At 43.5% G+C, this 288,358-nt stretch overlaps 5 protein-coding genes across 5 annotated transcripts in view; 3 read left to right on the top strand and 2 right to left on the bottom strand.

Moving 5' to 3' along the window:
* The window catches only part of ASB7 (ankyrin repeat and SOCS box containing 7), a 33,507-nt gene extending 24,314 nt beyond the window's left edge, over window positions 1–9,193 (top strand). The window contains exons 6-7 of the mRNA XM_078783433.1: window positions 4,566–4,779; window positions 8,651–9,193. Of these exons, the coding sequence (XP_078639559.1) occupies window positions 4,566–4,779; window positions 8,651–8,856 (420 nt within the window). The 3' untranslated portion in view covers window positions 8,857–9,193. The remainder of the gene's footprint in view (window positions 1–4,565; window positions 4,780–8,650) is intronic.
* A 99,810-nt stretch (window positions 9,194–109,003) lies between these two features.
* Window positions 109,004–218,524, top strand: APOB (apolipoprotein B). Its single transcript, XM_068124702.2, has 39 exons — window positions 109,004–109,414; window positions 119,613–119,642; window positions 120,587–120,705; window positions 121,791–121,930; window positions 124,473–124,623; window positions 125,650–125,799; window positions 131,426–131,547; window positions 131,673–131,749; window positions 132,169–132,391; window positions 139,354–139,581; window positions 139,853–139,973; window positions 140,375–140,521; window positions 141,541–141,752; window positions 141,904–142,141; window positions 143,065–143,229; window positions 143,416–143,619; window positions 164,039–164,206; window positions 168,898–169,127; window positions 169,633–169,764; window positions 170,430–170,554; window positions 171,640–171,859; window positions 172,216–172,388; window positions 173,827–174,029; window positions 174,378–174,517; window positions 175,280–175,481; window positions 175,778–176,000; window positions 176,523–184,505; window positions 184,635–184,758; window positions 194,801–194,978; window positions 195,112–196,977; window positions 200,987–201,125; window positions 201,356–201,568; window positions 208,681–208,901; window positions 209,258–209,382; window positions 209,555–209,736; window positions 212,020–212,171; window positions 216,447–216,671; window positions 217,053–217,275; window positions 218,020–218,524. Exons 1-39 carry the CDS (start codon window positions 109,360–109,362, stop codon window positions 218,184–218,186), a joined length of 15,996 nt encoding a protein of 5,331 aa, XP_067980803.2. The 5' UTR covers window positions 109,004–109,359; the 3' UTR covers window positions 218,187–218,524.
* LOC144893191 (uncharacterized) lies at window positions 189,779–191,263 on the bottom strand. The gene is made up of 2 exons (XM_078782833.1): window positions 191,139–191,263; window positions 189,779–190,892 (listed from the first exon to the last, which is right to left on the bottom strand). The coding sequence occupies exon 2, from the start codon at window positions 190,877–190,879 to the stop codon at window positions 189,779–189,781; it is 1,101 nt and encodes a 366-aa protein (XP_078638959.1). The 5' UTR covers window positions 190,880–190,892; window positions 191,139–191,263.
* A 21,381-nt stretch (window positions 218,525–239,905) lies between the features above and the next one.
* LOC144893384 (uncharacterized) lies at window positions 239,906–263,640 on the bottom strand. The gene is made up of 6 exons (XM_078783970.1): window positions 263,516–263,640; window positions 259,785–259,990; window positions 257,468–258,511; window positions 244,517–244,538; window positions 240,495–240,551; window positions 239,906–239,984 (listed from the first exon to the last, which is right to left on the bottom strand). Exons 3-6 carry the CDS (start codon window positions 258,138–258,140, stop codon window positions 239,906–239,908), a joined length of 831 nt encoding a protein of 276 aa, XP_078640096.1. The 5' UTR covers window positions 258,141–258,511; window positions 259,785–259,990; window positions 263,516–263,640.
* A 12,064-nt stretch (window positions 263,641–275,704) lies between these two features.
* LOC137414188 (growth/differentiation factor 6-A-like) lies at window positions 275,705–287,077 on the top strand. The gene is made up of 2 exons (XM_078782800.1): window positions 275,705–275,920; window positions 285,684–287,077. Exons 1-2 carry the CDS (start codon window positions 275,776–275,778, stop codon window positions 286,622–286,624), a joined length of 1,086 nt encoding a protein of 361 aa, XP_078638926.1. The 5' UTR covers window positions 275,705–275,775; the 3' UTR covers window positions 286,625–287,077.
* The last annotated feature ends 1,281 nt before the right edge of the window (window positions 287,078–288,358 follow it).

Raw genomic sequence — 288,358 nt, 5'->3', positions numbered from 1 at the left:
TTTCTGAGGGCGATTAAGAGGGGCTCCAAGGCGAGGGCAAATAATAGACCTGAAAGTGGACAACCTTGCCTTACCCCTCTCTGAACCTTTATGGGTGGGCAAAATTCGTTGTTAACTTTGATCAAGCTGGAGATGTTTGCATATAACAAAGCTATGTAGGCTCTAAAATTAGCGCCAAGCCCGCAAGCTTGTAACACATGACACAAAAACTCATGATCAATGCTATCAAAGGCCTTTGCAAGGTCAAGAAACACCAATCCAAAATACCTCTTTGACACATTTACCAGTTAACAAATCTCTGACTAGGAATATGTTGTCAAAGATGGATCTGCCAGGGATGCCGCAACTTTGATCAGGTGACACCAGGTCCCCAATAACTGTCTTCAACCGGTTCGCAAGGACCTTGGAAAACAGTTTGTAATCCGTGCACAACAAAGAGATCGGACGCCAGTTTGACAGGTGTCGGAGATCGCCAGTCTTGGGTAGCAGGCAGAGTACTGCCCTTCTAAAACTGAGCGGTAATTCCCTGGATAAAAGAGATGCATCCAGAACATTGAGCAGCTCTGGGCCCAAAATGTCCCAGAATGCCGAAAGAAATTCGGCGGGTAAGCCATCGATGCCAGGGGCCTTTCCCGACTCCATCTCAGCAAGTGCACCGGTTAGCTCTGGAAGGGTAATTGGAGCATCCAGTTCCAGACGTTGGGCCTCAGCCACGGAAGGAAGATGAGAGGTCAAAACATTCATCATTTCGTGAGAAACTGTTTTGGCCTTGAAAAGTTCAGAAAAGAAATCGATTACATTTAATCTTATATCACTCGGATTTGTTAGGATGTTCCCCCCTGGGTCCAAAACCGAAGATATAAGTCGTGCTGGTTTCTCTACAGTTTCTAGGTGAAAGAAAGCCTTAGTTGGGGTATCTGAAACCTTTATATTCTGTATTCTTAGCCGAACTAGTGTGCCCGCTGCTTTTTCATGGATCAAATCCCTTAATTGGGCCTTCTTCTCGAGTAGCAACCGATAGTTCACTGGGTTGCTCTCATTGGCCAACTTGCTCTCTAACCTTAAGATGTCTGCTTCCAAGCAAGCCATCGTGATATGTTTTACATTGGTACAGTGCGAATTAAATTGTTGACAAAATACTCGAATTTGGGCCTTTAGGTTATCCCACCAGAGACTAATTGAGGAGAAAGAAGATTTTTTAGTACTCATTTCAGCCCAGAAATCACGAAAGGAGTCTGTAAATAAACTATCTTCTAAAAGTTTAACGTTAAACTTCCAGTAACTATTTCTGCATGTGGGTCGAGGAAAAGAAAGATCTAAGGTTACCATATGGTGGTCTGAAAACAATGACGGAAAACAACCTGAAGAAGCCGCGACGTTCCTAAAGGGTACATTAATGTACCAGCGGTCGAGTCTTGCCGAAGACACCCAGCCATTGGCACATCGACACCAGGTAAACTGGACTATGTTGGGGTGATGCAATCGCCAAACATCCAGTAGACCGGCCGTCTTAAAGAAACGGGATAGGTCCGCATGGGACTCGGGGTGGGGTTCTGCAGAGTTTCTATCCTTCGAAGGGTCAAAGGTGCAATTAAAGTCACCACCAATGCACACACATTGGTCGAGATCAACTGATTTCAGGTGGTTTACCATGGAGGTGAAGAAGGCCTTTCGGTCCCTGCTCTCACTAGGTGCGTACACATTGAAAATGGTACAGCGGAAGTTTTGATGTGCAAGCTGAAGGGAAATAAGCCGGCCTTTTATGACTTCCTGAAAATGACAAGACTCAAAAGCTAGACCTGGCTTTAGAAAAAACCCAAACCCAGCAGATGAGGCTGACAGATTGCTAAAATAGCATTGCCCTTTGAAAGTTTGGCACCAGTCATGTTCCACGTTAGGTGTGATGTGGGTCTCTTGTAGTAAAAGAACATTTGCCTTTTTACGGTCAAACAAGTTTTTGACTTGGGCCTGACGGAGGTGACTTGCACCCCCACCATTCATGTTTAAGGTCGCAAAGGAAATGTTTTTCATTCCGTGGTAATGAAATCGCCCTGTGCTTGGGAACACTCCGTACCTGCTCGGGTAACAAACTTTCTTAACCTGTGGAATTGAGATTTCGTCAGGTCAAAATCCTCACGCGCTTTGATTATTGACTTTGCGGTGCAAATGAATGCAGCCAAGTCAGGGAAATAGTCTTTAATGACAATGTTGCGGTGACGATACGTTTCGTTAAGGAAGGTAAGAATGAGTTGAGGGGATACCTGCGAGTGACCTGTCATCGCTTGTGACAGCGCGGTTGCCTCAATGTCATCTTCGGACTCAGACACGTCAGATAACATGTCGTCAGGATCTGGGGTATTACCCGCTGCCCCCGCGGTCTTGTCTGGAGGCACCTTCACAAGTTTCCCAAGGTGTTCCCGAGAGCACTCGTTAACACTTTGGTGGATATTTGTATCTGGGGTCGGAGCTTGGGTTTGAGATCCCAGCAAACTCAGATTTACCGGCCCCGTTTGTACAGTGGGAACGTTTATTGAATCCTTAGTCTGCTCGGTATTTAAAGGGGGGACAAGCGGAAAAACATTTCCCAGCTCGGAAATGGTAATACTTTCACTGGAGGTTTCGCACTCGGAACCTTCCAGGTGAGAGGTACAAATTTTATTTTTCGGCTCATTTACATAGTGAGACTCGCTGGTGTCATTGACAACGGTATTCATGTACTCAGTTAGTGAGGGAATGTCAGAGGGACACTCGGACACATGTGCACCGGAAATGGTGCCGCCCATGACCGCCTTCTTTGCAGCACCAGCGAAAATGCTTGGCGCTGGTGCTCTTCGCTTTTTAGCATACACTATGGATTCTTCGTTCATGGGTTCGGGAAAGGGGGCAATGCTAGTTGTGCCAGTCACATCGGTGGGTGTCATCACATTGGAATCAGAAAGCACCGGTGTGACAGACGACTCAGTCGGGGTGTCAGAAGGTACGGTCGGGGTGTCAGAAGGTACGGTCGGGGTGTCAGAAGGTACGGTCGGGGTGTCAGAAGGTACGGTCGGGGTGTCAGAAGGTACGGTCGGGGTGTCAGAAGGTACGGTCGGGGTGTCAGAGGGTACGGTCCGAGTGACGGAAGGTACGGTAGGGGTGACAGGAGATACGGTCCGGGTGACGGAAGGTACGGTAGGGGTAACAGGAGATACGGTCCAGGTGACGGAAGGTACGGTAGGGGTGACAGGAGATACGGTCCGGGTGACGGAAGGTACGGTAGGGGTAACAGGAGATACGGTCCGGGTGTCAGCGAGCATGGTCGGGGTATCAGAAGGCGCGGTGGAGGGATTGGCCTTTTTACAAACCCCTTCGTTATGTCCCGGTTCACTTCTCGCCTGGCATAAATGGTGGAACGTTGGATATTGTTATCTTGGTAGCTGGCATATCCATAGGGGATACCGTAATATAATGACCCCCTTTTATGGTTAGACCGGTACTAACGACGTCATGAACGAGTTTTTCTTCTGACACGAAGACAACAAATTTCTGGTTCATTCGTGATGCCGCACGAACATTACCGTCTCCTATGATGGATCCCACGGCAAGGATAATGTCCTCAGCCGGAGCTCCTTCGGGCGGAACACATGCGAATGCATGCTTACGCGTTAAATTTTCGAACGCCTCGTAACGAGAGCGTGTATTCGCCATACCAGCGAAATTTCCCCTCCCCCCCCCCCCCTCCCCCCCCTTGTCCGAACCGGACAAGAAGGTATCAAACCTAAATAATCGAACTAAAGTAAATAATAAACGTGCATTATAAGCACAAAAAAGGCTTACAAAGCGTCGTCAAAGCCAGTAGGCCGCAGCCAAAATGGGCTCGCTCTCAATCCTCTCTCTCTCGAAGACAAGGGTGCAGAACGGATGAAAACACAATGCCGAAGCACACAGGATGGAAAAAGAGAGGGAGGGGGGGGGGGCAGGGGAGGGCAGGAGAGGGGGGAAAACTCACAACGGACTCACCAAAACACAGAGCAGTTGCTCACAGCCGCCATGACGCTACACCCAACGCACCGACAGCCGATAGGTGGCGACAGAGAGAGAGAGAGAAAGAGAGAAAGAGAAAGAAAGAAAAAAAAAAGAGAGAGAAAAAGAGAGAAGGGACCGATCGGCACTCTGACCGTGACCAAGCTGCCTTGATGAATCCAGGCAGCAGAGAAGAATGGGGAAGATTTGGCCCCTGACTTGTGTTGGGGGGAGGGAGAGGGTGCAACCGCCACAAAGAGGCATCCCCGATAGTTGTAATTATTGTAGTTGGGGGGGGGGGGGGGGGCTCATGAAGGGAGGATGTAAATTCTCTGTATAAATGTATACCGTATAGCACCACTCAGTGTTGGTGTGAGAGGGTATTACACGTCAGCTGTGGAGATGATTTGCAATTTTGTACTGTACCCTGACATAGTGGAAGGGCTTTACTGACCCCCACCAGAGGGAAGGGATATTACACCCCCGTAGGGAATGGGTGTTTCTGGTTAAATACGTATCGTGCATAAATAACCATGAGCCATGTTGCATGCAATCACTGACAGAGAGGAGCAGATCCAACGCTGGCTCGCCCAGGTGATGGACAGACAGCTCTGCACATGGCAGCACTGCGTGACGACTTGGAATGCGTACGCCTTCTTCACCGCTATGGTGCCAATGGCGCACAGGGAAATACAGCTGGTGTGACCCCACTCCTTGTGGCGCTGCGCCGATCTTCCTCGTCCCGGCCCTGCCTCGCCTTCCTGAGAAACGTTGCAGGTAAGGAATTGTTTATTAGGGAAATCTCAAATTAACGTGCAAAAATACACTTGACACAATGATATACAAAAATCTACCTTCCCTGTTCCAGGCCACCCAAGTACTATGGATACAACAATGTCGGAATGATTTAACCTGTTGTTCGTTCAGTACATGAACAAAGGCAGTCATTGGTTCAATAATTGGTATGGTTCAATAATTGGTATGGTTCAATAATTGGTATGGTTCAATAATTGGTATGGTTCAATAATTGGTATGGTTCAATAATTGGTACGGTTCAATAATTGGTATGGTTCAATAATTGGTATGGTTCAATAATTGGTATGGTTCAATAATTGACATTTTGAGCCAATCTCCACTCTCCAACACTGTACACATTCACAATGTTTTAAAAGACATTAGACAAGGAAATTAGGTGTTAAAGAGGAAAATAATTACAACCAGCTGACTTCCAGATGGTACACTGAATCTTGTGGTGAGGCAGATGCCCTGAAACAACATGCCTTCGCCTACTGGAAGGCTAATCCAACTGAAGGCAATCTCAGTTCATTTCACCAAGCTCGGAACAAGTGTGTGTCTACCCTCAGGAGAGCCAGAAAACACTATCTCTCCACTCTCAAAACTGAACTCTCAAACCTGTCTCCTTCCTCCAAATCCTGGTGGCATCTGGTCAAATCTGTTTCTGGTGTTTGTTCCTCTTCCATCTCCTCCCTTACCTCAAATGGCTACACAGCTGACGCCGCACATGACAAAGACGAATGCCTCAACTCTGTGTTTGCCTCAAAATCTTGGGTCGCAAACCCATCTCCCTCTCTGTACCCACTTTACCCAGTGGAACCCAGCTGGACTCGTCCTTCTCTCCTGACAAGGTGGAGAGGTTTCTGTCAAACCTCGACTCTGATTCTGCAACTGGACCAGACGGCATCAGCCCACGTGTCCTAAAATCCTGCTCTGCCGCTCTTTCACACCCTCTCTCGATACTCTTCACCCTCTATTTTGCTCAAGGTCATCTGCCATCTGCTTGGAAATTAGCCAACATTACCGTTTTACACAAGAAAGGTGCAAAAACAGATCCTTGCAACTACAGACCAATCAGCCTGCTCCCAATAATCAGCAAGGTCATGGAATCGATCATCGCTTCATCGCTTCTGACATTCCTCTTCTCCAATGGCTGGATCTCGGATCATCAATTTGTATTCAGACCAGGTCACTCTACTCTGGACATGCTGCTTCTGCTGTCTCAACAATGGATGGAGGTCCTCAATGCCAAACAGGAAATTAGAGCTGTCTCCCTTGACATATCGCATGACTTCGATACGGTTTGGCACCCCGCCCTGCTCACCAAACTCTCCTCCTATGGTGTCCATGGACACCTCCATGCATGGCTTGCAGACTTCCTTTCTGGTCGCAGTCAACGTGTGGCCCTTAATGGAATTCTCTCATCTCCCCTTTCTGTTCAGGCTGGAGTTCCTCAAGGCAGTGTTCTGGGCCCTGTGCTTTTTCTGGTCTTCATCAATGATCTCTCCCACTCTCTGAAAAATCCTCTCTATCTCTTTGCTGATGACTCCACTCTCTGCCGCTCCATATCCCAACCCTCAGATCGGCAGTCTGCAGCCTCTTCACTCTCTGCAGACCTGGACAATATCACAAACTGGTCAAACAAGTGCAACATGTCTTTCAATCCTGACAAATCTCACACTCTCACTTTGCCTCTCCAAAAAGACCGTCTGGACAACCCTCCCATCTACTTTCTGAACAATCCTCTTGAAGAAGTTCTGTCACTCAAGCTTTTGGGTGTCACTATCTGCCATAATCTTTCCTGGGAAAACCACATTTCCAAGCTGGCTTCCAAAGCCAGTCACCAACTGGGCATCCTTTCATTGTGTGAAGTCCTTTCTGGGCACTTCTGAGCTCCTTACCACAAACAAAGCTTTCATCCACAGCTCAATGGAATACTGTTCTCCCCTCTGGGCTGGTGCTCCTGCCTCACACCTAGTTCGGCTTCACGCGGTTGAAACCAAAGCATTCAGAATCATTGGAATCTCCTGCGATGAAGCTGATTCTGAGGGCCTTTCTCTCTCTCACCGCAGACAGGTTGGTGGTCTTTCTGTCTTCCACTGACTCCTCTCTGGCCTTGCTTTCCTTGCTCTGTCTGTGTTCTGTCCCCCAAATATGCCTGCAGGATGCACAAGATCTGCCAGCAACCCTCTTCTGGTGAAACAGCTGTTCACCACCATCTCTTATCTTCCCCTATCCAAAACCTTGATCTTTTCTACCCCCGTTAAAACACCCCAAATCCACCTCTTTCAACTCAACTTCCCGACAACAACAACTTACAACCTTTCCCAACTCAAATCCTAACTTATTTCCTGAAATTCCTAGAAGTGTTAATTTGCTTTGTATCATGTACCCCTCCCCCTCACCCAGCCCTCACCCAGCCCTCCCCCTGCCACAGATCTACCGACGTCCCTGTTCTCTTATGTTGTTGTGCTTGTGTGCTTTCCTTTCTCTCCCCCTCTTGTCTCCCGCTCCCTTCATTGCATGTTTTATGTGTATGTGCATTTTTCATGTTCACTGTATTAGCTCTTACATGAGCCTTGATTCTGTATACAAAAAAAAAAAAAGCAACTGAAAATGCAAAGCCCATCTACATCCTTTTGTATTTGGATGTCTTCTTTGTCTTCTGTATGCTCAAAATAACGAAAACAGTTTAATAAAGAATCCAAAATGAAAGTTGATGATTTTTGCAGCCTTGACCTTTCAGCTTTAGATCTAAAAATAAATAATCAGCTTCTAGCTTTTGATTGGTGAACCAATTCTGTGACCCAATATGCAAATTCTTAAAATTTCGGGTCAATCAGATGAAAATTGACAATTTTATTTGATGCTGACCTTTGACCTTTTGACCAAATTATTAATTTGCCTTCTCCATATTCTCTTAATAAAGCTTTGTTGAAAATCTGATGACAAAAGCTCAAATGGTAAATTGAAATTTCAGGCAAATTGGATGAAAATTGATGATTTTAAGTGATGCTGACCTCTGACCTTATGACAAAATTATTAATTTGCATTATCCGTGTTATCATAATAATGCTTTGGTGAAAATTTGATGAACATAGCTCAAATGGTAAAAAGTTACAGCCTGGACACACACACACACACACGCACACACACACACACGCACGCACGCACACACACACACACACACGCACGCACGCACACACACACACGCACGCACGCACACACACACACACGCACGCACGCACACACACACACACACACACGCACACACACACACACACGCACGCACGCACACACACACACACACACACACACAGACACACACACACACGTGATTACAAAACCCCGTCTCCTGCTGTGCAGGGGATAAGCAAATGAACTTTATGACCATTAAGTTGTCTGACCTCAGACTTGACAGCCCTAAAGTGACAAATTATACCCCAAAGTGTCATCATGATACTGCACAGGTACTTCAAGAGGCATGCCATCATTCAGTGGGGATGTGATCAGTTCAGCCACATCTCCCTTCCCTGGTGTGTTAATTTATGATCTTCACACATATTTTCGGAAACACGAGACCTTTGAGCCACTGCCACAGCCAAGCAAATTCTGCATGTTCTGCACGACTATATTGAAAAATGCAGCACATAACGAGGACAAGTTCAGCAATTTACTAAGATCAACAATGGCATGGCTTATAGAGGTATTAGATGATCTGAGAAACGCCAGTGGAATTTCACGGTAGGGACTAGGGTCATGCACATGAGTTGACCTGAAATGACAATAAAGGTGACATTGTAAGAGTTGGACCTTTCCACATATTTTACTCTATCTTCCCTGTTCCGAACAGCACAGCCGCGCCTTTTGCAGGATATCTGCCGGCAAGCAATCCGACGGATCGTTGGACCGCGGCGTCTTCCGCACCTCTCCGAACTGCCTTTACCACATGACATATGTGACTTTGTGAAGATGCGCCATGATGAAGGTGCATTCGAACCATCGGAGCGTGTCGTGACTCTACTGCGCGCCTTTCAGTCCTGCTCGCAATGGAAGTGATACCTATTGGCAGCCAGAGCTGGTGATCCTTTATCTGTCGATCCTTTTTGCTTGTAGGTTCTCATATAACATTAATCACATATGATGCATTTCTATGTTGTGAATGTTAATCTCCTGCTTTATTTATTTTCAGCTTTATTTGTACTAAAAATGCAGTTTAATGGTTTGGAAATGAAGATGTGCGACAGTTTTTGTATGTTTAATCCACCTCTTTTTTTATTTTGGCCTAAGTTATCATTACCTAAATATACAATACTAGATCCATTTAATAAAAAAGATATTTTGCTCCCAATGGGCTCAATTGCTCCCAGTTGGTGATAAAAAACGTTTTCCTTCCACATACTTCCCTTACTATTTAAATTGTTTGCAATATACCAGGTCTCAACCTCACTGATACAGCTACGTTGGCCCAACAGTGGCAATCTGAAAAGCAACCTTCGATTTGATCATCGGATGAACACAGTGGTGAGGTAGTTGCCTTCAAACAACTTCCCTTCTCTTCCAGGAAAGCAACTTCAGATAATTCCACAAATAATGGAACGAATGTATTAGTGTAAGCTCTTAGGGGGAGTTCGTGGCCATCACAAAAGTACAAAGTCACCCATGATTTTATTGTTGTACATACCAAGACCTTTCAAAAAAATTTGGGTGACAAGCCCAAATCTGTATAGATTTTGCTGCAGAGGGCGATTTTCAAAATGGCCACCATAAGTATTACTTTTGACCATATCTTGGTCTCTGAGACTCATAGAGACATGATATTTGTGCCTAAACCTATGTTTTCAGAGTCAAGGAACTCAACAAGACCAATAACAATTACATTGGCTCCTTCGTTTGTGGTAGCCATCTTGAATTTCAAAATGGCCACCATTCAAAATCGCAGTTGTCCATATATCAGTCATCAAAACACATAGACGCTTGATGTTGGTGGCTATACTCATGCATTTAAGGCCAAGGAATCCAATGATAAGAGTATAATAATACAGTGGTTCACTGAGACCAGCAAAAATCTTCTTGAGTATATTCAGGTAACCTATAAATCCAACGTGGCGCCCATAACTATTATCACCCAAATCATGGGTGACTTTGTACTTTTGCGATGGCCACAAACTCCCCCTAGAGCCAGGAGTACATGGTGTCCATCACAAAATTGAAGATTTGCTGCTTTCTGTAATCAATGCAGGACATTACAGTCGTTCACTGGATGCGCAAAAACTCCTAGCTGAATCAATGCAACGCCTGCTGTACAAGGAGTTCTTTGCAGATAAAGGAGTTGAAAACTATTCTCATGAACTAGAAATTCAAGATCAGCTTAAGAAAAGCACAGCCAGTGGAAATGTATCAAAGAGTCAGAAGCTCTTGGAGCAGTTCCAAATGTCCTCTTCAAAGCTAATCGATGATCTGAAGACTTTCATCAAGACAAGATCATCCACAAATGAGAACTTACAATTCTGGTGTCAGTTCCTGAAACGACATGAAATAGCTCTTGATCTGTTGCGAGCTGACTGAGAAGGATTATGGGACTTACATCTTGATGCAATGCAACATGCCCACTATGGGTTTGCTGCTTGGGACTCAACTAATTACCTTCGCTGGGGCACAGTGTACCTAGAAGATGCAAGGAGTCTGCCTGAAACAGCACCATCTGTCTTCAGGAACTTCTCTGAAGGTCATTCCTTCTCAATTAAGGACAAGCCTGGTCGCTTCACAGCAGTTGGCGGTGATCAGAAGCTTGAGCAGACTATCAACCTCTCATCAAAGTGCAGTGATGGTGTCATTGGGCATGCCAAGCAGAAGGAGTATGTCGCTCAGTGGGATCTAATCTATCATGAAATGATGGCTGTAAAAAAAACTTGCATCGCGAGTATACTGGCGTCAATGAGAGCACGTCTGAGGCATGGCACCATCACGAATCATCACAGTCAACCACCAATAAAAAAGAAAGGCACATCCAATAAATGATGAAGTACATTGAAGAGAGAGGGTCGCCATTTTCAGCAGAGTGTCCCCCAGTGCTGCACAACTTTGTCACAATAGAGGTGATGACAGAAGAGATCAGAAATTATGTCCTGAACGCAGAAGAAATATGAGGCATTCCACAGTGAAAGGATGATCAACAAAACCTTGAAACTGAATGACACTATTCACAGAACGAACATCAAAACTATGATATCAATCAGAAACAATCCCAAAAAAACAACAAGGAAAGTGATCAGAAAAATGAACATGACTGACAAATCAATCGAAATCGCTCGAGATAGAGGTCTTAACACAGAAGCTCTTCTGAAGTATTATGTTTTGCCATCTCCCATGCTGTTCGGTGATGATGTGCTTATGACCAAGCCTGAGAAGAGTCAACTTATTCGTGAGCTTGAAGATAAACTGAAGTCTGACGATTATTCGTACCGTCACAAGTCTGAGTCGGCCTTCTTTATAGATATCATGGCAGCAGTTCGCAGAGTGCCCCTCACTGGACTTTCAAATTTCACTGATCTGCTTTCAAACTTCACACAGATGACGGATGTGTACCACAATTATGGTAGATGTGATTACATCTTTGACATTTACAATGACAATCCATCAGTGAAAGACAGTGAAAGGTTGCGGAGATGCAGTGTGACTCCAGTAGTTCTGAGCACGGTTGAACAGACAACCCCCCTTCCTAAGGACATGGCAACATTCTGGCCATCGAACAAAAACAAAGTGCTGCTGGAGAAGCTAATCTATAACTATGTGCGTGAACAGTCATCGCAAGGCCATGAACAGCCGACAATACTCAGCCAGCTATCCATAGACTGTAACGACTGGTAGTGCATAAAGATACACAATAGTACAGAACATGACATGTGGAACCTGCAGTGCACAGTTGAGGAGGCAGATCGACGCATACCCATGCATATCCTTGATTGTCTCCAGGCAGGTTACAAAACCTGCGTTGTTATCTCCAATGATACAGATGTGATAGTTGCCTTACTGTTTTATATGCCAATCTTTCTTCAAGAGGGACTGAAGGAACTGTGGGTACGGGCAGGTAGAGGCACCACCACCTGTTATGTACCCCTTCGCATTCTGCATGCACGGCTGGATCCTGATCTATGCACAGTCCTTCCAGCACTACACAGCCTCACAGGGTGTGATATCACCAGCAAGATTGGCACCAAGAAAGCAGCCCTCAAGGCTGACCCTGAGATCCACTTGCGAGGATTTGGCACGACCGCTCCACTAACTTCTGCAGTGATTCAGAATGCAGAACAATATTTGGTCAAAGTAGCAGATGCTGGGAGCAAATCCAGTAATTTCCAGGAGCTTCGAGCTTATCAATTCCATTTCTCAAAATCAACATCGCATCAAAATCTGCCACCGACAAGTCAAGGCCTTGAACCTCACATTTATCGTGCATTCTACAATGCATACACCACTATGCATGCTCTAGATAGGCAACTCAACGTTAGAATAGGAGACCTTGATCCAGTGGATTACGGATTTACCCTCGAGAATGGCCATCTTTTGCCATCAACATCATGGAAACTCCTCGAGCCACGTTGGTCCCCGGTGTGTCATTGTGGTAAATGCGCTCGTGTAATGTGCCCTTGTCGAGAAGCTTCGGTAAAATGTTCTGTGTTCTGCAAGTGCCAGAAGACTGAAAACTGTAAAAAAAATCCTTACAACTGAGATGAAACATTAGACTCTGATATGAACCGAAATTACAACTTTGAGGTAAATAATCATTGATTTAGAGTCATTTCAAGTATCGCCGTTAGGTTTTGTTAGCCATTTTGGACGCCATTGTGGATTTTTAGGTTACATGATAACTCAACCAAATGAACCACTGTATTATTATACTCTTATCGTTGGATTCCTTGGCCTTAAATGCATGAGTATAACCACAAACATGAAGCGTCTATGTGTTTTGATGACTGATATATGGATAACTGCGATTTTGAATGGCGGCCATTTTGAAATTCAAGATGGCTGCCGCAAACGAAGGAGCCAATGTAATTGTTATTGGTCTTATTGAGTTCCTTGACCCTGAAAACATAGGTTTAGGCACAAATATCTTGTCTCTATGAGTCTCACAGACCAAGATATGGTCAAAAGTAATACTTATGGCGGCCATTTTGAAATCGCCCTCTGCAGCAAAATCTATACAGATTTGGGCTTGTCACCCAAATTTTTTTGAAAGGTCTTGGTATGTACAACAATAAAATCATGGGTGACTTTGTACTTTTGCGATGGCCACGAACTCCCCCCAAGAGCCAGGAGTATATGTCCAGTCTCAGGAAAGCCAGAAAACAACATCTGGCCAACTTCATGGCTGAACTTTCAAACCTGTTTCCTTCTTAAAAGGCGGGATGGCAATTGTCATGTCTTCTGTGGTGTATGCTCTCCCTCCATCACTTTCCTCACTTCAAATGGCATCAGAGCTGACTTTTCTCAGGCCGAGTGTTTCAATTGAGTACTCAACTCCTCATTCCCTACACCTACGCTTACGTACCCAACTGCTCCTGGATACTGTATCTTTCCCACTTGAGCAGGTGGAGAGCCTTCTGGCAAATCTCAACTCCGATTCTGCGACAGGCCCAGATGGGATCAATGCACGTGTCCAAAAAACCTGCTCTGCTGCTTCTAGGTCATTCTCTTTCTGCTCTGTTCCCTCGATCATTAGCCCGTCACCCACACAGCAGGAGATGGGCTATGTCTGTTCATGAGCAGGAGATGGGGTCTGATGGGGTCTATGTTTGTCCATCTGTGTGTCAGTCGGGGCCGTAACTATTTTACCATTTGAGCTTTTGTCATCAAATTTTCAAATCAAGATTTATTTAATATGAGAATATGGAGAAGACTAATTAATGATTTTGTCAAAAGGTCAATAGTCAGCGTTACCTAAATAGGTGATGGCTAAAAGAGAAACACTGGTCTGTCATCCCAACATTGGTATGTAATTGCCGGATTAACACCCAACGTTGGCAGAGCGGTGTCTGTATCCATAACGCCAACCATATGTTCCCTTATGAAAGCCAATGTGGAACCAATGTTGGTGATGTTTGTATGAACAACCTCAACTAATCTGAAGATGCAAACCCAACTTTAGTCCAACATAGTTGTGCCAGCGGGAAACAAGACAATTGTAGTTACAGCGACAAAACAAACGAGAAAGAGCTATCAGAGATTGCAAACCCTCGCCAGGATGTATTTTCAGTGGTTTTTAAGGCTTTTGTGTTAAGACAAATACGGTGGCCGAACCACGTGACCGATGACACCATCATTTTTTTTTTCTCCACTAATTTATTCCTAGATTATGCTCAAGAAATTTCATCTTGATCGGATGAAGTGTTGTACTTGTCAAATTATGACGTCATAATGATCATCATCATGAACATATTTTATTCCCCATGGAGAGTTCTTTACAATGAGCCATGTCTCAATTTTATCTATGCAGCGCTTTCGGAGATATAGAGGTGCAAATGTTTTCGGGTTTTTCAAGATGGCGACCGAATCACGTGACCTATTACGTCATCATTATCATTGGAAAATTCTACAGGTGGAGTTGCACCTATTTTGAAAATTTCCTGTCAATCGGACCAACGGTTGCAGAGAAAATCCTATTTATTGTGTGCGGACAAACAGACAGACAGACAGACAAACACACGGACTCATGCAATAACGTCTCCTCAGGCGAGGGTAATGAGGCGAGAAAAATCTCGATAATCACGTCCCACATTCGCAGTATGTGCAATGATATCCTTATTAGTATATGTAGATGCAATCAGGTTTCTTGTAATTATTGCTTCACTGCAGTTCTTATCAAAATAGATTGGGTCGGGTTGCATCGAGCCTGTATATCACCTTGGCAATGCAGATGGTTTTCCACAACACATGACCCAGACTATTATGACCCCAAAACCACAAGTCCACGCACCAGAGAACCGCGCTGTTCCTTTGCTGCAATCTCGAAATCAGCTTTGCAAAATGTAATGTGTGCTTACTTTGATGTTCATTCGCACTATAATATTCGAACAATTGTTTCTACCAGACTTGGTGTTGTAATGGTGAGAGCGTCCGCTCTGAGTCTGGGAGGTGAGCGGTTTGAACCCCGGCCGAGTGATACCAAAGACTTTAAAATGGGTCGGTGCTGCTTCCTTGGTGGTGCTCAGCATTTATAGGAAGGTGCATGGACAAACAATGTTGGTTTGCATCCATAGGGAGGAGGAAATTTCTCCTTAATTGCCACATTCAGAAAATTTTGGAGATAAAGGTTACGTCGCAAAGATGGCCACGGAAGTTATGCCACTTCCCATGTCAGAGGCTGTTTCTCTGACGTTAAGTTCGATTTGTGCACCAACGATTTGTGTTGCAACTACTCCATTAACTTTATCCACCACAGCTAAAGATCCGAAAACAAAAGATTTTTTTTGTTTTTTTGTTAGAATGATGGAAAAATCAACATCCCGCTTTGACAAAACCCCGCTTGGATACAACCCCACTTTCATTGGACATGCTTTGATACAGCCCCGCTTTTGATACAACCCCGCATGGATACAACCCCACTTTCATTGGACATGCTTTGATACAACCCTGCTTGGATACAACCCCGCTTTTGATACAACCCCGCTTTTGATACAACCCCACTTTCATTGGACATGTTTTGATACAACCCTGCTTGGATACAACCCCGCTTTTGATACAACCCAGCTTGGATATAACCCCACTTTCATTGGACATGCTTTGATACAACCCTGCTTGGATTCAACCCCGCTTCGATACAACCCCGCTTGGATACAACCCCACTTTCATTGGACATGCATTGGTACAACCCCGCTTTGATACAACGCCGCTTTGATACAACCCTGCTTTGATACAACCCCGCTTTGATACAACCCCGCTTTGATACAACCCCGCTTTGATACAACGCTGCTTTGAAACAACCCCACTTTGATACGACCCCACTTTGATACGACCCCGCTTTGATACAACCCCACTTGGATACAACCCCGCTTGGATACAACCCTGCTTGGATACAACCCCACTTTCATTGGACATGCTTTGAATTCAACCCCGCTTTTGATACAACCCCGCTTGGATACAACCCCACTTTCATTGGACATGCTTTGATACAACCCCACTTTTGATACAACCCCACTTGGATACAACCCCACTTTGATACAACCCCACTTTGAAACAACCCCACTTTGAAACAACCCCGCTTTGATACAACCCCGCTTTGATACAACGCTGCTTTGATACAACGCCGCTTTGATACAACCCCGCTTTGATACGACCCCGCTTTGATACAACACCGCTTTGATACAACACCGCTTGGATACAACCCCGCCTGGATACAACCCCACTTTCATTGGACATGCTTTGATACAACCCCGTTTTGATACAACCCCGCTTGGATACAACCCCACTTTCATTGGACATGCTTTGATACAACCCTGCTTTTGATACAACCCCACTTGGATACAACCCCACTTTCATTGGACATGCTTTGATACAACCCCGCTTTTGATACAACCCCGCTTGGATCCAACCCCGCTTGGATACAACCCCGCTTGGATACAACCCCACTTTCATTGGACATGCTTTGATACAATCCCGCTTTGATACGACCCCGCTTTGATACGACCCCGCTTTGATACAACCCCGCTTTGATACAACCCCGCTTGGATACAACCCCGCTTGGATACAACCCCGCTTGGATACAACCCCGCTTGGATACAAACCCGCTTGGATACAACCCCGCTTGGATACAACCCCGCTTGGATACAACCCAGCTTGGATACAACCCAGCTTTGATACAACCCCGCTTGGATACAACCCCGCTTGGATACAAACCCACTTGGATACAACCCCGCTTGGATACAACCCAGCTTTGATACAACCCCTCTTGGATACAAACCCACTTGGAAACAAACCCACTTGGATACAAACCCGCTTGGATACAAACCCACTTGGATACAAACCCACTTGGATACAACCCCGCTTGGACACAACCCCACTTGGATACATCCCAGCTTGGATACAACCCAGCTTTGATACAACCCGCTTGGATACAACCCAGCCTGGATACAACCCCGCTTGGATGCAACCCAGCTTTGATACAACCCCGCTTGGATACAACCCCGCTTGGATACAACCCCGCTTGGATACAACCCCGCTTGGATACAAACCCACTTCGATACAATCCCGCTTGGACACAACCCCGCTTGGATACATCCCAGCTTGGATACAACCCAGCTTTGATACAACCCCGCTTGGATACAACCCCGCTTGGATACAACCCAGCTTGGATACAACCCAGCTTTGATACAACCCCGCTTGGATACAACCCCGCTTGGATACAAACCCACTTGGATACAACCCCGCTTGGATACAACCCAGCTTTGATACAACCCCTCTTGGATACAAACCCACTTGGAAACAAACCCACTTGGATACAAACCCGCTTGGATACAACCCCGCTTGGATACAAACCCACTTGGATACAACCCCGCTTGGACACAACCCCGCTTGGATACATCCCAGCTTGGATACAACCCAGCTTTGATTCAACCCCGCTTGGATACAACCCAGCCTGGAAACAACCCCGCTTGGATGCAACCCAGCTTTGATACAACCCCGCTTGGATACAAACCCACTTGGATACAACCCCACTTGGATACAACTCCGCTTTGGATACAACCCCGCTTTTGATGCAACCCCAGTTTTGATGCCACCCCGCTTTTGATACAACCCCGCTTGGATACAACCCCGCTTGGATACAACCCCGCTTTGATACAACCCCGCTTTGATACAACCCCGCTTGGATACAACCCCGCTTTGATACAACCCCGCTTTGATACAACCCCACTTTGATACAAACCTGCTTGGATACAACCCCGCTTTGATACACCCCCGCTTTGATACAATCCCGCTTTGATACAACCCCACTTTGATACAACCCCGCTTTGATACAACCCCGCTTTGATACAACCCCGCTTTGATACAACCCCGCTTTGATACAACCCCGCTTTGATACAACCCCGCTTTGATACAACCCCGCTTTGATACAACCTCACTTTGATACTACCCCACTTTGATACAACCCCGCTTTGATACAACCCTGCTTGGATTCAACCCCGCTTGGATACAACCCCGCTTGGACACATCCCCGCTTGGACACAACCGCGCTTTGGATACAACCCCGCTTTTGATGCAACCACAGTTTTGATGCAACCCCGCTTTTGAAACAACCCCGCTTCGATACAACCCCGCTTGGATACAACCCCGCTTTGATACAAACCCGCTTGGATACAATCCCGCTTTGATACAACCCCGCTTGGATACAACCCCGCTTTGATACAACCCCGCTTTGATACAACCCCGTTTTGATGCAAACCCGCTTGGATACAACCCCGCTTTGATACAACCCTGCTTTGATACAAACACGCTTTGATACAACCCCGCTTTGATACAAACCCACTTTGATCCAACCCCGCTTGGATACAACCCCGCTTTGATCCAACCCTGCTTTGATACAACCCCGCTTTGATCCAACCCTGCTTTGATACAACCCCGATTTGATGCAGTCCCGCTTTGATGCAGTCCCGCTTTGATACAACCCCGCTTGGATACAACCCCGCTTGGATACAACCCCGCTTGGATACAACCCCGCTTTGATACAACCCCGCTTTGATACAACCCCGCTTTGATACAACCCCGCTTTGATACAACCCCACGTTGATACAAACCCACTTTCATTGGACATGCTTGGATACAACCCCGCTTTGACACAACCACTTGTGGGATTGGTAGGAATGTTATTCTATATTGTACACAATTTGTCAAGTCACTAAATAATATTATAACCCCAGATAGACTCTTGAACTCTGGAATGAAGCAACCAATGTGTTTTGCTGACTATTTTTTTTTTTAAACTAAAGCAAAGTTGGTAAATCCTTGCTGGTGACACATGCACCCCTCATTATTGATGAGCACGTTTTAATTTTGTGTAACTTTAAAACTTTTTTTTATCATGGTGATATTCAGTTATAAGATTCAGAATGTGGTGATTCCTGTTATTCCAGCTTCAAGGAACTTTGTGACAAGTTGTTCAGCATTTATCCACTTCCTTTGAATATAAAATGGTTGTGCAGTTATGCATGGTAAAGTTTTTTTTTTTTTTCTACTTGGGCTGGTGCTTGTAATAGAGCTGACACACACGCACGCACGCAAGCACGCACGCACATACACACACACAGACACACACACACACACACACTCTGATGAGACAAACACTTAACACAGCCACTGAGCTTAGGGGAAGTGACATCACGCTTAGGGGACGTGACATCACAACAATGGTGCTGCTTTTCTCACAGCACTCAGTGGGGCATTGCCTCAGGAGGAATTTCCACTTCCCAATGGATGCTAACCGACAGGATTGTTCGTGTTCTATCCTTTTCAAGCAAGGAAGTAGCACTTACCATTTTAAAAGTCTTTGGTATGACCTAAACTGGTCCAAACCGGATGGGTGTTTCTTAGGAGACACCATCTCTTTACTGGATGTCCGATGTCTCATCCGATGTCAGTTGGCTCCCAATGGGAGCTCATCCGATGTCCGTTGGCTCTCAATGGGAGCTCATCCGATGTCCGTTGGCTCTCAATGGGAGCTCATCCGATGTCCGTTGGCTCCCAATGGGAGCTCATCCGATGTCCGTTGGCTCCCAATGGGAGCTCATCCACCCTTTGCCAGGTGTTGTTTTTGGTCCTGGCAGGTGTCACTGTCGTCCCCACTCGCAAACCGTCCCCACTCGCAAAGCCAGTGAGGGGTGTCGGTTTATTCGTCAGCGACCCGACCATGCAGGAAGTTGTCGAGTTGATTGAGGATTTTCATCGTCAAAACTAAAATGAAAAGTAAATCATAAATGAAGATGGAATTATTAATTGGAGGCCATCTTTGTCATTTAAGAATTTCAGGGCACACGACAGCTAGTCAAGAGGCATTTGGAGCTAGAACCAATCTTGGACAGGTCGCCACTCCGACACAGCATACATGATTGAAGGTGCAGGAATTTAGCCAAGGTGCTGGTGCTAACCCACCTCTTCTTCAAAAAAAGGTCCAACTTCATTTCCATCCGGGACAGCGTACACCTTGGCTCTTAGCAGTACCTGTGAAACACCAAGGTGGCAGTTTATACCTGGGCTGGGATTCAGACCCAGGCTAGACAGCTGAGAGTCGAGTGTGCACACCTCTTGGCTATCCTGCCAGTCCAAGTTGGAAATAGTAAGAGACACCATAAAGAGCAGAGCAAAAAATAAACTCATGGCGTAAGGACAACAGGTGTAAGGACAAAACAACACAGGCGCAAAGCAATGAAAACGGATCAAATCCCTCATCCAACTCGACATAATTCTAACCTGGGAAAAGGTCCAAACAATTATGCACCTCGGTTGTACTGTGCATGTTTACTCCGCATCAGTAAAAAATTCAGGAAATACATTCAGAAACCAAAAAAAGAAAGAGAAAAAATCCTAACGATAACGAAAACAAGGGGTAAACAGGTCGGCCTACCCCCAAGTCCACCCTCCTCCACCAACTCTCCTGATCCCTTTATGTTTTGTCTGTGTCTTTGTTAATCAAAGGCAAACACATGTAATTACTCCGGAGATAAGAGACCTCATTTTCACGAGATACCACCTTGCGATTTGTGAGGAAGAAAAACCACAAGCACATCTTTCTCTTGCCGTCCATGTACATTTTTGTGCGGTATCATGTGTGTAACTCTGCTGGCATGATGGGACCAGCCTGACCCCAGGAGGAACGTGTTTCAGACAAGCCGTTCTGTTGTTGACTTAGAGCCATTCACTTGCATGTTTATCTGATTGGACGATGACAGCAAGGTAATTATTATCATGACCTCGCTGCAATCGGCTGCATTGTTGATATGCTGCCTTCTGATCACTTTTGTGGTCTTAACTTTATAATACTTTTATTTATTTATTTAAACTGCCATAAACAATTGCAACTTCACTTATGAGCTGTAGCTGAAGTTGCATTGATTTATTTTAGCTTTTTAGGTATTGTAGTTTTTTTTTGTGAGCAGCTGTAATGTTTTACTTGAAGTATCACAGGTAACATAAAAAAAAACAGTCATGATGCACTGGTTGAATATTCTGGTGACGTCCCCAATGTATCGGCTGTTTTACCCCTTTCTCCTCGATAGAACCTGCAAGATTGAATGCCCCAAAAATGCTTGCACACGACCTCTTGCCAGAAAGAATAATAATAATGAGACATTCACCAGCCCATCTACCTGATAAAACGCACACCTACACCAGCAGCCACATGTACATCCATACACAGAAAACAGTAACAGGGCTCACTACAACCACCCTTCCCAAGCTTTTCAAAGTAGGTCTTCTTTAAAAAAAAAAAAAACCACCTTTAGAGGCCATTTTTCCCCGCAAGCGGGGGTTGGCCTTTTTCGGGAACTGTGGTTGTTGTTGTTTTTTGGTCCCCTTTTTGAAGCAATGTTTTACGGCCGGATGCCCTTCCTGACGCCAACCCTTTTTGCCGCCTTTAACGACAAGCAGGGAATTACCAGTGAACTGGTACTCAATTTGCCGACCTCGAAAGGATGACAGGCTGAGTCAACCCCCCTGGCGTTAATTCAGCGATCGACCGGGATTCGAACCCAGGATCCTAGGATCCTAAGCCGGCACCCTAACCGCTAGCCCAACACCAGGGCTTTATCAAATATCAAATATCCCAATATCAAAGTAGGTCTTCTTTGCTATATCATATTTGCCCAGAGGTCCGTGCCTCTGCCATACATTAACGCACTGCGAGGAAATCCCTGACTCCTCCCAACGAAAGCTGGCGAGAATGGGCTATCGACATATTCTTTCTCCTCTTCACAGAATCTTCCTCCATACATAGACTGAGCCTCTCACTGCACCTTGACTCATCTTCTTATATGCATACTGCCCTCCTCATTAGGGTGGTCCAAAAAACATCGATCTCTCCGATTTTGATGCTCTACTGGATTATTGTTAGAAATGGTCTAAAACATTCACCCACCAAATATTTTCGCTCAATTCCATCTAGAAACTCATACACACTTCAATTGAAATATGGCGTTTTTCACCAAATTTGGCTAAATGAGAACAATCCAATAGCAACCTAGGTGGAAAAAGTACATGCACTATTGTACAAAGCCATTTTGTGGTTCATGACTTTTTGCATGCGCTTGTGCCTGTGAGTGTGAAATCATCATGGTCGAAACATGTTTGACAATGCTTGAAACATGTTTGACAATGCTTGAAACATGTTTGAAACATGTTCATACATGTCTGACTCATGTTTCGACCATGAGGACTTCACAGGGGTATGTACCATCAATGACATTATTTAGGGAAAAAATATTTCTAAAGTCTTTGTAAGCCTCTCAACATGGACGATTTTCATTAAAATTGACCAAAATGACAAATTTATATGTTGAGTGTGTATGAGTTTATAGATGACTCAGATGCAAAATATTTTTTGGGTGAATGATTTAGACCATTTCTAACAATAATCCAATAGAGCATCAAAATCCAAATAAAAAAGTGATTTTTTTGCATTTTTGGACCACCCTACTCCTCATCCATTTCCTTCTTCTTCTTCGTTCAAGCCCCTTATGTTGAGTCAGGCTGTCTCATTGTCCTTCTCCAAGCTTGCCTGACCTGACCATGCTGCTCTCATGTCCCTCCTACAACACGTGGGTTGTGATCAATCAATCAATGAAAAATAACATTTATTTTCACCAAACTAATATAAAATCAGATTTACAGTTGTTTGCATTTAGTGGACGGCGTTGTCCCAGAAAGCATCATGTTTGTGGTGGGAACGCTATTCATTATACATACTTTTTCCTTTTTTTTAAAAACAGAATCGAGGCTCGTGTAAGAGCTACAATATTGAACATGAGAAGATGCACAGACACATAAAACATGCAATGAAGGGAGTGGGAGACAAGAGGGGGAGGGAGAGGGAAGTACACAAGCACAACAACAGAAGAGAACAGGGACATCGGTAGATCTGTGGAATGGGGAGGGCTGGGGGACGAGGGAGGGGTACATGGTACAAAGCTAATGAACACTTGTAGGAACGCCAGCAAAGAAATTGGGGGTTGAAAGAGGTGTATCTGGGGTGTTTTAACGGGGGTAGAAAAGATCAAGGTTTTGGATGGGGGAAGATAAGAGATGGTTGTGAACAGCTGTTTTAAAGACCTGGAGGGAGGAGAGGGATTGAAGAGAGTGAGGGAGTTTGTTCCAGAGGCGGGAGAAAAGGGGAATGAAAGAGTGAAGGTGAGCAGAGAGTCTTGATTTTGGCAGTTTAACCATAAGAGGGTTGCAGGCAGATCTTGTGTGTCCTGCAGGAATATTTGGGGGACAGAGCACAGACAGAGCTGGGGGGGCAAGGCCGGAGAGGAGTCGGTAGAAGACAGAATGACCACCAACCTGCCTGGGGTGAGAGAGTGAAGCCGAGCTAGGTGTGAGGCAGGAGCACCGGCCCAGAAGGGAGAACAGTATTCCTTTGAGCTGCGGATGAAAGGTTTGTATGTGGTGAGGAGCTCAGAAGTGCCCAGTAATTTATTACAAAATTATTACAAAAGGAATATTCATAGCAATCAAACAAGATGCGTGCAACGCTGACATTTATTACACAACACAAATTAATCCATGGCCTTTTCTGCAACACTTGCACCACTGATGCCAACAGTTGATCATGATTCCACCTGTGAATTATTTTTGCAACACCATCTTTATATGCACTCGGTTTGTGCCGCAACACGCCACTCCAACGAAGCCATTGCCACCTTGCATCTTCTGCCAACTGCAACCTTACCAATTGTTTTTGGAGAGGTCAGAACATCAAATGTTGCTCCTTCAGCAACGTTGGCTCCAACAACCAGATTTGCTGCCAGGACAGTGTCCTCACCTGAACTCATTCCCATCTCATTCACACACTAGCTTGCTGTGCTCATCCCAAAGCCTTCCAATGAAGTCTTGCCTACGCCTCCGCCACCTCCTCCTTTCGTACTTCTTGTGAGTCCATCTTCCTTCACTTTCTCCTCTACCATCTTCTTCAACTCATTCTCATCCTTTTATGTAAGCATCTCCATTAGCACCAATCCAGACCTGCCTTCCACTCTACATTTCATTGAACATATCCTTCTGCTTTAGCTGGCTCCCCATCTTCTGTACCTCAGTACAAGTTGCCGTTTCCTTCCACTACTCTGCCCTGGAACAATACTCTGAACTCGAAAGCATTTCATCACTTGAACCCCCAGCATGATATAATCCTCGCATGTTTACCAAATTAAATATATCCACCAATGGCTCGAGTGGGAAACACAAGACGAAACTCTGTTCATAGAAAACAATATTCACCGGGCATTGAGGCATCGCAAGCCATTTCTGACAAAGGTGGTTTCACCTCCTCTACATGACTAATTGCAACATAATAGATTAACAGAGAACACAAAACCTGCATCATCAGGCCAAACTTGAAGTACCACACCTAAAACTTCCCAGGTAGCCCGCATCCATCGATCCCATTCAATCCTAGGTTTAGCTTTCCTTTCAACTTGCCACTCTGTCCACATAACTCAGTGCCTCAGTAGTCTAACAGGATGATGCCCAGGTAGTGTATTTGCCTCTCAACTGGATAGTTTGGGGTCCATTCTCAATCAATCGGACTATAAATTGTTGGACTGGTATTTCATCAGCAAGGCGTTGCATCAATTAATGCGCCATCTCTCGGATGGAAGTTGAGCTCCTTTCTCCTCTTTTGTTGAGTTGAGTTGAGCTCCTTTTCTACCCCCGCTAATTTCACCCCAGATCCACTTTTTTGAAATACCAACTTCTTTCCTGGAAGTCCTTGCAGTGTCCTTGTGTTTTATACTTCTCCCACCCCCCCCCCCCCTTTCCACACCTCCTCCCCCCAAGCCCTCTCCCTCCCACAGATCTCCCGATGTCCCTACTCTCAAATGTTGTGATTGTGTGCTTCCCCTTCTCTCCCCATCTTCTCTACCGCTTCCCTTATTATATACTTTGTGTGTCTGTTTGATTTTTTTTGTGTGATAAATGTTAGCTCTTTCACGAGCCTCGATCCTGTATACAAAAAAAACAAAAAAACTCAGGTCCTGTCTACTGGCATTATAGCTGGTGGACATTGAAGATCTCATGCCAACTTTTGATGAAGAATAAGTGAGTTGTCACCTGGACAAATTACAAATTCCTACCTTAATATGCAGGGGATGTGCATCAGTGGCACAGCTGTGCCTCAGCAGCAATGCAACCGGTGGGATGAATTTGTAATTGAATCCCTTTCCAATAGCCAATCACTGAAAACGAGTGCATCTTACTATTCACCAAATGTCTGTCTGTCTGTCTGTTCCCAGGTACCGCAAAAACGGCTGAACCGATCGCAACGAAATTTTGGGTGGGTAATCCTGGGACCCCCTGGAGTAAAATAGGCTATATTGTTTTTCCAATTAGGAAAATTTTTCCGATGTTCCAATTTTCCAGTTTTTCCAAACACGATGGAATAATATTTACCGATATGAACAGTGATGTGGCTTTTATTGAAATTCTAAAGATACTGTTTAGATTTTGATGATTTGCGTGTGATCTGATTTAACGGATGTTTATATGAATCGTTTAAAATAAAAAAAAAGCCTTCAATTTCTGATATTTTGCCTTTTCATTTGGGCCTCCCAATTGAAGCCCGCCCATAGGGCGGGTACCGTTGCTAGTATTCGGTATAATTCTATCGAAACCATTACAGCATATACCAAAAACTCCATGATCCTCACAAACAATTATGTGGAAATTTACAACATACTCATAACCCCAATCTCCAACAACTGCAAATGTTCCAGATACACAAGTTCAAAGTATCAACTAAGTTAAAGTCACTGTAATGTGTCGTGGTGAAAAGTAATACCATCTCCCAAATTCAACAGAACACTAAAACAAACTTGTTTTGTGTGTAGGTAGTAGTGATCCGTATGCATTGGACAATTCCAACTTTACAACCACCAACGCTCCCCCAACCGCATTTGCTCCCTGAATCAAATGCCAAGCTGATGCTTAATACTCCACCTATCCTAGCGAATTTGTAACCCCGACATTCTGAACTGTGGGGTGTAAACAAAACTATTCTGCCCCAAACAAGTCATCAGTTATGCTGCAAATGTTATCTCCATAATTTGGGTTCCAGAAGGTGGAACGGAGTCCTCCCAGAACTCGAAGTATCCACGACCCGCTACGTTGAAGGATTGTGATTCATGGGCAATTCATTCATTTATGAAGTGTTGTTCTCAGTTTTGTTCCAAGGGATCTTTACAGGATCGTCACTGAGCCCATACAGCCTCCAACTGTAGTTTGTTTGTGGTAATGTTCCCAAGGATGGTTTGTAGGATCTTTGTAAGGTTCTTCTTCTTCATTCCCTTTGCTCCAACTATCATTGGTACAATTTTGTACTCTTCAGCTTTCAGGGTCTTTTCACTTCATTCTTGAGGTCTTGGTATTTGGTAATTTTCTTGATTTGTGCATTATTCAGACCAAAATCACTGGGTACTAAAACCTCGATGAGCAAAGCCTTCTTTTCCTTTTTGTATCTGAGAAATATGTTCTGTCGCAATGCTTTGTTTTATATATTCACGCTGGACAGGATCACAGGTTATTCGTGAGCATAATGTCCATGTTTTCAATGATGGATTTTGGTTCATGCTTTCATGAGTTTTGTGTTACTGGGATATTGAATTTTTTGCAGATGTGCCAGTGGATTACTCGACATACCTTGTTGTGCCTTTGGGTGTACAGCTGTTCTGACATGTGTTTTTTACATTCCAGAGGTGAATTGATCTGTCTGTTTCTATCTTACAGAATCTACACTTGGCTGATTGACTCAGTCTTGCTATCTTCTTAAAGGTGTGTGTGTGTGTGTGTGTGTGTGTGTGTGTGTGTGTGTGTGTGTGTGTGTGTGTGTGTGTGTGTCGGGCATAACGTTTTACCATTTGATCTTTTCTCCTCAAATTTTCAACAAAGTTTTACGTGAATATGGAGAACACTAATGAATAAAATTTACATTTTATTTGTTTATTCAATTAACCTTCACCACCAGAGGGTGGTTATGTATTCACCCCTGTTTGTCTGGGAACAGGATATCTCAAAAAACTATGGACGGATTCGGACAAAATTTGGTGGAGAGGTTGGGTATGTGACAAGGACGAACTGATCAGATTTTGGTGAAGATCCAGATCCGGATATTAATTTTCCCAATTGTGAGATAGGGCTAAAACCGATTGATGTCGGATTCGGATGAAACTTGGTGGATGAGTTGGGCATAATTCTAATTAGATTTGATTTTGGTTAAGGCTCGGATATGGCTTATCAGTGGAATACAAAATGTAAACTGTTCAGCCTGGCCGATTTAGGTGCTCTACCAAGTGCTGACCTAGTTTTTGCTTTTGTTTTCATCAAGTTTAGTTTGAGTACAAGCAGGATGGCTTTGCATTTTGGGATGCTTTCTAGTTACCCTCACCTGAGGAGAGGGTATTGCATTTGAGTCCGTTTGTTATTGGCAAAAAAATTTTTTTGGACAAGTATGTTGATCACTCCGGTTTGTGTGTGTGTTTGTGCGTTTGTTTTTTGTGTGTTTGTCTGTCTGCTCACTTATACTTGCCTGCAGATCACAATTTTAAACCGATCTTCACGAAACTTTACCAAATGGTAGAATTCCGTGGTTCGACAAAATCCTATATATTTTTGAGGTCAAAAGGTCAACATAGGCCAAAGGTCAACCACTTTTCTTCAGATTTCTAAAATCCTCAATTTTCATCCGATTGACGTGAAATTTGAATAGGATTTTCATATCAGTTAACTGAATTCAACCACCAACTATTTATGAGATCAGCATTGGCCAAAAGGTCAACATAGGCCAAAGGTCATCCACTTTTTTTCAAATTTCTTAAATCCTCAATTTTCATCCAATTCACTTGAAATTTGAATGGGATTTTCATATCAACGAACTGAATTCAACCACCAACTATTTTTTTTAGATCAGCATAGGCCAAAGGTCAACAACAATTTCAAATTTCTAAAATCCTCAATTTTCATCCGATTGACTTGAAAATTGAATGGGATTGACATATCAGTTAAATGAATTCAACCAACAACTATTTTGGAGGTCAACACAGGTCATAAGGTCAATATATGCCAAAGGTCAACCACTTTTTCAAATCAATAAAATTCTCAATTTTCATCCGATTGACTTGAAAAGCATTTTCATATCAGCTTAGTGAAACCAACCACCAACTATTGTTGAGGTCAACATAGGCCAAAAGGTCAACATAGGCCAGATTTCTAAAATTGTCAATTTTCATCTGCTTAAGTTAAACTTTGAAGACGATTTCCATATCAGGTCACTGAATTCAACCACTAATTATTTTTGAGGTCAAAAGGATGCTCTACTGAGTGCCATTCCACTTTGTTCTGTTTTGCCAAGTGTCGCTCTATAAGTGATTTTTCAGATTGTCTGTCTGTTTCTTACTTGCGAAAAATCAAAGATTTTTCAAGTATATTGGTTGATCTTGTGCGTTATTACTTGGCAAAATGTTTTTTTTTTTGACAAGTATGTTGATCACTCCAGTTTGTGTGTTTGTGTGTGTGTTTGTCTGTTTGCCTGTCCACTCAATTATACCTGCCTCCAGGTCACAATTTTAAACCCATCTTAACGAAACTTCACCAAATGGTGGAGTTGGTGGTCCGACAGAATCCTATTTCATTTTAGATCAAACGGTCAACATAGGCCAAAGGTCAACCACTTTTCTTCAAATTTCTAAAATCCTCAATTTTCATCCGATTGACTTGAAATTTGAAAAGGATTTACATATTGGCTAACTGAATTCAACCACCAACTATTTTTGAGATCAGCATAGACCAAGCGGTCAACATAGGCCAAGCGGTCAACATAGGCCAAAGGTCAACAACAATTTCAAATTTCTAAAATCCTCAATTTTCATCCGATTGACTTGGAATTTGAATGTGATTTTCATATCGGCTAAAGGAGTAAAAGAGTGGAAAAAATGATTTTGGAGCCATTTTACCTCACGTCTCGCAGAACCTATTATTTATTTTTTGTTGCCAGGAGCCAATCGCATTGCGCCTAGCCTCACACCAGCCAATCAGCATAACCGCGAACGACAGCCATCTCTGTTTTATACACAGTAAAGCATACGCTTGCTGGTGTGGCTGTATGTAACAATCCTTCGCACCAATTGGTTGGACAGTTCGACTGACTCCACCCACCCACACATCCTGATGAAAAATCTTACAGCCGCCTTTTAGGGCTCACCTCTTTTGCCCCTCATTGTAAAACTACCAAAATGACAGTTAAAACGATTTTGAGCCGATAGGTGTCACGGGCCTTGTGAAGTTCGGCCTCAGTGATTGAGACAGCGGTCTGTTAACTTATTCACCGCCCAAATAACTATGTAGCATTCTCTCAAGCAGCGATTAAACCCATATGTCATTTGAAATTTGTCCGGAGGCCATTATTTACTTTTAACGATGTGTATATACGAATCCGGAAGAAGATTATTGGTTTCGTGTCGTTTATTGTCACATATTTTTTCCGAATATCTCGCGGTATTGTAAGTTGGACAGGCGACGATGACCGGCAATGACCTGCACATGGTCACATATTTTTTCCGCATATCTCGCGGGATTGTAAGTTGGACAAGCGACCGTGACGGGTGGGAAGGGGGTTTGAAGGCTTGGAGTGGGGAGAGGATTGACACTTTAGGGTTGAGAGGGGGGAAGGTGAGGACTTGGTTTTGGAGGTTGAGTGTGGTTTGGGGGGGAAGTTGGAGTGGGATGAGTTGAGGTCTTGAAGTCACATTTTACATTCCGTGGAATTTTGACGAGTCGTGTGGTTTTTGTTGCACCATGTTGGAAAGCAAAGTGTTTGGAAGTTGACTCGGAAATTGGAATGTGGTTGGAGACTTGGAGTGAAATGGTATTTCACTGCTTTGCTTACAGGTGCACAAACAGACAAGACAAATCACCAGGATTGAAGTTTTATCGCTTTCCTGCTGATAATGAGAGACGTGATAAGTGGGTCACAACCGTGAAAAGCGAAGGGTGCATGCCAACCACTTATTCAATACTATGCAGTGCTCACTTCATTTGTGGAACGTGAAGATGGTAAAAATGACACATCATTTGATACTTAGCCTTTATTATTGTAACGCCTTGTCACATTATTTTACCAATTCACACGGTGGCTGGAACACAGACCTTGCTAATTTCTCACCTTTCATTGACACATGCTTGCATAATATGCCTACCCCACCTTACTTCTTCGAACTTACAGTCACATATCTGCCTGCACTCCCTCCTACACACAGTGATAGATCTGGCAACCGCTCCTCCTGGAAAAGCTACAGTGGTCACAGATCACCTCTCTGGTCTTGCACCTTCTGCTCTTTCCATGGTTTGTACCTCCCATGTTTATGCAGGGCACACACAGATCACCAACAACCACTTGGTGAAACTACTTAAATCCAGGAGCACTACTCATCTCCACTCATTTGTTCCTCTTTTTCTCCACCTGTGGAATCAACTTTCACATCATTTTCAATCTCATTCTTCCCTCCAGGTCTTCAAGACAGCTGTTCACAACCATCTCAGATCGTCCCCAATCTAAACCATGATCTTTTCTACCCTCGTTAACCCCACCCAAATCCCAAAATTTCCAGTTTTTTGTCCTTGGCGTTTCCTTCTCCATGCATGTGTGTTTTGCATCCTGTTTTGCATCCAGTGTGCTAGCTCTTCCACGAGCCTCGACTATGTATACAAAAATAATAATAATAATAATATTCGTTGGTGGACGTTAAGGTTCCCACGGTGTCCTTTGCAAGAGTAGGTGAGCTATCGCCGGCACCCTGAAGAAATTCCAAATCTCTGCCCTGACTTCCCGTGTCGGAGTGGCAACCCGTCCAGGATTGTAACCCAAGCCAAAGAAACTGCTTCAGCAACACCGATGGATGCGCTGTGTCGAGCAAGGTACATGATCTGATTGCATTTAGTGGGTGATGGATTACTGAACTTTTGAAGCAGGTAAACAGTAACCTGGAATGATTAATTGTGTGTTCAAAAGGGCATTTAAACTTGTCTTATATAGATAGCTCTTTTACTCCTAATGGACAACCACTGATCTCAACACATGTAAGGTTTGGGTCAAGGAGAATTCATCAACCAGTAAGGGAAATAAGCATCAAGCAGGTGGTCAGGTGTGAATTTTTTTTAACGAATTTTCGTTTTATGTGATGTGAGGTCTCCAGTTATTACTCCAAAAAAAAAAATACTAAAAAAAACATATCTTTCCACTTGTAAGTTTATTTCGACCTAGTGTAGACATTTCCCTGTCGCACGATGTTCCCCACCAGTCTCACCCGCTACAAAACAAACGACTGTTTCAAATTTTCAAATGTTGACAAAATGCCGTCTGAAAATCAACACAGTTCAAGGCAAAGTCGATGCAGCGAAACACTCAGTTACCTATTTCCAAATACAGATAGTAATTGAGTCAACGCATCCTGTAACTTCCTGATAAAAGTGTTCGCTGTCCGTTTGGCCAAAGTATTACAACTTTAAAGTTTTAAATACATGTTGATATTTTCTTCCACTTTTATATAGTTTTTACACAATAGCCGCACTTGCGCACCTCAGAGTTCATTCACTTTTCCAAGTCGAGGCTCGTGGAAGGGCCAGAATGCGGAACAGATCAGGATACAACAGTCAAAAGGAATGGCAGAAAGAGAGGAGGGAAACACACCAACAGCAGGGTGGAGGAACAAGATAGAGAACCTCAATAAGGTATCCTACTCCCTCACTAAGGTATCCTACTCCCTCACTAATATATCCTACTCCCTCACTAAGGTATCCTACTCCCTCACAAAGGTATCCTACTCCCTCACTAAGGTATCCTACTCCCTCACTAATATATCCTACTCCCTCACTAAGGTATCCTACTCCCTCACTAAGATATCCTACTCCCTCACAAAGGTATCCTACTCCCTCACTAATATATCCTACTATCTTACTAAGGTATCCTACTCCCTCACTAAGATATCCTACTCCCTCACTAAGGTATCCTACTCCCTCACTAAGATATCCTACTCCCTCACTAAGGTATCCTACTCCCTCACTAAGATATCCTACTCCCTCACAAAGGTATCCTACTCCCTCACTAATATATCCTACTATCTTACTAAGGTATCCTACTCCCTCACTAAGATATCCTACTCCCTCACTAAGGTATCCTACTCCCTCACTAAGATATCCTACTCCCTCACTAAGGTATCCTACTCCCTCACTAAGATATCCTACTCCCTCACTAAGGTATCCGACTACCTCGCATGAGTTGTGTTCATCAGTTTGAGCTGTGTTGTAAATCGAATGAGCATTCACCGAATTGTTTGTGAGGTCAAGCCCTCACATCATGTGATTTTTGACCCTGTTTTGTTGCTGAGGTTGTTCTGTGATCCCTTCTGGGTAGTTTCCCAAAAACGAACAAGCTGATTATTCCCAACATTGGTGAATCGCCAACTGAGATAAAATCATCAAGATTCAGCAACAACGCAACAATGGCACGCCTCCAGCTACCAAACGCCATTTCTAATTTTTTGGAGCATTATTTTATTACTTCTAATTTTTGAAGCATTATTTTATTATTTCTAATTTGTGGAACATTATTTTATTATTTCTAATTTTTGGAGCATTATTTTATTATTTCTAATTTTTGGAGCATTATTTTATTATTTCTAATTTTTGGAGCATTATTTTATTATTTCTAATTTTTGGAGCATTATTTTATTATTTTTAATTTTTGGAGCATTCTTTTATTATTTCTAATTTTTGGAGCATTATTTTATTATTCTAATTTTTGGAGCATTATTTTATTATTTCTAATTTTTGGAGCATTATTTTATTACTTCTAATTTTTGGAGCATTATTTTATTATTTCTAATTTTTGGAGCATTATTTTATTACTTCTAATTTTTGGAGCATTATTTTATTATTTCTAATTTTTGGAGCATTATTTTATTATTTCTAATTTTTGGAGCATTATTTTACTATTTCTAATTTTTGGAGCATTATTTTATTATTTCTAATTTTTGGAGCATTATTTTATTATTTCTAATTTTTGGAGCATTATTTTATTCAACTATTTATTAGCCATGAGTTGTATGAAAACAAGGAAATGAAACGACTTTCCCCAACTCCTGTCCGTTGATACACATTTAAGGCATTTGCGACCGAGAGACGATCTATAAACTACTTTAGCAGAAGGACATTGCTGATGCTCTGTTTCCAGGACTAGAAAGTAGCCTTTATTTCTCATAATCGAAAAGGAGATGTTTAAGCATGAGGTAGATAGGGAATCTAGTTTCAGTTGTAGTTAGCCTATCGGACATGGTTTTGCAATCGTGTGTGTGTTTCTCTCTGTGGACGACATTTTTTGTCGTCAAATTTTCAACAAAAATAAAAGTTTCAACTTCTTCTTCTCCTCTTACCTTTATAAGGGGTGAGGTCCGATGGCACCAAGCTCCTGTCCTGCCTTGCCCACGATACTCCTCCACTCCCCACTATCCTCAGGCAACTCTCTCCACTCTACAACTACCCCCACCTTACTAATATCCCTCTTCACACAATTTCCCCATCTCAACCACAGTCTACCACTTCTGCCTTTCTCCCTCAACCTACCTGTTCTGTTTGACATTCTCTCTCTCCCCTCATCCTCACCAAGTGTCCAGCCCATCTCAGCCGGTATTTCACCAATCTCCGGATCAAGCTCATCTCCACACCAATGTCCTCCCTCAGTTCATCCATTCTCCTTCTATCCACCCTCTTCACTCACCCAATCCTCCTGACCCAGTTGTTCTCGCAAACATGTAGCCTCTATTGTTGCCTCTCTGTCAGTGCCACCATCTCCAGACTGTAAAGGTAGGCCGGTGTTACACAATACATCGGAACCTTCCCTTTCAATTTCCTTGAAACTTTTCTGTCTGCCATTTCTCCCTCCACACTCCTCCACGCATTCGCATCCACCTGAATCCTCCTCCGCACCTCTACCTCTGACTTACCATCCCCGGTCATTGTTCTCCCCAGATACTCAAACCTATTTCCTTGTCTGATTTACTTCCCCTCCAATCTGATATCAATTTATTTTCTCTGCTGCCCTCCATCTTCTCCATGCACATCTTCAGCCCATGTTTCTCAAATGCCTCCTTCCACATCTCCCACCCACTCTCCTCCACAACAGCTAGATCATCCGCAAACAATATCCTCCACAGAAGAACTTTCATGTTTACCTTCCTGTTTACCAGCTCCATCACCATGATAAACATGAGTGGACTGAGAGTGCTTCCCTGCCTCAAACCGATGCACACATTGAACTCTGCCAACAACACACGACCAACCAAAACTCTTCCCTTCATTCCCTTGTACATCCCTTCCAGCGACCTAACATCTGCTTCTGGCACACCCATCCATCTCAGTGTCACCATCACTACCTCTCTCTCGGGACAGTGTCGTAGGCCTCCAGATCCACAAATCCCAATGCCATTTCTCCTTGCACCTCCAACCTCACCAACCAGTGCTCCACCTGCTGTCTCAACGCTATCGTCCCATCTGTTGTTCCCCTACCCTTTCTAAACCCCTACTGCTCTTCTCTGCTCTCCACCTCCATACTCTCCCTTATCTTCCCGTCCAGAACCCCCTCCAGCACCTTCATGACATGACGAAGGAGTGTAATTCCCTTGTACTTCCCCTGATCTTGAACATCCTCTTTCCCCTTCCATATCGGCACAATTAACCCTGTCCTCAAATCCTCCAGAATTGACCCATCTCTCATACATACATTCAACAACCTCTTCATCCAACTGACTCTGACTTCTCCCGTTGCAATTATCATCCCCATACACACCTCATCAATGCCTGGCACTCTTCCCTACTTCATTATCTTCAATGCCGTCCACACTTCCTTTTTCAAATTTCAAAATTGAAAGATGTAATTTCAAAATTTCAAAATTCAAATTCAAAAGATGTAATTAATTAAATAATTGCTTTGTACAAGTTCTTGGAAGTTTAGTTTGAGTACAAAGTGGACGTGGACAAGCTTTGTGGACATGGACAAGGGAATTAGCCTTTTGGACGGAGTTTATGTTTTGCCCCTGTCTGTCTGTTTGTTTGTCTGTGCAGGATATCTCAAAATGTTGTGGACGGATTCGGCTGACATTTGGGGGAGAGGTTGGGTGTGTGACAAGGCCAAATCGATTAGATTTTGGTGAAGATCCGAGTCCGGATCTGGATACGAGAATGAAATTTATTTTTAAGTGATGCTTCTCCATTGATCAGAGATTGGACCAAAAACGATATATATAGCAAGATATTTCCAAAAGTTGTGGACGAATCATGGCACAACTAGCTGGATGAGTTGGGTAGGCGACATGGACGAATCGATTCGATTTTGGTTCAGGTCCAGATCCAGTTCTGACCTATCAGTGGGATACAAAGAGTAAACTGTTCAGCCTGGCGGAGGTATATGCCCTACCGAGTGCCCGTCCCAGTTATCATTGTGTGCACGCGTGATAAGAATTTGGCAGCATGAAGCTGTGAGATATCAAAAAGTCATACGATGTATCCTTTCCTTTTGCTTTGCCCACGCCTGATAGAGTGGGTTGAAAGAATCCCAGTGGCCAAAAAAATATTCGAGGGGACAGGGAGAGCAGGAGGAAGCGGTGGGACAGGGAGAGCAGGGAGACGTGGAAAGCAGGAGGAAGCAAATGTACGGGGAGAGCAGGAGGAAGCAGGAGGACAGGGAGAGCAGGAGGAAGCAAGGGTATGGGGAGAGCAGGAGGAAGCGGGGGGATGGGGAGAGCAGGAGGAAGCGGGGGGACGGGGAGAGCCGGAGGAAGCGGGAGAACGGGGAGAGCAGGAGGAAGTGGGGGGCGGGGAGAGCAGGAGGAAGTGGGGGGATGGGGAGAGCAGGAGGAAGCGGGGGTACGGAGAGAGCAGGAGGAAGCAGGGGCACGGGAAGAGCAGGAGGAAGCAGGAGGATGGGGAGAGCAGGAGGAGGTGGGGGGACGGGGAGAGCAGGAGGAAACAGGAGGACGGGGAGAGCAGGAGGAAGTGCAGGGATGGGGAGAGCAGGAGGAAGCGGGAGGATGGGGAGCACAGAGGAAGCAGGAGGACGGGGAGCGCAGAGGAAGCAGGAGGACGGGGAGTGCAGGAGGACGGGGAGTGCAGGAGGACGGGGAGTGCGGGAGGATGGGGAGTGCAGAGGAAGCAGGAGGACGGGGAGTGCAGGAGGAAGCGGGGGGACAGGGAGAGCAGGAGGAAGCGGTGAGACAGGGAGAGCAGGAGGAAGCGGGGAGACAGGGAGCGCAGGAGGAAGGCAGGGGTCGGGGAGAGCAGAAAAGAGCAGGGTGACGGTGAGGAGGGATTAAAGGGAGCGGTAGAGGAGGGAGAATAGAGGAGAGGAGGTGGAAAGGAGGATGGGGAGATGGGGAGGGGAAGAGAATGGGGGCGTTGGGGGGAGGAGGGGGAGGGTGGTGGGAGGAGAAGAGGGGAAGGGTAAGAGGCAAGGCCTATATGAAGAGCACGTGGAACATTTAAGTATTGCACCATGTAAATTCACTTGACATGGCAAGTCAATCAAAAGAGAACAGATTTTCACACAATTTGTTTTCACCGAGTCTTCATCGATCTTAACGACTACCAGAAATGAAAAGAGAAGTCGAATCAGAGTTAAATTGAGGGTGTGAGGCCGTTCAAAGCAAAAATAACGTTTTCACCAAAGGAAATCCTTCGCAAAGTCATAAAATGTGATTTCTAAGCCGTACATCTGCAATTCTTATATAATCCAATAGCTTATAACTTCAGACATGTGATGATATGCACAACTTCAAGATCATGAAACTTACCTTTCATAATAATGCTAAACATGATCCAACAATGCGATGGCAGTGTTGATGGCGACGATGAAGACGAGTTAATGGAGATGATTGTGTTAATGATGATGATGTTGCAGGGTTTGAGAAGGTTATTGTGTTGACGGCCTCTTCTTCACCCCGAAACACATGCCATGCCCTCTCATGCTATATATCAATATATGGCGTGTTTTCTGCAAGTATTAGGGAGGCGATTTGTGTTCTACAGTCTTCAAGCTTATAATTCCATTTCAATAAAGATTTAAAGACATTTAAAGGTGTATAAATAAAGAAAAATCCAGGTTTTACCGCCACTTTCCCTGTGTCTATTACACCACCGTATCTAACACATTACATGAGTTATTCGTGCCTGTTGTATGTGTGCTTTATGACATCCTTAAAAACAGTACGTTTCCTGTTTGGAGTGATTTTCAATCTTGTTTGACCACCAAACCGGCAAAGTAAAATAAAATAAAAACTCAAATTTAAACATTTTCTCCTTTCTGTGCATGTGCGGTCAGGACAAATTCTGAGCCAAGGTACGGTAGACCGACTAACTTGTCTTCCTATTCATGTTCTGATTCGTGTCCAACATACAACATTCGATTTAAATAAGTTATTCCTCGATCATAAACTGACGACCATAAACTGATGAGACGGACAGACGGACAGACATGAGCCAAATGCTTCGAGTGCGTGGGGCGACCAGCAGGTTCCACGATCAGGGCAGCATCTCAGTTGTCATTGCAGATGTAGCAGGATTTTTACAGCGGGAAGTGCTAATTGTCTTCACAATGATGAAAGAGAGCATCAAAAAAATCTGCACTGCAATTCCTCATAAAGCTGGTTCATACAAATGTAAAAAGTAAAACTAAAGGCCTCAGATTGTGCTGATAGTAAAACAGAACTATAAATGAATCCCAGAGCATTGCTTCATGGTCGAAGAAAGTCACAAAAATCAGCAACACTACATCCCAAATAGAAAATGGAATCGTCACTGAGAAGAAGAGCTCACTGTTGGAGCTTGGTTGTGACTGAAGTGAAGATAAATGTCGACGGTATCCCCTTTTGTCTACAGTATCACTGCCAGTTAATACAAAGTCGAGCCTCATGGAGGAGCTAGAACATAGAATGGATCACAACATAACACAACAAAAGGATCTTTCTGTCTTCTACCGACTCCTCTCCGGCCTTGCTGTCCCAGCTCTCTCTGTGCTTTGTCCCCCAAATATTCCTGCAGGTCGCACAAGATCTGCCTGCAACCCTCTTATGGTTAAACTGCCGAAATCTCGGCTCTCTGCTCACCTTCACTCTTTCATTCCCCTTTTCTCCCGCCTCTGGAACAAACTCCCACACTCCCTTCAATCCCACTCCACCCTCCAGGTCTTTAAAACAGCTGTTCACCACCATCTCTTATCTTCCCCCATCCAAAACCTTGATCTTTTCTAACCCCACTAATTCACCCCAGATCCACCTTCTTTGAAATTCCAACCTCTTACCTGGAAGTCCTGGCAGTGTCCATATGTTTTATACCTCTCCCACCCCTCCTTCCAATGCCCCCCCCCCAAAGTCCTCTCCCTCCCACAGATCTCTCGATGTCCCTGCTCTCAAATGTTGTGTTTGTGTCCTTCCCCCTCTCTCCCCATCTTGTCTACCGCACCCCATGTTATATGTTTTATGTGTCGGTTTGTCTTTCTGTGTGATTAATGTTGGCTCTTTCACGAGCCTCGAAATTGTATACAAAAAAAAAGAAGTAGTAAGAGAGGGGGGAAACACGCCAACAGCACGATTGAGGGACAAAGAGGATTCTTGGCCAGCTATTTAAGGGACATAGGGAAGAATTATGGGTAGGGGTGGACAAGATAGTTCCAGAAGCAGACTCTCAACAAGTAAAAACAGGGAAGTTAAGAGATTGGCTTGGGAAGGTGTGACAGAGGTAGAAAATGTCATGGGTATGGATGAAGGGGTGGGGGTGGAGTGATTGAGATGGTGGTGAACAGCTGTCTTGAAGATTCTGGAGGGAAGATTGAGATTGAAGAGAATGGGGAAGTTGGTTCCACAGTTGGTAAAAGAAAGAAAGAACGCATGAGTGGATGTGAGCAATGATTCTGCATTCTGGGAGTTTCACCAGAAGGGGGTTATTGGTGGACCATGTGTACCCTGCAGAAACCTTGGGGGGATGGCGTGGGTGGACAGAGCAGGGAAAGAGCAAAGCTTTCGTTTGGTTTATAATTAAATTTTGCTTCTTATTAGAAAACAAAGTACAAGTACATTTCAAATTTACTTTGCAACTGGTTTTCCATAAGTCATAAAAAATTTCAATATCTTCACAGCTCGGTTATTGTGTAATCAGCCCAAGCTCACCCACGCACCCCCGAAGATGGGTACATGCTAACTCCACACACCTCACGGCACTTCGGCAAAGTTGTAAAATCACTGGACTTTGCCTGTAACGTGGAAGCTTGTTTTTAAGCCTTTGAGAAAATAATTGAAAAAGATTGCTTGAAAATGATTTATTTTAATGTGAATGCATTGGAGAGGGAGGGGGGACTATAGTGGCAAGATTGAAATTTAATTAAGCAGAAGAAGAGAGGATGATAGGTTAGATAAAGGGGGAGGAGGGGGGTTAGAGGTGTGGGTGAGGAGTAGAGCAAGAAGAGCAATAGCAAAAGGGTAGGAGGAGATCGTATAGTAAGGGAAGGGAAAGGGCATATTTGGAGTATTGGGGAGGGGGCTTGTGGTTGGTCAGTGGTATACTCTATTGTGGAGTGCTGTTATGGGGATCCTTGTATTACTTGTCATTTGGACCCATTTACATGTAATATATAAAGCTCTTTCTAACCACTAACTCACTGACATACTGACTGATATTAATGTTCCGTACCTTCCGGGTGTTATAGAAAGCTGAAATTTGGCATGCCGACGGACATCGAAGCTGATAAACCGGAAAAATAATTACATAAATGAACATTTACGTTAAAAACCGTAAACACGCCTGTAAAAGTATAAAAAACCTCAATCGATATCTATGATATTGTTGCGGATATGAGGATGGTATTTTTTTGATTGTGTAATATTGCTTGAATATGGCCCCTCCTGCCTCCAGTGTTGTGTAAAGGTTAAAAGGGCATCCCGGTAGTTAATTCCATAAAACACCACATTGAAGGACACGATAAAACCCTTGTTCAGTAGCTTATATCTTTATTATGTGTTTTAGAGTAAGGCCTTGTCTTCCAGTAACATGACACTTCATTGCACCAAGAAAAAGATAGATTCCCTTCATTCCCATTCCCAAAAACCTCCATTTCCCCTTTTGTCGATTGTCAATTACATCCCCTCCAAAGCCGCCATTGACCACGAGGCAGGTTTGGGGAAGAAAGGCGGGTCCCCACCTCGTCATAGAGGGGAGGAGTGAGTCAGCCCCACTCAACCAACCACGAACAAGGGGTTGGACTTGGAGAGGGTGTGGAAAGGAACAGCAAGGAGGTTCGAAAAGGTTGAGGGGCGGGGCCTATATAACCCGCGGCGGGACGTTCCCGAGAGAGACATGAGATGGGCTGAGAAAGGAGAGGAGCTTTTAAGAGAGTCGCAAAAAGGTCCAAGGCTGAGCTGAGCTGCGTGGTGAGATGAGCTTTTACAGAAAGGAGAGGAGCTTTTACGAGAGATGAGCTATGACAAGAGCTGAGTTGTGAGGTCCAAAGCAGAGGTCATCCAGGGAAGCGCAAAAGCCTTCTATTCGTCACCTTGCTCGCCAGCGGCAGCGTCTACAGCAGCAGCAGCAACAATGCTCGCCAGCCGCTTAGGGGCCTGGACGGCAGTTCGGAGCAGGGCCGCGAAGGAACGGCGGCTGCAGAACGTGCGGATCGTGCTGCCGGACCCAGTGGACTTTCCTCTCTTTCCAGCCATTCCTGCCTGCAAGTTCCCCATTTGCGTACGTGAGTTTGTTTTGTTTGTTCTGTCCTGGGTAGGTAATTAAGCCTGTATAAGCTAGTAATTTTCGCTGTGTTACCTGCTTTTTCATGTCCCCTGTAAATACCCGTGACTGCTCTTTTTGCTTATGTGTGTGTAAATAATAATAAACCCCGTTACTCTTCTGTACGTCTTCTTCTTCTTCCTCTTTGCATTCGTCGTCTTAGTCTTTTCCATATTGAGTAGCTGTGGCGCGATACGGCCAACGTCTGGGTGAATCGGGTTTAGTCGGGGAAAAACTGTTCGGCCGCGGCGCCTCCGCTCAGCAAACAACATCCTTAACCGCGGACCGTAACAATATCTAGCATTTGAAAAATTTAATTTCTATAGCTGTAAAATGGGAAATAAAAATCTCAATGAAAATTCACATAAAAACAGTAAACGTGTCTATAAAAGAAATAAATATATAAAAACTAAATTTATATCTAGTAACAGGTTGGTGATGCTTGCCTATAATAATAATAATAATAATTATAATTATAATAATAATAATAAAGCTTCTATTTATTATGTCAATCCATACGAAGCACGGTTTGTTATTGCTTAAGCAATGTGTGGGCATACCCCACTAGCATATATATATATATATATATATATATATATATATATATATATATATATATATTTATATATATATATATATATATATATATATATATATTTATATATATATATATATATATATTTTTTATATATATATATATATATATATATATATATATATATATATATATATATATATATATATATATATATATATATATATATACATATATATATATATATAGATATATATATATAGATATATATATATATACACTGAAACGCAAAATAAACTTACCACCTTTGAAACCTTTAAATATCAACAATAACACCGTGTAGTAAATGTGTGAACTTATTTGTGGACAATAGTGTCCTCACTGTCAGACAAAACGGTCACGAATGGTCACTTGAACCTTTAATGGTCACTTCATAGCACAGCTGGTGAACAGCCGTTTTGACTGTCAGTGATTAGCCAAGAGGTACGGGATGATTTTAATGAGCTGCACGTGATGTCTTGATATTGGCTTTAAAAAGGCCAGTGCAAAATGGGCATTTTGACCGAAAAATTTGACCATTTTGACCAACTTCAAAAAGACCGAAAACACAAAAGAAACTTACCACCTTTGAAACCTTTAAATATCAACAATAACACTGCGTATAGTAAATGTGTGAACTTATTTGTGGACAATAGTGTCCTCACTGTCAGACAAAACGGTCACGGATGGTCACTTGAACCTTCAATGGTCACTTCATAGCACAGCTGTTGAACAGCCATTTTGACTGTCGGTGATTAGCCAAGGGGTACGGGATGATTTTAATGAGCTGCACGTGATGTCTTGATATTTGCTTTAAAAAGGCCAGTGCAAAATGGGCATTTCAATCAACATGCCACAATTGTCAAGGGATCAACGGCAGCGTGCCCTGGGCATGCTGCAAGGTGGACTGAGCTACCGTGAGGTGGCACGTCGCCTTGGCTGTTCACACCAGACGATATCGGCCCTGGTGGACAGAGACACCCTCCACAACTCTGCAGATGACAGACCTCGATCAGGGAGGCCAAGAGTCACCACTGCAAGGCAGGATAGGCAGATGGTCCGAAGTCACCTGCGGGATCGATTCCGTCCAGCATCCCGCACTGCGGCAGAAACTCCGGGGCGTGCAAACCCACGGATCTCCAATGATACTGCACGAAGACGACTGCATGACTATGGTCTGACTGCCAGAAGACCATACAGAGGCCCCGTGATGACGGTTGCCCATCGCCGCAACCGTCAGAGATGGTGCCAGCAGCATCAGCGGTGGACCTTGGCGCAGTGGAACGAGGTCGCTTTCAGCGATGAGTCAAGGTTCTGTGTGGACAGTCCTGATGGGCGTGAGTGTGTCTGGAGAAGAACTGGCGAGCGATATGCCGATTGTTGCGTGCGTCAAGCCAACAGGTGGGGTGGCCCAAGTGTGATGGTGTGGGCAGCCATATCAGGCCGGTACAGGGCGCCACTGGTGGTTGTGGATGGGAATCTTAACGCCCAGCGGTATGTGGATAACATCCTGCGACCTCATCTGCTGCCATTCCTGCTAGACCACCCAGAACTGAGAACCTTTCAGCATGACAACGCTCGTCCCCATGCTGCTCGCTTTACCACTGCATTTCTCCAAGGCGAGAACATCAACACCATGCAGTGGCCTGCGCTCTCCCCTGACCTGAATCCCATAGAGCACCTGTGGGATGAGCTTGGGAGACGCGTAGTTGGCAGGGCCAGGACACGGGCAGAGCTGCTTCAGACATTGAGGACTGAGTGGGACAGAATCCAGCAGCAATCCATCCAAAGACTGGTAGGCAGTATACGCCGACGATGCACTGCTTGTATCCAAAACAATGGTGGCCATACACGCTATTGAAAGGGGACTGACATTGCACCCTGTGCTGTTCTGTACTGTAGAACAAACTGATGAGATGGTGTATCTTGGTCAAAAACTTGACATGTCATCAATAAAATGCCAATGTTTCAATTAGCAATTGTTGGTTTGTTTTATTTTGAACTGTTATAATTTTATTACATTTCAAACAAGTGGTAAATTTCTTTTGCGTTTTCGGTCTTTTTGAAGTTGGTCAAAATGGTCAAAATGGTCAAATTTTTCGGCCAAAATGCCCATTTTGCATTGGCCTTTTTAAAGCCAATATCAAGACATCACGTGCAGCTCATTAAAATCATCCCGTACCCCTTGGCTAATCACTGACAGTCAAAATGGCTGTTCAACAGCTGTGCTATGAAGTGACCATTGAAGGTTCAAGTGACTATCCGTGACCGTTTTGTCTGACAGTGGGGACACTATTGTCCACAAATAAGTTCACACATTTACTATACGCAGTGTTATTGTTGATATTTAAAGGTTTCAAAGGTGGTAAGTTTCTTTTGTGTTTTCGGTCTTTTTGAAGTTGGTCAAAATGGTCAAATTTTTCGGTCAAAATGCCCATTTTGCACTGGCCTTTTTAAAGCCAATATCGAGACATCACGTGCAGCTCATTAAAATCATCCCGTACCCCTTGGCTAATCACTGACAGTCAAAACGGCTGTTCAACAGCTGTGCTATGAAGTGACCATTGAAGGTTCAAGTGACCTTCCGTGACCGTTTTGTCTGACAGCGAGGACACTATTGCCCACAAATAAGTTCACACATTTACTACACGCAGTGTTATTGTTGATATTTAAAGGTTTCAAAGGTGGTAAGTTTCTTTTGCGTTTCAGTATATATATATATATATATATATATATATATATATATATATATATATATATTGTTACGGACACGACTTATTAAGATGTTATGCTGGGCCGAGCGGAATGGCCGCCGTGTTCGCACAAGTTACCCGATTATACTCGAACCTTGGCCGAGTCGCGCTACGCTAAATCAATTGAGGAAAGGACACAGCGGCTGGGTTAAAATGACACGACACCAGGGGTACGGTTCTCAAGACCTCCGGAGGAGGTTATAATATTGCGGAAGGTTAGATTACAAAGACAAGAGAGACAGCATAGAAAGGTGGGCACTTAAACACGGTCTTATCTTAGCCCCGACAGACGACAGATAAACGGGACAAGACTGACTCACACGGGGATTGATGGCAAGGAAAGGCAGGTAATCGATGGCTCAAGGTGCACTCTTGGCTCAGGGACAGAATCGACCCGGTCCGGTCCAGAGATGCGGGAGGTCTCACAGCGCTCGGAGGTGGCGTCTGGTTCTCTTTCGTGGCTGAGGCGCATCTGACATCACGTCCGGTCCGTCGCTGCGTATATCCGGCGGGGAGTGACACGCCCTCGGCTCGTTAGCGCCGCCCCAGATGGAATCGGCCCGTTGCTTCTTATTGGGTGCGGGGGTTACCGTGCTCCGCCCTTGACGAGGAGCTGACAGCCAGCCCCTTCGTGGTAACCCCGTGGGCGCACATGGCAATGGCGGCTAACCAAGCCGGTGTGAGGACGCACACTCCCCGCACGCCGTTGTTGTAGTTGTTGTTTCATGGGGAAGATGGGAGGAGGTATGGGGAGGTCCTAAACTCACTACTGGTGCCATACAATCACATTCTGGTGCAACGAAGAGTCAGAATTAATGGAAACGAGTCCTTAACTGACATAGACTAAGAATAACTAGCAAGATGTCCGAAAGTTGTCTACGTGAGATGCGGTGGACCTGGGCACGACATTTAATGGGGGAAAAAGGGGAAGGTCGGTTCTACAGAGTGTTATTTACAGGCAATGGTACTAGGGAATGGGGGATTGGGGATAGTTGGGGAGTATTGGGGAAATAGGGGAATATTTACAAGCGGATATGGAGGCCAAATTCCATATCCGCAACAATATATATATATATATATATATATATATATATATATATATACAGTGGTACCTCGGCTTACGAGTTTAATCCGTTCCGTGACGGAGCTCGTAAGCCAAATCGCTCGTAAGTCAAAGCAAATTTTCCCATTCAAATGCATTGAAATGCTATTAATCCGTTCCAGCCTCAAAAAAAAAACACCAATTTTTTTTGTTAGGTGCTTTTAAATAACAAAAATGTACTTTATAAATAACAAATAATGTATAAACAAGCACGACCTCGTATATACTGTACATAATACAAGAGAATGTAAAGAAATAAACTGGACCTCTATCCATGAAGATATGGAGAAGTTGTTGTTTGTGTGGTTGAAGGAGAAGCAGCTCGCAGGAGATACCGTGACCGAGAGCATCATGTGTTTGAAAAGATTGAAACTCGGATATCGAGCACGGACCACGAGGTGTTTTTTCTTTTTTCTTAATCTCGGTTTCAGTGAACTTTTGCTCTGTGCTCACGTGTACTGTACCTGTACCTGTAATGGTACGTCAGAGGATGGCACCTGTTGTCATCATATTAAGTGCAAGATGTTCTGCATCGTAAGTTGGTACACCGTGGTCTTTCGGCGGTGTTTAAGCCGGCCGTCTTGGCTTCTGTCACCATTGGCATTGAGTCTTTCGATGTAGGTAGGTCGTTGTGTGCCGGTGCCTTGGCCGAATTCCTTCATTGCTGCATTGTTAGCTCACCTGGTTTTTTATACCACATCTTTGGTTATCGGACCAGCGAATGACGTCATCTCCAAAGTATGGCTTATTCTCACTTGTCTTGGACGATCTTCTACTTCTAGCCTTCCACCGTGCATTTGGTGTCCACTGTACTTACTGTACAGTGCCTGGTAAAATTGATGTAATGGGTTTTTGACCGTCAACGCCATGAACCGCTAACACTCAAAAGCCCATTTATCGCGCCTTATAAAGCAAAACGCAAACCGAAAGCCATGCCTCTCAAGCGAGGCGTGCTTCCGTGGTCACGTGATCCACAGGTGTAGCTCATTATACCCGCACGCGCGACACGCTTTGGCGGTCACGTGACCAGCCACTCTGGAGGCGGGGATCCCCGCCGATGACGTCACCGGCTGGAGCAAGGAGATTCCTCGCTAATGTATTTCGACGATTGCGTGTTTTATATCCAAGCAGAGATGCTTTCACGGCAAGATAACCACGTGACCGGAACCGGAAGCCACAACCGGAAAATTCAAAAAAATAAATTTTTTGAGCTCGTACATCGGATCTCGGCTCGTATCCCAAAGCAACAAACCGCCCGAGCGACGGCTCGTATCCCGAAAAACTCGTACGTTGGGGCACTCGTAAGCCGAGGTACCACTGTATATACATACATACAGTTATACACGACCGGTCAAAAGTTGTAGAACACCTCAATTTTTCCAGTTTTTATTGAAATTTACGCAGGTTAATGTCTCAATGTACTCTGAAATTAAGCATATAAGAAATAAACAATTGGAGATAAAAAAAAAAAAAATCATAGAATCATTTTGTTTAACAAATTTTAATTTTTGACTCAGCAAAGTAGCCACCTTTTGCAGATATAACCGCCGAACACACTCGTGGCATTCTTTCCACAATGGAAATAGAATATTGTTCGGGAGGTTCTTCCCAACACTGTTGCAGAAATTCCCACAAATGTGTTGCACTTGTAGGTTGCTTTGCTTTCACCTTTCTGTCCAGTTCATCCCAAACCAGCTCGATGGGATTTAAGTCTGGAGACTGTGCTGGCCATTCCATGATTTGAAGCCTACCGTCTTGTTCTTTTCCTCGAAGGTAGATTTGACATCGCCTGGAGGTGTGTTTAGGGTCATTATCTTGCTGTAGGATGAACCCCTGACCAACTAGGTGTATACCAGAGGGTATTGTAGGGTGCTGCAAAATGCTGTGGTAGCCCTTTTTGTTCAGGGTGCCAGTCACTCTGTGCAAGTCGACGACTCTGGATCCAGCAAAAGAGCCCCAGACCATCATGCTTCCTCCTCCATGTTTGACAGTTGGTGTCACACACTGAGGAACCATCCTTTCGCCTACTCGACGGCGTACAAAAACCCTGCGTGATGAACCAAAGATTTCAAATTTTGATTCATCGGTCCATAAGATCTTCTTCCAGTCTTCAGTAGTCCACTGGCGGTGCTTCATGGCCCAGGCAAGCCTCTTTTTCTTATTTTGCCATCTTAGCAATGGCTTTCTTACTGCCACTCGACCTGTCAAACCTGCAGCTTGAAGTCTCCTCTTCACAGTTGAAACTGAGACTTGCTTACTTCGACCAGTGTTAAGCTGTGCTTGAAGCTGTTGTCCTGTGAGCCGCCTATCACGCAAGCTGTTGACTCTCAGAAACTTGTGTTCTGATTCTGTTGTGGCTTTGGGTCTGCCAGACCTCTTCCTGTCAGAGTTTCCTCCAGTTTCCAATATACTACTTCCTGCAGTGCAATATTGTCCAATTAATGCTTCAGAGGGTGTAATAACAGTCTGTTCCAATACTGCTTTTATACAGACAGGGGCTTTGTAATCAAGTAATCAGGACAGGTTGGGACATGTGTAGGAATTGTTTGCATGAACTTTCACGGCTTAATTTACTTACATTGCTGCAGAACAGCTGTAACATGTTAACCCATTACTTGTTCCCTGAAGAAGGCCTTTTTTTTTTTTTTACGATATAACTGTGCAATTTCATTATTTTCCGGTTTTTGCTAACCTAAACTTTTTTTTTAACCTCGAGCAGTTTACTGCTTACCTTTGTACCATTTCAGGTTATTCACTAGACTTGAATTGCTTAAATTTCAATAAAAACTGGAAAAATTGAGGTGTTCTAAAACTTTTGACCGGTAGTGTATATATATATATATATATATATATATAGAGAGAGAGAGAGAGAGAGAGAGAGAGAGAGAGAGAGAGAGAGAGAGAGAAAGAGAAAGAGAAAGAGAAAGAGAAAGAGAAAGAGAAAAGAAGAAAAAAGAAAAAAGAAAGAAGAAAAAAAAAAAAAAAGAGAGACACACTTCCTTTTATTACAAGAGTACAGAAAATCAGTTATGCAGTCATAAAGAAACAAAACACAATAAAAATGGCCTCAAGGAAAAGTTATTATCAAATCATCATCATCAAGTGTGCATATGACATCATTAAAAACCCACTTTTCTTTAAAACATGTTAAATTCTTGTTCATTTTTAAAAAACCGGTATTCTAGCTTTAGTCTTGCATTTACAAGAGCCTTAAGGGTGAGCAGTACATCATATGACGAGTCAGAAGCGTTTCCCATTTTTTTCTTCCTGGATTTATAAAAGGCAAACTTGGCCTGGCCAATTAAAAAATTCATTAAAACCACATTTCTAAGGGAAGACGGTCCTAAAACACCATAAATAAAAACATTGTGATTGAAGAGGGAACCAAGCTTCACAAAGCGTTCCTGAAGGAATGTAAAAAGAGGTTGCAATCGTTCACACTCAAGGTATATATGCGGTAGGGTTTCAATGGATGCACAGAAAGGGCATAGATTAGAGTTAGCAGTAGAAAACCGGTTCAGTAAAACATTATAAGGTAAAATCCAGTGTACAAGTTTCCATTGAATATCTCCAACATACTTTGGAGTAGGCAAGAGATAAAAACTTCGCCAATTGGGGCAATTGGGTGGTATTGGGGGTAAAACATCCCGCCATCGAAGCCTCGGGTGCTCAGAAAATGTTTTTGCGTATAAAATTTTAACGTACGCGTTGTACAAAGTTTTCTTTGGAAAGGCGGGAAGGGATAATGCAGTATCATCAGGGCTGTTCAGGCCAGGGGACAGATTAAGTGGCGGGCTGAAGACTAGGAGTTTGGGGAAGTCACCCGCTGTTTCCTCGGGGGAAGGGCCAGGTTCCTCGCAGGTATTACGATACGTTGTGGATATCCCTTGAAGGAACCGAGAGATGATCCTGACAGATTTTATTCCGGTTTTTTGTGCCACAGTGGCAGCACTCAGCCGGCAGCTCCCAGACTCTGTCATGAGGTCTTTCACTCGCAGCAGCTTGGCATCAACAAAACGTTGAACGAGTCCCCTATTATTCAAGCTGTTTTCCAGGAAGGGGTTGTAGCATAGGGGCTCATTCAACAACATTTCCATGTTGTATGTTGCCATTTCATGGGAAAAGGACAGGGCTTGCCAGGCGTTCATCACCCCTTGGTAAAAGGTGGGCAGCAAGGATGAATCGATTTGATGAGGGTTCATCAAGAAAAGTTCTCGGTCGTAACCCAGCTTGCATGTAAGCTGCAATATGCAGTTAGCCAGAGGCCTCCAGAGTAGGGCTTCATCTCCATATACAAGTTGGCGCACGATATGAAGCCGGAAGACCATAATCCGGCTGCGGATATCAATAAGACCTTGGCCACCTTCAGTGAGTGGTAAGTATGCCACGGGGGGTTGGAGCCAGTGTTTCCCGCTCCAGAAAAAGTCGACAATGCTCTTTTGCAGTGTAATAAGAAGGCTCCCGGGCGGTTGTAGGCATATCATCTTATGCCATAGCATAGAGGCGACAAGATTGTTAATGACGAGAGTTCTTCCGCGGTACGAAAGTTGAAAAAGAAGTCCTTTCCAGCGGGCCAGTTTTGCCATTACCTTGTCCGGTAATCCCACCCAGTTCTGCTGCTCAAAGGTGTTGTCTCCGAGGAAAATACCGAGGTATTTAATGCCACTTTTCTGCCAGTTCACTCCTCCTGGTAGGACAATTGGCGGGCAATCTCCAGGTCCTATCGAAAGGGCTTCACTCTTTTTCCAGTTTACCTGGCCTGAACAAGCCTGACAATATGTTTTTAGTGCCTGAGCCACCGCAGTGACGTCAGCACTATTTTTTTATATAAATACAGACATCATCTGCATAGGCAGAGACTTTTAGCGGTGTGGTAAGAATTGATCCAGTGAAGCCAGAAATGTGCGTACGTAATTGGAGCAGAAGAGGTTCGATGGCAAGAGAGTATAAAAGTCCAGATAGCGGGCAACCTTGTCGTACTCCCCGTTGTACAGCAATGGGGCTACACAATACTTGATTAATTTTAAGAACACTGGATATATTACAATACAAAAGTTTAACGTACGAGATAAAAATAGGTCCAAACCCAAAATTCTCTAAAACTCTAAAAAGGTACATGTGGTCATAGTCTAGGGCGATTAGTAATTTCGTGTTTTTTGTTTGTTAAAATTGATTTAGCAATGGATTCTGCTTCAGAATATTATAGAGATGTAAAAAAAATAGGGTTCCATTTTTTCTTTTACGTCTAATAGGTAGTAATTCGAAGAAATCCAAGATGTCCGCCATAAAATTTGGAAAATACACTTTTGTGCATATCTTTGTATCTAGATATCATATAAACATGAATAATATGTCCTTTTATATGTTTTCAGACCCAAGGAAGCCATATCTGCCATTGTTTTTACAGAAAAATGCAAGGAAATTAAAATAGTGGGCAATATACCAGCCAAAATGGAGACGGCCGTCGTGAAATCGGATCGTATAATTTCCCAATTAGAATCGATTCAATAAACAATCTTCACTGATAACATTTATTTTGAATACACACACACGCACACGCACACACACACACACACACACACACACGCACACACATACACACACACCTAAACATAAACGATGAATGAACATAAACGATCACATAAACGAATGCCTCATTCATCCTCATCCATATCTATCACACGCGGTTCATTGATGTTTGCTTTGTTGTTACAACTGTAACCCACACACCCACAAACTTCAGTACAAGGAATATTGTTATTGCGACAGCTACATCTTCCCATACACCCTTTCTTGCACCCACAGTTCACGAGATTCATTATTGCTTCTGGGGCTGGAGGATTCAGGCATCGACTTGGGGCATAAACCCCATCATCCGAAAGTAACTGCCAACCATACTCGACAGGTGATGGAAGGGACGGATGGCTTTCTGCTGCCTTTCTCCATATCATTGCGATATAATGTGCTCGCTGAACGTGTAACTTTAGCGAACCAGTGGTAGGTGGAAGACTCTCTCCCTCAGCAGCACGGTTGGAGAATAAGAACCAGCGAAGCTCGTTTACTTTCGTGTGAACTTTAGACTTGTACAGCAGACAGACGAAGCGTTCCAGCTGGGAACACACTTCTGGTGACGGATCAGTTTGTCCCAAAGACTCCAGAGCCTCCCATATCTTGTTGTCACATGTCATGAAGACCTTAAAGCACCAGTCCTTGCTCCTGCCAGCGAACCTTCCAGACATGTCACTTCCCGTGAATGCGTGGAATCCAAGTATTGCAGACGCACGTTTCTCTCCTAGCATGCCATGAATAGGTTGGACTGCAATGCTCCTCCTCAACTTTCCCTTCCCAGTGAGAAACCTCGTAGCAGGTGGTAGATCGTGAAATCTCTGAATCAGTAGGAGGAAGATATCGGTATCTGGCGAATCAATGATAACTTCTGCATCTTTGTCGACTGTGAGAGCATGCAGAATTAAGAGTGTATCGGCCTCTTCTTGGCTGTGCGTGAGTAGACTGTCTGGAACTTCAGTGTTGCCCGTGGTCTTAGTTCCTGATGTCACCATGAACTTCTTCAACTTGTTTGGATGAGCCTTGCTGTAAGATAGACACTTCACAGCCAAGTACTCTGTAAGCTCTGCCTTGGTCTTCACATTGGAAAGGAAATCTTTGAGTGAAATCTTCTGGATCAATGTACTATCCCTGACGTGATAGTATGTTGATTTCCCCTTTGTCCTCTTTAGGCGCATTTTGTCTTTCAGTGAGTTATCGATGTATCGGTCGAATACCAACCTCACGTCATCATAATGCACGGCAATATTTTCGAGGCGTTCAATGAATGATTGAGCAAAGTCACTGCATGTAATCATTTGTTCTGTTTTGGAGATCCCGTTAACAAGAGCCATGCCATCAATGATTTATCACTCTATGGCGAGAAGTAGTCTCGTTTTCATTGATCACTCCTGATCTTGTGGTTGTGTCTGGGTTTTGGCTGATCTGAGAGGGTTCCTGCAAATTTTGGCTTGAGATTTCATAGTCAGTTGATGGGTCATTAGTTTCTTCCCCAGCGTGTGCTGCTGCATCATTCAAAGCGGCAATTCCCGCGTCTTGATGCTCATTGATTTCTGTCGAAATAGGTTCTCCTGGTGGATCATGTACATCCTGCTCTTCAGGCTCAGCCAGATGCTCAAGTTGACGAAGGATTTTTGCCTTGTCGTATGCCAACAAGAGGGATCCATCAGATGCAAATAAAGAACGTGGAACGATGCCAAATTCATAGGTGCCAATACATTCTTTCAGGTCGAGCTCTGGTCGGCTCCGTGAGATAACGATGAACCTCTGCAACAATCCTCGCTCTTCTTTGACTTTGATCAGCTTGTCGCCCGATCTCACTTCTGTTGTGGCATTCGAACTCTTGAATGTTCGAAGTTTTCTTTTCGTCATTTTGTCCCACACAGAAAGTTTTCCCTCAGCTAAACGATCTGTGGCAAATTGCTGGAACATCTGTTGTCCGATCTCGTCGCGCTCTAAGATGTCGCTGGACACTTTTTCATTCATGACTTCTTTGGTGAGCAGGTTGTAGACCTCGTCTACTTCCTCTTCCATAAATGGATCGCCATGTTCACGGAACACCCTAGAAAGCTTGGAGGCATGGCTCATCACCCGGGAAAGCTTTCCCCCCGTGATTTCGTGGTGTTGTTTTCTGCTCTGGTTTTCACCAAGACCATATCCCTCCGCAAACTCGTGCAGTGACTTTGACAGCTCAGGTGCAATGAGGAAGAACTTGTCAAGCGCCTTCTCATTTTGAGTTATCCCTACGATTCCTCCAATCACCTTCAGTGTACGGTTTTCTTGCTCAATGCCATGGTCTGGGGCTATTGATGTGAAGCCTGCCAATCCTTTTGTCACACAGAAGTTCCCTTTCATGAATTCCCTCCACAGTTCTGGGTGCTGTTTTTCAGTCTCCTGCATTGTTGAAATGTAGAGAGGGAGCAACCGAGCATAGTTTAGATGATCGTGAGCGAAGAAGTACTTCGTGAGAGACTCGATGCTCTCCATATGCAGCAGCAGATCACGTTGTCTTGTACTTCTAATGAACAGAAGGATAGTCTCAAACTGTTTCATGTAGTTCAGGATGAAGCGCTGTATCTTGTTTGTGCTGACCTCAAATTGTTCCAGTTTTTTGGTCATATCTCTGGACTCCATCATGGCCAATGTTTTTTTGAGAATGTCGCATAGATTCTTCTCTGGCTCCATGCTCCCGCTGATGTCTCTCTGATATGCCTCTCCCAGACGAACAGATGACTCGTTCAGATAGGCCCTTTCTTCAGGTTCCATTGCCAGGAATCTCTGGAAGTACAGGTTGTACAAAGCGATCAGTGTTACCATGTGTGCCTCCAGAGCTCGATACAAGTGCCTCCCATTTAGTATTTGGCTCACTGTGGTTGGCGAGAAAAGTCCAGCCTCGACCCATGCCTGATCAATTCCACTCCCTTCCACGTATTTTCCTAATGCAGCTAAGGCCCAAAACACAACATGTAGCTCACCAGGTCGGAAGAGGAATTGCTTCCTGATGTCCTCGCGTTCCACCCACAGCTTCATCGCCAGGTCGTATAGCTGCAAATCGAGAGTCATGACTGTGATTGCCTCACTCCCCATAACACGAGTTGTGATGTTGTGAGCTCTCATCAGACCCGTGTACAGTGTATCATAGTCTGTAGGAGGCGACCTTATCAACGGAGGAACGAGAGCAACATTGGTCTTCTCACTGGACGAAGATAGCAAGGAATTGAAGGCTCCCCACGTCCCCGGAGCTGTGAGTTTGACGTCAACTTCTCCTTCTTCCTCGAAGTTCAGGCATCCAATCATCCAGGTCATATCGGTTTTCTTGTTCTTGTCTGTCTCAGGTTTTGATGTGAGCAGCTTGCAGTCGCTCTTTCTCTTCTCGGGTGCTGGCTTCTTGCAGGTCAACGTTTTACAGCCAACTGCATCATGTATCGTTTGAGCTTTTGATGACCGGTCAAGTTCAATTGGTGGTATCATGGGTGATTTCTCCGGTGATACAGGCTGGTAGATCGCAATTGCTGTACCATGAAGGGTATTCATCCCGCAAGGAGTTGACTCTAGAAAATCGATGTTGTCCATGGCAAACCAGACGAACGTGTCCTGAACCAACCATGGTGGTAGACAGATGCCTCCGGTGGACTCCATTTGCTTCAGTACGGAGTTGGCAATGCTGGTCTCAATCTCCATGACCTTTTTGTAGGAGATGGCGAGGTCCAGATGTGCAAGTTTCTCTACAAGCGCCTTGGATCGTGTGTTTTTGTGTATGTCGAGAGCTAAGCCCACACTCAATGGAGTTTCAAATCGTTGTTTGAATGATCCATCCTCGCTTCTTGGTTCGTACGATACCTGTCGGTCAGATTTATAAGCACCGACAAAGTGCTGCGCCAACAATGATGCACTCACACCAATGGAGTCCTCCCTGTTGCTATTTCCTACTTTCCTTGTTCCCATGACTGCATGCTTGCAGAAGATGTTGAGCATCGGGGGTGGCTTGTAATCAGCAAAGGTTCCATTAAATTTCCATGCTGGGGAAGATGCGATGTCTTTCCTCAATATTTTCGCAGCTCGCAAAAGTACTTTAAAATCGTCTTTGATGCTGTCTGCTGTAATTGTGCTTGATATCATGTGGTCTTTGAGCTTTGTGGAAAGAATCTGCTCTGGCTTTGTTTTGTTTGAGGGCCGGCTGAAATGAACATCGGCAATGTTGTCTAGGATCAATTGTTTCAGGTATGGCTTATAACTATGGTTGTCTGAGACCGGAAAGTCGTGCTCCTTAAGTAAATTGACATAGGTTACATGAATTTCATTCATATTCAGCACAGCATTTTCAGTAGTATCATTCAACGCAGTTTCAACAATTTCAATGAGTTCAAGGTCTGATAACACCTGACCAAAGTTAACATTGGTTGTTTCTGTTTGTTTTTCCGTCTTAACTATAGCACGTTTGGCCTTAACTACACATGGTAAATGATATTTCATGTCCTCAGCCATTGCTTGCAATGGGTCAGGCGAACTTATGACACTGTTCAGTCTCACTTTCAGATTGTCATTACTTGTTTCTTGGCCAATGTTTCTGATCTGGAGTCCCATGTTCTTTGTTGACACATTGTGTAGTTCACTTCCTCTGTCTTCCTGGCATATGACACATCTGAGCGCGTCAAATGTCTGTTCTCGGGAACACCTTCTGGATGTTGACGTGCTTTCCCCTAGATCACTAGAACTTGGTCGTCCTCTCTTTTTCAGTCGGATTTCTGCGGCACTGCCTGATGTTGTTCCTTTCTCAAACCTAGCCTTTGCTCGATCAATGTGCATCTTATTGGTAACATCTTTGTAACAAGCTTTATGGTAGCGGAGACCTTTTGCGAGCAATTCTTCAGCAGAGGAATATTGCAAACGTCTATTCAATGATGCAAATTTTGTTTCACCATACGTGTACTGTTCCTCAGCACCTGCCATCAGTTTCTCGACAGAGGAGAGTTTTGGTTTCGTTACAAAGGTTGTATAGTCTGTTTGCCCTATGGCCATTTGGCATACAAAACAAAGTCCGAAATCTACTGACTTCTCAATCTTCCTGGGTGGTGAGTCACTCATCTTGAAGGTAGGTGTAATTTTCTAGACACTCTTGAACTGTCGTCGGTCCTGCAAAGATAGATACTACTATTCAGATTCACATTTCGTCAACACAGTCAAAACCAGACCTTAACTAGATGGTGGAAACCTAATTAACCGATTTCATGCCGGCCGACCCCACTTTGGCTGGTATATGTCCACTATTTTATTTTCCTTGCATTTTTCTGTAAAAACAATGGCAGAAATGGCTTCCTTGGGTCTGAAAACATATAAAAGGACATATTATTCATGTTTATATGATATCTAGATACAAAGATATGCACAAAAGTGTATTTTCCAAATTTTATGGCGGCCATCTTGGATTTCTTCGAATTACTACCTATTAGACGTAAAAGAAAAAATGGAACCCTATTTTTTTTACATCTCTATAATATTCTGAAGCAGAATCCATTGCTAAATCAATTTTAACAAACAAAAAACACAAACAATATTGTTATGACATATGGGCCTGCACTATCAATACAGTCAAAGGCTTTTCCTTGGTCAATAAAAAACAGACCAACATTCATATTAAAATTGTTACAAAACCGAATGGTATCACGGATAAGAAAGATATTATTAAAAATAGTATGTCCAGGAATACAAAAGGATTGATGTTCTCCTATTAGTACATTCATAAAAGGTTTCATTCGATTAGACAAGGCTTTGGCTAAAATTTTATAATCCGTACATAAAACAGAAATAGGACGCCAGTTCTCTGTAAGTTGAGTGTCCGCTTTCTTAGGAATTAAGGTGGTGACTGCTCTCCGGCAACTCCACGGCAGTTGTCCATCCTCTAAACATTCATTCAATACCCGCAGTAGGTGAGGTCCAATGGCGTCCCAAAAAAACTGGAAAAATTCACTCGTCAGCCCATCCAGCCCAGGGGCTTTATCAGGTTCCAAGGCCTTCAAGGCAGCGGTGAGCTCAGGTAACCTAAGAGGATCCTCCAACTGCTGCTTCTGATCCTCCGCCAATGTTGGAAGGTTAGAAACAAGTTCCGATATTGTATCCTGGTTAATGTCATGCCGCATAAACCGTTGTTTAAAATGTTTCTGGGCACATTCCCTGATTCTGCCATCTTCATAAAGGAGTTCCCCATCATGGAGCAAGCGTGTAATCATTGACGAAGAGGCCCCCCTTTTAAGGCTGAAGAAGAATTTGGTTGGAACATCAAGGTCGTGTATGTACCTCATCTTCAGGCGCAATAAAGCATTTTGTGCTCGCCTTTCGGATATGGAATTCAGTAAGGCCGTTTTTCCATGAATTTGTTGCCTCATTCCCTGGTAGCTCACACTTGCAGTTCCCTGAAGCTGTTCCTGTAATTCCAGGATTTCATCTTCAAGTAAGGTTGTGGTTTTTCTTTCCTCTTGAACACCATATGCACGATATTGTTGGCAGAACAGTCTAATGTGCGTTTTGGCATTATCCCACCATTGTCTGAGGTTTGAGAAATTCCCTTGGGAGGCAACTAGAACATTCCAAATTTCCGGAAAAATGTCCTTAAAGGTACTATCATCAAGTAAGTTGTTATTAAATTTCCAAAAAGCACTCTTGTGTTTCGGGCAGGGGGCAGAAATTTTGAGAAATGTTGCGCTGTGGTCCGAGAATCCTGATGGGCAAATTTTGGATGACAGAACGAGGCGTTCAAGTGGAGGATTAATATAAAACTTGTCCAAGCGAGCAAGTACAATATTACCCTGAATGCATCGACACCATGTGTATTGCCTGATTGATGGGTGCTGTACCCACCACATATCTGTCAAATTCATTTGTTTTAAAATTTTGGTGAGAGGGATTGTGGAGGCAGGATGGGGCTCTGCACTGTTCCTGTCTAGTTGGGGTTGAAGGGTGCAATTAAAATCTCCACCAATACAAACATGATTGTCTTGGTTTTTTAGGGCGTTTTGGCTGTCGAGGGACGTTAGGTGTGTCCCAAGGTCATTAAAAAAAACTCGCCGAGCTCTTGGGGCATAGATATTAAAAATAGTATAGAATTTTCCACAGTAGTGGAATTCTAGGGATGCTAGGGATCCCTTGTGTATTTCGTCGAATTTAAGCGATGAAGGCGAAAAGGAGGGGCTAAGAATTATTGCGACACCGCCTTTGCGGGAGTCACCGTTACTAAAAAAGGACAGGCCGGGGAAGAGCCTACACCACTCTGCGACACAGCAGTCGTTGGCATGGGTCTCTTGTAAGAGGGCAATGTCAACTTTCTTCTGTAATAAAAAATCCCTTACTTGAACTTTACGGACAGAGCTACATCCTCCGTTAATATTCAGGCTACAAATGGAAAAACTCATTGCAGCTATAAGGAGGAGTGACCACCACTCAATTTTTTGATAGCAGTTCATTCTTAGCTTTTTGCAACCACTTCTTTAAACGGTGACGTTGGGAGGAATTGAAATTAAAAACGTGGGGCCGTTTTACCATCAATCTAGCGGAATGTATAAAATCAGGTAGCTCCGGAAAAAAGGTTTCTATAACAACAATCCTTTTTCGGAATGTGTCCTTAAGAAACCTTTTTATCTCGGAGGGAGGGATTGGAGGGGTTTCTTCTTCCTTAAGGCTACCACATTCACTAACAGAGTCATCTATATCAGATGGCTCAGATGGTGTGTCACACTGGTTTTCATCATTTATCTCCTCACCGTCATCACATCCCTCCACGTTATCGGATGGGGCATAGTCCATAGAGGGAGGGGATGGGGAGGGAGAGAAATGAGCCATCTTCAGGGGAGGGGGGGAGGAGGGGGTACTAATTTTTGCGGTTCAACCATATCAGTTTCTAGGTCAGTAGACAAGGGCGAGGATTCATCCACATCTATGTCCTCCAATACCGAGAAACGATTTTCTGTGACGAGGGACAAATCTAGGCCAGAGAGGAGGGGCTGTCGGTTTTCAGTTGTAGGTTTTTTAAAGAGATGACCGTTTTCATCTGTTGTTTGCAGATGTCTTTTTCCTTTTGGGCAGACTAATTGAAACTCGTCCTGGTTCGTGGGAAGAGATTGCAAGAGTTTGGGGGGAGGACATGATCATCGGGAGGGGATTCCCATCGGCTACCACGGCGAGAGAGGTAGGATCAGTTATAGCAGGCAACAAGCTGTGATTGGACGATGTCGCCTGGGGGGTGAGGTCTATCGTTAACAGGAGATGGCTGCAATTACATCCTCAGTAGAGGGAGGGGCCCCTGTTTCAAGGGGAGGGGAAGGGGGTACGGCGGGGGGGTTTGGGTCGGTGGTAGGAGGGCTTGGGTCGGTGGTAGACAGATTGGGATCAGTGGTGGTAAGGCTTGGGTCGATGGTGGGAAGGTTCGGGTCGGTGGTGGGAGGGCTTGGTTTGGCGGCGGGAAGGCTTGGTTCGGTGGTGGGAGGGCTTGGTTCGGTGGTGGGAGGGTTTGGTTCGGTGGTGGGAAGGCTTGGGTCGGTGGTGGAAGGGATTGGATCGGTGGTGGGAAGGTGGGGGGGTTGCTTATTCCCGGTTCGGAGGGGAGGTTGTACTTGTGGAGAATTCTCTTTTCGGGGGCAGTCATGCTTAACATGCCCAAATTGTCCGCAGCCAAAACATTTTAGAACGTTGGTGGACACGTACACTGTATATTCGTTCTGTTGATGTTTTAATTTTATTATAAGGTTTAAATCCTTCTGGGAATTTTTTAAAATCATAAACACTTGCCGCCGGAATGAAACCACGTGCCTTAAATCGTTGTTTCGTGACCCGAAGGGAATCATGGAGATACGAGACACGATGGTACCGTATCGGGACAACTCTTTAATTAGTACATCGTCGGATACAAATGGGGGGCAATTTGATATCACGACTTTTATCGCTGGGCTATCTAGTGGGGAAATCATAACAAATAAATCTGGATCGATTGTCAAACCCTGTTCGACAATTTGTGGGACACAATCCATGTCGGACAAAAAAATAACGATCCGCTTGTTCATCCGCGAAGCGGCAACAACCTTGTCGATCCCGACAACACGACCGGTTGCGAGGACAACGTCCTCGATACTAACCTCACGTTCCGGAAGTACACAAAAGAACCCGTGCTTACGGGTCAGGCTCTGAAAGGCCGTAAATCGAGATAGTGCAGCTGCCATGCTGGATCAGCTGCACTTACAACCCCTCCCCAACTCGGGGAGGGTGAATATATAATATAATCTTCCCTACCCGAACTCCGGGAATGGGAAGTAATCAGACCTCTCCGATTTCCCTAACTTCGGAAAAGGGAGGCAACAAAACAAACTGAAGGAAAGATAAACGAAAGGAAAAAAGGAAATAGAGGTTTAAGATGAAGGAGCAAACACCGATCGGGCGACGCCCAAAAACGGCGAACCCTTACCAGCGATCACCCTGTGCTCTCCGGCTCTCTCTCCCGTCTCAACGTATATGGGAATCACCAGGAAGACTCCACGAACAGGCACAAGGACATGGAGGGGGGGAAACGGGGGGGGGGGGGGTGGAGCAACAACACAGAGCACTCACAGGCCTCCACAAGCAGATGCCATGACAGTACAACCAGCATACAAACGGCCAGCAGGTGGCGACAGAGAGAGAGAGAGAGAGAGAGAGAGAGAGAGAGAGAGAGAGAGAGAGAGAGAGAGAAGAGAAAGAGAAAGAGAAAAAAAAGAGAGAAAAAAAGAAAAAAAGAGATTGTTGTGTCCTTTTATTATAAACAATGTAAAGCCATTTCACAAGCAGTTGTAAAAAAACACATTTCACAAAGCAGTTGTAAAAAAAAACACAGCAACCAGTTTAAAGAAATTACATAAGGATCATGAAGACACCACAAAAAGAGCAAAGGGGGTATTTAAAAGAAAACCAGGAAATATACAAAAATATATATTTTACAAACCAAAGGGGAAGACACAAACAAAACCACAACCAATTTTAAAGGAAAACGCTCACGCAAGAGCTATAAATACATCAAGAGCAAATTAAGCGAAAACCTAAGAGAGAGAGAGAGAAATGTATTCAAGGACACAGGAAGAAACATATATGCAAGCAATCAGTTCCAAAGAAAAAAAGTCAAAACAATCAGGAATTATAAAGTAATTACCACTTTTGAATCGTCGACTGAGCACAGAACATTGCCAATACACCACTTTCTCTCAAAAAGTTGGACGTTTCCATTACTGACAAAGAAATCAAATTCTAGCTTGAGTCGTGTTGAGACAAACCCTTTAAAAATAGAAATAGCATCAGAGCCATAGCCGTTATCTATTTTAATTTTCCGAGATTTATATATCGCATATTTTGCAACAGCAACCAAAAAATTGAGAAGAACACCCACGTCTCTACATGTGGGCCTGAAAGACACACCAAATATAAACATATGCATATTGAAAGGAAAGGACAGTTGGTGAAAAAGATATTCAAGGAACAAGAAAAGCGATGTCAGTCTACGACACTGTACACAAGCATGAAACAAATCCTCCTTCTGATGACAGAAAGGGCAAGTTTCCGGCAGTGAGCTGTTAATACGGTGGACAAAAATATTGGAGGGAAGCGCCCAGTGTGCTAACCTCCATTGTATGTCCGCTAACACACCATGTATTGGTAAGGTGTACATGTGAGGCCAAGGGGGAGTAGACGGAGACCCCGACCCTAACCGCTCTGACCACAAAGCTACTCGTGTTCTCCCAGAGAGGGGTACATTCTTATTTTATCGAGAGAGATCACGGATTCCAATCTTAGTTACAAGATGAAAAGGAGGGGTATGTTCACTCTCCGGCTGAAGAGAAGACGAAAGGAGCACTTTGATTTCAGGGAAACCTAACCGAAAGTCCTCAATGTTACCAACACCTTCCCAGCCGATGTTTAGCTGTCTAAATTTTCTAATGACTATACGTACAACTTGGTCTACAAGTCGGACAGACCGAGATCCAACTGAGGTTGCCACCAAACCAGCAGGTTTCCACTTAACTCCAGATGAATCTCTCAGATCACATACTTTGTTAATCCCTCCTTGGATAAATTTTTTAAACAGGGCATGGCTATGAGGGATACCGGGAAAAAGGTTATTGAAGAAAAGGGGTTCTTGAAGGAACATTCGACAATTATAGCCCTCAAGGAGGCGGTGGACGTCAAACCTTTTCCAAGTGTCCAATAAACTCTGATAGAATCTCGGAAGAGAGGCAAAATTTATATGCTCGAGGTCTATCACATAGATAGATATGTTTACCTGATATAGACCTGATACCTGATATAGATCCTGATATAGATACCTATAGATAGATATAGATATGATAGATATATATATATATAGATATAGATATAGATATAGACCTGATATGATATAGATAGATATGATATAGATAGATATGATATAGATATAGATCCGAGACCTGATAGATATAGATAGATAGATAGATAGATAGGAGAGAGAGAGATAGAGATATATATATATATATATATATATATATATATATATATATATATATGTATATATATATATCATTCTAACTTAACTACTCACTGACTGACTGACTCACTCACTGACAGATATTAATGTCTTCCAGGTGTAGAAGAAGGCTGAAATTTTGCGTGCTGACAGACATTGAAGCCGATACACTGTGGAAAATCATAGAGCCATCAGAAAGCATCTGTGAATGAAAATTTACGTCAAAAAATCCGTAAAAGTGTGTTTAAATAAAAAACAAAAAAAACCTCAATTGATATCATGCATTTTTAAATTGTAAATTCTATCCCGTAAACTATGAAATAAAAACCTAAATTGGTGTCTCGCAGGACATTTTCATACATTATATATGATATTTGCATACTGGTGATGCTTACCTCTAAAGTTTCTATTTATTATGTACCACGTATGGAGCACGGTTCTTTTTTCCTTACAATGTGTAAGCATACCCCACTCGGATTACAAAACGAACAAGGCAGAATATTTATTTCCACGTCCTTCTCATCTTTTCCATACATTCTCCTTCCCTTATACTTTTACTGTTGTCTTCTCCCAACTTCCTTTATCTCTTATTTTACCCTTTTTACAAACTCCATATCCTATAGTTTTCCACCCAGCTCCCCTTCTGTCCCTTTTCTCATTTAATTTTCAAACAATTTAGCCCTCTCCACCACAATCCCGTCTTTATACCAATGCATTCGAGATGCCCCCACAGGCCACCCTCCTTATTTTCCCAAGTCTACCTAATGGCCTTTATCAAGGTGAGATTAATATTAAATGAAGAATCTTAAATGAAGTCTCCAAAAACAAGCTTTGTTTGTTTCAAGTTAGCTGGCAAACTCCCTCAGTTTATGAGCACCTGTGCCCTCTATTTTGCTGCGGTGTACATGTAATGATCTCATTTGTTTGCACTTTGCTTTTAAATCCTTGTTGTCTTCTTTGGGGAGCATGACCTTCGCTATGTCATTGATGGGGTGCAAAAGTTGCATGGCAGATCTCTTAGATGATCTGCAGAAATTACTTTTCTTGTTTGTTACCTTCGCCACGGAAGGTGTTTGTTTGTTACTTTGTCTGCTGGTGAGTAGGATATCTCAAAAAGTTGTAGACATATTCTGACCAAATTTGGTCGACAGGGTGTGTGCGTGACAAGGATGAACTGATTACATTTTGGTGAAGATCCGGATCCGGATACTATAATTTATTTATGTGATTCTTCACCATTGATGGGGCCAACAATGATATATATAGCATCATATCTCAAAAAGTTATGGACGGATTCGGACGAAACTTGGTGAATGAGATGGTTCGGTGACACGAACACGCCGATTAGCTTTTGGTTCAAGTCCGGATGCAGATCTGGCCTATTAGTCAGGTTCACTATGTTTTTTCGTTCAAAATTTTGGTAGATTAGCAAAACTATACATTTCTGGAATACTCAGAGCATGAGGAATCCAAAAATTAATGTTTACATTTGCGTAGACACCTTTGCGAAAATGACACTCAGGACAGTGATGAATATCTGTAAAAGCATATTCCTGAACGGTATAGACCTCGTAGATCCTGTGTATAGGACTTATAGTTCAATCTGATACTTCCTATAACTTCCTATAACAACCTATAACTTCAAAGGACTTGCAATATCATGTATTATGTAATACAGTTATATCACAAATATAAAGACAATGGTTTTCAATTACCTTTGTTTGTTGCTTTTCTATCATCCTGAGCACTATTTTGAGGCCTTTATTGGATTCCTTGACCCAGAAAACATAGGATTAGCATATTTAATTAAGTCTCTAGGTTGACTAGAAGCCGAGATCGCGCAAAATATGTATTTTATGGCGGCCATTTTCAAAATCCAAAATGGCGGCCATGCAGGTGTCTGTGCAAATGCCAACATTGATTTTCAGATTCTCCATGCTCTGAAGATTCCAAAAATGTACAGGTTTGCTAATCCCAAAATTTTGAAAGAAATTATATTTGTTAACATAGTGAACCTGACTAAATCGGTGGGATCCATAAACGCAAACTGTTCAACCTCGTGGATGTCTGCACTCTACCGGTTGATGTTCTACTAGTAGAGATGTTTTTGGAAGAAAGAAACGTTCCTTTTTCTATAGTGTCAAGACTAATGGAGGGATTTGAACTTGTATTGCTGGAAAAAATAATGATACTTTTACATTTACTTCGACATGATTTTATGTGAATGAAAAGAAAAACTGTAGGAGAGATTGGACATGTCAAGCAAATATACAGTATTTGTAGCCACATTGCACAATCTTTTTAACTCATATATGATCTACTACTACTACTACTACTACTACTACTACTACTACTTTGTATCCCAAAGGTCCAACAGCAGGAATTTGCAATTTATTTGTTCAGTGTGCCAACGATAACTCACCTTCTCTTGGCGATAGACACCATTCGATATCTTACGTCCACTAATGACCAGTGTTGACAGATGGATTCACCGGCTAGACATCCGTCCAATGCAAGGCACACGTGGTGATGCATCGCCCGGCTCCATGCGAAACATCAGGATGACGGTTTGGATCTGGGTCGATATTCAAACCCAGGCTATAGACAGCTGAAAGGCACGTTGGTCTAGCCAGGCGAGATCACTCTTTTATGAAAAACCATGAATGAAAGTTCATTATATTGCTTTTTATTTATACAGAAACCCTCCCATTTCTTCCTGTCGATTCAATTGGTTGTTTTAATGTGTTCACTGCAAATGCATAATGCTACAGACACTGAAAAGTAGAACAGCACTCGGAGAGCACATGTACCTCAGACAAGCTGAACAGTTTACGTTTTGTATCCCACTGATAGGCCGAATCTGGATCTGGATCTGAACCAAAATTTTGTTCTTGTCATCTAACCAACTCATCCACCTAGTTTTGTCATAACTCATCCAAAACGTTTTGAAAAATCCGATATATATTGTTTTTGGCCCCATCACTCAATGGTGAAAAATCACTTCAAAATTCTAGTATCCGGATCTTCACCAAAATCGAATCAATAGGTCCTTGTCACACACCTAACAAGTCCACCAAGTTTCGTCCGAATCCATTCATAACGTTTTGAAATATCTTACTATATATCGTTTTTGCATAGCTCTCTTTTTTTTTTTTGTATACAGAGTCGAGGCTCGTAAAAGAGCTAACATTTATCAAACAAACAAATCAAACAAACAAGCAAACAAAGTATATAAAAAGGGGAGCGGTCGACAAGATGGGGAGAAAATGGGAGGAAGCACACAAACACAACATTTGAGAGCAGGGACATCGGGAGATGTTTTTGGAGGGAGAGGGCCTGGGGGAAGGCAGGATAGGTATAAAACGCAAGGACACCAAGGACTTCCAGGAAAGAAGTCAAAAGTCACCTCAAAAAAGTGGATTTGGGGTGAAATTAGCGGGGGTAGAAAAGATCAAGGTTTTGGATAGGGAACATAAGAGATGGTGGTGAACAGCCGTTTTAAAGACCTGGAGGGAGGAGTGGGATTGAAGAGAGTGAGGGAGCTTGTTCCAGAGGCGGGAGAAAACAGGAATGAAGGAGCGAAGGTGAGCAGAGAGTCTTGATTTTGGCAGTTTAACCATAAGAGGGTTGCAGGCAGATCTTGTGCGACCTGTACGGATATTTGGGGGACAGAGCCCAGAGAGAGCTGGGGGAGCAAGGCCAGAGAGGAGTCGGTAGGAGACGGAAAGACCACCAACCTGCCTGCGGTGATTAAGTGAAAGGCCCCCGGAGATAGCGTCATCGCGGGAGATTCCAATGATTCTGAACGCTTTGGTTTCAACAGCGTGAAGACGAGCTAGGTGTGAGGCAGGAGCACCAGCCCAGAGGGGAGAGCAGTATTCCATTGAGCTGCGGATGAAAGCCTTGTATGTGGTGAGGAGCTCAGGTGTGCCAAGGAAGGACTTCGCACGACGAAGGATGCCCAGTCGGCGACTGGCTTTGGAGGCCAGCTTGGAAATGTGGTTTTCCCAGGAAAGATCATGGCAGATAGTGAGACCCAAAAGCTTGAGTGACAGAACTTCCTGGAGAGGATTATTCAGAAAGTGGATGGGAGGGTTGTCCAGTCGGTCTTTTCGGAGAGACATCGTAAGAGTGTGAGATTTGTCAGGATTGAAAGACATGTTCCACTCGGTTGCCCAGTCTGTGATTTTGTCCAGGTCTGCAGAGAGTGAGGAGGCTGCAGACTGCCGATCTGAGGGATGAGGAATGGAGCGGCAGAGAGTGGAGTCATCAGCAAAGAGATAGGGAGGATTTTCAAGAGAGTCAGAGAGATCATTGATGAAGACCAGAAAAAGCACAGGGCCCAGAACACTGCCTTGGGGAACTCCAGCCAGAACAGGCAGGGAAGATGAGAGAAACCCATTCAGGGCCACACGTTGACTACGACGAGAGAGGAAGTCCGCCAGCCATGCGTGGAGATTTCCATGGATACCAAAGGAGGAGAGTTTGGTGAGCAGAGCGGGGTGGCAGACCGTATCGAAGGCACGTGATATGTCGAGGGAGACGGCCCTGATTTCCTGTTTGGCATTGAGGACCTCCATCCATTGTTGAGACAGCAGAAGCAGCATGTCCAGAGTAGAGTGACCTGGTCTGAAACCAAATTGATGATGAGAGATCAAGCCATTGGAGAAGAGGAAAGATTTCATTTCCGAAGATTTGATTCTATGGTGAACAATCAGTTCTATGGTGAACAATCACTTGAAAAATTCTCCTATCCGGACCAGATCTTCACCAAAATCAAATCAGTTCGTTCTTGTCACAATACACCAGTTCATCAAGTTTCATCCAAATATGTCCATAGGTTTTTGAGATATCCTGCTCACAGACAAAAAACAGACAGACAATCAGATGAAAAATCACTCATAGAGCGCACTTGGCAAACAGAACAAAGTAGAATGGCACTCAGTTGAACATCCTTTTGACCTCAAAAATAATTAGTGGTTTAATTCAGTGACCTGATATGAAAATCCTCTTCAAAGTTTAAGTTAATCAGATGAAAATTGACAATTTTAGAAATTTTGCCAATGTTGACCTTTTGGCCTACGTTGACCTCAAAAATAGTTGGTGGTTGGTTTCACTAAGCTGATATGAAAATCCTTTTCAAATTCCAAGTCAATCGGATGAAAATTGACGATTTTTGAAATTTGAAATTGTTGTTGACCTTTGGCCTATGTTGACCTTTTGGTCTATGGTGATCTCAAAAATAGTTGTTGGTTGAATTCAGTTCACCGATATGTAAATCCTTTTCAAATTTCAAGTCAATCGAATGAAAATTGAGGATTTTAGAAATTTGAAAAATGTGGTTGACCTTTGACCTACGTTGACCTTGTAACCTATGTTGACCTCGAAAATAGTTGTTGGTTGAATTCATTTACTGATATGTAAATCCCATTCAAATTTCAAGTGAATCGAATGAAAATTGTGGATTTTAGAAATTTGAAATTGTTGTTGACCTTTGGCCTATGTTGACCTTTTGACCTCAAAAATATATAGGATTTTGTCGGACCACGAACTCTACCATTTTATGAAGATCGGTTTCAAATTGTTACCTGTAGGCAAGTATAAGTGAGCAGACAGACAAACACACAAACAAACACAAACCGGAGTGATCAACATACTTGTGAAAAAAATTTTTTTTTGCCAAGTAACAAACATCAGTGAAAGCATAACCACCGTCCACGTTCAGTTGAGGGGGTAATTATTAATAAATAGAGCTGTGCATGCATCCGAGTTCCATCCATTGGTTGGACAGTTCACCTGACTCCACCCACAATTTCTATACTACGGCTGCCATGTAGTTGCTTACTGCTATCGGGGGTGTCGTATTCACAATCGCCATGCCCTCCCTATAAGTTTGCCCTTCAGTGTAAAATGACCAAAGTGACAGTTAAAAGGATTTTGAGCTGATAGGTAGCTTGGTTATGAGGGAAGTGAAGATAATCAAATGTCTACTAAACCCCCACACCCACTTTTTCGGCAGTATCACTGTGCCTTTTATACAAAGCAGGGGCTCGTGGAGGAGCTAGAACTTATGACGGATCAGGACATAACACAACACAAGGATGAGTAGTAGAGTGGGCGGTGGAGGGGGCCAGGGGGAGACACACCAACAGCGGGATTGAGGGACAAAGAGAGGATACTTGGCCAACTATATAAGTGTCGTGTGGAAGAATCAGGTGTAGGACGTGGACAAGATGAATACAAAAGCAAACTCTCAACAAGTAAATGCAGGGAAGTTGGAAAGAGATGGGCTTTAAAAATAGATCAAAAGGTCAAAGGTCCAAGTTGCATAAAACTGTTAATTTTCATCCTATTGACTTGAAATTTGAGCAGGGTTTGCATATTGCGTCAATGAAGCCTATTGCTTTTGAGGTCAAAAGGTCAAGATAGCCTAAAATCGTCAATGTTTTGTATTTTTTTTAAACATGTTTTCATCGTATTTAGCATATGGAAGGAGAAGAGGTCTGAATACTAAGTGGATGCGGACAGGTTTTCATTTTCAGATGCTTTAAAGGTTCCGACTATTTTTGCTTATTAAATGACTCAACCAGAGACCATAAAACCCATATGCCATTGTAAAAGTATTTGTTGAGGACTTCTTGGAATCTTGCGATATTGTTAAAGAAAACATCCGCCATTATTTACTTTTGATGATGTGTATATATCTGGAAGAAGATAATTTGGTTTCAGGTCTCATGGTCACTTGACAGTTGTAATTCCACGTGGTTCCCACATATCTCACGAGATTGTGAATAGGACAGGTGACCATGGCAGGCCACGACATGTAGGAGCTGGTTTGATTACGGTTTCTATAAAATCGGTGATAGCATGATAGGGGAGGGGAAAGCGTTAAATACTCCGCTGTTTCGATGTGGAAATGCCCGTTTGCTTTTATGAGCAGGATGATGGTGAGGAGGGGACGACAGACTTGTTGTTAGAGGGTGGGCAGCTCAAAGATAGAACAGAATTGGGAAAGGGAGATTGAGGTGGATTGGGGGGAGGGGGGGGGGTTGAGAAGTTATGCTGGGGAGTCTGGAGGGTGTTTGAAGGCTTGAAATGCGGAGGTGATTGTTGCCTTATGGTTGGGTTGGACTTGGGGTGAGGGGATGGGGGGATGAGTTGGGGGTGGTGAGCAAGGATGGGGCATTGGGGCATAGTTGGTTGGGAGGGAGAGGTTGAGGTTGAGTGGGGGGCGAGGCTTTCTGCAGGGGGTGAGTATTGGGTAGTTGTGGTGGTTTTAAGGCTTGAAATGAGGATGGGATTGATGCCTCAACGTTGAGAGGGGGAGGTTGAGGACTTGTGGTTTGGGAGCATGAGGTTGATGACTTGGTTTGTGAGGCGGTAGTAGGGGGGAAGTAGAATCGAGGACTTGAAGTCACATTCTACATTGTGCAAGTGTTTTTTTTTCTGCAGCAGCATCTCTGATTCTTCAGATAGGGAGGCAGCAGCCTCTCACCCCTCCACACACCTTGTTAGAATTAAGCGCTGGTGAAACACTTGGAATATCTTTCACTCCTGAGAAATATCACACTCACTCTGTCTTTCCGAAAGGACCAGGTGAACCCTCCAATCGATGCGAGATTGTGGTGTACGATGTACGTGATTATACATATTATACACACAGACGAATCATACATGGTCGTGATTGTACATGCACATGAATCGTGATTATACTTACATGATTAAGCACACACGTCTATACACACTGATCATGTGTGATTTTACATATTAAACGTGACATTATATACACGAGTGAGATAACCATGCTACGCATGGGTAGGAGGCCAGAAGCAAACAGACAATGCAGAAATGGTGAATGCTAAATCATGAAACCAATAAATTCCACATTCATGCAGCACCTTCAGTCGCACGTCAGACATAGACAGCAAGTTTGTGAAGGACTTCCATGAAAAACGTACCCGTTCGCAAACAAACAGGTACATTCACGTATAGAAACATCGATCGTGGGTCCATGGCAAATCTGCATATGGCGATCCGCGAAGTTCACGTTTCGAAGGTAGAAACCATCACGGCATGTCGTCATTCACTTGAACTCAATATCTCTTTTTTCATTCCAAACAACATAACTCCAATCACAAATGAATCACAAAATAAAGTTAACAACATTGTTAATGTTTCCTTCATTGTAAAAACTACCAAGTCAACAGTTAAAAGTATTTTGAGCTGATAGGTGTTACGGTCTTGGCAAGATCGATGGAGACAGCGATCTGTTAGCGTATGCACCGCCCAAATAGCTATGTGGGATTCTCTCATGTAGAGATTAAACTCACGTTGTTTGAACTTTGGCCGAGGTCATTATTTACATTTAATTATGTTCATATACGAATCAAAAAGAAGATAATTGGTTTTGGGTCATCCTTTCCACATATCTCGTGGGATTGTGAGTTGGAGAGATGACCGTGATGGCGGGGAGGGGGTTGGCATTCTCTCAAGCAGGGATTCAACCCATGTTCTTATAAAAGGTCTTTGTCTGAGGTCACCAAGTCCGATCGGTGCAGCCATTTGTGCGGCACCCAGGAAAATAACGTTATGCGGGAGTCCAAACCTGAAAATGCTGGAGACCAAAGCTGAAACCGGAAAGACAATATACCCTATTTTACTCCAGGGGGTCCCAGGATTACCCACCCAAAATATCGTTGCGATCGATTCAGCCGTTTTTGCGGTACCTTCGAACGGACGGACAGACGGACAGACAGACGGACAGACATTTGGTGAATTATAGTAAGATGTACAGGGTGTTTCAAAAGGGGTGACACAACTTTAAACATTTATTTAAAAAGAAACAGAAACCTCAGGAACGTGAACCAAACATTTCTTGAAAGTTTATGACATGGTATCTTCTATCGCTGATTGCTATTGCAGTTTGTCACTGCGAGAGTTAGTGAGAGGCCAAGGTGTGAAATTGGCATTTACGCAAAATCCATGTAATTGACGTTTTCGGTGTGTACCCCTCCATGGTTCAGACAGGCATTGATCCTGACTCCAAAGTTCTGTCCAACTTTCCTATAGGTCTCATGTGGCCCTGCCTGGAGGTATGTGGCACACTTCCTGCTTCAGATCATCCAGTGCGGCAGGGTTGTTGACGTAGACAGAGCGGTACCAAGGGCAACGAGGCAGTTTCTGAAGAGCTGTCATGTCATCACTGCAGGAAAGTGATGGTGTCACCAGCTGTATGTGGGGGTGCACCATCCTGGATAAACCAGGTCATGCTGAGCTGGTTTGGGATGACCTTTTGGGCTAGATAATTATGGAACATCTGGAGCACGGCCCGGTAGCGCTCACCGTTGATCGTCACCGTCCTGCTGTTGTCATTCTCAAACCAATGAGGCGCTAGCATTCCCCATCTGGCATTGAAGGCGGAGGCACCAACAACAAAGGCACCAACACCAACATTGAAGGCACCAACAAACCCTGAAAAGGAAAACGGTATAGGTCAAAAAACAAAGAAATGGCAGGAAGTCAAAATTGTATCAATCATTTTGAAACACCCTGGTATATTATACATATTATACACACATACACTCACACAGGTACACAGGTACACACACATGCACACATGTATATATATATATATATATATATATATATATATATAGTTGCGGTTTTGAGCACCCCTCACTTTTGTAAATAAATAATAACTCTTGTAAATATCCCATCATTTAATAAGGTCAAAGGTCGCACCCATAGTTAGGCCACAGCAACACGTAGGACACCATAGGACTTTCAGTTATTTCATTAATATGTGTTTCAGATAAGGCTGTGTTCCCAATAGTTGAATCTGCGTTGCATTAATTAAATAAGATAGGCCCCATTCCGTCCATTTTTCCAGTCTCTCTCTCCAAATTGTATTATGCGCCTCTGCCAGCCGCAGCCGCCTCAGCGTTCGCTCCAAACGCCATAACGCATGCGGTCAAGCTTGGAGAAGAAGGGGGCGGAGCGCCAAGAACGAGGCATGGCCCTGTCAATGAGCCGTCAAGGGCAGAGCCGGTGAGCCCTCGCTGACCAACCAGGGCAGAGGTGAGCTCTCTGGTGGGCGTGGCCTCAAAGTGCGTGGATTAATCTATAAGCGCACTATATATAAGCGCACGTGCCAAGCCCTATCACAGACTGCGCGGGGAGAGCTCAAATATCACGGACTGCGCGGGGAGGGCTCGAATATCACGGACTGCGTGGGGAGAGCTCGAATATCACGGACTGCGCAGGGGACCGTCGTTATTAACAGAACTGTGCGGAGACGTCTGTTTGTAACGCTATTGAGAGAACTGTGCCGGGGGACTCCTTTCGTAACGGACTGCGCGGAGGTCGGGCGAGCGAGCACATTGTTTCTTAACGGACTGATCCAGAAGCGCTCCATTTGTTACGAACTGCCTGTTTGATACAGACCTTGATTGATCGGGAGAGAGAGAGCGTTTGGCACACTATACGTACGCGGGATTCCAGCCCCTCGCATATGTAAGGTCCGGTCACGCGCCAACGACATGCGAAGCTGCCTGCCGTTCTTCGCCCGCGGACTCGGAGCCTGGGCGGAGCCTACCTGCCTGGACCCATCTGCCTGAACCTTCCTCCCCTACCAGCTACCATCCCGTGTAAGTCTGTCTGTTTGTCCGGGGTTGTAAGTAAGACTGTTTAGATAAGCTTGCCCTGTGTCCTTTTGTTTCTTCTTCTTCTTGTACATGCTTTCGTTTCCTCTTTCTTTTGGTTTTGTACATAATTAATAAATCCACTCTTTGTTCTTCCCTTACTCTGGTTTCCTCTTATTCGATCGCTTTAGTCTTTTCTCGATTGAGTACCTGTGGCACGATTTGGAAACCGCTATAATCGGGTGTAGTATTTGTTAACGGCCCGAGTCGCGGCTCGCTTCGCTTGGCGTGTCCATTGACGCTGCGGCTCGGGAGGGAGGTATCTCCTCGCTTCACGGCCGGTGGTAGTACTTAGGTACTAAGACTAATTAGGCTTACAACCCTACTTACCACCGACCGGAAGTGACATCATAATTTCCAGGATTGGGGGACGGCCGGCTTAAAAGACAAGGGGATTAACCCCCCCCCCCCCCCCCCGAGAATAAGGGCAGTGCCGACCCCTGAATTCGCAACAATATATATGTATATATTGTTACGGATCTCTCCGTCGGCCTTCTCCCCTTAAGAATGGGGGATTAGTCCCCTTGTCCGTGACTGACCGACGTGAGTCCTGGGGGTCCCAACGCTCCTCCCGGTCGGGAGCAGCCAGGGTATTTGGTCTCCAAAAAGTCCCAATGACCTGAGTGCAACTCCTGATCGCGAGCAACGGAGGGACTCCCACTCTAACCCCGGTTTGGATGGTCTAGTTGCCGAGCGGTTTTTAGCAACCCGAAGTTCGAGTCATTAGCAAAGACTAAACCCGATCCTGAAACGTTGGCCAAATTGTGCCACAAGTGTCCAATGAGGGAAATCACAACGACGACGGATGTAAGGGAAAGAAAGGCAAGGTAGGAAGAACAAATCTAATTTATTATTATTATTTACAAATCATCAAAATAACCAAGGAGAAAGAAGGATAAGAAAATAACGACAGAAAGGAGCAAGGAGACACAGTGCAATTATTAGCTTATATATATATCAGTCTTACTTAACCCCAAGGACAAGACAAAGACAGACAACGAGCACACTTACATGGGGAATGATGGCAGGAACGAATGCAGGAGGTGGATGGCTGGAGGGAGAGGGAGGTCCACTGGAACTGGGTCACGGTCGGGCCGGGAGTGGCAGCTCCGTTCCTCCGTGGCCACGGTCGGCACCGCCGTCAACGCCCAAGCTGCGGTCATGCGAGCTGCCGCGGGACGAGCTCCGCCGGTCGAGTTAAAGCTGCCTGGTGGAGCCAACGCTGCTTGGTGGAGTCAAAGCTGCTTGGTGGAGTCAAAGCTGCGTGGTACTGCTTCTGGCCTCATCTGCCGCGTCTTTCTCTCTCACTCTTCACCGCAGCACTTGACCGCCTGGATGCTCTCTCAACGACTCCCACTCTCTCTCTGCTCTGCCATTTCTCTGACGCAACTCGCAGGACTCTCTGTGCTTGCTCTCCGCACTCTTTGGACTCTCTTGAACTCCTTTGAACTCTCTTGAACTCCTTTGAACTCTCTTGAACTCCTTTGAACTCTCTTGAACTCCTGGCAAAGGCTTCCGCGCGCGCTTTTTATAATGCCTCGGGTGATCAAGCCGCCGGCCTCTAGGACATGCCCATCGGTGAGCTCGCCTCAGCCCTGATTGGTCGCGAGGGCTCACCGATCCCGCCCTTAGAGGAGGCGTTGGCAAGGCCACGCCTTGTTCCCGGTGCTGGGCCGACTCCTCCCTCCTTCTGCTCCGAGATGACCTCGTGGCTAATGGAGTCTTGCAGCGAAAAACCACAACCCCACAGCAGCAGTGGAATGCAGCAAACCGCCTAATGCAGTTGGCAATTGACGAAAGGGGGGATGTGCAGGGAATCGACCTTATTCCACTTCGGTGCAATGCAGTATTAATTAATGGAAGACACAGCCTTAACCTAATACACATAATAAGGAGATAACTACTGATCAAAGGAAATCTATGATTGGCTACGTGATTGTATATGGAATAACTACGGGCACGACCTTTGACCTTTATACACTGAATGGAGGAAGGAGGGTGATATTTTACCACACACAAAAAAAACACAATTCTCAAATCCATAACAATAGATATACAATTTTTAATAAACAGGAATTATATATATATATATATATATATTTCAGGAAGGCACGGGCAGCATCGGCTCCAGGACCAAGTGGAGTGCCATACAAGGTGTTTAAGAGTTGTGAAGGCATCAGGCAGTATCTGTGGAAGGCTCTGAAGGTGGTATGGAGGCAAGGAGTGGTGCCCAGTCAATGGACTAGGGCGGAAGGAGTTTATATTCCAAAGCAGGAGGAGGCTGTGACACTGGAGCAGTTTCGACCAATATCATTGCTCGATGTAGATGGGAAGATATTGATGAGTGTCTTTGCGGCATGGCTCTCAGGCTTCATCAGAGGAATGGTTTTGTGGATGGTTCTATGCAGAAGGCAGGAATACCAGGCTCACCAGGATGCATTGAACACTCGGCAATGGTCTGGCAAGTGTTACAGGAGGCAAAGAGGCAAAGGAAGGATGTGGCGGTGGTATGGCTGGATTTGGAGAATGCATATGGGTCAGTGCCGCATGCCTTGATCAGGTATGCCATGGATTTATTTTGGGTGCCACGGAGATTTAGGGATTTTTTGATGGCATGTGATGATCAGTTTTGGATGCGGTTTGCGACACAGTCCAATGTAACAGAGTGGCAGAAGTTGGAAGTGGGGATCCCGATGGAATGTACCATCTCCCCTATTTTGTTTGTGCTGGTTATGGAGTTGTTGATACGTGCAGTGAGTGGACATGGGAAAGAAGTGGAGCTAGCCCCTGGTCAGAGGTTGCCAGCAATATTTGCTTTCATGGATGACCTGACAGTTGTCCAACAGTCCGCTGATGCAGCAGTAGAGGTACTGGGACGACTGGAAAAGTTGATGCGGTGGGCAAGAATGGGATTTAAAGCAAGAAAGTCGAGGAGTGTGCTAGTGAGACGAGGAATGGTGGATAACATGCACAGGTTTGAGCTGGCAGGGGATCATTGGTGGTTCCATCATTGACAGAGGCCCCTGTGAAGAGTTTGGGAAGATTGTATACAGTGGAGTTGAATGATGTGGGAAGAGTGGAGGAGGTCAGAAACAAGCTTTTGAGAGGTTTGAAGAGGATTGATGGATGTGGTTTGCCAGGTAAGTTGAAGGTATGGTGTTTGAAATTTGGGTTGATGCCACGAGTATTGTGGCCATTGATGATGTATGATATTGCGATTGGGCATGTAGAGAGGATGGAGGTTGTGGTGAGCGGGTTTGTGAGGAGGTGGTTGGGAGTGCCACGCTGTTTGACGAACATTGCCTTTTATGGTCAGGGTGGAAAACTCCAGTTTCCCTTGACACCATTAACCGAGGAGTTTAAGGTGGTGATGGTGCGGGAGTTCATGATGTTGCGGGATTCAAGTGATGCAGTGGTAAAGAATGCTCTCCCAGAGAAGAAGGGAAGTCGGAAGAGCAGAGGTGGGCGAGATGGAGGAGCGGTTGCAACAGGAGGAGGTCATGGGGATGGTACAGCATGGGAAGCATGGCTTGGGGTGGATGAAGCATGAGCGATGGGGAAAGGCATGTGTGAAAGAGAGGAGGAAGATGGTTGAGAGGGAGGTGAGAAGAAAGGAAGACGAGGGGAGATATATATATATACACAAAGAATTAAGTTAAGCACCCCTACACAACGAATTAAGGTAAGCACCCCCTAATATATATTCTTTGTGTATATGTATACATTGGCATATATTCTAAGGTATGTGAGATCAAATAATGATTGGTATGACATTAGCAATTATCCATTGATGAAATGCAGATGAGTGCACTCATCTGTGACGCCCATCGCTCGTGCAGCACGTGTTATCATCCACGTGGTCGTGATTTTCTGTAAATGCACTATCATCACGGGTTATTGCAAGTCACGCCTGAGCTCGTGTGGGGGTTACATGGTCATTTTCTCGTAATGGTGGCTCGTAGACGGTTGTCGGACGGAGAACGATGGCGGATAATAGGCATGATCGAGTCCGGAATGTCCAGAAAAGCTGTAGCTCGAACGTTTGGTTACCACCATTCGGTGATCAGTCGGTTGGTGCAGAAACACCAGGAAACGGATGCGGTGAAGGACCGCCCAAGGTTTGGAAGACCTCGCGTGACAACAGTCCGCCAAGATAGAGCGCTTTTGAGACTGGTGCGACGATATCCCTTCGCCTCGAGCCATTTCCTGAAGGACAACTGGCTGCCCAACAGAAGGCTATGTCACCGTACCGTGAGGAACCGCCTGAAATCGGCCGGTTTAAGGTCAAGACGAGTGATCAAGCGTCCAAGGCTACTCGAACGACATCAGAGGGAGCGTTTGGCATGGTGCCTAGCGCGACGTGGATGGAACATCCGGTCTTGGAGGCGAGTTCATTGGTCGGATGAAAGCCGGTTCTTGCTGTACGTGACAGATGGGCGTGTTCGGGTGTGGCGCCACAAAAACACCGCGTATGCACCTAAAAACATTCAACCAACGGTACCCTTTGGTGGTGGCTCGATTATGGTCTGGGGATGCTTCTCCCATGACTGTAAGTTGGACCTGATAACTGTGCGAGGTAACCTCAACGGAGAGCGATATGCCGAGGAAATCCTGAATACCACCGTAATCCCGCACTTCGATGACCACACCCTCGCCAGCAGACCCATCTTCATGGATGACAACGCCAGGCCTCACCGTGCGAGACGCGTCCGAGCCTTGCTGGAGCAAGGTGCTGTGACAACCATCCCCTGGCCTGCGTACAGTCCTGACCTGAACCCCCTCGAGCACGTTTGGGACATGTTGGGACGACAAATTGCGAAGATGGTCCCTCCAATAGCCAATCTGGATGAATTGGAACGTGCATTACATCGGGAATGGAACAACCTGCCACAGCAACGCATACGACGGCTTACAGGGTCTATGAGACGTAGGGTTGAGTCAGTGATCCGATCACGTGGGTCCTACACACGTTATTGACGCAAAGATCGCTAGAGGTCTTCTCAGAACAATGACTGTACGTTAGAAAACATAAACGTCATCCACACTGTCCGTGATGGACCTATAGCTCCATACTTAAATTGAGGTGAAAATATGCCTAAAATTCCCAAAAAATTTCACCTTAAATTATTCAGAAGAAAATATTGAAAACGGCATGATTGTTATGTTTTTATGTGACCATAATATCACTTCTCCAGAAAATATAGCAATATCATGGGTATATTACACTGTTTTGACGACAACAAACTTGTAATGTGCGAGGTTGTAAAAAAACGGGGGGGGGTGCTTAACTTAATTCTTTGTGTATATATGTATGTATATATATGTATGTATATATATAATATATATATATATATATATATATATATATATATATATATATAAATATATATATATATATATATGTATATATATATATATATATATATATATATATATATATATATATATATATATATATATATATATATATATATATATATATATATATATATATATATATATATATATATATATATATATATATATATATATATATATATATATATATATATATATATATATATATATATATATATATATATATACAGACTTGGCATTTAATATGGAATTTTTTTTTGTGGGGGTGAACTTATTTTTCAAGATGACTTAGAACCAAAAGTTCATTGGAATTATGTTGAAATTATTCTAGATTTTGTTAATGTCACCTTTAAAAGAAACAAAAACCACATTTGACATTTCGAAGCAAATAAATTGATCCTTGAAAGTGATGTAAACTGATATCGAACTCAATTCACGGACAGTACTGTGTTAAACATATCTGTACGTTTTCCAGAAGTATCTCTTTATTTTGCACATTAGCCAAAAAAAATTTCAACAAAAACAAAAGTTAAATTACGACTGGGATTACGGACAGTAAAATTACAGTTCAGTACTTCGTGTAACCCCCACGAGCATTCAGGAGAGCACGTACACATTGAGGCATGCTGTTCACGAGATTTGCCAAGGTTTGGACAGGAATCGCTTGCCATGCAGTTACAATAGCCTGCTGCAATTCACGCACAGAGGCAGGCTGCTGGTCCAAGTTGTCGATTTGACACGTTAATTCTGCCCACAAGTTCTCTATCGGATTCATATCCGGGGACATGGCAGGCCACTCCATATGCTCTACACCACGGTCAGCAAGAAAGTGTTGGATCATGCGAGCATGATGAGGCCGTGCATTGTCATCTTGGAAAACAAAGTTTCCTCGAAAGGCTGCACGAGCAAATGGAAGCAATGTTTCTTCCAGAATGACCCTGTACTTGAACTGGTTCAGGTTTCCATTCAGAACAACCAGTTCAGTTTTGCCCCCTGCATGAAAAGCAGCCCAAACGGTCACCCCACCACCTCCAGCTTGGACTCTTGGCACTATACAATCTTCGTTGTGGGCTTCATGCACTTGTCTGCGCACTCGGACGTGGCCATCTTGACGATAGACCAGAAATCTAGACTCGTCACTGAAGGTCACTTGATTCCAGTGTCCTGCCTGCCATTGACGGTGCTCTCTGGCCCACTGCAATCGGCGCTGACTGTGTTGTCTGGTCAGGCGTGGCTTTCTCAGGGGACACCTTGCACGATAGCCTACTTGAACCAGTCGTTGGTTGACTAGCCTTCTGGATACAGGCACATTTGTCAGTTGCTGCCACTCAGCCCTAAGCCGATTACCTGACCTGGTACGGCCATTGCAGACTAACCGGTGCAGCTGGCGATCATCTCTCCTTGTGGTTCTGCATGGACGTCCTGGCCTCGGTATTGGAGTAGGGACACCCCTCTGAGCATTTCGTTTCAGGATCTTTGACACCTGACCTTGAGTGATGCCATACTGCCGAGCAATAGCATGCTGTTTCATGCCAGAATTTTATAAAGCCACCACTTCATGACAAACAGCATTGTCAAGTTGACGGACCATCTCCAGAGGAAGCGGCAATAACTTTTGTAGACGTGCAGCAGTTGTTTTCCACTAATACAGAACGCAACAACCCTTATATACCCGACTGTGAGCCCAATCGTCAAATGTACCTGTCCTTACATTTTGTCACGCCACCTGTGATATAATCCTGTTGTTGACTTCTTGCTGCGAAAGACAATGAGTGACATGGTTCTTTCAACAAAGACATCACAGAAGGGTAAAAGAAACTCACCAGATAGATATACTGACTTCAGAATGTAAACCCAAGTCAAGAAAAAAAAAAATTCCATATTAAATGCCAAGTCTGTATCTATATGTACACAATTTTTAATAAACAGGAATTTTAATAAACAGGAATTCCAGGAAACAGGAATAAACAGGAACAGGAGATTTAAATAAACAGGTACTTACTTTTTCCACATGTGAAATTTGCATTTATGTTTATTTAAATTATACAATGGACTACAAAATGTAAATGTTTCATGATATTTGTTATATTATATCACCTTTATCTATCAATATTGTTGAAATGAAGATCAAATAGCTGTATGTTGAAATATGTTTAAAAAAGTCAAAACTTTACATGGGGTGTACTTACTGTTTCACGTGACTGTATATATATATATAATTTAAAAAAAATATATATATATATATATTGTTACGGTTTTTAGAACCTTCACTTTGTAAATTTAGTATTAAATTTTCTGTGTACATTTCCCCTTTTAATTGGCTGTTAATTGAAATGAGTGCACCCACCGTAGCTAGTCCATGTACAAGCACGTAGGCCACCATAGAACCTCTCTATAGTTATTTCTTTATTTTATGTCAGTATAAGGCTCTGTTGCCCATTAGTTGACACTGCATTGCACCGAATCGAATAAGATAGATCCCCTTTTTCAAATTCCCCCAAAGCCTCCCTTTCCAACTGCATCATTGCCAACTGCATTATTGCCAACTGCATTTGCCTCCATTACGCACGTGGTCAAGCCTCGGAGAATAAGGGGGAGGAGCTACATCAAGGGCGTTGCCCGCCCATCATCATCAAAAGGTGGAGCCAGCGAGCCCCCACCAGCCAACCAGGGTTCATGAGATACCATCCCGGGCGTGGCGCGCATTGATCTTAAAGCGCGTTATAAAAGCGCCCGCGCAAGCCTTTTCGCGGCAGATGCGTGACCCAGGAGATGCGGCAGATGTGGCAGATGCGTGACCCAGGAGATGCGGCAGATGTGGCAGATGCGTGACCCAAGAGATGTGGCAGATGCGTGAACCAGCAGATGTGTGACCCAGCTGAGTTCTGAACCAAGGGATTTCTGCAGAGAGCCGCTTCAACCAGCCGAGTGAAGCCCTGACGGGGCAGCGAGTGACCCGACCGGTGTGTGGTGTAAAGCTGAATACGAGGAGCTGCCGGCTCTTCGCTTCCCACCCGGAGCGGACCCGTTTGCTGTGTCCTGTGGTCCTACCTTCGCATCCTTCCAGCCATTCGTTCCTGCCTTCATTCCCCCATTCGTGTAAGTCTGACTGTCGTCTGTTTGTCTGTGTTCTGTCTGGGGAATAAGTAAGACTGTATCGATAAGCTAGAAATTGCTCTGTGTCCTTCTGCTCCTTCCATTTTCTGTATATTACTTTGATTGCTTTTCTTCCTTTAGTCTTGTGTAAATAATAATAAACCTGTTATTTCCTACCTTCATCTTCTTCTTCATGCTCCTCCGATCGTCTTTGTGATTTCCCCATTGAATACCTGTGGCACGATTTGGCCGATGCATACGAATCAGGTTTAGTATTTGTTATTGGCTCGAGCCGCGGGCTGCTAAAAACCGCTCGGCAAAATACCATCTTGTCCGTGGTCTCGAGCAAAGTTGCCCACCTGCCTCGTGGAGGGAGCGGGGTAGCTTCAGGAGCGGAGATGGCCAGTGCAAATAGAAGGGGGATTAACCCCCCCCCCACCCCTGCTAAGGGGAGTGCCGTACTCCGTTTCCGTAACAATTGGTGTCAGGAGCGAGATTCGGACCCGAAGTGCGCTTAACGCACTCAAAATTACGAGTGGCCAAAATTTTATTTTATATCCTAAATTTTAAAATCGTGCCATGGATAATCAAGGCGACTGGGTGCCGGTGGGGGAGTTAGAAGAGGGTTGAGAATCGACCCAGGACCCCGGGGAAGAGGTGGAAGTAATGGAGGAGGAGCGCAATACGCATTGGGTTGCAGAGGGTTCAGGCGCACAAGATGGTGCCCTCGCGCACGAGGTGGCAGCAGCACAAAATGGCGGCTCGCACGTGGTCGCGGCAGCCGAGCCCGCAGTGCCAATGGACTTTGGCCTATTTATGACGCATTTCATTGCATCTATGAAGGGTGACAGTAGGGGATTGGATGCAATGATGGCTACCCAGGGAATCGACATGGAAAAAAGGAGGACGGAAGCAAGGGACAACCCGGAGGGATATCGGGAGCAAATAAACGCCAGCATAAAAAAAATGGGGGAGATCGTAGACCGCATGGGAGGCGGGAGAGGCACATCGGTGCATGACGAGGTAAAGCAGGTCGAGAAGCGCTGGTTGAGCGAGGCGGAGCAAAGCACGGGTAAAATGACGGGTGTAGATATCGCGACCCGGGGTATGGAAAAGCCGGCGACCGCCGAGGTAGGAGAGAAAATTTTATTAGAGCCAGCGGTCGTTGGGGTGAATAAAGAAAAACAAGTAGTGGAAATTGATATTGTAGAGACGACAGACTTAGAAGAGCAACAGTTGGAGGAAGGAATGGAAATTGCCCAAAGTCCATGCTCACATCACCATGCTGTGCTTATTAACCCAGATGAAAGTTTGCAGGTGTTGGAGCGAAGAAGAAGAAGCGCCCAGGTGAGTCGTGCTGTATATTGTGCGGGAAGATTTTGCAGGAGGATGTTTGGCGGAAAAAGAATTTTCGCGCGCTTGGGATCGAGAAAGCACCCGGGCGTTGGTGGAGGGTCCGTGGTGCGCTGTGTGAGTGGAAATGGCGCGCTTGTGCAAAAAAAGTGTGCGTCGGAGAATGAATGCACGACAGAGTATGGGAGTGAAACCGAGTGCGAGCGAGAATGCACATCGGAGTGTATGGAGTGTGACACGGAGAGTGAGTTGGTGGTGGCGCAGGTGCGAGAGGGCACATCGGAGTGCGAGTGTGAAACCGAGTGCGAGCGAGAATGCATATCGGAGTGTATGGAGTGTGACACGGAGAGTGAGTTGGTGGTGGCGCAGGTGCGAGAGGGCACATCGGAGCGCGAGTGTGAAACCGAGTGCGAGCGAGAATGCACGTCGGAGTGTACGGAGTGTGACACGGAGAGTGAGTTGGTGGTGGCACAGGTGCGAGAGGGCAGATCGGAGCGCGAGTGTGAAACCGAGTGCGAGCGGAATGCACGTCGGAGTGTACGGAGTGTGACACGGAGAGTGAGTTGGTGGTGGCGCAGGTGCGAGAGGGCACATCGGAGCGTGAGTGTGAAACCGAGTGCGAGCGAGAATGCACGTCGGAGTGTACGGAGTGTGACACGGAGAGTAAGGTGGTGGTGGAACATGTGCGAGAGTGTACACCTGAGTTGATAGTGGCGCAAGTGCGAGAGGGCACATTGAAGCGCATGATCGGGTGTGCAGAAGAGTGCGCACCCATGGTTGTCACAGAGGGTGTGACTGAGGAGTGGGCGCGAAGAGGTGTGTTGATGAGGTGTGCGAACGACGAGTGTGTGCCAAGGTGTGCGGTGGTCAGGTGTGTGGCGAAGTCTGTGAGCGGAATGAGTGTACCTGGGTGGTGTGTAAGAGGAAGTACAATAACGGCATGTATGGTGACACCTGGATGTGTGAATAAGGAACAGAACACGTGGTGTGAGCCTGCAAATGAAGCATCGACGTTAACCGGGTTAGCAGTTAGACCGACGTTTAGCCGATGCGAGCCCCCGGTCCGTGGCGGGCTTCGGGTGCTGCGGGAACCAGCGGCGATCGTAATCACGGCGGTTTCAAAGGAACCGCCGTGCGCGATCCGCGCCGGGCCTCGCTCTGCACGGTCGCGTCCGTGCTCCGCTAAGCGGAGCGGGCGGCCCGGTGCGAAGGAAGGTAAGAAGGGTCGGGACGGCGCCCCCTTGTGGGGGCGGCGTTCCGGCCGGGTGAGATCGGGCCTTCGGGCGGGAGATCGGAAGGCTCCGCGCCGCGATGGGCCGTGGAACCTCGGCCTGAGCATGCCTCCTCCCCTGAATCGTGAATGCCGGACGGACCCAACCTGCAGGCGACCAAACCACCCGAATTCATTGCTCGGCTTTGCGAAGCCGAGCTTTGAAAATATAAAGACGCACCGAGGCTCAAGTTAATGGACATTTGGTAGGGATAGGGAATTTGTGATTGGCAAAATTTGATTGGCAAATGATTGGTAAACTGATTGGCAGAGATTGGCAAATTTTGATTTGCAGAAAATTTGATGGCCAAATTGATAGTAGAAGATGCCCGATGTGGTGGGATGGCAACTCTGCCATCCCCCACACATGGGGCACATGAGCACTAGTTATGGGGTTTGGCAGTGTAAGCTCACCGAGGGAGGGTTTGTATAATGTATAGGGACCTAGAGATGACCAGAGGTAACTGGAGATTTAAGTAGCGACATTATACAGGTAGTGGGGACGTAGGTAGATTAGTTTGGATGATAACAACGTGGTATGTGCTTAGTTTAAAGGGAAGACGGGGAGCACCAAGTTAGAAGGAAACCAGGTAGACCAGATGATGCCGTGTGTTTGAGAATCGAAAGTGTATGGAGCAGTGTATGAGTGAGTAATGGTGATTGAGTGTTGTGTTGAGCAAATGGTCCTGGAGGAAGGAGGGAGCAGGAAGCACCAGGTGTAGGAGTGATGGCACAGGTGTGCCAATACAGGTGAGCATGGTTGAATGAAATAAATGGCATGGAATACATGGAGTATGGAATGGATGGTGTGGAGTGAGTATGGTGGAAAATGTGGAGTGGAGTGGATGGTGCGAAGGTGTGGATGGGGGAAAGGTGAACCCCTATCACGAATACCAGGGGAGGGTAATCTAAGAGTTAGGTAGAGGGTATAGGTAAATTGTGGTTGGATATTGGCATCTGTGGTGCGTGTGGAAGAATGGTGCTTGGATGGGTGCATTAGTGACATGGAAATGGCTGGGCGTGTGGCCTGTTAGTGTGTGTAGTTAAATGGGCACTCCGCCACTGTTAGGATGTCGGCCAGGTGAGGCCGCAGGTGGGCTCTGGGAGCCGGTAGAGTTGTGGATGGGGCCCGAGGATCCGGAGGACGGACCCGGGTAGCCCAGTGCCAGAGGGGGCACCGATTGGGGAGAGCGCCATAGGGCCTTCCCCAGGTAGATAGGTAGGGGTAAGGAGCAGGTAAGCTCGGAGGCAACTGCAGTGGTGGAGGTGTGCAGGTGGGTAGACCTGCTGGGAGAGCCACACGACTCAGCGCGGAAATTGTGCGAAGGCACAGGGAGTTGAATCGGGGGAGTGAGACCACAAATTGATGAAGCACCACAGTTTGGTCACCACAGTTTGGTCAATGGGAATTTGGTTCTTAAAACCGCATCGAGTAAGATGGCCAATGGATTGGCAGGGAAAGACCCTGGGTAGTGTAAAGTGTGTTAATGTCATTTAGAAAGTAGTTAGGATTGAAATCTCCTCGCACCATCTACATCCACTCACCTGAGGTGACGCAACTCCACACCATGCCATGTTTTTATTATTTTTGTGCAAATGTTTGGGATTGTAAGACGCATCATGACGTGGGTGTGACATTGTGCTGATGTTCCATCTCTCCCTCCTCAAGAGGGATTGATGAGGGATTTGGATGAAGGCAAATTTAGACAATGGGATTGCGACGAATTTGGTATAGGGGAAATATGGGGAAGACGTGACATTAGTGACGAATTGGTAAGGGTGTAGATTTTGTAAATACGGGGGTAAGGGGCAAGGGTAGAACAGGTGACGGGTGGGGTGACGTACGATAGGGACGAGCTTTTCTCCGCTCAGTCTCCAGGCGCACCTCACCTTGCATTACCTTCGTTGATGTGTACCCTTGTGACCTTACCCCTTGCTAACCTGCCCTCTCTGTCTTCCTTCCCCGACCCATGGATCATGCTCTCTGGGCACTGAGGGGAGCGTGCGGGAGTCCACCATTGTGTGCCCGAATCCCCGCAACCAGCTGCCTGCTTCCATGCACCACTTATGGACCACAGTCTGTGGCCAGGCACCACTTATGGACCACAAGCTTTGTGGCATGGCCCCTCTGTTGGGACCGGCCAGGTTGGCCAGGGGAAGATCTTGCTTGCGGACCTCGGTGACCTGGCACCTATGCCATACAGGTGAACCACCCATAGTCGGCCCCTGTGGGCCATAAATAAAAATGGACATGGTTTGTGCTTTTGTTTTATTATCCACCAAATAGGCCGCAAGCAAGAAGAACAAGAAAGACAACATCAAGAACGACAATGGCCAGCAGAGGGAGCCGAAGAGGAAGACCAGCATCAGTTGTTTTTTTTTTTTTGAACTGGGGTGATTGTGCACTGACTGGTGCTTTATGGTGCGCTTTGGTGTTTATTGGTGCTGGTGCGTCGATGCAGTGCATGCTGTCTCCTCCCCTCCCACAGGATTTTCTTTTTGTTCCCCCAAATGAAAAATCACAGGTCCTGGGTTGCAGCTTTGTAAATACAATTAGCGTCACTTGTAAATAATGCTCCCCACCGTTCATGTTTAGTTTGAGAATCAATTCCGCAATTCGGTTATTCTGTGGGTGTGAATCTGTTAGGTAGGGTGCAATGCAGCAGCGGGACATACTTATTTGTGTTAAAAAACTGTCACACTCAGGGTCAGGTTAATTGTAGAGGGAATTACACCTACGTGCCACACTAAGTTAAAGTTTTGTCGGCCCGAGACGTGCCGTGAGGAATGAGGGTGCTGTGTTACGGTTTTTAGAACCTTCACTTTGTAAATTTAGTATTAAATTTCCTGTGTACATTTCCCCTTTTAATTGGCTGTTAATTGAAATGAGTGTACAAGCAAGTCGCTAGTCCATGTACAAGCATGTAGGCCACCATAGAACCTCTCTATAGTTATTTCTTTATTCTATGTCAGTATAAGGCTCTGTTGCCCATTAGTTGACACTGCATTGCACCGAATCGAATAAGGTAGATCCCCTTTTTCAAATTCCCCCAAAGCCTCCCTTTCCAACTGCATCATTGCCAACTGCATTATTGCCAACTGCATTTGCCTCCATTACGCACGTGGTGGTCAAGCCTCGGAGAAGAAGGGGGAGGAGCTACATCAAGAGCGTTGCCCGCCCATCGTCATCAAAAGGTGGAGCCAGCGAACCCCCACCAGCCAACCAGGGTTCATGAGATACCATCCCGGGCGTGGCGCTCATTGATCTTAAAGCGCGTTATAAAAGTGCCCGCGCAAGCCTTTTCGCGGCAGATGCGTGACCCAGGAGATGCGGCAGATGTGGCAGATGTGGCAGATGCATGACCCAGGAGATGCGGCAGATGTGGCAGATGCGTGACCCAAGAGATGCGGCAGATGTGGCAGATGCGTGAACCAGCAGATGTGTGACCCAGCTGAGTTCTGAACCAAGGGATTTCTGCAGAGAGCCGCTTCAACCAGCCGAGTGAAGCCCTGACAGGGCAGCGAGTGACCCTACCGGTGTGCGGTGTAAAGCTGAATACGAGGAGATTGCTCTGTGTCCTTCTGCTTCTTCCATTTTCTGTATATTACTTTGATTGCTTTTCTTCCTTTAGTCTTGTTTAAATAATAATACATCCTGTTATTTCCTACCTTTGTCTTCTTCTTCATGCTCGTCCGATCGCCTTTGTGATTTCCCCATTGAATACCCGTGGCACGATTTGGCCGACGCATACGAATCGGGTTTAGTTTTTGTTAATGGCTCGAGCCGCGGGCTGCTAAAAACCGCTCGGCAAAATAACATCTTGTCCGTGGTCTCGAGCGAAGTTGCCCACCTGCCTCGTGGAGGGAGCGGGCTAGCTTCAGGAGCGGAGACGGCCAGTGCAAATAGAAGGGGGATTAACCCCCCCCCCCCCCCCACTAAGGGGAGTGCCGTACTCCGTTTCCGTAACAATATATATATATATATAAATATAAATATATATATATATATATATATATATTGTTACGGACACGACTTAGATGTTATGATGGGCCGAGCAGAATGGCCGCCGTGTTCGCACAGTTTACCCGATTACAGTCGAACGTTGGCGGAATCGCGCTACGCTAGATCAATGAAGGAAAGGACACAACGGCTGGGATTAAGGCAACGACACAAGGGGTACAGTTCTCAAGACCTCCGGAGGAGGTTATAATATTGGTTATGCAGAACGGTTAGATTACACGGCAAGAGGTAAAGCACAGCAAGATGGGCACTTAGACACAGTCTTATCTTATTCCCGACAGACCACAGACAAACGGGACAAGACTGACTTACACGGGGATTGATGGCAGGGGAGGGCAGGCAGTCGATAGCTCAAGGTGCACCTTGGCTCAGGGGCAGAATCGACCCGGTCTGGTCCAGAGAGGCGGGGAGGTATTTCTCAGCGCTAGGAGGTGGCGTCCTTTCTTCTCCAAGCTCAGGCGCATCTGACGTCACCTCCCTCTTCCTGCGCATGCCCAGCGGGGAGTGACACGCCCTCGGCTCGTTAGCTCCGCCCCAGATGGAATCGGTCCGCCGCTTCTTATTGGGTGCGGGGGGTTACCGGGCTCCGCCCTTGACGAGGATCTGACAGTGAGCCCCTGCGTGGTAACCCCGTCGGAGCACATGTTCAATGGCGGCTAACCAAGCTGGAGTGAGGACGCACACTCCCCGCGCTGCCGCCGCGCCGCCGCCGCTGTTGTTGTTGTTGGTGTTGTTGTTCCATGAGGAAGAGATGCGGGGAGGTATTGGGAGGTCCTAAACTTACTAATGGTGCCATACAATCACATTCTGCTGCAACGAAGAGTCAGAATTAATGGAAACGAGTCCTTAACTGACATAGACTAAGAATAACTAGCAAGATGTCCTATAGTTGTCTACGTGAGATGCGGTGGACCTGGGCACGACATTTAATGGGGGAAAAAGGGGAAGGTCGGGGCTACAGAGTGTTGTTTACAGACAATGGGACTAGGGAATGGGGGATTGGGGAGTATTGGGGAAATAGGGGAATATTTACAAGCGGATATGGATGGAGGCCAAATCCCATATCCGCAACATTGCACCCTTCTCTACCTCGGGGCGTCCCGACCCGATAAATTTTTACCTACGTTAGTGTGGCACTCAGATGTAGTTCCCTCTACTATTAACTCAACCCTGAGTGCGACAGTTTTACAGATGTTTACAAATGAGTAAATATGTCCCCCTGCGACGTTGCACCCTTCTCCTCACCGAAACACACCCACAGGATAACCGAATCGCGGAAAGAATCCTCAAACTAAACATACAGCCGGTAGGGAGCATTATTTACACAAGACTACACTGATATTTACACTACGATCCAGGACCTGTTTTTGGAGGAACACATGCAGATGTTATGCATAGAGAGAGCACGCATGCCAGCATCGATACACCATCCCACGAGTGCCCTGTGGCCCTACGGCCTTTAATAATGTGCAGAGCACCCCATCCAAGCACCAAAAGCACCACCCCATCATGTACAGTCAGCACCATCCGGTGCACCAATAAAGTGTTCATAAAAATGCACAATTAAGTATCCATGGTCACCGGTGGTGTCGCAGCCGGCCGATGTTCTGCCGCTGGTCTTGCCTTCATGGAGCACTTGGCCTTCTGGCTTCCTTAGAAATAAAGAAAGGCGCCAACCGCATCCATTTCTAAATTGTGGCCGTCAGGGGCCAACTATTAGTGGTTCACCTGTATGGCATAGGTGCCACGTTGACCCATAGGTTCATCAACGGGTGGTGCTTGCCCGCAAAAGAACTGCGGTCCATAGTGGGCGGCCACAAAAATTGCGGTCCATATGGTGTATCGATCCAGGCAGCAAGCAGCGAAAGTACAGGCCCACAACTGCGGAGCCAGCACCTCTCTCTCCTCTCTCTCTGCCCCAAAGCCAGATCCTCGGAGGTGGGAGACAAAAAAAGAAGACAAGTGAGTAAGGTGGTAAGGGCGCAAAAGTGCACGCAATACAAGGTGATGCACACTGGGGGCACATGGGAACCAGGTGAGACAGGTACGTTCCTACCGTACGCCCCCCCCCCCCCCCCACCAGGTAGCCTACATTGCCCCTCCCTTACCCCTTACTGTATCCACAAAACACAACACTACCCATAAACATCTACTTTACAAATCAACAAACGTCCCTACTGTCTTCCCCGTTCCTCCCATAAACCAAATTCGTCTTCTCTCCCTCCTAACCAATCAAATTTGCCATTTCCAACTCTCATCACAATTTGCCATCTCCAACTCAACAGCAAAATTTGCCATCACCAATTCATCATCAGTCCCTCCTAAGGAGGGAGAGATGGAATCACCCCAATGTCTTATCCACGTCGTGATGCGTCTCACAAATCCAACAGCAATTCTCATTTCCTGCAACACAGAACAAAGAAACACAGGTGTGGAGTCATCATCATCACCGGTAAGTGGCTGCGTATGGTGCGACAGGTTCATCAATCCTAACTATTTCCTAAATGACTTTAACAACTTTACATTACCCGGGGTCTTTCCCTGCCAATTCATTGGCCAACTTACACTATGGGTTCTAAAAACCAATTCCCATTGACCAAACTGTGGTGCTTCTCAATTTGGGGTCTCACTCCCCCGATTCATCTCCCGGTGCCTTCGCACAATTTCTGGGCTGTGACGTGTAGCTCTCCCAGCAGGTCTACCCACCTGCACACCTCCACCACTGTAGTTGCCACCCGAGCTTACCTGCTCCTCACCCTAACCTAACTAACTGGGGAAGGCCCTCTCGCCCTCTCACCCCCTCAGTGCCCTCTCTGGCACGGGCTGCCCGATCCACACCCGGGATCCTCAGGCACCCACTGACACTAACGGCTCCCAGAGCCCACCTGCGGCCTCACCTGGCCGACATCCTCACAGTGGTGGAGTGCCCAAACCAACTACACACACTAACAGGCTACACGCCCAGCCATTTCCACAACACTAATGCACCCATCCACAACACCATTCTGCATCCGCACCACAAATGCCAATATCCAACCACAATTTACCTATACCCTCTACCTAACACTTACACTACCCGCCCCGGGTACTCGTGAAAGGGGTCCACTCTTCCCCCATCCACACCTTCGCACCATGCACACCACTCCGTACCACTTACTCCAACTCTCTCCACACCACCTTTACTTGCACACCTGTGCTCTCACACCTGGTGCCACCTGCACCCTTCTCTCCCCAAGCGCATTCGCGCTGATCCACAACACTCACTACTCATACACTGCTCCACACACCTGTCCAGTTGCACACCTGTGCAATCACACCTGTTCAATTCTCAACCACACGGCATCATCTCATCTAACTACTCCCCTCTGAAACTCGCGCTTCCCAGTCGTCCCTTTAAACTATTGCGCTCCCTCGTCATTATAATCCACACTAATCTACCTGCGTCCCCACTACAGGTATCAGTCACTAACTAACCTTAACGTCACCTAATGTCATCTTCGCTAGATCCCTAACAATATCCTAATAGTGGGGCGGCTTAGCCCAAATATTCAAAAGAATTGTGCATTTTGTGAAACAAGCACCAAATTTGGCACAAATGTACATTAATATGTTGCGAACATTTTCAGATATTGGGCCACTTGAAATTCCGTAATTGTTTTTTTCAAATTTTTTCAAATTTCGTAATTTCAAATTTTTCGGGTGACACCGTCACAATTTCGGTCTTCGAGGCCGGCCGATAGGCAAAGTGTGACCGGAAGGGACGAGGTTCTCCTGACCACGTGGCCCTCGATCTGGGAAGCGAGAGGCGTTCCATTAGTGGACGCGCCCCTCACGCCCGACTTTTGGGCGGCCCCGGCAGGCCTTTTGTTTTGACGTTCCGTGACAGGCCCCGCACCCCCACCTCCGGGCCGACCGGAAGCTTGTGCTGAGTACATCATACCTGAACAACTCAGTGAGGCAGAACACAGCAGTGCACACCAGGGTGACCCCTTCAGTGCATAAACCAATTAACCTGTCCACTGCAGGGCATGTAGAAATGAAGTTATTTTCTGCATATAATAATAATATAAGTTCAGTTCTATATAACAATTTCTGTTATCACCACTACCACTACAACTACCACTACTACAAGCTTTGTCTGGAATTTTGTGGACTAACAGACAAACAGACATACAGACTAGCTGGGATCAAAACATTACCTCCTTCCACCATTGAGTGTAGAGGTAAACATCATGGAAATTATATCATGCCCTAGATTTAATTCATGCTTACCCGTGTATTTGCTTCACTGGTTCACAAGGTCTTTTGCATACATGTAATACAGACTCTCGTCTTCATTGCTGACCACACAATGTTCGCAACATATTAATGTACATTTGTGCCAAATTTGGTGCTTGTATCACAAAATGCACAATTCTTTTGAATATTTGGGCTAAGCCGCCCCACTATATCGGCCGGCCTCAAGACCGAAATTGTGACGGTGTCACCCGAAAAATTTGAAATTACGAAATTTGAAAAAATTTGAAAAAAAAAATTACGGAATTTCAAGTGGCCCAATATCTGAAAATGTTCGCAACATATTAATGTACATTTGTGCCAAATTTGGTGCTTGTATCACAAAATTCACAACAGGTTTGCTATGCTGCTACACTATAACCCACCCGGGCTAGTTTTCACTGCCATCAACCCCATAAACTATAGCTCCTTTGCCCCCTCCATGGGAAGGGTGGCAGGGATGCCACCCTTACCCACCAGGCCCATCGCTCACTACCAATTTTGCACATCAAATTTCAACAAATCAAAAATTTGCCAATCACTACCCATCATCTGCCAATCATTACTGCCACTCCTTTGCCAATCATCAAATTTTGTTTTTCTCTAATTTCGGGGCCAAAACACTATCCTCGTCATTACAGTCTACTTACTAATGCCTCTCGGTGCGCCAATTCACTTCTACTGCTCGGCTTCGTACAGCCAAGCCAGGCATGCAGGTTGTTTGGTGCCAGCGGCTGGATACGTCCCGCATTCGGGGCAGGGACGGGGCTTACCCGGGCCGAGATCCCACGCACCACCTCGGCGTGGAGCCATCCAATGTCCCGATCTCGACCTGCCGGCACGTCTCAATAGAAAGTGGTCGCCATGACGACCCTTCCTATCGGGCTGCCCGCTCCGCCTAGTGGAGCCCGGACGCGGCCGTTCCACGCGAGGCCCAGCGTGGATCGCGCACGGCGGTCCTTTCGAACCCGCCGTGGCTCGGATCCCCGCTGGTTCTCGCGGCACGCGAAGCCCGGCACGCACCGAGGGCCCGCTTCGGCTAAAAGTCGACCTAACCTCTAACCCGGTTACCGTCGATGCCTCACCTGGATGCTTACAAGCATATGCTACCCCTTTCTTGCTCGTACATCCAGCCGTTTCCATGCTCCTCGTCGTACCTTCTCTAACACACCCAGGTTCACTCATTCCACTCCCAGCCTTGGTCACACACCTGACCACCGAACACTTTGGCACACATTCGTTGGTCGCACACCTCACCAACACACCTCTTCGCGCCCCCTCCTCGGTCACCTCCTCTGTGACAATCACAGGTGTGCTCTCACTCGCACACCCAACCACGTGCCTCACTACCAATTCCAGCGTGCATTCCCACTCACGCTATACCATTCCAGGTGTGCATCCTTCCATTCCAGGTGTACATCCTCGCTCACCTGTCACAACCAACTCACGCTCCTTGTCACTCTCACTACTCTCACCACCACTCGTGACAACGCACTCACCCTTACTCCCGACAGCGCACTCTTTCCTCATGCACCCGTCCGTTACACACCTCTCTCGCGCACACTCTCCCGTTACACCCTCTGTAACACTCACCACAGGCGTGCATTCTCCCTTTACACCCTCCGTAACACTCCTCACTACGCGCTTCCATGTGCTCCCTCGCACACGCGCCATGACCGACTCACTCTCGCCAGCACCCTCACTCCTTGGCATGCACTTTTTCCTCACACACCCCAGAGTCGGACTTTCTCGCACACCTCCTTTTTCGCACACCAGACCTGTCGCACACTTCACCAACGGCCTCTCACGAACACCCGGGTCCATCTCGACCCCCAAGCTTCTTAAATCCCCTGGCGCATCATACGCACGACCATATTGGTCACCACTTACACCGGGTCCTCTTCCTCTTCGCTTCTCCTCCATCACCTGCGAATCCCTCAACTGGTTAATGAGCACATCATCACGATCCAAATACAGACTTTGGACCAATTCTTTTACCTCCTCTTTTATCTCTTTCTTATCCTCTCTCCGTCGCTTCTTAATTTCGCTCACCCCTTCTTCCACTTCTTCTAATTTCTGCTTCACCTCTTTTATGTCCCGGTACGTCTCCTCAAGCTCATCCTCTAAGGCTACCTTGACCGTTTCCATGTGTGTCCTCACCTGCCGGTCCTTTGTCTCCATTACCTCTGTCACCTCGTCCAACCTCGTTGTCAGTCCCTCACGTACCATCTGACATTCCCTCTTCGTCGCTATCAAGTCGTCTTTTAGTTCTTTCTGTGTCGCTTTTAACCCTCCTAATACCGCAGTGTTCTTTTGAACCTGCTCCGTTAGTCCTTTTTGTCCCTCCGTCAGCTGTTCCACCTCCTGCATCAGGTCCTCTATGCCCCCTTGTAACTTTACAGTCCCCTTTCTCACCTCCTTCTCCATGTGCTCCTTACAGTGCCTCACCTCCTCGCGCACTCCTCCGACCTCCTCACTCACACCTCTTCTCCCATCACTTGCATATCCTGCCCTGATGCCACCCTCATCTGCTCCATTTCCTCCCTGTGAGCATCCAGTTTGGTTTCTACCCCCATTCTGACCCCCTCTATCTGCTGCCCCATTTGTTTAACTTCCCTTTCCGCTTGGTCCCTCATGTCCCTCAATTTGCCTTCCATACTGTTTTCTAACCCCTCTAACCCCTTTTGCATCCCTTCCATTTGATTCTCTTGAGCGGCCATTCTGTTTTCTACCCCCATTAACCCCTCCTGTATTTCCCCTAATCTATTGTCTAATCCCTCAAATTTGTTTCCTAATCCCTCTATTCTACTCCCTAACCCTCCGATCTGGGCCCCCATGTCCTCCCTCAATTTCTCGCTATTGGACCCCATTTGGCCCTCCAATCGCTCACCCTGAGCATCCATCCGGTTCCCCATTTGGCCCATACTGCTTTTCAAACCTCTAATTTGGTCTCCCAATTGCTCACTATTCTTTTCCATAAGGGCCGTCATTTGCATCATAAAAAGGTTCAAATCCACCGGTGGCGCTACTACGGTCGCGGGCGCGGTCGCCGTGGCCATGTGCGAGGCGCCATTTTGCGCGCCCGTAACCTCGTGCGCGACGACGCTATTTTGCGAGCCTGCCACCCTCACTGCTTCGCTCTCCTCTTGTCCCTCAATTTGGTCCTGGATCGAACCTGCCTCACTCTCCTCTACCGGAACCCAGCCGTCTTGATCTGCCATAGCGCGACTTTCAAAATTCGGGTTTTTATTTTTGTAAAACACAATCAAATTTCGCCGTTATAATTTCGAGCGCGTGAAACGCGCTTCGGGTCCAATCTCACTTCCCGACACCAATTGTTACTCTAATAGTACAATTGGTGTTCCAAAATTTGGGCCTAACAAATTTAGTCCCAGGTCCGAATCCAACTCCTGACAACCAATTGTTACGGACACGACTTAGATGTTATGATGGGCCGAGCGGAATGGCCGCCGTGTTCGCACAGTTTACCCGATTACACTCGAACGTTGGCCGAATCGCGCTACGCTAGATCAATGAAGGAAAGGACACAACGGCTGGGATTAAGGCAACGACACAAGGGGTACAGTTCTCAAGACCTCCGGAGGAGGTTATAATATTGGTTATGCAGAACGGTTAGATTACACGGCAAGAGGTAAAGCACAGCAAGATGGGCACTTAGACACAGTCTTATCTTATTCCCGACAGACCACAGACAAACGGGACAAGACTGACTTACACAGGGATTGATGGCAGGGGAGGGCAGGCAGTCGATAGCTCAAGGTGCACCTTGGCTCAGGGGCAGAATCGACCCGGTCCGGTCCAGAGAGGCGGGGAGGTATTTCTCAGCGCTAGGAGGTGGCGTCCTTTCTTCTCCAAGCTCAGGCGCATCTGACGTCACCTCCCTCTTCCTGCGCATGCCCAGCGGGGAGTGACACGCCCTCGGCTCGTTAGCTCCGCCCCAGATGGAATCGGTCCGCCGCTTCTTATTGGGTGCGGGGGGTTACCGGGCTCCGCCCTTGATGAGGAGCTGACAGTGAGCCCCTGCGTGGTAACCCCGTCGGAGCACATGTTCAATGGCGGCTAACCAAGCCGGAGTGAGGACGCACACTCCCCGCGCGGCCGCCGCGCCGCCGCCGCTGTTGTTGTCGTTGGTGTTGTTGTTCCATGAGGAAGAGATGCGGGGAGGTATTGGGAGGTCCTAAACTTACTAATGGTGCCATACAATCACATTCTGGTGCAACGAAGAGTCAGAATTAATGGAAACGAGTCCTTAACTGACATAAACTAAGAATAACTAGCAAGATGTCCTATAGTTGTCTACGTGAGATGCGGTGGACCTGGGCACGACATTTAATGGGGGAAAAAGGGGAAGGTCGGGGCTACAGAGTGTTGTTTACAGACAATGGGACTAGGGAATGGGGGATTAGGGATAGTTGGGGAGTATTGGGGAAATAGGGGAATATTTACAAGCGGATATGGATGGAGGCCAAATCCCATATCCGCAACAATATATATATATATATATATATATATATATATATATATATATATATATATATATATATATATATATATATATATATATATATATATATATATATATATATATATATATATATAGATATATGTGTGTGTGTGTACCAGCTTTTAGAGCAGCATGCCCATGTCACTCTCACTCTCACAATCTCACATGGCAAGGACAGACACATCGTTGGCAATCACGAGGCAACCGGCAATCTCCACAGCGCAATAAACAACAGTTCTGTGTGACCCTTACTCTGTTTATCGTACGTGTGGAGTCCCTTATCGTGATGATGTCGTGCCGAGGTCTACATAAGAACAATGGAAGGGTATGCTGGCAAAGCTAAGTTGTTAAAAGAAAGAAAGAACGTTCGTTCGTTCCTGGGGTTATTTATCACCGACTTGAGACTTTGTACGCTGTGATGGCAATGTCAATTAACAGGTGTTCATCGATGCTTCTCGAAAACTGTTGTCTCTTGGAATACAACTATACAGCCTTGAGTCAGATCTTGTAAACCTTGACCGATTAAGAAATTTGATGAAGAAGAGGTGAAACGGACATATCGTTATCAGTAGTTTTCTTTGGAAGGTTTGCTCTCGCTGCTTTTTTTTTTTTTTTTTTTTTTTTGTATACAAGATCGAGGCTCGTGAAAGAGCGAACATTATCACACAGAAAGACAAACCGACACATAAAACATATAACATCGGGAGCGGTAGACAAGATGGGGAGAGAGGGGGAAGGACACAAACACAACATTTGAGAGCAGGGACCGAGAGACATGGAGACATCGAGAGATCTGAGAGAGGGCGAGGGCTTTGGGGGGGGGGGGGGGGCATGGGACGGGGGCGGTGGGAGAGGTATAAAACATATGGACATTCCTGCCAGGACTTCCAGGAAAGAAGTTGGAATTTCAAACAAGGTGGATCTGGGGTGAATTAGCGGGGGTAGAAAAGATCAAGGTTTTGGATGGGGGAAGATAAGAGATAGTGGTGAACAGCTGTTTTAAAGACCTGGAGGGAGGAGTGGGATTGAAGGGAGTGAGGGAGTTTGTTCCAGAGGCGGGAGAAAAGAGGAATGAAAGAGTGAAGGTGAGCAGAGAGCCGAGATTTCGGCAGTTTAACCATCAGAGGGTTGCTGGCAGATCTTGTGCGACCTGTAGGAATATTTGGGGGACAGAGCACAGAGAGAGCTGGGGGTGCAAGGCCGGAGAGGAGTCGGTAGAAGACAGAACACCACCTACCTGCCTGCAGTGAGTGAGTGAAAGGCCCTCAGAGATAGCTTCATCGTGGGAGATTCCAATAATTCTGAAAGCTTTGGTTTCAACAGCGTGAAGCCGAGCTAGGTGTGAGGCAGGAGCACCGGCCCATAGGGGAGAACAGTATTCCATTGAGCTGCGGATGAAAGCCTTGTATGTGGTGAGGAGCTCAGGTGTGCCGAGGAAGGACTTCGCACGACGGAGGATGCCCAGTCGGCGACTGGCTTTGGAGGCCAGCTTGGAAATGTGGTTTTCCCAAGAAAGATCATGGCAGATAGTGAGACCCAAAAGCTTGAGCGACAGAACTTCTTGGAGAGGATTGTTGAGAAAGTAGATGGGAGGGTTGTCCAGTCGATCTTTTCGGAGAGACATAGTAAGAGTGTGAGATTTGTCAGGATTGAAAGACATGGTCCACTTGTTTGACCAGTCTGTGATTTTGTCCAGGTCTTCAGAGAGTGAGGAGGCTGCAGACTGCCGATCTGAGGGAAGAGGAATGGAGCGGCAGAGAGTGGAGTCATCAGCAAAGAGATAGAGAGGATTTTCAAGAGAGTCAGAGAGATCATTGATGAAGACCAGAAAAAGCACGGGGCCCAGAACACTGCCTTGAGGAACTCCAGCCTGAACAGGAAGAGGAGATGAGAGAAACCCATTCAGGGCCACACGTTGACGACGACTAGAGAGGAAGTCCGCCAGCCATGCGTGGAGATTTCCATGGATACCAAAGGAGGAGAGTTTGGTGAGCAGAGCGGGGTGCCAGACCGTGTCGAAGGCACGTGATATGTCAAGAGAGACAGCTCTAATTTCCTGTTTGGCATTGAGGACCTCCATCCATTGTTGAGACAGCAGAAGCAGCATGTCCAGAGTAGAGTGACCTGGTCTGAAACCAAATTGATGATCAGAGATCAAGCCATTGCTAGGACAAAAGAGTGGTTAGCAAGAAGAAAAACAATTCCTGGGTTCTGAAGATACCATCTAATTATTATGTATGCAAATATGGTCGAAATTTTCGGCATACTCCCCATATGCTCCATGCATCCCCTAAGCAGGGGCGACTGAGCAGTTGGGCATTCGGGCACCGAGGCATCAACGGGCCCGTGATAAAAAAAAATTTTTAAGCTTTATGTTTTCAGAAATGGGAGACAAAGGCGATTTTAAAACGTATTGTTATGTCGGTGGGGTAATGATATGTAGAGTCAGGTAGATTTGTGTAGGTAACATGCTCCGACTGTCGTGAAGAAGAAGAACCACCACCATGTAATAAGTAGAGGCCCTGTTTAGCCCGGATGTCGGATAAGTTGTATATCTGTCCCCGTCATTAGGGGGCGGGGCATGTTAACTAGCTTAGGGAATAAGAATAAATTATCCCTTGTACGTCTTACCCTTGGTGATTTATCCTTTGTCCCTTATGGCACCGCAATAGACACGAGCGCAGGAAGTGCCCATTGAAAGCACATTACAATAAATAACAATAAAAACCAATCGGAAGCCAGGCATCAAGCACTTGGGCTAACAATCCCACCTGGCAGGCACACATCGCTAGGACAGGCCGAGAGCCACGCCCAGAAGGACAGTGATTGGGTGGGAGTTGACCAACAGGAAGGCCGGGGTAAGAAGGTACTTGCTGATTGGCCAGGGCAGAGCAAGAAGGCACTCACTGATTGGTGAAAGAAGGGTGAGCAAGAAGCAGCACGCTGATTGGTGGAGAGCTGAGCATGCAGTGGTCGGCTGATTGGTGGAGAGTCACAGATGACGTCACGAGATGGCTGATAAAACAACGCGCTGACCGACATCTTGCCCTCTTGGTATCGGACATTGGTGAAAGACGGTTGAGCGCTGACGATCCCTCCCCTCCACCCCTTCCCCATCTGACGTTCTGGCGGAAGCAGTTGTGGGCCGGCATCGTATCCTCGTTCCCCTGTTCATCACTGGAGGATATGCTATTTCTCTATTTGGCAAGGGGGCAGTATACTTTGAATGTATCTGCACTTGTTACTTGCCGGAAAAGATTCCGGCAAGTATGTTGATTGGTTGGTTTGTCTGTTTATCACTTGCCGGAAAAGATTCCGGCAAGTATGTTGATCGGTTGGTTTGTCTGTCTGTTTGTCTGTCTGTTTGTTACTTGCCGGAAAAGATTCCGGCAAGTATGTTGGTTGGTTGGTTTTTTACTTGCCGGAAAGGATTCCGGCAAGTATGTTGGTTGGTTGGTTTGTTACTTGCCGGAAAAGATTCCGGCAAATATGTTGGTTGGTTGGTTTGTCTGTTTGTTTGTTTGTGCGCAGCACTACGTCTACATCGTTGCACATAGCATCACCATACTTTACACACATACATGTCTTGCCCTGGAATAGACTGTGCCCAATTTTAACTCTCTAGGCCCAAGGCCTCCATTATGACATCAAAATTCGATAATTCGACAAGTACAAAACTTCATTCAATCAAGATGCAATTTCTTGAGTGCAATGTCAGCATAAACTGGTGGAGAAAAAATAAATAATGATAACGTCATCGGTCAAGTGGTTTGGCCGCCATCTTGGAAAAACCGAAAAATTTTGCACCTCAATATCTCCGAAAGTGCTGAATAGAAAAATTTGAGACATGACTCATTGTAAAGAACTCTCCATGGCGAATAAAATATGTTAATGATGATGTCATGGGTGCCTCCATTATGACGTCATAATTCGACAAGTACAAAACTTCATCCGATCAAGATGAAATTTCTTGAGCATAATCGAGAAATAAATTAGTTTAGAAAACAAATAATGATGACGTCATCGGTCACGTGGTTCAGCCGCCATATTTGTTTTAACACAAAAGCCTTAACAACCACTGAAAATACATCCTGGCGAGGGTTTGCAATCTCTGATTGCTCTTTTTCTTGTTATCCTTATTGTCAAGGTCACCCAAAACGTGAAATCATGGGGGTCGAGTTTTCATTTAAAATATATTTCAAATCACTAATATGACCCGACTGCAAAGCCGCAATGAGCCGGCGAAGCCAAAGCCTCTTGCCACTATTTTCACAAAACCGGCAACACCGTTCATTCACAACACCGGCTTCGCCGGCTATAATTCGGTGAATTCCGTCTCAACTTCAGATATTTCCGGCCGTGAAAAACTATCCCCTATGGCCGCGAGATTTCTAAAAAATAATTCCTCGTCAATTTTAGAATATTTGACGCCGTTTTCAGCTTCCGAAACGCGGTAATAAGCTTTTTTGAAATATTTTTTCAAATGCTCGAATCTCATTGGTTCTGGTGTTTGGTGAAGATTTTCGTTGAAGATAACCAGGGCCCATGCGGGCCCGGGGAATGAGGTTGGTCTTAAAGTATTTTAATTGCAAATTAGAGGGCATAAGATTGTGAATCAAACAAAGACGGGTGAAACAAACTCCTATTGAGCTTTTTCGAAATTTTTTATGCATACTTCCGCATCCGCAAGATGGCGGCCTCCATGGAGCGATTTGGTGTGTCAAAGCTTCGAAATTCTTAAAGGATCCAGCAAAATCTGGCTTTTCAACATAATATGTACGCGTTCATTCACAACACCGGCTTTGCCGGATATAACTCTAAAAGTACAAGAGATATGCATACACTTACTGTTACTGACATATAGGAAGTCACATACGACATTTCATTTGGCACCATGACCTGTGACCTTGAGTGACCTTGAAAGATCACTTGACTTGAAAGTGACCTCCGATTCCCTTCTGTCTAACACCAAAATGTTCATTATTCAATTCCCGAAAAATAACATGCGGCATAAAATAGTCAAAAATGCTTAGTTTTAATTATTTTTTGGGGTCAAAGGTCAGGGGGCCAAGTTTTCAATGAAGATATATTTAAAACCACTACAACTCTGAAAGGACTAGAGATATGCATACACTTACTCAGTTACCTTCCATTGCTTAGCGTAAATACAAAAAGTACATTCCGGCAAGTCTTCGGTCTCTGACCGATTTTCTGTCTGTCTGTTTGTGTGCAATACTACGTCTACATCGTTGCAGATGGCTTTACACATCGCCACACATCGTTGCACATCGCCATACTTTACACACATATTTGCCTTGCCCTGGAATAGACTGTGCCCACTTTTTAACTCTCTAGGTACCAAGGTCAAGCTCAAGGTCACCCCAAACGTGAAAATCGTTTTTTGCTAACTCGCAACGGTACCCACCCTACGGGCAGGGCTTCAATTGGGAGGCCCAAATGAAAAGGCAAAATATGAGAAATTGAAGGCTTTTTTAAATTTTAAACGATTTATATAAACATCCGTTAAATCATATCACACGCAAATCATCAAAATCTAAACAGTATCTTTAGAATTTCAATAATAATCTTACAGCCGCCATGTTGGTGCTCGCCGTCACTGCGATGCGAAGCGAAAGACGCCTCAGAGCTGTCACATTCACAATCGCTATGTCGTATGTACTCCTGATACGTGTTTCCTTCATTGTAAAAACTACCAAGTCAACAGTTAAAAGGATTTTGAGCCGATAGGTGTCACGGCCTTGGCAAGATCGATGGAGACAGCGATCTGTTAGCTTATACACCGCCCAAATAGCTATGTGGAATTCTCTCATGTAGAGATTAAACCCACATCGTTTGAACTTTGGCAGAGGTCATTATCTACTTTTAATGATCCAAAATGGCCAATAAAAAAGTACATTCCGGCAAGTCCTCGGTCTGTGACCGATTTTTTTTTCTTGTTTGTTTGTCCGTGCGATATCTCAGCCATCCTTTGAACTAGGAAGCTAAAATTTTGGCACAATAGTGAGCAGGTTCTTTGGCAAAAAAAAATTTTTTTTCTTTTTCGATTAATCAATTAATTGATTAATAACTTAATTATTATCGATTTATTAAGTACTTTTTTCTCTCTTCTGGGCAATATCTCAGGCACCTTTTGAGCTGGGATGCTGATATTTGGACATGATAATGACCAAGTAATTTGGCTGTAAAGGGTATTTTTGATTTATTTATTTATTGATCAATCAATTAATCGATTAATTATTTAATTATTCGTTTAATGACTTCATCGATTTATGAAAAACGACTTGATGAATTTTTTTTAAGTTACAGATTCGGATGAAATGGTGGTGGTTTAAGTATGCTATTACCCAATTGATTGATAATTTAGTTATACTACAATACTTCTTACTTGCAAAATCAAAGATTCAGTTGCGTTTGTTATTCTGTCTGTCTGTCTGTTTGTTTGGTTGTTTGTCACTCGCCTATAGGTCACAATTCTAAACCGATCGTAATGAAACTTCACCAAGTTGTAGAGGTCGTCACAGTTGAGAAGCCTATTGATTTTGCCGTCAAAGGTCATCTGGAGGTCAAATTTCTAAAATTGCCCATTTTTCATCCGTTTGACTTGAAAATTGAACAACATTTGTATATTGAGTCACTAAATTGGGAAACCAAATATTTTTGAGATCAAAAGGTCAAAGGTCAACTCAAGATCAAACTTCCGAAATCATCAATTTTCATCCGATTGACTTGAAAATGTAACAGCATTTGCATAGTGCCTCACTGAATTGGGAAACCAACTATTTTTAAGGTCAAAATGTCAAAGGCCAACTCAAAGTAAAACTTTTAAAATAAATTTTCATCTGAAAAATCGTCACTTTTAATCCTATTGACCCGGGCTTTGATCAAGATCATCAATTTTAATCTTGATGAAATGGACAATTTGATTGATCAATGGCCACGTTTTTTGGGAGTGGGGAGGGGAGGGGTGGATTTTACAAGCATCGTGGCTCCACATGACGTCTTGTTGTTTATTTATTTTCATTATGAATCACTTATTTATTTTCTTTCTCATCTGGGCAATATCTCAGGCACATTTTGAGCTAGGAAACTGATATTTGGACATGACAATGACCAAGTTATTTGGCTATACAGGATATTTATGATTTGTTGATAAATCAATTAATCGAATAATTTTTTGTTGATTAATCAATTAATCAATCTATTATTAAATTTTGGATTCATTAATTATTTAATTAATTTTCAAAAGGTAACAGCTTCAGATGAAACACTGGTGGTTTAGGTATGCTATTATCCAATTGATTAATAAATTAATTATTTTACGATTATTATGTATTTATTTAATTGTGCAGTTAATCAATAAATTATCGTACCTCTCTCCATCCCAATGGTCTTTATGTGCTGTACGGCGGCATTGCAGGTGCCTAAGGTGCCCCGGCAATGTCGTGCACTGGAGGATATGTTAATTATTTGGCATGGGAGGAGTGTACCTTGAATATATCTGTACTTCTTAATATATCTGTAAACATGGCTCATCTTGGAAAACTTCGCACCTCTATATCTCTGAAACCACTCCATGGAATTTTTTTAGACCTGGCTCATTGTCAACTACTCCCCATGGAGAATAAGATATGTTGATGATAATGTCATCGGTACCTTTATTATGACATCATACTTCGACAGGTACCATGCTTTATCTGATCAGTATGAAAAATATTTCCTCTGCAACTGTTAGTCTGATGGATACGAAATTTTCAGAATATGAGCGGCTCCTCCTGTATAATTTTTTTAATGATAATTATGACGTCATAGGTCACGTGGTACAGGTGCCATCTTGGAAAAATCGAAAAAGTTGCACCTCTATATCTCCGAAACCGCTCCATGGAAAATAATTGAAACATGGCTCATTGTCAAGTACTCCCCTTGGGGAATAAGATATGTTAATGATGATGTTATCGGGACCTTAATTATGACATCGTAATTTGACAAGTACAGCGCTTGTTTTGATCAGTATGAATTTTTTTTCTCTGAAATTTTTGGCCTGATTGACATGAAATTTTCACCATAGGAGGGCCTCCTCCTGTAGAATATTTCAATGATAATTATGACGTCATAGGTCACGTGGTAAAGACGCCATCTTGGAAAAACTTCACACCTCTATATCTCTGAAACCACTCCATGGAAAAACTTGAGACCTGGCTCATTGTCAACTACTCCGCATGAGGAATAAGGTTTGTTAATGATGATGTCATCGGTGCCTTTTTTATGAGGTCATAATTCGACAAATACAACACATCCGATCATTCTGAATTTTTGTTCTCAGCAACCTTTGGTCTGATGGACACGAAATTTTCACCATAGGAGCGCCTCCTCCTTTAGAACATTTTAATGATAATCATTACATCATAGATCATGTGGCACAGGCGCCATCTCGGAAAAACCGAAAAACGTTGCACCTCTATATCTCCAAAACCGCTGCATGGCAAAAATTAAAACGTGGCTCATTGAAAAGAACTCCATATGGGGAATAGGTGTTGTTAACGATGACGTCATTGGTGCCAAAATTGTGACGTCATGATTCGACAGGGACAACACTTAGTCTGATCAGTTTGAAATGTATTGAGCGTGATCTATGCAACAATTATATTAGAGAATATAAATGTATGATGTCATCGTTCACCTGGTCTGGCAGCCATATTTGATCAAATTTTTTTTTTTTTCAAAAACAGAAGAGTTGGCTCACACCAAGTTGACTGCGCAGGGTAAGTATTCTATGAATACCATCTAGTTAATCCTGTGGCTTATGGCTCACCTTGTTAAATGGTATAAACAAATCTTGTCTACCAAATCAAATCTACACAATCTAAAATCGTGTTCTGGGACTTATGACTCACCCTGTAGAACAACACTTGGTAGGGAGCACACCTCCGCCAGGCTGAACAGTTTACGTTTTGTATCCCATTGATCGGATAGATCTGGATTCGGACCTGAACCAAAATGTAATCGGCTTGTTCTTGTTACACACTCAACTCATCCACCAAGTTTTGTCATAACCCATCGATAACTTTTTGAAATATCATGCTATACAGTGTGTATAAAAAAAAAGGTAATCCGAATTCAAGGGGTTAATATGCAAAGGTTATTTAGTTTGACAATTTACATGTGGTTTACCAATTATGAGGAGATCCTCAGCTTTTCATTGATGCCTTTCACGCGTCATTGCTGTCACACATGACCGAGTACATGTTCATTGAAAATGACAAGTTCAAATCGCATTTTTACAAGTTTGGCTAATCGGTGCAAGATAGTTTTAAATGGACGCATTACTTGTCGACTGCCAAGTTGATTTTGTAAAATTGTTAAGCTGGTCTGGTAATCGGCGGTTGCGTCGTCCTTTGTTTAAGATGGGTATTTAAGATGGGCCTACAGTGTATGGGTTTCGAGACAGTCTGAGTCATTGAAAAGATGGTTCAACTTACGACTGAACAGCAGACCTTTGTGGTTACAACCTTTCACCAAACTGGAAGTTTGCAGCGAACTCGTGATGCGTTCAGGGAACGTTTCCCAGAAGGGGAGCCTCCAGCAGCCAAAACCATCTGGGTGAATGTTAGAAAATACCAAGAGCATGGCACTAGCCTCAACCGCAACAAGGAGAATTCTGGTAGGAGGTGCACTGGGCAATTGGAAATGACCATTGCAGCAGTAAGGCAGCAAGTTTTGGAGCATCCTAAGGATACCAGCGCAAGACGAAATGGGACGTGATTGCCTTCGGCAACATTCAACCGAATCAAAAGACTGGACCTCCACCAACATCCACATCGGATTCACATCCGGCATCAACTTACGCCAGGGGATTTTGCCAGGAGGCTGGTGCTTGCCAGATGGTTGATAGCACGTTGCGAAGCAGATGTTAATTTCCTGCGGTATCTCGTTATCGGCGACGAAGCTGCTTTCGCCATGGATGGCAAGGTCAATACCCATAATGTTCTTGAATATACACTGACAAGACAACCCCCAGAATTTAATTTTGACACCAACATGAATCGACAAAAGTGGACTGTTTTGTTGGGACTTTGTGAAAGTGGTCAGGTGATCGGACCATTTTTCTTTCAAAGGAATGTCAATGGTAACAGGTATCTGCAGATGATCAATAATGAAGTTTTACCGCAGCTGGAGGAGAATGTTGAGCGACAGGTTCGTGGTGTCTTCAGATATCTCTGGTGGGCCCAAGACGGCAACCCCGGAACATCGTCTTATCGCTGTCCGAGATCGACTGAGGGAACTCTTTGGAGACTGAGTCATCGCCCTCAACCATGCAGTGGAATGGCCACCAAGATCACCTGACCTCACACCATGTGATTATTTATTTTGGGGACATTTAAAGAACAAGGTGTTCGTAACTTCTCCCCGTGATCTTGACGAATTGCAGGGCCGTATTCGACATGAAGTGGATGCTTTGCGCAATGACCCGGCTATGGTGAGACGAGAAGTTCAGGGCATGCTCCGCCGCTGTGAGCTTTGTGTTGAAAGGGGAGGTGGACATGTTGAAGGTGTGGGTGCATAAAGGCCAATCATTCCTGAGAAACGTTCACATCTGACGTTCATTTTGCACCAATTATCCTGACTTGCATCGATTAGCCGAACTTGTAAAAATGCGATTTGAACTTGTCATTTTCAATGAACATGTACTCGGGCATGTGTGACAGCAATGATGCATGGAAGGTATCAATGGAAAGCTGAGGATCTCCTCTTAATTAGTAAACCACATGTAAATTGTCAAAATAAATAACCTTTGCATATTAACCCCTTGAATTCGGATTACCTTTTTTTTGATACGCACTGTATATCGTTTTTAGCTCACCTGGACTTTAGTCCGACGAGCTTATGAGATCAAACAGTGTCCGTAGGTAAGTTACTTAGTCAGTCGGTCAGTGAATGAGTGAATGATTCTGTACACACTTCAGTCATTATCGCTTGAACCAAACAACTTTTTGATGAAACTTGGCCACAAGCTTCATATCTGATACCTAACGAAGGTGTATTGACCGCATCAGAATCTGCGCTCATTTTAGGGGTCTAAGGGGGGAGGTGGGGTTTAACCCCAAAATAGGTATTTGCTCTCTTCTTCGTAACTCCACACACGATTTTGATGAAACTTGTCCACAACCTTGAGCACCTGCGATGGATTAAAGTTTGTTCACGGCACAAAAAAAATCTGGGTTTGCGCCCCAAAATCAAAATAGGTATTTGCGTTATCCTCCCTTCCATATTTTGTGCGTCATCCACACCTACCAGTGTTTCCCTGGTTCTACCAGGTGAGCCCAGGCCGACATGCATTACCCCTGTTTTGGTGCTATATCAATGGTGAATAATCACTTTTAAAATTCTAATCTCCGGATCCGAATCGAAACCAAATCGAATCATTTCGTCCTTGTCAAACACCCAACGTGTCCACAAATTTTCGTCGGAACCCGTCCACAACGTTTTGAGATATCCTGCCCACAGACAGACAGACAAACAGACAGGAGTGAGAACATAACCTTCGGTGACGGAGGTAACAATAAACTACGTGATTTGTGCGATGTGACGTGACGTTACCCTCGGAGGGGACCTTAAGCCGATGACTCGTGTTAACTGACGGACCAGATGCCACAGTCCCTCGCAAGAGGTTAGGCCATTGTGTGCCGGTACCCGGCAGCCTTGACCTCCCGGACAGAGTACGGACTTTAAAACAACGGGACAACGAACTTGCGATCATTCGGACAAAGGGTCTCCACTGCTACCTTCCCGTATAGGGACGTCCCTAACCATTTATAAAAGGGGGTTGCATTGGTCGTCCCAGGTGTTTTCATCAATTAACCCCGGGGGCACGAAAGACCAAATATTATTACAACCGGTAAGATAAAGGGTCGAAAATCACAGAATAAATGTTTTTTTAATTTAAGGAAATCAATTATTACCACGTGACGGTGATTGTGAGGTGGAGGTGGGGGAGGTCGAGCGTATAGTGGGGGATTGACCAGTGAGTGAGTGGGTTAGGGTTAGCCTCCTGTAGAGATCCCCCTCCCCTGATCGTAACCCCCATATATATGCTTACTCTACCGAAGCACGAAACCAGGTACGTTGTTCCGCCCGATGGGAGTTTGAACCCCGTAAAGATCTATCGTCATCTCTCGTGCTTTGGCGGAGCCCCGAGCGACCTTCGCTCGAACGATCTTTCTCGGTGATAGACCCTCACCTCTCCCAGGTCACGGGGCGTGTGCGCGTATATAGGAAGGTGTGCACCCGCGCTCCCCAGACCCCTCGTGGCTGCCGTTTTCGAAGGACCAACTCAGGACAACTTCAGGGTCTCCGGATTGTTACGTCGTCCATCGACCATGGACCGGCTCAAGCCGTACCTGCTACTCGCGCTCCTGGCGTTGGCGCACCCAGGTACGTGATCTTCACCCCTGGTGCCATGAAACTCGGTCTCGATAGAATGTGGGATCGTTTGTAATTACCCTGGAATGCCATCCCCAAAATGGGTAGATTGTTAGCGTTGGCTGAGAAAACCCTTGGTCATTTACAAGTATTGCTCAGGTACTCTTTTCCAACTTCCCTCATGTAAATTATGTGCTACCTGAAAACCAAACGCCCACAAAGTAATCGACGAATGAACCTGTAACTTTGATACATTTTTAGCTCACCTGGAACGAAGTTCAGGGGAGCTTATGCGATGGCGCGTCGGTCCGTCCGTAAACACTTGAAACTTCTTCTCTGAAACCGCTGATGGGATTGTGACCAAATTTGGCACAAATGATATTTGTTGTGTTGTGACTAAAGTTTGTTCACGGCATTAAAAAAGTCGGCGTCTAAGGTGGGTCTACCGGGGGTCAAAGTGGATCCAGGTTGGACCCCCCAAAATAGGTATTTGCTTTTTTTCTCAGAAACTAAACAAACAATTTCGATGAAACTTGACCACAACCTTCATCACCTGTGATGTACCGAAGTTTGTCCAAGGCATTAGAAAAATTGGGGTCTGAGGAGGTATACGGCTTGGGGGGTTTGCCCCCCAAAATAGGTATTTTTTTTGTTTAAACTCTTATGATTACCTTCGTATGATTCACCTTGTCTTCTAGCAACCATTGCAATTGGTTTAAAATACTGTGATACTGTTTAAAATACCTTTAGTCAGTGTATTACACTGCTTTATTCTACCAGGTGAGCGCCCAGGGCTGATGGGCCATATTTTTTATTTTCTAAGTTAGAATCAAGCCGAACTTTTTTGCGGAAATCTTTATTCACTACTTAGAGACAATTATTGGTGTGTCATTGTCATGTAGTTGTTAATTCCAGCACAAAACTAGCGGTTTGTTTCGGTGGCACAAGGTAATAATATATTCATAAAAATAAATTATATTCGGTGGCACAAGGTAATATATTCATGAAAAAAAATTATATTCGGTGGCACAAGGTAATATATTCATGAAAAAAAATTATATTCGATGGCACAAGGTAATATAAAAAATAAAAAGGTATTCATAAAAGTTATCTGATATGAAGGACATAATATGCCGACATTTCGGCCTTTACACTTCGTCAGTGCAACAACAGGTTGCTCTTTTGCTTCAGCACCTTGTAAAATTTCAGCACAGAGTAAAGGTCCAGCACCATGTAAAGGTTCAGCACCATGTAAAGGTTCAGCAGATGGTAAAGGTTCAGCACCATGTAAAGGTTAAGTAGATGGTAAAGGTTCAGCACCATGTAAAGGTTCAGTACCATGTAAAGGTTCAGCACCATGTAAAGGTTCAGCACCATGTAAAGGTTCAGCAGATGGTAAAGGTTCAGTACCATGTAAAGGTTCAGTAGATGGTAAAGGTTCAGTACCATGTAAAGGTTCAGCAGATGGTAAAGGTTCAGTACCATGTAAAGGTTCAGTAGATGGTAAAGGTTCAGTAGATGGTAAAGGTTCAGCACCTTGTAAAATTTCAGCACAGAGTAAAGGTTCAGCACCAAGTAAAGTTCAGCACCATGTAAAGGTTCAGCACCATGTTAAGGTCCAGCACCTTGTAAAGGTTCAGCACCATGTTAAGGTCCAGCACCATGTTAAGGTTCAGCACCATGTAAAGGTTCAGCACCATGTAAAGGTTCAGCACCATGTAAAGGTTCAGCACCATGTAAAGGTTCAGCACCATGATAAGGTTCAGCACCTTGTAATCCTTCAATGCAGATAACTTAAACAATTTTCTTCTTTTTTATCATTAAAATGTCTTTGTCATTATAATGCCGTTGCTAGTTAGTATAATGTCGTTATCAGTATAATGTATTTTATCATTATAATGTCGTTATTAGTATAAAGTCGTGATCAGTATAATGTATTTTATCATTATAATGTCGTTATTAGTATAATGTCGTGATCAGTATAATGTATTTTATCATTATAATATCGTTATTAGTATAATGTCGTTATCAGTATAATGTATTTTATCATTATAATATCGTTATTAGTCTAATGTCGTTATCAGTATAATGTATTTTTTATCATTATAATGTCGTTATCAGTATAATGTATTTTTATCATTATAATGTCGTTATCAGTATAATGTATTTTTTATCATTATAATGTCGTTATCAGTATAATGTATTTTTTATCATTATAATGTCGTTAATAGTATAATGTATTTTTTATCATAATAATGTCGTTATCAGTATAATGTATTTTTATCATTTTAATGTCATTATCAGTATAATGTATTTTTTATCATTATAATGTCGTTATCAGTATAATGTATTTTATCATTATAATGTCGTTATCAGTATAATGTATTTTTATCATTATAATGTCGTTGTCAGTATTATGTATTTTTATCATTATAATGTCGTTATTAGTATAATGTCGTTATCAGTATAATGTATTTTATCGTTATAATGTCGTTATTCGTATAATGTATTTTTATCATTATAATGTCTTTATCGGTACAATGTATTTTTATCATTATAATGTCGTTATTAGTATAATGTCGTTATCAGTATAATGTATTTTTATCATGATAATGTCTTTATCAGTACAATGTATTTTTATCATTATAATGTCGTGATTAGTATAATGTCGTTATCAGTATTATGTATTTTTATCATTATAATGTCGTTATAAGTATAATGTCGTTATCAGTATAATGTATTTTTATCATGATAATGTCTTTATCAGTACAATGTATTTTTATCATTATAATGTCGTTATTAGTATAATGTCGTTATCAGTATAATGTATTTTTATCATGATAATGTCTTTATCAGTACAATGTATTTTTATCATTATAATGTCGTTATTAGTATAATGTCGTTATCAGTATAATGTATTTTATCATTATAATGTGTTTATCAGTAAAATGTATTTTTATCATTTTAATGTCGTCATCAGTATAATGTATTTTTATCATTATAATGTCGTTATCAGTATAATGTATTTTTATCATTATAATGTCGTTATCAGTATAATGTATTTTTTATCATTATAATGTCGTTATCAGTATAATGTATTTTTATCATTGTAATGTCGTTATCAGTATAATGTATTTTTATCATTATAATGTCGTTATCAGTATAATGTATTTTTATCATTATAATGTCGTTATCAGTATAATATTTTTTTTATCATTATAATGTCGTTGTCAGTATAATGTATTTTTATCATTATAATGTCGTTATCAGTATAATGTATTTTTTATCATTATAATGTCGTTATCAGTATAATGTATTTTTATCATTATTATGTCGTTATCAGTATAATGTATTTTTTATCATTATAATGTCGTTATCAGTATAATGTATTTTTATCATTATTATGTCTTTATCAGTATAATGTATTTTTTATCATTATAATGTCGTTATCAGTATAATGTATTTTATCATTATAATGTCGTTATTAGTATAATGTCGTTATCAGTATAATGTATTTTATCGTTATAATGTCGTTATTAGTATAATGTATTTTTATCATTATAATGTCGTTGTCAGTATAATGTATTTTTATCATTATAATGTCGTTATCAGTATAATGTATTTTTATCATTATAATGTCGTTGTCAGTATAATGTATTTTTATCATGATATAATGTCTTTATCAGTATAATGTATTTTTATCATTATAATGTCGTTATCAGTATAATGTATTTTTATCATTATAATGTCGTTATCAGTATAATGTATTTTTATCATTATAATGTCGTTATCAGTATAATGTATTTTTATCATTATAATGTCGTTATCAGTATAATGTATTTTTATCATTATAATGTCGTTATCAGTATAATGTATTTTTATCATTATAATGTCGTTATCAGTATAATGTATTTTTATCATGATAATGTCTTTATCTTTGTAATGCTCGAAATCCGTTTCAACAATTCATCTTTGAATGGTAAAAGCGTTAAACGTGTTTTTCTTAATATTGGTAAAATCAACAGAATGTTGATTGAGGTATGTTAACTGCCGTGTGAAGCAATAAGAAGCTTACGTTTGCGACGTTAACCCTACACAAGAGCAAGGCGAGGCTGACGTTTCTGACATTAACCCTTCAAAAGAGCAATGAGAAGCTGACGTTTCAGATGTTAACCCTTCACCAGAGCAAAAGAGCAAGGCGAGGCTGACATTTCAGATGTTAACCCTTCACCAGAGCAAAAGAGGAAGGTGAGGCTGACGTTTTAGATGTTAACCCTTCAACAGAGTAAAATAGTAAGGCGAGGCTGACATTTCAGATGTTAACCGTTCACCAGAGCAAAAGAGTAAGGTGAGGCTGACATTTCAGAAGTTAACCCTTCACCAGAGCAAAAGAGTAAGGCGAGGCTGACGTTTCAGATGTTAACCGTTCACCAGAGCAAAAGAGTAAGGTGAGGCTGACGTTTCAGATGTTAACCCTTCACCAGAGCAAAAGAGTAAGGTGAGGCTGACGTTTCAGATGTTAACCCTTCAACAGAGCAAAGGAGTAAGGCGAGGCTGACGTTTCAGATGTTAACCCTTCACCAGAGCAAAAGAGTAAGGCGAGGCTGACGTTTCAGATGTTAACCCTTCACCAGAGCAAAAGAGTAAGGTGAGGCTGACATTTCAGATGTTAACCCTTCAACAGAGCAAAAGAGTAAGGCGAGGCTGACGTTTCAGATGTTAACCCTTCACCAGAGCAAAAGAGTAAGGTGAGGCTGACGTTCCAGGCGTTAACCCTTCAACAGAGCAAAAGAGTAAGGCGAGGCTGACGTTTCAGATGTTAACCCATCACCAGAGCAAAAGAGTAAGGCGAGGCTGACGTTTCAGATGTTAACCCTTCAACAGAGCAAAAGAGTAAGGCGGGGCTGACGTTTCAGATGTTAACCCTTGAACAGAGCAAAAGAGTAAGGCGAGGCTAACGTTTCAGATGTTAACCCTTCAACAGAGCAAAAGAGTAAGGCGGGGCTGACGTTTCAGATGTTAATTCTTCATCAGAGCAAAAGAGTAAGGCGAGGGCTGACGTTTCACATGTTAACCCATCACTAGAGCAAAAGAGTAAGGCGAGGCTGACGTTTCAGATGTTAACCCTTCAACAGAGCAAAAGAGTAAGGCGAGGCTGACGTTTCAGACGTTAACCCTTCAACAGAGCAAAAGAGTAAGGCGAGGCTGACGTTTCAGATGTTAACCCTTCACCAGAGCAAAAGAGGAAGGCGAGGCTGACGTTTCAGATGTTAACCCTTCACCAGAGCAAAAGAGTAAGGTGAGGCTGACGTTTCAGATGTTAACCCTTCAACAGAGCAAAAGAGTAAGGCGAGGCTGACGTTTCAGATGTTAACCCTTCACCAGAGCAAAAGAGTAAGGTGAGGCTGACGTTTCAGATGTTAACCCTTCACCAGAGCAAAAGAGTAAGGCGAGGCTGACGTTTTAGATGTTAACCCTTCACCAGAGCAAAAGAGTAAGGTGAGGCTGACGTTTCAGATGTTAACCCTTCACCAGAGCAAAAGAGTAAGGCGAGGCTGACCTTTCAGATGTTAACCCTTCAACAGAGCAAAAGAGTAAGGTGAGGCTGACGTTTCAGATGTTAACCCTTCACCAGAGAAAAAGAGTAAGGCGAGGCTGACGTTTTAGATGTTAACCCTTCATCAGAGCAAAAGAGTAAGGTGAGGCTGACGTTTCAGATGTTAACCCTTCACCAGAGCAAAAGAGTAAGGCGAGGCTGACGTTTCAGATGTTAACCCTTCACCAGAGCAAAATAGTTAGGTGAGGCTGACGTTTCAGATGTTAACCCTTCACCAGAGCAAAAGAGTAAGGTGAGGCTGACGTTTCAGATGTTAACCCTTCACCAGAGCAAAAGAGTAAGGTGAGGCTGACGTTTCAGATGTTAACCCTTCAACAGAGCAAAGGAGTAAGGCGAGGCTGACGTTTCAGATGTTAACCCTTCACCAGAGCAAAAGAGTAAGGTGAGGCTGACGTTTCAGATGTTAACCCTTCACCAGAGCAAAAGAGTAAGGTGAGGCTGACGTTTCAGATGTTAACCCTTCAACAGAGCAAAAGAGTAAGGCGAGGCTGACGTTTCAGATGTTAACCCTTCACCAGAGCAAAAGAGTAAGGTGAGGCTGACGTTTCAGATGTTAACCCTTCACCAGAGCAAAAGAGTAAGGCGAGGCTGACGTTTCAGATGTTAACCCTTCACCAGAGCAAAAGAGTAAGGCGAGGCTGACGTTTCAGATGTTAATCCTTCAACAGAGCAAAAGAGTAAGGCGAGGCTGACGTTTCAGATGTTAACCCTTCACCAGAGCAAAAGAGTAAGGCGAGGCTGACGTTTCAGATGTTAACCCTTCACCAGAGCAAAAGAGTAAGGTGACGCTGACGTTTTAGATGTTAACCCTTCAGAGCAAAAGAGTAAGGCGAGGCTGACGTTTTAGATGTTAACCCTTCACCAGAGCAAAAGAGTAAGGTGAGGCTGACGTTTCAGATGTTAACCCTTCACCAGAGCAAAAGAGTAAGGTGAGGCTGACGTTTCAGATGTTAACCCTTCACCAGAGCAAAAGAGTAAGGTGAGGCTGACGTTTCAGACGTTAACCCTTCACCAGAGCAAAAGAGTTAGGTGAGGCTGACGTTTCAGATGTTAACCCTTCACCAGAGCAAAAGAGTAAGGCGAGGCTGACGTTTCAGATGTTAACCCTTCACCAGAGCAAAAGAGTAAGGCGAGGCTGACGTTTCAGATGTTAACCCTTCACCAGAGCAAAAGAGTAAGGCGAGGCTGACGTTTCAGATGTTAACCCTTCACCAGAGCAAAAGAGTAAGGTGAGGCTGACGTTTCAGATGTTAACCCTTCACCAGAGCAAAAGAGTAAGGTGAGGCTGACGTTTCAGATGTTAAACGTTCACCAGAGCAAAAGAGTAAGGTGAGGCTGACGTTTCAGATGTTAACCCTTCACCAGAGCAAAAGAGTAAGGCGAGGCTGACGTTTCAGATGTTAACCCTTCACCAGAGCAAAAGAGTAAGGTGAGGCTGACGTTTCAGATGTTAACCCTTCACCAGAGCAAAAGAGTAAGGCGAGGCTGACGTTTCAGATGTTAACCCTTCACCAGAGCAAAAGAGTAAGGCGAGGCTGACGTTTCAGATGTTAACCCTTCACCAGAGCAAAAGAGTAAGGTGAGGCTGACGTTTCAGATGTTAACCCTTCACCAGAGCAAAAGAGTAAGGTGAGGCTGACGTTTCAGATGTTAACCCTTCACCAGAGCAAAAGAGTAAGGTGAGGCTGACGTTTCAGATGTTAACCCTTCACCAGAGCAAAAGAGTAAGGTGAGGCTGACGTTTCAGATGTTAACCCTTCACCAGAGCAAAAGAGTAAGGTGAGGCTGACGTTTCAGATGTTAACCCTTCACCAGAGCAAAAGAGTAAGGTGAGGCTGACGTTTCAGATGTTAACCCTTCACCAGAGCAAAAGAGTAAGGTGAGGCTGACGTTTCGGGCATTCATCCTGTTTTGCTCCAACAGTGGGTTAACGCCTGAAATGTCAGCCTTGCCTTGCGTTTCACGGCGGTTAACATACGATAGCGGTTAACATACCACAGCGTCTTTTTAAAACTGAAATTCACCATTTAATGTCATGACGTCATCAATATTACTTATTACCTTCTTTTGTATACAGCACAGGGGTGCGGGGTAGCATCAATGGCTAAAAGTGTCGCTGATGTGGTACCCTCGGCATGTTAGTGTCGGAATGTAGAATTTGTATCAGTGCCGGAGATAACTCACCTCCTCTTCGCGAAGGACACCATGGTGGCCCTATATTGAACATCCACAATGAATGTCAGCAGATGTGACACCCAATTTAACATCCATCCGAGGGACGACATACACTTTGATGAATCACCCTTCCTGTGAAACATGGCGATGACAGTTGATAACTGGGTCAGGATAAAATTTACTCAATCTCTAAATTACGAAAGACACACACACACACAGACACACACATACACACATAGACGCAAACATACACACACAGACACACACATAGACACAAACATAGACACACACACACACACACACAGACACACACAGACACACACATACATACATAGACACACACACAGACACACACAGACACACACATACACACATAGACGCAAACATACACACACAGACACACACATAGACACAAACATAGACACACACAGACACACACAGACAAACACAGACACACACATACATACATACATACATAGACACAGACACAGACACACACATACACACACAGACACACACAGACACACACATACATACATAGACACACACATAGACACACACAGACACACACATAGCCACACACATACACACATAGACACACACAGACACACACAGACACACACATACACACACAGACACACACAGACACACACATACATACATAGACACACACATAGACACACACAGACACACACAGACACACATAGACACAAACATACACACACAGACACACACATAGACACAAACATAGACACACACACACACACACAGACACACACAGACACACACATACATACATAGACACACACATACACACACAGACACACACATACATACATAGACACACACACAGACACACACATACACACACAGACACACACAGACACACACATACATACATAGACACACACACAGACATACACATACACACATAGACACACACAGACACACACATAGCCACATACATACACACATAGACACACACATACACACATAGACACACACATACACACATACACACACATAGACACACACAGACACACACAGACACACACATACACACACACACATACACACACATCAGACGTGGTGGCAAAATTGTTCGAATGTGCGCTTTGAATCTGGGAGGTTGGTGGTTCGAGCCCTGGTTGTCATAACAAAGGCTAAAGATGGTGCGTGCTGCTTCCTTGCTTGAGGCTCGTCATTTACGTAAGAGGCTGGGACAAAACAATGCTGGGAATGCAATGACAAACCACCGACTCTAATATGTAGATATTAAACCTTCCAGCTTGACGGAGGAGCGAGGCATGCGCACGGGGCGCCTAATGCCGTGGTGCATTTATCGGGTCAGAAGGACTGTGTCGGCGCATATATATATATATATATACACAGACACACACACACTCATTTACATTTTGAACATCCTTTCGATGTCGTCACAAATGTCAGGTTGTTGTTGAAATCTCCATAATAACTGACTTCAGTTTTCCCAGTTTAATTTTTTCCTCCTTCACTGTATTATTGTAACTAGGGCATGCCCGTACTATATATATATCTAAAATTATATCCCCCCCCCTATTTACATGAAATGGTTTGGTCCAAAGCGAACGGCTTGCGAGTGGTGACAATCCCCCCCCCTCTATTTACATGCAATGGTTCGGTCCAAAGCGAACGGCTTCCGGAGTTTGGTAAAGAAATCGCCATCGCGTACACAAACGCGCAGGAAAGCGAATGAATCGCAAATTCGTTTTTATTAGTTGTAAAACATAATGCCCAATTATTCAATTAGCGCCAACGTATTTTGGCTGTTTGCAATTTAATCGCAAGGCAAAGTAGAAAGAGAAGAGGGAAAAAAAGAAAAGCCTTGCCTTGCTGCAAACAGCTGCTGCAAACAACAACAACAGGGAAGGCTGCACTGTCCGGAAGTTGGCATATCGCAGTTACGATTATTTTAGTGTTAATGGCCAATTATTCAATTAGCGCCAACGTATTTTGGCTGTTTGCAATTTAATCGCAAGGAAAAGTAGAAAGAGAAGAGGGAAAAAAAGAAAAGCCTTGCATTAACGCATTAACGCTTGCATTGCATTAACGGTTCGGCACACGTGATAGCTCGCTGCTCTCTGATTGGTTGAAGCGTTTTTTGGACATAGCTCGGTAGGTACTTGTCCGATTAATTTCAAACCTTGAAAAGGCACATCCTCGGGTCCCCAGCAATATACCTGGCAAGTTTCAAGTATATCGGACCCGTGGTTGTCGAGAAACAGCGGTCACAGACAAACACACAGACACACAGACACACAGACACACAGACACACAGACACACAGACACACAGACACACAGAGATTACTGGAATTATAGATAGATACCTGAGTGAACATTTACTGATTCTATTTAATTCTCACCCATTTTATTTGCAGTTTTAATTGAAGCAGGACAAGAATGTTCAAGTGAGTACAAATATTTCATAAATCACATGCCAATAATTTCCATCATCACACATATTATTTGCTTTCATGTTCTGTCTCTACTTTATACGTGATGTATATTATAATAATATTGTACACTTCTACATATTAATTGTTTGGTGGACAGAGGTTATGTTTTTACCCCTGTCTATCTCTTTTACTGTTTACCTGTCTGTCTGTCTGTCTGTCTGTATGTTTTACCGTTTGTCTGTCTGTATGTCTGCTTTACTGTTTGCCTGTCTGTCTGTCTGCCTGTTTGTCTGTCTGTCTGTCTGTTTGTCTGTAAGCAGGATATCTCAAAATGTTGTGGATTCATTCGGACGAAAGTAAGTGGACAGATTGGTTGTGTGACCAGACAAATTGACGAGATTTTGGTGAAGATCGAACAGAACTTTTGAATTTGTAAAGGGATTCTTCACGATTGAGAGACGAAGCTAAAAACAATATACAGCATGATATCTCAAAAAGTTGCGGACGAATTAAGACAAAATTTGTTGGAAGAGTTGGTTAGGTGACAATAACAAGCCGATTCGATTTTGGTTCAGGTCCAAATCCAGATTTGGCCTATCGGTGGGATCCAAAACGTAAACCGTTGAGCCTGGCGGAGGTGTGCGCTCTGCCGAGTGCTGTTCTAGCTAGTTTTGAAATGTAATATAACGTGAAAGAACTCATCTCATAATGTACTGTATGTGTGCTGTTCCAAAAGTTATATAAATGAGAAACAATGGTCCGAGATGTGAAAAAATGTGTATGAGGAGGCAAAAATACAATTATATTTTTGTTATTACTTATGTATGGAAAAATAAATCCTTGGCATGTCATAGATCATTGTGAGTATCTCATTCATTGATGATTTGGAACACCACTCCTTTGGTATATGCCAGTGATACATGTGGTATAATGACTGAATGGTTGTGTGTGCACAGGAGAAATGTCACTTTTCAAGCCTCTCAAAGAGTACACGTACAACTATGAGCTGAAGGCAAACGGGGGCACGATGCAACTATCTACAACCCAACATTCGTCCTTTAAACTCACATGCAAGGTATTTAATGTGTTTATAGAAGTTTTTTTTTTACTGTTAATTTATAAGACACACACACACACACACACACACACACACACACACACACACACACACACACACACACACACACACACACGGATGCTTTAATTGAGACCTGGTAGGTCTCCGCTCCACCTCCTCAAACACACCCATGTGTGGACATAGCAGCCAACAACAGCAACTTCTATACATGCACACACCTAATATATATATATAAATATATATACACAGTCACGTGAAAAAGTAAGTACACCCCATGTAAAGTTTTGACTTTTTCAACATATTTCAACATACAGCTATATGATCTTCATTTCAACAATATTGATAGATAAAGGTGATATAATATAACAAATATCATGAAACATTTACATTTTTTAGTCCATTGTATAATTTAAATAAACATAAATGCAAATTTCGCATGTGGAAAAAGTTTCGCATGTGGATATATATATCTATAGCCTTTTGAGATGAGGTCTGAAATGCAGTAATGCAAATTTCAAACAATCCCTATAATTATTAGCAATTTGTACATTCATTATTTTATCCAAAAATTATCACGTGAGGTGTGTACCCTCATCAGGCTATAAAACGATTGTTATACGACCGACATAGATACAAATATAGTACAATGGTGAGCATACATCTTTAGTGGGAGACATTTCTGCCAACAACGTTATGTTATCCCAAAGTGATCTACGTTATAACGGGAATACTTCGAGTGTCTTATTTGTTGTTATCTCCATATGTTGGTTTCGGAAGGTAGAATGGATTCCTACCAGATGTAAAAGTATGCACCTCCATGTGTGCATGCATACATTTTGTGTGCATGTGCATATGCGTATGTGCGTATATAAATATATATATTGAGTATAACAGGAATACCTCTAGGAGGTATTAAAAGGGCTGCATATTGTATTATTAAAGATAGCCTCATTCTTCTTGGGTCTTGAACACAAAATTAAGATTACATGTTAAGAAAACTGTGCAATAAAGACTATTTTTTAGCATCATGCATTTGTAATAGTATACAAGCTGTCCTACAAATGCATCCATTTGTTCCACAGGTGAACCTGGAGGTGCCAGATCGCTGCTCATTTCTGTTAAAACTCAAGGAATGTGAAGTATTTGATTTGCTTCCAACTGGAGAGGAATTACAGTTTCAGACGATACCTGAGCAGAAGGCCTTTGTTGAGTCTCTGACGAGGTAAGGCATTCAGATCTTCAAGACGTAAATGAGACTTGGTTATCATAATTTGTGCTTGTTATTGCTTCATATTGAACAGCTCTAGAAATAGATGCCAAATGAAAAGAAGCTTATCAAGACATCGATCTATTCCATTCCCAAACATTTAAGTACTCTGCGCATTTACAGAGTCCACAGAGAGTGTAAACACCATCTCTTGTCTTCCCACATCCAAAACCTTGATCATTCCTACCCCCGTTAATTCACCCCAGATCCACTTTTTAAAAATTCCGACTTCTTTCCTTGAAGTCCTAGCAACGTCCATGTGTTTTATACCTTTCCCCCCCCCTTCCGGTGCCTCCTCCCACCAAGCCCTCTCCCTCCCACAGATCTCCCGATGTCCCTGCTCTCAAATATTGTACTTGTGCGCTTCCTCCTCTTTCCCCATCTTGTCTCCCGCTCCCTTTGTCTTATGTTTTATGTGTCAGTTTGTCTTTTTGTGATTAATGTTAGCTCTGACACGAGCCTCGATCTTGTACACACACACAAAAAAAAATACCCAACTCTGCAGAATTGTGATTCGAGCATCGACCGTGAGTCAGGGAGGTTGGTGATTCTGACCCTGGTCAAGTCACACCAAAAACGTAAAAAGCAAAGTAAGCAGCAGGTACCATTTTTAAAGTCGTTGGTATGGCTCGGCCTGGGTTGGCACTGCCGATCTCTCAGACAATGGACGCTGACGCTCTGACCATGATGCCAGCGAGGCTGGTAAAAATTTCTTCCAAGCTCAATGGCGAATGACCAAATTTATTCGGTGAATTATCGGCACTATATCTCCTCCATGAACCTTAGACCAATAGACCATGTAAAAATAGAAAACCTCCAGCAATTACACCGATCGTATTTTTCATCCCAGGAGCACGCCATGTACTTGCTCAAAAAAGGAAGTAGTTAGAAAAGTATTCAGCGATAATTTTCGAAATATTTGCTCATTGTAATTCACCACCAACACTTAGAAAACAGGACTTCGCAATGTTCTGACACACATTGTGATGCCAATTGCAGGAACTTCTGACCAAAGCTGCTAATTCCGTTGTCGACCATCCTGAATTAATAGGCTTTCCTCCCTTTTGACTTTTACCTATTCTCCAAAAGGTAGCAGGGTAGCTGTTTTTCAGCTACCTCGGAGTGACGTCCCTGTCCTTTTCGAGTCCTGGGCTTAGTTGGCTCCGGCTGATGGTACCTGGTATGGGCCCCTTGTCCAAGGTAACGGATCCCAGCTGCCTTGTGGGGGAGGCCTCTTTAGGCTAAGGCTATGAGAAAGACACTCAAATATCAAACCACACCTGTAGGTCATTCTGGGCAGCGCGACATCGTGGATAAATGTGCCCATGAAAGTCAGTGATGGCACCAAATTAGGCATCACTGCAGAGCATCTTCAGACAGCTTTGTCCACTTTGGATATCAATGGCAGCCGTCATCATACCGACGACCTGGCCTGACTGCTGTGCCTATGCGCATCAGACTTCACATTGCATTTACTGCACCTGCAGCCAAAGATGCTGCACCTGCGTGCTTAGTGAGCACGCCAACGGAGGGAAGAGATTCGTCAAAAGCGACGACTCACACCATCATCATTCACTAAACTGATAAGTGTGCAAGAAGCGAGGTGCTTTCATGGTATGATAGCGATTTTTTTCAAAATATAACAATGGACCAATAGGAAAACAACAAAATATGTAGCCAGAATTTCCAGGAATACTTGAGTAAGTGCATTGGCTGACATGATGGCCTCGTGGTACGCACACTCGCCTCTAAGCTGTCTATCCTGGGTTTTAATTCTGACCTGGCTATAAACTGGGATGCATTCTGCCCTAAACTGTCAGTTTGGTGTTCCACAGGCAGGGGGATTCATCAATGTGTGTGCCGTCCCTCGGATGGACGTTAAACGGTGGTCCCGTCTGCCAGCATGGGTTAGTGGACGTTAAAGATCCCAAGGTATCTTTCGCAAAGAGTAGGCGAGTATCGCCGGCAACATGGCCAAATTCCAAGTTCCTGCCCTAACTAGGCGAATGTCAGGTCTGGCCAGGCCAACTTGTGAAAGACTTGGGCCAAGCTTCCCCTGGCCGACCCAACAAGGTGGGATAATAGTGGCCGTTAAATAACAACAACAACTGGAGTAAGTGCATGCATTCAGGAAGAGAGTTGTGCAGTACTACATGTAGTCTTGCACACTTTATTTCATCTAAGCATTCCATTAATTTTCGCATTCCAAGAAACCTTTTAATTCCTCTTGGAAAAAATAATGTAGTATGTGGTGCTGATTAGCTTCGAATTCCTTGAAAAAGTTCCGTTGGCTTGTCTGGGGTTCCTATCCAAGCACTTGGATGTGATAACGATGGGATTTCATGTTCTAATATTCCGTCTGATAATATCCTTGTAATTCACATGAAAGAACATTACTATGAAGTCATTCTTATTCTGCATGTAATGCATGTACATCTCCAACTTGAGGGCATTCTGTTCGGGATCTTCAATTTTGATGTTTTCCACATGTCTACAGTTTCGACCTGCCTTTCCGCACGGAGCGAGGAATGATTTCTGAAGTTTATGCTGATTCAGGAGAGTCAATCACTTCCCTCAACGTGAAACGTGGAATTATTTCGGCTCTCATGGGCCCTGTCCCATCAATGGCAGATGGTCATATCGATATGGTAATGGTCATCCCTTATTGTCTTACTGCTATGGAATATGATATAGAAACACATCAATCCTAGGAAAAGGCATAACTTGGTTTAGGGAAGAGACTTATTTTCAGCCATATAAACACTTTATCGTTCATCTAATTTTGTTCTGTTGAACTTTTTGACACAAAAGTTTAGGCCTTTTTGTAAATAGATGGAAACTGCTGCGTAAGTGTAAGGCAAAAGTTTAGGCCTTTTTGTAAATAGATGGAAACTGCTGCGTAAGTGTAAGGCAAAAGTTTAGGCCTTTTTGTAAATAGATGGAAACTGCTGCGTAAGTGTAAGGCAAAAGTTTAGCCAAACACTAAACAGCCAAGTCAGCTGATTGTTGTAAAGTTTAATTCTGGGTGAACTTTGGTTTATTTCATCTCCTGCTCATGATGTCACCACTTTGATAACAAAGGGTACATCGATTAAATTTCAACCTCAACTGTAGATTGCAGTCTTTTCTATTTGTTGTGTAATTTTTGCCGAGCAATCTTGTTTTTTTTGCTCCATTTATTGGCATTGGGAGTCATAAACAGCAGGCCATTGTGTGTTGGCACTGCTTGATTGCATATGGCTGTCGTTCATTTGGATGTACTCTCTGATAACTTATTTCCACACACGCCTCACAATGTCTTTGTCATTCCTCTCCTAGGCCAGAGGTCGTGATGAACCTGACCCTTATTGCTGTTTCAACACACATAAACTAAACCAATAAGGACTTGGAACTCGTTCACCTTTGCCTTCCTTTTTGTCATTAGGAAGATAAAAGACAATCACTGGATTAAAAAAAATAAATTAAATTGCACTTTATTAGCATTGAAATGTTGTTATATTGAATTTAAGTTCACCTAGCTAGTAGCTATCCATCAATGTGGTTAGGTATCATTGTTTATTCTTCATTGTTGTACCTGCTAAGATCTTGAAAATTAATGATGGCAACTTCATTGTGTTATCATAATCTTCGTTGAGGTTTCATTGTGTGACGATCACTCCATTTTCTTCCTGCAGCCCACCATCCATGGACTGTGTCCAACCTCCATTCATTTTGATGATTCCATTGAAGACAACTACAACGTTCATGTACAGCGGGACCTCGAGGCTTGCCAGCATTCGGCATCTGCCATGGAATCAGTAAACCCCTTTGCTGTATTCATCCAGGTACACAAATGCCTTTGTATGAGCGGAAGGGTACTCGCTAAGATAAAAGGATAACATTTCGGTTTCATTCCAAAATATACAGGAAACGTAGTCCAAGGACTAAAAAAAAAGTTCAGTTTCGTCGAGATAAAACAAAATGAAACTAGAACTGCACTCGGTGGAGCACATACCTTCGTTAGGCTGAACAGTTTAGGCCAAATTCACGAAAGGTGTTTAAGAGTCAGACACATGTACAATCGCTAATCGTGTGATGATTGCTCATTCTCTGGAACAAACTCCCTCACCCTCTTCAATCCCACTCCTCCCTCCAGGTCTTTAAAACAGCTGTTCACCACCATCTCTTATCTTCCCCCCTCCAAAACCCTGATCTTTTCTACCCCCGTTAATTCACCCCAGATCCACTTTTTTGAAATACCGACTTCGTTCCTGGAAGTCCGAGCTGTGTCCATGTGTTTTTTTAACCTTTCTCACCCCCATGCCCCTTCCCACGCCTCCTCTCCCCAAGCCACTCCCTCCCACAGATCTCCTGATATCCCTGCTCTCAAATGTTGTACTTCTGTGCTTCCCCCTCTCCCCATCTGGTCGCTCGCTCCCTTTATTTCGTCTTATGTGTCCGTTTGTTTTTTTGTCATTAATGTTAGCTCTTACGCGAACCTCGATCTTGTATACAAAAAAAAATAAAAAAAATTCAATGTTAGTCGCCAATCGCTGAAAAGTGTTGTGTTAGGAGTGCTTGAATTAGCTCAAAAGGGGGCTGAAGATGATAGGGTAGTTCTCCGACGTGCATTGAGAATCTTTGAGGATTAGACGCAATCCTCTGGAGAAGTATGGCAAAATCAAATGTGTGTGCCTTTGCCTTTGTCTTTATCCTCCAGTGTTCTTGGAGGTACTGGCAGAGAATTTTGGGCGATGGAGAATTTTTGAGGCGCTCTGGGCCACCATCCATTTTGAAACATTTTCTTATTTGCGCCGGTGTCACTTCTCCCGTCTTGGATTCTTCCTTGGCGAACCATGATTACTTCGATGAAACCCATTCGTTGCTCAAATGAAAAATTATCTTTGAGAACTTGTTGCTGAATGAAAAAAAGGAAAAAATTGTGACAGACTCTCAAAGGAATCATTTTGTTGTCTGCTGAATCTACAGGGTGTCCACAGAGTCGTGCATCATAGGAAATCCTTTAATTGATAATTATTTATCATCGGAAAGTAAATTATTTAATTCAAAAATTAGCCCGGATATGTTGAAGAACATTCAGAAAAACCTGCTTTTCCATTTACAAACATGTTTTGAGATTGGTGGGACACATTTCGAACAATTGATGTAGCCAACCTTTCAAATAAATGTTTTGCCTAAGGTGCGTGACTTTGTGGACACCCTGTAGTGTTAGATGACCTGGATCAACATGATGAGTAATGCGCTGAATCCCCTCAAACAATAATTGTCCGTGGCATTTTGATTCGGTGCAAATGCCTCATTCAATTTGATTTTGGAGAGTTGTATGGGGTTTCACATGCTAATCGGCTGATTAGACTCGCACAACTAATCGGCTGTTTATCTCCCTTCGTAAATTGCTATTTAAATGGGGATTAGCTGTGCGTTTCAAAGTTAGGCGTGTCTTAGCAAGACTCTCACTAAGCATCTTTCATAAATTCGGCCCTTTGTTTTTTCTCCCACTGATAAGCTGGATCTGCATTCAGACCTTCACCAAAATCTAATTAAGTCTTCCTTTCACACACCCAAACCTGTCCACCAAATATCATCCGAATCCGGTCACAACTTTTTGAGATATCTTGCTCACAGACAGACAGACAGACAGACAAAGAGACAAACAGACAGACAGACAGGAGTGAAAACAATAATTTTGTAGAGGTAATAATATTGATAATAAAATATAAAATGACTCCTGAAAAAAAAATCACATCCTAAAATTTGTCTTCTTTCGTATGCAGCACAAGGCTGTGGGGTAGCCTCATTGGCTGAGGGTGTGGCTGTGCCACTGTTGCCACTGTCTGTAGGTTAGAGCAGGAATTTGGAATTTTTTCCATGGTGCCGGTGATACTTCGCCTACTCTTCGCAAAGGACTGTGCAATCTTTAACACCCACCAACGAATGCCTGCAGATGGGATGCCAAGTTTAACTTGCATCCTAGGGACGACACACACATTGATGAATCACCCTGCCTGTGAAACACAGTTTATAGCTGGGCCATAATTCAAACCCAAGCTAAATAGCTTAGAGGTGAGTGTGCGTTCCTCGAGGTCATCCTGCCAGCACACGTAATGACATCAAACAGGAGCCAGATTGTATGAAAAATAAGTAATATATATTAATAAATAAATAAAGACAGTAATCAAGACTTGAGCATTTAATAATTGAATTTATAAACAGAACAGGAGATTGTTTACATATTTGAATTCTTATTTGAGATGTGTAATTGGTGGGATTTTTTAAATTGAAGCATAATATGTTGATGCCAATCAGAAGTGAGAGAGGATTTAGCGAATCGAGTGGTGATTAAATTGCGCCTATCAGAAAGCGGGCAACATTTCAGTGTTCAACAGTTCACCATAGGGCAAGATGTTCAGACAAACAATCATATGTAGCGTTCTCTTCTTTATACTGCAATACATTGGAATTGGGCAGCAGTAATGTCAGAAGGTCACACATGTGCTCCAAATTCAAGAGGCGGAAGAATATATTCATAAAGCAAAACCAGATCATCGGCATTGACTCCATTTTTCTTCAATTTGCTCAAAATGCAAAGTCTTCGTAAGGCATGACTATCTAGAACGGCCCTCAGTAGAGAGCATATCTCCGCCTGGTTGGCCATATCACTCAATGGTGAAGAATCACTGAAACGTTAAATAATTCTCATATCCGAATCCATATTCAGATCTTCACCAAAATCGAATCGATTCTTCCTTGTCAGACACCCAACCGGACCACCAAGTTTCGTCCAAATCCGTCAATAAATTTTTGAGATATCCCGCTATGTATCGTTTTGGCCCTATCTCTCCCAATGTTGAAGAATCACTTAAAAAATTAAATAATTCTCATATCCGAATCCATATTCAGATCTTCACCAAAATCGAATCTATTTGTCCTTGTCAGACACCCAACCGGACCACCAAGTTTCGTCCAAATCCGTCAATAACCTTTTGGGATATCCCGCTATGTATCGTTTTGGCCCTATCTCTCCCAATGTTGAAGAATCACTTCTTTTTTTTTTTTTTTCTTTTTTTTTTAATACAAGATCGAGGCTCGTGAAAGAGCTAACATTAATCACACAAAAAGACAAACCGACACTCAAAACACAAAAAAAAAGGGGAGTGGCAGACAAGATGGGGAGAGAGGGGGAAGGACACAAAAGAGAGGGGGAAGAGGGGGAAGGACACAAACACAACATTTGAGAGCAGGGACATCGGGAGGACTTGGGGGGAGGTGGGAGAGGATTAAAACATATGAACACTGCAAGGACTCTGGGGTGAATTACCGGGGGTAGAAAAGATCAAGGTTTTCGATGGGGGACGATAAGAGATGGTGGTGAACAGCTGTTTAAAGACCTGGAGGGAGGAGTGGGATTGAAGGGAGTGGGGGAGTTTGTTCCAGAGGCGGGAGAAAAGGGGAATGAAAGAGTGAAGGTGAGCAGAGAGCCTAGACTTTGGCAGTTTAACCATAAGAGGGTTGCAGGCAGATCTTGTGCGACCTGAAGGAATATTGGGGGGACAGAGCACAGAGAGAGCTGGGGGAGCAAGGCCGGAGAGGAGTCAGTAGAAGACAGAAAGACCACCAACCTGCCTGCGGTGAGTGAGTGAAAGGCCCTCGGCGTTGACTACATCGCAGGAGATTCCAATGATTCTGAAAGCTTTGGCCTCAACAGCGTGAAGCCGAGCAAGGTGTGAGGCAGGAGCACCAGCCCAGAGGGGGGAACAGTATTCCATTGAGCTGCGGATGAAAGCCTTGTATGTGGTGAGGAGCTCAGGTGTGCCAAGGAAGGACTTCGCACGACGGAGGATGCCCAGTCGGCGACTGGCTTTGGAGGCCAGCTTGGAAATGTGGTTTTCCCAAGAAAGATCATGGCAGATAGTGAGACCCAAAAGCTTGAGCGACAGAACTTCTTGGAGAGAATTGTTGAGAAAGTAGATGGGAGGGTTGTCCAGTCGGTCCTTTCGGAGAGACATTGTAAGAGTGTGAGATTTGTCAGGATTGAAAGACATGTTCCACTTGTTTGACCAGTCTGTGATTTTGTCCAGGTCTGCAGAGAGTGAGGAGGCTGCAGACTGCCGATCTGAGGGATGAGGAATGGAGCGACAGAGAGTAGAGTCGTCAGCAAAGAGATAGAGAGGATTTTCAAGAGAGTCAGAGAGAACATTGATGAAGACCAGAAAAAGCACAGGGCCCAGAACACTACCTTGGGGAACTCCAGCCTGAACAGGAAGAGGAGATGAGAGAAACCCATCCGGGGCCACACGTTGACTATGACCAGAGAGGAAGTCCGCCAGCCATGCGTGGAGATTTCCAATGATACCAAAGGAGGAGAGTTTGGAGAGCAGAGCAGGGTGCCAGACCGCATCGAAGGCACGTGAAATGTCAAGGGAGACAGCTCTAATTTCCTGTTTGGCGTTGAGGACCTCCATCCATTGTTGAGAAAGCAGAAGCAGCATGTCCAGAGTAGAGTGACCAGGTCTGAAACCAAATTGATGATCAGAGATCAAGCCATTGGAGAAGAGGAAAGATTTAATATCTGACGCAATGATGGATTCCATGACTTTGCTGATAATTGGGAGAAGGCTGATTGGTCTGTAGTTGCTGGGATCTGTTTTTGCACCTTTTTTGTGCAAAGCGGTGATGTTGGCTGATTTCCAAGCAGATGGCAGATGACCTTGAGCAAAAGAGAGGGTGAAGAGAACAGAAAGAGGGAGTGAAAGAGCAGAAGAACATGATTTTAGGACCCGTGGGCTGATGCCGTCAGGACCAGTTGCAGAATCAGTGTCGAGGGTTGACAGAAACTTTTCCACCTTGTCAGAAGGAAAGGACACAAGAGTCCAGGAGCAGCACTTTAAAAATTAAATAATTCTCATATCCGAATCCATATTCAGATCTTCACCAAAATCGAATCTATTTGTCCTTGTCAGACACCCAACCGGTCCACCAAGTTTCGTCCAAATCCGTCCACAAATTTTTGAGATACCTTGCTATGTATCGTTTTTGGCCCTATCTCCCAAAGGTGAAGAATCACTTAAAAATTCTAGTAGCCCGATCCGAATCCGGATCTTCACCAAAATCTAATCATTTCGTCCTTGTCACATACGCTACATCTCTGCCAAATTTCGTCCGAGTCAGTCCACAACCTTTTGAGATATTTTGTTCACAAACAAACAAACAGACAGACAAACAGACAAACAGACAGGGGTGAAAACATAACCTCCATTCACCTTTGGTGGCGGAGGTAACAAGAAGTTACATTTGTTGATCGCACTTAAGATTATTCTGCATGATTATTCTAAGGAGTTTGAGAGAGCTGATGGGAGCTTTTTGGAAACAAATTGCACTACCTCATGAGTGTTGTACTTGTACCAGGTATTTCTCCATTGTCACTAATTTACCACCACCATCTCTTTTCAGGAATACTCTTGGAAGAATTACATGTTTAATTCCTCCCAAAATTGTAATTACAACGTTTTACGTAATAACCGTGTGATAACCGCAGAATGCCAAGAGAAGTATTACTTCAGTCAATCTATGGAGTAAGTCCCAGCATTTATTACTTCTTTGTACGTGTAGATACTGTAAAATTATTGGAAATAAATTGCATAAACAATTCGTTGATAATTGTAGTTATAATTCTGAATTACCTTTTTTCATGCTTCAGAGCCAATCAATTGGTACTGACACAGACATTGAATTTTGAGAAGACCCAAAAATCGAACAAGAGGGGTTTTGACTACAGTAAGTTGTTGTTTGCTGTTGTATTTCCTGTGTAGCAAGAAGGAATCTCAGACACAATCTTTAGCCGCATGTGTTCCTTTTATTCCAAGATTGCTTTCATATACTCAATCGGTTCTTTCATCACTCAAGGATGTTGCCCCTTCCCGAATGACCATCGGTTTACAAACGCAACAGCTACAGTTTTTTCATGGAATTCTGGAAAGAACATAAAGATTCATTTTTTGAACGTCTGATCTTACCTGTTAATTTAATAATGAACACTTGCTATCCAGCTTATTATCTCATCAATCTTTCTTTGAGATAGAAAAAAAATCCTATTAATTAACTAGATCAACAAAATCATTGTTACTTCCTGTGTTTCAACGTTGTATCTTCCCGTTGTTTTCACTTTATCCCCACTTCTTGCACATTCACCCAAGCCAATCTTCACGACCGAGGCCTCAACATGGAATTTTCTTTCCCTGAGAAGATTGACGAAGTTCCACAGAAAACATTGGAGACCCTCGAGCAAATGGTGGAGAATGCAAAAAGCGGAGACGATCAGGAAAGAGCAAAGCTGTTTCTCCAATATGTCAAGAATCTACGTACACTCTCAGACACCACGCTTGCCAACACCCTGCCTGACTTGCTCAAAAAATCCACGTAAGGGCTGAAATGCATTCATATTTTCGTTTAAGTTTAAATGTTTTCCCTCTTTATAGTACAGCTGATAAAGCATACAGGTAACTTGAATAAATTGCTAATTCCTATATGGATCTGCGGTGGGGTCGACATATTGAATGAATTTAATTGAATAGACTGCCTCATAAAGACTAGGCTCCGGGCCAGGTATGGTCCATCTGCACCCCCCCCCCCCCCCACAACTCTCCGACCCTGGGTTTTTCTGAACCATTGGGGTGTCCTGGGGTGGAAATCAACTGGTAACAGTAAATAAACTTGGACTCACTACCCATTTGGTACCTATATTGGATGGTACCCTCAAAACAGCATATTTTTAAATCCGCGTTGCGCCATATTCGACACACGTGTTCTTTTGGTATTTGTGCCTGCTAATATTAACTCAGAATAAAAAGTTATATACCAAAAGAAAGCTGTTCATCTACTGATCATCATAGAATATTGACACATTACTTATAATGGTACCTTAATGGTCATAACTAGTGCTGAATAGCAGTACCCCACTTTAACGTAACATAATTCGGTATCGACCGTACTATTTCATCTTACACACATAATATGAACACATTACACCTGATATGCTTACATATATATTTTATTGGCTTTCTCCTGTATATCAGCTTTAATTTGATACCAGATACATCCCCATAGCTTCAATTCTCTTTTTTATACAGCGTGTCAAAGATACTACCTGTTTCGCGGGAACCATGAATCATATAATCTCGGTAACAGTCTTTGTCTATATTCAAAAGAACTGCCTATTACACTTATAAATGTCATTCATAATCGAATATCATAATCATACTGCCATCTTATTAACATATTAAACAAGAAAAACTTGTTTATTAATCACAGTAGTTTTTAATATCATCATATTAATATTCATACACTGGGTCAAACACCTTCCACAGAACAGTAACAATGTAATGCTCGAATATTTACTGTAAAAGTAAAAATATTTCTTATTTGAAACTAAATTTTAACATCCCATTGAAAAAATTTTTAGTATCGAATATTTTGATGATAAACCAAACATTATTGCTCAACAACAGATATCATAATAATATTAACAGTCAGTTTTATCCCTACAATTACATATGTATGTCGTACACTCAGTTAACCACATTATATCATATAATACAAGTATCCACTCTCAAAAGAACACAAACAAACAATTGCATTTTGTTAATTATCAACAAAAGTCAAACACTGCATGAGTGCAGTCAAGTTGGCTTGCTTGCACGAATGGCATATGTCCATCATGATCAGTCATCGTCACTGTCACTTTCATCGGTATCACTGTACAAAACACGATCCATATCATCAGGTGTTTCATCACCTGATTCATCATCACTCTCATCGTCGTCTGACATGACCTGAGCTATATCAGCCAGCTCACGCGGAAGCATGTCTCCATCATACCAGAGAGGATCCAGGCAGCCTTTCTCCTCTTCCCAGCCATGGCCTGGACTTGCTTTGGGAATCCTTGGTCGAGGAACGTGAGCTCTCTTCCAAATTCCCACTTGGTGGTTGACCCTTCGGATGTGCTGTGTGAGGCTCCTCATACATGGTGGAATATTGGCCATGTCTACATTGCCTGAGGGTAGGTGACGATTCTCCTTGGCACATAGCTCATTTATTCTCAGGAGTCGCAGATCATCAACGTGTGATACCTTTCCTCTTCCATACATGGCACATGTGAAGCTGTCTAGTTGATTGTTCAGCTCTTCTGGCACATCCCACGTATCTCCAAGCTTGTTGAGAATAGGGATGTATTGCGGCAGACGAAGCAGCGTTTTAACAGGTTTGATTTTTCCAATCCCTCGGAAAGCGCTAGTGCTGTCACAACCGCTGTAGGCGTGAAGTGCCATAAGAGCAGTACTCTTCTCTTGGCCGAAGTCTGCTGCGAGTTTACTGACGTTTATTAGCCTCTGCTTGTTTCCTGTGCCTGTGTCAAACAGTATCTTTATGTCGTTTATCGATGCGGCGTAGTGCAGTAAGATGAAGAATACATCCGAGTCTGGGCTCTTCACTCGAACAAACTCATATTTCTGGCTCCTGGCGTAGTTTACGTATAATATCACGCGCGAGTCTGTTTCTTCTTGAGACGATTCCAGCTGAGGCAACTCTTTGGCATTTGTTGTCTGACCATCTGTGGATGTGAGTTGGTATGCCTTCCCTTCACATATCAAGATCACTTTTCGACCATGGCACCGAGAAGCATACTGGTCACTGTTCCAGAGCCTGAGTAGCAGTCGGATGAACTGGATTTTATTCTCGTCGTTCGAGAGAAACATTTTCCAATCTTGCGGTTTCTTTGTAGCTTCTCCTTTTAGAATCAACTTTTCTCCACAGCCGCGACGTCGCCTCTCCATCGACTTCACTGATCCAGGTAGGTATTGATCTGTGCTGAACACCACATCTCCTGTCTTACTGATGATGTCAAAGACCTTGGAACAGATCTGGCTGAAGTTGTTAGGAATGTCTTTTAGATAGTAGAAGGTGGCATTTCCGTCATACACTGTCAGGGTGACCCTTGCCTGTGGTACAGTGATGTCAGTACAGTCCTTGGTCAGGAGCTGGAATGCCTTTGCCTTGTCTGTCTTTGCTAGGTACCCATCTCCGGTCGCCAAGCTGTATGGTACTGGAGTTAATGGGTATGACATCAGTTCCTTTAGGTCAAGTTGTAGCCCTTGATTTTGCGATTTCAGCAAAAGCTGAAATGCAACGTTTCCCTGGTGCTTGAACTGGGTGACTTTGTTCTTTGATGTCTTGGTCTTGGAACTTTTGTTCATGTTGTTCAGAGTTTTGAGATTGAGTCGTTTTACTGGTTCAAAAAAATCTTCGCCAGTTTTCAGTCGGACCTCAACAAATTTATCATGAGCTTGTTGACCGATGGCTTCAGCCTTCAGAACTTGTAACACTCCCAGTGGAAACCATGGTGTTCGGCCAGAGATTCAGGGACCAAATCACATGTGTCCTTCATCATATGCGGAGACTGTGGGGGTTGTGCAAGGCGTCTTTCTTTGACCTCCTGCAGCTTGGCCAATTTCTTCTCAGAATTTTTGAGTCCAGATAACAAGTGCAACTCTCCATAGCTCAGTCCCTTTACATGAGTTATGCACACAATGGGTGGTTGTTCACTCTCACGTGTACGTTTCGCTCGCGCCGGATGTTCCATATTAGCGTTGTTACTTCACCTGCAAAACACATCAAAATATTGGTAAGTACCAAGCTGAATAATTATTATAAATTGCATCTTAATTATAAAAAATATCTTATATTGCATACTTAACTATGTAAAAAAAGGTGTTTAACTTAACTAATTGACTCGTTCTGTCGCTGTAAGAGACACTTAAATAACATAATTGTACAATCTGATGATCTCAATTTACGCAGGATACAAACATGGAAGGATCTGCATGCCATTTTCGTCAAAATTCCTGCAATAAACTACAGTGATACATCAATACAACAATATATTAAGTAACACATATTAACAATACATAGATTTTGTCATGTGTCCAACATATATGTACATGATATACGTGGCAGCATTTGTAAATTGACAAATGCAGCATCGCCTACAATATCACCCCATACCGGTAGTATCTTTGACACGCTGTATAAAAAAGAGAATTGAAGCTATGGGGATGTATCTGGTATCAAATTAAAGCTGATATACAGGAGAAAGCCAATAAAATATATATGTAAGCATATCAGGTGTAATGTGTTCATATTATGTGTGTAAGATGAAATAGTACGGTCGATACCGAATTATGTTACGTTAAAGTGGGGTACTGCTATTCAGCACTAGTTATGACCATTAAGGTACCATTATAAGTAATGTGTCAATATTCTATGATGATCAGTAGATGAACAGCTTTCTTTTGGTATATAACTTTTTATTCTGAGTTAATATTAGCAGGCACAAATACCAAAAGAACACGTGTGTCGAATATGGCGCAACGCGGATTTAAAAATATGCTGTTTTGAGGGTACCATCCAATATAGGTACCAAATGGGTAGTGAGTCCAAGTTTATTTACTGTTACCAGTTGATTTCCACCCCAGGACACCCCAATGGTTCAGAAAAACCCAGGGTCGGAGAGTTGTGGGGGGGGGGGGGGGGGGGGTGCAGATGGACCATACCTGGCCCGGAGCCTAGACCCTTCCTGATCTGTAACGCAACCTTAATTTTGACCCACTCCCATTCCTTGTGTATTTTATACTTAAATAGATGCTCCAGATTTCATGGTTAACAGCACATTTGCAAGGTATTGCAAAAATAATGTAGATTTAAATTAGGAGAGATGTATAAATAGACATGCAGAGACAAGCAGATATACAGTATATCTACTATATTAGGATATCTTTCTATAGTGTGTCTATATTATACAATATATATACAGTCACGTGAAAAAGTAAGTACACCCCATATAAAGTTTTGACTTTTTCAACATATTTCAAAATACAGCTATTTGATCTTCATTTCAACAATATTGAAAGATAAAGGTGATATAATATAACAAATATCATCAAACATTTACATTTTGTAGTCCATTGTATAATTTAAATAAACATAAATGCAAATTTAGCATGTGGAAAAAGTAAGTACACCCTTGGCTCTAATAGGTGGTATTGCCCCCTTTGGCAGAAACAACCTCAAGTAGGCGTTTCTTATAACTGTCTACCAGTCTCTGACATCGACTGGGAGAAATTTTTGCCCACTCCTCCATGCAGAATTCTTTCAGCTGGGTGATGTTTGAGGGGTTTCTTGCATGCACAGCTCGTTTCGAATCCCCCCACAACATCTCGATGGGATTTATATCCGGGCTTTGACTTGGCCATTCCAGAACACTCCATTTCTTTCTTTTCAGCCATTCCTTGGTGGATTTACTGGTATGTTTAGGGTCATTGTCATGTTGCAAGGTCCACCTTCGGTTGAGCTTCAACTCTCTGACAGATGGCTTCACATTATCCTCAAGCACCATCTGGTACAATGAAGAATTCATAGTGGATTCTATGATCGTGAGCTGCCCAGACCCTGATGCAGCAAAGCTGCCCCAAACCATAATATTTCCACCACCATGCTTTACAGTTGGTATCAGGTTCTTGTGGTGAAATGCTGTCTTTGGTTTTCGCCAAACATGTCTTCTGGTACTGTGGCCAAATAGCTCTACCTTTGACTCATCTGTCCAGAGCACATTGTTCCAGAAGTGCTGGTCTTTGCCTTCAAAGGTCTGTTCATTGGCAAATTTTAGTCTTGCCCTGATGTTCTTTCTGGACAGCAAGTGTTTCCTCCTGGGACACCGCCCATGTAGATCAAATTGGTGCAGCCTCTTTCTAATGGTAGACTCATGCACTTTGACATCAACAGTGGCAAGAGCTACCTGTAGGTCCCGTAATGACATTCTGGGGTTCTTGGAGACTTTTTTCAGCATCTTGCGGTCTGCTCTCGGGCTGAACTTGCTGGGGCAGCCCGGCCTGAACAAGTTGGCAGTTGTTTGGAATCTTCTCCACTTGTAGATGATCTTCCGGACAGTCGAATGATTGATTTCAAATTGTTTGGAGATCTTTTTAAATCCCTTCCCAGACCCGTAGGCATCTATAACCTTCTTTCTGAAGGCCTCAGAGAGCTCTTTTGATCTAGGCATGGTGACGCTGCACAATTCAACAACAAAGAGCAAACCAAACTAAATGTCTGAGGTTTAAATAAGACAGGTTCCTCCAAGATCCTCTCTAACGATGTTCTAATCATTTTCACCTCAGCTGGTGCACCTGATTCTAATTTTAGGTATTTGAAGTAGTGATAAATGTAGGGGTGTACTTACTTTTTCTACATGTGAAATTTGCATTTATGTTTATTTAAATTATACAATGGACTACAAAATGTAAATGTTTCATGATATTTGTTATATTATATCACCTTTTTCTATCAATATTGTTGAAATGAAGATCATATAGCTGTATGTTGAAATATGTTGAAAAAGTCAAAACTTTACATGGGGTGTACTTATTTTTTCACATGACCGTATATATAAACTCTTATGGCTAAACAGTTGCATAGGCTCTGCCTATTAGGCATGAGCTTAGCAGAGCTACAGCCCCCTACTTCACCGTAAGATTGCACTGCACCCAATACCAGGAAGAGAATTTAATTCTCAATTTTATGCACCAGTCCACCCCAGAGAGGGAACAGGCACAGACACATATGGCCCTCGCCTTATGGCTGTATTTTTGTTAATAGTAAAAAAGGGGAAAAAATCGAAACATTTGAACAGCTCAGGACATTAATCTTGTGACCCCACAGCCAACGTACACAATCCAACAAGACTGTCCCAAGTGTCCCATGAGCATACCCATGTGTCTCAGCCCGAAGGCTGAAGTACATAGTCAATCAAACATATACATAGTAACCCCAAAGTGACAGAATGCATGGTCATACAATTGGACCCCTCCTCTATAGGACTAGAGACCCATGACACCCATCGCTATGAAGGATACCTTTTTATATAAAAAGGCAAAAATAACATTAAACATATAAACAGAACTTGGGACGTGTACTTTAACCCCATGGCCAAAGTACACAGTCCAATAAGACTGTCCCTTGAGAATACACATGCACCTCAGTGCGAAGGCTGAAATACATACTCAATCATACACCCACATCCTAATCCCGAAGGGCCAGATACATGGTCATACAATTGGACCCTCCATATACACTATATGACCAAAAGTATGTGGATGCCCGTGAAGCAACTCCATATTAATGCCCATGAATTTGGAATGAGGTGTGATGTTAGGGTGTCCACATACTTTTGGTCATGTAGTGTATATATATATATATATATCATATATCATATATATGTTATGTGTAAGGAACATGGTTAAACCTGCAACTTGTGAATCGTACCCTGTTTACAGGAGCATCACCATTCAAGCACTGGCTCAGTGCGGCTCAGCAGCATGTTTCAGTGGCATCAGTTCTTGGACACGTAGCGGCAAGACTGGACGACCGATGGCAGCTATGCTTTCAATGTTGCTGGCTTTGCATCCTCAACCCTGTGAAAAGATGCTTCACGAAGCTCTGAGAATGGCTCAAGAACAGCCTTCACGTGTCACCATAATGGCTCTCAGCATGGTTGCCTACAAGTAAGATATATTTGTTTTAGGGGGCATGGGGAAGGGCCATTGTAGTTTTCATGAAGCATATGATGAGAACACAATCATAAGTATCAAAAGTGTCATAATATTGTTTTGCGTCCAGTTTAGAGGTCTGAAAACTGATCTCTCAACAGTTTATTATTTTGTTTTTCTGATATGTTCACTTTATAATATTAATTATTTGGCTACAGCAATGACTTACAGTACAATAATTATGCCTTGAAAACATTTATTGTTTTTCATTTTTGAATATTTTCAGGCACTATCACTATTCAAGTGACAGAAGGAGCAAGGAATTATCTGAGGCAGCATCGTTTATTACATCTCGCCTTGGCAACGACTGTTCTCGTGGTGGAGATTACACCTACCTTGCACTGAAGGTATTACAGACAATAACTGAGTATTGCTTGCCACTGGCCTTTAACGCTTTGCACAGTAAAGGTGCAATTTGCCTCCAATACTCAACTGTCTTCCTGATGATGGAAGCGCTGGACTAGACTATGACATCACGAGGGGTTCTCCCAGCCGAGCTTCCTGTTAAATATTGGGTTTCTCTCAAATGTGGTGTAATCTGCGCCATGCGAAATCGAATCAAGCAGCCTGTAAAGCTTCAAGGTGCTCACACAGGTCCAAAAAATTTAAGCAAGCAGATTTTTGCTGTTGTTTGCCAATTTATTTTGGTTGTTATTGTTTGGAATATTATGAGTGTCATATTGTTTTCACTTATAATCTTGTCTTTAAAATAAAAAAAACCCTTCTTCGCTGACTGTACATTTTTCAGGCTGCTGGGAACATGGGCGACGTTCTACAAGCAGCAGGTTCACAAGGCCCAGCTGCCGTCTTGGCTTGTGCCGCCAACGTACGTCTGCCGCTTACCATGCGTCAGGCTGCTGTGCAATCTTTACGTCGCATGCAGCTCACAGACGAGGTAAATATCCCCTCCCCCCCCCCCTCCCCCCCAGTTTCAATCAGTTTTTCTCTCAAATTGTCAATCACATTAGATTGATTATATGAGTAAACTTAGACCGAGGGAGGAGTTAGACTTAAAGAAGGACAGACAGACAGACTTGGCTCATTATGCTTGTTACAGGGCCATAACAAGAAAAGAGGAACCACCTTTAGAGGCCATTTTTCCCTGCAGAGCAGTGGTTGGCCTTATTTGGGCACCGTGGTCCCCTTTTTTGGAGCAATGTTTTGCAGCCAGATTCCCTTCCTGCTGCCAACCCTGTTAGCCGCCTCTTGCGACACACAGGGAATTACCAGTGAAACTGGTACTCAATTTGCCGACCTCGGAAGGATGAACAGGCTGAGTCAACCCCTGGCGTTAATTCAGCGATTGACCGGGATTCGAACCCAGGATCCTAGGATCCCAAGCTGGCACCCGAACCGCTAAGCCAACACTAGGCTGCAGACTATTTTCAGCATAGCAACAGACTATTTTCCTAATCATTCAATTTACTGCACTGAGGTTCTTTATAATCCACAATCAAAATGCGACGGCTGGATAAACAAATCCTTACCGGAAAGACATGCTGTGTCTGCATTTACAATGTGTGTAAGACCATGAGATGTGGAAATCTGTGCCAGCATAGCAACAGTGTAGCAGTTTTTTTTAAATGGCGGATTTGACTCAATAGAAGAACTGATCCATGACCAGATTGCTCAAAGGAGCACCCCAGTGATTGATTTATCAACATGTTTTCAACCGAGCCCTCTGGCCTCCCATGGGAATATTTTCAAACTAGCCTTAGCTCTGCTTGGCTTCCCAAATCTGATGTGATTGGATACATTCCAGACACTAGCTATAGGTTGAATAAGTGAACTACTTGATTGTTACATACTTTTTTTTGAATGCAATCCCTCACATCCTTTGTACGTTTCCTTGTCGATATTTCTTTCAATCACAATTTTCATTCATCAATCCCCATTTCTTGGTTTTCGTCTCAGATGCGGCAAGTGCTTCTGGATACTTACAGCGATTGGAAAACATCAGTTGAGCTGAGGTTGACATCTTACCTTGCCCTCATGCGTCGTCCCACCAATGAAGACCTTCAAAAAATCTTGTTTCCTCTGCCTCAAGAACCCAATGGGCAAATCAAAAGCTTTGTTGCTTCCCATATCGCCAACATTCTGGATACAGACGACCTGGCTACAAAAGGGTGAGCATGGTCATCGTATCAGTGTCGCCCTGGTGATAATATTATAAACAGGTGCAATTTTGTAACAGAAGCCAATATAATTTATAGGTGTGTGACAACAGAGGAGATTATTATCATTTTCATGTCATGTAATCTGTTCAAACTCTTTCAGGTTTAAGTCTCAAATAGAGGAGGTTCTGGGAGGTCAAGCAATACCCTCGGCCATGGATTCTCGCAAGTTTTCAAGGAATTACAAACTATTTAAAACAATTGACATACCTGGCCTGAAACGGCCGCTGTGGGGTCAAATTGAGAGCAACGTCATCTTTGATCCCAGCAGTTACCTGCCTCGCTCTGTCATGCTTGATACCACGCTCAACCTATTGGGAGAGAATGTGGATTTATTTGAGGTTCGTATGCACATCAGTTTTATTTTGATTTTTCTCTTCATGTCTTCAGTCAAGTTTTTGTTTAGCTTTTTGTGTTCTGAATGAAAACAAAAGTCTTGAGTGAATTATTTCTTTTCAATGTACTGCAGGTTTCTAGTTGTATTTCTCATGAGCATCAAGCATCATCCAGTATATTTCCAGAGAAATCGGACTCGCTTTGTTATACGATAGATATCCTGTTAAAATGTTCTTAGGGTATTTGGTAGTCATACAAGCAAAGACAAATCAATCAAAAATTTATCAACCAGTTTGTTATGCGAATAGTTAAACAATGGATTTCTTTAAGCGGTGAAAGCGCTTCAATATTTGGCTATGTCCGTCCGTAAAAAAAATTAAGAAGAAGACCATTTCTAACCGACCATGTTTAAGTCTAAAAGGTTCTAAAGGGCAATTCTAAGGAATTCTACTGGGTTCTAAAGGGTAATTCTAATGGCTTATAAAGGGTGATTCTAAGGGATTTTAGAGGGTTCTAAAGGGTAATTCTAATGGCTTCTAAAGGGTAATTCTAATGGGTTCTAAAAGGCAATTCTAATGGATTCTAGTGGCTGCTAAATGGTACTTCTAATGGGTTCTAAAGGGTGAGTCTAAGGGTTTTTTGAGGGTTCTAAAGGGCAATTCTAAGGGATTCTAGTGGCTTCTAAAGGCTACTTCTAATGGGTTCTAAAGGGTGAGTCGAAGCTGTTTCAGAGGGTTCTAAGGAGTAATTCTAATGTGTTTTGTTCGTTTCTCGGCTTTGCCTATTTCATATTAAAAATTCCAAACTGAACCATTTTCCTCGGACACGGATGCGATTTGTTTCATTCTTTGCACAATCCCTTATTGTCCTATTTTATTAAAGAAATTCAAAGCTCCTTAATATTGGAAATTTGTTTTTCTTCTCTAAGATCGGACTGGATGGCAAAGGATTTGAAGCTCCTCTGGAAGCTCTTTTTGGCCCTGAAGGTTTCTTTCCTACAATGAAAGCTTATTTGATGACTGATGGAAAGCTCTCCAAGGAAGCCAATGATGTACTTAAACGTTGGCTGGGTGTGAAAAGCAACGGCAATCCGGTAGGCCTTCATTCTGGTACTTTTAAATGGAACATTCACCTCTCTCACTGCTAATACCTTCAGCCTGACCGCATTTGATGAGTTTGTCGGAATGGAGGACGCCTTTTCAACAGTTATATGTATACAACCCTTGTTGATGGTTTGTATCTTTAGCGATAGTAAGCATAGTTGTTTTCTTCTTCACAGAAATCTTCAGACATATCACAGGACCTGATGAAGAACCTGCAAAAGCTGGTCGCGGATGTGAACATGCATCGTGATGATATGGACGCAGCAGCCTATCTGCGTATTCTTGGCACCGAGTTTGGATATCTGAAATTGAATGACATCCAGGAATTGCCAGCAGCGTTTTCTGCCATCGGCAAGCAACTTGTGGCACTCTTCCCTAAGGTGTGCAGGAGGAATAAATTGCAGAACTCATTGTAATACATGATTCCACCATTTTTTATTGCAACATGTGATTACCTCTGCCACCGAAGGTGGATGGAGGTTATGTTTCCAGTCCCGTTTTTTGTAACTTGCGAATCCAAGATTTACCACAAGTATATTGGTTGGTCTGGTCTGTTATTCTGTCTGTTTGTCTGTATATATATGAGTATATATATGTATATGATATATATATATATATATATATATATATATATATATATATATATATATATATATATATACCACTATACAGTATATAAAACCGAAAAGCATAAGTGGAGCGTAAACCCTCGTTGAGGTGAAGCCTTGGGCAACCCTTTTGAGGATGTGGATCACGTGCTGTTTGAACATGAGTGGGACCGTGAGTACATCTATTATTCCTGTGAAGGTTGAATTCCTGTAAAGACAAGCTCTATCTCATCAATATCTGATTTTGCTTTTCAATTTATTTTCAAGGATTATGATGTGAAAAATACAACTGGAAAAGTAGTTGCACCTAAATATACCTCAAACTGTTGCAAAGCTAGAAGTAGAATAGTTTTTCTGTTGTAGAATAGTTCTTTGTGTGTTTCTCAAACCTCTTTGAATAATAACTTACAGGGTGATCTATGCCTGAAGCATCTTCTTGTAGCAAAACAGTTCCAGCCATTCCAAAATAGTTCCAAAACAGTTCCATCATTAACATCTATCACTAATTTGAAGTTTTTCTGCAAATTGGGCACCAAAATAACTTACTGGAGAAATCATAAGTATGGTTTTAACTTCATGGATTGCAGCCTGACATTTGCCATCTCATACAAATTTTGCCTTTTACTTGAGCAGATTAGTCAAAGGGACAACAATGTCAGATAAATGTTTGCAAATTCCCTGATACCATCCATGCATGCCCAGGAATCTTGTGAGCTGCTTTTTACCTTAAGGTGCTGCCAAGTCATCAATTGCTTCCAGTTTTGCTTTTACTGGCCGTACTTGATATTGGCCCACAACAGGACTTAAGACCACAACCTGTGCTTTAGCAAATTCAGATTTTACCAGATTTACGTTCAGTTTGGCATCAGTAAGTCTCAAAAAGAAAGCACGGATTCTCTTAAAGTGATTGTCCCAAGCCATGGAATGGATGATGACGTAGTCAATGTATGCTTCTGCCCTTCAAGATCCATGGAAAGGTCGTTAATGAGGCATTGTAAGGTAGCGGGGCTGTTCTTTAGGCCGAAAGGAAGAACTTTATATTGTTAAAGTTCATTCGTTGTAACAAAAGTAGAGATTGTCTTTGCTCGTTCAGTAAGAGGAATCTTCAATAAGTCAAACTTCCTCACAAACTTGGCTTGACCAATCCTGTCAATGCAATCATCAACCCTAGGGATTGAACAAGAGTCTGTTCTTGACACCGCATTGACCCGTTTGAAATCAGTGCAACAACGGAGACTTCCATCCTGCTTGGTTGCCAGGACATAGGTTGAACTCAAATTTACTGTCACAAGGTTCAATGATGTCATCCTCGAGCATGTATTCAACTTCCTTGTGAAGATGTTCCAACATGACAGGCTTCATCCTGTACAGGTGCTGTTTTACCAGCCCGGCATCCCATACCACTATATCATGATACATTAAGTTAGTACGGCCAGGAACACCTGTAAACAAGTGGGCAAACTCATGAATTAGGTCTAAGACTTGACCCTGCTGCTCTGAGCTGATCGACCTGATTTCTGATCCAAATGTAACCTCAGTGTTGGTCAGCCTCAGGAAGGCGTTGTCACTAATATGGTCAAGCTTCACCTCATCACAAATATCGTTTTACTCCTGTGCACCAACTACAGGTAAAGTAGGTGAAACTGAGATAATCATTTCTGGTGCCTTTCTGTCATGATATTCTTTTATCATATTGATGTGATGCAGGCATCTCTGTTTGCATCGACGTGGAGTTTGGGCTATATTGTCGGTTTACTGACTTTTCTTTCAATGAGGTTAAGGCCAAAATACCTAGCCTGTAATGGCTGACCTGGAATTGGAAGTAACACGAAAACCTTGTCACCAGGATCAAATTTCCTGTCCTTGGAATAACTCTCATGCCGAGCTTTCATTCTGTCCTGTGATATTTTCAAGTTCTCTCTTGTTATTTCACATGCCTTTGGCAGCCTATATCTGAAATCAGACACATAGTCCAATAAATTTAACTGTGACTTCCCATTGAGCAACTGTTCCTTCAAATCCTTCAATGGTCCTCGCATGTCCAAAATCTAGTTCAAAGGGACTGAATCCCAACGACTCCTGAACAGACCCTCTGGCAGCAAACAGCAATAAGTATACACTTTCTCACACTCAAAGCACTAATCATGTTTTCATGTTTTTCAAAGTTTGGTGGAACCTTACTGAGGCACCTTACTGATGGTAAGCACTTGACATAATCTGTTTCACCCCCAGCTGTTACACAACCTGTTGAAAAAGTTTTGACATTAAATTTGATCCCTGATCAGACAGTATGACCTTAAGTAGACCAACAAGGTTGAATAACTTAAGTAACGCATTGGCATTGTTTGGGGCCACAATATTTCTGAGAGGTCTTGCCTTTGGGACCTAGTATAAGCACACATAATAGTCAGCATGCTTTGATTACCTGCCTTAGTAAGGGACCTCCACAATCAATAATAACCTGACTTAAGGGTTCACCAAAAGCTGGAGTGGGTTTTAACGACAATAAAGCAATTTTTTGATTCCGTTTCCTCACCATCTGGTACGAGTGACAAGATTTACAAACCTCCACAACATCACGTCACAAACCCGGTGAAAAGAAATGTCCAAATTTTGTCAGATATTTTGTTCACCCCAAGGTGACCTGCCAATGGCATCTCATGCATCAAACCCAAAATTGTGTTGCAGTTGCAGAACCACAATTTTATAGTGTTCCTTCCACTCATAATCAGCTGGTACATCATGTGGTCTCCATTTCCTCAATAAGACACCATCTTTCTTAAAGTAACAAACTGGGACTCTGGTAACATCATCCTCCATGAGGACTCCATTAGCTAGGATTATGAGCTCGGTATCTTTTAGTTTCTTCTCGATAAGTCTCTCTTTTGTGAGACCAGACTGTCCCAATACATTCCCAGACTTTGCTGCCTGGATACCAGATTTGTCGTCTGGTCCAAGAATAGTACTATCAATAGTTGTCTTCTACCCTTCTGACAAGAGCGGAGACAGGGGACATTCAAATGAGCTCTGACCAACCGATCATCTGTCCATGTACTTTTGTTTGTGCAATATTTCAAAAAGCGTTAAACATCTAGATTTCATATTGCAGATATCTATTGCTCATGACGTTATCTCAACCTGGTTGGATCACTACTGTGATTGGCTGAATTATATTGCCATGGTAACCATCTCGGTAACTTGGCTTGTGTACGCGTTATTTCAAATAAGTTCAAGATTTAGCATTCACATTGCACAGATCTATTCCTCGTACCACCCAAAGGGTGTGACACCTAGAGTATCAGCTCCTTGTGTCACTAGCGTCAGAGTCATCACTGTCATAAAGGTATCCTTGAAAGTGTACATTGCTTTTGAGTCAAAATCCTTTTTCACTCTAATCTCTTGAGAGTGCTTCCGATACCTGGATCAAGTCACTACACATGACGAAAAATATCAGGAATCTCCTGCTCTAGCTGCTCTGCCTTACACTCAGCACTTGGCTTTTCAACTAACTGAGAGTTAACTGAAACTCTACCACCTGATAAGTTATTTCTGATAATAAAAGTAATTCTTTCTATGGGAAGAGTAGACTGTAAGCCTCTAATTACAGGTCCTGACACCAACTGTGACTTTAGGTGAACCACCTGAAGAGGTGCATTAACATAGCCACCAACACCTTGTAACATTACACTGGCGCCTTCTCCGATAGTAACAAGATGCCCTCTAACATCAAGGACTGAGACACCCCCATGTCTCTAAATATTTTAACAAGTTTCTGATTGGCTGTGTCGCCTACAGCTGACACAAAACGCTCTGTAATAAAAAGTTGATATCCCTCATTAATAACGTCTATATCTGCTGTCACTTCTTGCAGTGTACCCTTCAAAAGCCACTGCCCACAAAAGGTGGTGTTGACTATTCATAAGTGCAGTTGGAATAGCCTTTGGCTGGTAATCACTTCTGCTTCTCCTTGCCAAAATAGACACTGAGAGATTAGGCATTCTCTCCTCTTGCAATAAGCACATGTAACCCATGACAAAAATTCAGTGGCCTATTTCTGGCCACCAAAAATTTCAACTTCTGGTCGGCAGACTTAAAATAATCAAACTTGGCATGAAAGTTTTCTGGAGGACTTTTAACCCTTTGAGTACGCATGACGTTACTACACGTCATCGACTACACCTATAAATAGATCGTCAGTACGTGGTTGCATTCCCGTACCAAAATGCCAAATTAATCCCGTACCGGGGGTATTTTTTATATAAAAAAAATCCCGTACTCAAAGGGTGAAATAAGGGTGTGTTTCCCTGAACTGTTTTTTTTGTAACTCCCGAGTTTTTTTTTTTTTTTTTTTTTTTTTTTTTGTATACTGAATCGAGGCTCGTGAAAGAGCTAACATTTACTTCACAAACAAAACAACCAGACAAACAAAATATATAAAAAGAGGGAGCGGAAGACAAGATGGGGAGAGAAGGGGAAGCACACAAACACAACATTTGAAAGCAGGGAGATGTGTGGAAGGGAGAGGGCTTCGGGGGAGGAGGCGTGGGAAGGGGGGGAGGGGGGGGGGGAGGGAGAAGTATAAAACACAAGGACACCAAGGACTTCCAGGACAGAAGTTGGTATTTCAAAAAAGTGGAATTGGGGTGAAATTAGCGGGGGTAGAAAAGATCAAGGTTTTGGATGGGGGAAGATAAGAGATGGTGGTGAACAGCTGTTCTAAAGACCTGGAGGGTGGAGTGGGATTGAAGAGAGTGAGGGAGTTTGTTCCAGAGGCGGGAGAAAAGAGGAATGAGGGAGTGAAGGTGAGCAGAGAGTCTTGATTTTGGCAGTTTAACCATAAGAGGGTTGCAGGCAGATCTTGTGCGACCTGTAGGAATATTTGCGGGACAGAGCCCAGAGAGAGCTGGGGGGGCAAGGCCAGAGAGGAGTCGGTAGAAGACGGAAAGACCACCAACCTGCCTGTGGTGAATGAGTGAGAGGCCCTTGGAGTTAGCTTCATCGCAGGAGATTCCAATGATTCTGAATGCTTTGGTTTCAACAGCGTGAAGATGAGCTAGGTGTGAGGCAGGAGCACCAGCCCAGAGGGGAGAGCAGTATTCCATTGAGCTGCGGATGAAAGCCTTGTATGTGGTGAGGAGCTCAGGTGTGCCAAGGAAGGACTTCACACGACGGAGGATGCCCAGTCGGCGACTGGCTTTGGAGGCCAGATTTGAAATGTGGTTTTCCCAGGAAAGATCGTGGCAGATAGTGAGACCCAAAAGCTTGAGTGACAGAACTTCTTGGAGAGGATTATTCAGAAAGTGGATGGGAGGGTTGTCCAGTCGGTCTTTTCGGAGAGACATCGTAAGAGTCTGAGATTTGTCAGGATTGAAAGACATGTTCCACTTGTTTGCCCAGTCTGTGAATTTGTCCAGGTCTGCAGAGAGTGAGGAGGCTGCAGACTGCCGATCTGAGGGATGAAGAATGGAGCGACAGAGAGTAGAGTCATCAACAAAGAGATAGAGAGGATTTTCAAGAGAGTCAGAGAGATCATTGATGAAGACTAGAAAAAGCACAGGGCCCAGAACACTGCCTTGGGGAACTCCAGCCTGAACAGGAAGAGGAGATGAGAGAAACCCATTCAGGGCCACACGTTCACTATGACTAGAGAGGAAGTCGGCCAGCCATGCGTGGAGATTTCCATGGATACCAAAAGAGGAGAATTTGGTGAGCAGAGCGCGGTGCCAGACCGTATCGAAGGCATGTGATATGTCAAGGGAGACTGTTCTAATTTCCTGTTTGGCATTGAGGACCTCCATAAAGTTTGCATTTTGTTGAAAACCCCAGTTTGTGGAGATACATTTTGTGAGAAAGAGAATAATCAGTTATAATTGCTGTGGTGTGCCACTCCTATACCTTTCGTTTGTCCTTATGTGTCCTAACTTCAGAATGCACACACTGCTCAAACTCCTCCACTAACATCAACTGCCTTAATCTTTCCTTGGAAGCACACCACCTATCAAATAAAGTTCATTTTTCCCGAGCAAATTCCACATGGGTTTCACTGTCTTCCTGCATTGCCTGAACTTCCGCCTGTAAGCCTCTGGAACCTTTTCATTAGCTTTAATAACTGCCCTTTTTACCTCCTCATGCTGTGAACACTGGTGAATAGGTAAAGGAGAGTAAATATAAAGAAAGTATTTATCTTCCTCTCTCTCAATATAGGGAGGACCAAGACTCATATCTGGTAATGTCCCAAGAGTTTTGGCTGGTCGACTGAGAGAATTGGGAAGATGTGCTATTGCCACTCTGTAATTATAATTCCTCGAGTTTAATCTGTCCCTGAATCTCCAGTTCTTTAATCTCCAGTTCTTTAACCATTCCTCTTTCCTGAATCTCCAGTTGTTTCAGATTACATTCCCTTTCTTGCTCTTTGCTTCACATCTCCAATTCTTTTTTTACTCCAGATCCAATTTTTGCAACTCAACACTTTCAGACTTATCATCCATTAACAATTGGAATGCCAATTCACCCAAATGCCTCTCCTCAACCAAATGGTTTCCCACAAATGACAGAATTTCCACTTTCTTTAGAGTTGGTCTAACCTTGAGGTTACAATATTCAGCCAACTCCAGAAGCTCTGATTATATAACCTCCCAAGTTGTTCCTCATCCAGTGACTCAAGAAACTTCTCCACAACAAACACCATTATGAATGTTTGTTGGTTTCACTTGGTTTTTTTCAATCAATTTATTATTATTAGGAATTTGGTGTCAGATCCCGGATGAGCCCCCAATTTCTGTTATATGTCGAACTCAGGGCAGTGCAGTGAGTGCACCGGTAGCCCAGAGGACATCACGACAGTAAAGAAATAAAGACACTGATGTGCCCATAGTGTTGTTTTAAGGGTGAAACCAATGCATGACAAGAGAAAGAAGGGTAACATTATAAGAAATATTTATTAATCCCTAATGTCTACCGTAAGCACAATAATATTAATTAAATGTAACAATAAATGACTTTACTAAGAATCCCAAATAAAAACATATGAAGGTTACATTCAGCGATTCAGCTATACTTTAACTCACGACTCTCAACATGGAAACTGAATCTGAATCAAGCAGTTCACACATTAAACCAAGCATGTTATAAGTGGGTGAAAGCTTGGCAGCGAGCCCCATTTTAATAGTCAAAGTCCGGAGGGTGCACACAAATGGTGAAGCCGATACAGGCAGTCACATTCATAAGTCCTCAGAAGGTGAATCCCCTAATTACCATTGCATAGAGAAGAACCTGAGTCAGTCATTACAGCTCTACCACAGATAATGAATGAAGATGGGAACTCCAAGCTGAAAACGACGATTTGGTTGAAGGACAGGAGAGGTTTGAGGGATGATAAGCTTGGAAAGTAAGCATTGGTCAACACACCGATCGCCTTCTCCAAATGGTGCATAAATCACCAAAATGGCACGAACAAGGTAATACAAGGAGCTGCGATTATATGGTCGCCGAGATAACAAGAGAAGTACATTGTTTGACAAGCAAGTCCAACGAAGAGTCAAGGAAGTTCAGCGAAGAAGAATACCCCGAAGGGTAGATAGAAGAAGATAGGCTGAATCGCCTCCACTAACCAGTGCACAGTGGGTTAAAGTTTAGCCGCTAGGGAAAGGGAATCGATGAGTCATTAAACCTTCACAGGTTCGCATACGGAAGAGCACCAGTTTTCTTTTCTGTAGATGTCAGATTTAAATGATATGCACCACTTAAAAGAGAGTGTGGCCGCTCAAGATAAGTCCCAATGCCTTCTTCCTCTCCATCATCCTTCTCCCTCTCTTGCTTCAGTTCCAAAATTGTTATTCTTCTTTACACTGGTCATGTTGTTGTTGTTGATATTGTGACTCCCTTTATCCTGAATCTGGAAAATGTAACGATGAAAATGTAAAGGAAAATGTATGCTGAATCTGGAAAAACAGCAAATGTAACCTTCACCAATGACAATCAAATCTTAGACTGAGAGAAAGAATAGATTGGTCTGTGACAATATCTATATTTTAATATATATTCAAAACACCTATGTATATATATATATATATATATATATATATATATATATATATATATATATATATATATATATATATATATATATATATATATATACAGTCACGTGAAAAAGCAAGTACACCCCATCTAAAGTTTTGACTTTTTCAACATATTTCAACATACAGCTATGTGATCTTCATTTCAACAATATTGATAGATAAAGGTGATATAATATAACAAATATCATGAAACATTTACATTTTGTAGTCTATTGTATAATTTAAATAAACATAAATGCAAATTTCGCATGTGGAAAAAGTAAGTACACCACATAAAATGTTTTTTAAAATCTTTTTAACATATGTGGACATATCAATATTTGATCTTCATTTAAACAGTATCTATAGATAACCCTGGTGTTGGGCTAGCGGCTAGGGTGCCGGCCTAGGATCCTAGGATCCTGGGTTCGAATCCCGGTCAATCGCTGAATTAACGCCAGGGGGGTTGACTCAGCCTGTCATCCTTCCGAGGTCGGCTAATTGAGTACCAGTTCACTGGTAATTCCCTGCTTGTCGTTAAAGGCGGCAAAAAGGGTTGGCGTCAGGAAGGGCATCCGGCCGTAAAACATTGCTTCAAAAAGGGGACCGAAAAACAACAACAACCACAGTTCCCGAAAAAGGCCAACCCCCGCTTGCGGGGAAAAAATGGCCTCTAAAGGTGTTTTTTTAAATTTTTTATTATAGATAAAGGTGATCTAAATGAACAAAAAACAATGACAAATTGACTTTGCAATAATTTATTCAACAAAAAATTGTTGCACAGCATGCACAATTGCATGCACAGCTCGTTTCAAATCCCCCCACAACATCTCGATGGGATTTAGATCCGGGCTTTGACTTGGCCATTCCAGAAGCCTCCATTTCTTTCTTTTCAGTCATTCCTTGGTGGATTTACTGGCATGTTTAGGGTCATTGTCATGTTGCAAGGTCCACCTTCGGTTGAGCTTCAACTTTCCGACAGATGGCCTCACATTATCCTCAAGCACCCTCTGGTACAATGAAGAATTCATAGTGGATTATATGAGGGTGAGCTGCCCAGGCCCTGATGCAGCAAAGCTGCCCCAAACCATAATATTTCCACCACCATGCTTTACAGTTGGTATCAGGTTCTTGTGGTCAAATGCTGTCTTTGGTTTTCGCCAAACATGTCTTCTGGTACTGTGGCCAAATAGCTCTACCTTTGACTCACCTGTCCAGAGCACATTGTTCCAGAAGTGCTGGTCTTTGCCTAGGTGTTCATTGGCAAACTTTAGTCTTGCCCTGATGTTCTTTCTGGACAGCAAAGGTTTCCTCCTGGCACACCTCCCATGTAGATCAAATTTGTGCAGCCTCTTTCTAATGGTAGACTCGTGCACTTTGACATCAACCGTGGCAAGAGCTACCTGTAGGTCCCGTGATGATATTCTGAGGTTCTTAGAAACTTCTTTCAGCATCTTGCGGTCTGCACTCTGGATGAAATTGCTGGGGTGGCCTGGCCTGAACAAGTTGGCAGTTGTTTGGAATCTTCTCCACTTGTAGATGATCTTCCGGACAGTCGAATGATTGATTTCAAATTGTTTGGAGATCTTTTTAAATCCCTTCCCAGTCTCGTAGGCATCTATAACCTTCTTTCTGAAGGCCTCAGAGAGCTCTTTGACCTAGGCATGGTGACACCGCACACTTCAAAAACAAAGAGCAAACGAAACGAAATGTCTGAGGTTTAAATAAGACAGGTTCCTCCAAGATCCTCTATAACGATTGTTCTAATCATTTGCACCTGAGCTGGTGCACCTGATTCTAATTTTAGGTATTTGAAGTAGTGATAAATGTAGCCGTGTACTTACTTTTTCCACATGCAAAATTTGCATTGATGTTTATTTAAATTATACAATGGACGACAAAATGTAAATGTTTCATGATATTTGTTATATTATATCACCTTTATCTCTCAATATTGTTGAAATGAAGATCAAATAGCTGTATGTTGAAATATATTGAAAAAGTCAAAACTTTACATGGGGTGTACTTACTTTTTCACGTGACTGTAAATATATATATATATATACGAGCATGGCTCGCCTCACCACGCACCGTAATGGTAATGGAGGAATGGCCTTGTTTTAGCTGAGGATAATGACTGTACCTGAGTTGCTGTGTGGTCATGATTTACACCAATCATAATACAAACAATTATTTTGCACAAATTTTTTGTAGTGTTCGTGATATTAAATTTTTATAAGCAATTTAGGTTGAAGATTTAGGTTGAAAAATATTTTTTTTAAATTCAAAAAAGACTCCCTCAGCACATACATAGGAAGGGGTAGACGTAGACAGGAAGTTTGGGACGATTACACCTCACCACCACGAAATAAAAACACCTCACCACCACAAAATAAAAAACACCTCACCACCATGAAATAAAAAACACCTCACCACCACGAAATTAAAAACACCTCACCATCATGAAATTAATAACACCTCACCACCACATAATTCAAAACATCTCACCACCACATAACTAAAAACATCTCACCACCACGTAATTCAAAACACCTCACCACCACGAAATAAAAAACACCTCACCACCACGAAATAAAAAACACCTCACCACGACGAAATTAAAAACACCTCACCACCATGAAATTCAAAACATCTCACCACCACGTAATTCAAAACACCTCACCACCACGTAATTCAAAACACCTCACCACCACGAAATTCAAAACATCTCACCACCACGTAATTCAAAACACCTCACCACCACATAATTCAAAACACCTCACCACCATGTAATTCAAAACACCTCACCACCATGTAATTCAAAACACCTCACCACCACGTAATTCAAAACACCTCACCACCACAAAATTCAAAACACCTCACCACCATGTAATTCAAAACACCTCACCACCACATAATTCAAAACACCTCACCACCACGTAATTCAAAACACCTCACCACCACGTGATTCAAAACACCTAAGCACCACGTGTAGATCCGTGATAAGATAGCTTATCATGGCGTTTTTCCAAGTCCACTCCTAATAAGAAAAGTAATAACAACATTTGCGATAATAGTATTATATTAACGTTTGAGTTAACGTTGAGTTAACGTTTAGAAATAGCTGATTGTGGCGTTTCATGGGGTACCCAAAAAATATAGCAAACCACAAACATGTTTAATTACCTTTTGAAACAGTCACTACTGCTGTTTAAATTAAACTGAAAGGGAAGAAACTCGGGGTGTGTTCAGTTACCGAGCAGCTAGCTAGCGCTTGCCAAGCCAGCCGTACCTTATCAACGGTTTTGAATGGAGTGCTTGCTCAAATGTTTAAGTCACTTGGCGAGTGCTCCACAATGATACTTGCAACTGAACACACCCCGACGTTCTTGAGGCCTGACTGCAGATCTACTGTAATCTATATATCCCAGAGAGGATAATAACATGACCTTTCCTGCCGCTGCCATACGGAGTGGGTGTGCTAATATATAAAAATGAAAAACACAGACCGTCCATTCGTCCGTGAAGCCATGTGACTATTTGTCTATTTACGTGCTGTTAAAATGTCTGGTGCATCCTGACTACACATACGTCTATTAACTACGTGGTATTGGAATGTACCTTTTAAACCTTTAGACAGCAGAGACCCCTCAGACTTTTGAAGAGCCTTTAAGACCTCCAAGACAATTAAGACCCCCAAGACCTCTAAGACATTTAAAACTCTCAAAACCTTTAAGACCCCAAGATTTTAAAGACCGTTAAACAACTTTTTACCTTTAAGACTCTTTCAACACTTTATACACCTTTAAATCCCTTCACCCTTTCGACATTTTATAATCTTTAGAACCTGTAGACCTTTACATACCTTAAGTCCCTTTAGACCTCTTAGACATTAACACCATTTATACCCCTTACATGCTTCAGACATGTTAGACAGCTTGGACCCTTGACCATTTCGAGCTTTAGACCACTTATTCCTTTTACAACACTTTTTCCATGCTTGAGACATTATACCCTTTCAACTCCTTGGACCCTTACTTCTAATGGAACAAACTCTTTAGATCTTAGACCATGTAGTACCTTTTAGGCGCACACTATGCAAACATCTATAGTCTTCTTGCAAATCACGGACTAGACTATACGTTTTCGCAGCAAGTAATACACAAACTCGACCTACCCAGGGGGTGGGTACTCTGCTAGTACTGCATATAAAACTGAAAAACAAAAACACAGACAGACCGTAAACCGTCATCGAGGTGAAGCCTTGGTTGACCCACGTGAGTTTGTCTATTAATGATGTACTGTTTGAACGTGAGTTGGACCGTAAGTCCGAATTAGATATTCCGTAAGTGCGAATTAGCGCGAATTAGATTCGTATGTTTAGAATTAGATTCGCACCGTAAGTGCGAATTAGATATTCGCAAGAAAGAGCAATCGGAGATGGCAAACCCCCGCCTGGACATGTTTTTGTCGTGTATTTTGTGTGGTGTTGATTACCTCCGCCACCAAGAGTGGATGGAGGTTATGTTTTCACCACTGTCTGTTTGTCTGTCCTTTTGTCCGTTTGTTTGTGAACAAAATATCTCAAAAAGTTGTTGACGGATTCGGACGAAATTTTGCAGAGATGTCGCTTATGTGACAAGGATGAAATGATTAGATTTTGGTGACGATCAGGATTCGGATCCGGCTACTAGAATTTTTAAAGTGATTCTTCACAATTGGGAGAGATGGCCAAAAACGATACATAGCCCGATATCTCAAAAAGTTATGGACGGATTTGGACGAAACTTGGTGGACCGGTTGTGTGTGTGGCACGGAAGAATCGATTCAATTTTGTTGAAGATCCGGATCCGGCTAGTTTAATTTTAAAAGTGATTCTTCACCATTGGGAGATGGGACCAAAAACGATACAAAGCATGACATGTCAAAAAGTTGCGGACGGATGATTTTGATTAAATGTGATTCTGTATTGTGATTTTCTGGACTACTCTGGGATACAAAACGTAAACTGTTTACCTGGTGGAGGAATGCTCTCTACTGAGTGCCGTTCTAGATAGCTGCTGTGTTTGTGTGGTTTATTGACTATGTAGATTTATGTTCAACCCAATATGGCTGTCGAACCACGTGACCAATGACATCATCAGTTTCGTTCTGCCATACAATTTTTGTGTCGATCACACTCAATAAATTTCAAACTGATCAGATCAAGCATTCTACTTGTATAATTATGACGTCATAATTATATATGTTGTTCCCCATGGGGAGTATTTGACAATGAACCATGTTTCAATTTTTATAAATGGAGCGGTTTGGAAGATATTGGGGTGTGCAAAGTTCCAAGATGGCGCCCAAACCACGTGACCTATGACAACATAATTATCATAAAAAATATTCTCCAAGAGGAGGCACTCCTATAGTGACCATTTCACGTCAATTGGTCCAACGGTTGCAGAGAAAAGCATATTCACGTTCTGTGCAGACAGACAGACAGACAGACAAACGGCCCCAAATGCAATACCCTCTTCTCTTGCGAGGGTAATTATGTATCATTGGACCATGACTACGTCTATTAATTATGTCTATTTATTACGGACTATTGAAACATACATTTTAGACATTTACACCTTTATACCCCTTAGACTTTTTAGATCTTTTAGATCATTTTAGACATTTTAGACCCTTTGAAGCTTTTATGATGCTTTATGCCTCCTTAAATCCCATGGACATTTTCACCCTTTAGACCCATTCACCCTGTAGACCCTCTTAGACATTTTAAGACTGTTTATACCCTTTAGACTAAACCCTGTCAACCCCTGAGATCCTTTAAACCTGTTGCAACTGTTCAAACATACTCTTTCAACCTTTAGACACCTTAGACAATTTAGACCCCTTTCGACCATTTTAGACCTTATAGATCATTTAGAGCCTTTGGATCTCTTAAGACCCTTTATTCTCCCTTAAACCCTTTAGACCGCTTAGATGCCTTGAGCATATAAACCTTTTAGACCTTTTCGACCTTTTAAAACTCGTTAGACCCCTTAAACTCATGAAGGCCATTACATCCCTTATACCGCTTATATCCCTTGACCATTAGACCCTCTTTAGACTCCTTCGACCCTTTAGACCCCTTTAGACCCTAACTACCAATGGAAAATAACCTTGATATCTTTAGACCCATTTATACCTCTTGGACCTTGAGAAACCTGAAGACCCTTACAGAGCCCGAGAGACCCTTTAGACTATAGGTTCTCAAAGTGGTCCCTACCACCCCCCAGTGGGTGCTGGGAACTTTCAGGGGGCGCTCCAGAGTCCACGGGTGGTGGGGGTGGGGGGGGGGCGCTGGCAATGATTTGGGGGGCACTGGCGATTTCGAGGAGCAGCAGCGATTTGGAGCACTCATTGGGCTTCCTGGAGTCTGAACAGGTTACCCGGCGCCATTCGGCAAATTGGCCATCCAATCAACGACCACATTCTTTCCCCCTCCGCATGGTTTTTATGATCACATATTCGCTGATGTCGTTTAGGTATTTTGTTGTCCATACATGCTCACGCAACAAACATGATAGTGTATGACACCAGCGAAATATTTTGGCCGCCAATGCGGCCAATAGCACAACACTAATTTTTGTCACGTGGTGCCGTTTCAACCAATCGGCTTGCAAGAATCTTTTTATGTGGGACATAATACACTCTATTCGTGCTGGACTATTCAACGTGCCTGGTTCAACGTTACAGCCTGGCCTTGCCAGCACAGGCATTGGGCAAGGTATGAACAGTCAGTGTTAGCGCTGGTGTTAGTCTTTCGACATTTTGGCGTGTTTATTTCGTTATTCAAAAAAAGCTTCACGTCCGGTCGGCTTCAAGATGTCGGCCTCAAAGAAAAAATGTCGTCAGTATTCCGTTGAATACATCAAGTACGGATTCATTCCATCTCCGACGAACAAACAGTTACCGATGTGTTTGTTGTGTGGTATCATGCTGTCCAATGAAGCAATGAAACCATCTCGACTGAGCGAGCACCTGAGTAAAAAGCACAGGGATAAGGCTCGCGCAGAGGTCAGCTATTTCCAATCGCTGAAAGAGAAATTTGAGAAGCGATCCACGGTAACGACGATGTTCAAAGCCAGCCAAAAGCTCGTGGATAAAGGACTGGAAGCGTCGTATAAGCTGTCATTGCTCATCGCCAGATCTGGAAAACCGTATTCAATCGGCAAACAGTTGATCAAACCAGCTGTTGGGGAAGTGATAAAAACCGTTATGGGCCAGGAACCGAATCCAGTTCTCTCGTCGATTGCGCTCAATGATTCCGTGGCCAGGCGGATTGATGAAATGTCATCGGATGTAGAAGATAAGCTGTGTAGTGAGCTGAGAAGCACACACTTCGCCATCCAGCTGGATGAGTCCACTTTGCGTGACGGTGAAGCTCTGTTACTCTGCTACGTTCGCTTCATCCGTGATCAGGAAATGGTGGAAGAAATGTTGTTTGCCCGCTCTCTCCAGACCGATACGAAGGGTTCTTCCATCTTCCAAACGTTGGAGAAGTACTTTACTGATAAGAACATACCGATGGAGAACATTCTCGCTTGCGCGACGGACGGGGCACCAGCGATGGTTGGCTGCCAGCGTGGTTTTATTGCGCTTCTGAAGAACCAGGTACCGTCCGTGTTCGCCATTCACTGTGTCGTGCACCGTCAGCATCTTGTAGCAAAAGCTCTCAGCACCAGACTTCATAGATCACTCCAAACAGTAATCAAAGCAGTGAATAAAATCAAGGTGTCGTCTCTGCATGATCGGCTGTTTCGTCAGCTTTGCCAGGAGAACGATGAGGCATTTGAGCGGCTCCTGTTGCACACCGAAGTTCGATGGTTGTCCAAAGGCGCTTGTTTGACCCGTTTCCATGCCCTCTCCTTTTCAGTCGTCGAGTTTCTGTCGGAAATTGATACGGAGCTATCGGAGAAAGTGAATGCGATTGAGCATGATGTGGCTTACCTCACGGACATATTCAATATACTGAATGATGTCAACAAACAACTCCAGTGTGACCATATGACGCTGATTAAAGCAAAGAAAGTGATCGGCGCATTCGTAACCAAGGCGACTCTGCACAGGGAAACCCTCGGCCGCAGAGATATGTACCACTTTCCCCAGTTGGCAAAGTGTTACGTGCTCCTCCCCAACCCCCGGTCACGGTGTACCTCTGAGCCCCGAGAGGAGTCACGGCAGAAAAATGTGTTATTCTGTATGTCAAAGATCAATGGTGAAGCCACACCAATTGTTACCAACAAACAAATATTGTATTAAGATCACACAAGAATAACAGTACAACAACAATAGTAATCAATTGTACAACCAATATATATTTCCTATGATGGCACCATCAGGTTCGTAGGCCTACAATATAACTCACTGTGCTCCACGTGAGCGAAAAGAAGAACATTCCCCAATGTCTCTTTCCCGGCTTCAAGCCAAAGTTGATTCTGGCTTCAAGCCAAAGTCGATCCGCTCCAGTAATCGTCAGAACGATGTCGAATCGAGACCAGAATCCCGTTCAGATGACAGCCACAGTCACGTGGCCAAAGCTGCGCAAAGGTGCCCTCAAGGCGATGGGAAAATCCAAAGGCACCCTCCAGGCGACTGGGAAATCACACCCTCGGGTATGGACGTTTCACGGCTCCAAACCGGCGAACCGCAGATTTACCTTCAAAATCCACGTCACACACACACACCAGATAAACGTCTGGATGCAGTGAAAATGGTTGAAGTGAAGCGAAAAACCTGGCGCGATGCGCCAAGCGCGCGAGTCAAAATGGCCGACGGCCCGTTCTCGAGAGTTAATGGCACGATGATGATTCTCCTCGGAATCAACCGCCAAAACCTGACATGCAGGTTGATCTGTTACAGTGATAACAACTCTGTCACAAGAATCCCTTTCCCGGGAAACCCGAAGTTCGCGAGTGACCTCCGTTCGTCAACGTTTGCTCCAGACCTCGAAGCAGCTAGGCTTCTTCCCCGACTCCCTCGCTCCACCTTCTCCTCCTCCTCTTCCTCTTCGTCGTCGTCCGGTTCCGGTTTCATTTAACACATTGACTTTTTTACCTTTTGAAAATAGTAACCTCCATCTCCCTTAAACGACAACAATAATAGTACATGGAATCAAAAATGTTTACAGTGGATGAAAACCACAACAACGGAAGTGACGAATCCGTAACAAAAGGAAACTGCTGTTTCTGATGAAGGGCTGCTCGTTTATTGCAATCACCTTGAGAAGATTCGTGGAGATATGGAGCAGCGTTTCAGAGACATGCTAAAACTGTCGGTGCCAGCATGGGTGATCAACCCATTCAAATGTGACATTCAAGATGTGAAGCGCGAATTACAGGACGAAACTATCAACCTCCACAATGATGATGAGGCGAAGGCAAGATTCGCGCAGCATGAATATGGCAAATTCTGGATTCTGGAGCGGGGCGAATACCCCGCAATGTAGACAGAGGCAGAACTGCTCCTGATGGCGTTCCCCACATCATACCTCGTTGAAAGAGGGTTCAGCGCCGTGATGGTGCTGCTGACCAAGTATCGAAACCACCTTGACATTACCAAGAGGAGCGATCTGCGTCTCTACCTCACTGAGATGGAGCCAGACGTTCGTAATCTCGCAGCGAGTCACCAGGCCTACCCTTCACACTAATGGTATTTAGGCCTGTGATAACAGATTCCCAGTTTGCCTCACCTGGACCTGTTCTGCTGAAACATTGTAGGTCGTGCAAAATAAAATAGAAAGTAAAGTAAAATAAAGTAAAATATTATTCAGAAAATATTTGGCTTCTGTTATTTTTGCTTCCTATCCACATAAATTCTGGGTGTCCGACCACGAACGATATGACAAGGGGGGCATTGGGCCGGTCCAAGAGGGCAGAAGGGGCCGTAGTCCAAAAAAGTTTGAGAACCACTGCTTTAGACCTTTACACACTTTACACCGCTTAGACTCCTTGGACCCTTTTACCTGTGGACCTGTTAGACCCCTTGGACCACTTTAGATGCACACCACACACACAAACATCAAATTGACAATTTTCATCCGATGGTTTGAAATTTGAAGAGGATTTGCATATTTGGTCATTTAATTCAACTAACAATATTTTTGAGGTCAACATAGGCCAAAGGTCAACAACTTCTAGATGGCATTTGTAAAATCTTCAATTTTCATCCGATTGACCTTAAATTTGAAGAGTATTTGCAAATCATGTCACTGAATTCAACTAATTATTTTAAAGGTCAAATTTGTTTCAGGTATTTCGCAAGAATCGTGCCCTGCATGACGTTTTTCTTGTTTTTTGGTTGTTTGCCTGTGAGCAGGATATCTCAATATGTTATGATTGGATTCGGACGAAACTTGGTGGACAGGTTGGGTGTGCAACAAGAATGAACTGATTCGATTTTGCTGAGGATCTGGATCAGGATCCAGATATGTATTATAATATTTTAAAGTGATTCTTCACTTTTGAGGGATAGACCCAAAAAGGATATACAGCACAATATCCCAAACAGTTATGGACGGACTTGGCCAAGTTGGATGTGTGATTTGGTGAACAAGTTGTATGTGTAACATGGACAAATTCATTCAATTTTGGTGAAGATCCGGATCCGCATCTGGCCTATCATTGGGATACAAAAGATAATTTGTTCAGCATTGCAAAGGTATGCGCTCCACCGAGTGCCGTTCTCTCCTTTAGGTTTTTAAAAATGTTTTAATGAGCACCGCGTTGGTTTTTATGCCTCCGCCCCCCCAAGATGGCCGGAGGCATTATGTTTTTGGGTTGTCTGTCAGTCCGGGCTAAACCTCGTTTTTCTCAGCAATCATATGTCTGATTGAGACGAAACTTTAAGGGTAGGAGCAACACCCATGCACAATCTTTTTATGATAATTGTGACGTGGTATGGCAGTCATATTGGATTAAACACAAATAATTAAAAAATATTTCTCGAAACCTCTGAATGGAAAAATTTGAAACTTGGCACATTGTCAAGTACTCTCAAGTACTGTCAAGTACTGTAATGAGGAAACAAAGCATGATAATGATGACATCATCAGTGAAGTGGTATATCAGCCATAAATGTTTTAATCGAATGCCTCACCCTAAAAATCTGAAATTGCATGCACATATATTGAAATATTACATTTTTGACATCATTGGTCACATGGTTTGGCAGCCATATTGGATTGAAGAAAAATATTAAATAATTATATCTCAGAAACCACTTTCCCTATCGATGCAAAAATTTACAAATGCCATTTAATACCATTGTGGCATATAGTTTTAAAATGATGACATCACATGTCATGTGGTTTGGCAGCCATCTTGGATAGAAAAATGAATCTTTTCCGATCAACACAAAACTTCACAAACGTGATTCCCAACCCATACATATGCAGTGTGTACATTTTTCATGTCATATGTCACGTGGTTTAGCAGCCATATTAGCTTGAAAGCCGTTATTTATTTATTTAAACCCTTCTCCAAAAACGCTTCACCGATCGATGTGAAACCTGTCCTGAAGCAAAAATGTGATACTTCAAAACAGCTAAAGGGATTTAAACCAAACATGTTTATTTTTAGAACAATGAACAAGACATATAGCCATTGTCACGGGCAGGGACTATGCAGAGGCATATTGGTGACATAGTCGCATTTCTCTAGTTTTTATTATTATTTTCCTTTCCTTTTGGATGCAACACACGGCTGCTGGCTGCATAATTTTCTGGGCCGTGCCCCATATTTGGAATTAGAGCATGAATTTAAAATTTGGACAGGTGCCAGCAATAGCTCACCTACCGTTCGCGAAGGATATCATGGGATCTTTAATGTCCAGCAATTAATGATGATTAATGAATTAATGACAGATGAGATGACCAGTTTGATATCCATCTAAGGAATGGCACATCCGGTCTGTGAAACACCAGGGTGACAGTTTATATCTAGGCCGAGATTTGAACCCATAATTTGAACCACGGCTAAGAGACTATTGTGGATACCTACAGCAGAGATCATCCTTTGTTTTTATTTCTGCCTTGGAACTTTTTTTAATACTTGGTAATTTTTTGCATGTTTACCAACTATTTGCCTTTCCAGCTTATCTCAGCTATGCCTGGTGGGATCGAAGGCGAGATGTTCATGCATTTACTCTTTGATGAAAGGGACCAGTATGTGTCGAATGTTGCTGGCCTTCCTTTGAGAATCACAACCTCTGGGTCTGTTGCTGCCGGTGCTCATTACCGTGCACAGATTGATGCCACAAAGGTGAGAAGACAACTTGAACTTTCCATGTTATTCAGAATTAGTAATGTTTCCACAGCATAAATTAATGTGCCTATACAATGATGCCAATTTAGCAGATCAGTTGGCCATTTTCCCATAATATTGAAACTATTATCAACATTCATGCGTCATTGGGTGAAACTATATTGTGACAGCATTCAGTCAATTTGTTGAGGTACACTTATCCTGAGTATGTGTGTGTGTGTGTGTGTGTATGTATGTATGTATGTATGTATGTATGTATGTATGTATGTATGTGTGTATATATATATATATATATATATATATATATATATATATATATATATATATATACATACATATATATATATATATATATATATATATATATATACATATATATATCTATATATATATATATATATATATATATATATTTATATATATATATATATATATATATATATATATATACTGTATATACATACATATACACACATATATATTTGTTTTTTTGTTTGTTTGTTTAATAGACCAGTACACCCTGGAGAGAGGGCTCTCCAGGGTGTATTGTTCTATAAAATTGAGAATATAATTCTCTTCCTGGTGTTGGTGTAACCCTATGGACATGTCGGGGCCTGTAGCCTGTAGCTCTACTAAGCTCAAGCCTAACAGTAATAGACAGAGCCTATGCAACTGTTTCGCCAGCAGAGCCTTTTAAAAGGTATATATTGTCGTGCAACTCCGATTAACACCAGAGTTGCGGATGCCGATCACGAAGGCTTTAACTCCGAGGCGGAAGCTCAATAGCAGATTCCAAAGTCTAATCTAAGCGCACGGAATGGAGGGAAACAGCGCAAGTCCCCACAGCCTTATCTATCAAATCAATCAGGAAACTGCGTTCAGGTATTATGTACAAAAAGTAATATAAGGGTTTCTTGGGAAAAGCAAGGACAGGAAAAGCACGCGCTGATAATAAATCTAATAAGAAGCCTAAATTGGGATCCCACACACAACAGATATCAAATACAAAAACGAGGGAGATGAATACGAAAATAAACATGTTTTTGTTCAAAATGTACGCGGAGCTCGGACTTATCTGTCTCGTCGTCTTATTCCCGGCCTGGACGAATCCTCCGTCTGCCTCGCATGCCCCGCTAGGCCCGAGCCAATGCCCTCGCCGCTGCACATGAGGTCCGTGCACCAATCTCCAAAGCACCACGAGATCCGTGCACCAATCTCCAAAACACCACGAGGTCCCACAGCAGGACAGCGAGCTCCACTCGGGCTACACCTCAGTCCAACTCGGGTAGGGGTCTCTGAACTGCGCTGCCAGGAATCCAACTGCTTGGGATCAACTACTGAACTGCGAACTGTGCACTGCCAACTCCTGCTCAAAATGCGCACACGAACTCTCGATCCAACTGCCAGCAAAGGCGTCCGGTGCTCAACCCTCCTCGTGCTGAACTCAACTCAGGATCTCAACTGTGGATCCAACTCTCCTCTCAACTCAACTCCAGGCTCATCCGAACTGCCGGAAATGGCGTCCGACCCCCGGTAATATCTCTGGCCGATGACGTCACATTGGCGCTCTGCTCTGCCAATCATAGCCTCCCCCAGCTCGCCGGCTTGTCCAGGGGCACGCCCACTGTGCCACTGCCACTCCCGTCCCCGACTCCATGGTCACAGCATGTGCTATGCGAGGCAGGTAGGCCTCTCAGAGGTGTAAATGGTGGCGGCCAATTGTGGCGGTGTTCCAGCCTGATTTCTTCCTAAGTCATATCAGGGGAGAGGGCGTCATTTAGTGTTGTACTGAAGGTCCTAACTAATGTTTAAGTGGTGTGCAGTGCCAAAATGGACAAAGGTTTGATTACCATGTGAGACATACAAGGGCTCTACTCATTATTTCCTTACACTATCACCCGAATCTCCTGGTAGATTCACAATCATACATCTTAACCCGACAAACGCCTACACATGAAGAACTTATTACAGGTAGATTCCCTATCGCGACAGTCAAATACCTACCCATACAGATCTACCTGGCTCTAGATATTGCTTTACCCCCAGACATAACAATATATATATATATATATATATATATATATATGTACATATATATATATGTATATATATATATATATGTATATATATATATATATATATTGTATTAGTATCTGTAATTTGGTGCTCCAACCTAATGAGCGAACGTCATGACGTCATCGCCACGCATGTCCGCATTGCCTGCCAAGCTCCGGAGGAGCCTTCTAGCAGTGCGTCATTATGGATCTTAAATTCAGATACTGTCACAAGTGTATGCAAAACTCACAGTTACCGACCTGGTTTCGTCCTTGCTGGGGCTTCATCAGGGAAACGCAGTGAGCCTTCCATACGCTTGTGACTGAAAACCTTTTCGGTTATATATCAGTCGTAGATGGCTTCAGCTTGGCGGTGCTTATCACTCCCAGTAAGGTGCAGCAGTAGCAGTATGGGACACCTTACTGGCGGTTCCCCACTGATGATATGAAGTCGCATAATGACTGATATATAACCGAAAGGTTTTCAGACCTTTTTAGTTATTTTCAGTTTTCCTCCGAGCTTGACAGGCAATGCGGACATGCGTGGCGATGACGTCATGACGTTCGCTCATAAGGTTGGAACACAAAATTACAGATACTAATTAGTAACTCGCATCCGCATCCAGGTCGATTCCATATAGTGAGTGGATACCAGAGATAATGTTACCGTGTAGCAGGCGGTGCTTATTGCTCCCAGTAAGGTGCAGCAGTAGCTGTATGGGACACCTTACTGGCGGTTCTCCACTGATGGTATAAAGTCGCATAATGACTGATATGTATGACTGTATGTATGTATGCATGTATGTATGTACGTATGTATATGTATGTATACACAAAGAATTAAGTTAAGCACCCCTACACAACGAATTAAGGTAAGCACCCCCTAATATATATTCTTTGTGTATATGTATACATTGGCATATATTCTAAGGTATGTGAGATCAAATAATGATTGGTATGACATTAGCAATTATCCATTGATGAAATGCAGATGAGTGCACTCATCTGTGACGCCCATCGCTCGTGCAGCACGTGTTATCATCCACGTGGTCGTGATTTTCTGTAAATGCACTATCATCACGGGTTATTGCAAGTCACGCCTGAGCTCGTGTGGGGGTTACATGGTCATTTTCTCGTAATGGTGGCTCGTAGACGGTTGTCGGACGGAGAACGATGGCGGATAATAGGCATGATCGAGTCCGGAATGTCCAGAAAAGCTGTAGCTCGAACGTTTGGTTACCACCATTCGGTGATCAGTCGGTTGGTGCAGAAACACCAGGAAACGGATGCGGTGAAGGACCGCCCAAGGTCTGGAAGACCTCGCGTGACAACAGTCCGCCAAGATAGAGCGCTTTTGAGACTGGTGCGACGATATCCCTTCGCCTCGAGCCATTTCCTGAAGGACAACTGGCTGCCCAACAGAAGGCTATGTCACCGTACCGTGAGGAACCGCCTGAAATCGGCCGGTTTAAGGTCAAGACGAGTGATCAAGCGTCCAAGGCTACTCGAACGACATCAGAGGGAGCGTTTGGCATGGTGCCTAGCGCGACGTGGATGGAACATCCGGTCTTGGAGGCGAGTTCATTGGTCGGATGAAAGCCGGTTCTTGCTGTACGTGACAGATGGGCGTGTTCGGGGTGTGGCGCCACAAAAACACCGCGTATGCACCTAAAAACATTCAACCAACGGTACCCCTTGGTGGTGGCTCGATTATGGTCTGGGGATGCTTCTCCCATGACTGTAAGTTGGACCTGATAACTGTGCGAGGTAACCTCAACGGAGAGCGATATGCCGAGGAAATCCTGAATACCACCGTAATCCCGCACTTCGATGACCACACCCTCGCCAGCAGACCCATCTTCATGGATGACAACGCCAGGCCTCACCGTGCGAGACGCGTCCGAGCCTTGCTGGAGCAAGGTGCTGTGACAACCATCCCCTGGCCTGCGTACAGTCCTGACCTGAACCCCCTCGAGCACGTTTGGGACATGTTGGGACAACAAATTGCGAAGATGGTCCCTCCAATAGCCAATCTGGATGAATTGGAACGTGCATTACATCGGGAATGGAACAACCTGCCACAGCAACGCATACGACGGCTTACAGGGTCTATGAGACGTAGGGTTGAGTCAGTGATCCGATCACGTGGGTCCTACACACGTTATTGACGCAAAGATCGCTAGAGGTCTTCTCAGAACAATGACTGTACGTTAGAAAACATAAACGTCATCCACACTGTCCGTGATGGACCTATAGCTCCATACTTAAATTGAGGTGAAAATATGCCTAAAATTCCCAAAAAATTTCACCTTAAATTATTCAGAATAAAATATTGAAAACGGCATGATTGTTATGTTTTTATGTGACCATAATATCACTTCTCCAGAAAATATAGCAATATCATGGGTATATTACACTGTTTTGACGACAACAAACTTGTAATGTGCGAGGTTGTATAAAAACGGGGGGGGGGGGGGTGCTTAACTTAATTCTTTGTGTATATATGTATATGTATTAAAATATCTTTATACATACATAACCACACCAATAATTACGACAATATGAATACCTCTCACATGTTTCATAGATTACTGATGTTATGCCACGTTTGATGTGACTTTTTGATATATCCAGTTTGGGACTCAGAAGAGTTTCTTGAGTGGACTCAAGCTGAAGCCATCTATGAACGCTTTTACTGAAATGTCAATGGCTGTCGAGATTCCCAAGCTGGCTCGTAGCGGTGTAAAGATGGTTGCCAGTTTGTCCAGCGAGTTTGGATCTGAAGCCCAAGTCAAACTTATGAACTCAGAGTTGAAACTGAGCATTCTCCCTTCACAAAGGTCCACCAATCTATTAAAAGCCAGGTAAAAAAAATTACATTTCCTAATTACACAATACATGTGTGGACTTGTGAATGTGCATATCTATATCTAGGAGTGCAGGTGTTTATGCTTTATAGATGTGTTTTTACTTTACACTCACCATGAATGATAATCAGAATACAATCAACAGAATGTGATTCCCTCCCCCCCCCCCCCCCCCCCCCCAAATTAACAGCTTAAACAGCTCCACAATTCATAATGTCAGGAATATTGCTAAAGTGATGAATTCTAATGAACATGGAGCACAAATAGACATTGGACATTACTCCACTTTATGTTCAATGCAACATACTTTTTGCAGGTTGTTTAAAGATGTTTGGTTACACCTGCACAGTATTATAATGATAGTAGATTGAAGTGAAAGTAATGTGGATTTGAAACTAAAATAGGCACCTGGGAAAGGTGAAACTCAAGTCTGTTACAATTTTTTTTTGATGGTAGCACTGATTTTCGTAATTTCTTCCCCATTTTTTTCATTGCTTTTCAGAATAAGGTCGTTCATTTTGACTCGAGAAATACAAATGGAAGTTGAAGGGGTTGGTAAAGACGTACTCTGCAATAACATCATTCCTGGTTTAAAGGTGTGCGCCACTGCAGAGGGTGACAGCATTTACGCGAGGTATTTGACTTCTTGTTGTTATTCTTACTCACAGACCCTCAGGGGTGCTCTGTATGAAAGGTAGTGAACTTGTTTGTAGCTTTGGTGGTTGTTGGGCCTAACTAGCCAGAATATGACTTCCCAAACTTTTGTAAATCATAAGGTGATGTCTTTTCAAGAATTGCTCAGGAAGTCAATGTATAGCTTTAGAAACCATGTCATTCTCATTGACAACATGCTCGTAAAATCATTCATTGTATTTGGCCTCGGTGCTTCATCCCTTGTGGAGAGGTGAAAAACCTCCTTTTAGTGCAATACTGAAACTGTACAGTGATGCTTGATGTGTGGACTTTGTGTCTGAAATAAAGCATTATTATTATTTATAGCTTGCCGGAATCATTCGAGACTAGCTCTAATGAAGTATCGTGTTAACGCACTTGCTATTTAATGTATGGATGTACGCATTAAATTTCCAGTTAATCCTAAGGATACTTCACCACTTTATAACTTTCCTGAATCATTCTAGAAAAGTGACAAACTATTTTGGGAAATAATTATGGGGTAATACAGGCCAAAATTTGTTGGAATAATACTCTAGATTCCAAAGTGTTGAACGAATTCTAAAATCTGTCCTTTTTACCTCTATTGAGCCTTTTCTAGTTCACACGAAAGTTTTCTTTTTGCAGTGCGATGTCCTATTCGCTAGAATCTACTGACGGGATCCGTGAATACTCTCTGTCGGCATCACTCAAGGACTTGCCAGCATCCGAAAGTGGAGGAGTTGCTTTAAAATTGGCACTACAAACTGATGGTAAGTTTAATAATTTCTTCATCATATTATACTCTTCCATGGACAACAAAGGTGAATGCATAAAGAGTTAATGTTATCGTGACTTTCTGTGACTCTTGTTTGCCCAATGTGACTTCCATAGTTGTTCATAAGAACAGTATTTTATAATCTCGCTTTAAATAAGTATGAGGAAAATTCCTGCCTTCTGGTTGAAGCTTCATCATATTTTGGCAAAAAAGACAGACAATGTTTCTTGAGACTTGAGGAAAAAAAAAGTCAAGCCCTGTTTTTAAGCATTGTGCTTCTGCTTTAGACAAAAAGGAATACTAGATATTGTCAAGTCGAGTGTTTGTCCGTGTTTGCAGCCAATTCAAACAATAGGTTTTATCAATGCTGAAAACCCATCATGCCTATGAACTTACCATCATTTGCTCTCCTCTTGTTCCGTCAAAGACCTAAAACCCCAAACATCGTCTTTCCTTTCCTTATCATGGTGGTTCACATACCTTTGTCAACTTTCGATTGATAAAACTCTTATATGCATCAGAGAAACACTTACTATATCCAGACCTATGCCAATTAAATTTCAGCCAACGAATAATAAATTACTGGGCATTGCGTAATAAATATATTTTAATGTTATTGGGGCTGACAAGATGGCCTAGAGGTACGCACACTCGCCTCTAAGGTGTCTAGCTTGGGTTTGAATCCCGACCCAGCTATAAAGTGTCATCCCGGTGTTTCACAGGTAGTATGATTCATCAATGTGCCCCTCTGGACGTTAAACAGACGTCTCCTCTGACGGAAATATTTGGTGGACGTTAAAGACCCCACGGTGTTCTTCACGAAGAGTAGGCGAGCTATCGCCAGCACAATGAACAAATTACAAATTCTTGCCCCAGCTGCTTCGTCGAACATCAGGTTGGTCAGCTGGTTCGTGAAAGACTTGGGCCAAGCTTCCCCTAGCCAACTCCGCAAGAGTGAATAATAGTGTTCGTTAAAGAAAAGGAAGAATGTTATTTGCAAGCCTGTCCATTAATTGGTCAAACTATGAGTTTTTTTTAATTTTTAAATTGTCTCTTTCCCTTGTGTTTCCTCACTTTCAGGTTCTTTGGGATTGAAGGAGGTCTCAACAGAGGCCATATGCAATTGGAATGAAGGTCGACTGGAATGGAACTTCAACACTCCAAACTGTGCCAGCTGTTTGCAGGCAACTCTACAAATACAAGATGAGTCTGACCTCAGCCAGGATCGCCTGGGATATTCAATCAGCTTCAACACATCACTGCAAAAGGAATCACAATCATCACTGCTTGGACGCTATTGGTGGGTGTGGCACACGTCAAATGATGTAGCAGGATGAACATTTGTTTCTACATCCTATAATTATCTACCCAGATTATCACACAGGATTGCAGCAATCCAAAAGTCTTTTCCCACATGTTTTAGTGCTAAAGATTTATTGCAAAAATGGCATTACAGTACTGATATATATATATATATATATATATATATATATATATATATATATATATATATATATATATATATATATATATATATATATATATATATATATATATATGTATGACTTGTTCAATAGATGAATGAGAAATTACTACAAGGAAATAGAGTCAGGATATTGCATCACTGCATTAATGTCATCACCTTCCTATTTGCAGGAGAACGAGCAGCAGTGATATCCTGCAAGGCTTAATTGAAATCCCTCGTTTGGGAATTTATGGCACTTCTCGGGCTGTCACAAATTTTATGGGTGATGAATACAGTTTAAGATATCAAGGAAGATTGAGTGCAGCTCACACATCCATCAAAGCGAACTATGATATTGAATTAGGTGAGTAGTTTTTCCTCAAATCCCATGAAAATAAATCAGCACTTGTGACAAAATACATCAATTTATGCACAAAAATGCATCATTTTGTGAATAATTATTTCAAATATGGGATTGATGAGTCACTGAAGAGCAATTTCATTCGTTACCTCCGCCACCGAAGATGTTTTCACCCCTGTCTGTCTGTCTGTTTGTCCATTTGTCCGTTTGTCGTCCGTTTGTGAACAAAATATCTCAAAAAGTTGTTGGCGCATTTGGACAGAATTTGGCAGAGATGTAGCTTATGTGACAAGGACGAAATTATTAGATTTTGGTGAAGATCCGGATTCGGATCCGGCTAGTATAATTTTTTTAAGTGATTCTTCACCATTGGGTGATATGGCCAACCAGGTGGAGGTATGCTCTCTACTGAGTACCGTTCTAGTCTTTTTCTGCAACGTCATCAGTCATCACTCATGGAAGAGTGAGGTGATAAAGGATAAATAGGCTGATGAAGGACAACTGAGAGTGGAGCAATTGGCGAACAGTCTATGTTTTGTATCCCACCGATAGGCCAGATCTTGATTCGGACCTGAACCAAAATGGAATCAGATTGTTCTTGGCACTTAAGCAATTCATCCACCTAATTTTTTAAATATTAAATCCGTCTCCAACTTTTATGTATTAAATTATACGTATTATGTAGCAACCAGGTAGCAAATAATGTAAGTATTAAATTATTTTGACTTCAGCCAGTTCGTGAATGACTTGGGTAAAAAAACGGGAATGGAAAACAGTGAACCAATAACTTCCACATTCCTGTGCCACATTCAACCGAACGTCAGTCATTGACAGCAGGTTCGTGAAGGACTTGCACAAAAAGTGTACCCAGTCTGGATGTTGCTATATCCAGTCAATGGAAAAATTGCAAGTGGGGAATCCGCGAATGTCACAGATGGAAACCCTTACGTCATTTCCTCATTCTGCTTTAAACTCAATGTCTCTATATTTTCATTCCAAACAGCATCATTCATCATTCCCATCACAAATTAATACTACAGTCTTAATATTTCAAAATATAATGTTGAATCATGATTGTATTGAGATAACAAACCAGCGAACCGTCGTCATCTATTCACTTCCTGATTTGGGAGCAAGGTCCGTGTCGATCGTATTTCAAAATCGTAATTGTATTTAGAAATTTCTGAAACCTCCTACCTATCTTACAACACCCGCTGGGACCCCAAAGCATTCCAAAGAAGGTTATTATATTTCCTTTTCGTAAAATATGCATCTGTAATGGTTACTAAACGCTGTTTCCTTGTCATGTGACCAGATCCTCAGCTCTGATTGGTGTACGTTTGTGGGGACATACAGACAGACAAACGCTGTTCTAGGGAAAGTTTGAGTGATAGTTCAATCACTACCTAACATTTTGTATTGGAATGTCATGTTTACACAGATGGTGATAAACTTGAAGCACGTTGGTCTGAAGATGTACGTGTGAAGGTTCATCAGCTACTCAGAGCTCTCGTACCACGAAACAGTTGGAATACCTTGAAAAGCTATTCGAAAGAAATGGGACAGATGATCAATGGCATGCTGGAACAGCGCATGGCTCAGACAGACATGACGATCAGACACATCGTGTCTAAGAGTTTAGAGGTATGCTGCTTTATACTATCCTCACCGTCATTTTACTGCAAGAATAATGTGGAGGAATTTTTTTTCATGCATCAGACTCGCTCAGCGTGTAAAAAGCAGGGGTGGAAAAGACTGACCAATGGGGATGAGAGATTACAGATTTACAGTCGAAGAAGTTGCTTTGAGTTATTTAGCCCAATAATGAAGAAGCAAACCACTAAGTTCATGTTTGCTCCCAACTTACTATTGCATTATTTTATTACTTGAGCTGTCCTATAACTATGATGTTATTAGTGATGCTAGGCACTGGTAAAGTTGTAATAATAAGAGATTACATGCAAAAAAAAAATCTTTATCTTACATGTCTAGGCTGCAGACATTGGCCTTCAAAATACGGGATACAAGGATGTTCTGCGGCATCTTCGAAGCGTCTACCAGAAAATGGCAGATGGAAAAAACATTTTTGTTCTGCCTTCTCTAAGTTTACCTAAGGAACTTTTCTCGACAAGGTGCGTATGGGAGAACTGAGATTAAGGTTTGTAACTTTGTTGGACAGGTTAGCATAAACTAAGACAGCACTTTATTTAATGGTTCTTCCATGAGTTTTTCACCTAACCTTATTCCAAGGAAGAATGGTATACAATTCTTCACTAGTGTACCATTTTGTTGATCTTTATTACCCTCGCCAGAGGAGAGGTATTGCATTTGAATCCGTTTGTTTGTCTGTTTGTCTGTCTGTTTGTCTGTTTGTCTGCACATAATAAATATGATTTTCTCTGCAACCGTTAGTCCGATCGACAGGTAATTTTCACCATAGGTGAAACTCCACCTGTAGAATGTTTTAATGATAATTATGACGTCATATGTCACGTGGTTCGGCCGCCATCTTGTAAAACCGAAAAACGTTGCACCTCGATATCTCCGAAAGCACTGCATAGAAAAAATTGAGACATGGCTCATTGTAAACAACTCTCCATGGGGGAATAAACGATGTTAATGATGATGTCATAGGTGCCTCCATTATGACGTCATAATTTGACTAGTACAATACTTCATCCGATCAAAATGAAATTTCTTGAGCATAATCTAGGAATAAATTAGTTTCGAAAAAAACCCAATGATGACGTCATCGGTCACGTGGTTCGGCCGCCATATTTGTTTTAACACAAAAGCCTTAAAAACCACTGAAAATACATCCTGGCGAGGGTTTGCAATCTCTGATTGTTCTTTTTCTTGTTTATATTGCACTTTATACTTCCTGTGCTTACCAGTAATGGCGGCATGAGCTACAAGTTCAACAAGGACAGCTGGTTTCTCACCGTTCCGCTGCCTATGGGCGGCCGAACAACTTCTACCATCCGCCTCCTGCCCATGACTTTGCGCACTCCCGCCCTCAACTACCCTTCACTCAGCATGAAGATTCCATCACGTACACTCACACTTCCACCCGTTGTTCTTCCCTACTTTGGCAAGGTGATGAAATTCCCATGTATAAGGCCTAGGGAAACTGCTCTTGAAATTATATCGCCTGTTACAGCATTTCTAAAGAACTAAAGCTGAGCTAGTGGTAACTGGAACATTCACTGCTTAACTGACTATACATGGGCCTCATAACCATCACGTCACATCCCACTCCAAGGGATGTCACATCCCACTACATTCATTTGGCATGACTCGTTCTAAATACAATATCCAATGGATGCTTGACATTTGAAGTGTTAATTGTATGCCGTAAACTTATTTGTAAGTTTTGTTTTGTTCTCAATTAGGTTGACACCATTCGGGGTGTGCGAATCCCAAATAGCCACACCTTGAGGCTGCCCCTGTTTGGTGCTCTTTCAATGAAATACAATCTTAAAAACAATCTGTATGACTGGAACTTCGATGCTGAGTTTGGCAACAAGACAACAGGTGATGAGAAGGTTGTTTTTGAAGCCAAGGTCGGGTCAAACTCAAGCAGCTTTATCTTGGCCCTCTCACATATGCTCTCTAGTAAGTACCTTAGGCAAGGTTTAAATCCAAACATTCATTACTTTTACATGCAAAATGAAGTGTAATCTCCCTTACAAAAAAAATGCATGTGATATCTGATGAAAAATCACAGGAGATTGTTTTTCTAAGGGCTATGAGTAGCCATTTGTTTATTTCATATAAAAATGGCATAAGGTTTGACCCATGCCCCCATACCCCTCGCAACTAACTCCTTGGCTCGTATGTCCCACCCTTGCGTCTTATTTAATCCCCCATATCCCATATCTTACCTTTATCTCCTTGGAAACCTCATTTCCACTTATTTCCCCATTCCTTCCACGACTCGGATACTCTCCTCTCTCTTTCTCTATCCCCTCTTATTTTCTTCCATTTCCTAATTTTAATTTTATCACTTTATCCCCCCTCCACCCCACCTTCCTACCTCTTCATCAAACCTGATGCATGCAAAAAACATATGGTGCCTAAAGGGTGCTTTAATGTAGTTTTTACATCATCTCATTGTCTTTGCTTGTTTTTTTTCAGGTAACATCAAAATGTCTCACACTAGTTGGAAAGTCCTCGAACTTCAAACTGGAATTTCATACACAAGTCCGTTAATTGGCATCAATGGCAAGTTTGAGAGCGCAACTGACCTTTCGAGAGGTTTCTCGAGTAGACTTCAAGGCCTGGCAGGTGTAGAAATAGTTCATGGAATGGCAAACACCAGCTTCACAGCCACGGTGGAGGCCAGGGATGGACGGGCTTCATTCCTGCATAACATTGAGACCAAATCGACCCTTTTAAACAAGTTCTACAACAATTTCAATCACACTATCTCTGGATCTTACGACAAGGAATACTATGGCAGTGAAATAAAGACAACAATGGTCATTGACTCTTCATTTGGTAAATTCGTCAATGAATGGCAAGCGTTGCTTTCTAACAGAGGGCTGACTATATCCGACGTAGCCTTTGGCGATGGTCTGTCCTTCCTGCTCAACAGCAAGTTAAACCTGGCACTAAATTCTGCAGAAATTAAAGGAAGTGTGAATTCAAAGGTGAGGAGAGGCTCGGATCTTATCACTTACAAGGCCCAACTTAGAAGCGACAATGATGTGTTTCTCCTTAATGAGGAGTTAAAGGGATCATTTCTCGAGATGTTCTTCAACCACTCTGCCGGGTTCATGAGTGACGCTGAAAAGATTAATTTGTACTCTATGTACTCTATAACAAATGGGATAAGTAGAGAGAACTACCCCTCCAAGTTAGACTTTAACAACAAAATTAACATCACTTACACACTCTCGGCATTAGAATTCCTATTTGTTGAGCGTGGTGGTTACAACGAACATGAACTTAGCAATACATTGTCTGGCTCATTCAACGGCACAGACCTCATTTTTATAACGGAAACTTTCCTGAATAAGGCCTCCCACAAAGGAAAATTGACGATGAATATTTACAGCCTCAATGGCAGATCAAAAACAAAGATCAACTACCCAGGACTGTCTTTTGAAAACAACATCGAGGGAAGTGCCTCCTTATCCGGAGTTTCCTTCACATCTTACATGAATGGCACAATAGGCAACCAAAATCATAGTCTTGATGTTATGCTCGTCAGTGATGGCTTCGTTCTCAAAACCATGTCGGCTGGAAAGTTTGAAAACAATGAGTTAAGTCATAGCAACGAACTGCAAGTTAGAATGTTTGAGATAAAGTTGGAATCCAAGACAGCGGGAGATGTTTATGGCTCTCAAATTTCAAATGACGTAAATGTAAACATTGGATTTCCAAGGCAAACGTTTTTCGCCCATTCCAACTGGAAATTTGAGGATAAGGAAATAACCAATGTTGCCAAGCTCAATACGTCATCATTGAAACTGAACTTTGACAATGATTTCACCGGCAGATTTTCAGGTAATGAGCTGAAGCAGAAATTCGAGGTACTGTATGCTGACATGGCTGGCCATTTCAGAGTCAGCACCAATGGCAGTCTTTATGGAGGGAACATCAAAAAGAAACTGAATATGGAGTTCGCAGGCCTTTCAGGGAAGCTTGAGTCTTCAACAAAATTCGATTCCGAACCACTTGAGTTCTCCAACACGATTCACAGCTCAGTTCGTCCTTTTGCAGTTAATCTTGAAATGACTACAGATGGAAAGATGAAGGTCAGCTTGTTTGGTGAGCATTCTGGGGAAATGTACAGCAACATCCTGTTGCAGGCAAAGCCATTTGTGTATACACTGAAGCATGCGTACACCGGCAGTAGCAGGCACACGTGCCTGTCTGGAAAAGAATACAGCACCGAATTGCAACACGACCTTGACAATCTTTTCAATCTGAGGGAGCAAATGGTAAAGTGGGACCTGAGAAGTGAGTTGAACAATAATCGCTATACTCAGCAGGTGTATTTGGCAAACAATGAAAATAGCATCACCCTCAAAACGCAGAATAATGCAAGCTTAGATCTGAATCTTCTGGATATCACCATCAAGGTTCCATCGATCAACATACCTGTTCTGGAAATCAACAGGCCAGCGCAATACTATAACCTACTGGAAATTCTCTCTATTAAGCCAAGGCTCACCAAAGATCTGCAGGACTTCAATCTTTCTGCTTCGTTGAATTATGATAAAAACAAGGATGTTCACCTGATTAACATTCCATTCATGGAGAACTTGCCATTGTATTTTCACAGGCTCAAGGTTTCTACCATCATGGTGTTAGAATCTGTGAGAGAGATGCTGAGCGCAGAAAATATCGATGAGTATGTTCAGAAATTCGAACGGATGCTGAACAACGTTCCCCAGAAATTAAATGAGATTGTGCAAAATATGGACTTCGAAAGGCGCATGAAGTATGCACAAATGCAGGTCTTGCATGTAATCAAAAACTACAATCCAGGGTCACTCTCTGTCAATGACACAATCGACTTGATTGAAAGAATATCAAAGTTGCACGTAATGCGGTTGTTTGACGCCATGGAGCGAGTAAGATCCTTCATAATCGACTTCATTAGGACATATTCACTCGATGATTTCATTGATGGATTTCTCTCCGACATGATTGGACAGATGAAAATATTTAACGACAAATATGGAATCTTGAGTGGAATTAACGAATTCATTGAAAAATTGAAGATGTTCATCAAGCAATATGATGCCGACTTGGCAAAGAAATACATGATGAATGAAGCGGGAATAATAGCAAATTGGATGTATGAATTTTTGGATAAATTGCAGACCTTGACTCGTGAAAAGGACTTGAAAGTAGTGATCACATGCGCCATTTATTTCGTGCAGGATTTCAACGTAGACAATGCGATACAATACCTGAAGGATATTTTACACAGTATGAAGTTCAGACAAGCCATTCAAATTATTCGGGATTGGATTGTCGATACGTTCCGCTATTACAAAGTTCAAGAACATGCTATAGAAGCTAAAAAAATGGTTTTTCAGATGATGAATGAATACAAAATACCTGAAAAGATGAATACTCTTGTGACCTCTGTGAAGAACGCGGTGGAACGATATGATGTGAAAGAACGTGTCCGAAGACTGGCCGAAGACCTCAAATATTCCAAATTAAATGACGTTATTCTATCATGTACTTCCTTCATAGATGACTTGCTAAAGATGCTAAAAAGAATGCATTACCAGGACTTTCTGGACAAAATTCATGATGTTGTGAATTCCGCCATAATGTACCTGCAAGACTTTGATTACAACCAATTTGTGGAAGAAATGAATGCCTGGATTAAAGAAAAGACAGATATAATCAACGAATATCTCCAAAAAAATGAAATACCAATGATGCTGAGAGATAAAGCCAAAGAAGTCGGAGAAAAATTGAAAGTTCTTCGTGAAGTCTCTCTTGATGACATTGAAGACTACTTCATTCATATGGTAGTGAGGCTGTTGAGAGAAACACATCTTGATTATCCCATGTATAGAATCAGGGATGCTCTGACATACATAGAGTATGAAATCAGCAACATCGATTTGCATAAAGAAATCAATGGAATTTTGAAAAGCATCACTGCAGTCGCTGCTCGCACCATGACAACTGTGAGTGAATTCGATTTCAGTGAGTCAGTCGTTTCCGCACTCGATGACCTGAAAGTGTTTGCTTCAAAATACGATCTGCAAGATATCGTAGAAAAAATCCGGAATTTCTTAGAAAAGGGCATCACCACACCAGAAGTTCAAATCTTGTCATATACAATCCCGTCCTTTGAAATCAGCCTCGGAGCATTGCGGGAATTGAAGATACCAACAGAATTTGATACTCCTGCTTTCACTGTTCCATTTACCGACTTGCATGTGAGATCATTCCACCTTGACCTTAAAACATTCAGTGGTATGGATATTCCATCTAGTTTTTATACGCCACGATTTGCTGTCCTAGGCTATTTCGACGTTCCTGGAATTAAAATAGACTTTCTGTTAATCAAGAGGCTAATGTTGGAAATCTTTGATGTATTCCATTCAATTAGACGTCCTTCAGACTTGATAGGGTTACCAATCGTAGGCACGTCATACATAAAACCGTTCAATATTCCAATTCTAAGTTGGAAAATGGAGAATATTGACTTCCCAGATATCAAATTTCCAGAATTCACTGTTCCATCGCTGAGAGATTTTGATTTCCCAAAACTCGAAATTCCAAATATTAACCTCCCGAAGATCCCAAATACTGTGACATTACCTGCAGTTGGAAAACTGAATGCTGAATTGAAAGTGGTGACCCCTTTGTACAATTTACAGGTTTCAGCTGGTGTCCACAACAAAACAGCAAACCCAGGCAGCCCAGTCATCTTGTCTTTCCTTAATGCCGAGGCGAAGTCTGATATTGACTGGCTAGCTTTCCAAATGGTCGCAGATTTGCAACTATCCTCACCTCGGATGCAATATTTGGAGATTGAAACTAATGTCAAACTAACTCAAGCACTGGGTTCCATCTTTCATAAGGGCAGTGTCAACTTGACAGCCGCTCGTGTTGTCGCGCATGCCATCAATACCATCGCCGCTAACACCAATACTTACAAAGCCGAACTTAGTAACTCTGCTTTGCTCCAAATACATCGGTCCATTTTCCTGAATTCAAATACAAGCTACCGGCACGATCTCACCTTCCCATCACTTGATGCCAATATGAACTTTGATAACAAAATAATGGCTTCTGTATTTGCTTCAGGAATCAAGGTTGATATCTATAATGATGCGACAATGAAAGGTCATGCCAATGAAAGGTCTTATGAGGGAAAACATGCCAACTATCTTCACACTTCAATCCTAGGTTCTACCTTCTTGGTGAAAGCTAAGGTGAATGATGTAAATAAGCTTGGAAGTATCAACCACGAAATGAAATTCAAGATCGTGCCTTACAGCATGGATTTCCGCCATAATGGTGAAAACTCCATCAATGTATTGGGACGAAGCACTGTTAACACCACAGTAAAAGTGAAGCCTTTCACACTAGAGGTCAATATGAACCACACTGCTGAAGGTGTGAAAAATATTAGGGGACAAATTTATGAGGCACTCCACCTGAAGGCAACACCATCTGAGATAGATTTGAATGGCTACTCTCATTGCGATGGCAAGCTCTACTTGCCATTTCAGCTACCTGTCAAAATAAACTTCCATAATGACTATGCTCTGACTCTCAACTCTACATTGCAAAGGGCGACCTGGGACATGTCATCTGCATTCAACCGTTATCATTTTGGTCACAACATCACTTTCTCAAATGATGCTGATAAGGTCCGGGGTTCGTTTAGCACCCAGAGCACTTTTAACTTGGATTTCCTTAAACGCAAGATCGATATACCTGCCATGTCAATCCCTTATACAGAACGCATGACACCAAAAGTGGAGAATTTAGTCATCTGGGACAAACTGAACCTAGAATGGCTGATTAAGACTCCCCAGCAGATCGTCAATCTCACCATGAAAATCCAATATGAGAAAAATAAGGATTGGCATGCTTACGATATTCTATTGCCCGAAATTTTACAAAATTCTATAGATATCTACAGGGAAAACACGGTTAAATATCTCAAGGGAGTACGCTCTAAATCACTAAGATGGATGAGGAAGAGCTATGATTCTGTGAGATCTACGTATGACGATTTATCCTCTGACACTATGGTTGCAGATGATGTACCAAGGCTAATGCTCCCCACTTTCACAATCCCCATCCTGAACGTACAAGTTTCCAGTTATACTCTAGACCTTCCTGATGTGAGTTTCCTTGTTTCAAGGCAGTACAAGACTCCTCGCTTTAACGTTCCCGTAATTGGCTACAGAGTTCCATCGTACAAGCTGGTACTTCCAGCCATTGAAATGCCAGATTTCAACCTACCTAAGTGGCGTAAGTTTCTAACTCTTCCCGATTTCAACATCCTTGAACTTCCTCAAACACTGTACCTGCCAGCATTTGGAAACTTAATTTATATTGCATCTTTCAGTTCCACCCCACTTTCCGTGACTATTAATTCAGCTATCACAAATGGTTCCAACATCATCGCCCATGTTCAGATGCACAGTGTTGGTCCAGAGTTTCTTAATATGCAACTAAAGGGTCGATCAAGCTTATCGCAGAAAGTAAATAGCATCAAGTTGGCAAACACATTTAGCTATGAACACTATTTCGGCAACATGAAACATGACAGCAGCATAAAAATGAACAAAGAAGGGATCGATATTTCCTTAAACTCCCATGGTGTCTTTGAAACAGAGCCGGTGAAGTTTGCTATTGGTCAGAATGTGCATAGCAACAGCAAGATGAAACCTTTGCTCCAGATGAAACATCATGCATCCCTGAAATGGGCTAGAATCTTGGTGTTTATGGATGGAGATCTCTTTCCTACCTTTGATGGAGATCTAGGACACAATATTACAGTGGAAGCTCTTTGGCCAACATTCTCTATCGACTCTCATTTCAAGTCAGTGGGTCAAAGCACCAATGATCTTGAAGGTAGTTTGAGTGGAAAGCTAGAAAACACTGCACACGTGCATCTGAATAAACATGGCCTGCGTTCTTCCATACATAATGAGCTCGGCTCCAATGGCAGCTTCCAGCAAAGATTGAATTGGAACATCTCATCCAAAGAAGAGTTTGATTTGGAGCTGTCACCCTTACGACTCTATGCTGTGTTGAAACACAACTCCCAAAACAAACAGCAGATAAATACAAAATTCTATGGCTCGGGTCAAAACAACATGGAAGGAAAACTGGAGTTTAAGAGTACTCCACAGGAGCTGAGTGCTTCTCTAAAGGCTTCCATTCAGCAGCCGAACAGCCTTTGTCAGAATGTTCACTTCCATGAAGTCATCAGTTTCATTTTGAACCCACAGAACCAATCTATTAAATGGAATGGAAATGGACAGATTTCATCCGGATCATACTTGCACGAGGCACGAATTGCCAACAAAGAACGCAAGCTTACTTACAATTTTGATGCCTTTTTGGAGGGACACGCTGCGTTCCTGAAAAACGTCATTCTACCCCTGTATGGAAAGAGCTTATGGGATGTGCTCAAAATGGATACGACAACAACGGAGCAAGATTTTCAGCGTATAAAATTATCCTCAGCCCTCGAGTACCTCAAAAACCCGGATGGATTTCTACTGCAACCTCCTCAACTGGAAGCAACGAATGGCAGAAAGATAAGCTTTCCTGCCGTGACCCTTTACATTCCTGAATGCATAAAACATTTGCCAGAGAAGATACGACAGGGCTTGCGTTTAATCCCAAGCATAGTGTGGGTCGAAGATGTTGATGGAACACCCGCTGTAAATATTAGAATCCCATTGGTAAACATCCATTTTGGTCCATACTTCATTGACGTCTGTAATTTTGAATTTCCAGAACATTTTACTACTCCAGAGATCGCCATTCCATTCACGAATGTGATCGTTGAAAGTTACACCGTAAAGCTCAATGAAATAGAATTCCCAACACGTTTTACAACAACGGAATTTCGCATTCCATTTAGTGACCTTATTGTTCCGTCATACACCATTGACCTAAAAAATATTCACATTCCTGATGTGATCGTGTTGCCCGCTTTTAGCACCAGTTTCCTAAATTTCCCAGAAATCCATTTTCCTGAGCTCGAAATTACAATGAACTACATCGCTATGAAAGAATATGCTGTTCCATATTTCAGTTTATCCATCCCAGCTTTCAAGATAAATATTGGCAGATTTGATTGGTCGTTCTGGAACATTCTGAATTTTGACTTCATTCGTGGGTATGATATCGAAAAGCCAATCATTTCTTTCCCTGCCATTGATATCGATGTTCCTGCCTTCAAACTTGCCTTGCCGGCCGCCATCAGACTGCCCAGTTTTGGAAGTCTTTCTGGCTCATTCAACATCTCTTCACCTGTGTACAACCTCACCTTATCAAGCAGCATGGAAAATGGAACTTTTGCAAAAAAGGAAGCGCAGGTTATCTTCATCACAGATGCCAGCACCATCTCTACTTTACGTTTCCTGGAATTTGACCTGGATGGTAAGTGCTTCTTTTATTGATCTCTCTGCCTTTTTTTGCTCATCTTTTGAGTTTCATGCTGAAATTGATGGAATATATAAAATAATTTAATTTTCTTTAACTATACTCTCTTCATCTCTGAATTTCCAGTGAAGAGTATCATTGATTCCAAGTCTGGAGACATACTTTTCGAAACAGAATCGAATGTTGCTCATCCAGACTTCAGTGTAAAATTTGAACACTTCTCCAGATTTCCTGCAACGTATCTTTCAAGGTAAGCATAACAATTTTAAAAGTTTATTTGTGGCCATCTATTTATTAGTCCCCTCCCGGTTTCACCAGGGAGTACTGTGGGTTTGCTCTTTTTTTCTTTTTTTTTGTATACAAGATCGAGGCTCGTGCAAGAGCTAACATTAATCACAAAAGACAAACTGACACATAAAACATAAGATAAAGGGAGCGGGAGACAAGATAGGGAGAGAGAGGGAAGCACACAAGTACAACATTTGAGAGCAGGGACATCGGGAGATCTTTGGGAGGGAGAGGGCTTGGGGGGAGGTGCTCAGGATAAACAAGATGGACACTACAAGGACTTTCACGAAAGAATTTGAAGGAGGTGGATTTGGGATGAATTAGCGGGGGTAGAAAAGATCAATGTTTTGGATGGGGGAAGATAAGAGATGGTGGTGAACAGCTGTTTTAAAGACCTGGAGGGAGGAGTGGGATTGAAGGGAGTGTGGGAGTTTGTTCCAGAGGTGGGAGAAAAGAGGAATGAAAGAGTGAAGGTGAGCAGAGAGCCTAGATTTTGGCAGTTTAACCATAAGAGGGTGGCTGGCAGATCTTGTGCGACCTGTAGGAATATTTGGGGGACAGAGCACAGAGAGAGCTGGGGGAGCAAGGCCGGAGAGGAGTCGGTAGAAGACAGAAAGACCACCAACCTGCCTGCGGTGAGTGAGTGAAAGGCCCTCGGAGTTCAGCCGTCCGTCTGTCTGACCTGTGGTTTTTCAGATATTTTTTCTCATACCCTTTAACATATTCAACTGAAACTTGGCTTGATTATGATACGTTACAGAACAAGTTCGAGTTTCAGGGCTTTTCATCAAATTTTCACAGTTATGCCCTCTTTTGGGCTTATAGAATATCACATCGTCAGGGGACATTTATTGTTTCTCGCTCTTGTTATGTATGCATTTATGGCGCATTCTTTAGAATTACAATGCATTGCCGTAATAAATGAACACCCCTGCTTGCAAACAAACTTAATTTTAACAATCTGTGATATAAGGACAATCAAATGGATTAAATATATTGGTATCTGGTAGCATGTCATGTGCTTTGGCATCCTACAGTGCTTGTACATGTATGTGAAGGCATTGAATCAATGGCATTCGGTATGGTACCCTGAGTAGTCCAGTAATAATGTGACTTGACCTCACACTAATTGCAACAGAAGCAAACTCAACTGATTTGTGTATCCTCAATATGTCCTGAATGAGGAAAAAAAAGTGTTAAGGAATTGCATGGGTGGAAAGTTTTGAAAAATGCATAAATATGATCCTACCCAAAAACCGATTTTTAGCCCTTTCTGCTAGATTTGACTATGCTGTATTTTTTTCCTTGAAGCAAAAAAAACACATACAGAGTATCAGTGATGAGAATTTATTGTGATCACATCATCACATAACTGATCAACTGTTGATCAAACGATTGAACCAATTAAATATGTGTACAGAATACATATAACACTACACAATGTCATCATCGTCGTCACAGGGCATCTGTATTGAGTTAGTGCAGCTGGATCCCCTGCAGTTTCCACATGCCGGAGTGCACTCGATATTGTTCTTTTTGCATGTGCATCTCAGGGTGCTGCAGTCAGCCTGGCAGTTGCACTTGATGACCCGCAGAAGCTTTTCAGGAGCAGGGGGTAGGGTTGTCTGAACTGGCACAAACCCCTCGACACACTTCTGCCATCCCCACTCTGTAGGACGAGGTCCATCTGTAAGATAAGACAGGGAATTTGGTTTTGTCACAGCAGCAATGATACAGAAGGTAGTGAAAATAATACACAAGATACACAGAACATCACAGTAATTGAACTTAATATATTAACTGAAATTAATATACTAAAATACAAGAATAAACATAGCAGCAATCAGGGCACACAGTAAAATGTAAATGTACCAGATGTAGATCCCTTCCATTCTTGTACTTGCAAGTAGACACGCAGGCTGTGAAACTTTGCTGCTCCTGATGTTGGTGGTGAGACCTGTGGCTGAACGTAAGTAGAGCTAGATGCCACCTTCTCACAGAACCGATGATATCGGAGGGAGTCCAGGGTGTCAGTTGATGTTCCATTGTAGAGAATCACCATCGCTTTCTCTCCTGCTTCTGCCACATCATCTGTAGAGGCTGAATGTGCATAGAACACCTCGGCTTGTCTCGGAATATGTCGCTTTCTTTGAATTTCTTGAGGGAAGCTCCCTTCCCGATCCCGTGGAGGCGAGATGTAGTGTCACATCCAAGAACTGCATGTAAGAACAAGATGTGCTAACATATGTCTGGGCCAAGTAGTTGTTTTGTAGCCTTGATGTTCCAAATGCGAGGCTTCTTTGTTGTCTTCCTTGACTCAGAACAAAAGAACAGGTCATGGGAGTCCAGGCTTGCATGGTAGCAGAGAAGGACTAAGAGGTCTGTATCATCCCTCATTAGCACAGTATTGTTGGTGGTAGCACACTGCACAGCTTTCTGCACAATCAGCAGGTCAGCATCTCCTGAGGCATGGTATGTCTCACAGTTTGCCTTCTGCAGTTCTTCACTTAACATGGAAAGAAATTGCTACTTGTTCTGCCTGTTGGCCAGGAACTGTTCCTTCTGCATTGTGACAATCATGTCGGCTGTAAATGTCACAGTGGCACCAATCTTCCCTTTTGACCATCTGTGGTGTGTCATGTCCTTTGTGTTGTTACTTTCATACCCATCAAACACCACTACAGCCTTGCCATACTTCTTCGTTACATACTCCGTATAGTGGTGGCATATGTCTTTATAAGTAGATCCATGGGACCATGGGATACGTTGAAGAAGTGCTCCACCATCCAAGACATACTGGCAGCCATCAACTACATTATCTGCTGGAACATGAGGCCCGATAAGACCCTAGATGGCATCGGCGAGGGCTGGCTTCTTTGCTTCTCGAAGCAGTAGAGAGGAATCAAATAGGGCTGGGGGATAGCTACATAGCTCATATTTGAGGGCTGACTCGAGTTCATCACTGTTCTGTGCCACTATGACCAGTCTCTGGAAGAGAAGCTGTGGATCAACTTGAATTTGATCTCCATCGATCCTTACAGAAGACCATGCCGAGAGTGACAGCTTGATCCTTCCTCTTGAAGGTGAACTCAGCAGGTGTTAGTCCATCCATGGACTTCAGTATCGCAGTGCCAACGGACTGTGCTGTATCAACGTTGACGGTGGAAAGGGCATTCTCCCCAGTGGCAATATTCCGGAAACTAGGGTCATTGCTGAATGGATTGTGCTCCTGTAGATAACTGAGAACTGTCAGTGTGTCCTTCCAGTCACGGGATTGCCTTGCTTTGGTCATGTCTTTGTTCTGCTCTCCAGTGTTGTAGTTGACCCCCGTGAGTCCCTCCATTGCCTGGTTTACTTCTGCACAGGCGGGCATCGATAGCAGCCACAACAGACGCTGTTGCTCCGTCATCCCTCGCCCTCGTGTGAGCCCACCACTGGTTTTTTAACTTCTCATCAGAACCTGCTCAATGACCAGGTCAGGTGAGAGATCTGCCCATAGGCGATCGCTTCGCCGAATCACGTGGAACCCTTCCTCGAAACGTTGTTGGACTTCTGGGTGTTCAGTCTTGAGGTTGTGCATCTGCTGAAGGTACACCCTGGCAGATTTGGTGTAAAGATTGTGTCCTGATGCTGCCAGATAGGGTAGCATGTCCTGGATAGCCTGCAGATGTAAGGCCCAGTTTCCAGTGCATTCTGCACTGATGTATTTTCATAGGATGTCCAGCATGTCCATGTACTGAACCCAGAGAGCTGAAGTTCTAGAGGACTTCTTGGTGGACTCGATGTGCTTTTGAAGGCGGTCTTTGATTCTCACTAGAACTTCAGACTGACAAACTTCTTCAGCAGATATAGCCCCATTTATCAGCTTCTCATAGATCTTATAAGCTCCCTCCAAGTCCGCATCTCTGCTTCCATCTGTTATCTGATGATCCGGTGGCCTTGCAGCTGCAGCTGCTTCAGCTGACTCTGACTCTCCATCCTTACTGTTGTCTGGAGTTCCAGATTGCTGTGGTAGATGGAAATCGAACACGTTTGATAGCATCAGTGCATTGAGGGCTGCATCAACAATTGAGTGTGCACGAACTGCTCGCGCAACAGCTTTGCCACACATCATGTGGATTACTGCATTTGGGGCATAGATCAACTCCAGCAGTTCTTGTAGCCCAGATGAGGCCATCAAGTGTCCGATGCAACCGAGGAAGCTCATTTCTGCATGGAAGCCACCCAAACGCAAGACTATTCGTCTCAGATCACTTTCCATTGGCTCAGAGTTGATAATCATGAGAGCCTTCCACCAGAGTGGATGATCAAACGTGATTATTGGGGTGACATTGTGGCATCGTGCATGCTCACTAACAAATGTCAGGGTCGAGAATATGCAAGTGCTATCACGGGGATTCAGATCGATCATCGGCAGAAGCATAACAGTTGCTTTGCCAGGGTGGTCACCATAATGCACGAACTGCATCATACCTGACCATGCAGGTCTGGGAGACCCAAAGAGGACGGATGCTTTCCACAGGACATCAAGATTTTCACAGCTGTTCTGGACCTGAAGGTTGACAAGCTTCTGGTAGGTCAGTGCCGTCAAATTGTGCCTTTCGTCTTTGTGGTACCGTACTTGTACCCTTCCAACCATTGCCACATCCAAGGAAGTAGCCTTGATCCTGGGGATTGGCTGCCTTGATCTAATTCCAGGGGTTATGGCTGCAATCATTCCTATACCATGGAATGTACCAAGGCCATCAAGCGTGCGGATGTTATGGTCGACATTGTCAGCTACATATTGGACAAACTCTGTCGATAGGTCAGGAATGTTTGTTCCATGGAATTTGGCTGCATTTCGTTCAAACTGGTGCACCTCCTGGTATGCGCAACAAAACCCAAGGTGATGAAGAGTATCAATGAGGAACCGCGATGCAAAGTGGTGATATAGTTGCACGCCCACCCCAAACTGAAGTGGTGCTAACATGACTCTTGGTCTAGTTGCCTGCATCATTGCTTGTCCAATTGCCGCCACTTTGGCTTGAGTTTTGGTCCCGGCAAATAGTTCTTCCAGGAGCACGCGGAGTATCTGGAAGAAATCTGATGCCAGCCTCTTGCGATTCTATGTCATCAAGAGCTGGGTAAGACTCATTGGATAACCCGATGTCTTTTATATCTTGTTCGATGAGCTTTGCAGCTGCCTGCACAAGCTTGATCTTCTCTTGATCTTCTGTGTTTGTTTGTTTCTGCTGTGTCTCATAGTAGTCTTGCAGCACCACCCTGGCTGTTGTCCTGATGGTAACCACGTTTGGTTTCCCATTGATCTCGGTGTATATTATCTTCTCACCGAAGTGTTTTTGCAGACTCCTCTTCATATGGGTGTAACCGTATGGTTCATGTTCACTGTGTGCAAGCTTCTGCTGCATGAGGTCAATTAGATCATTTATGGTGATCTGCTCGTCATCATTTTCTTCTATATACTTCACAACCTCCACGAATGCTGCTGTCCTCTCATCAACGACAGGCCGACCAGCCGTCCTCCTCTTGGAGTCTTCTGTGTTTGTCTGATACGCTACTGGTATCTGCTTGTATGTGCGAAAATTCACACTGCAAGTCTGGTGGTAGACTGCATCTGCTGCATGTAGGTCATGCACATGCAGAATCCGTGCCTTCACAGTCTCTGACCAGTCATCACCTCGTGCACAACATGTTGCCAAAAGCGTGTCCTTGAATTCAATTGTCCTGACTTGGAAAACACTGACTTCACTTGGCTTCTTTCTCTTTTTTCCAAACTGAGCTGGTGTGCCACAAAACAGGCAATCAGTACTGTAAGAGAACCTCCCTGTAGTCGATCTTAGTGTAGGACTCTCACTGCTTGTACTTGTTTCTGATTCTTGTTGCCTGGTGTCCTTGGCTATCTGTTGTGGATTAATGTATGTCCAGCGACAGTCTTTGTGTATCTTATCACCAGGTACAGCATGAATATTGTCTCCCCTTTTTTTACTGGCCTGGTTGATAGATGAACTTCCCTTCTCTCCAAGTGTTGATACTGACGACCCTCCTCCGTCCAGACTGCTTGCAAATGACACACTGTTCATATGCCTCCATTTCCTGAAAGTGGAAAAAAAATATGCACGTTGAAAAATATGCACGCACGGTTGAAAACGTGCATGTTTGGAACTGGATCCTAGTCAGGGATGTGCAGAGGATGTTAGAGGGTTCATAACTCAGAAAAGAGCACTGTAGTTGTGGCGTGCGCGGCGTGTTTAAACTAGTTAGCAGAATATGTACAATGTAACATAATGTAATAAATAGCTAGCTAACTATTATAGCTGGAGGCAATTATGGAAAACCCACCTGATGAGGTTAGTATAGCGTACACCGCGATCGATGACACCGGCACAAATGCATGCTCAGGATTGTCCACTCAGTGGACGGCTTGCTGTCGCCTTCGAATGTCCAATCAGCGGACGGCTTGCTGTCGCCTTCGACTGTCCAATCAGCGGACGGCTTGCTGTCGCCTTCGAATGTCCAATCAGCGGACGGCTTGCTGTCGCCTTCGACTGTCCAATCAGCGGACGGCTTGCTGTCGCCTTCGACTGTCCAATCAGCGGACGCTATTATTATATAGATGTTTTTTTGCTTCAAGGAAAAAAATACAGCATAGTCAAATCTAGCAGAAAGGGCTAAAAATCGGTTTTTGGGTAGGATCATATTTATGCATTTTTCAAAACTTTCCACCCATGCAATTCCTTAACACTTTTTTTTCCTCATTCAGGACATATTGAGGATACACAAATCAGTTGAGTTTGCTTCTGTTGCAATTAGTGTGAGGTTGACCCTTTTTTTTGCGTAAAATGCCTGCACTATGAGGTACATTTGCTAAATCTAGAATAGGTTTTATTGCAACTTTTGCATATTACTTGGCCGAGGTCAGCCTTTCTGTAGATCAAGATGTATGTCGCCAGACATTATTGATGGCGTTAATAATGTCAGTACTCAGTGGTGCCCAAGGAAGACGGTGCAGGCCATTCCGTCTATAACCAGGCAAAGGTGGTTCTGGACGTATGGCATGTGGCGCCATCTTCCTATAGTAAATGTGTTCTATACTTCAAAATTCCTTGTTGGTATAGAAGAAACCCTCTTACCACTATATCAGCCTGGAATTTTGCAGTTTGGAATACGTTTGCTGCAGGAAGATGGCGCCACAAGCCATGCATCCAACACGACCTCTGCCTTGGAAGAGACAGGCATACACACGCAGCTCACTTTATTTTGCTCAAAGATAGCCGACTGATAGACTGGCGGACATTTTAGTTGTAAAACAAAAACCTGATATTGACGATGTCCGCAACCTTTTCTCAAAATGCGTGGACTCGTTTTGTTCAAACTCGGCACAAAGGCAATACATGAGGGTATGCATGTGCAGAACAAATGACTAAAACCAAGGGGGTTATGACATTTATGTATTTTTCTCCTTGTTTAATGCACACTACTCGCACAGTTAGGGAAATTGTGGGAGTGAGATTATTTTTTTTATAGGGGTTCGGGTTAGGGTATTGAAATCAAGAATGCTGTGTTTTTTCACACTCATTAATAACCATAGAATTAGGACCAACAACTTTTTTCAACATAATTAATACACAAAATCAACCACACCGAAGAACCTGCCAATATCCCTAACTTATTGGGAGTAGTGTAATTCGTGATATTATTTCAAACACGAATTGTGTAAAACATGTTTTAAATGATACTGCTCTTCCTCTTCACAATTCATATCCATGCACATGAAAATGGAAATTTGATATCAATGTGTTATTCATTTTGTGTCTGGGTTTTGTCAAATTTGTGTCAAATTGTCAAAACAAAATTCATTTTGTGTCAAAGACACCCCTCAAACTGTCATTCCTGGGTTTGAATCCTGACACAGCTATAAACTGTCATCCCGGTGTTTCAAAGGCAGGGTGATTCGTCGATGTGTGTGACGTTAAACTGGACATCCTGTCTGCCAGGATTCGAAGGTGGACGTTAAGGATCCCACGGTGTCCTTCATGAAGAGTTATTGCCGGCACCATGAATAAATTCCAAATTTTTGCCATAACCAGCAGAGGGCATCACATCAGCGTCACATCAGCACCCTTAGCCAATGATGCTACCCCATAGCCTTGTGCTACATACGAACGAAGAAGAAGAATTCATTTTGTATCAAACCAAGGTCTATGCCCTTTTTAATTACCCCCGCCACCAAAGGTCGATGGAGGTTATGCTTTCACCCCTGTCTGTTACCTGCGAAAATCGAAGATTTTTCAAGTACCGGAACTGTATATTGGTTGGTCCTGTGCGTTATTCTGTCTGTCTGTCTGTTTTTCTGTTCGCATGTATGTCAATCACCTACAAGCCACAATTTCAAACCGATCCTTACGAAACTTCACCAAATGGTAGAGTTGGCCAAAATGAAGACGTCAATTGAAGTTAAAAGGGGTTGCCCTTTTGATCTTCTGTGTTTCACACAGAAGCACACATAGGCCAAAGGTCAACAACTTTGTTGCAAACTTCTAAAATTGTCAATTGTCATCCGATTGACTTGAAATTTAAAGAGGATTTTCATATCAGGTCACTCAATTCAACCACCAATTATTTTTGAGGTAAACATAGGCCAAAAGGTCAACATAGGCCAAAGGTCAACAACTTAGGTGAAGTTTCTAAAATCCTCAATTTTCATCCAATTGACTTGAAATTTGAACAGGAGTTGCATATCCAGTCACTTAATCCAACCACCAATTATTTATGAAGTCTAAAGGTGAAAAAGTCAACATAGGCCTGATTTCTAAAATCGGCATTTTTCATCTGATTGACTTGAAATTTGACGAGGATTTGCACATCCTGAGGTGGTGCACATCTTTTTTTTCTTTTTTTTAAATACAGAATCGAGGCTCGTGAAAGAGCTAACATGAAGAACACTGGCTACAAGGCTCTGGTGCGCCTTTACTTGGAGTATGGTCGCACCAGTTGTGACCCTTATGCTAAAACTCAATCAGGATCTTTAGAAAGGATTCACAAAAGAACAGCCAGCTTCATCTCGAGAAATTATAACGAGAATATAAAATCATCCTCCCTAGTCCACGACCTGGGCTGGGACAATGTGGGACATGCTGAGTGAAAGGCACACAAAAGCACGTTTAATACGTTTCACATAAGGAGACTCACCGCCTTATCCCCAAAAAACAAACAAACAAACAAACAAACAAAAAACACAATTTCGCATCCGAAACCTACCCTTACCCATAGCTCCCGATGTTTGTTTAGTCTGTGTTCTTACGTAACACCAAGCTTTAATTTTAAAAAACCGTTATAAATTTTATCGTCACCAACGTACAATTCGTGAATGGAACCACCTGCCTAAAAATGCAAAGAATGCCCCAAACCTATTCAAACTTTAAAAAAATTTTTTAGACAGTCTGCATACAGTAATATTGGTCAATCAAGCGCATTATATAAAGTATAAATTTGATTACCTCTCTTCCTTCCTCCCCCTCTCCCCACCACCCTCTCCGCCCACCACAGTAGATAAATAGGCCCATCGCTTGGGCGTTTGTACAGTATAGGTACAAATACAGAATAGTGCATTATATGTGGTTCCCAATCGCACTGCTCATCTTTTAAGGGTGCTTTAAATGTGCGTTTCCCAATCAGCCCATTACCTGATTCTGTCACAGGTTGTGACCACTGTGCGGTCATTCTTGTTATTGTATGACTTCCAAAATGAATGTCCTATTAAGTTAAGTTTTTACAAAGAGCTTTGGATGAAATAAACAGACTGTTGATCAATGTATGCTAATCAATGTGGGAAGCATGGCGAAGCTGATGTTTTGGGTGTTCACCCTTTGTCGATGTAAAAGAGAGAAATTTCAATTAACCCACTCATTCCCTGCCTCCAACCATTATCAAGGTCTGTATTTTTTTTTTTATAGTACTGATAAAAGTCATCCAAAACTGACAGCAGTGTTCCTCTCATTCAGTGGGACATGCAGAGTTATACTTGATGTTGAGAGTCCTTCATTCACCAACCTCAATGTCCGTATGGATCAGGACAGCCAAAAGGTTGAAATGTCCGTATCTACACCTGCAACCGGATTAATAGGCTTCCTGGTCGAGAAAACTACACCACCAAGAATTGAGATCTACACCAAAGAGAAGGTACAATATTTCCACAGCTTTCTGCTATTTTAAGTCCCAAGATTAAAATCACCCAAAAAATAACTGGAGCAAATATTTTCTGACAGTCTTTGCCTTTTTTAATTTAACTATTATTGCCTCCTCATGTTCGCAGGATGCCGTAGAAAAGATTGTCCTCATGGATGCAGAAGTGTCTTTGGATGACCCAGAAGCAATGAATGTCCTGTCCACCTGGAAGATCGGAACAATGGATGATGCAGTGGCAGGAACTCGGGTTTATGCACTCAGGGCATTCAAGAACCTTTACCAAGTCATAAACAAGTACCACAAAGAGCACCTTGATATGGAGCTGCAAGAGGTAGAAAACAGGCTCAGACAAAACATAATGGTTTTCTTAGACACACTGCAAGCTAATTGGGTAAATATGAGAAAGGACGTCCACATTTGGCTTAATGGAGTTGAAAAACTTCTTGAAGTGAAGTTGGAACACTTCAAACAAAAACTACCGGCGATGATCAACAGACTCCGCTCCAACATGCAGAGCGCAATGGAGAATGTAACAAACAAAATCAGAGAGACCATGCTGGAGAGTACTCATCTCATCAACGAATATGATTACTACTTATTTGAATTCCCTGTGGAACTTCAGGAATTGTTAATTGAGTGGTTGCAAGATATGCGTATCAAACTTCCCGCCAGCGATAAATTCTACACTGCGGATGAACTATACGACTTGATGGAGAAGCGCATCGCCACTGTTTACAAGAATCTGACGAAGAATGCGGGCAGATTACAACGCAAAACCATCAAAGCCATCAACCAAGTGCAGCTCTCTTTACCTTTCACCGAATCCACTATCAAAGGCAAAGATGCATTAATTAAACTTGCTCTTTGGAAGGAGGAATTTGACAACACAATTTCAGAGTTCGATATTGAGCAATTTTCTCTAACCATTGAAAATTTAGTCAAATCGGCCATCATGCAAATTCTCATGCTCGAAAAAGCTGTCCTTAATTTCGAATACAGCATCAAGCTTCAGGAACTCATGCAAGACCTGTACGACCCGGAACTGTTCATTTTGGCACAAGACATGGCAACGACTTTCAAATGGAAATGCATCAGGCTGATGGATTCGATAGGCATTTTTTTGCAGCAATTTAAGGAAGAGTACGTGCGTGCAAGTGAGATGTTGCGAGCTTTCTGCAAAGAGCATTTTGAAAGCACAGCTCTCAGTTGGAAGATCAAGTACTGGGAGGTGGAGAACCAAATTGTTCAACTAATCCGAATGATTCTACCATACAAGGAGGAAATGGGATTGAAGTATTACAAAGAAATCGTTTCGATAGTTAGTAACATGACGTCAGAACTATCAGACATAATCAAAGAAGATGATCCTGAGAAGTTGGTAGCGATGATTTCTGAGATCAGAAATAAAATCAAGCGCAATGTTTTCCGGCTTACCAACACGGCTCAAGCGAAGCTGCAACAAATGTATTCAACTGCTGATGAAGCCTCACGCATTGCTCACCGTAGAATCCAAAAGACTTATGACGTGTTCGTTGACACTTTCGACGAGCTCCTGGAAGAGGGCAAAACCATTTCGAAGATGTCACGCAATAAGTACAACTTGTTTGCACGAAAATTCAAGCAGTTCCTTCAGGACCTCTACCTTTCCATTGTCCACACAGTAGAAATGATCACGGAACATGAAAATGCATCTGGGCGTTTCGCAGTGAGGATACCATATCCTCTCACATTGGAGTCATTCAATGAATTGCCTCAGCTTGGGAACAAGATATTGCAAGAAGTGAGGGAAACGGTGGTGAATGAGAAAAGGTATTTGGATAAACAACTGAAAATGATGCATGTGGCCATCAACAGAAATCTGGACTATGCACACCATGAAGTGGAGGTGATTTGGAAGTTAATTCCTGACATACTTTCTTATTGCTGCAAGAACCTCAATGAAACCTTGCGAGATATCGTGCATCGAGTTCATAGCAACGCCGCTGAGTTCCAAGTGAGTATTGCAACATCTTAAAGGATCACCCGATCATCCATTTATCAGCTATGCATGGGTATGGAGGGGCCCTGAAGTGGAAGAGAAAAGGGGTAAACAGGAGAGTAGGGGAGAGAAAGGGGAGCACTTGTAAATTTAAGTGAATGGACATAACAAGGATGTATGGGGTATGTGGCAGGGGTGGTTCAAAATTGCCATATTTTCATATGTAATAAATATATGGCCAATAATATTGTCTCATATTTGTTGCAACAAACAACTGAAGTTTATGGTATTCCTATTGGTAGTTGATGGCAATGTCATGAACAAATGGCTTTTTGGCATTATCATTAATTAACCTTACCAGAGGAGAGAGTATTGCATTTGGGTCTGTTTGTTTGTCTATGTCTGTCTGTCCACACATGATGTTATAACGTAGTCCACAAACATCATCTGGTGGTAACCAAGCACGTTATGGATAACACGTTATCTTTTTTTCAACCAAGTACTTCCTATAAAGTACGTACCATACAATTAGAATGGGAGTACGTCTATAAAATAAGTACTATTGCAATGCGAGTACGTCTATAAAGTACGTGTATTAAGAACGTGAGCTTAAGAACATAAGTGCGTGTATTAAGTACCACATACCCTATACATGCAGGCATGCATCTTTAAAGTATATAGCGTACTATAAAATACATGTACCTCACTAAAATATGTGCATCTATAAAATACATACGGTCAGAACGTGAATCTGTGCAATAAAACCGAAAAGACCTGTTTGTCCTTTGTATGAACATAAACTTACATCATTAATGTATTGTCTACACACCACACATACAGAAAGCACACAGCACACAAACACCACACAAACACACAGCACACAGCACACATCACACAGCACACAAATACACAGCAAACAAACACCATGCAAAATACACCACACAAACACACAGCACACAAACACCACACAAACACACAACACACAGCACACAGCACACAGCACACATCACACAGCACACAAACACCACACAAAATACACCACACAAACACACATCACACAGCACACAAACACCACACAAAATACACCACACAAACACACACCACACAGCACGCATCACACAAACACCACACAAAATACACCACACAAATACACACCACACAGCACACAAACGCCACACAAAATACACCACACAAACACACAGCACACAAACTCCATGCAAAAGACACCACACAAACACACAGCTCACAAACACCACACAAAATACACCACACAAACACACAGCACACAAACTCCATGCAAAATACACCACACAAACACACAGCACACAAACTCCATGCAAAATACACCACACAAACACAAAGCACACAAACACCATGCAAAATACACCACACAAACACACAGCACACAAACACCATGCAAAATACACCACACAAACACACAGCATACAGCACACAAACACCACAAAAAATACACCATACAAACACAGCACACAAACACCACACAAAATACACCACACAAACACACAGCACACAAACACCACACAAAATACACCACACAAACACACAGCTCACAAACACCACACAAAATACACCACACAAACACACAGCACACAAACTCCATGCAAAATACACCACACAAACACACAGCACACAAACACCACACAAAATACACCACACAAACACACAGCACACAAACTCCATGCAAAATACACCACACAAACACAAAGCACACAAACACCATGCAAAATACACCACACAAACACACAGTACACAAACACCATGCAAAATACACCACACAAACACACAGCATACAGCACACAAACACCACAAAAAATACACCACACAAACACACAGCATACAGCACACAAACACCACAACAAATACACCATACAAACACACAAACACACAGCACACAAACACCACACAAAATACACCACACAAACACACAGCATACAGCACACAAACACCACACAAAATACACCACACAAACACACAGCACACAAACACCACACAAAATACACCACACAAACACACAGCACACAAACACCACACAAAATACACCACACAAACACACAGCACACAAACACCATGCAAAATACACCACACAAACTCACAGCACACAAACACCACACAAAATACACCACACAAACACACAGCACACAAACACCATGCAAAATACACCACACAAACACACAGCACACAAACACCACACAAAATACACCACACAAACACACAGCACACAAACACCATGCAAAATACACCACACAAACACACAGCACACAAACACCACACAAAATACACCACACAAACACACAAACACACAGCACACAAACACCATGCAAAATACACCACACAAACACACAGCACACAAACACCACACAAAATACACCACACAAACACACAGCACACAAACACCACACAAAATACACCACACAAACACACAGCACACAAACCCCATGCAAAATACACCACACAAACACACAGCACACAAACACCACACAAAATACACCACACAAACACACAGCACACAAACACCATGCAAAATACACCACACAAACACACAGCATACAGCACACAAACACCACAAAAAATACACCATACAAACACACAAACACCACACAAAATACACCACACAAACACACAAACACACAGCACACAAACACCACACAAAATACACCACACAAACACACAGCACACAAACACCATGCAAAATACACCACACAAACTCACAGCACACAAACTCCACACAAAATACACCACACAAACACACAGCACACAAACACCATGCAAAATACACCACACAAACACACAGCACACAAACACCACACAAAATACACCACACAAACAGACAGCACACAAACACCATGCAAAATACACCACACAAACACACAGCACACAAACACCACACAAAATACACCACACAAACACAGCACACAAACTCCATGCAAAATACACCACACAAACACAGCACACAAACACCACACAAAATACACCACACAAACACACAGCACACAAACACCATGCAAAATACACCACACAAACTCACAGCACACAAACACCACACAAAATACACCACACAAACTCACAGCACACAAACTCCACACAAAATACACCACACAAACACACAGCACACAAACACCACACAAAATACACCACACAAACACAGCACACAAACACCACACAAAATACACCACACAAACTCACAGCACACAAACTCCACACAAAATACACCACACAAACACACAGCACACAAACACCATGCAAAATACATCACACAAACACACAGCACACAAACACCACACAAAATACACCACACAAACAGACAGCACACAAACACCATGCAAAATACACCACACAAACACACAGCACACAAACACCACACAAAATACACTACACAAACACACAGCACACAAACTCCATGCAAAATACACCACACAAACACAGCACACAAACACCACACAAAATACACCACACAAACACACAGCACACAAACACCATGCAAAATACACCACACAAACACACAGCATACAGCACACAAACACCACAAAAATACACCATACAAACACAGCACACAAACACCACACAAAATACACCACACAAACACACAGCACACAAACACCATGCAAAATACACCACACAAACACACAGCACACAAACACCACACAAAATACACCACACAAACACACAGCACACAGCACACAAACACCACACAAAATACACCACAAAAACACAGCACACAGCACACAAACACACAGCACACAAACAGCACATAAACACCACAAAAACACACAGCACACAAACACCATGCAAAATACACCACACAAACATGCACCACACAAACACCACACAAAACAAGTCCTGGCAAGAGTCTGTTATCTCCGATTGCCCTTTGTAGTCCGAACTTGTAAACCTGAGTTTATACCAAAACATAAAGATATCACTTTTCCTAGCTATATATCACGTGATCTCTCTCTTTTTTCTAACCTGTGGGAAACATGCTGACTGTTCCATTTTTCCTCACCAGATGACAATATCTAAGATGATGGAGTGGTCTGCAAAAGCTCGCGACACATTAAAGTGTTTGTCGATCCTTCATTTGGTTAATCCTCGCTCCTACGCAAGCGCACTTTGTCATTTTCTCGATATGCTTCCCCCTTTCACAGGTAATAATTTTCTGAGCAATTTAGAAACACACAAAGACAGCACACCTCAATGAATTGTCATCCTTCATTTCTTATTGAAATTCCATCCATTGAAGGTCCATCAGGTTTTGGAGAAAACCGAATCTGCAGACAGTTGCGGAACATAAAAGCGGAAATCAATGTTTGTAACATAATACACTGTGTACAAACGTATTTTGTATTATCCTTATTTTATCTTGTCACCATCACAGCTACGGGCATGCTCTTCGGCGATGGCAAATATTTGGTGACATTTGATGGTCGTGTACATGAGGTTCCAGAGATAAGTGATGGATGTGCCTACCTGCTCGCTCATGACTTCCTCGATCAGAATGTCACCATTATCTTATCCAAGAACGCCGTGATCGTCAGGCAGCCTGGTATAGCAGTGTATCTCTTCAGCAGTGGAATTGTCTCCCTTGATGGTAAGCCTTGGTCATCATGTAAAATGTTTTTTTAATCCATAGCACATATCTCTCCATTTGAACAACTAATAAAAGGATTTCCTTTGGGTTGAGGAATTGGCGATAACTAGAGCAGCACTCGGTAGAGAGCGTACCTCCACAAGGCTGAACAGTTTTCGCTTTTTATCCCTCTGATAGGTCAGATCTGGATTCGGACCGGAACCTCAATCTAATCCGCTTGTTCTTGTCACTAACCCAACTCATAACTTTTTGAGTTTTTTTGTCATAACTTGTCCACAACTTTTTGAAACATCATGCTACATACTGCTTTTGGCCCTATCACTCAATGGTGAAAAATCACTGAGAAATTTTTTTGAATTTAATGTTTTAGCCCTATCTATCACTAAATAGTGAAGAATCACTTTAAAAATTCTCTGATCTGGATCCGTTTTCAAATCTTCACCACCATTCAATCGTTTCTTCCTTGTCACACAACCAACCTCTTCACTAAATTTTGTCGGAATCCGTCCAAAACCTATTGAGATATTGTGCTATATATCGGTTTAGCCCTATCTCTCAATGATGAAGAATCAGTTAAAAATTCTCAGATCCAGATGCGAATCTGAATTTTCACTAAAATCGAATCAACTCGTCCTTGTCGCACACCCAACGTCTCCACTAAATTTTGTCGGAATCCGTCCAAAACCTATTGAGATATTGTGCTATATATCGGTTTAGCCCTATCTCTCAATGATGAAGAATCAGTTAAAAATTCTCAGATCCAGATGCGAATCTGAATCTTCACTAAAATGGAATCAACTCGTCCTTGTCGCACACCCAACATCTCCACTAAATTTTGTCGGAATCCGTCCAAAACCTATTGAGATATTGTGCTATATATCGGTTTAGCCCTATCTCTCAATGATGAAGAATCAGTTAAAAATTCTCAGATCCAGATGCGAATCTAAATCTTCACTAAAATGGAATCAATTCGTCCTTGTCGCACACCCAACATCTACTAAATTTTGTCGGAATCCGTCCAAAACCTATTGAGATATTGTGCTATATATCGGTTTAGCCCTATCTCTCAATGATGAAGAATCAGTTAAAAATTCTCAGATCCAGATGCGAATCTGAATCTTCACTAAAATGGAATCAACTCGTCCTTGTCGCACACCCAACATCTCCACTAAATTTTGTCGGAATCCGTCCAAAACCTATTGAGATATTGTGCTATATATCGGTTTAGCCCTATCTCTCAATGATGAAGAATCAGTTAAAAATTCTCAGATCCAGATGCGAATCTAAATCTTCACTAAAATGGAATCAATTCGTCCTTGTCGCACACCCAACATCTACTAAATTTTGTCGGAATCCGTCCAAAACCTATTGAGATATTGTGCTATATATCGGTTTAGCCCTATCTCTCAATGATGAAGAATCAGTTAAAAATTCTCAGATCCAGATTCGAATCTGAATCTTCACTAAAATGGAATCAACTCGTCCTTGTCGCACACCCAACATCTCCACTAAATTTTGTCGGAATCCGTCCAAAACCTATTGAGATATTGTGCTATATATCGGTTTAGCCCTATCTCTCAATGATGAAGAATCAGTTAAAAATTCTCAGATCCAGATGCGAATCTGAATCTTCACTAAAATGGAATCAATTCGTCCTTGTCACACACCCAACATCTACTAAATTTTGTCGGAATCCGTCCAAAACCTATTGAGATATTATGCTATATATCGGTTTAGCCCTATCTCTCAATGATGAAGAATCAGTTAAAAATTCTCAGATCCAGATGCGAATCTGAATCTTCACTAAAATGGAATCAACTCGTCCTTGTCGCACACCCAACATCTCCACTAAATTTTGTCGGAATCCGTCCAAAACCTATTGAGATATTGTGCTATATATCGGTTTAGCCATATCTCTCAATGATGAAGAATCAGTTAAAAATTCTCAGATCCAGATGCGAATCTGAATCTTCACTAAAATCGAATCAATTCGTCCTTGTCACACACCCAACATCTCCACTAAATTTTGTCGGAATCCGTCCAAAACCTATTGAGATATTGTGCTATATATCGGTTTAGCCATATCTCTCAATGATGAAGAATCAGTTTAAAATTCTCAGATCCAGATGCGAATCTGAATCTTCACTAAAATGGAATCAACTCGTCCTTGTCGCACACCCAACATCTCCACTAAATTTTGTCGGAATCCGTCCAAAACCTATTGAGATATTGTGCTATATATCGGTTTAGCCCTATCTCTCAATGATGAAGAATCAGTTAAAAATTCTCAGATCCAGATGCGAATCTGAATCTTCACTAAAATCGAATCAATTCGTCCTTGTCACACACCCAACATCTCCACTAAATTTTATCGGAATCCGTCCAAAACCTATTGAGATATTATGCTATATATCGGTTTAGCCCTATCTCTCAATGATGAAGAATCAGTTAAAAATTCTCAGATCCAGATGCGAATCTGAATCTTCACTAAAATGGAATCAACTCGTCCTTGTCGCACACCCAACATCTCCACAAAATTTTGTCGGAATCCGTCCAAAACCTATTGAGATATTGTGCTATATATCGGTTTAGCCATATCTCTCAATGATGAAGAATCAGTTAAAAATTCTCAGATCCAGATGCGAATCTGAATCTTCACTAAAATGGAATCAACTCGTCCTTGTCGCACACCCAACATCTACTAAATTTTGTCGGAATCCGTCCAAAACCTATTGAGATATTGTGCTATATATCGGTTTAGCCCTATCTCTCAATGATGAAGAATCAGTTAAAAATTCTCAGATCCAGATGCGAATCTGAATCTTCACTAAAATCGAATCAATTCGTCCTTGTCGCACACCCAACATCTCCACTAAATTTTGTCGGAATCCGTCCAAAATCTATTGAGATATTGTGCTATATATCGGTTTAGCCCTATCTCTCAATGATGAAGAATCAGTTAAAAATTCTCAGATCCAGATGCGAATCTGAATCTTCACTAAAATCGAACCAATTCGTCCTTGTCGCACAACCAACCTCTCCACTAAATTTTGTCGGAATCCGTCCAAAACCTATTGAGATATTGTGCTATATATCGGTTTAGCCCTATCTCTCAATGATGAAGAATCAGTTAAAAATTCTCAGATCCAGATGCGAATCTGAATCTTCACTAAAATGGAATCAATTCGTCCTTGTCGCACACCCAACATCTCCACTAAATTTTGTCGGAATCCGTCCAAAACCTATTGAGATATTGTGCTATATATCGGTTTAGCCTTATCTCTCAATGATGAAGAATCAGTTAAAAATTCTCAGATCCAGATGCGAATCTGAATCTTCACTAAAATGGAATCAATTCGTCCTTGTCACACACCCAACATCTACTAAATTTTGTCGGAATCCGTCCAAAACCTATTGAGATATTGTGCTATATATCGGTTTAGCCCTATCTCTCAATGATGAAGAATCAGTTAAAAATTCTCAGATCCAGATGCGAATCTGAATCTTCACTAAAATGGAATCAATTCGTCCTTGTCGCACACCCAACATCTACTAAATTTTGTCAGAATCCGTCCAAAACCTATTGAGATATTGTGCTATATATCGGTTTAGCCCTATCTCTCAATGATGAAGAATCAGTTAAAAATTCTCAGATCCAGATGCGAATCTGAATCTTCACTAAAATCGAATTAACTCGTCCTTGTCGCACACCCAACATCTCCACTAAATTTTGTCGGAATCCGTCCAAAACCTATTGAGATATTGTGCTATATATCGGTTTAGCCATATCTCTCAATGATGAAGAATCAGTTAAAAATTCTCAGATCCATATGCGAATCTGAATCTTCACTAAAATGGAATCAACAGGTCCTTGTCACACACCCAACATCTACTAAATTTTGTCGGAATCCGTCCAAAACCTATTGAGATATTGTGCTATATATCGGTTTAGCCCTATCTCTCAATGATGAAGAATCAGTTAAAAATTCTCAGATCCAGATGCGAATCTGAATCTTCACTAAAATGGAATCAATTCGTCCTTGTCGCACACCCAACATCTACTAAATTTTGTCGGAATCCGTCCAAAACCTATTGAGATATTGTGCTATATATCGGTTTAGCCATATCTCTCAATGATGAAGAATCAGTTTAAAATTCTCAGATCCAGATGCGAATCTGAATCTTCACTAAAATCGAATCAATTCGTCCTTGTCACACACCCAACGTCTCCACTAAATTTTGTCGGAATCCGTCCAAAACCTATTGAGATATTGTGCTATATATCGGTTTAGCCCTGTCTCTCAATGATGAAGAATCAGTTTAAAATTCTCAGATCCAGATGCGAATCTGAATCTTCACTAAAATCGAATCAATTCGTCCTTGTCGCACACCCAACATCTCCACTAAATTTTGTCGGAATCCGTCCAAAACCTATTGAGATATTGTGCTATATATCGGTTTAGCCCTATCTCTCAATGATGAAGAATCAGTTTAAAATTCTCAGATCCAGATCCGAATCTGAATCTTCACTAAAATTGAATCAATTCGTCCTTGTCGCACACCCAACATCTCCACTAAATTTTGTCGGAATCCGTCCAAAACCTATTGAGATATTGTGCTATATATCGGTTTAGCCCTGTCTCTCAATGATGAAGAATCAGTTAAAAATTCTCAGATCCAGATGCGAATCTGAATCTTCACTAAAATCGAATCGATTCGTCCTTGTCGCACACCCAACATCTCCACTAAATTTTCTCGGAATCCGTCCAAAACCTATTGAGATATTGTGCTATATATCGGTTTAGCCCTGTCTCTCAATGATGAAGAATCAGTTAAAAATTCTCAGATCCAGATGCGAATCTGAATCTTCACTAAAATGGAATCAATTCGTCCTTGTCGCACACCCAACATCTACTAAATTTTGTCGGAATCCGTCCAAAACCTATTGAGATATTGTGCTATATATCGGTTTAGCCATATCTCTCAATGATGAAGAATCAGTTTAAAATTCTCAGATCCAGATGCGAATCTGAATCTTCACTAAAATCGAATCAATTCGTCCTTGTCACACACCCAACGTCTCCACTAAATTTTGTCGGAATCCGTCCAAAACCTATTGAGATATTGTGCTATATATCGGTTTAGCCCTGTCTCTCAATGATGAAGAATCAGTTTAAAATTCTCAGATCCAGATGCGAATCTGAATCTTCACTAAAATCGAATCAATTCGTCCTTGTCGCACACCCAACATCTCCACTAAATTTTGTCGGAATCCGTCCAAAACCTATTGAGATATTGTGCTATATATCGGTTTAGCCCTGTCTCTCAATGATGAAGAATCAGTTTAAAATTCTCAGATCCAGATGCGAATCTGAATCTTCACTAAAATCGAATCAATTCGTCCTTGTCGCACACCCAACATCTCCACCAAATTTTGTCGGAATCCGTCCAAAACCTATTGAGATATTGTGCTATATATCGGTTTAGCCCTATCTCTCAATGATGAAGAATCAGTTTAAAATTCTCAGATCCAGATCCGAATCTGAATCTTCACTAAAATCGAATCAATTCGTCCTTGTCGCACACCCAACATCTCCACTAAATTTTCTCGGAATCCGTCCAAAACCTATTGAGATATTGTGCTATATATCGGTTTAGCCCTGTCTCTCAATGATGAAGAATCAGTTAAAAATTCTCAGATCCAGATGCGAATCTGAATCTTCACTAAAATCGAATCAATTCGTCCTTGTCGCACACCCAACATCTCCACTAAATTTTCTCGGAATCCGTCCAGAACCTATTGAGATATTGTGCTATATATCGGTTTAGCCCTGTTTCTCAATGATGAAGAATCAGTTAAAAATTCTCAGATCCAGATGCGAATCTGAATCTTCACTAAAATCGAATCAATTCGACCTTGTCGCACACCCAACATCTCCACTAAATTTGGTCGGAATCCGTCCAAAACCTATTGAGATATTGTGCTATATATCGGTTTAGCCCTATCTCTCAATGATGAAGAATCAGTTAAAAATTCTCAGATCCAGATGCGAATCTGAATCTTCACTAAAATGCAATCAACTCGTCCTTGTCACACACCCAACATCTACTAAATTTTCTCGGAATCCGTCCAAAACCTATTGAGATATTGTGCTATATATCGGTTTAGCCATATCTCTCAATGATGAAGAATCAGTTAAAAATTCTCAGATCCAGATGCGAATCTGAATCTTCTCTAAAATCGAATCAACTCGTCCTTGTCGCGCAACCAACGTCTCCACTAAATTTTCTCGGAATCCGTCCAAAACCTATTGAGATATTGTGCTATATATCGGTTTAGCCCTATCTCTCAATGATGAAGAATCAGTTAAAAATTCTCAGATCCAGATGCGAATCTGAATCTTCACTAAAATGGAATCAACTCGTCCTTGTCACACACCCAACATCTACTAAATTTTGTCGGAATCCGTCCAAAACCTATTGAGATATTGTGCTATATATCGGTTTAGCCCTATCTCTCAATGATGAAGAATCAGTTAAAAATTCTCAGATCCAGATGCGAATCTGAATCTTCACTAAAATGGAATCAATTCGTCCTTGTCGCACACCCAACATCTACTAAATTTTGTCGGAATCCGTCCAAAACCTATTGAGATATTGTGCTATATATCGGTTTAGCCCTATCTCTCAATGATGAAGAATCAGTTAAAAATTCTCAGATCCAGATGCGAATCTGAATCTTCACTAAAATGGAATCAATTCGTCCTTGTCGCACACCCAACATCGACTAAATTTTGTCGGAATCCGTCCAAAACCTATTGAGATATTGTGCTATATATCGGTTTAGCCCTATCTCTCAATGATGAAGAATCAGTTAAAAATTCTCAGATCCAGATGCGAATCTGAATCTTCACTAAGATCGAATCAATTCGTCCTTGTCGCACACCCAACATCTACTCAATTTTGTCGGAATCCGTCCAAAACTTTTTGAGATATCCTGTTCACAAACAGACAACAGAAAGTGGTGAAAGCATAACCTCCCTCCACCTTCGATGGCGGAGGTAATTAAAAGCAGAGATGTATTTATTGATTATTGAATTACTGTGACGCAGCTGCAGGAGAACGTCAGGTTCAGCTACCGTACACTGTCAACATGCACGGGATGAAGATACTGCAGCATGATTCTCATGTTTATGTTGAAACCTCTACCGGGCTCGAAGTTGTAGTTAACACCAAACACAAGTCATTTGTGTTTCGCCTCAATGGTTTCTATCATGGACGATCACGTGGATTGTTAGGGGTCAACAACAATGACCCTGTTGATGATATGAAGGTATGACTCGGAAAAGCAAGCATGTTTCGTGTTTTGACTCATAATTACACTTATTCTCTGTTCTATCTCTATGCATGGCCTGAAAGGATCTTAAAGGATCTTAAAGGATCTTAAAGGTATTGTAAGAAACAATTGAAAAGGTATTTTCAGGAATGAATTCGTTGAAACATGAATGATGCCGATGTGTTGACATCCGAAGAGCTTATGTTAAAGTTAATATTTATTGACTGTATATGGGGGAAATTGTTACTGAAAAAAGTTTTACTTTGATTAACTGATCGCCATGAGAGGAGTTTAACAATGTGACATGAAGTGAAACTCTGAGGTCATTACAAATGGAATGAAAACCCCGACAGACATCTGTTGGAGATAATGCAAAAGACATTGGACAGTTCTTCGGAGCATGGGAACTGACGGGACTGGATGAATGTGCTGCCTCAAGTGTTGCACAATCTTCTCACCGTTCACTTTCTTCACCGAGGTGAGCAGACTGGGATAATCAAATAACATTCGATCATTCTATAGCTACTTACAATAAAACTACAGTAGGTATAACCTCCATAATAAACCTAATCTTTGTTGTGTCCTTGTCATTCAGACTTTTTCGCACTGATTTATTCATACCTCCTTCTTCCCATTTCATTACCCACCAGGTGCAAAGACTTGCTTGACATCACAAACCAGACCTCCCCATATAAATCCTGCTTTGATGTCATCAACCCAACAGAGTTCCTGAGATTATGCCAGAAGAGCAATGATTATTGCGCATTTTCTTATGCCTATGTAACTTTGTGCAGAGAGAAACAAATTCATTTTTACGGCGTCGACGATTGCTGTAAGTCTTACAAAGATGTGGGATCGATATACGTATGTTAAACATTATGTGCAACGAGAAATATGTGTGGCGTTCCAAAACGTCTTCAACCTGTATACGCACAATAATTGACAAAACACAGGATTTTTTCCCCAATATAAGTATATACTGTATTTCAGTACAGTCGTTCCTTGCTATTAGCGGTTTCGCTATTCTATTCGCGGTTGATAAAATGTACCTGAGTTGCTGTTTTGTCATGGTTTCAGCCAATCATAATACAAACATTTATTTTGCACAAATGCATTTGTAATGTGCGTGATGTTACATCTTATAAACAAATGAAGTTATAGATTAAAGTTGAATTTTTTTTTTTTCCCATTTTCAAAAAAAATAAAAACAAAGACCCTTAGGACATACACACAGGAGAGATAGGTGTATACCAGAAGTTTGGTACGATTTCATAAAAGTTTGAGGGAGTAGTTCAGTGACAAGACAACACAAGACAGACACTGCACAGATATATATATATATATATATATATATATATATATATATATATATATATATATATATAAGCTCAGTTGACTTTTTGCTACCAAATAACAGCGAAACGGAGTTGAGTAAAAGGGTGAAAATTATACAGATGCTGTGATAAATAACTACCTCTGTCGGCTTGAATGTTTGAAAGAGAGTAGACGTCTGGATCAATTTTTGAATTAAATATAAATCCCGATTTATATATATATACTATATAAACGCGAGTTGTCTGTGTGTGTCCGCGTTTTATTCAGAGATGGCTGAACGGATCTTCATCAAACTTTCAGAGGTTCATCAGTGAGTGCCTGGGAGTGTTTTAGGCTAAAAAAAAAAAATAGAAAAAAAATAGTTCGTTTTTTTGGAGTTAAAAAAAATCGCTCGATAGTGCCCAAGCATTTTAAAATTAATGACAGTTATATACAAGTACACATTCGCATAAATAAATATAAAACAATCACCAGACATTTGAATACAAATAAATCAAACAATTCCGGAAGTGTACGAAGTTGGTAGTACAGCTTCTTCTTCTTCCTGATCGGCAACACACTTAACCTTCCCCCCTCCCTGCCCCTTCCCCTCCTCCCTCCCCCTCCCCCCCCTCCAACCCCTGCCCCCCTCCATCCCCTGCCCTCCCCTTCCTCTCTCCTTCTCCCCCCCTCCCCTCTCCCCTCCCCTCCCCTCCTCTTCCCCTCCCTCCCCCCTCACCTCCCCCCTCCCCTTCCCTTTCCCTACCGCACCTCTCCTTCCCCCCATCCCCCCTCCCCTTCTCGTTATTCTCTCCCCTCCCCCTTGTCTCTATGAGAGATGAAGGGATCTAAAGGTGTCTAAAGTATTGAAATGATCTTAAAGGTAAAAGTGGATTTAAAGGTCTTGGAGGGTCTTCAGGATTTGGGGTCTTTTGTGTCTTCAGGGTCTTTTGGGTCTTCAGGGTCTTATGGGTCTTTTGGGCCTTTTGGGGTCTTCAAGGTATTTTGGGTTGTCTGGGTCTTTGTGGTCATTTGGGTCTTCTGGATACTTTTGGTCTTTAAGGGTCTTCAGAGTCTTTTTGATGGTCAGGGTGTTTTAGGTCTTCAGTGTATTTTGGATCTTTGGGGTATTTTGGGTCTTTTAGGTCCTCTGGGTCTTTAAGATATTTTGGGTCTTTTTGGTCATTCGGGTTTTGATGGTATTATGGGCCAATTGACTTCCTCAAGCGAAACGTTTTAAAAAAAAACAAAAAACAAAAGCCTGACAAAGTGGCAGTTCAATCAATTTGTGAGGGAGAAGGGAATCTCAACAGTGTTGACGATAGAATATCCAGAAATATGTGTATGTGGATGTTGTCTCCCAATTTGGCGAGCTGTTGTAAATTGATGATGCTTAGTGCAGATGTACCGCCAGGGGGCGCCAGTGAAACTAAACCGAGGGCCAATTTTATTACCGCTTTCCTAGCTGCCAATCAGTAGATACCAGCTGCCCAGGTGCTTGTTTCTTTCATAGGCACTTCTGCTAGCAGTGTGTGTGTGTGTGTGTGTGTGTGTGTGTGTGTGTGTGTGTGTGTGTGCGTGCGTGCGTGTGTGTGTTCATGCTCTTTACAATAAATTTCTCAATGGATTGACCAGCAACCATATTTTCGTATGTAATAAGTATATTTTCCCTCTATATCTCTCTCCCTCTCTCTGTCACACACACACACACACCTCATAAATATGTTTTGTGTTGAAATGTTTGAGTTGCGTAAATAGCTCTAAGATCTACATGTCCGTCCTGTGCTGTTGTTTTTTGCAGTGCACTGCAATGGAAGAAAGGTAAATGAGAAATGGAGAGAGATGGCGTCAGACAAAACAGATACTGTGCTCATTGTCTCTATGAGTTATCACAACGATGGTCCAATCATCGATTCCTTCCTAAAGAAATTCAACAACAAAGCAACTATTGAGGTAGGAGGAAATGATTCCAGGGTAGCTTCTGAGTAAGGATAATACTCATAAAGCTGCGTCTTAACCAGAAATGAAGCAGCTTGTTCTTGTCACCGATACCCAGATCATTCACCAAGTTTCATCTGAATCTGTTTGTAACTTCTTGAGATATTGTTTTTCGCTCTATCTCTCAATGGTAAAGAATGACTTTAAAAAATTCTCGTATCCGGATCTGGATTCGGATGTTCATCAAAATTGAATCATTTCGTCTTCGTCACACAACCAACCTGTCCACCAAGTTTCAGCCGAATCCCTCTATAACCTTTTGAGATATCCTGCTCACAGACAAGCAGACAGACAGGTGTGAAAACATAACCTCTGTCCACCTTCGGTTTGGTGGTACTTGTTTTAAAAATTTGGTTTTAAAATTTAGTTTAAATAAAAGAAAATTAAAAACGAAAAAAAAAAAACAAGCACTTGTTGAAAAAATATAGAAGTCACTCACATATCGATGTAGTACAAGTGCATTATTCTTTTCTTTGTATTCAATCTTTGCACGATGAGTCACGCTTGGTGTATGTTGTGTGTTGGTTTCCCCCTCGTATGCGAAGAAGGCCGTTCACATGAAATACGAGAACCACCCGATTGATTTGTTACCCCACGCATGCAAAGCAAAAAGCAGGGTTAAGCAATTATTGGTTCATGTCCGTCCGTCTGTCTTATCAGTTTATGGTCATGGAACAACTTGATTTAATTGAATGTTATTTTGTGAACACGAACCAGAATATGAATAGAAAAACACGTTGTTTAAAATTCATATTCTGTCTTTCATTTTATTTTTCATTTTATTGTATTCTGGCCTGAATTCATGCCGACTGCACATGCGCAGAAAGGAGTGAGATGATGTTTTTACTCTGTCTGCCTGACTGGCAGTTAGACAAATTGAAAAACATTCCAAACAGGACCCTTACTGTTTTTAAGGACTTCATAAAGGACACAAACGACAGGCACGCAAAACTAATGCAACGTGTCAAATCAGGTGATGTAATAGACACTCGGGAAATGGCAGTAAACCCAGGAATTCATTTATTTAGACGCCTTTAAACATCTTTAAACCGTTATTTAAATTGATAAAAATGATAGAGTACAGACAACCCCCATCGGTTGGCATCCATCGGGAGGAGGAAATTCCTTGCTGATGAGAAAAGCGGCGCCATTGTTATGGTGTCGTTGGTACCCAGAGTACCGCACAAACATCCGGAACACTCAAGTGTTTGTGTGCTCTCCCTTCTCTTGTCTTCTGCTCCCTCTTTTTATATATTTTGTTTGTCTGGTTGATTTGTTTGTGAAGTAAATGTCAGCTCTTTCACGAGCCTCGATTCAGTATACAAAAAAAAAAAAAAAAAAAAAAAAAAATCAAACTGAGGCAAGACAGTTCAAAATGTAGTGCACCTTCTTGTCAGACTCTGAATGCCATCTACCACTTAAAACACGTCAATTTGTGTGTTTGTACAGCTGTCTGTCCCCCTTCATAAGGGTAGGTTTTAAAGGCCAATCTTTTAATGTATGTTCACTACGGTCTATTTCCGAGGATAAAACAAACTCAAAAAACATTTTCCATAAGAGAGTCATTATGTCTCTTCTATTGGAAATGTAGACGGTGGCTTACAAACCGAGCCTCAAGGGAGGTGTACAGAAGCGTTTTTTTTTTTTAAATAACAATAAATACAAGGTGCAGGGAGTTGAAATTCCCTGCACATGATGTGCAACACTCCCAGAGTAAAATGAGTATTCATTTACATCAGTATGATGTCTAATAAATAAAAAGATATAAGCGCACCTGACACCAGGCCGAGGCTTCAGACCTTGGCATGCTCATGAGGCTGCACCATCGAATAAACTGTTCCAACCCGTCATTTTGACGAGCTTTTTACTAATGGATAATGATGGATGAGCCCTTTATACTGATTGATACTTGTTCAGTATACTAAACATTTTTCATTTCAATTACTCGCAACACCATCAGCCAGAGAGAGAGCCCTCTTGTGCGGACGTTCAAGATACTGAACATATATTCAGGACTGAGGTTATCTCACCTAAGCATTCCAACGGCTGAGTAGGTTAAGCCCTTGTTTCATTACTTAGCCTTTCGAGGTGATTGCCATGATGGTTAAAAACACTCAGATGAATGTCAATTTAGTTGAAATGGCAAATAATATTGAAAATTGACATTAGGTTAGTCCTCTGGTTATATGGCTATTTTCTGTCTGCTGATTATAAAGTAACCGAGCAATTATAGGGTTTTTCACATTCGCCATTTTGCTAAACCACTGTGAAAGGAGATTACAGGCTGTTTCCTTGTCTTAAAGGAAGTTCCTATAACTTGCGTTCCAACAAATCTCGCATAAATAGGAAGGTCAATTTTACCCTTACATTTACCGGTTCTATGGCCTGATATAAAAAGTTCGTCTAACATTATTGATTGTCTTTTTCCTTATTTATTTTCCAATCATAGATTCCTTCTAACAATTTTAACTGAATTTATCTGCCTACTCCTTTTGGACCCTTTGGAACTATTGTACTTTACTTTTCTGCTTCAGCGTTAATTGGCCAAAGATGTTCTGATACACCTACCCTCTCCCATAAGATCTTGTTTAAGAATGACTCTACTTCTTTCACAGCCCCTATTAATCCCACTTTCTTTGTGCGGTCCGCCAAGGGGAAAGTTTGACCCGGATCTTTCAGAAACCGGCTGGTCAGGCTTGGTGTTTGACTGGAGCTGATTTGAGGCAGGAATTTTGTAATTTGTTCATGGTACCGGCTGTAGCGACTCTTCACAAAAGACGCTGTGGGATTTTTTTTTTAACGTCCATCAGCTAATGCTAGCAGACAGGATGTTCGGCTTAACATCCATCCGTGGGACGACACACGTTGTGCTGCAATGCCAAGTCTGCAAAGCTTCAATCGGATAGTTTACAGCCAGGTTGGGAATAAAATCTAGACGAGACAGCTCGAAGGTAAGTGTGCTACCTGTGCACCATCCTTTCTAGTCACATTGTAATTATATGGTGTTTGAAAAATTCTAGCAACCTTACCGGGGACAGAATTGGATGCTTTTTATATTGAAGTAGCCTTCAATGAACACACAACTTAGTATAAGTTTTGAAATATTCTTCGTATTTGGATCACTAGTACACCCACACACTATGGGAGCGGCAGGAAGGGTCATTCATCTTTGGGGGTATATAGATTACAGTCGATCTATGGTCCCAAGTTTCTTGTGGAGAGATCGCCGAGTGGTTTAAGCATTCGACCAAGCACTCCATTCAAAACCGTTAAGGAACGATGGGCTTGGCAAGCGCTAGCTAGCAGCTTGGTAAATGAGCACAACCCGATCTTCTCCCTTTCAGTTTCGTATAAAACAGCAGGAGCGAGTTTCAAAAGGCCGCCACGAAAAACCCCATGTTAGCGCCAGGAAGGGTTATGTTTTTAACCCAACCCTTGTGGGGTATATAGAGCACAGTAGATCTTCGCTCAGTTCTGCAAGTAATACTTACCTCACAGATGTCGGGATTCCTCCAAATTCCTTTGTTTAGTGTTATAAACATCATTAGCGACTGTTTAAAAAGCTAATCATACGTGTGTGTGGTTTATAATATTTTTACCTCTGGTTGAGGCCGTTCGGCCGTTGGGCCATTGGGCCATTGCTCCCATGGAAACGCCATGATAATCCATTTATAAACGTTGACTCTATGTTTGTTAAAGGAGGGAAAACCCCTTGGCTAGGTGGGATATTGTTGGTAATAATATTGTTTTGTAATAATATTAATATTATGCTATTATCGTTAGTTTTGTTATTCGTTTTGTTATTCGTTAGTTTAAATGGAAAACGCCACGATAAAGCGAACTTAACATGGATATACACCTCAATATGCAACCCCATTGACGGCAATGGTAGGAGAAAACCCGCTCGGGGGAGAAAACCCCCTTTGGGAGGGGGGAAAATGAATGCGCTACAACCTTCATTATGTAACACTTCGTCATCCTGTCAAATTTGGTTGAGATTGGATAAGTAACTAGTACCGAATGTATTGGGGTCAAAAATTCATCAGACAGACAGACACGAAAAGGCGTATTTTGGTATGATTAAACTGTTGTTATGCTGTTTTTACTGTTCTAAGATGTCAATGATCAAAGTCTAAGGAAATGATTATTTTTCTTCATTGTATGCCAGCCTCTAAACCTAAAGTATACAGTTTCTTCCTTGGACTCATCAAATGTAAAATGTATTTTCAGAGGTTACGCTATGGCCTCATCACATACGAGAACACCCTCGCCCAAACGAGAACGATGGATGGAAAACTTTGGGGCAGTGCCCAGGAAGTGGGGAGTGTTCTTTCGAATCTTGATTTTGATGGACAAACGAGTGTTTTCCCAATGGACGTGGTTAATCGACTGATGCAATACGACTTCAGGCCCGACGCCAGCCGCATGGTTATTCTGTTTGCGGATGGCATTGAGGTACGTGGAGAAACCGAAAAGTGTCTAAAAGAAAAGAGTGTAAAATAGCACCTGATTATGATGAGAAAAGACTTGCTTTTCAACATATCAAAACAAATTTAATAGGAATTGGAAAGAAAACCATCTTTTGAAAGTAAACTTTACATCAAACTTGTTGACATACCCAAGATGCTGATAGATGGTCCTCATGATGAAACTTGCAAAGATGTAAAATCGTTCCGTTTTTTTTTCTTTTTCATTTGTTGTGATCAACAAATAAAAATACTTGGAGGATGATTTTGTTGACGATAAAAGTTGTCCTTGTCGTTTTCAAGGAGAGTCCGAAAGCAATGCGGAAAACCAATGCAAAATTGAGTCCTGTTTTATCGCCCTTTCTTTTAGGCCTCTGACAAACTGCTGGGGTTTGTTAATTGGTTCTTCAATCATGAAGGTCCTCAGTTCAGCCTCATCACCGCCAAAAAATACTTCCCAGAAGAGGTGAAAAATGGTAAATTTGTGGGTCTAACTAGCGATGGAAGGCTTATACCAATGGTGCCAGGCCGCAACGCTGAGAAACTGCACCTCCCCAGAGGAAACCTTATCGGAGTTGTCAATCAAACAAATGGTAAGAGTAAGGGTTACTCAGACACTTACCCTTCATTCTACAGCACAAGTTTGTATAATCACCGATGATGAACCTAGACTTCATATACTCCGATTATATTGTTATATGAGGAGGCGTTAGTAAATCTTTTACCTAACGTATCAAGTTAATAACTGACAATAATGAAACCATACGATTATTCGGGTCATTTTACAATAATATTTTTTAGAATTTGAATAATGTGTTTCAATATTTGCTATCTTTATGCCAGGAAGCCTGGTGTCGGCTTAGCGGTTAGGGTGCCGGCTTGGGATTCCTAGTATCCTGCGTTCAAATCCCGGTTGATCGCTGAATTAATGCCAGGGGGGTTGACTCAGCCTGTCATCCCTCCGAGGTCGGCAAATTGAGTACCAGTTCACTGGTAATTCCGTGTGTGTCGCAAGAGGCGACCAACAGGGTTGGCAGCAGGAAGGGCATCCGGCCGTAAAACATTTCTTCAAAAAGGGGACCAAGGTGCCCGAAAAAGGCCAAAGGGGGAAAATGGCCTCTACAGGTGGCTCCACCTGTATGCCAGGCTATATGGACTTGGTGATGAATCCTGATGGTATATTTCATTGATTCAGCGATTCTTAGGTTCATACGTTAAGATGAAACAACAGATAGTCAGTATATGTGATACAACTACAACGTGAATCCTTTTTGTCTCTTGTGACTTGGTAAGCTAAACGTGCCTCACTTTAGCCACTTCTTTGCCGTTTACCACAGGTGCGGTATTCAAAATAAACTCGCTGTACGATTCTCAAGACACTCTTGTTGAAGCCTTCAACTCTCTGCGAGACAACACACAACAGCAGGACAGGGAGTGCGAGTGTAATCGTCACTACGGTGAAACCACTCGAGCTTCGTGTTCGGTCGCTTCTAGCAGACCGTAAACTATATCTTCTTCATAATACAACCTGAATTATCCATCTCTACTTTTCTATGCGCTCTTATCAAGTATGAACACCCAGCTAATGTTGCTTACCCGAGAAGATATTGTGAATACATCTTTTATGTGCGCCACCAGATAACTTTACTCCAGCATGACCAACTCACCGCAGATTAATGCTTTTCCACAGTTTCATCGCAACTACAAGTTTACTCCATGTCATTGGTTATTATAAGTTTACTATTATTGTTTATGCCAGAACATGCAGAAACTTCATTCACAGTTGTAATTATGCATTTAATGTTCTTTTATTGGAAAGTCATGAATAAACTATAACCCAGAGATTGTGTTTCATTGATAATGTTACATTGTCGTTTCATTGGTTTTCCTTCACGACCACGTCTGAAATGGTTGTTGTTTGTTGTTGGGCTTGTAGTTTGCTTGTTCGTTTCATTACCCGGAAGCCCCATTGATTTAGCCATCTTTCGATGATCCACAGAATGGCATATGACTGACCTAAGAGGTAAGCCAATGACTTTTAGTTCACCTGGAACGAAGTTCAGGGGAGCTTATGCGATGTCGCGTCGTCCGTCCGTCCGTCCATCCGTAAACCCTTGAAACTTCTTCTCCGAAAGCACTGATGGGATTGTGACCAAATTTGGCAAAAATGATATTTGTTGTGTTGTCACTAAAGTTTGTACACGGCATTTTAAAAAATCGGGATCTAAGGGGGTTTACCGGGGGTCAAAATGGATCCAGGTTTTGACCCCCAAAAATAGGAACTTGCTTTTTCCTCTGAAACTACCCACACTATTTCGATGAAACTTCACCACAACCTTCATCACCCGTGATGGACCAAAGTTTGTTCACGGCATTAAAAATATCTGCCCCTATTGGGGTCTATAGGGGCGGGGGGTTGTCCCCCCCAAATCGGTGTTTGCTTTCTTCTCAGAAACTACACATGCAATTCTGATGAAACTTAACCACAACCTTAATTACCTGTGTTGTACCAAAGTTTATTCCTGGCATTTAAAAAATCGGGTTTTAAGGTGGTCTATGGGGGGGGGGGGGGGGGGAGCTTGCCCCTAAAAATAGGTATTTGCTTTTTTCTCAGGACCTACACATACAATTTTGATGAAACATTTTTTTTTGTTTGTTTTTGTATGCTGAATCGAGGCTCGTGAAAGAGCTAATATTTACTTCACAAACAAATCGACCAGACAAACAAAATACACAAAAAGAGGGAGCGGAAGACAAGATGGGGAGAAAAGGGGAAGCACACAAACACAACATCCGAGAGCAGGGAGATGTGTGGAAGGGAGAGGGCCCGGGGGAGGAGGCATGGGAAGGGGGGGGGGGGAGGGAGAAGTATAAAGCACAAGGACACCAAGGACTTCCAGGACAGAAGTTGGTATTTCAAAAAGGGGAATTGGGGTGAAATTAGCGGGGGTAGAAAAAATCAAGGTTTTGGATGGGGGAAGATAAGAGATGGTGGTGAACAGCTGTTTTAAAGACTTGGAGGGTGGAGTGGGATTGAAGAGAGTGAGGGAGTTTGTTCCAGAGGCGGGAGAAAAGAGGAATGAAGGAGTGAAGGTGGGCAGAGAGTCTTGATTTTGCCAGTTTAACCAAAAGAGGGTTGCAGGCAGATCTTGTGCGACCTGTAGGAATATTTGCGGGACAGAGCCCAGAGAGAGCTGGGGGGGGGGGGGCAAGGCCAGAGAGGAGTCGGTAGAAGACGGAAAGACCACCAACCTGCCTGCGGTGAGTGAGTGAGAGGCCCTTGGAGTTAGCTTCATCGCGGGAGATTCCAATGATTCTGAATGCTTTGGTTTCAACAGCGCGAAGGCGAGCTAGGTGTGAGGCAGGAGCACCAGCCCAGAGGGGAGAGCAGTATTCCATTGAGCTGCGGATGAAAGCCTTGTATGTGGTGAGGAGCTCAGGTGTGCCAAGGAAGGACTTCGCACGACGGAGGATGCCCAGTCGGCGACTGGCTTTGGAGGCCAGATTTGAAATGTGGTTTTTCCAGGAAAGATCATGGCAGATAGTGAGACCCAAAAGCTTGAGTGACAGAACTTCTTGGAGAGGATTATTCAGAAAGTGGATGGGAGGGTTGTCCAGTCGGTCTTTTCGGACAGACATAGTAAGAGTGTGAGATTTGTCAGGATTGAAAGACATGTTCCACTTGTTTGCCCAGTCTGTGATTTTGTCAAGGTCTGCAGAGAGTGAGGAGGCTGCAGACTGCCGATCTGAGGGATGAAGAATGGAGCGACAGAGAGTAGAGTCGTCAGCAAAGAGATAGAGAGGATTTTCAAGAGAGTCGGAGAGATCATTGATGAAGACCAGAAAAAGCACAGGGCCCAGAACACTGCCTTGGGGAACTCCAGCCTGAACAGGAAGAGGAGATGAGAGAAACCCATTCAGGGCCACACGTTGACTACGACTAGAGAGGAAGTCCGCCAGCCATGCGTGGAGATTTCCATGGATACCAAAAGAGGAGAGTTTGGTGAGCAGAGCGGGGTGCCAGACTGTATCGAAGGCACGTGATATGTCAAGGGAGACTGCTCTAATTTCCTGTTTGGCATTGAGGACCTCCATCCATTGTTGAGAAAGCAGAAGCAGCATGTCCAGAGTGGAGTGTCCAGGTCTGAAACCAAATTGATGATCAGAGATCAAGCCATTGGAGAAGAGGAAAGATTTCATATCTGAAGCAATGATGGATTCCATGACCTTGCTGATAATTGGGAGAAGGCTGATTGGTCTGTAGTTGCTGGGATCTGTTTTTGCACCTTTTTTGTGCAAAGCGGTGATGTTGGCAGATTTCCAAGCAGATGGAAGATGACCTTGAGCAAAAGAGAGGGTGAAGAGAACAGAGAGAGGGAGTGAAAGAGCGGAAGAACATGATTTTAGGACCCGTGGGCTGATGCCGTCATGTCCAGTTGCAGAATCAGAGTCGAGGGTTGACAGACACTTTTCCACCTTGTCAGGAGGAAAGGACACAGAGTCCAGGAGCAGCTGGGTACGACTGCTGGGTACGACGCATATGAACAAAAGGTGGGAGCGAAGGGGAAGCCGTAGCCAAAGGTATTCCTGGGGCTGAGGTGGAGAGAGGGCAGTGCAGGGCGAGTGAGGAAGAGAGTTTTTTTATAAAGATAGCAACCCCACCTCCAGAACGAGGCTCAGGTCTATCATACCGGAGGAGGGAGTAACCTGGGAGAGATACCAAGGAATCAGAGACATCATGAAGGAGGAAGGTTTCTGTTAAGCAGATCACGTCTGGTTTGTCAGAAGCAATCTGTATGGAGAGATCAGTTAAGTTTGAGCGAAGGCCCCGGATGTTTGAGGTCCATACTGTTAAGGAAGAGGAAGGGGGAGCATCGGATACAGAACAGGGGGGGGGGGGGGCGGTAGGGCAGGATGTGGAAGAGGAGGAAGAGGTCGGGAGAGCTGTTGCAGGTGTGTCAGAGATTACAGAATAGCTTGGAGAAAGGGAATAATGTGGCGGACAAAAGGTTTGATGGTGTTTGGGTGAGGCGCAGTGAGGTGTTATTTGAGGAGGGGGAAGAGTGAGGCAGAAGGTTGAGGATGATGAAGGTGAAAGTTGGGAGGGGGAAGAAGCGGGGAGGACGCTTTGAGGAGGAGGGGTGAGAGGGGAGTCTAGGAGGGGAGGAGTGAGGGAGAGTCTCGGAGGGGAAGGGTGTGGGGGGAGTTTAGGAGGGAAGGGGCAGGGGGGGAGATTTGAAAGGGATGGGTGTTTGGGAAGATTTGGGGGGGAGGGGCAAGGGGGAAGATTTGACAGAGATGGGTGATGGGGAAGATTTGGAGGGGAGGGGTGAGATTGGATTTTGAAAAGTGTACGATTTATGGGAAACGAACATTTATTGCAAAATGAGTTTCTTGAGACATTCGAGTCAAAAATACGTTTGAGGACGCTGAAGGAAGGGTGGAGTGCTGGAGAGTTTAGGGAATGAATGAAAGATGCACTGTAAGAGATGGAATTTTTTTTTTGAATGAATGGAATTGGTGAGCAAGTCGAAAGCATCCTTTTATAGAAGAAGTAGAAAAAAGTGTTATAGAATATGACATAATAATAAAGTTCTTCAGGGGACAGATGAAACATGTATTAACAACTTGATCACGTGATCTCGAACAACGTCGTCGAAGAACGAAAGAACAAATAACGAAGAACGAAAGAGCAAAAGAACGAAGAACGAAAGAACAAATAAGAACGTACAAGCGGATAAGAACAGGGAAGGGAAAAAAATTTTTTTTTTTTTTTTTGAGATTTTAAAACAAGGGAGTATGGGTGAAAAGACCGTGAAAAACATCACCACAACCTTCATCATCCGTGATGTACCAATGTTTGTTCAAGGCATTGGAAAGTTAGTATGGTTCTACATGCTGCCCTGTCTTCTAGCAAGCATTTAAATTGGTTTAAAATACCTTTAGCCAGTGCAGTATACTGTTTATTCCACAAGGTGAGCGCCAGGGTTATTGCCCCTATGTTTCATTGCCTAAGACATAAACCACTGATTGGAAATTATACAAGCCAGCGATTCCATCGGGAGTAAAATTGGATTTGAAGTCATCTGAGTTTTCAACTGAAAAAGTGCTAAATGCATCAGCCTTGTCCGAAAGGTCCACTGCAATTAATTAATTGTGTAAATAACTGTTTTGTATGATTACAAAAATGAATTGTAAGTGTAAGTAATACAATTGTATTACTGAATGAATTGTGAACAAAAATGAATGAATTGTAAGTAATACACCAACAACAGAACATGGTTTTTAGTTTCAATTATTTTTGAGGCGTTAAAGTTAAAAATTTCAATCTCGCCGAAAAAATTCTGGACAGAACCTTAATGGTCCACAAAATCAGAATATTTTTTATGTGATTATATTGATTTTAAGTAATAAACAAAGAACTGAGCATGCTTTAACAGTTTAAAAAAGCAAAACCGGCGGCTGCCGCCCTTAAAAATTCCAAAAAACCTGCGATGGTCATGATGTCACCTGCGTGACTTAATCGATGGAAAGGTTGTCTCAGCACGGAATGGACAATGGCCGCACAACTCGCTTCACACTCGTCAGAAAGTGTACTTGACGAAGATTTTCCTGATGAAGATTACGATAGTCAAAATAGAAGAAGGTAAAAGGTGCTGTACATGTATGAACCTGAGGTGAAGAAATACCTGCCTTTCACGAGACACAACAATCGGGATGACGTCGAAGAAAGACTCGGCAATAACAACTCATACAGTAGGAAGTCATAGAGCTAGAATGTGGAGTTTTGTGGTATTTTAATGTAACACTTCTCTGCAATTATTGTAGTAATGAGAACGGGACTCGGGAGAGCATATACCTCCATCAAGCTGAACAGTTTACATTTTGTATCACTCATAGGCCAGATCTGAATTTGGACCTGAACTAAAATAAAACCAGCTTGTTCTTGTCGCTTACCCATCTCATCCACCAAGTTTCGTCCAAATCCGTTCACAACTTTTGAGAAATCGTGCTATATATCAGTTTAGCCCCATCACTCAATGGTGAAGAATCACTGAAAAAATTCTCTGATCCTGATCCGTGTTCCAATTTTCACCAAAATCTAATCAATTCTTCCTTGTCACACACCCAACCTGTCCACCAGGTTTAGTCCGAATTCGTCCATAACTTTTTCAGATATCGTGCTATATATCATTTTGGCTCTATTAGTGGGGTGCCTGGACAATCAGTCATTTCAAGTTGATGCAAAAGTTTACTTTTTGGTATCACCTTGAAGGTTGGGATCTGAATAACAATTTTGGTCCGAGTAGACAACGATCAGCCCCCATTGGGGCACTTGGGAAAACGTGGGGCATGGGAGCTGGGGGGGTGGGGGAGGGTTGCCTGACCCCACCGTGAGAGGAATGTGAAAATTTCAAACTGTTCTAACTTTTGAACGGATGATCCGATCTGAACATATTTGATATCAGCAGCTTTGTAATGAAGAGGAACAACCTCATTTCTAAGTATTTTGCCTCTCGGGGCCACCGTGTTGACGGTGTCAGGGTAAATCCATTAAAAAAAAAAAATGTTATTTTGAGACTATTTTCATATTAGTTAGCCTTGGTTTTTAATTTGGGTCACAGATCCATGACGTGGCCAAGAACCAATACAAATTGACTCCCGGGCACGAGAATCAGGCACCAATGGACCCATCATGCCTCCGTCATACACGTTTGTACCACCTGTAGGCCGAAATCTTCTCACCAAACCTCCGGTAAAAGATGTGCAGCCACTGTCCACGAGTTCATTCCATAAGGAGGAACAGCATGAACAAGCATGGATGACTGTGGTACATGCCAAACTGCACGTGGAAATGGAGACATAGAAAGTCACTCCGATCATGTGGTCTTCATACCATGCTTGTCGATCAGATGCTGTTGGACCACCAGAGAAATGCAATGAAAGCCATCCTACCACTATTCCATGAGAATGCAGCTACACCAGGAATGATTCGACATGGGATGGACCTAGTGAAACAAACAACTGAGTACCTCAACCCACAACAACCTCCAGTATTGGTAGTCGACCAACCACTTTACGACATCACGAAGAAAATGCAATGGACCTTCCCTGAAATCTTTGGAGAAGACAAGTTTCTGGTGATGCTGGGAGGGCTCCATATCGAAATGGCTTTGTGGGCCACTATGGGAGATGTCTTACATGAGTCTGGTAGGCCAGAAGCCAGAATTACGAAGACAGAGGCAGCAGCCAAATCTTTTTTAAAGCATCCGATCCAATGAGAACACGGTATGCTCATCAAGTTACAGTTGTTGTGCTCGACAGCCTTCTGAAACGAGCCTATGAGGACTGTGGAATCGAGATGACCTTTGAGGATTGGGTCTCGGTGGCTTACAGGGAGAACCCAACAGTGCAATTCTAGGTACTCATTCACAAGTACCAACAATTCATATTCATGTTCATACGGTCACATCAGGAGCGCAAGTTCAAACTCATGGTCGCTACTCTCCAAAAGCTTGTACCCCATATTCTTTGCCCTAGATCACCAGAATTATGCTCGGTGGGTTCCTGTCCTTATCAGAGACCTAGAAGCTCTTCCGGCTATCATCCAGGAGGAGTTTGAAGCGGGGCATTGGACGATAACTAGAAGCAATCGTCGGTTCTCATCCGTACCAATTGATCACGCACATGAGCAGCTCAACAAAAGAGTAAAAGGAGATGGTGGCGTGATTGGTCTCAGAGCGCCCTGCCATGTTAGAGAACACTGGATTGTGATTGGTCCAGAGATTAGCCGCGTTGTTGAACAATTTACTGACGCAAATGACGATGCTGATGATGAAGAGATCCCTCATTACGAGGAAAGAGGTGCATCTCAGCACTGTTTTCGGCGCCACGTCACAGACCTGTTGGATGTCCTGCTAAGCAAAGGGAATCCCTTTGAGGAGAACAGTGCGGGTCTGCTCAGGTTAGACAAAAAAGTGTGTATCAACGAGTCCGCTGCCACCTATGTCCGTATTCTAGAATCTAGGGGACAAGAGCAATATGACAATTTTAGGAAATATTTGTTTAGCTTGAATAACGTACTTCTGACAACGCCAATCAATAAGAACAACTTGTTGCTGTTCCATGAGCAGAAAACTCAAACGAAGACAGCACTTAAGAGGAAAATACAGCACTTCAAACAACATGCAGAGTTGGGTGGACAAGCATTTGTTGTGCTTGAGAGCCGAGGTGGAAATCTGGAGGAATCTTTCCGCCACGAATCTTCATCATCACCACCTGCACTGTCTTCTGAAGGATCTCTCAACTCCTGTAGCAAGTCAGATTTATTGCCAGGCATTATGGAAGCCAGTGCAACTACTGACACAACAGTAGATGAGGAGCTGGTGGCACCGGATGTTTATCAGGTCATCGTTATCGATTGTGGAGCACTGAACCACGCTCTTCCTGGTACAACCGTTCAAGGCAAGTCATTCGATGAATATTTCACCAAGGTTTTCTGCCAAAGGATCCGGCATGACTTGAAAAGAGCAGCGAGAGTGGATATTGTCTGGGATAAGTATCGCACAATGACAATTAAAGGGGCCGCAAGGGGAAAACGAGGAACGGGTACATGCCAACGCGTGTCTGGTCATGCCAAAGTCCCGGGAAAATGGCATAAATTTTTGGGAAATGCAGAAAACAAGAAGGAACTGTTCTCATTCCAGTCAACAAAACTTATGCAAGTACAGTTCCAAGATGATAAATGTGTCTATATCACTTCAGGTGATCAGGTCCTCACTGCAGGGAATGGTCCTCCTAGACGCCTAGACTAGGGACGTGGAGAGAATACCCCAAATACCCCATACGAGTGATGCGTTTGACCAACATCTCAAAAGGAGTGTCTTCCAAGTGAGCATCTGGACTACAGGTCACGAGCCATTGGCGCCTGTCCAAAACCCCAGCAATCATGGATGGATGGATGGATGGATGAAGACCACAAGCTGGTTCGCATTTGGACGACGCTGCCCCTTGCCAAGGCTGTCTTCAATCTCGATGTAAAGTGTATGGAGTGAAACTGAAGAAGAAGAAAAGGGGTATTCTGGGGAGTGGTGATCAAATGCGTGCTGGATATAGTCGAGCGCTCTTTATGTGTGAAAGGAGAGTTACGCGTTCTGCCCGCACCATGTCCTGGTCTGCGCTTCATTCATCTTGGTACGGTAAGACCTGATCGATGCTTGAGTAAACTTTGTGTTGCCTTTAAGGCATTTAGTTAACGTTCTAAAAATCATATGTAAATAATTTAAATGATTTCTAGTGGAAAATGAGAAGTGAATAGCTTACTTAAATGCTTACCAAAGTCTTTTGAAGGATTTGTATTAGTTTCACTCATGTGATGCAACGATGTCACTTCCTGTTTGGCCACTTCACTTCCTGTTTGGCCACTTCCTGTTTGGCTCTTCCTGTTTGGCTCTTCCTGATTCTTCTGAGGCAAGAGATAGATATGTGCTGCATGCTCCCAGTTCATCCATTGAGGTACGTGGAGAAACGGAAAAGTGTCAATTTTGCATCCATTGTCAATCATTGTAAAGCAATGCTGTAAGTTGGTTTATTTGGCATTGGACATGTTAGGGTTCATGTGTGGGTGATTATTCCATTGAAAACTAGAACGGGCACTCGGTAGAGCGCATACCTTCGCCGCAGCTACTGTTCTGTACTGTACTAAAATACGATTTTGACCTTTTCGTGACCTTGACCTTGACCTTTGACCCGATTGCTCCCAAAATCTAATCAAATGTGTCCCGTATAATAACCAATCATCCCACCAAATTTCATGCAATTCGGTTGAATACTTTTTGAGTTATGCGAATAACATACACACACACACACACACACACAGACATACAAATAAATACACAGCGATCAAAACATAACCTTCCGCTTTTGCGAAGGTAATTACGATTTATAAGATGTTTTAGGAACAGTTTATTTACAACTGTGTACGGGCTCACAGCACTGCCGTTGCCCTTGGAGGCTGGTTCCTATAGTGCAATATTCTTATTTACATCTACTAGGGCATGCCCGTACTATATCTATATCTAAAATTATATCCCCCCCCTCTATTTACATGAAATGGTTTGGTCCAAAGCGAACGGCTTGCGAGTGGTGACAATCCCCCCCCTCTATTTACATGCAATGGTTTGGTCCAAAGCGAACGGCTTCCGGAGTTTGGTAAAGAAATCGCCATCGCGTGCACAAACGCGCAGGAAAGCGAATGAATCGCAAATTCGTTTTTATTAGTTGTAAAACATAGTTTAACGCCAACATAGTTTGCAAACGTGAAATAAATGAATACGCTCTCAAATGTGCCATCCGAGGCAGAGTGTGCCCGCCACGTTCGGCACACGCGATCGTTCGCTGCTCTCTGATTGGTTGAATCGTTTTTTGGACATAGCTCGGTAAGTAATTGTCCGATTAATATGAAACCTTGAAAAGGCACATCCTCGGGTCCCCAGCAATATACCTGGCAAGTTAAAAGTATATCGGACCCGTGGTTGTCGAGAAACAGCGGTCACAGACAAACAAACGTACAGACAGACAGAGATTACTGGAATTATAGATAGATGTGCAATGGAAGAACGACACTGAATGTATTTTTTGTATTGTTTTATTTACAGTTTTTACCACAACATCTTGATGGAGAAGAGTGACAGTAAATGGTGAAACTTACTACGACTCTGTCTTCATTAGATACGGTTTAGCCTGGTGTTTAGTCGGTTCCAACACTGCACGAGAACACTATAAACTTTATACTTGTACTGTATATGATTAAATAGCTAATAAGTTAATTGCTTGTGTGCCAAGGACCTGTGTGAATCGATTTCAATAAAGCCTCACTTCTGTGAACGAGGTCTTGGATGAATTCCATTACAATGTACTTGCACAAAAACCTGTTCGTCGTGCAAGTGCAAGAAGGGTAACTTGAAATGCACATGTTTGTGCCAGTGCAAATTTGCTAACTATGACTCAGAACTGTTCCCAAGCCAGCAAATAGTGAGTAATTTTTGCAGTGGTTTATATATTGTTTAGTTCATAATTTTTTTTAGTTCATATATATATATATATATATATATATATTATTTAGTTCATGTTAATGGCAAATGTCAGAACTCATCCCAACACTTATTAAACCATGTAACATGTTTAATGATAAATAAAGATTTTGCCCAAGTATTGCTGAAAAGTCTCTCAAAATAACATGTTTTTATGGATTTACACTGATACCGTCAACCCGGTGGCCTCTAGAGGCAAAATACTTAAAAATGAGGTTGCTACTCTTCATCACAAAGCTGCTGATATCAAATATGTTCAGATCGGATCATCCGTTCAAAAGTTAGAACAGTTTGAACTTTTCACATTCCTCTCACGGTGGGTTCAGGCACCCCCTATGCCCCCAAATGTCCCAATGGGGGCTGATCGTTGTCCACTCGGACCAAAAATGTTATTCAGACCCCAACCTTCAAGATGATACCAAAAAGTAAACTTCTTGAAATGCATCAACTTGAAATGAAAATGCATCAACTTGAAATGAAAATGAAAAATTTGCCAATGCCAGACCCCAAATTGGCCATCTCTGAATGGCGAAGAATCACTCAAAAAATTGTCAGATCCAGATCCAGATCTTGATCTTCAACAAAATCTGATCAATTCTTCCTTGTCACATACCCAACCACCAAATTTTGTCTGATTCCATCCACAACTTTGAGATGTCCTCTTCACAAACAGACAGCCAAAAGACAGACATGGGTGAAAATATAACTTCCATCCACCTTCGGTGGCAGAGGTAACAACTCTACAACGGCTGGGGCAACATTACTGTACGTACATGCAAAACTATACGTTGATTCCGATATCTTAATGGAGTGAACACGTGCATCATTAAATACTTGCATCTTTAAAAAATACGGGTACATTGAACAAAGTTGTCATTGAATGATTCATTAGTGTTACGTAACGGTGCTGGAAACACCCCGTTTCCCCTCTCCACTTGCAACACTCTGTAACCTTACATTACAAATGTCTGGGCTTCTTCTCTGAAAGACTTTGGGGGGTCCTTTGTTGTAGACCTTGATGTCTCAAAAGCCTTTGACAGAGTTTGACATCGGGGTCTGATATCCAAGCTTCCATCTTTCGGCTTTCCTCCTTAGCTCTGCTCTCTCATATTGAGGTGCTTTCTCCACCATTGGAGCAATCCTTCGCTGCAATCTTCGATCAGGTTTTCTCTTGCGGCCATGCCCAGGGAGGGTGGCTACAGTGCCATGGGCCTTAATTTTCCTGATAACATTGCATACGGTGGATACAGGAACATCAAGGTCTGAGATGGACCTGTGGCCTTGAGATTGTCCATCCCTGGCTACAATTTTGTGTCTGACTGCCATAGTTGATTGACTTGGCTACAATCCCTGCCATAGTTGACTGAACGCCTCAGAGGTAAGCTGATCGGATATTTGTTCCCGGGGGATCTTAATCCCCCTCCCTCCACCCCCCCCCGGGAACGCGACAATATTGTCCGTGCCATTTTAGGATTTATTTGTGGAATAAGCTAAGATTTCGTAATTTTTCAGCTTTTTTTGTTTTGTTCTACTGCAAACCAAAGAAATACATCTGTGGATATCAAAAGATTTCTTTATTTCAACAATTTTCTGGAAGAAATGGTACATTATTTGAAAAAAGTGCAATGGTGCCAATATTTTTGGCCATGACTGTGTGGAAGTGTAAATTTATGAAGCAAGCAACTTATATGAGCCTCAACCCTGCATTCCTAGTCTGCAGGTGTTTTTTTGTGGTTTCCATGCAAACTTTGCGATCTCCCTGCAGTTGGCAAATTATCTCCGGCACTGCCCAGAATTCTTAGTGGAAGCAATGGCGGAGCACATATTGTCATAAATGACTGAAGGAAATAAAATTACAAATAGGGTTTTTCCAAATAATGTAAGGTTGGACCGAGTTTGTCTTATTGGATAAAAGATATTGTTTTCTTTGTAAATAATTAAATAATACAACTGATGCCATAATGTCTAACTAGGTAATCACTGGATCATCAAGGTTGTTTACCAATGTGCTTGGTGAGCAAGCTTTCATTGTGACCGTGAGTAATCAACTCAGCACGACGTCTGAAACTAGATAAGTGAAATGCAAAGTACTTGGTGATTATTTCAGAGTCAAACAATGAAGGCAGATAAGTCGCTCTGCGCTGACCTTTATAAAGACAGTCAGCGGACGCTTTTTTCTTTCTTACTTCGGCGTTCATTTAATAAATAGTTTTAATGAAACTGCCATCGTTCTCAGGAAAATCTCTCAACAAGAATGATAATTAAACACTGAGTCAAAATAGCTTATTAGTTTTTGATAAGGGTTAACCTTTTGTGGGATTGCAGTAGGATTTGCAGATTGAAAAAGGATGGGGATTGCCATAGCTATTGATTTTGAAGCTTCAATATGACTTATAAAAAAACCCATGTTGCTAGTGTGTTAATTCGTAATATGGTATAATAATGGAGGCGCTGTAATTATTTGGTTGTGGCTAAGGTTAATATTGTTTAAAAATGTGCTTTGAAATAGAGTAAGTGGTCTTTGTTCTTGTCATGTCAAAAATGAGTAAAAAGATATATCCTCTTCACTGAGAATGACCTTCATATGTTCTTGAAGGGATTAGAGAGACGGGGCTCCGGGGTGTTCTGCAGGAGACAATGGAAAGCAGAAAACCGCATTAAATAATTTGGGATGCAAACCTGCTCTCAGCGGGAAGCACCCTCATCTCAAGATTCCTCCGATCCTCGCGCCCTCTCACTCAAACTTTGCCCAACCAATCCTATTGCTCTCCTCCCCTCTCTTCGCTCCTCCCCCCTCCACTTGTCGCCTCCCACCCAAACTTTTCCCAACCAATCCTACTGCTCTCCTCCCCTCTCTTCGCTCCTCCCCCCTCCACTTGCTCCTCCCACTTGAAACTGTATAAAAAATCAGAATGAATGACCAAATAGCCAGGATACTTCACTTGGCTGGTTGATTTTGTATGTTAACTGTATACTGTGCATGCTGGTGTATAGTATGATATTTCTTTGTGCATCCCTACTGTACCAGGATTTTCACTCTGGACTTTGACCTAGGATTTGTTGTAAATCTTCCTTGTGTGTTTTTGTGAATTGTACCATGCTCTCCTTGGTTTGATAAGGGTCATTGTTTTCTTGCTGTGTATTTTTTGAAGTCAGAAAGTGCTATCCTCCTCGGGAATTAAAATTTGTGACTCTCTTCTGACAAGTTGATGGACATTGAATTTTTGTGTTCAGCCATTACATACTACTGTAGGAAAATATCCTTAACAAATGGCGACCGTGACATCTTGCTAACTCCAGGACGACCTGGGAAAATAAAGACTTGAGCACAAAGCTGTACTCTCCTCTTCCCCTTGTCGCTTGGTAACGCATCTAACGAACTGATTACAGATTTGATTCCCGAGTATTATGGTCACAGGGTGGTGTATTGTGTTAACTATTTTGTATCATCTGTCTGTCTGTTCTTGCATAAATTTGCAGTGAGAAGTGTTTTGTCAATGTGGGTTTTGCCACTAGATTTGACTAGATAAACGCGGATGTCCGCATTTTGTAGCGGTGGTTATTTGGCCAGGTTATATGGTTCGTGGGTATACCAGACGGTTGATCATGTGAAATACCCCAGGAGTGTTTTTGTCAATGTGGTTTTGGCCACTAGATTTGACTAGATAAAACACGGATGTTCACATTTTGTAGCGGTGGTTCTGAACAGTCACGCATTCTTCTGCAGAAAGAGTGGTGATGTTGCACGGGTGTCCGCAATTGTAGCGGTGGTTCCAACTGTCTTCACTCACTTAAGCAGTGGTGAACAGTTGTTCGTTGTTGTGTGCATGTCTTGAAGTATCAAGAGTGCCCTGTATTTTGTCATGAGCTCAAGCGATTGTGTGCATGTCTTGAAGTATCAAGAGTGAGTTTTGGTGTGTGGCAGAGTGTGCTTTGAAATGGTGTGTCAGAGATATGGGTGAAAATATTGTGTTTGCAGGTGTGCGTGACATTTGGTCAAGTAGACAGGCACACCTGTTAAAATTAGGCTGCTTGTACCGTGGGTGTGAACGTAAAATGCTTTTGTTGTTTTACAGACAGGCTGACAACTAACATTCACTCGGATGGTGGTTGAAGCTGACCTTCATATGAATGAATGTATTATGACAAAATCACTTATAGAAATGGGCGAGTATTTTTGATCTGGCAGACATTCTGAGTGACGACTCAGAGAAGTTCTAAAAGATGCAAGCCCTTCGATGTGATTGCAACCCTTGTGCAAGCCTTTGATGCAGACCTTGTGTTCAAAATCAAATATCTAGGATTATTGCATGACAAATGATGGGAATTTAATGAACAGGCTAAAAAATTGCGTACATAATTTGTGAAATGGGAGAGATAAGATGTTGTTCGTGTAAATTCCTGCATGTTTTATGTGCCTTGAAGGAACAGGTGGACTGAACAATGCAGGTCCAGGCTCAGGAAAACAGATTTGGTTGGTATATATATATTTTTGGTACATATGCAGGTCCAGGCTCAGGAAAACAGATTTGGTTGGTATATATATATTTTTGGTACATATGCAGGGGTCCAGGCACAGGAAACCAGATTTGGTTGGTACATATATTTTTATTGAAAGGTGAAAGTATATATAATGAATTGGAATGCTGTCAAAATGATGGGCTAAACTGATTGGATCTGCTTGGTGTTAATTTAAGGACTGTTCTGATTATCTTTGTTGAGCACCAAAATCTGTCTTCCAAATTTTGTCTATGTCCATCACTACGTTTTAAGACATGCTTCACGCTTAATGAAAAACAATAATTAAGCGCTTTTGTGGAAAGGCAATGGCAAACCACCCAATGTCACCACCTTTGTATGGCAGACGACGACCTACTACCTATGAACAAATAGGGAGTCAAGGATTAAGTACCAGGGGTTCAAGGAGGGCAAAGAGAGCTTGTGTACAGACATTGGCCATTTCATGAGCTCAGAGAAATAAAAATTCCAAATTCCACTCTGCTGGCTCAATTGAAATCAGCAGCAGAATGAAAATCAACAGACAATGGAACAGCTAGCGATGAGTGTTTGTGAGTAACAACCACCCTCTGGTCGAGGCTCATAGAAAAATTGATACTTATTGATTCGGCACGCTTACAATAGATATTAATGGCGAGGGTTGTGGTTGATTCGATTTTGCGAAATGAACATTCTTTGAACAAGTCAAATGGTAAAATAATGAAAAAATATAAAATTATTTCCTCTCTGAAACTGGGTATAGTATAGAACTCTGGGAATACTTCTCAAGTCACTCTGGATTGTGACTTGGAGTTGTAATGTAATGTAAGGATGCAAGGTAAAATTGAGTTATGGAATTAATTGCTTTCAACAATGCAAAGGGTGACAAGATATGGGATTGTAATGGGATTTTAATGGGATAAATATAAAAGATTTTTGTTTTTGTCAAGAAAAAGTGACAATTAGCTGAGGAGTCACCGAGGCCAAACTTTAACCTTTGACAGCAGAGAAATTGTGTTCTGACAGCAAAAGACTTCCAAATAATATTTATGGCTGGATTGCTTCAAGAGAAATGACATACTATTTATTTTAATATAAAATTGCTATGAGATGAAATTATATTTTCGGTGTTGGTGTGACAGTAATTACCTAGAAAAATATATCTGAAGACTTACGGACATAATGAGGCAAAATATGGCAGAATAGTTGTTGAATGCTTGTTGATTTAAAATTTCAAAGTCAAGTTTTTACACCTTCAAGACTTCATAGCTACACTTACTTTCGGAGAGTCATATAGGAATCTTGGACAAATGGAAGTTGAAAGAAATAGGAAATGTGGATCACATGATTTCACTCGTATCTAATGGGAGTTTATAATATTAATCTTTCTGTGTCACTAATAAAGCACAGAACATAAACAAAAATGGTTTTTAAAAAAGAATATAGTACTGATGAAATCTCCATGTTTTTTTTCTACATGTAGTTTTGTTGAAAAATGGATGAAGATGAATAATTGACGATTATTGGAAAATTTTGATGGGTCTAACTGTGAAAAGTGTTATTTCATAGCTAGAGGTTACTATGAAATAACAGGACAGACAGCCAAGCAAAATGAGTGTAAAGACGTTGACCAACTAAGATGTTGCATATCTTTGTTGACGTTGTGACATTGTTTATTTCAATTATGGTAGGGATTAATAGAATTGCTATTAAATGAGAATTTTCAGTTGGATGTTAAAGCAACAAAGAGTTTTATGGGATTATAAGGTCATATCGCGACATCATGGGAAAGCTAAGGTTAATTGTGGGATGTCAGAGGTAATGGTGTAGTTTAATGTTCACACTGTTTGGGAAAATAATGCTCTATGCAACATGATCCTAAAAAGAACCCATCCCTACATCTAAGGATCAGGAAGGGAAGAAATGGAAAATTTGAGGTATTGAGGCTTTGATAAATATTTGTCTAAAGCAAACAGCGAACTGAAAGACAATTTTCGGAACAATTGATTTACCAGTTAATGAGACGCTATGAAAGTCACATGAAATTTAATGATAACATGACTCTCACATAGAAGTCATCGGATGAGGCTGAAGGGAAAGGTGTATGCTGCATGTGGGAGGATGTGTGCATGTGTGCAACGAAGGCTGGAAAGGGCGGAAATGCGAATGGTTCGGTGAATGTGCGGAGTATCGTTGAGAGAGAGGAAGACAAATGATGAATGGGAATAGAGCCTATGATTGATGCTGTGAAGAGGAACCGGTTGAGATGGTTTGGTCATGCATTGAGGAAGGATGAAAGTGACTGGTTGAGAAGAGTGATGGAAATGAATGTAGATTGAAGTAGAGGACGGATGGGGAAGACCGAGAAAGACTTGACTAAAGATGGTGGAAGAAGAAATGCGGGCAAAGGGGGTTAACAAGGAAAGATGCAGAAAATAGGGCAAAATGGAGAAGATTGTCATGGGGACCGCAAGGCTAACCCCGCTCTAGCAGAAAAAAAAGGCCTTAAAATACATGTTGTTATTGTTGTTATCTGGCATGTGAAAATATCTGCTATTAATCTTGGGGTAAAATTTTGGGGAGAATGAACCAAGGAAGGTAAAAGGGAGCTGGTAATGATAGACCAGATGGGAAAACACTGAATAATATATTGTGGGACAAAAACGTTGGTCTAAATGTTAACATTGGGTGTAGTTCTGAAAATTAATAGGCGAATATTGATGAGCAGACTTTAAAAATGACACCTACCCTGATATGGGAAAATAATAGTACAGAAAATTGGCAAAATTTATAAGGACTATGTATTATTATGATGTTGTGTAAGTACGAAAGGTTTGTGGTCACAAATTTCAAAGGAAATGGAAGTCATGTCTTTCGAAAGTTTTCAAAATTTGTAAGGGATCATGCATGGGTCTACCAAAGCATTTTTCAGTTTAATGGTAGTTGGATTTTGTAAAATATACAGACATATGTGGGTACAGACACATACTAGGGGTAAATCGACAATTTTCTGATTGGATTAAGATATGAACATATATATGGTTTAATGTAACCACAGTATAAAATAATATACAGATTTGGGACATTTTGTAAACTTTAAAAAAAGAGAAAAGTCATAAAATTCATTTTATTTAGTGAATGGAAAATATTTGCGTTAAAATAGCATGGTTGAAAGCAGTGAAGTGAAGTGAAGGTTTGGGACTAGCAGGATTAGCAGTGAACTTCTTCACTAGCAGTGAAAAAGCATGGTTAAAATCACGATCTAGTGATGGCCTGGACCTTACACAACAAAGGGTTATGAAAATGGTCAATCATTAGTGTACTGTACGTTTTATTACAATAGATATGTTATGATATTGTGTTATAATTAAGGATATAAACGAGATGTAATGGTAAATCTTTCAAAGGGAGGGAAAATACAAAATGTATGAACTATTGGACGTGCTGTTACGTAGCTTAAAAAAAAAAAAAAACGTGATGTTACGTGCACCAACACCATACATTTTTGATAACTTGGGATATCTACATACAGGTGTCATTTGTATTCACTAGTTAAAGTGTAAATACGAAAATTGTAAAATTTGATGAAACTAGGTTATTTTTCTTGTAAAAATGATAAAAGTAAAAGGATGTTCAAGTGAACTTTGTGCTGTGAAAAGAATGTCAAGTTAATGGAAGTGTTTTTTTAAAATTAAATTTGTTCAATTTGTGTTCAAATGATCAATGTTTATCACAAGTCATGATAAATTAATGGAATTAATGCTCCAAATTAATGGAATGAAATGTAAATCTTGAACCAGATGTAAAACTGGCCTCACTGAAGGAAGAGTGCAATTATGTGATATTTATATTATTTTTAATGATTGGTGTTGATGTTTTATAAGGTGGATGAAAAAGGGAAGGAAACGGTGCCCTGGGGGCATGCACCTGTTACATATACATGCACCTGTACCATAGCTACTATCTGTCCTTTGAATGTACTGTTACGGATGAGAAGAACAATGATATTGTAATCATTGTTGAAATGTCACAAATTTATTTTTCGGATTGTAGGTTATTTGAGGTCTAATGGGAATAATGTGTATGTTAGGAACATTTTGATAAGAAATATGGATATATGGCATTACTAAAAAAAAAAACCAAGCAATTGAGAGTTCTTGGGTTAATGGGATATAAATAAATGCATCTACAAGTTGATGGTTTATAAAAAATATTTTTAGTTCTGGATGATACTAAAATGATGAACAATGTTGACAATATACAAAGAATGTGACTTGTTATTTTTGGGGGGGGAAACATGTCGTTTAAAATAATTGGCTAAGTTTTTTAAAATGAAGATGTTTTACAGAACTCTTACGATTATTTATATGAATAACGGACTATTCCATGGCGAGAGAAAATGGTGATATTAATAAAAAGGAGAGGAGGAAAATACAGATCTTGGCAACAGATTTGTAAAATAATGAATGTGAGATAATGAAAAGAATGTGAAAGAAAATCGTTAAGGATGGGACAATTGAGGCCCATTGTATTATTATTATTATTATTTGTTTATTTGTTATAAAATAAAGAAAAAAAAGGAGAGGTAATGATGATTTCAAGGAATTATGTGCTGAAAGTAATATGAATCATATAATTATGTGTTTCAGACATTTTTATTTTGTTGGAAGATTGATACGAAGGAGATCTGTGATAATTATGATAAGAATACATAAATGGTTAATTTTGGATACTTGCTTTTATTCGATTTGGAAAAAAAAGATTTTGCTAATGCTTGGTTGAGCACCTGTGAATTACACGAGACATTTTGGAAGTAAAATTACAGTAAGATTGATTTCCTTCTCACCTTCTGGTGAGAGGACCACATGATTGTGCAAATGTGATGAAATACATGATAATATTTGAGATTTCTGGGTGATTGAATTTTGGGTATTTTTTGTGAGGAAAAGGGAAATATAATTTTGAAGATTTATTGAATACATTCATATGCACTTTGGTTATGCTGGAAACATGTACACCCCTGATTTAATATGTTTTGATCGGGTGATACAAATGAAATATAATCTTTCAAATGTTCTCGGGGAACTTGTGAACCAATGTAAATTGTTATAAGGTTGGACATAATCGGGGATATTGATTGCATTGTCAGTTATAATGTGTTAATTCTCTGTTCTTAAAATGATTTGCTTGATCCAGTGTGTTGGAAAACAGGCTCTGGTGTGGTTAAATGAAAGAGGAGAGTAACCCACCTGTAATAATCAAAAAGAAGCTTTGGAAGAGTTACTGGAGATTTTGATTAGTGAATTTGGCTGGCTTAAGATGAAATTATTATGGCATGCACCTCCAAAACATGGAAAGACAATTTCCTTTGGAAAATGGAAAATTGTGGTTCACCTACCCTTGCTGGAGTTTCAAGATGACCATTTGCCTGAACCACATTGTTATATGTGGGTTGAAAGCAACCACCTGTTTCAGTACACACCTGTTTTGGAGCTCACATCAACTGCCAAAGTTTCTTCTTCCATTGGCTGTTTCTGGTGTGCATCACTCCTGATGTTCCAACATCACATCACGCTGCTGATTGCCAAAGGAGGGTGATTCCTGGATGGGACTGCTGGACTGTGCTGGACACTGGGCTTTCATGGCTCTGCTGGCTGTTTATGGTGTGCATCATGGATCAATTGGACATCATGATCCTGGAGCCTTCATCGATGCACCTCCAGCTTTGGTCCTCACCACACACAATTCTGCTGTTTGAGCCGGATTTTTGCAGCTCCTCACACTCTCTTCCTGAGAGGGCAGGTCAGACGAAACTGGACGACAGCCTTGGTGAAGATCTGATAATGCTTGTTGCAAGAATGGCAGTGATGCTGCCTGCTGTGCAGGGTCGTTTTGTGATCTTGCCCATCCACAACCATATTGGTGATTCAACGTGCAATGGCTTGTGTGCTGCTGAAACATGGCAGATTGTGCATTGCAAGATACAGAGAAGATTGTGACCTGTAAGGATTACTCCTTGATGACAGGAGCACAGAGTTCCAGCTTTCATCCTGCTGCAGAGGATCACTTGAAGGAAAGAGCTCTGCAACAGACTGAACTCTCAAAGACGGAGGGATTCAACAAGCAAGATGATGCCTAATAACAAACAAACTTTTCCATCAGGATGGTGTATGCATGCCGTAGGTAGAGCAGGGTTAAAATTCTGAATGATTGTTCTTCAAAACAGGGTCAACCTGTGACAGATGACTAAATTGAACACTTCTATGTTGTGGTCCTGGATACAGGACCAGAGGAGCGATTGTGGAAGTGTAAATTTATGAAGCAAGTAACTTATATGAGCCTCAACCCTGCATTCCTAGTCTGCAGGTGTTTTTTTGTGGTTTCCATGCAAACTTTGCGATCTCCCTGCAGTTGGCAAATTATCTCTGGCACTGCCCAGAATTCTTAGTGGAAGCAATGGCGGAGCACATATTGTCATAAATGACTGAAGGAAATAATATTACAAATAGGGTTTTTCCAAATAATGTAAGGTTGGACCGAGTTTGTCTTATTGGATAAAAGATATTGTTTTCTTTGTAAATAATTAAATAATACAACTGATGCCATAATGTCTAACTAGGTAATCGCTGGATCATCAAAGTTGTCTACCAATGTGCTCGGTGAGCAAGCTTTCATTGTGACCATGAGTAATCAACTCAGCACGACGTCTGAAACTAGATAAGTGAAATGCAAAGTACTTGGTGATTATTTCAGTCAAACAATGAAGGCAGATAAGTCACTCTGCGCTGACCGTTGTAAAGACAGTCAGCGGACGCTTTTTTTTCTTTTTTTCTTTCTTACTTAGGAGTTTATTTAATAAATAGTTTTAATGAAACTGCCAGCGTTCTCAGGAAAATCTCTCAACAAGAACGATAATTAAACACCGAGTCAAAATAGCTTATTAGTATTTGATAAGGGTTAACCTTTTGTGGGATTGCAGTAGGATTTGCAGATTGAAAAAGGATGGGGATTGCCATAGCTATTGATTTTGAAGCTTTAACATGACTTATAAAAAAAACCCATGTTACTAGTGTGTTAATTCGTAATATGGTATAATAATGGAGGCGCTGTAATTATTTGGTTGTGGCTAAGGTTAATATTGTTTTAAAATGTGCTTTGAAATGGAGTAAGTCGTCTTTGTTCTTGTCATGTCAAAAATGAGTAAAAAGATATATCCTCTTCACTGAGAATGACCTTCAGATGTTCTTGAAGGGATTAGAGAGACGGAGCTCCGAGGTGTTCTGCAGGAGACAATGGAAAGCAGAAAACCGCATTAAATAATTTGGGATGCAAACCTGCTCTCAGCGGGAAGCACCCTCATCTCAAGATTCCTCCGATCCTCGCGCCCTCCTACCCAAACTTTGCCCAACCAATCCTATTGCTCTCCTCCCCTCTCTTTGCTCCTCCCCCCTCCACTTGTCCCCTCCCACCCAAACTTTGCCCAACCAATCCTACTGCTCTCCTCCCCTCTCTTCGCTCCTCCCCCCTCCACATGCTACTCCCACTTGAAACTGTATAAAAAATCAGAATGAATTACCAAATAGCCAGGAGACTTCACTTGGCTGGTTGATTTTGTATGTTATCTGTATACTGTGCATACTGGTGTATAGTATGATATTTCTTTGTGCATCCCTACTGCACCAGGATTTTCACTCTGGACTTTGACCTAGGATTTGTTGTAAATCTTCCTTGTGTGTTTTTGTGAATTGTACCATGCTCTCCTTGGTTTGATGAGGGTCATTGTTTTCTTGCTGTGTATTTCTTGAAGACAGAAAGTGCTATCCTCCTCGGGAATTAAAATTTGTGACTCTCTTCTGACAAGTTGATGGACATTGAATTTTTGGTTCATCCATTACATACTACAGTAGGAAAATATCCTTAACAACTGTATATATATATATGTATATATATATATATATATATATATATATATATATATATATATATATATATATATATATATATATATATATATATATATATATATATATATATATTAGGGTGGTGCTCAAAATAATATTTTAAAAATATTTACTGGGACATGGCTTCATGTTGTTCCTTTTGTTCCAAAATGAAAAGACACCAAATATGAAAGCAATCTGATTTTATTTAGGGGTGCCACATCAGCCTTCAAACTAAAGGTGTCTACAAAACTTTTCTATATATGGATCGAAAGCAAAACCAGAAGTTTGTTTTATGAAAATCCACCCTCCACTCACTTTCTTTGTATTCTAGCAAACACAAGTTACAATAGCTGCACAAATAGCACTATATTGCTATGAAAACTCAAATTCAATGATAACAATCCAAATGTTCAGTTCATAAAATGAAGAGACACCATATCACATAATATTAAAAAACCCAAATATAATGAGAAATGTAACTCCTATTTCTGGGCCTGTTTCACCACTGTTGCCTTCTTGGCATCGGGGTACATCTTCCTGTGAGCAGCAACAACTTGGAGCAGAGCTTGCTTTTGCTCTTCATCCTTTGTAAGGAGCTTATTGTAGTCTTGTATCAATGCGACACCCCTTTCTGCCCTGTCGTTCACCACGACTAAGCCACTGGCGGCTTTCTTTGCTTCCTGAAAGCTGGTTTCTTGCTCCCATGAACCAGGATCCTTATCCATCCAATCAGTTGGGGTCCCTAGGATGCTGAAGAAATGCTTGGTGTGTTTTGTTATGAGGCCAGCGATTGACAGGGCGGTTCCTCGTTTGATAGCTGGTCTCTTTGGAGAGGGGTTTTCACCGTCATTTTTCAATGCTTCAATCATATTGATCTTGCTTTCTTTGTCAATTCTGGTGTCAAAGAATGCAAATGCCACTAGTACTGGGCTCATGTACCACGTGTGGCGGCCAAGTGCCTTCACGGCTGCCTGAGCCATCTTCTGATTGATTTGTTCAAACTTTTCCAACTTCTTGAAGAGGTTAATGTCATTCAGGGAGCCTCAATAGCTTGTGGAGCCCGAAACCAAGCCTGTACATACACAAGGCAGACAAAAATGTTGAAGGCTCGGAGTTCTCTCGCCTCTCGAAGTGTCAAGTGGAACTCTGACCGAAACATGAACACCTGTAGTGAATATAGTGCTTTTGCCATCCATCTGGCTCTGTGCATTGCTCCTGGAGCCATGATCCGGATTCCACGAGGTGGGATTCCTCCCATGTAGATGACAGTCAGTTCTAGGAGTTCACGATAATCATCTCGTGGCTGCTGATCTGTCAAACACACAAGAACGTTTTTGCTTCCAACACGGTGTCTACAGATCCCATTGAAGCCTTCCTCTCTGAGAATTGATCGTGAAGAAACTTCCTGTCCTCGGGGTTGGTGATTATGGCCTCCGAATCTGCATGCCTAAGATCAAACGTCTTCTCCAAGGAGGCCTTGAAGGATGCTTCCTTTTTCTCTTGGGTCGCACCACCCCGCTTTGCACCTTTTTGGAGGCTCCTCCATTCTTCATATAGCCTCTCCAAACGATGGATGCAGTGCTGCTTCGTCGTTGTAGGTAGGTGAGCTTTTTCCCAGAACTTCACAACCTCTTCAATGGTGGGGGTTGCACTCTCCCGGGCATTGCGATTCTCCTTCTTCAGGTGATGGAAAAACAGGACAAGAGATTGATGCACAGTCGGGAGCTTGGCACCTTTGATGGCATCTCCAGAAGTGGACCCAATGAGATACACATTATCTTGAGCCCGAGTTTTCAATGAAACACTGGTACTAGCACATGCCATATCTGCAAAATAAGCAAGAATGTGGGTAAAATCCTGTTAATTCTTACTCCACAGGGTCACTCTCTACAAAAGAGCCACAGTCAATAAGTTAGGCCTACATATTACACACTAAAAAAGCGTACCCTTGACCCCGGGAACCTGTACAAAACATGCATGAAAATTGCCCAGATAGTGATCATAGGAAGTCTCAAAACTGTATGTATAATATATTGTATATATATAATGTATAATATGTATTTATGTATATTTATTATTTAATGTATATTTACTATATATTTATTTTTAATATTATATTTAATGTATATATATAATTATGTATTTATTTTGTGTATATACAGCCCAAAAAATGGGAATTCCTATTTTTGCATGGGGGAAAATTCATCACTGATGTGGCACCCCTAAATATTATTGGATTCCATTCAAATGTGGTGTGGTTTCCTTTGACACCAAAAGGAACAAAAATCGACCCTGTCCCGGAGAAAATCTGCATTTTGCTTTTTTGAAGCCCACCCTTTTATATATATATATATATATATATATATATATATATATATATATATATATATATATATATCTGTGCAGTGTCTGTCCTGTTTTGTCACTGAACTATGACATCAAACTTTTGTGAAATCTTAGCAAACTTCTGGTCTTCACCTATCTCTTCCGTGTGTATGTCCTAAGGGTATTTATTTATTTTATTATTATTATTTTTTGATTTTTTTTTGGAAAAAAACATTTATTTTTTTTAAACTTAAGTCTTCAACTTCAATTGTTTACAAAATGTAATATCACGTATATTACAAACACATTTGTGCAAAATAATTGTTTGTATTGTGATTGGTGTAAACCATGACAAAACAGCAACCATGACAGTGCAGTCATCTATCTATATATCCACATGTCTGGGCAGTGTCTTTGTTGTCACTGAACTACTCCCTCAAACTTTCATTTCCGTGGTGGTGAGGTGTTTTTAATTTCGTGGTGGTGAGGTGTTTTTAATTACATGGTGGTGAGGTGTTTTGAATTACATGGTGGTGAGGTGTTTTGAATTATGTGGTGGTGAGATGTTTTGAATTACGTGGTGGAGAGATGTTTTGAATTATGTAGTGGTGAGGTGTTTTGAATTTTGTGGTGTTGAGATGTTTTGAATTACGTGGTGGTGAAATGTTTTGAATTACGTGGTGGCGAGATGTTTTGAATTACGTGGTGGTGAGGTGTTTTGAATTACTTGGTGATGAGGTGTTTTGAATTACATGGTGGTGAGGTGTTTTAAATTATGTGGTGGTGAGATGTTTTGAATTACGTGGTGGAGAGATGTTTTGAATTTTGTGGTGTTGAGATGTTTTGAATTACGTGGTTGTGAAGTGTTTTGAATTACGTGGTGGTGAGATGTTTTGAATTTTGTGGTGTTGAGATGTTTTGAATTACGTGGTTGTGAAGTGTTTTGAATTACGTGGTGGCGAGATGTTTTGAATTACGTGGTGGTGATGTGTTTTGAATCTTGTGGTGGTGGGATGGTTTGAATTACGTGGTGGTGAGGTGTTTTGAATCTTGTGGTGGTGGTGTTTTAATGAAGTGGTGGTGAGGTGCAATCGTCCCAAACTTCTAGTCTGCACCTGTCCCTCCCATATGAATGTGCTGAGGGGTTCTTTTTAAAACTTAAAAAAAAAAATTTCAACCTAAATCTTCAACCTAAATTGCTTATAAAAATGTAATATCACAAACACTACAAATAAATTTGTGCAAAATAATTGTTTGTCTTATGATTGGTGTAAATCATGACCACACAGCAACTCAGGTACAGTCATTATCCTCAGCTAAAACAAGCCCGTTCCTCTTTAACGACGCGTGGTGAGCCAAGCCAAGCTCGGATATATATATATATATATATATATATATATATATATATATATACATATATATATATATATATATATATATATATATATATATATATATATATATATATAGATATACTGAAACGCAAAAGAAACTTACCACCTTTGAAACCTTTAAATATCAACAATAACACTGCGTGTAGTAAATGTGTGAACTTATTTGTGGACAATAGTGTCCTCCCTGTCAGACAAAATGGTCACGGATGGTCACTTGAACCTTCAATGGTCACTTCATAGCACAGCTGTTGAACAGCCATTTTGACTGTCAGTGATTAGCCAAGGGGTACGGGATGATTTTAATGAGCTGCACGTGATGTCTTGATATTGGCTTTAAAAAGGCCAGGACAAAATGGGCATTTCAATCAACATGCCACGATTGTCAAGGGATCAACGGCAGCGTGCCCTGGGCATGCTGCAAGGCGGACTGAGCTACCGTGAGGTGGCACGTCGCCTTGGCTGTTCACACCAGACGATATCGGCCCTGGTGGACAGAGACACCCTCCACAACTCTGCAGATGACAGACCTCGATCAGGGAGGCCAAGAGTCACCACTGCAAGGCAGGACAGGCAGATGGTCCGAAGTCACCTGCGGGATCGATTCCGTCCAGCATCCCGCACTGCGGCAGAAACTCCGGGGCGTGCAAACCCACGGATCTCCAATGATACTGCACGAAGACGACTGCATGACTATGGTCTGACTGCCAGAAGACCATACAGAGGCCCCGTGATGACGGCTGCCCATCACCGCAACCGACAGAGATGGTGCCAGCAGCATCAGCGGTGGACCTTGGCGCAGTGGAACGAGGTCGCTTTCAGCGATGAGTCAAGGTTCTGTGTCGACAGTCCTGATGGGCGTGAGCATGTCTGGAGAAGAACTGGCGAGCAATATGCCGATTGTTGCGTGCGTCAAGCCAACAGGTGGGGTGGTCCAAGTGTGATGGTGTGGGCCGCCATATCAGGCCGGTACAGGACGCCACTGGTGGTTGTGGATGGGAATCTTAACGCCCAGCGGTATGTGGATAACATGCTGCGACCTCATCTGCTGCCATTCCTGCTAGACCACCCAGAACTGAGAACCTTTCAGCATGACAACGCTCGTCCCCATGCTGCTCGCTTTACCACTGCATTTCTCCAAGGCGAGAACATCAACACCATGCAGTGGCCTGCGCTCTCCCCTGACCTGAATCCCATAAAGCACCTGTGGGATGAGCTTGTGAGACGCGTAGTTGGCAGGGCCAGGACATGGGCAGAGCTGCTTCAGACATTGAGGACTGAGTGGGACAGAATCCAGCAGCAGTCCATCGAAAGACTGGTAGGCAGTATACGCCGACGATGCACTGCCTGTATCCAAAACAATGGTGGCCACACACGCTATTGAAAGGGGACTGACATTGCACCCTGTGCTGTTCTGTAATGTAGAACAAACTGATGAGATGGTGTATCTTGGTCAAAAACTTGACATGTCATCAATAAAATGCCAATGTTTCAATTAGCAATTGTTGGTTTGTTTTATTTTGAACTGTTACAATTTTATTACATTTCAAACAAGTGGTAAGTTTCTTGCATGACTGCAATAGTCATGCAGTCGTCTTCGTGCAGTATCATTGGAGATCCGTGGGTTTGCATGCCCCGGAGTTTCTGCCGCAGTGCGGGATGCTGGACGGAATCGATCCCGCAGGTGACTTCGGACCATCTGCCTGTCCTGCCTTGCAGTGGTGACTCTTGGCCTCCCTGATCGAGGTCTGTCATCTGCAGAGTTGTGGAGGGTGTCTCTATCCACCAGGGCCGATATCGTCTGGTGTGAACAGCCAAGGCGACGTGCCACCTCACGGTAGCTCAGTCCGCCTTGCAGCATGCCCAGGGCATGCTGCCGTTGATCCCTTGACAATCGTGGCATGTTGATTGAAATACCCATTTTTCACTGGCCTTTTTAAAGCCAATATCAAGACATCACGTGCAGCTCATTAAAATCATCCCATACCCCTTGGCTAATCACTGACAGTCAAAATGGCTGTTCAACAGCTGTGCTATGAAGTGACCATTGAAGGTTCAAGTGACCATCCGTGACCGTTTTGTCTGATAGTGAGGACACTATTGTCCACAAATAAGTTCACACATTTACTACACGCAGTGTTATTGTTGATATTTAAAGGTTTCAAAGGTGGTAAGTTTCTTTTGCGTTTCAGTATATATATATATATATATATATATATATATATATATATATATATATATATATATATATATATATATATATATATATATATATACAGTGAAACCTTGACTTACGAGTGCACCAACTTACGAGTTTTCCGAGATACGAGCCGTCGCTCGGTCGATTTTTTGCTTTGTGATGCGAGCCGAGATCTGAGTTACGAGTGAGCGAGCTTGGATATAAAACACGTAATCGTCGAAAAACATGAGCGAGGTGTGCGTGTTGTCGACGTGGCGAGGCAGTACGATCGTAGTACTTCTACAATATGTACGATTTTGAAGCAGAAGGAGTCGATAAAGGCTATAACGCCAGCCAAGGGCTATAAGATTATTTCAAAGCTCCGGACCTCTGTCCATGAAGAGATGGAGAAGTTGTTGTTTGTGTGGTTGACGGAGAAGCAGCTCGCAGGAGATACCGTGACCGAGAGCATCATCTGTGAGAAGGCATGAGACATTTACGGGGATTTGGTGCAGCAGACGGCGGGAACATCAACGGACGAGGCATCGGAAGAGTCATTCAAAGACAGTCGGGGATGGTTTGATAATTTTAAGAAGAGGACCGGCATTCACTCCGTCGTCAGGCATGGTGAGGCAGCAAGCTCGGATGTGAAGGCAGCTGAAGATTTTATTATAACTTTTGCCGAACTGATAGAAGCCGAAGGATACATCCCCCAGCAAATCATCAACTGTGATGAGACAGGGCTCTTCTGGAAAAAGATGCCGAGGAGGACGTATATAACGGCAGAGGAGAAGAGCATGCCAGGCCACAACTTGTTCAGAGTGCCGGCGATAGCTCGCCTTCTCTTTGTGGAAGACACGGTGAGATCCTTAACATCCAACAACGAATGGGACGCAAACGGGGCAACCAGTTTAGCGGTACACACATTGATGAATCACCCTGCCTGTGAAACACCGACATGACAGGTTATAGCTGGGTAGGGATTCAAACTCAGGCTGGACAGTTTAGAGTCAAGTGTGCGTACCTCCAGTCCAGGCCATCCTGCCAACTTGTATGCTGCATACAGGTGAAATATAAAGCGCGAGATATTTATTTATATATATTTCAAAAAAAATTGGTGTTGTTTTTTGGGGGCTGGAACGGATTAATAGCATTTCAATTCATTTTAATGGGGAAATGTAATTTGAGAAACGAGCAAATTGAGTTACGAGCTCGGTCACAGAACGAATTAAACTCGTAAGTCAAGGTTTCACTGTATATATATATATATATATATATATATATATATATATATATATATATATATATATATATATACATATATATATATATATATACATATATATATATATATATATATATATATATATATTGTTGCGGATATGAGGATTGTGTTTTTTTTATTGTAGTAAATTGTTGTGAATTATTGCTTGATTCTGGACCCTCCTGCCTCCAGTGTTGTGTAAAGGTCAAAGGGCGTCCCATAATTAGTCCATAAAGCATACACGTCAGCCAATCATAGATTTCCCCCTGGTTGATAGTTATATCTTTATTATGTGTATTAGGGTAAGGCCTTGTCTCCCATTAATATGACACTCCATTGCACCAAGTGAAATAGAGTAGATTCCTTTCACACCCCCCTTTCATCATTGCCAAGCCTCGATTGCCAATTACATCCCATCCAAAACCACCATTAAACATGTGCTCGGGTCGGGGAAGAGGGGCGTGCCCGCCCGTCGTCATCAAGGGCGGAGCCAGAGGGTCGCGCGACCAACCAGGGCCGAGGTGAGCACACTGATGGGCGTGTCCTGAAGGCCGGCGGCTTGATCGCCGGAGGTGTTATAAAGGCGCGCGCGCAAGAAGCAAGGGAGTGGTCGGTGGTGAGGAGTGATTGGACCAAGAGAGAGAAGGAGTGGTTGGACCAAAAAGGAGAACATAGAGAACAATAAAAGAGGAGATCGTCCAGGGAAGCACAAAGCCTGCTATTCGTCGCCTTGCTCGCCAAAGTTGGACCAAGCAAGAGAGTTGGGCAAGAAGCAAGCACGTTGTGTGGTGGGACCAGACGAGTCCTGGCAAAGCACGCGACGTCCCCAGAGCAGCCGCAGCCACAGCAGCAACGACAGCAGCATGGGGCCTTGACGGCAGTTCCGGACTAGGGCCGCGAAGGAACGGCGGTGGTCAAACGCGCCGATCGTGCTGCAGTACCATTGGACCTTCCTCTCCCTCCAGCCATCCACCTCCTGCCTCTCCATCCTTCTTGTGTACGTGAGTTTGTTTTGTTTGTTCTGTCCTTGGGTTAATTAAGTTTGTATAAGCTAGCGTTGCACTGTGTCTAATATCTTCTGTAAATTATTTTCTTATCTTTCCTTCTTCCTTGGTTATTTTGAGCCTGTAAATAGCAAATAAATTATATTCGTATTTCCAACCTTTTCGCCTTCTTCTTCTTCTTTTCACATCTGTGTCGCTTTTGTCTTTTCCATATTGAATAGCTGTGGCGCGATCCGGCCAACGTTCGGGGATCGGGTTAATCGGGGTAACTGTTAGGCCGCGGTGCCATCTGCTCGGCAAACCAACATCCTTATCCGCGGGCCGTAACAATTGGTGTCGGGAGCGGGAACGGACCCGAAGTGCGCTTAACGCGCTCAAAATTACGAGCTACTGAAATTTGTTGTGTTTTACAAAACCCGAATTTTGAAATCGCGCCATGGCTGGTCAAGGCGACGGGATGCCGGTGGGAGAGATAGATGGGGTAGAATCGACCTAGGACCTCGGGGAAATGTATGTGGAGGAAAGGGAGGAGGAGAAAAATGGCAATGTGGTTGAGGAGGTTTCAGGCGTGCAAAATGGCGTCCTCGCGCACGTGGGTGTAGCGGCACCAAATTTTGCCGCGCCCGTGACCGTAGCAGCGGCCGCAGCACCAATGAACTGGGGCCTATTCATGCAGCAGATGCAGGCCTTCATGGTCAAGGCAGATGAGGAGAGGGAAGAGAACAGGGGGATGAGAAACCAAATGGAAGGGATGGAAAGCAGAATGAGGGACGAAGCAAGGGGTACCAGTGAGCAATTGGGGGTAATGAGGGACGAAGCGAGGGGTACCAGTGCCCAAATTGGGAAGATAGACAGTAAATTTGAGGGGTTAGAAAAGAAAATTGAGGGGTTAGACAATGGGATAAAAGAGGTGAAAAATGGGTTAATTGGGTTAGAAAATAGGATGGAAGGCAAATTGCGGGAAGTAGGGGAGCAATCCGCCCGGGAAATCAAACGGATGGGGAACCAGATAGAGGAGGTGAAAATCGGGTTAGAAGGTAAATTGGATGCTCAGAGGGATGAATTGGGACAGATGAGGGTGGCATCTACTAAGGAGATGGAGGAGATGAAGGAGGAGATACGACGAGGTGTAAGCGAGGAGGTCTCGGGGGTACGCGAGGAGGTAAAGCAAGGCGAGAAGCGTATGGAAAAAGAGGTGAGAAATGGGACGGCAAAGTTACAAGGGGGCATAGAGGACCTGACGCAGGAGGTGGAACAGCTGACGGTGGGACAGACGGAGTTAGTGGAGCAGGTACAAAAGAACACTGCGGTACTAGGAGGTTTAAAAGCGACACAGAAAGACATTAAAAATGAATTAATAGCGACACAGAGGGAATGTCAGATGGTACGTGAGGGACTGACAACGAGGTTGGACGAGGTGACAGAAGTAATGGAGACGAAGGACCGGGAGGTGAGGACGCACATAGAAACGGTCAAGGTAGCCTTAGAGGACGAGATAGAGGAGATGCACCGGGAAATAAAAGAGGTGAAGCAAAAATTAGAGGAAGTGGAAGAAGAGGTGAGTGAAATTAAGAAGAGACGGACGGAAACTAAGAGAGAAATACAGGAGGAGGTGATGGAATATGTGCAAGGTCGGTGCTCAAATCGTGATGTTGTGCTTGCTAACCAGATAAAGAGTTTGCAGGTGGCGAAGGAGGTGCGGAGACGAGGTGCCAAGGTGAGTGGCGATATACGAGGAAATGTATATGATGTGAGGGGAGCTTCAGTCGGCTTGGGGGTTGATTTGGATCCGGGTGTTCGTGAGAGGCCGTTGGTGAAGTGTGCGACAGGTACGGTGTGCGAGAATGTCCGACTCTGGGGTGTGTGAGGAAAAAGTGCGCGCCGAGGAGTGAGTGTGCTGTCGAGAGTGAGTTGGTCGTAGCGCGTGTGCGAGGGGGCACATGGAAGCGTGGAGTGGGGAGTGTTACGGAGGGTGTAACGGGAGAGTGTGCGTAAGAGGATGCGCGAGAAAGGTGTGTAACGGACGGGTGCATGAGGAAAGAGTGCGCTGTCAAAAGTAAGGGTGAGTGTGCGACCGAGTGTGGAGGTGAGAGTAGTGAGAGTGACACGGAGCGTGAGTTGGTTGTGGCAGGTGAGAGAGGATGCACACCTGGAATGGCAGAGCGCGTATGGGAATGCACGCTGGAATTAGTAGTGAGGCACGTGGTTGGGAGTGCAAGTGAGAGCACACCTGTAGTGGTCACAGAGGAGGTGACCGAGAAGGGGGTGCGAAGAGGTGTGTTGGTGAGGTGTGCGAACGACGAGTGTGTGCAAAGGTGTGCGGTGGTCAGGTGTGTGACCAAGTCTGTGAGCGAAAGAACGAGTACAATAACGAAGTACGCGGGGTGTACGGGCGGCGTTGGAGCACCGAGCTCGATGAGGGTGAAAGGGGTAGCGTATGCGTGTGAGCATGCAGGTGAACCATCGACGGTAACCGGGTTAGCGGTTAGGGCGACTTATAGCCGAATCGGGCCCTCGGTGCGCGCCGAGCAGCTTCGCGTGCCGCGAGGACCAGCGGGGATCCGAACCACGGCGGTTTCGAAAGAACCGCCGTACGCGATCCACGCCGGGCCGCGCTTTAAACGGCCGCGTCCATGCTCCACTAGGCGGAGCGGGCATCCCGATAGGAAGGGTCGTCATGGCGACCCCTTTTTGTTGAGGCGTTCCGGCAGGTCGAGATCGGGCCATTGGACGGCTCTGTGCCGAGATGGTGCGAGGGATCTCGGCCCGGGTAAGCATCCTTCCCTGCACCGAGTGCCGGACGTATCCAGCCGCCGGCACCAAACAACCCGCATTCATTGCTCGGCTTTGTGAAGCCGAGCTTTAGAAGTGAATTGGCGCACCGAGAGGCACTAGTGAGAAGACTGATGATGAGGATAGTGTTTTGGACCCGAAATTGCAAAGCAAAATTTGATGATTGGTAGAATGATTGGCAGTAAGGATTGGCAGATGATGGGTTGTGATTGGCAAATTTTTGATTGGTTGAAATTTGGTGAGCAAAATTGATAGTAGAAGATACCCGATGTGATGGGATGGCAACTCTGCCCTCCCTCATAACGGGGGCAAAGGAGCACTAGGTTATGGGGTTTATGGCAGTGAAAACTAGCCCGGGTGGGTTAGGATATCGTGTGTAGGGACCTAGAAGATGACCTTAGGTAACGTTAAGATTAGGTAGTGACTGATACCTGTAGTGGGGACGCAGGTAGATTAGAGTGGATGATAATGACGTGGTATGTGCTTAGTTTAAAGGGAAAACGGGGAGCACTAAGTTAGCAGGGCAACAGGTAGATTAGATGATGCCGTATGTATGGTGAACAGGTGTGATTGCACAGGTGTGCAACTGAACAGGTGTATGGAGCAGTGTTTGAGTGAGTGATGGTGATGAGTATTGTGCTGACCAAATGGTCCAGGAAGGAAGGAGGGTGCAGGTGGCACCAGGTGTGATTGCACAGGTGTGCAACAACAGGTGAATGGAGAATGGTTGTGTGAAATACATGGAGTGTGGAATACATGGAGTGTAGAATACATGGAGTGTGGAATATATGGAGTATTGGAATGGATGGTCGTGGAGTGAGTATGGTGGAAACTATGGAGTGGAGTGGATGGTGCGAAGGTGTGAATGGGGGAAGGATGGACCCCCTTCACGAATACCCGGGGAGGGTAGTGTAAGTGTTAGGTAGAGGGTGTAGGTAAATTGTGGTTGGATATTGGCATCTGTGGTGCGGGTGAAAGAATGGTATTTGGATGGGTGCATTAGTGTTGTGGAAATGGCTGGGCGTGTAGCCTGTTAGTGTGTGTAGTTGGTTTGGGCACTCCACCACTGTGAGGATGTCGGCCAGGTGAGGCCGCAGGTGGGCTCTGGGAGCCGGTAGAGTTGTTGTGAATGGGGCCCGAGGATCCGGAGGACGGACCCGGGTAGCCCAGTGCCAGAGGGCACCGAGGGGTGACAGAGCCAGGAGGGGCCTTCCCCAATTAGATAGGTTAGGGTGAGGAGCTAGGTAAGCTCGGGTGGCAACTGCAGTGGTGGAGGTGTGCAGGTGGGTAGACCTGCTGGAGAGCTGCACGACCCAGCCCAGAAATTGTGCAAGGGCACAGGGAGATGAATCGGGGGAGTGAGACCCCAAATTGAGAAGCACCACAGTTTGGTCAATGGGAATTGGTTTTTAGAACCCATAGTGTAAGATGGCCAATGAATTGGCAGGGAAAGACCCCGGGTAGTGTAAAGTGTGTTAAAGTCATTTTGAGGATAGTTAGGATTGAAGTCTCCTCGCACCATCTACATCCACTCACCTGAGATGACGTACCTCCACACCATGCCAGGTTGTTTTATTATTTTTGATGCAAATGTTTGGATTGTGAGACGCATCATGACGTGGGTGTGACATTGTGCTGTTGTTCCATCTCTCCCTCCTTATGAGGATTGATGATGAATTTGTGATGGCAAATTTTAAAGTAGAGGGAGTGAAGACGAATTTGGTATAGGGGGAAGATGTGACAGTAGTGACGAATTTGTAAATGTGTAGATTTTGTAAATATGGGGTAAGGGCAAGGGTAGTGTAGGTGACGGGGGGGGGGTGACGTACGGTAGGGACGAGCTTTCTCACTTCGCTCTCCGTACACACTTCACCTTGCATTGCCTTATTGATGTGTACCCTTGTGACCTTACCCCTCGCTCATCTGTCTGTCCCCCCTTTTGTCTCCCACATGAGGACCTGTGCGCCACTGGGCGATGAGCTGAGCGTGCGTGAGTCCGCCATTGTGCGCCCGGAACTCCCAGAACCAGCTGTCTGCATCGATGCACCACATTATGGACCACATGTCTGTGGCCGAGCACCACTTATGGACCCCGTGGGTTGGGGCATGGCCCCTCTGCTGGAACCGGCCATGAAGGCCCAAGATCTTGCTGGCGGACCTTGGCCACAGGGCACCAATGCCCCACAGGTGAACCACACTGGTCGGCCCTGTGGGCCATAAATAAATAACAATGGACACGTTGGGTGCATTTTATTTTAATACAAATAGGCCGCCAGCAAAGGAAGATGACAACATCTGGAAGAAAGCAATAGCCAGCAGAGGGAGCCGAAGAGCAAGAGACCACCTGCAGGGTTAGGGGTTGTTGTTTTTATTTTTATTTTTGAACAGTGATGACTGTGCATCGATTGGTGCTTGAGGGTGTTTTGGTGCGTTTTGGGTGCTTTCATGGTGCATCGATGCAGAGCAGACTGTCTCACCCCAGAAAGAACAATCACAGGTCCTGGGTTGCATTTTGTAAATAAAGTAACGTCAGTGTAAATAATGCTCCCCACCGTCAGTGTATAGTTTGAAGACCATTCCGCAATTCGGTTAGCTGTGGGCATGAGTCTGTTAGGTAGGGTGCAATGGAGCAGCGGGACATATTTATTTATGTTTTAAAACTGTCGCACTCAGGGTCAGGTTAAAAGTAGAGGGAACTACACCTACGTGTCACACTAAGTTAAAGTTATAGGCCCGGGATGGGCCTAAGAGGAGGAGGGTGCAGTGTTGCGGATATGAGGATTGTGTTTTTTTTATTGTGTTGTATTGTAGTAAATTGTTGTGAATTATTGCTTGATTCTGGACCCTCCTGCCTCCAGTGTTGTGTAAAGGTCAAAGGGCGTCCCATAATTAGTCCATAAAGCATACACGTCAGCCAATCATAGATTTCCCCCTGGTTGATAGTTATATCTTTATTATGTGTATTAGGATAAGGCCTTGTCTCCCATTAAGATGACACTCCATTGCACCAAGTGAAATAGAGTAGCTTCCTTTCACACCCCCCTTTCATCATTGCCAAGCCTCGATTGCCAATTACATCCCCTCCAAAACCACCATTGAACATGTGCTCGGGTCGGGGAAGAGGGGCATGCCCACCCGTCGTCATCAAGGGCGGAGCCAGAGGGTCACGCGACCAACCAGGGCCAAGGTGAGCACACCGATGGGCGTGTCCTGAAGGCCGGCGGCTTGATCGCCGGAGGCGTTATAAAGGCGCGTGCGCAAGAAGCAAGGGAGTGGTCGGTGGTGAGGAGTGATTGGACCAAGAGAGAGAAAGAGTGGTTGGACCAAAAAGGAGAACATAGAGAACAATAAAAGAGGAGATTGTCCAGGGAAGCACAAAGCCTGCTATTCGTCGCCTTGCTTGCCAAAGTTGGACCAAGCAAGAGAGTTGGGCAAGAAGCAAGCACGTTGTGTGGTGGGACCAGATGGGTCCTGGCAAAGCACGCGACGTCCCCAGAGCAGCCGCAGCCACAGCAGCAACGACAGCAGCGTGGGGCCTTGATGGCAGTTCCGGACTAGGGCCGCGAAGGAACGGCGGCGGTCAAACGCGCCGATCGTGCTGCAGTACCATTGGACCTTCCTCTCCCTCCAGCCATCCACCTCCTGCCTCTCCATCCTTCTTGTGAACGTGAGTTTGTTTTGTTTGTTCTGTCCTTGGGTTAATTAAGTTTGTATAAGCTAGCATTGCACTGTGTCTAATATCTTCTGTAAATTATTTTCTTATCTTTCCTTCTTCCTTGGTTATTTTGAGCCTGTAAATAGCAAATAAATTATATTCGTATTTCCAACCTTTTCGCCTTCTTCTTCTTCTTTTCACATCCGTGTCGCTTTTGTCTTTTCCATATTGAATAGCTGTGGCGCGATCCCGCCAACGTTCGGGGATCGGGTTAATCGGGGTAACTGTTAGGCCGCGGTGCCATCCACTCGGCAAACCAACATCCTTATCCGCAGGCCGTAACAATATATATATATATATATATATGTATATATGTCGGTCGAAGACCTCATGGGAAGGAAGAAGAAGAAGAATCAGAGCAACAATGTTTAATGGGATCGATTACAAACACACAGTGTGGAGCGAGGCTCAAGAATGCGCCGCCTAACACGCAGCGGGCAATTCCTCAAGACACTCGCTAAAAAATAAGCAAAAAGTCATTTCATTTATAGCAAAATATCAGACAAGAATCTGCGCTAAAGACATAGCAAACCCTGGGCCATAACGACAACACCTCCCATTGTCCCTTCCTACAGAAGGCCAAACTTGGACAAACAGATGTAAGCATGGGATAGGCTGAGCTTTTTTGGCTCTTTATCTAAACATATCAGACCCGAGCGCAGGCCGAAGTAAATATTCTCATACACTAGGCTAAATGGTAGATGAATGATTGGATACACGTGCTGAATACATTAACAATCAAGGATATGTAATGTCTATATTTCTCCCGAGGTTGGTTACGTCTTTGTTTTTAGGAGACATACTAGAAACTACAAAGATATATAATTAATTATTCCCTTTGCGAAGAAGGCGTTTAGCGACATGTTTTCCCTGTACGTGGGTCGCGAGCATATTATCTACTGTTTGGCACATACATTCAAGGACTTGCTTACTGGGCTAAGGATCCACCCTGCACGTCGAGCCTCGAAACCACATTTTGTCCACTCGCCTCTGCCTGCAGCTGAGTTCAAATCAGTTTTTCAGAAGCACGATATATAATTTCAGATGTTATACTCAATTGAGTCATGGGGTTTAAACCCTAATGGCTGACAGTTCCTCCCTTTGTCTTTACAAGACAACTCCTTGGAAAGACACCGTATTCCCCAGTGGTCAGCATCCCAATTAGTCACATGCTAGGCACGACATAGCGTCACGCATGCTCAAGAAAGATATCGGCCCTAACTGGCCGTCTAACATTCAACGTATGAATTGTTAGCCATGATTCGCGACGACGGCGCCTGGTTTAAGAGATTGCTGCCGCCCGGCCAGATTCCGAATCCACCCTCGTCACGGCGTAAGTGCGACCCGGTTGCCAGCCAGATTTAGGGGCCCTCTTTATGCAGGCGTGGTCCTCGCGAATTAGGGCAAACAATCGACGTCCAATGCCATCAAGCTTTGTACATGTGATTGCTGGGTGATGTAAGTGGTGGTGATGGTGGTTCTCCCGGATATATGTTTGCCATCCGCTCCTTACTGCTGGCATAATAGCAATAACCTTTAAAAGAACCTACACTTTCTCAATCACAGGTATAATCATCCCAACTAAAATCATCATTATCAGAATCCCAAGCATCAATAGGTTCATCGTTTTCAAGCCAGGAATCATAGATCCCCAAAGCCACATCCTCTTGCCACGAAACGTCGAGGCCATCAACCCAATCGTGGGGGTCCGAGACGATAGAGTTGGCTGGTTCACCAATGGCCTTTGGATCCTTCCCATATAGTGAAAGTAACATCCCGTTGTTGGTGGTGGATGGGGTCCATCCTGTGAAACATTTTCTCACACAAATCATGATTAGGGATTTCATTATAACTACGGTGAGTACGATTCCCACGATTATGGCCAGGCCTGTCAATAGCCATTTTACAATGACCCCTGTCCATCCTCTGAACCAGGCTGATATGCTGGACCATACATTATTGGCTTCTTCCCTTCCCTTTCGGCTATCCGCGAGATCCTGGGTCGCGGCCTTAAGCCGACTGATTGAGGCCTCTATGCCTCCCGAGTGATCTGGGATATATGTGCAGCATTTTCCATCAATAACCCCACATACTCCTCCCTTTTCTGCTAACAACATATCCAAAGCCACTCGATTCTGCATCACCATTGTTCGCATATGCACTAATTCGTCTTCCAATTGTAGTTCTGCGATTCGGGTTTCGTTTCCAATTCGTTTCATTACTAATGCGAGACTATCTATTAGCCAATCATTCATAATACATAAGAGGCGTTAGCCAGTACACGCAAGGGGTTTTCCACACAAGTATCACAGTCATCACAAAAATCAATACAGGCAGCAGCCAGTTCCCACATGGGATCAACACAAGTATCACAGTCATCACAAAATTCAATACAATTTTCTGGAGCGCTGGTCACAACTGCCTTGTTGAAGGGCCCATTCAGGTCGACGGCCTTTGTGGTCAGAACCATAGTCGTTGTCGGCGGCTTCTTCACTTTCCATCCTGTAAAATACTTTCTTACACACACCATGGTCAAATTCCTAGCCCCCCGTCCCACCAATTGGCATTTAGTTACCTTATCTCTCAGATGGTTGGCTTATTCATAGCCGCATTTCCTGTGTCGTGTCTGGAAATTCAAATGCCATATTTACTTTCACCAATTTCCGAAAATACCTTCCTTTTAATCATCTTCCCTACATCTAATAATACATGATTTACCAAATTTACCTTGGGAAAAATGGATCCCAGATAACAAGTCCCTCCCCACTGGTCGGGTATGGATATGCTTTATTTCCGCAAATAAACATTACTCCATGGGGTGGGATAAGGGCCGAGGCCATGCATTTACCGATCTCAACGCGGGTGGCGCTTGGTGTTCCCCAAGATATGGTTAGCTTGGTTACGTTATGCTGGGCTTGGTCATCTATGGTTATTACAAGGGGGCCTCCCTTTTCTCTCCCTCTGGTGTCGGATGGCAGGGTATGGGTACATTCCGAGGTTCCCATCTGAACGTGTCCCTTTCCTATAAGACACACCCGTCCCTTTTGCTCTGTCACCCAGACTGGATCAGGTGGTTTGTCTAACAAAGCCTGCTTAATGGGTGGGGTATATCGAAACTCCCGGGAACACACTGCTGGGGATTTTGGGCCTATCAGTTCCAAGGTTGTGGTCAGACATGGGGTACGCAAGGGTCCTGAGCACATATCTCGTAGGGACAGGGGCAGCACTACCATTTCTATCCCTGTCGTACTGGTGTGGGGAAAATGCATACACATCCAACAACGTGATCGGTTCTGTACCTTCGCCATTGCACGGGTCACTGTCCAATACGTATTTTCCTTTGGCTTTTTCCTGCTTTCGATCCGTCGGTGCGGAATTAATATGTATGAGATGCATGGTGGCCTATAGTCATAGGGGGTCTGTGACGTCATGAATTCACATTGTAGTATCAGAGTAGTGCCGCTGTTCAGTAATACATGCGTGGTTAAATTGTTCGAGTCCTTTCCCCATTTGTAACCTGGCCTGGCCATGTTTACTATTGGTGCGCTGCCTTGTCGTGGCGCTTGCTTCAGACGACTGAGGGCAGCAAAACCTGTCTTCCTTCCATGTGAGTCTGTGTACAACGCCCTCCACATTATCCGTGTCCATACGTCTTCCTTTACATGGCAGCAGGGTATATTTATCCTCTGACCCCAGATAACTCTCTGCCGGTAGACCTTAATGGTTTGGTCGCCATATGCATATGTCTCCGTGTTCGCCCATGCCCTCGTGTCCCCAGTGCTGGCAAAGCAGTATATTAAACTAAGTGTGATTGCCACCCCTAACAGGCGGTGGTGCAGCATCCTCGATCTGTGGTGGTGCGTTTGAGGTGTCTGTGTTTGTGGGTATGGCCAACTTACAATGTGTGGCATGTACCCAGGACGACTTGCCCTCACAAAACACCGCTGTTGGTGTGATCAGAAGAACTTGGTATGGCCCCGTCCACCTTGGTTCGAGCGCAGTCTTACGGGTGAAATGCTTCACCAGCACGTAATCTCCTGCCTCGAAGGTGTGGATAGGCTTGCTTGCTGGCTCCGGTAGGGCCTCCCGAACGCGTTCATGTATGCTGCGTGCCACATGGGACAAACCTATGCAAAACTTTAGTAGCATGTCATCCATGATAGGTAATTCAAGGGCTGCCATATCCACTGGCGCCGATACCGTTGACATATAGCGCACGAGCGACAGACCATGGTAACCACAGTCGAAAGGCCTGGTGCTGCCCAGGTGGAAGTGACCTGCCTCATCACCCCCCTATGGCACACATGGCCATTTTGATGCGCCATGCGTGCCAACCATGGCAATAAAGCTCGCGGTGCCACGGGTTTGTCATTAATCGTCCACATTTGTCCTTCTGCGGGGCGCTGAGCTCCCAATTTAATCCAATCTTAATGTTCTACGTTTGAGGCGCGGCTTGTAATTGTATTACATCGAACTCTGTAGGTGCGGATGTCGGAACGTCTGTCTGGGCAGTCGCTTTAGCGCCCTGTTTGCGCGTAACTACTGGCATATTATACCCAACCTGTTGGTTTGCCGCTAGTGCTGCTGCTCCGTCGGCTCGGGCGTTTCCACGGGCCACAGCGTCGTCTGTACGCTGGTGACCTCGGCATTTAACTACAGCTATTTCACGTGGAAGCATAATACTATGAAGCAGATTTCGCACTAAGTCCCCATTTTTAATGAGTGCTCCCGCTGAAGTGAGGAACCCTCTCATTTTCCATATGGCCCCTTTGTCGTGGACCACTCCGTGTGCGTATGCCGAGTCTGTATAAATTGTCACTGCTTTTTCCTTGCTTACTTCGCACGCTCTCGTGAGTGCGTACAGTTCAGCTTGTTGTGCTGACCAGGTGGGCGGGAGGCGGCCGCTTTCGACCGTCTCCGTATCCGAGCATACTGCGTACCCAGATAACAGGGATCCATCCCAAGCCCGTTTGGCTGAACCATCGACGTAATAGGTATGATCGGCTTCCTGTAGCGGAGTGTCCTGTAAGTCAGGCCTTACCGTTGATATTAATTGGACCACGTCCGTGCAAACGTGCGGGATTCCCTCCTCCTTTGTTGGCAAAAGTGTCGCTGGGTTAAGAATGGTACACCGCATCACCGTCACGTTGGGTGCCATAACTAATGCCGTTTCGTATTGCATCAGTCGAGTGGCTGTGAGATGCTGTGTGTTTCGCTGTTGTAGTAGTGTATGGACGCAATGCGGTACCTGTAAAAGGACAGCATGTCCCATTACTATGTCGGCCGTCCGCTCAACTGCGTATCGGGCAGCCGCCACGGCTTGTAAACACAGCGGAAAGCCTTGTTCTACCGCATCAAGCTTTTTGCTGAAATAGGCTACCGGACGTTCCCTATCTCCATGAGTCTGAGTTAATACGGATTGTGCGAATCCCCCTACTGCATGGGTGAAAAGTGTGAAGGCCTTTTTATAATCGGGAAGGCCTAAGGTTGGGGTCGTTATCAGGGCTCGTTTGAGTCCTTCGTAGCAGCGTATTCGACTGTCCGTCCAGTTCACCATCCGTGGCTGGTCGTTTTTCGTCGCCTCATACAGAGGTTTTGCTAGTAACGCATAGTCAATTATCCATGTACGACAATACCCTGCCATTCCCAAAAATCGCAACGAACACACTAACACTTCACTGTTATCCTTCACTTCACTTCAAAATTTCACTGTTATCCTATCAATACCTGGACATTTTTTCCCTTCCTTCCTAGATACGCGAATTTCACACCAGTATAAACCCACTGGAAAAATTATCTGAAAAATAACGAAATCGTCTCCAAGTTCTCTAACTAATCTCCATTCGCAATCACCAATTTTACCCTCCTATGCATTTTGCCTTAGGTTTTAGAACCTAGAGTCTACCAAAAACAACAACTGGCCTCCCAAAGCCATTTCCCTGCAAGAGCGGAGGTTAGCCTTGCGGTCCACATGACAATCTTCTTCATTTTGCTCTATCACCTCCCTTTGAGCAATAATTTAATTGATGTGATTCCCATATACCTGGTGGAGTTCTGTTCACCTGATCTGCAGAGCCGTGATCCAATCTTCACCAGCCCCCAATCACCTTCTTATCACAAAACAACAGTCCATAACTAACCACTTTTTTATTTCTTGTCTTTTCCATCAACTTTTATAACCTTTTCCTCCACTTTCTCATCAATTCCTGCAGTCACCTGTCATTGACAAGTAATCCATCTGATTCGACTTTCCAATTTAATCATCTTTGCACTTTCCATGACCTTCTTCTCACTTCCTTTTAAACCTTTTCTTCAGATACAACCCACATGAGTTATGAATACAATTTCCCTTTTCAGGCACGTGTCTAGCCACTCACAAAGTGTCCATAAGACAACGTCATTATATTTCACAGAACTCCACCACTCTATTAAATCCTAAACATGCCCAATGGGCAATCCACGAAAAAATCAAAGCATTTTCAGTCCCCCTTTTCTCATACACTAGCCAATGTAAGTCAGCCAAACATAAATAAAGAGGTTCCAGCGAGTTGTGACCTCCATAACTCTAAACAACTCCGCTGGCACCTTTTAAAACAAACTTTCCCAGTCACTTACTAAAATAAAGTGCAGCTCTTGTCCGTAGATATACGTTAACCAAGGTTACATGAGACTTGACAACAATATTCCTGCCCCGTGGAGCAAGGCATCAGAGACAACTCCCCTCTCCACCTGAACTTATCCCAGGTAGAATTTAGCTACCTACAGAGAAAGTACCTGCACAACACATTTACAAACCAATTCGTCCCCTCGTATTAGGGGACGTCACAAATGTTCCACCACAATTCACAGCAGGTGACCACCCACCTGCCTTCTGTCGAAGTCCAGTTCAATTTCCATTCACAGATAGACAGACAGACAGATAAACAGACCGGGTGAAACCATAACCATCCATCCTTCCGATTGGACTCATGTCAACATCACATGTCATTCTTGCCTTCATTCAACGCATTCTGCCATCCCAAGTCGGCCAAATACAAGCCCCGGCCATGCCGTTGAATAAACACCCAGTCGGTTGACAGCCTATCATTTTTGACTTTCACTCCCAATTTTACTCATCCGGATTGCCCAACGCCCGTAGGCAATTTGGGGAACTCCTTGTCAATCCATGACACACATCAATGACACACACACAATAAACACAAATACACGCTGCAATGACAGATCATTCATTCCCTCATACACAAATACCTGTGCTCACTCCAACACATTCAGTGCGTAGCTTAACTTAAAATACTCATCGTCCTACCTTTCTTGGGCTAGTCCCTCCTGGTAGTCCTAAGATCGGGTCGCCCCCCGATCCCTAACCTTAAACGCAGTTCTCACGCCGGAGTAACTTAACACCTATTATCTATCACCCACATATGGGTCTACCTGCTTCCCACGCAGGAAGCTTACCTGAGGGACATCCCTCCTTATCTCGGGCGCCCTGTATAATCGATTCATTACCCACTGTTGCTCTGGTTTAAACTAAATATGGTTCGGAATGCAAGCCAGGTGGTACAGCCGACAGAGGTCCACACGTCCAAAGCAAGGCAGGAGGCTTCAATTTCGATGTGCAAAAATTGCTTACCCAAATTAGGTGCCGGCAGGCCTCCCTCCCGACCTGGAACGTGAGGGTCCACCTCGTCTGCACACTTGGATGATCCCACTTCTGACACCAAAATTGTCGGTCGAAGACCTCATGGGAAGGAAGAAGAAGAAGAATCAGAGCAACAATGTTTAATGGGATCGATTACAAACACACAGTGTGGAGCGAGGCTCAAGAATGCGCCGCCTAACACGCAGCGGGCAATTCCTCAAGACACTCGCTAAAAAATAAGCAAAAAGTCATTTCATTTATAGCAAAATATCAGACAAGAATCTGCGCTAAAGACATAGCAAACCCTGGGCCATAACGACAACACCTCCCATTGTCCCTTCCTACAGAAGGCCAAACTTGGACAAACAGATGTAAGCATGGGATAGGCTGAGCTTTTTTGGCTCTTTATCTAAACATATCAGACCCGAGCGCAGGCCGAAGTAAATATTCTCATACACTAGGCTAAATGGTAGATGAATGATTGGATACACGTGCTGAATACATTAACAATCAAGGATATGTAATGTCTATATTTCTCCCGAGGTTGGTTACGTCTTTGTTTTTAGGAGACATACTAGAAACTACAAAGATATATAATTAATTATTCCCTTTGCGAAGAAGGCGTTTAGCGACATGTTTTCCCTGTACGTGGGTCGCGAGCATATTATCTACTGTTTGGCACATACATTCAAGGACTTGCTTACTGGGCTAAGGATCCACCCTGCACGTCGAGCCTCGAAACCACATTTTGTCCACTCGCCTCTGCCTGCAGCTGAGTTCAAATCAGTTTTTCAGAAGCACGATATATAATTTCAGATGTTATACTCAATTGAGTCATGGGGTTTAAACCCTAATGGCTGACATATATATATACATACAGACTTGGCATTTAATATGGATTTTTTTTTTCTTGACTTGGGTTTACTTTCTTAAGTCAGTATATCAATCTGGTGAGTTTCTTTTACACTTTGGTGATGTATTTGTTGAAAGAACCATGTCACTGATTGTCTGTCGCAGCAAGATGTCAACAACAGGATTATATCACAGGTGGCGTGGCAAAATGTACGGACAGGTGCAATTGATGATTGGCTTCACAGTCGGGTATACAAGGGTTGTTGTGTTCTGTATTAGTGGAAAACAACTGCTGCACATCTCCAAAAGTTATTGCCGCTTCCTCTGGAGATGGTCCGTTAACTCGACAATGCTGTTTGTCTTGGAGTGGTGGCTTTACGAAATTACGGCATGAAATAGCATGCTATTGCTCGGCAGTATGGCATCACTCACGGTCAGGTGTCAAAGATCCTGAAACGAAATGCTCAGAGGGGTGTCCCTACTCCAATACCGAGGCCAGGACATCCCCGCAGAACCACAAGGAGGGATGATCGCCAGCTGCACCGGTTAGTCCGCAATGGCCGTACCAAGTCAGCTAATCGGCTTAGGGCTGAGTGGCAGCAACTGACAAATGTGCCTGTATCCAGAAGGCTAGTCAACCAACGACTGGTACAAGCAGGCTATCGTGCCAGGCATCCCCTGAGAAAGCCACGCCTGACCAGACAACACCGCCAGCGCCGATTGCAGTGGGCCAGAGAGCACTGTCAATGGCAGCGAGGGCACTGGAATCACATGATCTTCAGTGATGAGTCTAGATTTCTGGTCCATCGTCAAGATGGCTGCGTCCGAGTGCGCAGACAAGTGCATGAAGCCTACAACAACGATTGTATAGTGCCAAGAGTCCAAGCTGGAGGTGGTGGGGTGACCGTTTGGGCTGCTTTTCATGCAGGGGGCAAAACTGACCTGGTTGTTCTGAATGGAAACCTGAACCAGTTCAAGTACAGGGCCATTCTGGAAGAAACATTGCTTCCATTTGCTCGTGCAGCCTTTCGAGGAAACTTTGTCTTCCAAGATGACAATGCATGGCCTCATCGTGCTCGCATGATCCAACACTTTCTTGCTGACCGTGGTGTAGAGCATATGGAGTAGCCTGCCATGTCCCCGGATATGAATCCGACAGAGAACTTGTGGGCAGAATTAACGTGTCAAATCGACCACTTGGACCAGCAGCTGACCTCTGTGTGTGAATTGCAGCAGGCTATTGTCACTGCATGGCAAGCGATTCCTGTCCAAACCTTGGCAAATCTCGTGAACAGCATGCGTCAACGTGTACGTGCTCTCCTGAATGCTGGTGGGGGTTACACGAATTACTGAACTGTAATTTTACTGTTCGTAATCCCAGTCGTAATTTAACTTTTGTTTTTGTTTAATTTTTTTTGGCTAATGTGCTAAATAAAGAGATACTTCTGGAAAACGTACAGAAGTTTAACACAGTACTGTCCATGAATTGAGTTCGATATCAGTTTACATCACTTTCAAGGATCAATTTATTTGTTTTGAAATGTCAAATGTGGTTTTTGTTTCTTTTAAAGGTCACATTAACAAAATCGAGAATAATTTCAACATAATTCCAATGAACTTTTGGTTCTTAGACATCTTGAAAAGTAAGTTCACCCCCACAAAAAAAATATTCCATATTAAATGCCAAGTGTGTATATATATATATATATATATATATATATATATATATATATATATATATATATATATATATATATATATATATATATATATATATATATATACAGTATATATTTATATATATATATATATATATATATATATATACACACACATATATATATACTGGATTGGCTCGGCTCGCGGACGTCGTTACTGAGGAACAGGCTTATTTTAGCTGAGGATAATGACTGTACCTGAGTTGCTGTGTTGTCATGATTTACACCAATCATAATACAAACAATTATTTTGCACAAATGTATTTGTTGTGTTTGTGATATTACATTTTTATAAACAATTTAGGTTGAAGATTTAGGTTGAATGTTTTATTTTCAAGAAAGAAGCCCTCAGCACATACCTCGGGGAGGGGTAGGTGCAGACTGGAAATTTGGGACGATTACACCTCACCACACATAATTAAAAACACCTCACCACCACGTCATTTAAAAACACCTCACCACCAAGTAATTCAAAACACCTCACCACCACGAAATTAAAAACACCTCACCACCACGTCATTTAAAAACACCTCACCACCAAGTAATTCAAAACACCTCACCACCACGAAATTAAAAACACCTCACAGCCATAAAACACGTAATAAAAACACCTCATCACCACAAAATTAAAAACACATAATAAAAACACCTCACAGCCACGAAATTAAAAACACCTCACCACCACATCATTTAAAAACACCTCACCACCACGTAATTCAAAACACAATCACCAATAATTAAAAACACCTCACCACCACATAATTAAAAACGCCTCACCAACACGTAATTATAAATACCTCACCACCACGTAATTCAAAACACCTCACCACCACATAATTAAAAACACCTCACCAACACGTAATCATAAACACCTCACCACCACGTAATTCAAAACACCTCACCACCACATAATTAAAAACACCTCACCACCACATAATTCACAACACCTCACCACCACGTAATTCAAAACACCTCACCACCATGCGATTTAAAAACACCTCACTACCACGTCATTTAAAAACACCTCACCACCACGTAATTCAAAATACCTCACCACCACGTGATTCAAAACCACCACAACGTTATTAAAAACACTTCACAACCACGGAAACAAAAGTTTGAGGGAGTCGTTTAGTGACAACACAGACACTGCCCAGATGCGTAGATATATAGATAAATGACTGTACCCGAGTTGCCGTTTTGTCATGGTTTAAACTTTAAACCAATCATAATTTAAACAATTATTTTGCACAAATGTATTTGTAATATACGTGATATCACATTTTATAAACAATTGAAGTTGAAATTTTTTTTTTTTCCCAAAAGAATTCCAAAAAATAACAATAATTGGAAAAAATTTCAAAATAAATACCCTTCGGACATACCGACGGGAGAGATATGTGCATACCAGAAGTTTGGTACGATTTCATAGAAGTTTGAGAAAGTAGTTCAGTGACAAGACAAGACAAGACAGACACTGCACAGATATATATATATTGTTACGGATTTGAGAATCATGTGTAATTGTTGTAAATATCACCCTCTGTAAGTGTAATGAATTCTTGTAAATATCTCCGTTTTGTGTGGAAAGGTCAAAGGTCGTCCTCTTTGTTAGTCCATATACATACACGTAGCAAATCATATACCCTTCTAAATAGTTATTTCTTTATTATGTGTATTAGTTTAAGGTTGTGTTTCCCATTAGTTGACTCTACATTGTACCGAATTCAAATAAGATAGATCCCCTTTCAATTCCCCATTTGTCCGCAATTGCCAACTGCATTCACCCTCCATTGAACACGCGGTCGGTTCGGAGAAGAAAGGCGTGTCTCCGCCCTCGTCATCGGAAGGAGGAGTGAGCCAGCCCTTGCCGATCAATCAAGCACGAGGGGGTTTGGCTTGAGAAGGCGGAGAAAGAACGATCGGGGAGGTTCGCGGAGATTCGAGGGTGTGGCCTATATAACCCGTCACGTGACGCCCCCACCAGAGATGATTGAGGGATAGAGATGCGCGCAAGAGTTCAGTGAGGGACTGCTTGGTAAAAGAGGTGAAGGACGAAGTCATTGAGGGAGCCAGAGAGTTGAAGGAGCCCGAATAGAGAGCTCTGGGAAAGGAGACGCTGTTCCAACCAGCCTTGCCACAACAAGCTCCGACGTGTTGCTGCGAGCATCCCGGCCGTGTGGACCTGAGTGCGGAGGGGCGGCGGCTGCTCACTCCCAGCCCGACCATTCTCCTGCTCCAACTGAACCTTCCTCTCCTTCCAGCCATTCGTTCCTGCCTTCATTCCCCATTTGTGTAAGTCTGACTGTCGTCTGTTTTGTGTGTCTTGTCCTGGGGTGTCAGTAAATTTGTATAGGTAAGTTAATATTGCACTGTGTCTTCTGCTCCTTCCATCCTTCTGTCTTTATTTTCATATCTTTCCGTCTCCTTGGTTCTTTTGGTCTTGTACATAATAGTTAGTAATAAATCATATTTGTTCTTCCTACTTTTGTCTTCTTCTTCTTCACATCCATTCGTCTTTGAGGTTTCCACATTGAACACCTGTGGCTCGATTTTGGCCAACGTTTCGGAATCGGGTTAGTGAATGCTTATGACTCGAACTTCGGGTTGCTAAAAACCGTTCGGCAACTAGACCATCTAAAACCAGGGTTCAAGCAGGGGAGTTCTTCCCCTGCTTCGCGGTCAGGAGTGGCACTCAGGTCCTTGGGACTTTTCATAGACCAAATACCCTGGCTGCTCCCGACCGGAAGGAGCGTTGGGACTTCAGGACTCACGTCGGTCAGTCATAGACAAGGGGGAAAAGGCCAACGTAGAGATCCGTAACAATTGGTGTCAGGAGTGGGATTTGGACCTGAAGTGCGCTTAACGCACTCGAAATTACGAGTGGCCCAAGATTTTATTTTATTTAACATCCTAAATTTAAAATCGTGCCATGGATAGTCAAGGCGATCGGGTGCCGGTGGGAGTAGAGTTAGAAGGGGGGTTAGAATCAACCCAGGACCCCAGGGAGGAGGTGGGAGTAATAATGGAAGAGGAGAGCAATGAAGATGTGGTTGCGGGGGTATCAGGTGCGCAAGATGGCGCCCTCGCGCACGTGGTTGTAGAGACACAAAATGGCGGCTCGCAGGTGGCAACAAGAGCCAAGCCCGCGGTACCAGCGGGTTGGGACCTGCATTTACTCATAGAGCAATTACGAGCATCTGTAGAAATTCAGAAGGCCAAATTAAGGGCAGAAATGGGAGAAGTGGGGGACAAATCCGCCCGGGAAATAAAAGGGTTAAAATTAACCCAGGACCCCAGGGAAGGAGAAGGACAATTGGTAATGGAAGGGGGCCGATGAGGGCACCGTGGAGGGGGTTGCAGAGGGACAAAATGATGGCGCTTCGCACGCGGCGACGAGGGCCGCGCCCGCTGCGCAAGTAAGGGCTGGGGACATGCAAGCGTTAATGGCACAATTCATGTCGGAAATCAGGCAAATGAATGACAAGTCCACCAAAGAAATTCGGGAAGTGAATATTGGCATGAATAAAATGAATGGTAAAATAGATATCCAAGGGGAGCAATTGGGAAACCAAATTAAAGAAATAACTGAGGGACTGGCGAGGGACAGAGCCGCATACGAGGTAGGGGAAGCTGAGAGGGAGGTTGACCGCAGGATGGGCGAGAGGGTCCCAAGGGTGCACGACGAGGTAACGCGGATCGAGAAGCGCTGGTTGAGCGAAGCGGAGCAAAGCGCGGGTAAAATGACGGGTATAGATATCGCGACCCGGGGTATGGGGCAGCCAGCGACCGCTGAGGTAGAGGGAATTTTAATAAGCCAGCGGTCGTCAAAGAAAAAGTAGTGGGCATTGAAATTGAAAAGACCGGGACTTAGAAAAGCACTCGCGGCAGGGAAAGAAGGAAAATGTGCAAAGTCCCTGCTCACATCACGATGCTGTGCTTAGTAACCAAAATGAAAGTTTGCAGGTGGTGAAGGAACGAGGAAGGGGAAGCGCCCAGGTGAGTCGGACTGTATATGGCACAAAAGGATTTTTCGTGCGCTTGGGATCGCGAAAGCACCCAGGCGTTCGTGGAAGGTCCTTTGTGTGCTGTGTTAAAGCGAATGGCGCGCGTGTGAAGAAAAGGTGTGTGAAGGTGAACGGTGCGCATGTACGAATAGCGTCGGAGCGCGAGTGTATAACTGAAAGTGAGGATGAGTGCACAACAGAGTGTGAAAGTGAGGATGAGTGCACAACAGAGTGTGAAAGTGAGGATGAGTGCACAACAGTGTGGAAGTGAGGATGAGTGCACAACAGAGTGTGAAAGTGAGGATGAGTGCACAACAGAGTGGGAAAGTGAGGGTGAGTGGGAAACAGTGTGTGAAAGTGAGGATGAGTGCACAAAAGAGTATGTGAGCGTTATGAGTAGACCTGAGTTTGTGCGAGGGGAGAATGCACGAGCGAGTGCTGTGACAAAGTGTGTGGGATATATGAGCGGCGTTGGGACGCCGGGTTTGGTGAGTGTGAAAAGGGTCGCGTGTGCGTGTGAGCAAGCGAGTAAGGCATCGACGTTAAACGGGGCAGCGTTTAGGGCGACGGATAGCCGAGGCGAGCACTCCGTGCGTGGTGCGTTTTGTTTGCAGCGAGGACCGGCCGGGACCGTAAGCGCGTCGCTCTTCGGAGCGTCACGCACGAATCAGGCCGGGTCCCGCACTGAATGGTCGGTGCCGTGTCAGAGCGGCGAGATTCCGGGGGAGGGGGGCCAGGTCGGAGGGATCGGAATGGTGCCCCCTGGTGGCGGGGGCGGGGTTCCGACCGGGTGAGATTGAGCCATCGGGCCGGAGGCCGCAAGGACCCGCGCCGAGATGGTGCGTGGAATCTCGCCCCAACGAAGCCTCCTCCTCAGAATCATGAATGCCGGACGGACTCAGACTGCAGGCGACCAAACCACCCGAATTCATTGCTCGGCTGTGCAGAGCTGAGCTGTGTAATAATGTAAAGACGCACCGAGGCTCCAGTGAAAGGACATTTGGTAGGGATAGGGAATCTGTAATTGGAAAATTTGTGATTGGCTGGAATTGGATGGACCAAATTGATAATGATAGTAGAAGATGCCCGATGTGGTGGGATGGCAACTCTGCCATCCCTCACAATGGGGCACATGAGCAATAGTTTTATGGGGTTTATGGCAGTGTAGGCTCACCAAGGGAGGGTTAGGATAGTGTATAGGGACCTAGAGATGACCATAGGTAACTGTAGATTTAAGTAGCGATACTGGACAGGTAGTCGGGGACATAGAGAGGTTAGAATGGATGTTAATGACGTGGGATGTGCTTAGTTTAAAGGGAAGATGGGGAGCACCAAGCTAGAAGGAAACCAGGTAGATCAGATGATGCCGTGTGTTTGAGAATCGAAAATGTATGAAGCAGCGTATGAGGAAAAATTGTGGTTGTGCATTGTATTGAATGATTGAGGAAGCCTGGAGGAAGGAGGGTGCAGGAGGCACCAGGTGTGATTGCACAGGTGTGCAAGTGAATAGGTGTATGGAGCAGTGTATGAGTGAGTAATAGTGATTGAGTGTTGTGTTGAGCAAATGGTCCTGGAGGAAGGAGGGTGCAGGAAGCACCAGGAGTGATGGCACAGGTGTGCAAATACAGGTGCATGGAAAATGGTTGTGTGGAATACATGGAGTATGGAATACATGGAGTGTGCAATGGATGGTGTGGAGTGAGTATGGTGGAAACTGTGGAGTGGAGTGGATGGTGCGAAGGCAGTGGATGGGGAGGATGGACCCCATCACGAACACCCGGGGAGGGTAGTTTAAGAGTTAGGTAGAGGGAGTAGGTAAATTGTGGTTGGATATTGGCATCTGTGGTGCGTGTGGAAGAATGGTGTTTGGATGGGTGCATTAGTGACGTGGAAATGGCTGGGTGTGTGGCCTGTTAGTATGTGTAGTTGAATGGGCACTCCACCACTGTGAGGATGTCGACCAGGTGAGGCCGCAGGTGGGCTCTGGGAGCCGTTAGAGTTGTGGATGGGGCCCGAGGATCCGGAGGACGGACCCGGGTAGCCCAGTGCCAGAGAGAGCACCGAGTGGGGAGAGCGCCAGAGGGCCTTCCCCAGGTAGATAGGTTAGGGTAAGGAGCAGGTAAGCTCGGAGGCAACTGCAGTGGTGGAGGTGTGCAGGTGGGTAGACCTGCTGGGAGAGCCACACGACCCAGTCCTGAAATTGTGCAAAGGCACAGGGAGTTGAATCGGGAGAGTGAGACCCCAAATTGATGAAGCACCACAGTTTGGTCAATGGGAATTTGGTTCTTAAAACCGCATAGAGTAAGATTGCCAATGGATTGGCAGGGAAAGACCCCGGTAGTGTAAAGTGTGTTAATGTCATTTAGAGGGTAGATAGGATGGAAATCTCCTTGCACCATCTACATCCACTCACCTGAAGTGACAAAACTCCACACCATGCCATGTTTTTATTATTTTTTTGTGCAAATGTTTTGGATTGTGAGACGCATCATGACGTGGGTGTGACATTGTGTTGTTGTTCCATATCTCCCTCCTTATGAGGATTGATGATGAATTGGTGATGGCAAATTTTGGATTAGTGGGATTGTGACGAATTTGGTATAGGGGAAATATGGGGAAGACGAGACGGTAGTGACGGATTTGGTAATATGTAGATTTTTTGTGTACATATGGGGTAAGGGCAAGGGTAGAGTAGGTAACAGGGGGGGGGGGGGTGACGTACGGTAGGGACGAGCTTTTCTCCACTCGATCTCCAGGCGCACCTCACCTTGCATTGCCTTTATTGATGTGTACCCTTGTGACCTTTCCCCTCGCTAACCTGCCCTCTCTGTCTTCCTTCCCCGACCCATGGATCGTGCTCTCTGGGCACCGAGGGGAGCGTGCGGGAGTCCGCCATTGTGTGCCCGAACCCCCGCAACCAGCTGCTTGCATCGATGCACCAATTATGGACCACATGTCTGTGGCTGAGCACCACTCATGGACCCCACGGGTTTGGGCATGGCCCCTCTGCTGGAACCGGCCACGATGGCCCAGGATCTTGCTTGCGGACCTCGGTGACGTGGCACCTATGCCACACAGGTGAACCACCCCTAGTCGGCCCCTGTGGGTCATAAATAAAAAGTGGACACGTTTTGTGCTTTTTATTATGTCCAAATAGGCCACCAGCAAGAAGAACAAGTTGACAACATCAGGAAGATTAATGGCCAGCAGAGGGAGCCAAAGAGCAAGACCACCAGCAGGGGTTTGTTTACTTTTGTTTGAACTGTGGTGATTGTGCACTCTGGTGCATTTATGGTGCTCTTTGTTGGTGCTGGTGCGTCGATGCAGCGCAGGCTGTCTCCCCCCCCCCCCCCACCACCCCCCCCCCAAAAGAACAATCGCAGGTCCTGGGTTGCGTTTTGTAAATAGTCCAATTAGCGTCACTTGTAAATAATGCTCCCCACCGTTCATGTATAGTTTGAAGACAATTCCGCAATTCGGTTATCTGTGGGCGTAAATCGGTTAGGCAGGGTGCAATGCAGCAGGGGGACATACTTATTTGTGTTTTAAAACTGTCACACTCAGGTTCAGGTTAAAGGTAGAGGGAACTACACCTACGTGTCACGCAAAGTTAAAGTTTTATAGGCCCGAGAACATGCCTGGAGGATGAGGGTGCAGTGTTACGGATTTGAGATTCATGTGTAATTGTTGTAAATATCACCCTCTGTAAGTGTAATGAATTCTTGTAAATATCTCCGTTTTGTGTGTAAAGGTCAAAGGTCGTCCTCTTAGTTAGTCCATATACATACACGTAGCAAATCATATACCCTTCTAAATAGTTATTTCTTTATTATGTGTATTAGTTTAAGGTTGTGTTTCCCATTAGTTGACTCTACATTGCACCGAATTCAAATAAGATAGATCCCCATTCAATTCCCCATTTGTCCGCAATTGCCAACTGCATTCGCCCTCCATTGAACATGCGGTCGGTTCGGAGAAGAAAGGCGTGTCTCCGCCCTCGTCATCGGAAGGAGGAGTGAGCCAACCCTTGCCGACCAATCAAGCACGAGGGGTTTTGGCTTGAGAGGGCGGAGAAAGAACGATCGGGGAGGTTCGCGGAGATTCGAGGGTGTGGCCTATATAACCCGTCACGCGACGCCCCCACCAGAGATGATTGAGGGAGAGAGATGCGCGCAAGAGTTCAGTGAGGGACTGCTTGGTGAAAGAGGTGAAGGACGAAGTCATTGAGGGAGCCAGAGAGTTGAAGGAGCCCGAATTGAGAGCTCTGGGAAAGGAGACGCTGTTCCAACCAGCCTTGCCACAACAAGCTCCGACGTGTTGCTGCGAGCATCCCGGCCGTGTGGACCTGAGTGCGGAGGGGCGGCGGCTGCTCACTCCCGGCCCGACCATTCTCCTGCTCCAACTGAACCTTCCTCTCCTTCCAGCCATTAGTTCCTGCCTTCATTCCCCATTCGTGTAAGTCTGCCTGTAGTCTGTTTTGTGTGTCTTGTCCTGGGGCATAAGTAAGTTTGTATAGGTAAGTTAATATTGCACTGTGTCTTCTGGTCCTTCCATCCTTCTGTCTTTATTTTCGTATCTTTCCTTCTCCTTGGTTCTTTTGGTCTTGTACATAATAGTTAGTAATAAATCATATTTGTTCTTCCTACTTTTGTCTTCTTCTTCTTCACATCCGTTCGTCTTTGAGGTTTCCACATTGAACACCTGTGGCGCGATTTTGGCCAACGTTTCGGAATCGGGTTAGTGAATGCTAATGACTCGAACTTCGGGTTGCTAAAAACCGCTCGGCAACTAGACCATCTAAAACCGGGGTTCGAGCAGGGGAGTCCCTCCCCTGCTTCGCGGTCAGGAGTGGCACTCAGGTCCTTGGGACTTTTCATAGACCAAATACCCTGGCTGCTCCCGACCGGAAGGAGCGTTGGGACTTCAGGACTCACGTCGGTCAGTCATAGACAAGGGGATTAATCCCCCCTTCTTAAGGGGAAAAAGGCCGACGTGGAGATCCGTAACAATATATATATATATATATATATATACATACATATATATATATATATATATATATATATATATATATATATATATATATATATATATGTACACATATAGATATATAGATACATATACATTAAGCCGACATACAAACAGACAACTGATGGTGAGAAATATACGTTCATTGCAGGAACTTTTACCCGGACAACAGGTGTACCTGAATGTGCGAACTTTTGATGCAATTAGCATCCAGGTTCCAATCATCGTCCCCTCCCTTCCCCCTTCTCTTTTCCCGAACTGAGCAAACCCCTCACAACCAAACTCCCCCCCCCCCCCTCCTCCCGTCAAAGTGCGTCCCTGGCTTCTTGCTCTCCTGCTGGAGTCGAAAGGCAGCAAATAGAGCACGGCGCCGTGAGAGAGGGACTCGACAATTGCTTTTGTCCTCCCTCCCTTCCTCCATACCCGCCCCTCCCCTGGCGTTTCACGAGCCTCTCTGGCAATGGACGCGAGAGGACCAGCCGCTTTAATCGTCCTCGTTTTCTCATGGCTCGTAACTTGGCCAAGCACTGCTGCGCATCTCCCGCCCGGCCTGCGAACGGATTTTCTGCCCTGGGTACCTCCGGCTCTTCCAGGAGATTCCCACGGAGCCGCGCGTTCAGCTTGCCTGGCAACGTCCCCGCGAGCCATGGGCAACGCATCGCTGTTTCTCCCCGAATACATGCTCTCCCTTTACCGCACGTTGTCCCTCGCAGAGAGACCGCGGCACCGCAACTCGCTCGCCCGGCAGCGTGAACCCAACACTGTGACCGCTTTCCTCGACAGGGGACAGGGTGAGTAATAATTAATCCACGCACCCACTGTCACACAGATTCAGTATGTAATACCACGTGGTCTACCATGAAGCAATTCAATTCACGTGGTCTGTCATGGAGTGATTCTCGTCGTCAACCATGGAGTGATTCGCGGGGTCCACCATGGAGTGATTCGCGGGGTCCACCATGGAGTGATTCATGTGGTCCACCATGGAGTGATTCACGTGGTCCACCATGGAGTGATTCCGCGGGGTCCACCATGGAGTGATTCACGTGGTCCACCATGGAGTGATTCCGCGGGGTCCACCATGGAGTGATTCACGTGGTCCACCATGGAGTGATTCGTGGGGTCCACGATGGAGTGATTCACGCGGTCCACCATGGAGTGATTCACGTGGTCCACCATGGAGTGATTCACGTGGTCCACCATGGAGCGATTGACGTGGTCCACCATGGAGCGATTGACGTGGTCCACCATGGAGTAATTCGCGGGGTCCACCATGGAGTGATTCAGTGGTCCACCATGGAGTGATTCGCGGGGTTCACCATGGAGTGATTCACGTGGTCCACCGTGGAGTGATTCACATGGTCCACCATGGAGTGGTTCACGCGGTCCACCATGGAGTGATTCACATGGTTCACCATGGAGTGATTCACGTGGTCCACCATTGAGCGATTTACGTGGTCCACCATGGAGTGATTCACGTGGTCTTCCATGGAGCAATTCACGTGGTCCACCATGGAGCAATTCACATGGTCCACCATGAGTGATTCACGTGGTCCACCATGAGTGATTCACGTGGTCTTCCACGGAGTGATTCACGTGGTCCACCATGGAGTGATTCACGTGGTCTTCCATAAAGCGATTCACGTGGTCTTCCATGGAGCGATTCATGTTGTCCTCTATGGAGCGATTCGCGGGGTTCACCATGGAGTGATTCACGTGGTCCACCATGGAGTGATTCACGTGGTCCACCATGGAGTGATTCACGTGGTCCACCATGGAGTGATTCACGCGGTCCACCATGGAGTGATTCACGTGGTCCACCATGGAGTGATTCACATGGTCCACCATGGAGTGATTCACGTGGTCCACCATTGAGCGATTCACGTGGTCCACCATGGAGTGATTCACGTGGTCTACCATGGAGTGATTCACGTAATCCGCCATGGAGCGATTCACGTGGTCTTCCATGGAATGATTTACGTGGTCTTCCATGGAGCGATTCAAGTGATCCACCATGGAGTGATTCACGTGGTCTTCCATGGAGCAATTCACGTGGTCCACCATGGAGCAATTCACATGGTCTTCCATGGAGTGATTCACGTGGTCCACCATGGAGTGATTCACATGGTCCACCATGGAGTGATTCATGTGGTCCACCATGAGTGATTCACATGGTCCACCATGGAGTGATTCACGTGGTCTTCCATGGAGTGATTCACGTGGTCTGCCATGGAGTGATTCACGTGGTCTTCCATTGAATGATTTACGTGTTCTTCCATGGAGCGATTCACGTGATCCACTATGGAGTGATTCACGTGGTCTTCCATGGAGCAATTCACGTGGTCCACCATGGAGCAATTTACATGGTCTTCCATGGAGTGATTCACCTGGTCTTCCAAGGAGTGATTCACGTGGTCCACCATGGAGTGATTCACATGGTCCACCATGGAGTGATTCACGTGGTCCACCATGAGTGATTCACGTGGTCCACCATGAGTGATTCACGTGACCACCATGGAGTGATTCACCTGGTCTTCCATGGAGCAATTCGTGTGGTCCACCATGGAGTGATTCACATGGTCCGCCATGGAGAGATTCACGTGGTCCACCATGGAGTGATTCGCATGGTCCACCATGGAGCGATTCACGTGGTCTGTCATGGAGCCATTCAGGTGAAAAGCAATGCAGCGATTCTCGTCAGCCGTGGAGCGATTCTCATTGTCTGCCGTGGAGCGAGTCACGTGGTATGCCATGGAGCGATTTGTGTGGTCTGCCATGGAGCGATTTTTGTGGTCTGCCATGGAGCGTTTCACGTGGTGTGCCATAGAGCGATTCATGTGGTCTTCCATGGAGCGATCTGCATGGTCAGCCATGGAGTGACTTGCGTTGTCCACCATGGAGCGATTCTTGTGGTCTGCCATGGAGCGATTCATGTGGTCTGCCATGGGGTGATTCATGTGGTCTGCCATGGAGTGATTCATGTGGTCTGTCATTGAGCGATGCATGTGGTCTGCCATGGAGTGACTTACGTTTTCCACCATGGAGTGATTCTTCTGGTCTGCCATGGAGCGATTCATGTGGTCTGCCATTGAGCAATTCATGTGGTTTGCCATTGAGCGATTCATGTGGTCTGCCATGGACGATTCACGTGGTCTTCCATGGAGCGATTCACGTGGTCTTCCGTGGAGCGATTCACGTGGTCTGCCATGGAGCGATTCTCATGGTGCGCCATTGGGTAATTCTCTTTGTTGCGACAAGGATCAATTACACCTGTGTGCCAAAGATTGATCAATGGGGTGTGCCAACAAGCGATTGTTACAGTGCACCAATGATCGATTCCTGCTGTGTGTCAACGAGTGATTCTCGTGGTCTGCCATGGAGTGATTTCTGTGGTGCGCAATGGGGCTGTCCGTGAGGGACACCATTGAGCAGTCAGTATGGGTGGCCCTGCAGTGTTTGGCGCAGTGCGCCATGGAGTATTCGGCGCAGCGCACCATGGAGTGTTTGGTGTGGCGCATCATTGAGTGTTTGGTGCAGTGCACCATGGAGTGTTTGGTGTGGCGCACCATGGAGTGTTTGGTGTGGCGCACCATGGAGTGTTTGGTGTGGCGCACCATGGAGTGTTTGGTGTGGCGCACCATGGAGTGTTTGGTGTGGCGCACCATGGAGTGTTTGGTGCGGCGCACCATGGAGTGTTTGGTGCGGTGCGCCATGTAATGTTTGGTGCAGTGCACCATGGATCGACCGGATCGGTTCGCCATGGAGCGGCCGGCTCGGTGCGCCATGGAGCGGCCGGCTCGGTGCGCCATGGGGCGGCCGGCTCGGTGCGCCATGGAGCGGCCGGCTCGGTGCGCCATGGAGCGGCCGGCTCGGTGCGCCATGGAGCGGCCGGCTCGGTGCGCCATGGAGCGGCCGGCTCGGTGCGCCATGGAGCGGCCGGCTCGGTGCGCCATGGAGCGGCCGGTTCGGTCGGTGCGCCATGGAGCGGCCGGCTCGGTGCGACATGGAGCGGCCGTCTCTGTGCGCCATGGAGCAGCCGGCTCGGTGCGCCATGGAACGGCCGGCTAGGTGCGCCATGGAGCGGCCGGCTTGTTGCGCCATGGAGCGGCCAGCTCGGTGCGCCATGGAGTGGCTGGCTCTGTGCGCCATGGAGCGGCCGGCTCGGTGCGCCATGGAGCGGCCGGCTCTGTGCGCCATGGATCGGCCGGCTCGGTGCGCTATGGAGTGCCACGGGGTTTGTGGAATAACGGAATATCCGGCGAATCCGTGGAAACTCCGCTCCATGCTCGTTATTTCAATAAATGTCAATCTCCACAATGTTTGAGTCTTATGTATATAATTATTACTAAAACTATGCCTTATAACAATCGCGTGGTCATTATTTACGCTTATTTACGTTCTCCGTTTATAAAAGTATTTGATCGCTGAAAATCGCTACTAATTTGATTTGTTGGGCTTGGGATCAAGTGTCGGTTCATGAAAGAGTGAGAAAGGTACAGATACAGGTAAACATGGTGTTGCGAAGTTAACGATGAATGAGCATTCCACAAAACGTACATGAACAGGTAGGACCATGGATGGATTCAGGGTTTCCTCGAATAACGCTTTTCAATGATCCTATAAGTATGACGTCAATTGAAGGTTTAAACGTCAGAGATAAAAAGAAAGTCGCATTTCCATGATTAAAATTTCCCGACGTGTTATGGGGTCACATTGGACTTGAGTGAACATAACTGTGTGTGTTTGTGTGTTAAACGTTTTATATTGCTCTGCCGACATGCTAATACGAATGAAAACGTTAAAGTCCGCCAAATGTAGACGGTAGACGGGACACCCGGTTTAACGTCCATCCAATCCAAGCGACGGAACGCTTTGCGATACAACGCTCTACCTGCAGAGCATCAGTCATCAATGCAACAGGGATCGAACCCACCCAGACTAGACATCCTGAAGGTAAGTGCGCAATTGACAGAGAAGCTCACAAACCCCAAAGATAAGGCGAATTCCCACTCGGACAAACCATATAATCAATCCTCACCCTCCACTCCTCGTCTTCCCCATCAACGACCCCCCAGTTCAACAAATATTAAATTAAAATGTACTTTATCACGTGGTCTATCAGTAACACTTTTAACGGGTTTATCCTTCGAAATTTAAATTTAATTAAAAATTTGTCGTCGGTGTAAACCTCGTAACGAGCCCCTTGCTTAACATCGACTATTTATGGATTTTTATCGACTCCATTCACGATGCATCATCAATCATGATATAATAATGGCATTTATATTATTTATGCGTCGAACATTATTGGCATGACGTTCCCAAATTGCGATTGAAACGAGCAGAAGATGACGTTGTATTCTCATTGTACACAATGGTAATTAAAATGTTGGCGAAAATGTGAAATATTTTGTCAATAATTGATCTCTGCCTCGATACTTAAAATGTTCACGTTTTAAGGAGGTCTTGTGCAGTGGGCATCTGATTGGATGTATTATAACATTACGACCTGCATTGTTGTTCCTATGCACCCTCTTGTGATGGGTGGTGGGGGGTATGGAGGGGGAGGGGATTATCAGGGTGCCCTCGATTAGTCGCAAACGTTGACTTAGCTGGGGATTTTCCCCTCCGGAGAGGTCGCTACTCCATCTCAAGGTAGCTCTGAACCAGGGCAACCATTTCTATAATTACCCACTGTGCCTTTCATAATCTTACGTGAACTTCACCGTAGATTTCACATCAGCTTAAATGTTCATAATACGTACACATAACGACTCTCGGAAAACAAAGAATATGGTACATCTCACACCGGCGCCATAAGTTGAGAGCAAAGCGTGCTCATCGTCATTTATTATCAGGGAGGAATCAATTTATTACGTACGCCCTTTCGAATGATGGGTAATTTAAAAAAATTACATATATATATATATCACTATTATTCACCAAATGTCCGTCCGTCTGTCTGTCGGTCCGTCCGTCTGTCTGTCTGTCCGTCCGTTACCAGGTACCGCAAAAACGGCTGAACCGATCGCAACGAAATTTTGGGTGGGTAATCCTGGGACCCCCTGGAGTAAAAGAGGCTATATTGTTTTTCCAATTTCAGCATTGGTCTCCAGCATTTTCAGGTTTGGACTCCCGCCTAACGTTATTGTCCCGGGTACCACAAAAACGGCTGTACCGATTGCAACGATACACCTCCATGCCCGTGGGATTCCCACGGGTAACCCCACTAGTATATATAATTAAACAAATAGGAGGTAGAAGGGAGAAACAAGGTACAGGGGGGGCAATGGGGAGAGAAGAGGAAAAGAGGGAATGGGTCTGCTTAACACTAGTGTATTGACGGAGAGGTTCAACCATATTTGAGTACCGGACTTGATAAGAAAAAAAATTGAAGTCTTGAGTCGCATCGTGGTCACGTTGTTGGGACCAAGAGGAGAGCCTGGTGGTCTCTGAGTTGTATGATCTGAATTTTAACCCCATTGAAACTGAATTTGACTAAAACTGCCTTCGAGGGCATTCGTTAACCCTAATTTGCAAGTGGGTGTAAGACTCCATTGTGGAGCTTGCCATCTTTAATAGCGACCATGAGGCTTAAGTCAACTATCTACCCCATCTGCAGTAATCTAGATTCTAGACATTAAAGATCCCACAGTGTCTTTCACAAAAATAGGCCTCTATGACAGTAATGAAAGTGTTGAGCTAGTGATCGAATCACCAGCCTTGCCAAGTGTTGACCGATTGAAGGAAGTCGAGGTCTTCCAACAAAATGGCAAGCTCCTCCAATGGTAGATTGAATCGGGTCAAACGATTATTTTGTCGTTTTCTGAAGATTTGTACATTAATCGTTAGTTCCCGTTTCTCTTGAATCTACAAGCAAGCGAACTCCGACATCTCTTTTATATTTCAGTGCAATGAACGTACCAGACAGATGAACCTAAATTTTGGGAACATCGACTTCACCACCCCCATCACCTCCTTACAAAAGGGAAACAGGGTAAAAATGAGCCTCAGCATTTCAACCTGCCTTGGGGTACATGAACTATGTGTGTATATGTGTGGTTAATCCTGTGTCGTGAGTCATGTTTATGACAACATTAACAAGTTCCAAAAATGAAATATCACAAAGTGCCCAAAAATGTACTTTTAGGCATTACCTAGGGCCACAAGTTCATCAGGGTGGTCCATGTTCCTAAAGAGGTCCGATAATCCTCTTCTCCTCGAAGTCTATCCACAATAAAGTCATACTGAGAGCCATATACTTCTATCAAATGTCCTCCAAAAGTGTGTAGACATTTGCTGAAAAAACCCTGTTCTGAGCATTCGTGAGAATGGGAAAAGGTAATGGAGACACCTGAATTTTATTTTGAATGAGGCCGAGCGAAGCGAATTCGAGGCCGTTTATTCCTGATATGTGAAACACCCTGCAACCCCTGCCTGCACAAACGGATATCTTTTTTTGGAATGCCAGCCGCATTTTCCATCCAATTATGTTACTTTGTTTTAAAAAGAAATCTCCAAGGGTAGGCGCTCCTTTGTTGAATGTTTTGCGTGAATCGCTCAAGTGGTTGTGGAGAAAACAAATTTAAAAGTGAATAATGGTGAAAATGTGAGAAACCAAAAGAGAGCCTCGGCCCACCGCGAAGGAAGAAAACCTAAAGAGGGCCTCGGCCGACATTCCACAACATGGTCAAGGATGGATGTGGATTGTGGATGCCTTTTACTCGTTTATAAAATCTAGGCTCATGGATGAGCAAGATAGTACATGATTTAGAGGCTACTCACATGGCTCTTATCAGAGCAGGTACTAAACTTAAATGTATAACTCTCAACTTATTAAACTGCACCTCGTGTGTGTGTGTGTGTGTGTGTGTGTGTGTGTGTGTGTGTGTTCAGGTACACGCAAACTTTTCTGAACATCGTCTAATTCTACCCTTACGCCATACACATAAGCACAATGTAAAAATGTAATAAATTCAAACATACATGTTATATGAATTGATGATTTAGATCTTTTAGATATTCAAACAGTTGCGCACTCACCTCTGAACTGTCTAGCCTGGGATCAAATCCCGACCCAGCTACAAACTGTCATCGTGGTGCTTTCACATGCAGGCCGACACTTCAATGTGTGTTCCTTCCCTTGGATGGATGTTAAACTAGGCGTTCCACCTACCAGGATTAGTTGGTGGACATTAAATATCCAGTGTTGTCTTTTGCAAAAAGTAAGCAAGCTATCGCCAGCATCGCACTATTAGAAATACGCAGCCAAGTAAATTGAGCGAACCGGCAGAGAAGATAAGCGTAGTGTTAGCAGATATCTTTAACAGCTCATTGGAGTCAGGACAGGTGCTGCAGCATTGGAGAGTAGCAGATGTGACACCATTATTTAAGAAAGGATCCAAAGAATAATCGTTAACTGTTAGGTTGACTTCAGTTGTAGGGAAGGTGTTGCAGACGTTAAGGAAGGAACGGATAGGGAACCGTTTGAATAATTTCAAACCATTTAAAGGTAGTCAGCATGGATTTACTCAAGGAAGGTCATGCTTTACAAATTTATTGGAATTCTATGAAGCTGTTTGACAGGTTGGATGAGGGAAGTGCAGTGCATGTAGTATATCTCGACTTTCGGAAGGTATTTAATAAGGTATCACATATAAGGGAGGTAAGGTGAGGGCTTGCGGTGTGGCTGGTGGGGTAGCTAACTGGCTTACTGATAGGAAGTAAAGAGTTGCTGTGACTCCTGTGAGTGGGAGGATGTTGTGCTGGGAGGATGCAAGTGGTAGGGTACCTTAGGGATCAATGATTTTGACAGTGGGATTAAGAATCGGCTTTCCAAATGTCTCGATGTTACCAATCTTGAACACGAAGAGATGTGGGTGATCAGATTCAGGAAAATCTCCATGCTTTCATAGAATGGCAGATGCAGTCTCACCGAGCTAAACAAATGTAAGGTTCTAGGTGTCGGTAAGAATAATGAAAATGGAGATTACATGATGCAAGGGGCAATCTTGGAGCGCATCACATAGGGGAAGGGTCTGGGGGTGGTAATAAATACCGAGGGGGTAAGACCACAGCACAGTGCCAGCTATAGGTAAATCTAACGGGGTGTTCGGTTACATTTGTTGGGGGTTAAATTATAAAAAGCAAAAGACGTAATTTTACACGTTATATGAATTTAATGAGGAAGGCCCTTTTAATGCCCAAATTAAAAATTTAATGCCCAAAAAAGGCCAACCCCTGCTCTGCAGGGAAAAATGGTCTCTAAAAGCGGCTCATATAAATTTAATGAGGCCTCGTGTAGAATAGTGTTCAGTTTTGGTCACCACGTCTGATCAAAGACAGCTGCCATAGAGAGGCTTCAACGTTGAGCTACTAGATGGAATCCAGGACTAGCTCAACAAAGCTATGGGGAACGGTTTAAGGAGACATGACTTTATACGTTGGAAAGGAGGCGATTACGAGGGGATCTGATGGAGATGTTGAAGATAATGAAGGTGCAGACGAGATTTTCAACAGAATAGACAGTGGTAGGACCAGAGGCCAGAGACTGAAATTAAACAAGATGAGAGTTAAGATGGTAGTAAGGGAAGGGTCTTTCAGTCAGAGAGTAATGCATCGAATGGTCTCCCTAGAAAGGTAGTGGCAGCAGAAAAAATCGATAGGTGTTAGAATTAGACCGGTACCTAGAAGCAATGGAGGTAGTTGAAGGCAGGGATATTGACAGTGACAGCACTTGTACGTAGCTTGTGTGAAGATGGGTGGTGGTTCCTGAAGTTGGTGCACTGTCGGCATGATGGGTTCATCCTGCGTTAAATTTCCTTATAAATCCTTGAACGTATTGGTATTCTGGTGTTGTGCTCGAAGGAAGATCCAGTACTGCCAAAGCGATTTATTGGCAACGGTTATACTGGGTCGTTCCCAGAATTAGTGAGGGCAATAAGTTGTAATTTCTTCCGGTACCGGTGATAGCTCACCTACCCTTCGCGGAGGACACCGTGGGATTATTAACATCCACCAACTAATGCCGGCAGATGAGACACCCAGCTTTGACATCCATCGGAGGGACGGCACACACATTGATAGATCACCCTATGAAACACCGGGATGGCAGTTTATAACTGGGTCAGGATTCAAACCCAGGCGAGTGTGAATACCTCTCGGCCATCCTGGCATCCAAAATCCTTGTATCCTGAACAAAATACAAATACCTGCTCTAACCTACAGGGGGCACTGCATCAACAGCCCATCTGTACCCCCAGCAAATGGTGCTACCCACAGCCATGTGCTGCATACGTAAGAGGATGTTTAAACAATGAATGGATATTTTAGGGCAGGAATTGTGCACATTCTAAACTGCTCTTGGTTGTTCCTTTGCCCCAAATACTTTGCGTGCAGAATATCATTTTGTGCATTTAAGATGCAATACTTATTGGAAGTAAACAGCATGTTTTCATTGTGTCAACTATAAATGAGGATGGAATCATGGGAATGTTCCATTCTGCACCTTTACATTTTCTCTATAAGACGCTGTCTCTTATCCTTTTTTTGCAGATGGCCCTCGACCAAGTCACCGCCAGCGGTACGTGTTTGACATCTCCACTCTGTCGAGCCACGATGAGCTTCTAAAAGCTGAACTACGTCTCCTCCGTGGGACTCCGCGTGACATGGACATCTTGACGACTCATGGCAATGTCTACCAGCTAAGTGTTTGCCCCTGCTTGCCCGAGGGCATCCAGAGGTCTGCAGAAAATGTGGATGCACACGTCGTTGATGTGCTAGATTCAAGCGTGGCGAGGTGGGAAGTGTTCAATGTGAGAAACGCGCTGCTGCTACGGACACCGGGACACGGTGCAGCATCCTCAGAGGTTTGCCTGGAGCTAGAGGCGATCTCCGAACGCTCGGCGACATGGGCGGACGCAGCCGACCTGGGTTTCAGTCGCTTGGGCAGAGGTCCACAGCAAAGGGCGCTCCTTGTGGTATTCAGCCGCGGTCGGAGACGCTCGGATAGCCTCTTCAATAAAATTCGTGAGAAAATCGGCCCTGCCCGACAGCAGCAACGCGAGAGACGGCGACACCAGCGTCTTTTGCATCGCTCACATTCCCCGCGTAGGGGGCGCAGGACTGCGGGGAAGCAACGATCAACGCGTGCTGGAGTGCAGGGCCGTCGCGGTCGGTTGCAGCGTTGCGGAAGGAGACCATTACGCGTCAATTTCAAGGAACTCGGCTGGGATGACTGGATCATTGCTCCTTTAGATTATGAGGCGTACCTGTGTGAAGGTGCGTGCGACTTTCCCTTGCGCTCACACCTGGAGCCAACGAATCACGCCATTATCCAGACCTTGCTCAACTCGCTCGCACCTGGAACGACCCCGCCCAGCTGTTGCGTGCCCACACGTCTCAGCCCGATCAGCATCCTTTACATAGACTCTGGCAACAATGTGGTCTACAAACAGTATGAAGATATGGTGGTGGAGGCCTGTGGATGCAGGTAGCCGTACCTGGCCATGGATACTTGCAGCAGCGGTTTGGAGCAGCAGTACTTTGGCGATGTGCCCAGAATGCATTGTGATGCCATGTTCCCAAAGCAAGGCACTTGGCAGACAATGTGGTCTACAAACAGTATGAAGATATGGTGGTGGAGGCATGTGGATGCAGGTAGCCATACCTGGCCATGGATACTTGCAGCAGCGGTTTGGAGCAGCAGTACTTTGGCGATGTGCCCAGAAAGCATTTTGTTCCCATGTTCCCAAAGCAAGGCACTTGGAAGTTTTTTTAATGGCTTTGAGGGCTGTACTTCAAGCATGGAAACGGTGCTCAATGGAAACGCGAGTAGCACTCAACATAATGTTGTGGTCATTGTATATAACCGTACTTGATCATCGCCGCAACCAATCACGGACAACTTTTGGACCATCATGCATGAATTGCATCTGAAATAGTGGACCTCAAAGAGAACACCAGGGTTAGGGAAAAATCGTTATGGATCTAAATCTGAATTTTAAGGATAATCTATCATTGTGACAAACCTGAAGTTCACGGTTCGAGTAAACTTTTCCACTCTTTCATGCATTTGAGTGCGACACCTGAAGACGATGGTGTTAAACTTCTTCTTTTGTATAAATTAAGAATATCCGTTCAATTAATGCTTGGTCTCTGTTAATTAAGACGTCCAAGCTAATTGAGCTACAGCATATGCTTGCATGTATGACTTGTTTCTCTAAAGTCCTATATGGAGGGCAGTTTATGAGCCTCCATCATGTATGATCTATAAAGGGTTTTTACTGCAGCATGGAGTGCGTGCATGGTAAATACGGGCTGTATGAACGACGTGGCAGAGAATTCTCGGCGTGCAGCGTCCGACAGTAAACAGCATCGCGCGGGGGAAAGCGAGGGCGGCTTTGAAAAGGGCCAAAGTAAATAAACGCATTGACAGGGGCGGCGGTCGGAGAAATTACAGGCTCGGTCGCTCTAAGTAGCGGATCAAATGACCGTCAAGACAAAAAGCGCTCTCTGGGGCCTAGGTCCGTGAGAGCTAATGGCCCCACGAAAGCTCGTCCACCTAGGTCCCCAGAGCCTGCATCAACAGAGCTGCGGTGCATGGTTCTTGCAAGTATTGGACTCTCTTGGTGTTGGTCATTCTTGATTGGTATAAATCAATCAGCAGTGTGTGTGTGTCTATCACTGTCTCTGTAAGTTACTGCAGTTACGAGGAACAAAAGTTGAGACATCTTCAATGTGTCTATTCCATGGCTAGCACACCGTGTTTGGCATTGTGGACACAGTGCAGCACCTAGTTGCTGCTCACTGATGGGTCTTTGTCTTTTTGAGATGCACTTGTGCTTTTTCATGCATGCCGCTTGGTTTTGTGGCTGATCAGATAGTTGACGTTTCTCCAATTCTCTCAGCTGTATGATAAATGCTGTGCCATCTTACTTTGGAAGTGGTTGCCATGTAATACCGCCTGTCTTCTGGCACCCCACATCTTTTAGGTCCTTACAGATCACGTCTCTCCACCGTTTTCTATGCCAGCCTCATTGGCGAGGCGTTGGCAGCCAGCTAACCAGGCTAATTTTTGCGGTGTGATTGTTGGGTATGTCGAAAAGATGTCCGAGCCACTCCAGTCATTATTTAGTTACCTTATTGGTTATTGTTTCTGATTCTCCCCAGCATTGCCTCATTTCTCATGATGTTATGCTCTCTGATCATTGTGTTCTGATGGATGATGC

The sequence above is a fragment of the Myxine glutinosa genome, chromosome 8 (assembly GCF_964187855.1).
Source record: "Myxine glutinosa chromosome 8, kmMyxGlut1.1, whole genome shotgun sequence".
Lineage (NCBI taxonomy): Eukaryota > Metazoa > Chordata > Myxini > Myxiniformes > Myxinidae > Myxine > Myxine glutinosa.
Note: the sequence above shows the minus strand (reverse complement) of the source record. Positions and strands in the feature narration are given on the sequence as shown.

Bases quoted from the DNA above. Each gene is read 5' to 3' on its own strand.
- LOC144893384 (XM_078783970.1), bottom strand. From the start codon at position 258,140: ATGAATGATTGGCTAATAGATAGTCTCGCATTAGTAATGAAACGAATT. The intron at 244,539-257,467 runs GTTGGGATGATT...CACCACCACAAG, and splicing joins TTCTGATAATGATGATTTTA to ATTCAAAACACATCACCACC. The intron at 240,552-244,516 runs GTAATTCAAAAC...TGTCTCCTGCAG, and splicing joins TCAAAACACATCACCACCAC to AACACCTCGGAGCTCCGTCT.
- LOC137414188 (XM_078782800.1), top strand. From the start codon at position 275,776: ATGGGCAACGCATCGCTGTTTCTCCCCGAATACATGCTCTCCCTTTAC. The intron at 275,921-285,683 runs GTGAGTAATAAT...CTTTTTTTGCAG, and splicing joins TTTCCTCGACAGGGGACAGG to ATGGCCCTCGACCAAGTCAC.
- APOB (XM_068124702.2), top strand. From the start codon at position 109,360: ATGGACCGGCTCAAGCCGTACCTGCTACTCGCGCTCCTGGCGTTGGCG. The intron at 184,506-184,634 runs GTAAGTGCTTCT...CTGAATTTCCAG, and splicing joins CCTGGAATTTGACCTGGATG to TGAAGAGTATCATTGATTCC. The intron at 194,979-195,111 runs GTACAATATTTC...TCATGTTCGCAG, and splicing joins AGATCTACACCAAAGAGAAG to GATGCCGTAGAAAAGATTGT.
- LOC144893191 (XM_078782833.1), bottom strand. From the start codon at position 190,879: ATGAACAGTGTGTCATTTGCAAGCAGTCTGGACGGAGGAGGGTCGTCA.